Source organism: Macaca fascicularis, chromosome 1 (assembly GCF_037993035.2).
Source record: "Macaca fascicularis isolate 582-1 chromosome 1, T2T-MFA8v1.1".
Lineage (NCBI taxonomy): Eukaryota > Metazoa > Chordata > Mammalia > Primates > Cercopithecidae > Macaca > Macaca fascicularis.
In genome coordinates, this window is record NC_088375.1 from 141059638 (window position 1) to 141286515 (window position 226878).

The following is a 226878-nucleotide window of genomic DNA, read 5'->3' on the forward strand; positions in this document are numbered from 1 at the left end:
TTTTTACTTAGACAAGTCACTCTCCAAGCCTCATTTTCTTCAATTCAGATATAGAAATATTATGTAACACACAGGATTCAAAATCAAATGAGACTTGTGTGAAAGTACTTTTTGTAGTATGAAGTGTTATATAATGTTAGTGTCTATTATCTTTATCAGGCTTGGTCAGTCCAACTAGTAATAAACCATGTAACTAGTTTATTACATATGTGGCTGAGAGAAATTTAATTGGATGTAAATACCAGTGTGATATGTCATAAAATATGCTAATCTGTAGCCCATATTTAAAGTTATTTATAGTATACTATATGTATCTATATTATAAATAGGCTTTTGAGGACAAAGAGAACATCTCCTTATTAAGCTTTAAGAGTTTCAGAGAGAGTGCATATATATGAAACATTATTTTTTCATGTTGTCTAGGTGCGGTAGTGCACACCTGTGAGCCTAGCTACTTGGGAAGCTGAGGTGGGAGGATTACTTGAGCCCAGGAGGTTGAGGCTGCAGTGAGCCATGATCATGCTACTACACTCCAGCCTAGGTGACAGAGTGAGACCCTGTCTCAAGAAAAGGAAAAAAAAAAAAGTTTAGCTTCAGACTACGGTTAGGGGAGTGTCACTGTCAAAAATAGTGGAGTTGAAAGGGAGCTGTTTAGAGAAGACGTGCTTGCTTTTGCATGTGTTTGGGCAGGCATGTATAGACGTGGTGTCCTATAGAAAGAGGAAGGAGAAGACAGCATCTGGGCCGGGCGCGGTGGCTCAAGCCTATAATGCCAGCACTTTGGGAGGCCGAGACGGGCGGATCACGAGGTCAGGAGATCGAGACCATCCTGGCTAACACAGTGAAACCCCGTCTCTACTAAAAATACAAAAACTTAGCCGGGTGAGGTGGCAGGCACCTGTAGTCCCAGCTACTCGGGAGGCTGAGGCAGGAGAATGGCGTGAACCCGGGAGGCGGAGCTTGCAGTGAGCTGAGATCCAGCCACTGCACTCCAGCCTGGGTGACAGAGCGAGACTCCATCTCAAAAAAAAAAAAAAAAGAGAAGACAGCATCTGATTTCTACATTCATTCAATAACTGTCTAGTGTCCTGACTATGATGTAGGAGAAATAAAGATGAATATAACTCCCACCTTGTTCTTGAAGACCCTATAATCTGGTGGGAGAAGCAGAATATAAACCAGATTGAAATAAATACTGTGATAAAACACACAGGTTAAGAATGTGCATGGGAAGAAGTGATTAACACACTAGTGAAGTACAAAGGGTTTTATGGAGGACTGAATATTTTAACTGCGGCTTGAAGATTGAGTACAATTTTGGTAGAGAAGGAAAGAGCATATAACTGAAGAAAAAACACAAAAGTATATTGTATGACTTGGGAAAATAAAGTAGTCTAGAGTGGCTCTGTTAATAGGGTTTGTAAAGAGGTGTAGTGGTATATAATGCAGGAAAAGTAGGTTAGGGCAAAAAGAAAACAGATCAGTGCCTGATATGAATTATACACTGGGCCAAAAGTTTTCATATTTGCTATTTCATTTAATTTCTATATAGCCATGCAAAATAGGTGTTTTGACATGGGGGGAAAACAGTCTCAGAGAGTTTTACTAATTTGTTCAAAGTCTCACAGATAATAAGTAATGGAGCTGAAATTTCAAACCAGGTTGTTATTTAACTCCAAAGCTGAAGCTATTTGTAATTTGGTAACTATCTCTAAATTAAAAAAAAAAAAAAAAAAAAAAAGGAAAAAAGGTTATATTCATTATAGGACTTTAAAAATATAAAGTACTTTCACACGTATTTGGTCTTTATAACTAGTCATTAATCCCAGTTGATGGATGGGAAAATTGAAGCCCAGTGAGATTATTCAAGGTCATGGAGTGAATAAGTGGCAGATTGGAAATGCAACCCAAGCTTTCGGACTGCAAAGTTTTGAGCCTTTCCAACATCCTTTTAAGAAGTCTGGAGATCATTTTTAAGCAGTGGAAAGAGTTAGTGAACATTTTTGAGAAGGGGATGACGTAAACAATAATGTTTAAAAAGATTAGTTTGAGTTCGCATAGAAGATGGTCTGGAATGCACAGAGACAAGAACGTTAATTATTAAGCTATTGTAAAAACACAGTAATGATGTAGACCTGAACAAAGAAAGTTTGATGATAAACATAGAAGAAACAAATTAGAGGCATTTGGAAACAGAATTTACAGGATTTAGCTTTTGACTGCATCTACCGTGAGATAGGAGGACCATGCCTAAATAATAATGGAGGTGGGGACAATGATAGCTAAGAAGAGGTAGATTTGGATGGAGAGAAATAGCCATCCAAATGGATGTGTCCTGTGAGAGCTGGACAGGGAGATGTGGGATCATATAGTAGGGCTATGTAACAAGTCCCTCTATAGTAGTAGGGTTTGTTTAAGCTAAACTGTAAGTACACAGAGCCAGTGAGGGTCTGGTTTATTTCTGCATCCCCAGAGCCAGGACAGTTCTTGGCACTCAGTAAATATTTGTTAACTTTGAAACTGGATGAAGATCTTTAAAGATGGTAGAATTTTTTGAAAAATGTTCAAAGACAGAAAGCAAAAAGAAGAAAATATTTGAGGAAAGATTTGATAGAAACCAAGAAGCATTATGTAAAGGAAGTTGTGGGGAGAGAGTTGCAAGAGTGTGAGCTGCCACAGAGAGGCATTGTTGGAAGGGGATCAAAGATAGTGTTACTGAAGTAAAAGTTCAGGAAGAGAGATCGGAAGTCAACTTGCAAAGAACTGAAGAGGAATGAGGGGGAGAACTGGAACCAGGCAGCAGAGAGTACTTTTTCAAAAAGTTTGGTGGTAAAGGAAAAGGGAGCAATGAGAAAACACCTTAAGGAAGAAGCAGGGTCAAGGAGGAATTGCAAAGGCACGTGTAGCTCAAGGGAAAGGAGCCAGAGAAGAGAGGTAAATTGAAAATACAAGCAAAATGAAGCTCAAGGAAATGGAGGAGGATGAGATTGAAAAGACACAGATGGAGTGATCAGGATTAGATATATAGATCTGAGCATGTTTCACAGAAAGGACAAGTTGAAGCCAAATTTTAGGTGAGTGATTATAGAGGGTGCTTGCAGAGGGAGAAGAGCAGAAGACTAAGGAAATCTTTAGAGAATGACCACAGGCAAGGGCAAAGGAGGGGTCAAAGAAACAGCAAGAGAAGTTGTGTAAATTCACTGTCAGAAAAACAGATACACAACCAACCAAGTTTGAGAAAAAGTAACAGGCCAAAGTGTCAAGTGTTGTAGAAGAGAATGAGAACTGGGAATAAATGGTATATATCCAGTGATATTTGTACAAGCAGTTCATGAACAAAAAACTTAGAATTCTTTTTTTGGTGTGTTCAGTTAAAGCTGATACATTCCCATGCAACTAACTCAGATTTTGAGGTGAATAACAAATCTCTTTATCTATAGATGATAAGTTTAAATTGTGATGCCATTTTTCTTTCAAATGGTGTGAATGTTGAATCTAATTCAGTCCTGCTAATTTTCTTTAAAAAGCATTTGAAGCAGATGGAACTAGAAAGCCTACTTCTGTAAATTCCATTTACTCATTCATGCATTGCTTTCATTCAAGAAATGTTTATTAGTGTCTACCATATACTTTGCTAGTTACTGGGGTTATGAGGGGATATGGCAATAAACAAGAAAGACAATGTTTATTGCCTGAAAAAGTAATACCGAAAGAAGAAAAAACTTTGCTATATTGTTGCTAATAGAAAAAAATTAATTTAACTTTTAAAAACAATTGAAACAGATTAATTACAGTAAATCTATTTGAATAACTTACGTAGGCATGAAAATACTTATGAAGATTATATATGAATATGGTAATTTTCCTCTAATATTAAAACAAAATACAACATTGTTATGAGAACAATGTGAAAATACATATGTACATGGAGAAAGGCTCAATAGAAATGCAAACGTGTGTGCTAAAATAAAGAAGTTATTGGTGGTTTTACTTTTGATTTTCCCTTAAATTTTTTTAAATTTTAAATTATTCTTTTTAAAAATGTCTTCTACTAATCTTAAAACAGTAAGTAATGAGAAATATTATTTCTACTGATTTATAAATATATCCATTCTTCACATTCACAGTGGGATTTGTAAAAAGCAATCCTTGGATTTAAAACCTTTTTTTTTTTTAGCAAACAAAGCTCTCAAGTTGGTGATCCTCAGGTAAAATCTAACCCACAGATATTGCACCAGTTATTTATTGCCACAAAAATGCTGCCTAAGAAGCCACCCAAAGGGCAGTGGGTTAAAACAATAACTATACCTTTTTTCTTAGGAGTCTCTGCATTAGTTGGACAGCTCCTCTGGAATTATCTTCTAAGTCAGCTGTGGGTTGGGTAGGTGGCTCTGCTGATTTTTTGCTGGACTTCCACATTTGGAACCAGTTGGCTTTCATCAGCTCTAGAAAGGGTGTGGCTGTTTTACATTGGCTGTTTTCCTCACATTCCTCCAGCAGGTAAGCTTAATCATGCTCTCATATTGAAGCAGAAACTGTTTACTTATTTATCTGTTTACTTACTGAGTCTCCTGGGCACTAGGTACTGTAATAAAGAACTGGAGAAATAAAGTCAGATGGGAAGTTGCCCCTGCTATCAAGGAGCTTACCATCTAATGGGGGAGATAGGCAAGTAAACCAAAGACTACACAGTACAGTATGGTAAGTGCCATGATTTTGATATGACAGGCCCTAAGGGCACAGTGGAAGACCTTCCAAATCAAAGCAAGTAAGTATGGGTTGACAATGGTAAGTATCATAGTAGAAGTATTCTTGAACAAGGTTTCAGGAAGAAGAAGAAGGGAATTTCATGCAGGGAAACAACCAGAGCTCAGTGAGTCAAAATATCATAGCATTCTTGGTAAGCCCAATTTTTTTTTTTTTAATTTTGCTATTTTGGTGGAGAGAAAGGAATACATAAAGGAATAACATGAGAGAAAGCTATTTGGGGAGTGTAGTAGTTAAGGTTCTGGTTGCAAACAACAACTCCAGCTAGTTAAGTTGACTTTAGTGGAAGGATACTGGGGTATCTCATGGGATCCTGGGAACTGTTGAATAACCAGGGAAACTCTGGGGAACTCACTGGTAGGAATCCATAAACTGTCTTCCTGGTGAGCTGTAAACAACTCATCCTCTATGCATCTCACATCAAAATTCCAGTTTCTTGGGAAAACAAGTCTGTTTGCCCAATTTGGGTCATATTTCCACCTCCATGTTACGCAGGCATGACTCATCTGCAAGTTATGTGTATAGATATTTTGCTACTGTTCCGCCCCTATGCTATGCTTGGGGGCGAGGTGTCACTGTGAGCTGTGTGGCTGCCTTAAGAGATATCTGTTGTGTCTTATTACTTGGTTGCCTTTCCCCACATGTACAATGACAAAAATGCCTTCAACCTATTCGATCCAGCCATTCCAGTACAACTCCTATACTTGCCATCTTTCTAAGCCCAAAGGCACATCCAGCTGATGGAAGGAGCATCTTGGGTTTAATATTCTTTTAGTTATGATATCTGAAAGTAAAATATCTATTCTTCTAATTCTGGCACAGTCTTATCTAACTAGAGTTCCTCATGGTCCTGCACTCCATGGACTAAATTGTAAGTGTAATTACTACCAATGCACTCTATAAATAACTGTTGGGGCCAGGGTGGCAATAGTTGCTACGGGAAAAAAAAAAAAAAAAAGAAAGGAGAAAAAACCAGTGATAGTTCTTATTTTAAAAAGAAAAAAAGAGGTGGGAGGCTCTCTTGAGGCCAGGAGTTTAAGACCAGCCTAGGCAGCATTTCAAGACCCTGTCTCTAATAAAAAGTAAAAAAAAAAAAAATTTAGTCAGGCGTGGTGGCGTGCACCTGTAGTCCTAGCTACTCAGGAGGCTGAGGTGGGAGGATTGATTGAGCCCAGGAGTTCAAGGCTGCAGTGAGCAATCATCAGGCCATTGCACTCCAGCATGGGCATCAGAGCAAGACCTTGTCTTTTAGGAAACAAAGGCGGGGAGGAGGAGTAGGTAATTTATCAGTCTTCAGACATTCCAGCAGTATATGTGGACTACTCATTCTCACTATAGCTTATAAGGCCATAGCTAGTATGTATGACTACCCATCCAGGTTTCCCTGCTTACAGTTAATATTCCAACTGATTGAGGGGCTTTGCCTAATAGAGTGATTTAAGCCTTCATATTTAGACATCTAAGCCCTTGGTGATCATCAGCATAAAATGTGACAAATTAAACAAAAGCAAGACAGCAGATCAGAGAACAACTTTGAGGTGGAATGATTGGGAACCAGTGAATAGTTGTTCAATAAATGGTTTATATTTTACAGATGATGACACTGAAACACAAAAAATTTAGATTAACTCTTAGGTGACAAAGCCAGGATTGAAGCTCATGCGGTCAGGCTCCAGAACAACTCTTCTTCATAGTTATGTTATACTGCCCCTGCATTGTTGGTATCGAAAGTAAGTGTGGGCCCTGGGCCTTCTATACCTGGGATTAAGTCACATATTCCTATTCCTCTTCAACTTTTACTAGCCTGGTGAGCAAGAAAAAGCTACTGAATGTTTCTAAGCTCAGTCTTTTTCATTTATAAAATAGAGATATCCTTTGTGGGCCGGGCGCAGTGGCTCATGCCTGTAATCCCAGCACTTTGGGAGGCTGAGGTGGGCGGATCACGAGGTCAGGAGATAGAGATCATCCTGACTAACACGGTGACACCCTGTCTCTACTAAAACTACAAAACATTAGCCGGGTGTGGTGGGGGGTGCCTGTAGTCCCAGCTACTCAGGAGGCTGAGGCAGGAGAATGGCGTGAACCTGGGAGGCGGAGCTTGCAGTGAGCCGAGATCGCACCACTACACTGCAGCCTGGGCGGCAGAGCCAGACTCCAAAAGAAAAAAAGACAGAAAGAAAGAAAAATAGAGATACCTTTTGTGGTGGCATGATGCTTATCATGTGATAAGCACATTTATAAAAATAGTGGTGGCTTGAAGCCTAGCACATAAAGTTGAGATTTTACAAGAAAAGTAGAGATAATTGATCAAAAGATTTTTGTGACAGAACAGGAAGTTAGAAGAAGGCGAAAGGAGAAATGATCTGTGAGAGACTTGAAGAGATGAAGAGTGGATATTCTCAATACACTGTAGAAGGCATGATTAAGGGGAAGGAAGTGAGAAACATTTTAAAAAAATCATCCTCGAGCTAATTTGGAGAACAGCCACACTTTGCAATATGAGCCAAGAGATAAAATCAAATTTGTCTTTCGGGAGGGGAAAATAAGCCTCTTTTCAAGCTAAATTTCCCTGCCACCTGGTTTGTTTTCTTCACTGTAAATGAGTGCTGGGAAAAGAACGGCTTTAGAGATTCTGCCCAAGCAATTCGCAGACCATTTTCTTGGTAACCACATTGTAGCTCTTTTTTCAGTCAGGATCACACAGGATTTAATGCTGTTTTTTGACAGCAAGTATTATTTTTAACATCTATCAAATGCACCAAAATAAGCCTGAAATGTCTTATTGGAATGTATATAGGGGAAGAAAAGTGGGTTACATATATCTTTGAAATGACCTAATATAAAATTCTGCAGATGCACCTTTATAAGCTTGGTTATGTAACTTGACCTACTTCATTGTTTTGGTTAAAACCCATTTATGCCTAATGTTCCATTATTGGAACGCTAAGCTTGTGGGAGTTATTTATATCCTATGCTCAAGGTCATCGTCTGACTTTTCACAAAAAAAAATTTGCGACCTCCAGCATAAATGGGTTAAGGCCAACATTTACCACAATGAACTAGTACACTGATTAAGTGATCAGTTGTAGTATTTTCAGGAGCATTTAATGGTAAGTGGCATATGGCTAAATTACAGGCAAAGTGATTGAGAAAGTCACTGTTCCCGAATAAATACCAGTTTACCATGATGGCATTCACCATCAAACCTATCATCTTTATTAAAGCTAAAATTAAGGTTACTATTTACATTTAGAACAGAAATATGTATTTTTGTGATTTTCATGTATTTGGGAGAAAGGAACAACTTAAGCACAACTGAAACCTACACAGATGCTTTTCTATGTATTGGCAGCTTAAATTTAAAGGATAACAAAATCGATTTCTATTTTTTTGGTGTAATTATATTGATTATATTGGAAAAACATGAACCAATACATTTGGCTTTAAGATTGATCTACAAACTGGTCACATACAGGTACTCATGTATACAAAATGTGTTTGATCATTGTTTTGTTTTTTTTTTAAGATGGAGTCTCACTCTGTCACCCAGGCTGGAGTGCAGTGGTGCAATCTAGGCTCACTGCAACCTCCACTTCCCGGGTTCAGACAATTCTCCTGCCTCAGTCTCCTGAGTAGCTGGGATTACAGGTGTGCGCCACCATGCCCGGCTAATTTTTGTATTTTTAGTAGAGACGGGTTTCATCATGTTGGTAAGGCTGGTCTCAAACTCCTGACCTCGTGATCCGCCTGCCTTGGCCTCCCAAAGGGCTGGGATTACAGGTGTGAGCCACTGCGCCTGGCCTTGATCATTTTAAATTCACAAATAATACTTAGCCCCTGAGTAATAATAATAAATATATAATTTATGCATATATCACCCATAGTTAATTAGGAACATTTTATTGGCTTAATGAGCAAAATATGATCATAAAATATATGCCATCATAGCCCAGATGTATGGCAATAAAAAAGCTTAGATTATAATATCTCACAAGTCTGCATTAGCAATGACATTGTTACAAAATATTTATAACACTTTCTGATTTAATTTTAAAGAGCTAGAGATTCATTCAGTATCTTTTTGGCATTTGAAATGAAACCTCATTTACCCTCCACACAATAGCTGATTAAAAACAGCTCTTCAAGAGGTCCCAGGCAACATACACAGAGGGGAAATGGTTAGATATGTGGGTTTATATTTTCACATTAAAATTCAATGTTATTCACACCCACGTAGATAATAAAAGTGGCATTCAAGCTGGGAATGGTAGCAGAAGCCTGTAGTCTCAGCTACTCAGGAGGCTGAAATGGGAGGATCACTTGAGCACAGGAGTTTGAGGTTTTAGTGCACTGTGATTGCACCTGTGAATGGCCACTGCACTTCAGCCTGAGTAACATAGCAAGACCCCATCTCTTTTTTTTAAATGTTAAATTTATAATCAGTGAGGAAAATATAAACCATGCAATAAATGAAGGGGTCATTGGCCAAGTGTTGGAGGGAAAAAATACACCATGTTCCAAAATAAATTTCTAGTGATTTATTGTGATTTTCATGAATTTGGATGATTTGAAAGATTTTAATATAAAAATGAAACCATAGCCTTACTAGAAGAAAATATAAAGAAAAACTTGTATAGTATTGGGAGGGGGGATTATATTACATGAAACATTAAGTAAAATATTTATTTTTTAAATGTTAAATAACTAAAAACTGCTTTAGAAGTCACCAGAAAATTAAAGGGCAGGCTGAGCATGGTGGATCACACCTGTAATCCCAGCTTTGGGAGGCTGAAATGGGAGGATCACTTGAGGCACGGAAGTTCGAGACCAGCCTGTGCAATATAGCAAGACCCCCATCTCTCCAAAAAAAAAAAAAAAAGCCAGGCATAATGGCATGTGCCTATAGTACTAGCTGCTCAGGAGGCTGAGGTGGAATGGTTGCTTGAGCCCAGGCGTTTGAGGCTGCAGTAAACTATGATTGCGCCATTGCACTCTAGCCTGGGTAACAGAGTGAGAACGAGACCCTGTCTTAGAAAAAAGAAAAAAAGAAAAAGGGCAAGTGCTAAATGGAAAGAGGAAAAAAAGGGACTAAGAATTAGGAAGTCTTCCATATCAGTAAGGAAAAGATAAATAGCCAAACAGAAAAATGGGCAAAGGACTTCCACTGGTAAATCAGAAAAGAAGAAATGAAAAGGATCAGCAAAGATAATTTTTTTCATTTCCATCAGTAATAAAAAATGCAACATTAAAATGCCATTTCACCTATCTAATTGGTAAGGATTATTATTATTCTTTATTTTTATTTTTATTTTATTTTTTTGAGACGGCGTCTCACTCTGTCGCCCAGGCTGGAGTACAATGGCGTGATCTCGGCTCACTGCAACCTCTGCCTCCCAGGTTCAAGCGATTCTCCTGCCTCAGCCTCCTGAGTAGCTGGGACTGCAGGCGCCCACCATGCCCAGCTAATTTTTATATTTTTAATAGAGACGGGGTTTTACCATGTTGGCCAGCATGGTCTCGATCTCTTGACCTCGTGATCTGCCCACCTTGGCCTCCCGGTAAGGATTATTTTTAAAGATAATACTCAGTATTAGAGAAGGTACTACATCTGTTCTGGAGAGCTCTTTGATAAAATGCCTGACAAGTACATACCTTTTAACTAGCAATTCCACTTCAAAATAAAACTAAGGAAATATATGCTAAGGAAACAATTAATGATGTGTACCACAAGATGTTCATTGCAGTGTCCTTCCTTCCTCCCTCCTTTCTTTTCTTCCTCCCTCTTTCCCTTCTTTGCTCTCTTTTTTCTTTATCTTTTTTTGGTATATGTTTGATATTGGTGAAAAATTGAAAAAATGAAAATGACCAACAAAAAGAGGACTGGTTAACTAAAGTATGGTAAATTCCTTCAACCAAACATCAACACTATTCAAGCAATAAAAATGACACTACAGTTGATGTATTTGAAAAGATATTCATAATATATGAATGTTGTTTTGTTTTGTTTTCTTAGACAGAGTCTTGCTCTGTCGCCAGGCTGGAGTGCAGTGGTGCTATCTCAGCTCACTGCAACCTCCACCTCCCAGGTTCAAGCGATTCTCCTGCCTCAGCCTCCCAAGTAGCTAGACCTACAGGCATGTACCACCACACCCAGCGACAGGATTTCACCATGTTGGCCAGGATGGTCTCGATCTCTTGACCTCGTTATCTGTATTCCCTCCCAAAGTGCTGGGATTACAGGCGTGAGCCACTGCGCCTGGCATATATGAAGTTTTAAAAAATCAGAATACAGAAGAAAATGTATTGGGAGATGAGCTTCTTTCTTTCTCCAATATCACCGCCACATCACCTTCACGTATACACACACTGAAAAGATACTGAAAAGACATAATAATCATGGGAAATGGAGATTACTAGATTGTTAAATGTTCTTTTCACCTGTCTTTATTCTCTAACTTTACTATAATGAACAAATTATTTTTTGATGAGCAAAAAATATTTTAAATTTAAACATATAAAGTAACTTAGTAGTTGCCTTTTCAAAATATGTAAAAATCATTAGTTCACTAGTTGGTTAAATATGTTTTTAATCCCAACATCTTGATAATTGTCGCAAAATTGAGGGAACATTTTTTGAACTCTAAAATGCTATAGAATTGACAGATCATTTTTCAGTTCATAAGTTATTACTTATAATCAGTATTTTTTTATTGTTACTATGGCAATATTTTATACACAAGAATGGCTGAGATTAGGAATTTGTGCCCTGAAAATCATATCAACATATCAAATATGAAGTAAATAACAATTTCTTGCTTTAAATATAACAGAGATGTGGGAAGAAGTGGTAGGCAAGAGGCTCTGTGTTACCATGGGAACGATTAAGTTTTCCATGGTGCAAACCAATCTCATTCCAGCTTCAGGGTCAGTGACTCACTAGCTCAGAGGGAAATGAATAAATATTTAGGTACATACCTACTATCTGTACAGAGTGACTTTCATTACCCAGAGAACTGCTGTAAAATATTATTTCTTCACAAATTACACAAAACCAATCTAAATTAGTACTTTTATACATTCTATTTGGGGAGTACTTAAGGTGTATGAGCAAACAAATTGTTATCCAGGTCACTCCAGAACTGCTGTATACAGATTAAGAATTGATGTGGATACTAATTAAAATCATTAAAGAAAAATAAAAAAAACACTTTGGCTAGCATTTCAATTATTTTTTAAACAGCATTTCTTAAAAGGATCCCCAAAGTAGTCTTGTAATTTGTTCATTTTAAGGATCTCTGTTACTCTGAGGCCAATCAAGGGGCTAACAGTCTAGTTGGGGAGCCGAGATAGCCATTCATCAGTAAAACATATTGAGAACCTACTATGTACCAAGCAATGTGCTGGGCACTAAGCATTAAAGAATACCTGAAACATGGCACCTGACCTCAAAAAGCTTAAAATTAGGAGACATAGATGACATGTAAGTAAATAACTGCTATAGGCAAATCTCAGCAACTGCCACACCTGCTTGCTCCTTCTAGCAGAACTCTGGCCATACTCTTCACATAGTGACCAATTCACCTGTTTTCCCTATTTACTTTCCTTGCTGAGAAAAAAAGCCGTGGCCCAAAAGTTTCTCCCCTGAGAGGAACAGGATCAGATTGTCTCTTAAGGAGTTCCCACGTGCAATACAGAGCTGAAGCTGAAGCTGAAGCTGAAAGGATTCATAGAAAAAGACCCAGTATAGGCCCGGCGCGGTGGCTCATGCCTGTAATCCCAGCACTATGGGAGGCTGAGGCGGGGGGATCACGAGGTCAGGAGATCGAGACCATCCTGGCTAACACAGTGATGTAACACAGTGTATTTTAGTCTCTACTAAAAATACAAACGAAATTAGCCAGGTGTGGTGGCGGGCGCCTGTAGTCCCAGCTACTCGGGAGGCTGGGGCAGGAGAATGGCATGAACCTGGGAGGCGGAGCTTGCAGTGAGTCGAGTTCCCGCCACTGCAGTCCAGCCTGGGCGAGAGAGCGAGACTCCATCTCAAAAAAAAAAAAAAAAAAAAGACCACTATAAATCTTCAGTGTACCAAAGTTATGAGAAAGGAGAAAGCTTGCAATGCATATATAGAGGAAGTGCTGAGGAGTTGGTGGTAGCAGCAGACAAGAGAGGAGAATGGATAGAATCATGGTTACTGTCATGGTGGAGGATCCATGAACTGCAACTGAAGATCAGGGCTAGTGACATGACCCAGTTCTTAGGGCTGTCTCTATTCCTGAATATTTATTTAATATAAGATAATTCTTATATAGCATTAGGGCAAGGAAAAAAAAAAGGATTCAAAGTTTCCAAGAGACTTCTGTTTCATCCATAACAGAATAATGAATTTACCTTCCCTCAATAAATAGCCATAAAATTAAATAAAGTAAATAGAACCAACTGTTTTCAGACATTGGACAATAGAAAGCAGAGAACTCTATGATCCTTGACAGAAGGGGAACAAAGAAGGTGTTAATCACAAAGCAATTTAATTTACATAACAAGGAATATATTAGACATCTATTTAGAAATCATTTGCATGAATGTTCAATATTCACTTTATTTCTAGAGTCATCCATGTGTAATCTGGGTTACATAGAGGCTGTCACATGTAAGCCAACGTTAATGTATAATGAAAACTCATCAGTGTAATATAAGCATCTACAAGTGACCATACGGGAGAAGCGGTTAACATCAAGCTTGCTGCAATACTAAGGGAGTTACTTTTGTAAAAATTAGGCTATAAAAAAAATTAGGCTATAGTCTCCATGATGTATTATACAACTAATTTAACTCTCTGGAAATCTACCTGTAATCCTACAAAATATTTGCAGATAATCAACTGCAAGTTCAGACTTAGAAATAAACAAAAGAACTACCCAGTGTTTGCTTAAATCCACTTAGGTCACTGATATACCTGAAATTCAGTAGCTTGCTGTCAGGAAGATGCCGTGCATTAACACTGAAGGAACTGTTGTGGAGAGGAAGCAGGGAATGATTAGCACTGAAACCACTGAACTTTTATAAGGAAGGAAAATTTTCTTTGTGCAGGTATGAATAATACTAACATGAAATACTGGAACATGTAGGTGGAGGATACATCATTTTGTCTATTACGGATGATGTCAAGTCATACCTAAGCTGCTCATTGTATAAAACTGATTAGTACTCCAAAGTGCCTTACTGTAACTAATAAAAGATGTATTGACCCTCCCTATGCTATTAAGATACAGACTGAGATTCTGTAGCAAAGAGACATCTTATGTCAGAGGTGAGAGGTCAGAGGTCAGTGCTTCAGGCTTCAGCAGGGTTCTGTTCCATGTAATCATTCAGGGTCCTAAGATCCTTCAGTCTTTTCGTTTTGCCATTCCCTAAGGTGTTGTCCTCATTTACATGGTCTTATTTGGGTTTGAGTTCCAATCTATGGGAAGGAAGAAAGAGAGGCCCTGAAGGGCTGGCAATTTCCCTTTAAAAAGAAACATCACAGCTGGGCATAGTGGCTTATGCCTGTAATCCCAGCACTTCGGGAGGTTGAGGCTGGAGGATCTCTTGAGGCCAGGGGTTTGACACCAGCCTGGGCAACATAGCAAGACACTGTCACTATGAAAAATATAAAAATTAGCCAGGGTGTGATGGCGTGTGCCTATAGTTCCAGCTACTCAGGAGGCTGAGGCAGGATGATTGCTTGAGCCCAGGGGGTGGAGGCTGCAGTGAGCTATGATCATGCCACTGCACTCCAGCCTGGATGACAGAGTGAGACCCTGTCTCAAAAAAAAAAAAAAAAAGTAAATAAACATCATTTAGTTTAAGAAAGTGGTGTGCACATCTCATAATTCAATGGTAAGAACTTAAGTTTTGTGGTTACACTTAGTGGCAAGGGAAGCTGGGAAATGTCAGCCTGGGCAACTACGTATCCATCTAAAACTCAGCTGTTATGGAACAAAGGGAGAATGGATTTGCGGGACAACTGGCCATCCGCTACACTGATATTAGGCATACACTGCTCGTGGAGGTAACTAAGTTCAATTTTTTGGAAGGAATTTTGTCAATAGGTATCAAAAGCCAGAATAATGTACCTGACCTTTGATTTAAGAGAAGTTTATCCTAAGAAAATAAAATATGTGGCTGGGTGCAGTGGCTCATGCCTGTAATCCCAGCACTTTGGGAGGCCAAGATGGGTGGATCATGTGAGGTCAGGAGTTCAAGACCAGCCTGGCCAACATGGTGAAACTGCATCTCTACAAAAATACAAAAAAAAAAAAAAAAATAGCCAGGTGTGGTGGTGGGCCCCTCTATCCCAGCTACTCAGGAGGCTGAGGCAAGAGAATCGCTTGAACCTGGGAGGCAGAGGTTGCAGTGAGCCGAGATTGTGCCACTGTACTCCAACCTGGGTGACAGAGTGAGACTCCGGCTCAAAAAAAAAACACACACACACAAAAATGTGCATGAAGATTTAGTTACAAGGTTGTTCACTGCAGAATTATGTTAATAGCAGAAAAACTGAAAACTGTCTAAATATTTATCCCATTGCTTCCTGTGGAAGAGAGCCTTAAATGTGTCCATGGATACCAAGTGACAATAGCATTACAGTTACTGCTCCAAGAACCATAATCTCTGAGTGTTTGTTTGTAGGTGACCATTCCATGCTGTCTCTACAGCCATCAGATGTTGAGTACCTGCTATGTGCCTTATCCTGTTCTAGAATTTTGACATATATTATTTCATTTAATCAATCCTGCAAGGTGGATGTGAATATGTAAATAAGCAGAGGCTCAGTGAGCTTAAGGAACTTGTTTAAGGTCAAACAGCAAATAAGTAATATGGTTAGCTTTCAACTCAGTTGTGTCCAGTTCTTCCCACGCTGCTTCATGCAGAGTGGAACACGTTGCTAAGGAGAGAGCAGTGTGCACATCACAGGTGACTCTTGATAAACAACTGCCTCACCAGAGAGATTGGTGGAGACAATGCCTAGCCCTCAGGATTCATCAGGGTGTTTGTTTATCAAGAGTAGAAACCAACTTTGAACTATTTTAGGTAGAAAAGGGGACACATAAGAAAATAGCAGCATCTCACAAAGCTAAGGCAGGAATGCAAGCAGCCAGGCATCAAAAGAGCTGATACTGAAATGGAAATATCAGCAGGAACTCAGAGAGCTTACTTTGTTTCTCACTTCATTTTTTTCTGCAGCATCTGGGTTTCTCAGTTATTTAAGCCATATGGCAGCTGGCAGATGGCAGCAACAGCTTTCATATTTACTTTTTACAGTTCCAACCACATGGAAAGACACATTCTCTCTCTGCTCCTATCCCCACTTCCAGATTCCTTGGGAAGGGACTCTGCTCAGCTTGAGTCAGCAGCCTATTTCCAGTCCAGTCAGTGGCCAGAGGGAGGATGGGGGACATTGTACACGGCTCTGCCATAGCTGAGGGGACCAGTTAATGGGTTCTTTGTGAGCCATCAAGATATTCCAAAAAGTGTCTAGAAGATACTTTTCCATGTGACTCTGGACTGACCTAGTTCTCCCCTCCACCACGATTTCTTGATTGTAGTTCTCAAGAATAATTTAAAAATATGCTGGGAATGCACTATCATTAGAGAGGAACTGCCTGAAACAGCCTGGGCCTTGTGCTGGGCCAGTCAGGGATGTGATTTTCTGCAGTTACACAGATATACTTTCTTGATGTATCTCTTGACCTTGAAACTCAGACTAAAAGGGAATTGAGAGAAGTATTATTTTTTTTGTTTTTGTCTGTGACAATTGTTGCTACAAAAATAAGCAATTATCTTTCTCTACAAGTAACAATGACGAAGTTTGTCCAAAAGAATTTATTTCACCCCCTTAACATCTTGCTCAACTGATTTGATGGTAACAAATTTAAATGCTAATAAATGGACTGATTCAAATAATCTATCACTAAAAAATATAGATGTATATTCTGATATTTGTAGTACTGCTTATTGACAAGTAGCAAAGGTTTGTTTGTTTGTTTGTTGTTTTCCCCAGAAACATCTGGTTTGCTTGTAATGCACATTAGCCATAGATTGCACTGGAAGAAAGGCAGAGAAGGATAGAAAAGACTCAGGCAGGGACAAAGCTGGGATAGCATTTCCAGTATATCAAAATAAGGCCAGTTCTTTTTATTAAATCTCAAAAGTACTCTATTTGGAGAATATACAAAAATAATTCATTTGGAAAATTACACCAACAATAGCTTGTGTGGCCTCAACTAGTATGGCATAAAGTAATACAATCTTTTTTTTTTTTGAATCTTAAAACCTTGAGCTACTGTAATCTGGAAGGATACTTAATAATGTTACACAGGAAGTTATGTGGCAACTATTTTCTGTCCAATGGGGAGAAGGAGTTTACAGCTTAGATTCTATAGACAGTCCTCGATTTAAGATGGTTTGATTAAGTTTTTGAATTTACAATGTTGCAAAAGCAAAATGCAATCAGTAGAAGCCATGCTTCTAGTAATCATACAATCATTTTGTTTTTCACTTTTAGTGTAAAATTAAATAAATTACATGAGATATTCAAAACTTTATTATAAAATAGGCTTTGTGTTAGATGATTTTGCCCAAATGTAGGCAATGTAAGTGTTCTGAGCATGTCTAAGGTAGTCTAGGCTAAGCTGTGATGTTTGGTAGGTTAGTTGTATTAAATACACTTTCGACTTACGGACATTTTCAACTTATTTTGGGTTTATTGGGACTTCTCCCTATCATAAGTTGAGAAGCATCTGTAATTTGTAAATTATTCTTTTATATAAAAAGATTTAAAAGATCTTTCTCCTCTTCACATTATGGAAAGAACACTTTGGAGAGAGAGAGACAAAGGCCATGCCCCAGTAATGAGCAGAAGGCATTTGCAGAAATAATTAAATTCTAGTTAGAAATGCCATTGATAAGAAATTGGCACATAAGGTAAAATTTAGGTTTCAGTTTAAATGTCCCTTCCTCCAGGAAGCCTTTTATTATCTTCTTGGACTAGCTTTGAAGCTCCTGCTCTGAACTTTCATAGAGTTTCCAGATTGTATGGGACGTATTTATAGTAATTAATAGATTATACATTATTTATTTGAAATTCAAATTTGACTGAGCATCCTATATTTTATCTAACAATCCTACCTATATTTCATCTTTTCTTTTTAAGCACCTACTAAATTTCATTGTGATTGCTTATTTAAGAGAGTAAGCTCTGTAAGGTCAGGGTCTATGTCTATCTGGCTTACATTTGTATTTCTTTTTTTTTTTTTGAGATGGAGTCTCCCTTTGTCTCCCAAGCTGGGGTGCAGTGGTACCATCTCGGCTCACTGCAACCTCTGCCTCCCGGGTTCAAGCAATTCTCTTGCCTCAGCCTCCTGAGTAGCTGGGACTACAGGCGTGTGCCACCCCGCCTGGCTAATTTTTATTTTTGTATTTTTAGTGGAGATGGGGTTTCACGGTGTTAGCCAGGATGGTCTCGATCTCCTGACCTCGTGATCCGCCCACCTCAGCCTCCCAAAGTTCTGGGATTACAGGCGTGAGCCACCACGACTGGCCTGTCAGATTTTTAAAAATATATTTATACATCATGTAATTTCAAGTACTCAAACTTTGTTTATGCTCTTCTCTTTCCCTAAATAGAATTTCCTTTCATCTCTGGTAAAAGTCAACTCTCTAACTACTGCATCTCCCAGCTGAACAGGTAACCATGTTCACTGGACCTGCTTTAAATATATATTCCTTAATGCTGCCCATAGCCAGACTATGCTTCCTTAGTCCATTCACTCTTCCACTACCTCTTGCCTTTTCTTTCCTCAAGCTTTCAAGAACTCCTCCCTCATCCTCATTCTCAGCAGATGATCTTGTTTCCTATTTCACTGTAAAAGGAGAAGCCATGGGCTGGGCGCAGTGGCTCATTCCTAAAATCCCAGCACTTTGGGAGGCTGAGGTGGGCAGATCACCTGAGGCTGGGAGTTTGAGACTAGCCTGACCAACATAGAGAAACCCCGTTGCTACTAAAAATATAAAATTAGCCAGGCATGTTGGCGGGTGCCTGCAATCCCAGCTACTCAGGAGGCTGAGGCAGGAGAACTGAAACCAGGAGGAAGAGGTTGCGGTGAGCCGAGATCACACCATTACACTCCAGCCTGGGCAACAAGAGCGAAACTCTGTCTCAAAAAACAACAACAACAACAAAAAAAGCCATAAGAAGGAAATTGGCACAAAAAGGACAGCCCATCATGTTCTTTTTGGGCCTAATTCTCTTCACCCATTTTCCCTGTTCCCCAACTCTTACTAGACCCCAGGCCATTTTGTTGCTAATCTGTTGGGCCAAAGGAAAAAAGTAATGGAGAACTAATGAAAATAATAATATGTTTGTTATATTTGTAATGTATTTCAAATAACTGATATCGTGCTTCCAGAAGATTTTTCTAACAGTGTTTGCAAGCTATAAAATAGTGTTTTCACTTAGAAAAGGCCAGATATAGTGGTTCATGCCTGTAATCCCAGCACTTTGAGAGGCCGAGGTGAGTGAATCACTTAAGGTCAGGAGTTTGAGACCAACCTGGCCAACACGGCCAAATCCTGCTTATACTAAAAATACGAAAATGAGCCAGGCATGCTGGTACATGCCTGTAATCCCAGCTACTTGGGAGGCTGAGGCAGGAGAATTGCTTGAACCTGGGAGGCAGAGGTTGCAGTGAGCCAAGATCCTGCCATTGCACTCCAGCCTGGGCAACTCCATCTCAAAAAAAAAAAAAAAAAAAAAAAAGGCAGAATTACCATTCTCATCCAGCTTAATCTGTAATAGCCTCAGAACCCTAAGAGTGCTCTGAGGTCTACCCAAATCCTCTCCTAGGCCTACCAAATAGTCTCCTTTCTAAGATAAGATACTATATTAATGCTCATTTAAGCAGTGGCTTTCACACTTTTGTTGTTTATTTCCCACAATAAGAAATATATTTTACATCAAGACAGTTCAAACACATACAGTCACATTTATGACTGAAACAAAAGTTCACGAGACCATAGTTATCTTTATGATATGAAATGATGAGTCAAAGCTCCTAATTTGGAAGATACTACATTAAAGAATAATTAGAGGAAGCATAGGCTAAGCTAGGTGCGGTGGCTCATGCCTCTAATAGACAAAAATCTTTAAGATTCCACATATAGCTAGATGAACATTAGTTTGGAACCTCCTCAACTATAACTCCCCACCCTCCACATACACACAAAAAGGAGTGTCCACATGCATGATGAAGCTGCTTGACTATGAATAAATGACTCATATGACTATTTGTCTAAGTGGTAAAAAGCAAAGTTAATGTAGGAACAAGTAAGGTAAAATCAAGTAGGGGAAGGGAACAGCTCCTCCCTACTGTTCTTTTTTGTTCTCTACCAGCATAAACACTGCTATCCAAGTAGCCTCTGCATTACAGAGGGCTGAAAATTAAGTCCTGAATTGGGGAAAGGGACTAGATGGATTCGATGGTTTCTAAGTTACTTTTAAATCTTAAAACTTTATTCTCTCAATATATATTTACTGATTGCTTAATACATACCAGGCACCATGCCAGGAGATAAGGATCCAATAGTGAATAAGAGAAACAGTGCTGATGCTTTTGGAAAGCTCATATTCAAGCTGGGGAGACAAACAACATACAAGTAAGTAAATACAATGAAATTAATGATGTGAAGGAAGTAACAAAGCCCAATGGTAGAGAATAATAGGGGTAACCTACTACTATTCTTATCTGTTATTATTAATTACTACCATTACTATTATGGTAGGGGTTTGACTGTATGCTGTGTCAAATGGGCAGCCATCAAAAGTATTTAAACAAGGAAGTGACATGATATGGTTTTAAAAGAACACTATATTGTGTGGAGAATGTTTGGAGGTGGAAAGAATAAAAGTAGGAAAATTATTTTAGGAGTCTAGGCAAGACATGATAGGGATTGGATTATGGTGGTGACAAACTAAAATCCTGTTTTGTTTGCAATTAATAGACAATGAAAAAGTATTTCTGAATATTGACTTGAAAATCTTGCTTATTTTGCCTCCAAAGCATACATTTTTTTTCCATATTTGCTAAATCATTTAAATCCAAGGGTTCCAAACTGTTTTTTTTTTTTTTTTTTTTTTTTGCACACAGTATGCTAGTGGTGGTTGCTTTTAATATCCCAGAGCTCCGTAGTCAAGAGAGTGTAGGAGTTGGTTGGGGTGGAAGGACTGGCATAAGTTGAGACTAGTGGAAAGAAGCTGGTGCCAAGTTGTTGTGCAGAATAGGGCATAGGTGCATACTATAGCTCCCTGGGAATTCTGTGAAGCTTGGGACAGTGTTAAATATTCTGTATGGACAAGGCCCACCTTAGTCAAACAGGGGAAAAGAAAGATATATAATCTACAAGTTCACTTTGGAAAGTCATAGGTATCAGGGTAAGAGAGTATTATTTGCATGAGGGTCTCAAAGCTTCTTGGAAGAAATGATACAAGAATTTGGAGTGATGATTATTACCCTAGGATACCATGATTGTATTTCCTAAACCAAATAAGAGGAGACTTTTTCTAGCCATATTGGGTGAAAGTGAATGGGGCTGCCTGGGAGGGCAGGAAATTCATCTTAAAGTTGCAGAAAACTAAGATATGTGGCTAGTGTTAGGACAGCAGCTGTCTGCATGTGATGAATTATTTGTTATGATACAGATTAATGTTTGTCTGGCCTAGTCTCTGAGAAAACTTAAGTCTTTAACAAAGAACTGAAGAAAAGCTTAAAGAAAAAGACTGCCTCTTGGAGGATTAAATTGAGTTAGCCTAAGGGCCAACTTTCAGCTAAGAGAGCTGTAATAATCAGCAGAAGGAAGGAGGTAGGAATCCCTCTCCCTACCCCACCCCTATCAACTTTGAGTAGAGCCCCAGCAGGAGCAGGGGGAGAACTGGTGCAGAGTCCTGGCTGGAGCCTTGGCAGAAGGCTGAGAACGCTCCCAGGGCTGGGAGGCCACTTGGGACCCATGAAAATGGAAGAAACCTCACATGTTGGTTGTCCTTATAAAGAACGGACAGGGTGGGAACTTGTTATCCATGTACTCAAAATCCCCAAGTGTGGCCTCGGAAAATAAAGGTTACATTGGGTGGGTTGGTGTAACAATTGCTGTATCCCAAAACAAGCTGTAGAATCTTTGGAGATTCACAAGAATTAATTAAACCGGTATTAGTCTAGAAATGGTTTATATCCAGATTCTGCTTGGATCCAAGAAAACAGTTTCCCTAAACTTCCAGCCCCCAGTTTGCAAGAGAACAGTCACAGACACACATTCGAAGTGATACTGTGTTCTTTCCTCCTACACAAGTAGTTGAACAAATGTGGACAACTCTAAAAATAAGTTCTCTAATCAAGATTCCAGATCGGGAGCAGGCTAAAAGAGGTCTAAGCAATGTTTTCATTTCTTATTGCTCTTGATGGGTTCTTGGTGAGAGGCTTATTCTTAAAAAGCCCATTTGTAGGCTAGGAGCAAAGAAGCTACAGGAATTTACCTGCTTGCTGACCAGTTACTGATGCATGTCCATGTCCATTCTGGTTCTTAAGCCACACTTGTAAACAGCATATAGGCTTTTGTAAAAAGGCAAGTCAAAAGCTTTCATGAAGATATTGACATGCTATATCATGTATAAACATATTTGTCTCTTTGAAATGTCTCAGGAATGAATCATACATGTTGCTTTCCACTTTTGGAATATACTGAAACTGGTTCAGCATGTCCAGCAGGTTGGTCTGGCTTCCAAAACTTGTTTGGTTATGTGTTTGGCTAATGCAAAAGTAATTGTGGTTTTTACCATTACTTTCAATGCCATTACTTTTGCACCAACCTGATATATTTGTGCATTTCTTTAAGGAAAAATAATTAACCATGCTCTTACCTGTCAGAAGTAGTTCTTAGCTTAGTTGCTATTTTCATCACCTTCATAAATTCACATCTAGTTCACAGCAACATTCTAGAGGAGTGGTATATGTGAGCCAATAGAAACCACCTCATTAGAAAGTGTTAAAAAAAAGTAATTTTAAGAAACACCATTCAAAATTTGAGTAAGAAAATTAATTTTGCAGCACAGATATACCTTGAGTAGAACTTATTGTTCAAATATAAAAAATGACCAATACATGTAAGAAAAATATACTTATTTAATTCTTGCAAAACACATAGATTTTGCTGATAGGAAAAAGAGAAGCATGGATATAAGGGCATAAATTGCATGCTTTCAGAACACACAGGCTCTATTGATGAGAAACAGAGATGTGTGGATATGGATGCGCGAAGGGACTCACTAAGGCTATAATGAAGGGCCGTGAGGAAAGAAAGCGTTGACATTTGTGCTTTCCTGGTCCTTGACCCTGTGTTATCAAGACCAGATATAGCAGATCTTATAAGGAGGGTGGGAAACAAAACCAGTGGATTGAGATAATTCAATTCCAGGCCAAGAATGTAAAAGACGTGAGATTGGTGTTTTTGAAAGCCAGTGCTACCTAAAAGGGTAAAAATTCAAACTGTTTGTTCCATAAAATTACTTTTTAAGAAATGATAATTAGAATTGAAACAACAAAACTCCCAACTACTGGTATTTTACAAGTACAACTTTTAAAGGAAGAGTCTAGAATAATTCATTACTCTTCTTAAAACCCTGTCCCACCTGTTTCTCATTATCAGCCACTTTATGTCCCAAATCACAGAGAAAAGGGGCTCTTCCTTCTTTTTCCCACCTTATTCTTCTTTTTTTTTTTTTGCTCTAATGCCTAGTCTGGAGTGCAGTGGCGCAGTCTTGGCTCACTACAACCTCCACCTCCCAGGTTCAAGAGATTCTCCTACCTCAGCCTCCTGAGTAGCTGGGCTTACAGGCGTGCACCACCACGCCTGGCTAATTTTTGCATTTTTAGTTGAGATGGAGTTTCACCATATTCGCCAGGCTGGTCTCCAACTCCTGACCTGAAGTAATCCTTCTGCCTCAGCCTCCTAAAGTGCTGGGATTACGGGCGTGAGCCACCGTGCCCTGCCTTTCCCACCTTCTTTTAACCTCCTTCCAGAAGAAAGAAATAGCCAATTTAAACAAACATCTATTATGTGTCACTTTTGTTATCTATGATGTTCAGAGTACTGGAGAATGAGCTGTAAATAAGACAGACAGCAATTGCGCCCCCCCAGGAGTTGACGTTCTAATGAGGGATGACAGCCAATAAACATATAGAAAAAAATGAATAAGAACTTCAGGTGCTGATCAACATTATGAAGCTATAATAGGGTATTGTGAGAAAAGTGACTCAGGGAGATGGGATACTGTATTAGCTGTGATAGTCAGGAAAGGCCTGAGAAAGTGACATCTCATTCACTTTATCACCTAAATCAGGAGTCCTCAACCCCCAGGCCACAGACCCATACAAGTCTGTTGCCTGTTAGGAACTGGGCTGCACAGTAGGAGGTGAGCAGCATGTGAACGCAAAGTTTCATCTGTATTTACAGCCATTCCCCACCACTTGCATTACTACCTGAGCTCTGCCTCGTGTCAGATCAGCAGTGGCGTTACATTCTCATAGGAGGGCAAACCCTGTTGTGAAATGTGCATTCAAGGGATCTAGGTTGCACGATCCTTATGAGAATCCAATGCCTGATGATCTGTCACTGTCTACCATCACTCCCAGATGGGACTTTCTAGTTGCAACAGGTTTAGGGTTTCCACTGATTCTATATTATGGTGGGTTGTATAATTATTTCATTATATATTACAATGCAATAATATACATAAAGTGCACAATAAATGTAATATGCTTGAATCATCCCAAAACCATCCCCCACAACCCTAGTCCATGGAAAAATTGCCTTCCATGAAGCCGTTTCCTCATGCCGAAAAGGTTGGGGACTGCTAATCCAAGTGATAAAAAGAAGGAAGCACATGAGATCCAGGGGAGCTCTCCAAGCAGAATGAGCAATAGGTGGGATGGCCTGAAACATGAACAAACTTGGTGTGTTCATGGGACAGAGTATCAGAGTGGTTGGAGCTCAATAAACAAGGGGAAGAGTGGAGAGAGATGAAGTCAGAGACCCAGATGGTGCAAGATTTGGAGAGCCTCATAGACTCTGATGAGAAGTTTGTTGATTATTCTGATGCAATGGGAAATCTTTAGATAATTTTAAGCAGGGAAATTATGTTCTTTGATTTACACTTTAGAAAGATGACTCTGGCTGCTATGTTGATAGAGGAAGGGCAATGAGGAATGAAGAGTGCAGCCACAGAGACCAGTGAGAAGTGATGATGGCACTGACCTAGATTGGAAGAGTAGAGATGGAAAGAAGTGGTTAGGTTCAGGATATATTTTGGAAGTTGGAGCTAATAGAACCTATTGATGAATTGGAAGTAGATACTGATGGATTAAATGTGCTGTGTGAGGAAAAGAGAAGGGACAAATAGGGCTCCTAGGTATTTGTCCTGAGCAACTGAGTATATACTTTACTAGGACCAGAAAGGCTCAGGGGAAGCAGACTTGGGGTGTAATAGAAATCCGATAGCTTGGTTTTGGCCATGTTAAATTTGAGTTGCTTATTAGACATCCAAGTGATATGCTGAGTAGATAGTTGGATATATAAGTTCTGGAGCTCAGGCAAGAGCTTGGGTCTAGAGATACACACTTGAAAGGTATCAGTATATAAAGTTCTTTGAAGCAATGGGTCTAGACGAGATCACCTAGGGACACAATATAGAAGGGATATCCAATCTTTTGACTTCCCTGGGCCATGTTGGAAGAAGAAGAATTGTCTTGGGTCACACGTAAAATACACTAACACTAACAATAGCTGATGAGCTACACACACACACATATACACACACAATATCTCATAATGTTTTAGGAAAGTTTACAAATTTGTTTTGGGCTACATTCAAAGCCATCCTGGGCTGCATAGCATTCCCTGCACTTGGATAGAAAGAGAGGAGCTGAGGACCAGAGTTCTGCATACTCCAACATTTAGCAGTATTCTCTCTTCATGTCCAAGGCAAATCTTTTATTATATTCTCTGATCTTATCCAATTCACCCTTTCTGTAGCAGATTAAAAATGACTGTAAATTCTTTGACACACCTACCAAGAGGTGGGGTCTAATTCCCTTTCCCTTGAATATGGGCTGAGTCAGTGAGGCCAGTCAGTGACTTGACCAATGGAATTAATCAGAAGTGACATTCTGGGACTCAAGAGATGAGGTCATAAGAAGACTTATACTAGTAGTTTCTGCCCAGGAAATTTGGAATATCCTCTCTGGAAGCCAGAACCATCATGTAAGAAGGCCAGTCACCCTGAGAATACCCTGGAAAGACCATCTGTAGGTGCTCTTGTTGACATTCTTAGTTGAGCCCAACCTTCCAGTCACTCCTGCCAAGACATCAGACATGTGAATGAAGCAATCTTGGAATTTTCAGACTAACCCATCTACCAGCAAACCTGGCAAGTAACCACATAGGATATCATGTGGGGTAGAGATATTGCCCAGCTGAGCCCTGCTGAAATGTCTGGCACCTCAAATCATGAGATATAATAAAATGGGTAAGTTTGGGATAATTTGTTATATAGCAGTAGAAAACTGAAAACACCTTCCCTCTTTCTCTGGGAGCTTATTTTATAATCAATTCTCATCCCTTCTGGTTTATGCTACCTTCTCAACACACACATTATTTTATTAATAACTTTTCCTTCCTTCCTGGTTCTTTTTTCTCCACCTGCAAGCATGCTCAGTCTTTTCTACCTTGTTAAAAACTTTCTTTAAACTTCAGCTCCCATTCATTCTTAAACCTACTGCAAAATCTTTTTCCTTTAACACACCCCTAAATTGATCTCACTGAGTTTACCAATATCTAATTGACAAAACCATCAGATATTTTTCTGTCCTTATATTTAACTGTATCTGGTTTCAGAAGTTCTCATCATGATACTTTAAGGATGAGGAGAGCTGATGTGGCTGGCCTGAGAAATAAGGTAAGAACCAGAACTAATCTGCACAGTCAGGGACTTCGTTTTTTTTAGGCCTGAGTTTCTTTAGCTGAGACTTGAGAAGCACCTCAAAATCAGAGTTCCTGAAGACAAGGTGGATACAGAGTGAATGAAACAGGTAGGACAGAGCCGGATAGGGAGAGGAAAATACTAACCATGAGAAATTCCTTGATAGAGAATTTTGGTCCAGCATTTGAGGAACAGCAGGATCAAACTCCTGAAAATAGAGTAATAGACTATCAAAAAGAAGGGTAGGCTTAGATTAGTGTGGAGAACAGTCAGGAGAAAGCCCTTAACCAGGTTCTTAAATTTTATTTTCCTTATGAATCAATTGGAAAAGTTTTGTTAAAGATACTGATTATCTTGCCTTGCCTAATAAATTCTGGGGTTGGATTGACAATTTTTTGTTCAAATAAACACCCCGGGTCATTCTGATACAGGTGATCTTCAGGCCAGACTTTGAGAAACATCATCCTCAAGAAAGAGGAAGGGCTTGGCTAGGGCATTGTGGAATGGGGCTATTTGGTCATTTCTTCTTTACCTAATTAGTTAACTCATTAGTTTGCTCATGATTCCACAGTCTAGGCTGGGCTCAGCTGGGACACTGGGAGGCTGAACTGAGTTTCTGTCTTTCTCCATGTAGTTTCAGGGCTTCTTCCTCTTTATATGGCCTCCATATGTGGCACTTTCCATGTGGTCTCTGCAGCAGAGTAGCCAAACTTTCTACATGTGGCTCGGAGCTTCAAATAGCACAAAAATGGAAGCTGCCAGGCCTTCTTAAAGTTGAGGCCTGGAATTGGCACTGTGTCACTTTTGCTACATGCCACTTGTTGAAGCAAGTCACAAGTCTAGCCCATATTTAAAGGAAAAGCGCCGTGCAGGTGTGGGAACACTGTGGGACATGGTTCACTAAGGCGCCATAATTTAACGGGGTAGCAGAGAAAATAGCAGAAGAAAAAAATAAGATATGGCCGGGCGCGGTGGCTCACGCCTGTAATCCCAGCACTTTGGGAGGCCGAGGCGGGCGGATCACAAGGTCAGGAGATCGAGACCACGGTGAAACCCCGTCTCTACTAAAAATACAAAAAATTAGCCGGGCGCGGTTGTGGGCGCCTGTAGTCCCAGCTACTCGGGAGGCTGAGGCAGGAGAATGGCGTGAACCAGGGAGGCGGAGCTTGCAGTGAGCCGAGATCGCGCCACTGCACTCCAGCCTGGGCGACAGAGCGAGACTCCGTCTCAAAAAAAAAAAAAAAAAAAAAAAAAAAAAAAAAAAAAAAAAAAGAAAAAAATAAGATAAAGCTGGGTTTGTTGGGAGTAGAGATGTATAAGGTTAATATATATAATAAGCACAACCACAAGGCATGCTCAGTTTTTAAAGGTGAACCACAAATTAGGCTCTGAGTTTCCTAGTAGCCAGGAAAACCAGTTAGGATTAAATAAATTAATAAAGAATTAACATTTATTATGGGTAGTCTGCAAATCTTTTTCCCATTTTGTGGGCAATCACTTCACATTATTATTTGTCTCCTTTGCTGTGCAGAAGCTTTTTAGCTTGATGTAATCTCAGTTGACAACTTTGCTTTGGTTCCCTGTGTTTTTGAGGCCACAAAAATCTTCCCAGACCAATATCTTGGAGCATTTCCCCAAGGTTTTGTTTTAGTAGTTTCATAGTTTCAGGTTTTACATTTAAGTATTTACTCCATTTTGATTTTATTTTTATGTATGGTAAGAGATAGGGGTCTAGTTTATTCTTCTGCATATGGTTATCAAGTTTTCCCAGCACTATTTATTAGAGACTGTCCTCTCCCCATTGTATGTTCTTGGTGCCTTTGTGGAAAAAGGTTGGCTGTAAATGTGTGGATTTATATCTTGGCTCTCTATTTTTTTTTTTTTTTTTTTGAGATGGAATCTCACTCTGTCTCCCAGGCTAGGATGCAGTGGTGCGATCTCGGCTCACTGCAACCTCCGCCTCCCGGGTTCCAGTGATTCTCCCACCTCAACCTCTTGAGTAGCTAGGATTATAGGTGTGGACAGCCATGCCCAGCTAATTTTTTGTATTTTTAGTAGAGACGGGGTTTCACCGTGTTAGCCAGGCTGATCTCGAACTCCTGACCTCAAATGATCCACCAGCCTCAGCCTCCCAAATTGCTGGATTACAGGCATGAGCCACTGTGCCCGGCCCTTGGCTCTCTACTCTGTTCCATTGGTCTATGTGTCTGTTTTTATGTTAGTACTATGCTGTTTTGGTTACTATAACTTTGTAGTATACTTTGAGTCAGTTTGTGGTTCCATATGAATTTTAGGATAGTTTTTTCTATTTCTGTGAAGAATGTTATTGGTATTTTGGTAGAGATTACATTGAATCTGTACATTGCTTTGGGTTGTATTGTCATTTTAACAACATTAACTCTTCCAAGGAATATCCATTTTTTTTTTGTCCTCTTTAATTTCTTTCATCAGTGTTTTATAAGTTTTCCTTGTATTGATCTTTCCCTTCTTGGTTAAATTGTTTCCTAGGTATTTTATGTTCTTTGTAGCTGTTATAAATGGAATTGCTTTCTTGATTTCTTTTTCAGATATTTTTTTTGCTCCTGGCATTTATAAATGCTACTGATTTTTGTATGTGGATTTTGTATCCTGCAGCTTACACTGATTTCGTTGATCAGTTCTAAGAGTTTTTTTGGTGAAGTCTTTCTAAGTATAAAATCATGTCATCTATGAATAAGGCTAATTTGACTTCTTCTTTTCCAATTTGAATGTACTTTCTTCCTCTTGTCTAACTGCTGTAGCCAGGACTGCCAGGATGATACTGAATGAAAATGGTAAAAGTGGGCATCCTTGTTTTTCCTCCAATTCTCAGAGGAAAGGCATCCAATTTTTGCTTGAGGCTAAGGCAGGAGGATCACTTGAGCCCAAGAGTTTGAGGTTATACGTGAGCTATGATCACACCACTGCACTTCAGCCTGGGCAACAGAGTAAGACCCTGTCTGAACCACTCAGTCAATCATATGGTTTTTGTTCTTGGTTCTTTTCATGTGATTTATCACTTTTATAGATTTGGATATGTTGAACCATCATTGCATCCCTGGAATAAATCCAAGTTGATCATGATGAATTATCTTCTTAATATGTTGTTGAATTCAGTTTACTATAATACTATAATAGTTTGTTGAGGACTTTTGCATCTGTGTTGGTCAGGGATATTGGCCTGTTGTTTTCTTTTTTTGTTATGTCTTTGTCTAGTTTTGGTATCAGTGTAATGTTGGTCTCGTATAATGAATTTGAAAGTATTTCCTCCTCTTTGGAGCTTGCGGTGAGCTGAGATCGCACCACTGCACTCCAGCCTAAGTGACAGAGCGAGATTCCATCTAAAAGAGAAAAAAAGAAAGTATTTCCTCCTCTTCAGTTTTTTAAAATACTTTGAGTAGAACTGGTATTTGTTCTTCTTTAACTGTTTGGTGGAATTCAGCAGTGAATCCCTCAGCTCTTGGACTTTTCTTCACTGGGAGACTTTATTACTGCTTTAACCTCATTGTTTGTTATTGGTCCGTTAAAGTTTTCTATTTCTTCATGGTACAATCCTGGTAGATTGTATCCAAGAATTTATCCCATTTTGTCTAAATTTTCCAATTTGTTAGCATATACTTGTTCATAATAGTCTCTAATGAGTCTTTGTACTTCCGTGGTCTCAGTTCTTATGTCTCCTTTTCATTTGTGAGTTTATTTGAGTCTTTTCTCTTTTTGTTAGTCTAGCTAAAGGTTTGTCAATTTTATCCTTTTTTTTTTGAGACAGAGTCTCGCACTGTTGCCCAGGCTGGAGTGCAATTGCACGAGGCTCACTGCAATTTCTGCCTCCTGGGTTCATGCGATTCTCCTGCCTCAGCCTCCTGAGTAGCTGGGATTACAGGCGCACACCACCACACCCGGCTAATTTTTTTGTATTTTTAGTAGAGACAGGGTTTCACTATGTTGGCCAGACTGGTCTTGAACTCCTGACCTCGTGATCTGCCTGCCTCGGCTTCCTAAAGTGCTGGGATTACAGGCGTGAGCCACCGCTCCCAGCGCTATCTTTAAAAAAAAAAAAAAATTTCATTTCATTGATCTTCTGTATTTTTTAGTCTTAATTTCATTTACTTATTCTCCAATCTTTAGTATTTCTTTCCTTCTACTAATTTTGGGCTTGGTTTTTTCTTGCTTTTCTAGTCCTTTGAGGAGCATAGTTAGGTTGTTTATTTGAAGTCTTTCTATTTTTCTGATATATTTGTTTGTTGCTATAAATGTATCTCTTTGTACTGCTTTTGGTGTCTCCCATAGATTTTAATATGTTGAATTTCCATTTTCATTGCTTCAAGAAATTTTTAAATTTCTTTCTTAATTTCTTCATTGACTCATTATTTGTTCAGGAACATGTTGTTTAATTTCCATGTGTTTGTGTATTTCCAAGGTTCCTCTTATTATTGGTTTCTAGTTTTATTCCCTTGTGGTCAGAATAAATACTTGAAGGCTGGGAGCAGTGGCTCATGCCTGTAATCCTAACACTTGGGGAGACCGAGGTGGGTGGATCATTTGAGTTCAAGAGTTTGAGACCAGCTTGGACAACATGGTGAAACCCCATTTCTACTAAAAATACAAAAAAAAAATAGCTGGGCGTGGTAGTGCATGCCTGTAGTCCCAGCTACTCAGGAGGCCGAGGCACGGGAATCGCTTGAACCTGGGAGGTGGAGCTGCAGTGAGCCATGATCATGCCACTGCACTCCATCCAGCCTGGGCAACAGAGTGAGACAATGTCTCAAAAAAAAAAAAGAAAAGAAAAAAAAACTTGATGTAATTTATACTACTTTGAATTTGTTGAGACTTGTTTTGTGGGCTAAGATATGTTCTAATCTGGAGAATGTTCCATGTGCTGATTAAAAGAATGTGTATTCTGTAGCAATTGAGTGAAATGTTTTATAAATGTTAGTTAACCCTATTTGGTCTAGTATGTAATTTAACTCTGATGTTTCTTTGTTGATTTTCTGTCTGCATGATCTGTCCATTACTGAGAATGGGGTGTTGAAGTCCCCTGTTATTATCATATTGCAGTCTATCTCTCCCTTTAGATCTCTTAACGTTTGCTTTTTAGACTTAGGAGCTCCAGTGGTAGGTGCATAGATATTTATAACTGTTATATCCTCTTGCCGAATTGACCCCTTTGTCATTGTATAGTGACTTTGTCTCTTTTTACAGTCTTTGATTTGTAGTCTGTTTTATCTTTTAAGTATAGCTACACCTGCTCTTTTTTGGTTTTCATTTACATGTAATATCTGTTTTCCACCCCTTCACTTTCAGTCTATGTGTGTCTTTATAGGTGAAGTTGTGTTTCTTTTAAGCAGAATATAGTTGGGGCTTGTTTCTTTACCCATTCACCCACTCTATGCCTTTTAATTGGAGAATTGAGTCCATTTACATTCAGTGTTATTATTGATAAAGACTTACTACTGCCAATTTATTACTTGTTTTGTAAACCCTCTCTTCCCTTCTTATGGTTTTCCTTTGTGGGTAAATGATTTTCTCTGGCAACATGTTTTAATGTGTTGCCTTTTATTTCTAATGAATCTGTTATAGGTTTTTGTCTTGTGGCTACCATGAGGCTTCCAAGAAAACATCTTATAGATACAACAAAAGTTATTTTAAAGGGATTATAATTTATCTTAAGTCACAAAAAATACTGATCGACAGAAAAACAAAACCTCAAAATTTAACTCCATCCCCCCTACATTTTAACTTTGTTTTCTCTACTTACATATTTTTATATTGTCTGTCTCTTAACAGGTTGCTGTAGCTACCTTCTGCATATGAATATCCAGTTTTCCCAGCACCACTTATTAAATAGACTGTCTTTTCCTCAGTGTATGTTCTTGGCACCGTCATTGAAAATGAATTCATTGTAGGTGTGTGGGTTTGTTTCTGGGTTCTCTATTCTGTTCAATTGGTTTATGTGTCTGTTTTTATGCCAGTACCATGTCATTTTAGTTACCAGAGCTCTGTAGTATAATTTGAAACCAGGTCATGTGATTCCTCCAGTTTTGTGTTATTAGGATAGCTTTGGCTATTCTGAATCTTTTGTGTTTCCATACAAATTTTAGAATTTTTTTTTCTATTTATGTGAAGAATGTCATTGGTATTTTGATAAGGATTGCATTGAATCTGTAGATTGCCTTGGGTAGTATGGACATTTTAACAATATTGATTCTTCCAATCCATGAACATGGAATACCTTTCCCTTTTTTGGTGTCCACTTCAATTTCTTTCATCAGTCTTTTATAGTTTTCATTATAGAGATCTTTCACTTCTTGGGTTAACTCCTACGTATTTGATTTGATTTGTGGCTATTGTAAATGGGATGACTTTTTTTTTTTTGGCGGGGGGATGGGGGACGGAGTTTCATTCTTGGCCACCAGGCTGGAGTGCAATGGCGCAATCTTGGCTCACTGCAACCTCCGCCTCCCAGGTTCAAGCAATTCTCCTGTCTCAGCCTCCTGAGTAGCTGGAATTACAGGTGCCCGCCACCACGCCTGGCTAATTTTTGTATTTTTAGTAGAGACACGGTTTCACCACGTTGGTCAGGCTGGTCTTGAACTCCTGACCTCAGATGATCTGCCCACCTCGGCCTCCCAAAGTGCTGGGATTACAGGTACAAGCCACAACTCCCGGCAAGGGATTACTTTTTTAATCTCTTTTTAAGATTTTTCACTGTTGGCATATAGAAATCCTACTAATTTTTGTATGTTGATTTTGTATCCTGGAACTTTACTGAATTTGTTTATAACTTGTTTATTTGTTTATAATAGTTTTTTGGTGGACTCTTTCAGGTTTTCCAAATATAAGATCATATCATCGGCAAACAAGGACAGTTTGATTTCTTCTATTCCAATTTGGATGCCCTTTATTTCTTTCTCTTGTCTGATTGCTCTAGTTAGGACTTCCAGTACTATGTTGAATAACAGTGGTGAAAGTGGGCATCCTTGTTGTGTTCCAGATCTTAGAGAAAAGGCTTTCAGTTTTTCACCATTCAGTTTGATACTAGCTGTGGCAGCTTCCATGAGAATCACGCAGTTTGAAGAAGCATTTCACTGAAAACATAGGAATTGCTATTCTGGAAGATAAAACAATTGTCCACAATCCTAAAGAAGAAGTGAACACAGTAATTAAATCCGTGTTATTCTGGGTCTAAAGCTTATATTCTTTTTTTTTTTTTTTGAGACGGAGTCTCGCTCTGTCGCCCAGGCTGGAGTGCAGTGGCCGGATCTCAGCTCACTGCAAGCTCCGCCTCCCGGGTTTACGCCATTCTCCTGCCTCAGCCTCCTGAGTAGCTGGGACTACAGGCGCCCGCCACCTCGCCCGGCTAGTTTTTTGTATTTTTTAGTAGAGATGGGCTTTCACTGTGTTAGCCAGGATGGTCTCGATCTCCTGACCTTGTGATCCGCCCGTCTCGGCCTCCCAAAGTGCTGGGATTACAGGCTTGAGCCACTGCGCCCGGCCCCTAAAGCTTATATTCTTAATTACTATATTATCCCATCTTAAAATTTTAATTGGAAACTACAAATCTAAATATTATAATTAATAAAGTTGAACACACATGATGAAGTGTGAAGAGAAGTAAAAAACAGATGTATGAAATGATTCCATGATTACTAATGTGCTTATGTTTCAAGGAGTTTTCACAACCCAACAAAACTTACCCTCTCTGGGGCCTTTCTAAAAACAAACCAACAACAACAGAAAGCTCATTCTCTGTTTTTCCACCTGCTGTTATCTGCTCCACAAAACAAAAATGCATCTTATTCACCTTAGAATCCGCAGGTACTTGGTAGAGGCTCAAAAAATGTTTACTTAGTAAAACCAAAATGTCTTCCAAGAAATAACAATAGTTGTTTTCTTTTTCTTTTCTTTCTTTCTTTCTTTTTTTTTTTTTGGATACAGAAACCCACTCTGTCACCCACGCTGGAGTGCAATGGCACGATCTTGGCTCACTGCGACCTCTGCCTCCTGAGTTTAAGTGATTCTCCTGCCTCAGCCTCCCGAGTTGCTGGAATTACAGGTGCCCACCACCATGCCCGGCTAATTTTTCTATTTTTAGTAGAGACGGGGTTCTGCCATGTTGACCTTGCTGGTCTCGAACTCTTGGCCTCAAGTGATCTGCCCACCTCAGCCTCCCAAAATGCTGAGATTACAGGCATGAACCACCACGCCTGGCCAAGTAACAATATTTCTGGATATAATACCTCAGAACTCAGCACAGAAAGATATAAAAGGATAAAAAAATTATAGTCATATAATGGAATAAAATGAAATGTAAAGCAATAAAAAGGAATGGACAACTGATACATGTAACAATATGGATGAATCTCAAAAGCAATATCAAAAGATCAAAAGGGTATATATTACATGATTTCATTCTGGAAAAGGCGAAACTATAGGGACAGAAAACAAGTCAGTGGTAGGCATTGCAGGGGGGCAAGTGATTTATTACAAAGAGGCATGAGGAAACTTTAGGGTGACATAAATGTTCTATGTCTTTATATGGTCGTGGGTACATGACCGTATACCTTTGAAAGAGGTATATCTAAAAGGGGTGAGTTTTACTGTGTATAAATTATACCTCAATGAACCTGACTAAAAAAATAAAAGAAGATACAAAGATCCTAATATAACACTGTTTGTTAATTTACTTAAAATACACCTATTAATTTTGAAGTAAATATCAGAGAATTTCATAGAAGCTATAAAAGCAATTGTCCTGCCATTATCACAGTCAAATAATCATTTAACTATAGCATTTCAAAGATACAGTTAATTCTAACTATTTATTTGCTATTGTTTTTGTGAAGAACATTTTGTACCTGAAAAGGAGGCAAGAAATGAGATAATGGACTTTAATTTGGGAGAAATACATAGAGCTAGGAAATGGAAAGGAGTAAAAAAATGAGCTTTCTTCTATGAAAGGTACTTAAGGGCTGGGCGCAGTGGCTCATGCCTGTAACTCCAACACTTTGGGAAGTGGAGATGGGCACGTCAAGTAAGCTCAGGAGTTCAAGACCAACATAGGCAAAATGGCAAACTCCATTTATACAAAAAATACAAAAATTAGCCCGGTGTGGTGGTGTGTGCCTGTAGTCCCATTTACTTGGGAGACTGAGGTGGGAGGACAACTTGAGCCCAGGAAGAGGAGGTTGTAGTGAGCCAAGATTGTGCTACTGCACTCCAGCTTGGATGACAGAATGAGACGCTGTCTCAAAAAAAAGAAAAGAAAAGGTACTTAATATCTTCAAATATTCAAGATTTGAATGAGAAAAATGTGATTTTAGGTCAGGTGTATATAAAAAGTATCTAGCAATTCAAATTCATAGCTGCTTATCTTCATGGACCGTTTCCTTGTTTGGTTATCTCTGTCACGGTTCATATCACACCGAGGGTTGTTACGTGCTGGCTTTCACATCTTCCTGTTCATTCACTCATTCACTAGACTTTTCACTCATTTAATCATTGTTTTCAAACATCTCTGTGTGCCAGACACTGGAGTAGAGATGCAACAGTGAGTAAAACCCATGAGATCCCTGCCCTTTCATTACATTTAATGAGAAGAGAGACAAAAAAAAAAAAAGTTGATACTTTCAGATTATGTTAAGTGTTATGAAGAAATAAAACAGGATAATGGGGCTCAAAATGACTTTGCATGTGAGAGATAGGTGGATGGAATATTTTAGATAGAATGGTGAAGGGATCTGAGGAGACAATTTGTACTGACAGCTCTGGGAAGTAAACGAAGAGAAGGAGCCAGCCATGGGAAGAGTTCCAGCCATAGGAAACAATAAGAGCAAAAGCCTGAGACAGAAATGCATTTGACATTAAATGAGAGGGCTGTAAAGCAGGCCTGTGTGGCCAGGGTACAGTGAACAAGGGGAGAATGGTAGGAAAGCTGTGCAGGTCTTAGAGACTTTGGAAAAGAGCTTCAGTTTTTTCTAAGAGCGATGGAAAATTATCATAGGGTTTTAAGTAGCACAGAGATGTGGTGGTTTTTTTTTTTTTTTTTTTTTTTTAAAGGCTCTCTGGCTTCTCTAATAGTGGACAAGAGGATAAACCTGGAAAATAATTAGATGGCCACTGCAGTCATCCAAGCAAGACATGATGACTTGGACTAGGGTGGTAGCTGTCACAGTGGTGAGAAGAGGTTTGATTCAGGTTCTTTTTTACATATGAGGCTGAAAAGACTTGCTGATGGATTGGTTTGGGGGTGGTTGGTGAGAAGAAGTACTGGGTGAGTGGGGATGCTTTATTCAAAATGTACGAAATTGGGAAAGGAGAAAATTCTGGAAAGACCAATAATTTTTCTCAGTCTTGTTACGTTTTAGATGGCTTAAGAAATACAGGTGGAGATGTGAGAAGGCAATTAAATATTCAAGGAGATCGGGGCTTGAGTAAAGGAAGAAGTAAACAAGAAGAAACACCAATGAAATAGGAGAAAAATTGAAAGCATATGGTTACAGAAGCCAACTACAGAATGGATTTTAAATAGGAGGAAATGGTCACCTCTGCCAAATTTACAGAGTGATCAGATTAGAGAGGACTGAGAATTGACATGATCTTTGGCAAGATCAAAGTCACTGGTGACAGATCTGGTAAACATTATTTCAGCAGATACAATGAACATATGATTGGAGTGGGTTGAACAGAGAAAGAGAAGTTAGAAAGTAGAAAGAGCAAGTATAGGCAACTCTTGATAAGCTTTACTGTGAAGGCATGCCGAGATACAGGGCAGAAGCCTGCAAGGATGGGGAGTCTAGAGAGAGTTTAGTCAAGCAGGATAATAATAAGGCATGATGCAGAAAAGAGGACACGAGTGGCAGGAGTGAAATCCTCAAATAGTCAGGAGGGCATGGGATCCAGAGCCCTGGAAAGGACAACCTCATTGTGAAAGGAGGGAGAACAATGTATTCAGGTTCAGATAGGTTGGTAGATTTGATAGTGGGAAGATATAATTACTGCCTGAGGCTTCTGTTCTTGCAGTGAAGTGTAAATTGAGATCACTAGTTGAGAGTGAGGAACGATGAAGTGTTGGAGGTTTGAGGAGAGAGGATATGTGAAATAAATAACTTGGAGAGTCAGAGAAAATGTCATGTTCATATTTGTATCCCAGCATCCTACCACTGCCTGGCACATAGGAGGCACTGAAAAACAGTTTTGAAGAGTGACTGAAAGTAAGAATCCAAAAAGAAAGAACAATGATACACACTTAAAACTTATATCTTAATACAAGAATGATATATTTGTAGAATATATTGGTTTATAAATGGTTTAGCATCTACTTGAATTTACTCAAGAAATTCCAGAATACTAGAGGAAGGAGGCATACCTGCAAAAGGTAATTTAAGACAAGATGATCACTTTACACTTTATTTACAATACCACCTTTCTCATTAGGCTGATTTTTTCAAGAGTAAGGAGATGCTGTCTTTTCATCTTAATATTCTCAGGACATGCGTTAAACAGTGCCTGGCACAAAATTAAGTGCACAATAATGCTTTTTTGGTTTTTTATTTGTTTGTTTTTGAAACAGGGTCTTGCTCTGTCACCCAGGCAGGGGTACAGTGGTGTGATCACAGTTTACCACAGCCTCAACCTCCTGGGCTTAAGTGATCCACCCCAACCTCTCAAGTAGATGGGACTATAGGCGTGTGCCCCCATACCCAGCTAATTTTATTTTTTGTAGAGATGGGATCTCACTATGTTGCCCAGGCTGGTCTCAAACTCCTGGGCTTAAGCAGTCCTCCTGTATCTCCCAACGTATTAGGATTACAGGCATGAGCCACCACACAGTCCAATAATGCTTTTTTGAATAAATAAATGACTATAATCACATGGAGCTTCTAATCTCCAGAGGATTTACAGGCTGAAACAGAAAAGTCTCCAAAAGAATTTAAATACTTCAGGGATGAAAAGCCGAAATGGATTGATTGTAAAGACAAACAGATGCTTTAGGGACATTTTAAGGGAGTCACAATATACAACCACACATTTCCACAAAACTTTCTTTGTAACATTGTTTCAAGAATAAAAAATAACCTAAATTATTTTGGGTCTTACTGGTGTGGCAATTTTTATATTTGCTTGAGTTTATAGGCTCTTTGACCTTTTCTCTATAGTAGTAATAGATTTTTGTCACTATGCATTATAGTGAACTACATTCCCAGATGCCTTAGAACCACCCATCTTTGTCCCTTTCCTCCTCTAGGAGGGCTCTGAGAGATTTCATTTCTGTCCTGCTGATGAAGTCTACGTTCATTCAGGGCCTGCTGTGGAAGACCAGCCCCAAAGGTGTGTTATACTAAGTTGGCAGATTCTATCTTCATCTAATTCCTAAGTTAGACTTTTCTTACTTTTCTTACTCCTAGAGTTCTGTATAGCATGGCCTTCTTATTTCTTGTAACATTGCTTTTGGGAATAAAATGTTTGAAAAAAGGAATATAAAGAAGAAAAAATGCTGGAGAATATATAAGGGAAAAAGAACAAGTGTTGAAAAACAGAAACAGAGAAAGGGGGGAGAGATAAATCTGACCACTTTAAAGTCAGTCAGTGTACCTACAGACATTCAGTTGATCAATAAAAGAATGGGATAAACTATGCAATTAAGAAAAAATAATGACAGAGGGGCAGAAAAGACTGGTCATTTTGTCCTGTAATGAAGACCACAGAAGTCATTTTTACATCGGGGTGAAATAATTGTGGCCATAGCTATCTCTGGTCTCATGTTTATACATCACTACAAATCACAAATGAGAAATAATATAAACATATTTACCGAGAACAGTTGGCTTTTCAGATTTAGAAATAGCTCAAAGGGGAAGGAGACATTACTCAGTCATATGTGACTGGCACCCTCTAGTGGCTATTTAGATTTCCTGCATGTGAATCCTAAATGGATTTTGAGGAAAAGACCTTTAGAACAAAAATCTCAATACTCAAGTTATATGTCCTGACATACGGCTTTTTTTCAGTGTGCTTTGGCAGCAGAGCTAAGTTACAAGCGTAGAAATTGGGGAAGATAGATTATTTGTGTGTAACATAATTTAATTATTAAAAATGAGCTACATCGTTGACAAAATGAAATGGCAGCGAGAGAATAGCAAGAAGTCCATTCAAGGGAAGTTTTTTCTACCAATTTGCCATTGTCTTCATTCAACTCTACAGAATTTCCACATGGGAATTTAATTCTGCAAATGAATCGACATGATGCTATTAATTGATATTTACCTATTAATGAACGTACTTGGAAAAATATTATTCAACTAGAAGTCCTTTTCTTATAGTCTAAGACCATCCTTTTATTTATGCTAAGATAGCTCTTTGCAGAGCTTGATATTATTTTTTTATGAATTTGCTACTTAATCCAGTGTTAAAAATCTTCACTTTTATTCTTTACCATTGTTGACCTAAAGGTAGATGCTAAGGCACAAAATATGATTTAAAGAGTTTACTTAAGCGGGGCACAGTGGCCTGTAATCCCAGCTACTCAGGAGGCTGAGGCAGAGGATTGCTTGAACCCAGAAGTTCAAGACCAGCCTGGACAACATAGCAAGACCCCTATCTCAGGACAAAAAAAAAAAAAGTTTACTTGAGCCAAGATGAGGACAGTTGTTCTAAAGACTCAGACCCAATTACCTTGGATATAAGCTCCATCAGCCTCAGTTACAAGCAAGCTTTCAAAGGAAAAAAAGATAATTAAAAATTATCAGGAGTGGGCTGACAGAAAGTTGTTTGACCGGCCAGGTGTGCTGGCTCATGCCTGTAGTCCCAGCACTTTGGGAGGACAAGGTGGAGACCAGCCTGGGAAACATAGTGAGACCCTGTCTGTACAAAAAAATTAAAAAATTAGCCAGGTGTGGTGGTGGGTACCTGTATTCCCAGCTACTCAAGAGGCTGAGGTGGGAGAACTGCTTGAACCCAGGAGGTTGAGGCTGCGGTGAGCTCAGATTGTGCCACTGCACTCCAGCCTGGGTGACAGAGACCCTGTCTCAAAAAATAATAATTAAAAAAAAGTCGTTTGACAGGAATTCTCATTGGTTTACAGAGATAACATTAAGTGATTGACTGTACATTGTTGAACGATAGGATAGGAGTTCTGGTGTCCAGCTATAGCATTTCGTGGCTTCTTGGTGTCAGCCTCGGGCCCATGTAGCAGGTGGTATCAAGAGACAATTATTTGGCCAAGTGCAGTGGCTCACACCTGTAATCCCAGCACTTTGGGAGGCCAAGGCAGATGGATCACTTGAGGCCAGGAGTTTGAGACTGGCCTGACCAATATGGCAAAACTCTGCCTCTACTGAAAATATAAAAATTAGCCAGGTGTGGTGCCATGCACCTGTAGTCCCAGCTACTCGAGTGTGTGAGGCACGAGAATCTCTTGAACCCGGGAGGCGGAGGTTGCAGTGAGCTGAGATCACGTCACTGTGCTCCCCAGCCTGCGTGACAGAATGAGACTCTGTCTCAAAAAAGAAAAAAAAAAAAGACAATTATTTAGCTCAAGGGGAAGTGAAGTGAAGTGAAGTAACTGCTGTTTCATTCTAATGCCTCTTTGGGCCTGATAATTTAAAGGGGCTCACATTCCTAAGATAAAGTCTCTTTTCTTCTTTTTTTTACATTGTTTTTAGTGATCAGTAAAGAGTAGTATGTTTGATATAGTGACAACAATCCAAACTGATCATAACATAACTAACCATGTGAGTTGTTTGCTAGCCTAAGGCATTATTCGATAGCCAAAAGCAAGCTGTGGTATTGACAAGATTCTTTCACTGTTGCACTTCTGGTACTATAAAGGATGAACTAGATCAGGGCAAGTAAAAAGTTAGCTGGCTGTTTTGTTAGTCCAAGGGAGACAGGATGCAAACCTAATCTAGAGCATTGGCACATAGGATGGAAAAGATGGGTTAGACCAAAGATATTTCTGAAAGAGAATTTCAGGATTACTTACTGAATATGAAAGGAGTGAGAAGGGGAGGAATTAAGAATAACTCTTGAGATTTCCGGCTTGGGAAAATGGGTGGATGATGACACAATTAACTAAGATCAGGAATATAAGATCATTTGTATTTGTACAAATACAAATTTGGAATTCAAGGTTGAGGTTGGCATTTGAGAAACAGATTTGGGAATCAATAAATGAAGCTGTGAGAATAGATAAGGCCATCAAAGAAGCATGCTGGAGAAAAAGGAAGAGGTCTAAGGAAAGCAGTGCAACATCTAGAGGCAGCAAGAGAACCCAAAATAAGAATTATCAGAGTGAGGGAGGGCCTTAGAAAATGGCATTTGAGAAGATCACAGAGGACAGAGCATCAAGGCACAGTAGTCTACAGTGTTAAATGGGGCAGAAAAGTCAATAGACTGCAGAAAAAAAGCCAACCATTTTGCAATGAATTCAACAGGTTAAAATAACTACCACTTGTAGAGGAGGAAAAAACTTTTTCCTATCCTCTTAGGTTCAGTACCTGGGGCCCTACAAATTAAACTAGCAAAAGACAGATTAACAAGAGTGAAAACTGTATGACATGAGCATATTGGAGCTTCACAGAAAAATTGTAAAAGCCCCCAAAGGCCAATAGACTCAGAGGCTTACATATCATTTTAACAAAGTATGAAGAAAGGGGTTTTGAACTTGAGGTGAGGGATAGGTTGTGTGAGAAGGAGACTTACGCAGATTTAAGTCATCTTGGGTGATGAGAGTTGTCTCCAGAGTCGGTATCCTCTTTCTGGTACCAGAGAGGAGGATAACTTTATAAATAGAAATTGCCTTTACAAAAATAGAAATGTATGCTCTGTTTCTAGAGTTTTTTCTGCATCTTCGGTTCCTCAATTGCCTTCAGTTCAAAGTAATCATTATGCCAAAGTGACATATTTTGGGGAGGCTTCCTCTGATCTCCCTCACATTTGAAAACACGCAAAGTTTCTCTCAGAAAGCAAATAAGTATACTAAACAGGGTAATATAATATAGGCCAAAATGAATCCTAAAAGCTTGTCAAAATTCTTTTATTTTACTAAAGTTTAGATGTAACAAATATTGTTTGCATGGCTCCTTTTATACACACACATACTCTCTGTCTCTCTCTTTTCTAGACCAGAATTTAATCTGTATTAAACAGAGTTTAAACTGCTTTTATTTCAACATGAAATGGCTTATTGAGCTATTTAAAGAAAAATGACTTGAACCAAAAGCCTTCTGTCTTAACTACTCTCAACAGAGTGACTATTGTAAAATGTTGAGCCTATTAACTTCTCAAATGAATCACAATATATAAGGATATCCAAACTCAATAAAGTGAATGGAATTATGGTCAGACTACGAAAATATTATTGAGAAATACATTTAAATAAGAAAACACTTAGCTGATTTGGTTATCAGGTTAAAATGCTTTTACTATTGTAGAACATTTCTGTTTAGTCCACTTAAAGATGAGAAAATTGGCATATTATACAGGAGGCTACTGAAATGCCTGCATTGCAGTAATACTATTGGCATCAAGAGAGATTTATCTCAAGTCTTAAATCTCAGTTGGGTAATTTTGTTTTATAGGTTTTCATGCCCCACCCCAGAAGAATTGTTTTTACTTATGGAAAAGCGATTTTTGAAAAACTGTTAATCTATAGTTTGTCAGTAACTAGTACATAAATATTAATAAATATAAAAATATGCGGTGTTTATTAAAAAAACTAAATTGAACAGAATAATTTTGAAGAATTGGCTAAACCCAGATGAAATAATTAGAAAAGTATTTTAAAACAAATCCTACACAGAACCACTTTTTTTTTTTTTTTTGAGACAGAGTTTCACTCTTGTTGCCCAGGCTGGAGTGCAGTGGCGCAATCTTGGCTCACCACGACCTCCGCCTCCCGGGTTCAAGTGATTCTCCTGCTTCAGCCTCCCGAGTAGCTGGAATTACAGGCATGTGCCACCATGTCCGGCTAATTTTGTATTTTAAGTAGAGTCAGGGTTTCTCCATGTTGGTCCAGGCTGGTCTTGAACTCCTGACCTCAAGTGATCCGCCCACCTCAGCCTCCCAAAGTGCTGGGATTACAGGCATGAGCCATCGCGGCTGGCCTCACAGAACCACATTCTATACAAATGCTTCTTTTGTATTGATGGAACACAACTATATTATATTCTTTGAAGTTGGTTGACTACATATTTTAAATCTTCAGCTACCAGCACAATGTCATGAAAATAGTAAGTCCTCAATTACTGAAACCCCTGTTGACATGAATAATAACTGGGATAAGTAGAATTCTAAAGATGTCCTGCCAAGGCCAGGGCAGCAGCTCATGCCTGTAATCCCAGCACTTTGGGAGGTCGAGGAAGGAGGATCGCTTGAGCCCAGGAGTTCAAGATCAGCCTAGGCAACACAGCAAGACCCTGTCTCTACAAAAAATCAACAAAATTAGCCAGGCATAGTAGCATATGCCTGTATTCCCAGCTATCCCAGAGGCTTGCCTGAGCCCAGGAGTTCAAGGCTACAGTGAGCCAACATCAGGGCACTGCACTCCAGCCTAGGCAACAGAGCAAGATCTTGTCTCAGAAAAAGAAAAAAAAATAAAATTAAAAAAAAAAAAAAAAAAAAGATGTCCTGCCAAGATTCCTGTCTCTTGGTTATTCAATGAAACACTATTCTAAGTATTGCCATAAAGGGACATTTCATTTGCAATTAAGGTTACTAATTAGTTCATCTTAAGAAAAGACCTGGCCAGGTGTGGTAGCACATGCTTGTAATCCCAGTACTTTGGGAGGCGAGGCTGAGGAGGGAGAATCACTTGAGCTCAGGAGTTTGAGACCAGCCTGGGCAACATGGCAAAACCCTGTCTCTATAGAAAATAAAAAATTAGCCAGATGTGGTACACACCTGTAGTCCCAGCTACTCGGGGGCTGAGGTGGGAAAAGGCTGCAGTGAGCCATGATCATGCCACTGCACTCCAGCCTGGCCAACAGAGTGAGACTCTGCCTAAGAAAAAGGGCAGGGGTGGAGCTAATCTAATCATACGAGGTCTTAAAAGTAGAGAATGTTATGTAGATGCTGCAGAATAAAAGGCAAAAGATAAAGTCACTTTGAAGCATCAGGAGGACCTGACACTGTGTTGCTTGCTTGAAGATGGAGGGGAGCACATAACAAGGAATTAGAAACCTCAGTCCTACTACCATAAGGAACTGAATTCTACCAACAATCCAGAGGAGCTTGGAAGTAAAATGAATGTCTCCTGAAGAACATGTGAAATAATTTCTTAGGGTATATATCTAGTATTAGCTATTGAGTAGGTATATACTTATCTGTACTAAGTAAGGTCAAATTATTTTCCAAAGCGAACATACATTTTCCTTAAAAAAACTGATTTATAGTTGTTCTTTGTTCTTGGTTTGTATTCTTTGGTGGTTATATCTTTTTCTAGTCTATGGCATTTGTTTTCCACTGGTATCTTTTGTTGATCAGAGGTTCTTAATTTAAATGTTTGATCTTTTCCTTCATAGTTTATTCTTTTTGTGTCTTGTTTAAAAATCTTTCCTACCCTGAAATCATAAGAATATTCTCTTGTAAATATCTTCTAAAGGTTTTATAATTTTGCCATTCACATTTAGATTTTTAATCCACATGGACTTGTTTAATTACCTTTTTAAAACTTTTACAAAGGAGCTCAATGTATTCATTTTAAAGTGGACTTAAATATAGTCTCATTTTGCATTTTATAAATGAGGAAACTCAGGCCTGAGTTATTCCCAGCATTTTGGAAGGCTGAGGCAGGTGGATCACGTGAGATGAGGAGTGCGAGACCAGCCTGGCCAACATGGTGAAAACCTGTCTCTACTAAAAACACAAAAATTAGCTGGGCATGATGGCAGGTGCCTGTAATCCCAGCTGCTTGGGAGGCTGAGGCGGGAGAATGGCTTGAGCCCGGAAGGCGGAGGTTGCAGTGAGCTGAGATCGCACCACTGCACTCCAGCCTGGGTGACAGTGAGACTCTGTCTCAAACACACAGACACACACACACACACACACACACACAAACACACAGAGACACACACACAAACTGAGATGTTTTGGTATTCTTGAGTTTTAAGAGTTATTTATATATTAAGATTACAAGTCTTCTTCAAATATGTGATTTGTCAGTATTCCAGTCTATGGCTTTTTTTTTTTTTTCATTCTATTTAACAGTGTCTTTTGAACATAAGTTCTTAACTTTTATAAAGTTGAAATTACAAACTCTTTTCTTTCATGGATCATAATTTTGGTGTTACATCAAAGGAATCTTTGCCTAACCCAAAATCACAAAGATTTTTCTCCTTTGTTTTCTTCTAGAAGTTTAAAATTTTTATTTAAAACTTGAAAGCTTTAGATTTTACATTTAGATTTTACATTTAGATATAGGATCCATTTTTTAGTTAATGTTTATGATGTGAGGTATGGATAGAGTTTTCTTTCCCACATGGATATTGAATTTTACCAGCACAGTTTATTAAAAGATGTCTTTTTTTCTACTGAATCATCTTTAGAACTTTCTTGAAAATCAATTGACCACATATGTGTGGGTCTATTTCTGGATACTCATCTTGAATTCAGATATTGAGTCCTCCAATTCTGTTTTTGTTTTCAAAGCTGTTTTGGCTTTCTAGGTCTTTTAAGTGTCAGCATGAATCTAAAATTCATTCGCTTATGAATTTCTGTAAAAAATCCTGCTGTGATTTTGATTGGGATTTTCATCTGCAAATAACAAGTATTATTACTTCTTTTCAAATCTGGAGGCCTTTTATCCTTTTTTTTTTTTTTTTTTTTTTTTTTTACCTTGTTGCACTGGCTAACATCTCCATTAAATGTTGAAAAGAAATGGTGAGAGTGGACATCCTTACCTTGTTTCTAATCTTTGCATGAAACCATTCAGTTTTTCACCACTAAGTATGCTGTCAACTGTCGGTTCTTCATAGATGCCTTTTATCATATTAAGAGAATTAGTTTTCTATTTCTAGATTGTTGGTGTGTGTGTGTATGTGTGTCTGTTGAAGATATATACAACAGAATGGGTGGAAGTGGAGCAAGATGGCTGAATAGAAGCCTCCACCAGCCTTTCTGCACAACACTAAATTTAACAATTATCCACATAAAAAGCACCATAAGAACCAAAAATCAGGTCAGCAGTCACAGTACCTGGTTTTAACTTCATATCACTGAAAGAGGCACAAAGAGGGTAAGAAAAACAGTCTTGAATTGCAGAGGCCTCTGCTTCCATATCCCCCAGCAGTAGGTTATGTAGTGCAGAGAGAGAATCTGTGCATTTAGGGGAGCAAGAGTGCAGTGATTTTGGGACTTTGCTTTGGAACTCAGTACTGCCCTATCACAGTTGAAAGCAACACCGGGCAGAACTCAGTTGGCACCTATCGAGGGAGCGTCTAGACCAGCCTTAGCCAGAGGGGAATCACCCATCCCAGTGGTTGGAACCTGAGTTTCAGCAAGCCTCACCAACACAAGCTAAAGTGCTCTGGGGTCCTAAATAAACTTGAAAGGCAGTCTAGGCCACAAGGACTGTAATTCCTGGGCAAGTCCTGGTGCTATGCTGGGCTGGGAGTCAGTGGATGTGGGGGGGCATGTGACCCAGTGAGACACCAACTGGGGCAATCAAGGGAGAGCTTATGCCACCCCTCCCCCAACTCCAATCAGCAAAGCTCAAGCCCCAGGAAAGACTCCTTCCCTTCACTTGAGACAGGAAAGTCTTGAACAAATTTACACTCCCATCAGCAGTGTCCATTATTTGTTTTGTAACAGTTAAGTTTTATAGGTGTCTTGAGGTGATGATAAAAAGTAAAGCTAAATCAGTTTGTAAATATATTTGTTATAAATGGATAGAAAAAATGCATCTTGAACATGGAATTGTTAAACCATCTCTGAGTAGTGTATATCAGAACTGGCTCATTAGGTTGGCAGCAAAAGGGCAGAAAGAAGTTTAAAGGGAGAGATGTATGTAGATGTGTTTATATTTACATATTGATGATGGCCATTTATGTGTGTGCATCTCTTGGCTCTACTGTAGTAATACACTCAGTAATTCAATGGAAACATGCTTTTTCACTAATATTCTTTTTTTTTTTTTTTTTTTTTGTGAGATGGAGTCTCACTCTGTTGCCCAGCCTGGAATGCAGTGATGCAATCTTGGCTCACTGCAACCTCCGCCTCCCAGGTTCAAGCGATTCTCGTGCCTAGCCTCCTGAGTAGCTGGGATTACAGGTACCCGCCACCGCGCCTGGCTAGTTTTTGTGTTTTTAATAGAGACAGGGTTTCACCATGTTGCCCAGGCTGGTCTCAAACTCCAGGGCTCAAGCAACCCACCCACTTCAGCCTCCCAAAGTGCTGGGATTACAGGCGTGAGCCACCGTGCCTGGCCTTTCACCAATATTCTAATAATATAGTTCTGATAATGAATTATCTTAGAAACACACTAGTGTACTCTTGCTTTATGTCTCATTTTAAATAGAGCGTTAAGAGAATGCTGTAATTTTTATTGTTAACTCTGTCAATACCTTTATCTAGATGCCTGTTGTCATTTTGGGCTTCTGTGAAATTTTTGTCCCCAAGAAAGGCAGGATTATATATTTTTAAATATAGATTGAGTTGGTGTAGTATATTCTGTTATCAAAATACTTGAGATTTTGAATTGGTAAATATTCATAATGTGTGAAAAAGCATGATACATACTGCATGATCTCAACCACATAAAATTGGATGTTGTATATAGACAACACAGGACCTAGAAGGACACATCCAACTGTAAGATGCTTGTTATTGTGGATTATTTTGTTCTTAGATTCCTGTGTTTTTCAATTCCCTGTAATGCACATTTGAAATTTTTAAAAAAAGTTATTTTTAAAACATGTATGAAGTCCCCATTGCTCATAGAATAAAATTAGCATATTCCATAGGGGAAAAAAAGAATTAAAGTGTCATAATATGAAATTTTCTGTGTGGAAAAGTTTTTAAACTTCAGTTAAATTTATTTAATAGATATAGGGCTAATCATGTTTTCAGTTTCTTCTTAAGGAAGCTTTGGTAGTTTGTCTCTTTGAAGAAATTTGTGCATTTGAAGTTGCCAAATTTATTGGCATAACTGTTCATAACATTCTATATCCTTTTAATAAATGCACAATCTGAAGTGATGTTGCCTGTCTTATTTTTTATATTGGTACTATGTATCTTCTATTTTTATGAGTCTGGCTAAAAATTTATATATTTTATTAATCAACTCCAGGTCTAGTTTCTGGCTTCATTAACTTTCTCTGTTTTTTTTTAACGTTTAATTTTTAAGTTGTGTGGGGTACATAGTAGATGTGTATGTTTATGGTGTGTATGAGACTTAATTTTTTTGTTTTAGAGATGGGGTCTCACTACGTTGCCCACACTGGTGTCAAACTGCTGGGCTCAAATGATCCTCCCACCTCAGCCTCTCAAAGTGCAAGAATTATAGGCATGAGCCAACCTGCCTGGCCAGTATGAGATATTTTGATACAAGCAAACAGTGTATAATGATCACACTGGCATTGGTGTAAATGGGGTATCTATCATCTCAAGCATTTATCCTTTGTGTTACAAACTGTCCAATTATACTCTTAGTTATTTTTAAATGTACAATAAATTATTGTTGACTGTGATCACCCTGTTGTTTAATCCAACAATAGGTTTTGTTCATTCTAATTATATTTTTGTACCCATTAACCATCCACACTTTCCCACTGTACCCCCATACTACCCTCCCCAGCCTCTTGTAACCATCTTTCTACTCTCTATCTCCATGAGTTCAACTGTTTTAATTTTTAGTTCTCACAAAGAAGTGAGAACATGTAAAGTTTGTCTTTCTGTGCCTGGCCCCTTTCACTTTAACATAATGACCCCCAGTTCATCTATGTTGTTGCAAATGACAAGATCTCATTCTTTTTCATGGCTGAAGAGTACTCCACTGTGTATAAGTACCACATTTTCTTTACCCATTCAACTGTTCATGGACACTTAGGTAGCTTACAAATCCTGACTATTGTGAATAGTGCTGCAGGGCAATAAACATAAGAGTGCAGATATTCCTTTAATATACTTACTTCCTTTCTTTTGGGTATACAACTAGCAATGGGATTGCTAGATCATATAGAAATTCCATTTTTAGGTTTTTGAGGAACTTCCAAACTATTCTTCATAGTAATTGTACTAATTTGCATGCCCATCAACAGTGCAAGAGTTCCCTTCTCTCCACATCCTTGCTAGCATTCATTATTGCCTGTATTTTGGATAAAACTCAATTTAACTGGGGTGAGATATCTTATAGTTTTAATTTGTATTTCTCTAATAATGATGTTGAATGCTTTTTCATGTACATGCTTCTATTTGCATGCATTCTTTTGAGAAATGTCTATGTAGATCCTTTGCCCACTTTAAAATCAGATTATTAGATTTTTTTCCTGTTGAGTTGTTTGAACACCTTATGTATTCTGGTTACTAATCTCTTGTCAGATGGATAGTTTGAAAATATTTTCTCCCATTCTATGGGTTAGCTCTTCACTTTGTTGATTATTTCCCTTGCTGTGCAGAAGCTTTTCAACTTGATGTGATCCTATTTGTCTATTTTTGCTTTGGTTGCCTGTGCTTGTGGGATATTATTCAAGAAATCTTTGCCCAGTCTCATGTCTTGAGGAGGTTCCCCAATGTTTTCTTTTAGGAGTTTCATAGTTTGAAGTCTTAGATTTAAGTCTTTAATCCATTTTAATTTGATTTTTGTTTACAGTGAGAGACAGGGGTCTAGTTTCATCCTTCTGCATATTAATATTCAGTTTTCCCAGTACCATTTATTGAAGAGACTGTCTTTTCCCCAGGGTATGTTCCTGGGACCTTTGTCAGAAATGAGTTCACTGTAGGTGTGTGAATTTGTTTCCGCGTTCTCTATTCTGTTCCATTGGTCTATGTGTGTCTCTTTATGCAAGTACCATGCCATTTGGTTACCATAGCTCTGTAGTATAATTTTAGTTCAGGTAATGTGATTCTTCCAGTTTTTTTCATTTGCTTAGGATAATTTTGGCTATTCTGGGTCTTTTGTGGTTCCACATACATTGTAGGATTGTTTTTTCTATTTCTGTGAAGAATGTCATTGGTATTTTTATAAGGACTGCACTGAGTCTGTAGATTGCTTTGGGTTGTATGGACATTTTAATATTGATTCTTCCAATCTATTAACATGGAATATCTTTCCATTTTTTGGTGTCCCCTTCAGTTTTTTGAATCAATGTTTTATAGTTTTCATTATAGAGATCTTTCACGTCTTTGGTTAATTCCTAGGTATTTCTGTTTATTTGTGGCTAGTAATAATGTGACTACTTGCTTGATATCTTTTTCAGATTGTTCACTGTTGGAATATAGAACTGTTATTGATTTTTGTGTGTTGACTTTGTATCCTGAAACTTTACTGAATTTATATGTTCTAATCATTTTTTAGGGGAGTATTTAGTTTTTCCAAATCTGAAATCATATCATCTGCAAACAAGGACAATTTAACTTCTTCCTTTCTAATTTGAATGCCGTTTCTTTCTTCCTCTTGTCTGATTGCTCTAGGTAGTACTTCCAGTACTTTGTCGAATAACAGTGGTGAAAGTGGGCATCCCTGTCGTTTTCCAGATCTTAGAGGAAAGGTTTTCAGATTTTCCCCATTCACTATGATATTAGCTGTGGCTCTGTCATACATGTTTTTATCACGTTGAGGTATATTCCTTCTAACCAGTTTTTTGAGGGGGTTAATTTTGAAAGGATGTTGAATTTTATCAAAATCTTTTTCAGCATCAATTGAAATTATGATGTGGTTTTTGTCCTTCTTTCTGTTGATATGATGTATCACATTGATTTGCATATGGTGAACCATCCTTGCATCTGGGAATAAATCCCCATTGATCACGATGAATAATATTTTTAATGTATTGTTAAATTCAGTTTGCTGGTATTCTGTTGAGGATTTCTGCATGAGTGTTCATCAGTGATAGTGGCATGTAGTTCTGATGATGTTGTTGCTGTTTGATGTGTCTCAGTCTGGTTTTGATATCAGGGTAATACCGGCCTTGTAAATGAATTTGGAAGTATTCTCTTCTCTGTTTTTTGGTATAGTATGGGTAGGATGGGTATTAGTACTTCTTTAAATGTTTGGTAGAATTACTCAGCAGTGACTGGGCATGGTGGCTTACACCTGTAATCCCAGCACTTTGGAAGGCTGAGGCAGATGGATGACTTGAGGTCAGGAGTGCAAGACCAGCCTGGCCAACATGGCGAAAACCCATCTCTACAAAAAATACAAAAATTAGCTGGGAGTGGTGGTGGACACCTATAATCCCAGCTACTTAGGAGGCTGAGGTGGGAGAATTGCTTGAACCTGGGAGGTGAGGGTTGCTATGAGCCAAGATTGCACCACTGCACTCCAGCCTGGGCAACAGAGTGAGAGACTCCATCTCTTAAAAAAAAATTCAGCAGTAAAGCCATCAGGTCTCTGGCTTTTCTCTGCTGGGATACTTTTAAATATATCTTCAATCTCATTACTTCTCATTGTTCTGCTCAGGTTTTGCATTTCTTATGGTTCAATCTTTGTACGTTGTATCTGTCTAGGAGCTATTTCTTCTTGGTTTTCTGATTTATTGGCATATAGTTGCTCAGAGTAGCCACAAATGATCCAATACCATGGCCACTAATTTATATGGTATTGGTTGAAATGTCTTTTTTTTTCATCTCTGATTTTATTTATTTTAATCTTCTTTTATTCTTAGCTAGTCTGACTAAAGGTTTATCAATTTTATCTTTTCAAAAGCCACTTTTTGTTTCATTGATCTTTTGTATTGTGTTCTTTATTTCAATTTCATTTAATTCTGCTCTGATCTTTATTTTCTTGTACTAATTTTGGATTTGACTTGCTGTTGTTTTTTTCATTCTTTAAGATGCATCATTAAGCTGTTTATTTGAAGTTTCTCTTTTCTGATGTTGGCGCTTATAGACATAAACTTCCCTTTTAGTACTGTTTTCACTGTATCTGATAGGTTTTGGTTATGTTGTATTTCCATTATCATTTGTGTAAAAACGGTTGTCAATTTCCTTATTTTTTTCATTGACCCACTGGACATTCAGAAGCATATTGCTTAGTGTCCATGTGTTTGTATAGTCTCCAGAATTCCTCTTATTGATTTGTAGTTTTATTCCATTGTGGTCAGAGAAAATACTTGGTATTATTTCAACTTTTTGAATGTTTTAAGACTTGTTTTGTGACAGAACATGTGGTATATTCTTGAGAATAATCCATGGACTGAGAAGAGTGTGCATTCTGCAGCCATTGAATAAAATGTTCTGTAAATACTTATTAGATCCACTGGGTCTATAGGGCAGATTAAGTTTAATGTTTCTTTGTTGATTTTATGTCTGGATGATCTGTCCAATGCTGAAAGTGGGGTGGTGAAGTGTCTGGCTATTATTATATTGGGTTCTACATCTCCCCTTAGCTCTAATGGCATTTGGTTTATATATCTGGGTGCTTCAGTGTTGGGTGCATATATATTTACAATTTTTAACGCCTCTTGCTGAATTGACTCCTTTATCATAAGACCTGATTTGCCTCTCTTCTTATGGTTTTTGTCTTGAAATTATATTTTATTTTCTTTCTTTTTTTTTTTTTTTTTTTTTTTTTTTGCGGGAGAAGGAGTCTTCCTCTCTTGCCCAGGCTGGAGTGCAGTGGTGCAATCTCAGCTCGCTGCAGCCTCTGCCTCCCAGGTTCAAGCAATTCTCCTACCTCAGCCACCTGAGCAGCTGGGATTACAGGCATGTGCCACCAGGCCCTGCTAATTGTATTTTTAGTAGAGATGGGGTTTCACCATGTTGTCCAGGCTGGTTATAAACCCTGACCTCAAGTGATCTGCCCACTTCGGCCTCCCAAAGTGTTGGGATTACAGATGTGAGCCACTGCACCTGACCTTGAAATTATTTTTACTGATAGAAGTATAGCCACTCCTACTCTTTTTTGGCTTTAATTTGCATGGAATATCTTTTTCCAACCCTTTATTTCAGTCTGTGTGTGTCTTTGTAGGTGAAGTGTGTTTCTTGTAGGCAACAGAATGTTGGGTCTTTTTTGACTGGAGAGTTTGATCCATTTACATGCAGTTATTGATAAGTAGGGAATTGTTCCTGCCATTTTGTTATTTGTTTTCTTCTTGTTTTGTGGTCTTCTCTCCTTCTGTTCCTTCTTGTCTGCCTTTTAGTGAAGGTGATTTTCTCTACTGTTGATACAGGAGCTAGAAAGAAATTATTTAGGCAGATAGTGTGCATAAAAGGAGTATCCAGCAAGGCTTCTCTTTTAACAAACAGCAGCTCCCAAATCATTTCTTTTCTAACAAAGAGCAGCCAGAAAAATCGAGCTTCAGACATAGATAAGCAAGCTGAAAGCTTTGCATGGGTGAGTGCCAGCAGCTGTGCCAATAGAAAAGGGCTACCTGGAAGCCAGGTATTTTCAACATGGAGGCTCCATCTTCCCTTTTCCTTGTCACCACATGTACAGTAAGGAACAGGCAACCTGGCATCAGTCAGTTAGAGAACCCATCTGCATAATAAAAGATTAGGATGGGGCAGCCAGCTTCTTCACATGCTATGCAAATTGCACACCTGGTCCGACCAATCTTTTGTGCGCTCTGTAAATCAGATACCACCTCCTCAAGCTCATCTATAAAAATTCCTGCACTTCACCATGGAACTGGCAACACATTTTTCTCTGGGACCCTTCTGCACAGAGAGCTCTTCTCTTTCTTTCACCTATTAAGCTTCTGTTCTTAATCTCATTCTGGTGTTTCTGCATCCTAGTTTTCTGTGGTCATGGGACAACTAATGTCAGGTATTATCCCAGATAAATGATGCTGCTTCACTGTGGGGGCCTGCTTGGGATCTGAGGCCGATTCATCAGAAGGGTGAGTATAGGATCAGACCCCCAAATCTTTTCTTTCATTTCAAGGCCGTCTGCTCTCCATTTAGAAATCAAACCAAACACTGGGACCCTGTCAGCCATTTAAAAATGGTTAGCCTGGCTGCCAGTCTTACAAGATTCAGGGGACAGGCTTGCTAGAGGGATCTTAGCAAATCACCCAGTGTCCTCAGGGTACTAGGAATGTTGACTTTGTTTTGAACTGGTTTCATTTCATGGAGAGCCTAGCCATCACACGGGTCTAAAAGAGGTCCAGAGGCAACTGAGGGTTTCTGGCCAGGGTAACACCCTGGTGTTACTGGAAGGCTTCTGGACTAACTCCCACCTCTGACAGCCCAGTGTGTGATGGCAAAGGATCTCCAAGCTTTTTCTGTTGCAATTTTCCTTTTTTTCCTAGCCATCATTTCTTCTATCCATTCTCTATATGCAATGCTGTGGGAATTTTTACAGTATAGGGCAGTAATCCTGTTAGGGAAGATCAGGAAATGCTGTAGTAATTGGGAATATAGCTCAAGGGATTGCTGTTTTTGAGATTTTCTAGGAACGGAGGGCTCCCCAACTCCCTGAAGTGTGCATCTCTCTCTTTATACTTGGTCTGGAGAACAACATGGTATTTCAAAGTCAACAGCAAGCACCACCTAGTGGAATAGGAATCCTCTCCATTAGGCACATCATTGGCCCTTTGCCAAAACACTCTAGCATCCCAATTATCCCTTTGTGCCCCTCTACTGGACACCAGGCTTTATGCCCCTTCTGTGAATGAGAAAAGTCAATAACGAGGAGGAAAATGTCCTCTGAAACCAAATTTTAGTCTCAATACTGTCCCATCAGCAGGAAAACTGTCATTCAGTCCCTACATTCTTTAAAGGCACATACTCTGCCTCCGATTAAAATGGTACTTAAGTAGTAAGGGGATTTTAAGTCCAGAAGTTAACTAGAGCAACTGCCTAAGAATAGATACTTTAGTACAGGCCATAATAGCCAATTATAGAGCTCAAACTAGCACACTCCCTCCATTAAGGGACCTTACGCAAATGCAACTGTTACATAGTCTTTCCTGAGATCCATCTACTGGGGAGCCATGCAGATCATGCAAGTCTAGGAAGTCAAAGGGAAATCACAAGCAGAGGACTAGAGTCATACAGGTAAGTGTGACTACTCCCAATCACTTAGTTTCTCCGGTTCCATGGCTGAGGGTCATGCTTGCAACCATGGGCAGCTTCTTTAACACATGCCAGGGCTCAGGGAATCAAGGAGGGAAAATAGTTTGGGGGATGCCCCCACTGTCTTCCCCTCCACCCTGGGCCATTCCAGGGCAAGAAAAGACTGAAGGGACACCTTTTTCTTGCTTCTCTTTCTAGATGGATAACAAGCCATCTTCAGTCTGCACTCCCCTGGGGTGCATTCTGAAGCACTGGGACTCCTTTGACCCCAAGAGTTTGAAGAAAAAGCAGCTCATTTTCTTTTACATAAGGGCATGGCCATCTTACTATCTTAAACCAGTCTGGCCTACAGAGAGGAGTCGTGATTTTTTTTTTTTTTAATGGAGTCTTGCTCTGTTGCCCGGCTGGAGTGCAGTTGTGTGATCTCGGCTCACTGCAACCTCTGCTTCCTGGGTTCATGTGATTCTCCTGCCTCAGCCTCCTGAGTAGCTGGGACTATGGGTGTGCACCACAACATCTGGCTAATTTTTGTGTTTTTTTTTAGTAGAGACGGGGTTTCACCATGTTGGCCAGGATGGTCTCAATCTCCTGATCTTGTGATCTGCCCACCTTGGCCTCCCAAAGTGCTGGGATTACAGGTGTGAGCCACCATGCCCGGCCACCTTGATTTTAATACTATCCAACAATTTAGATCTTTTCTTTAGATGGGAGGGCAAATGGTCTCAGGTTCCCTATCTACAGGCTTTCTTTGCCCTGCAAGAGAACCCAGACCTTTGCAAGCATTGCCCAGTTGACTCAACTCTTTTAGCAGCCATATCAGGCAGGCCCAAAGGAAATGATTCCCCAAACTAGAGAAGCAACTTCCAGGAGAACCATCTGAGGCAGCTATTGAGTGTGCAGACCTTTGTTGTCCCCCTTATTTGGGGTTCTCTCCAAACATAACGTCAGCTCCTCCAGTTCCACCATCTCCAAAACTCCCCACTCCCCCAGCTTGACTCTTTCCCCTACAGGAGATGCCCATAGAGGTGATGACACTAGGATTCAAGTTCCCTTCACATTGCAGGATGTCAGGAAAATAAAGGGAGACTAAGGCCGAATTTCTGATGACCCTGATAGGTATATAGAAGCTTTCCCAAATTTAACTCAGGTGTTTGACCTCTCATGGAGGGATGTTATGCTGCTCCTAAACCAAACCCTAACCACAGCTAAAAATCAGGCAGTTCTGCAGACAGCAGAAAAAATTGGAGATGAGCACTATGTTTCCTATCGTAGGCCAAAAAGGAAAAGAGAAGACAGGGAAGGTGAAGAAATAGGGAAACCATTATTCCCAATAGGAAGAGAGGCAGTACCTCTTGACAACCCTGATTGGAACCCCAGTGATGCCACAGATGAATGGAAAAGGAAACACTTTTAAATGTGCATATTGGAGGGCCTATGAAGAACTAGCCCCAAGCCTCTTAATTACTCTAAACTGTCCATAATAGACCAAAAAGCCAGATGAGAATCCTGCAGCCTTTATGGAAAGGCTGAGAAAGGCACTAATAAAATACACCTTATTTCTGGATTCAGTTAAGGGACAGTTAATCCTAAATGACAAGTTTATTACACAGGCAGCTCCTGATATTAGAATGAAACTGTAAAAGAAGGCTACAGAACCAGATAGCACCTTGGAAAGCCTCCTGAGGGTAGCTACCTTGGTCTTTTATAATAGGGAGCAGGAGGAGGGCCAAGAGAAAGAGAAGAAGCACAAGAAAAAGGACAGAGGCTCAAGTAGCTGCTTTGCAGGCTTGCAAAGTTCAGGATCCCTGAGGTGAATCTGCTAGTTACTACTGATGTGGCAAATCAGGGCACTTTAAGAATGAGTGCCCAGGTAGCAAGAAAAAGCCACCTTGACCCTGTCCAGCCTGTGGTGGGGACCACTGAAGATCAGACTGCCCCTGGAGACAGAGGTCACCTGGTTCAGATCCAGTCACACAGATGGTCCAACAGGACTAACAGGTCCTGGAGCTCAAACCCTGGCTCCAGTGGCTCAAACTGCCATTACTGTACAGGAGCCCCAGGTGATTCCAGAAATTGAAGGAAGGAAGGTGGATCTCCTTCTGGACACTGGAGCCAATCTCTCTCTTCTCCTCTCTAATCCAGGCCTCCCCTTTTCCCATAGCATGACCATAAGGGGCATCTCAGGAAAGGTTCTAACCCAATATTTTTCTCAACCCCTTAGTTGTAGTTGGGTGGGGGGATCTATTATTTACACATGCCCTCTTAATTATGCCTGAAAGTCCCATTCCTTTATTAGGTAGAGACATTTTAGCTCACAGGGGGCCGGCATCCTTATAGCCCCAGGACAAACTCTTTGTCTCCTCCTGGTGGAAGCTAATATTAATCCAGAAGTGTGAGCAACTCAAGGAATAGGTTGAGCTGTAACTGCTAGGCCAGTCCAGATCCATCTTAAGGATCCCAGTTATTTTCCTAACCAGAGACAATATCTACTAAAGCCAGAAGCTAGGAAAGGGCTAAAAGCCATTATTAATAACCTGAAGATGCAGGGGCTCGTCAAACCCTGTAACAGCCCCTGAAGCACCCCAGTATTAGGAGTGCAGTAACCCAATGGGGAATGGAGACTAGTTCAGGACCTTCACCTCATTAACGAGGTCATAGTCCCAATTAATCCAGTGGTCCCTAATCCCTATACCTTGCTGACTCAAATACCAGAAGGAACTAAATTGTTCAACAGTCCTAGATTTAAAGGATGTCTTTTTTTATATACAATTACATCATGAGTCTCAATACCTGTTTGGCTTTGAAGATCCCTCTGGCCAAACCACCCAGTTAACATGGGTGGTGCTGCCTCAGGGATTTTGATACAGTCCTCACTTGTTTGGACAGGCATTGTCAAAGGACCTTCCTGAGTTTTCTCATCCTCAAGTCATGGTCTTGCAATATGTGGATGACACACTGCTCTGTGCCCCAACTGAGGAAGCTTTTCAGGAAGGCAATGAAGCTCTTCTTAATTTCTTTTTTTTTTTCTTTTGAGAAGGAGTTTCACTCTCGTCACCCAGGCTGGAAGGTAATGGTGCGATCTCGGCTCACTGCAACCTCCACCTCCTAGGTTCAAGCAATTCCCCTTCTTCAGCCCCCTGCGTAACTGGGATTACAGACACCCACCACCATGCCCAGCTAATTTTTGTATTTTTAGTAGAGATGGGGTTTCACTGTGTTCGCCAGGCTGGTCTCAAACTCCTAACCTCAGGTGATTCACCCCGCTCAGCCTCCCAAAGTGCTGTGATTACAGGCATGAGCCACCATGCCTGGCATGAAGCTCTTCTTAATTTCTTAGCCAACAGAGAATACAAGGCTTCAAAATCTAAAGCCCAGCTTTGCAAAACCTCAGTGAAGTACCTGGGTTTAGTGCTGTCTGAAGGGACCAGAGCATTAGAGGAAGAAAGGATTAAGTCCATTTCCTCCTTCCCCATCCCTAAAACCCTCAAGCAACTAAGAAGATTTTTGGGCATTAAAAGACTTTGCAGACTATGCATACCTGGGTATGGTGAGATAGCTCACTCATTATGTCATCTCATAAAAGAAACTCAAGTAGCTAAAACTTATCTCCTAACCTGGGAACCTGAAGTTCAAAAGGCCTTTATCCAGCTAAAGCAAGCCTTACTTAAGCCCCCCCATAAGGAAGGTCTTTAATCTTTATCAGAAAGGAAGGGAATGGCCTTGGGATTTTTTTCCTTTTTTTTTTTTTTTTTTCGAGATGGAGTCTTGCTCTGTCACTCAGGCTGGAGTGCAGTGGCGCGATCTCTGCTCATTGCAATCTCTGCCTGCCGGGTTCACGCCATTCTCCTGCCTCAGCCTCCTGAGTAGCTGGGACTACAGGCGCCCGCCACCACGCCTGGCTAATTTTTATTTTTGTATTTTTAGTAGAGACGGGTTACACTGTGTTAGCTAGGATGGTCTCGATCTCCTGACCTTGTGATCCACCTGCCTTGGCCTTCCAAAGTCCTGTGATTACAGGTGTGAGCCACCGCACCTGGCAGCATTGGGATTTTTAACTCAAGCCCAGGGATAGCTCAGCAGCAAGTGGGCTACCTGAGTAAGGAACCTGATTTGGTGGCTAAATGATAGCCAGCATGCTTCCAAGCAGTTGCCATGCTGGCCCTTCTGGGACCAGCGGCCTCCAAATTAACCCTGGGAAATGGCTTAACTGTTTATACCCCATACAATGTAGCAGGATTGCTGTTGTCTAGGGGGAGCCTTTGGCTAACAGACAGCTGACTTCTTAAATATCAGGCTCTGCTGTTAGAAGAGTCAGCAGTTCAGTTAAAAACTTGTTCTCACCTAAACCCAGCCACTTTCCTCCCTGAGGAAACTGGGGGAGCTGAACATGACTGTGAGCAAGCTATGGTACAAACATATGCAGCCAGGAAGGATCTCAGGGAAACTCCTCTAGAAAATCCAGACTGGACCCTCTTCACATATGGAAGTTCCTTCATAGAGCAAGGAGTCCATAAGGCAGGTTATGCAGTAGTCACTCTGAATGATGTTATTGGAAGTGTGCCCCTCATTCCAGGCACAATCACTCAACTAGCTGAACTGATAGCTCTTACAAGAGCACTTGAATTAAACAAGAGAAATGTAACTAACATTTGCATTGATTCCAAGTATGCTTTCTTAGTCCTTCATGCTCATGCTGCCATTTGGAAGGAAAGACACTTTCTTACTGCTAATGGATCCCCTATAAAATACCACCAGGAAATTAACAGGTCATTATCCTCAGTTTTCTTTCCACAAGAGGTAGCAGTGATGCATTGTAAGGGACGTCAGAACGGAACAGATGAAATAGCTGAAGGAAATGAGTTAGCTGATCAGGCAACTACATCAGTGGCAAGGAAGCCTCAGAGCATCAACACATCTGAGGCTCCTCTAAACTGGAAAGGCTCCTTAAGAGAAAGTAAGTCTCAGTACTTGCCTGCAGAGATAGAATGGGTCATCTCTTGAGGGTACACTTTCCAGCCCTCAGGATAGTCTAGAGGATGGCAAACTCCACTTGCCAGCCTGCAGCAAGTGGAAAGCCCTTAGGATCCTTCACCAAGCTTTTCATTTGTCAAAGGATAAAACTTATCAGTGTGCCCAGAGATTGTTTTCAAGAGAGAACTTAAAGAAGTTGTTAGTGCTTCTGAAGTCTGTTTTAAAAATAATCCCCTCAACAGGTGGCTCCTTCTTCCTCAAACTCAAAGGATGGGAAGCTCTCAAGGGGAGGACTTGCAGATAGATTTTACCCACATGCCAAAGATGAAAGGCATCCAGTACTTCCTGGTATGGGTAGATACTGTCACTAACTGAGTAGAAGCATTTCCATGCCATACAGAAAAGGCCTCTGAGGTAATAAAACATTAGTTAATGTTGTTAGTTAGTTTATTACTCTGAGGTAATAAAAGTGTTACTTAATGGAATAACTCCCCACTTTGGTCTACATAAGTACCTCCAAAGTGACAACGGCTTCTCATTTAAGGTAGCCACCACATGGAGGGTCTCAAAGGCACTAGGCATACAGTATCATCTCCCTTGTACTTGAAGACTCCACTTCTCAGGAAAGGTAGAGAAGACAAACAATATTATCAAAAGACACCTCAGAAAACTATCCCAAGCAACTCACCTTGGGTCACTCTTCTTCCCATGGCTTTAGTGCAGGTAAGAAATATCCCTTTAAAGTTCAGTCTGAGCCCTTTCAAAATGCTGTATGGATGACCTTTCCTTGACAATGATTTCTTATTAGACAAGGAGACCTCTGAATTGGTTAAGCATGTAACCTACCTCTCTGGCTCACTTTCAACAGGAATTAACTCAATTGGCAGAAGCCCAGTCCCAAGAAATAGGATTACCTTTGTTTAACCCAGGAGATTTGGTATTGGTGAAAGTTCTCCCTTCTCTCTTCTCTCTTTCTCTCCCTAAGTCCAAGCTGGGAAGGGCCTTACACCATTCTGCTTTCAACTTCCTCAGTAGCAAAAGTTACAGGAATCAACTCCTGGATACCTCACACTTGAGTCAAAGCCTGGAAAGCTGAGGGAGCAAACCCGGAAAGCCAGAGGAACGTCCTGGATATCAATATGAAGAAATAGGAGATCTTAAGGTGAAAATTATAAAAGATAAGTAAATGATTGAGGGCCACTCATCCTACTCAGTCCCACCTTTACCTTACCAGGTACTTTCAGTCATTTCTACTTTTCCTCTTGAGATTCACAGTCAAATATCAGAACTTCTTTTTGACTCATATTTGCAGGGAGATTTTTATTATCCATGGGATTACATTTGTAACTTCATAGACTCCCAAAGGGAAATTCTGTATCTTTGTGAGCAAAATTTTAGATTGAAATTATCTACACCACCCATGTGGGAATTGTTATATTCACTCTGTTATTTACAGTAGGACTGTAAATATACCATAGCACCCCTGGAGTATTTTATTTATTTATTTTATTTATTTTTTATTTATTTTATTTATTTAATTATTATCCTTATAGCAGGGATAATAGTTACCAACAAGAAGTAAGTATGAAAGTTTTACTATCACTGAGTCTGCTAGGACCTTTTATTGGGTTTGGTAATATGTCACACCCTTTAGCTCCTACAATATCAACAGTGAACCCTAGCTATGCATAAAAAGGTTATAAAGAAAAGAGAGGATCTTGTATGGTAAAATCTTGTCCTAAAAAAAATACTGGTTGTTTAAAAAGAGGGATGTTTAGGACAAGTCAGAAAGTTTAAGCATGTCATAGATGGTCTGTGTAAGTCATAAAAGAATTAATAATTGCAGGAAAGATTTAGCCAGTTATACTCAAGCCATCCAATCCAATGCCACTTATCAAAAAAAGTGTTACTTTTATATCAACATTTCTGGTAAAGTACAGCAACATCTGGTGGAGGCAAACCAGTATTTAACAAATATCAAAGAAACTCTAGTCATGGTTATGGACTGTAGTATCCCCACTAATACTAGTAATCTTAATACTCATATTCAAACCCTATATTCCAAACCTTCTTGTAAAATTTATCACTTCTAAGGGAGAAGCTATTAAACTCCAAATGGTACTGCAGACAGAACCATGCAGGGATATGCCTTTCCTGTTAAGACCCTTAGGTTAACCCAAGGAGGAGTTGTCCCCTGCTGTCCCCCACACAATGCCCTACTTCAGCAGGAAGTAGCCAGAAAGAATCATCATTCAACACCCCCTAACAGCAGTTAGGATTACCACTCCTGGGGGAGGAAATATGATACAGGAGCTAGGAAGAAATTATTTAGGCAGATAGTGAGGGTAAAAGGAGTCCTTGGCAAGGCTTCCCTTTTTAACAAAAAGCAGTCCCCAAATAATTTCTTTTCTAACAAAGAGCAGCCTGAAAAATCAAACTGCAGACATGATAGGCATGGAAGGGAGAATGCTGGCAGCTGTGCCAATAGAAAAGGGCTACCTGGAGACCAGGTATGTTCAACATGGAGGCTCCATCATCCCTTTTGTCACCACGTGTACAGTAAGGAGCAGGCCACATGGCACTGGCCAAGTTTATTATGCATCTGCAAAATAAAAGATAAGGGTGGGCTGGCCAGCTTCTTTGCATGGTATGCAAATGGCACAGCTGGTCTGACCAATCTTTCATGCCCTATGTAAACCAGATACTGCCTCCTCAAGCTCATCTATAAAACTTCCTGAATTTCACCACAGAATTGTCATCTCATTTTTCTCCAGGACCTCTCTCTGGGCAGAGAGCTCTTCTCTTTCTTACACCTATTAAACTTCTACTCTTAACCTCACTCTGGTGTGTCCATGTCCATAGTTTTATGTGACCGTGGGACAACAAACCTCAGGTATTACCCAGATGAATGATGCTGCTCCAGTGGTATGATTTAATTTCCTGCTTTTTATTTTTTCTGTACCTTTTGCATGGCTTTGAGACAGGGTCTTGCTCTGTCACCCAGGCTGTAGTGCAGTGGCATAATCATGGTTCACTACAGCCTCAATCTCCAAGTATCAAGTGATCCTTCCATCTCAGCCTACTGTATAGCTGGGAGTACAGACACATGCCCCCAAGTCCAGGTAATTTTTGTATTTTTTATAGAGATGGGATTTAGCCACACTGCCCAGGCTGATCTTAAACTCCTGAGTTGAAGTAATCCACCCATCTGGGCTTCCCAAAGTTTTGGACCTTACAGTCACTGCACCTAACCTATTGTATGATTCTGATTTGAGGTTGTCATAAGGCTTGCAAATATCTGATAACCCATGATTTTAAATTGACAACAACTTAACACAGATTACATAAACAAAAACTAATAAAAACTCTACATTTTAACTTTCTCTCTCTGCTTTTTAACTTTTTGTTGCTTCTGTTTATATTTTATGGTACAGCCTATGCCTCAGAAAAGTTGTTGTAGTTATTATTGTTTATTGGTTTATCTGTTTGTCTTTCTACCTAACATATGGGTAGTTTACACACTACAATTTACAGTGTTATTATAGTGTACTTACTATTACCAGTGAGTTTTGTACCTTCAGATGATTAAAAAGTCATCATTTTATTGCCCATTAATGTCATTTTATTTCAGATTGAGGTATTCCCTTTGGTATTTTTTTTTTTAGGACAGGTCTGCTGTTAATGTAATCCCTCAGCTTTTTTCTGGGAATGCATTTTTTCCCCTTCATATTTGAAGGATATTTTCCTGGATATACTATTCTAGGCTAAAAGTGTTGTTTTTTTCCTTCAGCACTTTAAATATGTCATGCCACTCTCCCCTGGCCTGTTAGGTTTCCACTGAAAAGTCTGCTGAAGACATACTAAAGCTGCATTGTGTGTTATTTGTTTCTTTCCTCTTGATGCTTTTATGATCCATTCTTTGCCCTTGACCAATGGGAGTCTGATTATTAAATGTCTTAAGGTAGTCTTTTTTGGGTTAAATCTACCTGGTGTTGTATAATCTTCTTATATGTGAATATTGATATCTTTCTCTAGGTTTGGGAAATTCTCTGCTATTATCTCTTTGAATAAACTTTCTACCTCTATCTCTCTCTCTACCTCCTTTAAGGCCAATAATTCTTAGATTTGCCCCTTTGAGGCTATTTTCTAGATCTTGTAGGCATGCTTCATTCTTTTTTATTCTTTTCTTCTTTTGTCTCCTCTGACTGTGTATTTTCAAATAGCCTATCTTCAAGATCACTAATTCTTTCTTCTGCTTGATCAATTGTGCTATTGACTCTGGGGCATTCTGCAGTATGTTAATTGCATTTTTCAACTTCAGAAATGGTTTGATTCTTTTAAAACAAAGAATTATTTCAATTTCTTTGTTATATTTATCTGACAGAATTCTGAATTCCTTCTTTGGTTTATTTTAAATTTCATTGAGTTTTCTCAAAACAGCTATTTTGAATTATCTGAAAGGAGACATATCTCTGTTCTCTGAGATTAGTCCCTGGTACTTTATTGAGTTCATTTGGTGAGATCATGTTTTCCTGGATGGTCTTGATCCTTGTGGGTGTTTTCTTGTCTGGGCATTGAAGAGTTAGGTATTTATTGTAGTATCCACAGTGTGGGCTTGTTTGTACCTACCCATCTTGGTATTCAGAAGGAATGCAGGTATTCAGAAGGCCTTCAGTGTTGTGATTTAAATTTTTGGTCACTGTAGCCATATCTACATTAGGGAACACGTCAAGCACAATAATGCCATGCTTCTTGTAGACTCATAGAGGTACTGCCTTGGTGGTCCTGTATAAAATCCAGAAGAATTCTCTAGATCACCAATCTGAGACTCTTATTCTCTTCCCTTCATTTCTCTCAAACAAATGGAGTCTCTCTCTGTGCTGAGCTGCTTGGAGCTGGAGGAGGGATGATACAAGCACCCTGGCGGCCACCACCATTGGGACAGTACTGTGTCAGAGCTAAAGCCAGCAAAGCACTTGGTCTTGCCCAAGGCCCACTGCCTGGCTACTGCCTAAGTTCACTCTTGGCTCTAGGCCTCCACAATCAGCAGGTGGCAAAGCCAGCCAAACTTGTGTCCTTCCCTTTAGGGCAGCAAGTTCCCCCAGGCTCTGGGTGGGTCAAAAGATGCCACCTGGGAGCAAAGGCCTAGATTTAGATACCTTAGGAATCTACCTAGTGCTCTATTCCACTGTGGCTATGCTGGCCACAAGACAAAGTCCTTACCACTCTTCCCTTCCCTTTCCTTAGAGAGAGGAGTTGCTCCTCATGTTGACCACCAACACATGTCCACAGAGAGTAATGCCAGGCTACCACTGATATTCATTCAAGGCTCAGGGGCTCTTCAGTCAGCTTTTAGTGAATGCTGCCAGGCCTGGAACTCACCCTTCAGGGCAGTGGGCTCCCCTCTGGCCCAGGTTAGGTCCATAAATGCCATCCATGAGCCAAGGCTTGGAATCAGGGACCAAGAGCTTGCTTGGTGCTCTACCCCACAGTGGCTAAGCTGGTACCTAATCTCCAATACAAAGTCCTCTTTACTCTCCCATGTGTTTTTCTTGAACATTAGTAGTCTCTTTTTGTAGTTCCCACAGTTGAAAACATGTACTGGGTCATACCTGAAGCTAGCCATCTTAGAGTCTCATCTATGATATGTACTACCTGGTTATCACTGCTGGTTATTAAGGGCCCAAGGACTTTTTAGTCAAAATGTAATGAATCCTGACAGAACTGGGTCCTTCCCTTCAAGGAAGTAGGTTCCCTTCTGGCGAAGGGTGTATCTAGAAATGTCATATGGAAGCTAGGGTGGGAATAGGGGGCCTCAAGACACTGCTTGGTTCACTGTCCTACTGCTTGTATCAAAGTTGTGAGACAAAGTCTTCTTTATTCTTCCTTTTCCTCTCAAGTGAAAGGAAAGTCTCTCCTGGAGTTGTGAGGGGTGCTGACTGGAGTTGGGAGAGATGTGATGCAAGCAATTCCTTGGTCACTCTGGCATCTCACTGGGTTGCGTGAACCCCAAGTCCATTGGCTCACAGCACAGTACCAGGAGTTGCTCAGTAATTGCAATCCTTGTGGCCTAGACTGCCTTTCAAGTGTATTTAGGATACCAGAGCACATTAGCTTGCAATGGTGAGGCCTGTTGAAACTCAGGGTATTAGTCCATTCTCATGCTGCTAATAAAGACATGCCCAAGAATGGATAATTTATAAAGGAAAGAGATTTAACTGACTCACAGTTCACCATGGTTGGGGAGGCCTCAGTAAACTTACAATCATGGGAGAAGGGGAAGGAAACACATCCTTCTTCACATGGCAGCAGGAAGAAGTACTGAGCAAAGAGGGAAAAGCCCCTTATAAAACCATCAGATCTCATGAGAACTCACTCACTATCATGAGAACAGCAGTACTTCCCACCAGGTCTCTCCCATGACATGTGAATTATGGGAACTACAATTAAAAATAGATTTGGTTGGGGACACAGCCAAACCACATCATTTGACCCACTGGCCCCTCTCAAATCTTATGTCCTTTTATTTCAAAACCAATCATGCCTTCCCAACAGTTCCCCAAAATCTTAACTCATTCCAGCATTAACCCCAAAGGCCAAGTCCAAAGTCTCATCCAAGACAAGACAAATCCTTTCTGCCTATGAACCTGTAAAATTCAAAGCAAGATAGTTACTTCCTAGATACAGTGGGAGTGCAGGCATTGGGTAAATGTATCCGCTCCAATTTCTCCTGTTTTGGGAGAAATTGGCCAAAACAAAGGGGCTACAGGACTCCTGAAAATCCAAAATCCAATAATGCAGTCATTAAAACCTAAAGTTCCAAAATGACTCCATGTCTTTGACTCCATGTCTCACATTCCAGTCATGCTGATGCAAGAGGTGGGTTCCCACAGCCACGGGCAGCTCTGTCCCTGTGGCTTTGCAAGGTACAGCCCCACTCCTGCCTTTCATGGGATGGTATCGAGTGTCTGTGACTTTTCTGAGAGCATGGTATAAGCTGTCAGGGGATCTACCATTCTGGGATCTGGAGGATGGTGACCCTCTTCTCACAGCTTCATTAGGCAGTGCCCCAATAGGGACTCTGTGTGGGGGTTCTGACCCCACGTTTCCCTTCCACATTACCCTAGTAGAGGTTCTCCATGAGGGCCTGGCCCCCTGCAGCAGATTTCTGCCTGGACATCCAGGCATTTCTAGACATCTTCTGAAATCTAGGCAGAGGTTCCCAAACCTCAATTCTTGACTTCTGTGTACCTGCAGGCTCAACACCATATGGGAATTGCCAAGGCTTGGGTCTTGCACCCTCTGAAGCCATGGCCTGAACTGTACCTTAACCCCTTTTAGCCATGATGGGAGCAACTGGGAGGCAGGGCACCAAGTCCCTAGGCTGCACAGAGCAGGGGGCCTCTGGGCTTATCCCACAAAATCATTTTTTATTCCTAGGCCTCTGGACCCATGATGGGAAGGTCTCTGACATGCCCTGGAGATATTTTCACCATTGTATTGTTGATTAACATTCAGCTCCTTGCTACTTATGCAAATTTCTGCAGCAGGCTTGAATCTCTCCCCAGAAAATGAGTTTTTCTTTTCTACCTCAAGGTCAGGCTGCAAATTTTCCATACTTTTATGCTCTGCTTCCCCTTGAATGCTTTACCACTTAGAAATTTCTTCCACCAGATACCCTAAATCATCTCTCTCAAGTTTAAAGTTTCACAGATCTGCCGGGCGCGGTGGCTCACGCCTGTAATCCCAGCACTTTGGGAGGCCGAGGCGGGCGGATCACAAGGTCAGGAGATCGAGACCACGGTGAAACCCCGTCTCTACTAAAAATACAAAAAATTAGCCGGGCGCGGTTGTGGGCGCCTGTAGTCCCAGCTACTCGGGAGGCTGAGGCAGGAGAATGGCGTGAACCCGGGAGGCGGAGCTTGCAGTGAGCCGAGATCGCGCCACTGCACTCCAGCCTGGGCGACAGAGCGAGACTCCGTCTCAAAAAAAAATAAAAAATAAAAAAAAATAAAAAAATAAATAAAGTTTCACAGATCTCTAGGGTAGGGGCAAAATGCCATCAGTCTCTTTGCTGATGCATAGCAAGAGTGACCTTTGCTCCAATTCTGAATAAGTTCCTTATCACCATCTGAGGCCACCTCAACCTGAACTTTATTGTTCACATCATTGTCAGCATTTTGGTCAAAACTATTCAAGAAATCTTTATGAAGTTCCAAACTTTTCCACATCTTCCTGTCTTCTGAGCCCTCCAAGTCTCTAGGAAGTTCCAAACTTTCTTACATTTTCCTGTCTTCTTCTGAGCCCTCCAAACTGTTTCAACCTCTGCCTGTTACCCAGTTCCAAAGTCACTTCCACATTTTCAGGTATCCTTATAGCAGCGCCCCATTCTACTGGTACCAATGTACTGTATTAGTCTGTTCTTATGCTGCTAATAAAGACATGCCCGAGATTGGGTAATTTATAAAGGAAAGAAGTTTAATTGACTCACAGTTCAGCATGGCTGGGAAGGCCTCGGGAAACTTAAAATCATGGTGGAAAGGGAAGGAAACACATCCTTCTTCACATGGTGGCAGGAAGGAGAAATGTCAAGCAAAGAGGGAAAATTCCCTTATAAAACCATCAGATCTCGTAAGAACTCACTCACTATCAGGAGAACAGCAGCATGGGGTAACTGTCCCCTGATTCAGTTACCTCCCACGGTGTCCCTCCCATGACACATGGGGATTATGGGAACTACAGTTCAAAATGAGATTTGGTTGGGGACACAGCCACCACATATCACTCAGCTTCCAACTGCTAGGATGGGTGATTCCCATCTGGTTAGGGCTAGTCTAAATACTCCCTTTGTGGGCATTGGCTGAATTCTGTCTGGTGCTGGCATCACTGAGTTCCAATGCAAAGCCCCAGAATCGCTGCATTCTCCTTCTCTCCCACAAGAGCACAGATTCTCCCTGTGCCATGCAGCCTCTGCCTGGGGATGGGAGAGGAGTGGCATCAGCAATACAAGACTGTCTTTCCCACCCTCTTCAGTGCCTCTTTCAGCAGTATGAAGTTAAAAACCAGGTATTGGGAGTGCTCATCTGCTTTTTGGTTTGTATGAAGAATTTTTTTTTTTGGTAGATAGTCGTTATATTTGATGTTCCTGAAGGAAAGATGATTGGTGGAGGCTTTTATATGGCTATCTTGATGTGCCTTATTCTTTATTGTTTTTTTCTATTTCATTAATATTCACTATGATCTTTAACATTTCCTTTCTTGTGCTTCCTTTGGGAAGCAGTTTATTCTTTATTTTCTACTTTCCTAAGGTAGAAGCTGAAGTCATTGAGACCTTTCCTCTTCTCTGATATGAGGAAGTCTCCAATTATTATGAAAAATGGAATTATAAAATATAAAACTTTTAATTCTCAACATAAGTTCCATTAAATTCAAGACATTTTTTTACACAACAATCCCCAACATTTAGTTTCTCCTTAAAGAACTGAGGCTCCTGAGAATTTAATAATGTCAATACAGTCTTTTCTACATTATTAACTGAAGAGAAATGGGTGCTCTTTGTAGATTTCTTTAAAGATTAGGGAACACAAAGAAGTCAGAAGGAGCCAAATCAGGACTGTAGGTGGATGCATAATGATTTCCCATAGAAACTCACAAAATTGCTCTTGTTTGATGACAGGAATGAGCAGGAGCATTGTCCTGGTGGAGAAGGATGCTCTGGTGAAGCTTTTTTGTGGATTTTTATACAAAGTTCTTGTTAACTTTATCCTCCTTTAGAGAAAAGGTATTGCTTTTTCTTTTTTTTTTTTTTTTTTTTTGAGACGGAGTCTCGCTCTGTCGCCCAGGCGGGAGTGCAGTGGCCAGATCTCAGCTCACTGCAAGCTCCACCTCCCGGGTTCACGCCATTCTCCTGCCTCAGCCTCCCGAGTAGCTGGGACTACAGGCACCCGCCACCTCGCCGGGTAGTTTTTTTTTGTACTTTTTAGTAGAGATGGGGTTTCACCATGTTCGCCAGGATGGTCTCGATCTCCTGACCTCGTGATCCACCCGTCTTGGCCTCCCAAAGTGCTGGGATTACAGGCTTAAGCCACCGCGCTCGGCCTAGGTATTGCTTTTTCACCGTGACTGGAATGCAGTGGCACAATCAAAATTCACTGCAGCCTTGAACTCCAGATTCAAGCGATCCTCCCACCTCAGCCTCCTAAGCAGCCAATGTGACAGGCACATACCACGATGCCTGGGTAAACTTTTATTACTTTTGTAGAGATGGGGGGGGGGGTCACACTGTGTTGCACAGGCTGGTCTCAAACTCCTGGCCTCAAGTGATCCTCCTGCCTTAGCCTCTGAAAGTGCTGGGATTACAGGCATGGGCCACTGCACCTGCCTAGACGTATGTTATTTAATTTCCAAAAATTAAGGTTTTCCCAGATACCTCCTTCTGCTATATGTTTACAATTTAACTCAACATTGTGTTCAGACAACATACTTGGTATGTCTTAGATCCTTTTGAATTTACTCAGACTTGTTTTATGTCCTAGAACATGGTCTATACTGGTAAATGTTTCCTGCATAGTTTAAAAATATATCTTCTGCTGTTGTTGGATGAGGTGTTCTAGCAATGTCAGGTTTAACTGTTTTACGTTGTTGTTCCTGTCTTCTATATCTTATTATTTTTCAGGATACTTTTTCTATAAGTTATTGAGAAAGGTGTATTGAAATATCTAAGTTTAATTCTGGATTTGTCTATTTTTCCTTGCAGTTCTATTAGCTTTTATATCACACATTTTGAAGATCTGTTATTAGTTACATATATACTTAGGATTGTTGTCTTCTGGATCACTTGACCTTTTTGCCCTTATGAAATTACCCTCTTTATCTCTGGTGATATTTGTCCTGCAAAGAACTTTCGTGTTAATATAGTCACTCCACCTTTATTTTATTTTTTTGTTTTGTTTTGTTTTTGTTTTTGTTTTTGAGACGGAGTCTTGCTCTGTTACCCATGCTGGAGTGCAGTGGCGTGATCTCAGCTTACTGCAACTTCCACTTCCTGGGTTCAGGTGATTCTCCTGCCTCAGCCTCCCGAGCAGCTGGGATTACAGGCATGCATCACCACGCCCAGCTAAGTTTTTGTATTTTTAGTAGAGACAGGGTTTCACCATGTTGGCCAGGCTGGTTTTGAACTCTTGACATCAAGTGATCTGCCCGCCTTGACTTCCTAAGGTGTTGGGACAACAGGTGTGAGCCACCATGCTCAGCCCCACCTTTATTTTGATCAGTGTTAGCATATCATATTTTTCAATCCTTTTAATCTATTTCTGTCTTGCACTTCTTGTAGATAGTATTGTTTCTTATAGGTGGCAGAGAGCTGAGTCTCATTTTTTGATACAACCTGATGATCTCTTTTAATGAAGATGGTTATGCCATTTACATTTAATGTGATTATTGATTTGGTTGTCTTTATTCTACCATTTGCTATTTGTTTTCTATTTGTCCCAGTTATTCCTTTCTCCCTTTTCACTCTTTTTCTGTCTTCTTTTGGAAAAATTACTTTTTGTGATTCCATTTTATTTTATTTTTGGGTTTATTCACTATAACTTTTTGTTGTGTTATTTTAAAAGTTACTTTAGGGCTTTTTAATATAGAACATTAACTTATCACAGTCTACCTCCAGGTGATATTTCACTCTTATACCTGAGATAAGATATAAGAGCCTTAACAGGCGTGGTGGCTCATGCCTGTAATCCCAGCACTTTGGGGGGCCAAGGTGGGTGGATCACGAGGTCAGGAGATTGAGACCATCCTGGCCAACATGGTGAAACCCCATCTCTACTAAAAATACCAAAATTAGCTGGGCATGGTGGCGTCCATAGTCCCAGCTACTCGGGAGTATGAGGGAAGAGAATCACTTGAACCCAGGAGGTGGAGATTGCAGTGACCCGAGATTGCGCCACTGTAATCCAGCTTGGCAACAGAGCGAGACTCTATCTCAAAACAAAACAAAAACCAAAAACAGTATACTTCCATTTCCCTCCTCACAATCCCTATGCTATTATTGGAATAGATTTACTTTACATAGATTATAAACCCCACAACACACTATAGTTTCTAGTATAGTATTCAAGAGGTTTGAAAACTTTTTTTTAGAATTTTTGTTTCCCCTTGTCCCCCTCCCCTCTACCTTTTGTTGTGTAGGGACTTCACTTAGAAGTATATTAGGTCTCTTGAAGATTTCCTGCAGCTGGTTGATGGTCTGCTCACTTGTTTTTCTACAATTTTTTGTTTCATTTTGATAGTTTCTAGTTTTGTATTCATGTTCATTAATCTTTCCTCTACAATATATAATCTCCGGTTCATCTCATCCAATTTATTTTTCATCAAATATTGTTGTTTTAATCTCCCAAAGTTGTGTTTCCTTTTTATGTTTTCCATGTCTCTACTCAACATGTTCAGTGTTTCTTCTAGCTTCTTGAACGTATAGAATACAGTTGTAATAATTTAGTGGCCTTGACTACTAATTTGATCATCTATGTCTTTTCTGGTTGGTTTAGATTGCTTTTTATCATTATTGGGTCATATTTTCCTGTTTCTTTCCATTCCTGGTAATTTTTTAAAAGAGATGTGGTCTTGCTATGTTGCCCAGGCTGGAGTGCAGTGCCTCCTCATAGTGTGATCATAGCACACTAGAGCTTTGAACTCCTGGGCTCAAGTGATCCTCCTGCTCAGCTTTCTGAATAGCTGGGACTACAGCTGCACCACCATTCCTGGCCCTGGTAACTTTTGATTAAACACATTCTGAATTTTACATTATTAAATAGTTTACTCCTATAAATATTCTTGAGCTTTTGTTCTTGGACATGATTATTTGAAAAGTTTTATCCTTTCAGATTTTGCTTTAAATGACTCTTAACTAGTACCCAAGAGGCATTTAGACTAGGCTTTATTTCCCCATTATTGAGGCAACATTCTTGAGAATTCTACCTGATGCCCTGAAAATGATGAGATTTTTCTCACTCCTAGTCATGGAAACAAAAACTGTTGTCAGAGCTTTCTGAGCTCTGAGGATTGTTCCAATTATTCAAGTGGTTCTTTCCCTTGTCTTGTGTAGTTTCCTCACATATAGTCACTGATGATTTCTCATCTGAAAATTTTGAGGGAGATCCTTTCATTTCCAGAGTTCTCTGTATAGCTCTCTCCTCTCTAATACTGTGCCCTGTGAATTCTAGCCTTCTTAGCCTCCCCAGATTCCTATCTCTGCCTCTTCAACCCAAGGTCACAGCCTAGAAACTTACTCCAGGTAATAAGCTGGGAGAAATAAAGGGCTCACCCCTCTCTCAGAAACCACTGTCTTTTGTTGCTTCATGTCCAGTATTTTAAAACTGTTGATTTGTAGCTTTTGTCAGGCCTTTTAATTTAGGCAGTCTGTATGCACTGATGACCCTCATATTTAATAGCAATCTGCTTTTTGTTGTTGTTGTTGAGATGGGGTCTTGTTCTGTTGCCCAGCTTGAAGTGCAGTAGCGTGATCACGGTTCACTGCAACCTTGAGCTCTCAGGCTCAAGAGATTCTCCTACCTCAGCCTCCTGAGTAGCTTGGACCACAGGCACACATCACCATGTGCAGTTAATTTCTTAATTTTTTGTAGAGATGGGGTCTCGCTATGTTGTTCTTGCCTGTCTTGAACTGCTGGGCTCAAGCATTCCTCCTGCCTTAGCCTCCCAAAGTGTTGGGATTACAGGTGTGAGCCATCATTCCTGGCCTACAATATGTATTATATATATATGGTCTCGCTCTGTTGCCCAGGCTGGAGTGCAGTGGTGTGATCTCTGCTCACTGCAACCTCTGCCTCCTGGGCTCAAGCATCAAGCAATCCTCCCACCTCAGCCTCCTGAATAGCTAGGACTATAGGCACACACCACCATGCCTGGTTGATTTTTTTGTTTGTTTTGGTAGAGACAGGGTTTCACCATGTTGCCCAGGTTGGTCTCAAACTTCTGGGCTCAAGCAGTCCTCCCACCTTGGCTTCCCAAATTGCTGGAATTACAGGCATGAGCCACCATGCCTGGCTCTATAGTATTCTTTAAATGTCAGTTAAGTCAAATCAGTTTGATATTATTCATAACTTCTCTATCCCTGCTGATTTTTTTGGTCTCTTATTCTTTTAATTACTGAAAACTGGAGGTTAAACTATCCCACTATGTGGATCTATTTGTCCCTTTAGTTCGGTTAGATTTCACTTCATGTGTCTAAAGTCTGTTATTTGGTGTATACACATTTAGGAGTATGTCTTCCTATTAAATGGATCCTTTTACCATTACAAAACATCCTTTTTTAATCTCTGGCAAAACTCATTTTTTGACATCTACTTTGTCAGATATTAATATAGCCCTGAAGTGTTTTTTATGCTTGTTTCCCTGGTACCTTTGTCCATACTTTAAACTTTCATTCTATTGTTGATATGGTTTGCTTTGTGTCCCACCCAAATCTCATATTGAATTGTGATCCCAAGTGTTGGAGGTGGAGCCTGGTGGAAGGTGATTGGATCATGGGGCTTGTAGCCCCTTTGTTTTGGGCCAATTTTTCCCTTTTGGAATGGGAGCATTTACCCAATGTCTGTACCCCCATTGTATCTTTGAAGTAACTAACTTGTTTTTTATTTTATAGGATCATAGGTGGAAGGAACTTGCCTTGTCTCAGATGAGACTTTGGACTATGGATTTTTGAGTTAATGCTGAAATGAGTTAAGACTTAGGGGACTGTTGAGAATGGATGATTGAAATTTTGTGTGAGAAGGACATGAGATGTTGGAGGGGACATGGTTGGAATGATATGATTTGGCTTTGTGTCCCCACCCAAATCTCATGTTGAATTTTGAACCTGAGTATTGGAGGTGGGGCTGGGTGGGAGGTAATTGGATCATGGAAGTGGTTTTTAATGGTTTAGTACCATCCCCCTAGTGCTGCCTCATGATAGAGTTCTCACAAGATCTGTTTAAGAGTGTGTAGCGCTTCCCCCTTTGCTCTCTCTTCCTTCTGCTCCTGCCATGTAAGACATGCTGACTTCCCATTCACCTTCCACCACGATTTTAAGTTTCCCAAGGCTTCCTGAGCCATGCCTCCTGTCTAGCCCGTGGAACTGTGAGTCAATTAAACCTCTTTTCTTTATAAATTACCCAGTCTCACGTAGTTCTTTATAGAAGTGTGAGAACAGTCTAATACAGTTGTCCTTTTAAAAGTGTGTCTCAGCCTTTCTCATGGCAAATCTGCCTTCTTTTGGATCACTGTTCCCCTACATAAGGATTTTTTTCTCTCTCTATTTTTAAGATATTTCTGTGTTTGGTTTACAGAATTTTCACTATTATATGACTAAGCAGGATTTTTTTTTTTTTTTTGAATCCTGCTTAGGGCTTGTTGAGCTTAGAAAATCTACAGGTTGTCATCTTTTCACCACATTTGTGATATTTTCAGCCATAACTATAAGAACCTTTTTTCCTGCCTCATTTTCCCTTTCTTTTCCTCTTAATATTGTCATACAGGTCTTAGATGCTCTTTTTATATTTATTCAATCATATTCTCTTTGTTCTTCAGAGTGGAAATTTACTATTTATCTGCTTTCAAGTCAACTGACTTTTCTGTCATCACCAATCTGCTGTTAAGCCAATATTGGGAGTTTTAAATGTTCAGATAATATTATTTTTGGTTCTAGAGGTCCCATTTGGTTATTTTACCTCTAAACATCCATTCTCAGTTTTCTTTTCTGCCTGCCTCTAACATATTGGGACTCCCTGGTTTCTACCTTGTCCCATTCATTGATTTCTATTTGTCTAAGATTCCTCCCCATCTATTCACTCATTATGGCCATCTCTTCCTTTAAATCTTCAAAAATATGAATAATAAGGGTGGGTCTTTCCCATGCTGTTCTTGTGATCGTGAATAAGTCTCATGAGATCTGAGGTTTTATAAAGAGGCGTTCCCCCACATATGCTCTCTCTTACCTGCTGCCATGCAAAACTTGACTTTGCTCCTCCTTTGCCTTCTGCTATGATTGATTGTGAGGCCTCCCCAGCCATGTGGAACTGTGAGTCTATTAAACTTCTTTTCTGGCCAGGTGCAGTGGCTCAAGCCTATAATCCTGACACTTTTGGGAGGCCGAGGTGGGTGATCACCTGAGGTCTCAGGAGTTCAAGACCAGCCAGGCCAACATAGTGAAACTCTGTCCCTACTAAAAAATACAAACTACTAGCCAGGCATGGTGGTGGGCACTTGTAATCCCAGCTAGTCAGGAGGCTGAGGCAGGAGAATCGCTTGAACCCGGGAGGCGGAGGTTGCAGTGAGCCAAGATGACACCACTGTACTCCAGCCTAGGTGACAAAAGCAAAACTCCAACTCAAAACAAAAACAAAAGCAAAACCTCTTTTCCTTTATAAATTACCCAGTTCTGGGGTAGGTTTTTTTTGTTTTTTTTGAGACGGAGTCTCGCTCTGTCACCCAGGCTGGAGTGCAGTGGCATGATCTTGGCTCACTGCAAGCTCCGACTCCCAGGTTCATGCCATTCTCCTGCCTCAGCCTCCCAAGTAGCTGGGACTACAGGCGCCCGCCACCATGCCCAGCTAATATTTTTTTTTTTTTTTGTATTTTTAGTAGAGAGGGGGTTTCACTGTGTTAGCCAGGATGTTCTTGATCTCCTGACCTTGTGATCTGCCCACCTTGGCCTCACAAAGTGCAGGGATTACAGGCGTGAGCCACTGCACTTGGCCAGTCTGGGGTATGTCTTTATTGGCAGCATGAGAACAGACTAATACAAGTGCCTAGAATAGTCACTGATAAACAGTAAACTGACTCATGAAAATCAGCCATTATTAGTATAATTATAAACCTCTGGCAGAATGAGTTACAAATTTATGCTAATTTTAAAAATTAAGTATTACCAAAAAAATTTGCAAATAATAGTCTGATTAAGAACTGATATTCCTCGCCTCTCTTCCTTTCTCCGCCATCATGGTGTGTGCTTGACTCTGCTTCTCGCCATGTCTTCTCACAAGACTTTTGGGATTAAGCAATTGCTGGCCAAGAAACAAAAGCAAAATTGTGCTGTTCCCCAGTGGATTCGGATGAAAACTGGTAATAAAATCAGGATTTTATTAATAAAATAAAACCAAAAGGAGACAATGGAGAAGAACCAAGCTGGGTCTATAAGGAACTGCACATGAGATGGCAAACATATTTATGCTGTCTGAAAGTCACAATCATGTTACCATATCAAGGTGAAAATGTCACCACTATCTGGAGAGTTTGACATGTTTTGTTGGGAATATATTTTTTCTCTCTGCATCTGTTATGAACGCATTGGTTGGCTAGGTTCAGTAGTAAATATGTGAGGCCTTTCATTTCAAAAACAAAAAAAATTTACATTCCTCAATGTACTTATGCATTTTAACAATGATTTTTATATAAAAAGCAAAGGAAAGCAGCAAGTTTAAGCCAAAAAACAATAAATAAAATAATAAATTTTCTTTAAAAATATAATTAAGTTTTAGTGGGGCTTTCTTTTAAAATATTGAAATATAAAATTTATTCAAAAGCAAAATAACAGCTTCTATGAAGTATGAGCTACATATAATAAGTAAACACAGCACAGTACCAAAAATTCCATTTTTTTCAACATATCGGTATCTTCTTTTAATTACACATTTTCTCCCTGGAATAATGCAAAATAATAGATTAATATTTGAAGTATTCCTAAGCTGATTGAGCATTAAAAGTTTACTATAATAACAGGAGTATAATTTAAAGCAAGAGAAATATTTAGTCTAGTGAAAAATATGAATCATAAAAAGTCAATAATGAACCACATGAATATAGAATGCAGGCCAGGCGTAGTGGCTCACGCCTGTAATCCCAGCACTTTGGAAGGCCGAGGCGAGTGGATCACCTGAGGTCAGGAGCGAGACCAGCCTGGCCAACGTTGTGAAACCCTATCTCTACCAAAAAAATACAAAAATTAGCTGGGTGTGGTGGCGAGTGTCTCTAATCCCAGCTAGTCAGAAGGCTGAGGCAGGAGAATCACTTGAACCTTGAAGTGGGAGGTTGCAGTGAGCCGAGATGCACCACTGCACTCCAGCCTGGGAGACAAGAGTGTAACTCCATCTCAAAAAATAAATAAATAAATAAAATAAAAAATAAAAGCAAACAATTCTGGCTGAATGAGGTGGGTGTGAATATGAGGTTAAACTAATTTTAAAACTCAAAAAAAGGAATGTAAAAATAACATATTTAGGCATCACTGTCACATTATCGTTTGAGAGCACAATAAACAAGGATGAATAGCTACATGAAAAAAGTCAATTAAAAAGGAAGACTAAAAGAAGAAAAAAGAGCAGAAAAAGAAAAAGACAAAAGAGAATTGGTTGCATATAAAAGCAGTTGAACATAAAGTAGAAAAATAGAGGAAAAAGGCCCAGGGGATTTTAAAAAATATGAGCCAAATTTTCTTGTCATACCTTCATCTTTACTGAGGGTGTGAATTTGAAAATATTATCATGTCTCTAGGTATTACCTGTACTCCTGGTTTAATATTTTTTATCTTTGTTTTCCCTATAGCTAATTTCCTAATTTCTTATTTTTCATCTTACTGCACGATATATGTACCATATCTTGAGAACTACAAATAAGCAAAATAGAAGTAATAACTTCTTATAAATTCCTAATAAATGGTGAATTAGCTAATTAATCAGTATTCACAACACTTCCACTGCTCTAATCCAAAACAGGATTAGAATAAGAGTTAATGTGAAGTCTCTGAACTTGCTGATATTGTGTTCTAAATTGTGTATAGGTATAATTTTTTGAGTTCTGAAGCTTTTGTTAGTCTGAAAGCAGAACACTGCTGTGTTAAGAGGCTTTACTCTCAATGGAAGTGCCAACGTACTTAACCATTAGGAAAATAGTATTTGGGCTGCAACACAAGAAAGGGAGCTAACACTTATTAAACACTTCTCATGTATCGATTTCCGCATTCTTTCCATTGTACCAGTGGACTTTAAGACTGCACTTTCTCAAGCATAGCTGGATTTAGGCCAGCTGATACCCTCTGCACAGCCCAACAATGGTGCCTCCTGGCCCTACCACTGCTTTAAAAAAATGCTTAAGAGTCCTTTAGACAAATCAGTTGATGAGTCAAATGCTATCCAGACCAAGCTAGCTGGTTTTGAAACTCACACCATGTGTAAAGAAACAAATGTAATACCTGATGACACTTTCAAATGAAACTTTTAAACTTTTGTCACTCACCATACCACAGAAAATGATTTTTCAACAGTGCAGATTAAATTTGAACATGGCAGATAAAGACCATTACTAAAAATTCTACTAAAGTCAAGTGTGGCAGTGAACGAATTAAGAAGATTATAGCTAGGACAAATAACTCTGTGGCATTTCCCTTAGTCCCCTATGCTCCTGCTTATTTTCCTTAATGATTAATCCAGGGCTGCTCCGGAGCTTTTGCATGAGCAGCCATGAGTAGATTTAAGTAACTGGGTAAAGGTCAGACATATCCTACCCCCAATCAGATAAACTACCTTTGTTATCTATTTGACATACTGGATTTCTTTATAACACTTTATTTAAATAATAATTTCTTTGGTTTAAGAGTTTTAAAATTCTGCTTTTAAATAGGAGACCAATGCAATGTCATACTTAAGTGGTGGGTGAAATAAGCTGAGGACCTGAACTAGGCTACAGATCATGGCTCTACATCCCAATTTAAAAGATCTCTTTCAGGCCAGGCACGGTGGCTCATGCTTGTCATCTCAGCACTTTGGGAGGCCAAGGTGGGTAGATCACTTGGGGCCAGGAGTTTGAGACCAGCCTGGCCAACATGGTGAAACCCTGTCTCTACTAAAAAATACAAAAATTATCTGGGCATGGTGACACAGGCCTGTAATCCCAGCTACTTAGGTGGCTGAGGTATGAGAATTGCTTGAACCCGGGAAGCGGAGGTTGCAGTGAGCTGAGATCGTGCCACTACACTCCAGCCTAGGTGACAGCGCAAGATTCTGTCTCAAAAAAATAAAAATGCATCTCTTTCATTAAATTTTACAGAGTAGTATATATTTATTAATGCAACATACATGTAAATGACTATGAGGTGGTCACTGAGGCTCATGCGCTGTAAGAGTTCCATGTGAGCTTAAACTTATGAGTATTGACTGTGGTTAATGCATTTAAAACTTTACGTAGAGTATCATTGACAATCAAGAAAACTATGTTTGTACAGAATATAACTTTGATAGGATTGTAAGAATCCAATCTTTTAAGTTTAACAATAGGCTACGTTTGTTTTGTTTAGAGATGGGTTCTTGCTCCATTGCCTAGGCTACAGTGCATGATAATAGCTCACTGCAGCCTTGAACCAGGCTCAAGTGATCCTCCCACCTCAGCTTCCAAGTAGCTAGGACTACAGATGTGCGCCACCATGCCCAGCTAATTGTTCATTTTATTTTTCTGTAGAGATAGGGTTTGCTATGCTGCCCAGGCTGGCCTTGAAATCCTAGTCTCAAGTAATCCCCGTTTGGCCTCCAAAAGTGTTGAGATTAAAGGTGTGAGGCACCTTACCCAGCTAGTATTTTGAAAATTTAATTTTAATTTGATCTTCAATGATAAATGACTAGGTGAAACGACTTGAAAAATTCAAATATATATTGCAAAAACCTACAGAGTAAGAAATCATTCTATCAGTTATGTAGTAACTTTTAACTCCTACTGTTTATTTTTTTATTTAGAGATAGAGTCTTGCTCTGGTGCCCAGGCTGGAGTGCAGTGGTGCAATCTCGGCTCACTGCAACCTCTGCCTCCTGGGTTTAAGCAATTATCTGCCTCAGCCTCCTGAGCAGCTGGGATTACAGGTGCGCACCACCACGCCCAGCCAATTTTTGTGTTTTCAGTAGAGATGGGGTTTCGCCCTCTTAGCCAGGCTGGTCTTGAACTCCTGACCTCATGATCTACCTGCCTCAGCCTCCCAAAGTGCTGGGATTACAGGTGTAAGCCACCATGCCCAGCTAACTCCTACTCTTAATCCTTAACTGGCTAAGCAACTGCAAGACCAAACTATGTAATTAGACAGTACTGAAGAAAATGCCAACACAATTATGTAAATATTATATATAGTGGTTAAGAGCAGGGACTCAAGTTTCCTCATATAATAAGGGTAATAACAGTACCTGCTACAGTAGAACTATTAGGTACTATCATTTGGTACTATTCAGATAATAGTACCTATCAGGGGGTTGTTACAAGGATTAAATGAGTTAACTTATGTAAAGGATTTGCTTGACATACAGTAAAGGCTATGTATTGTTATGATCACAATCTGTCACTGTACTTATAAAATTTATCCTGCATAAATTAGGTGCTATTTTTACCAAAAAGAGAGTCTTGCATATCTATGACTGCAAGGGTCACTGGAGTAGAGCAGAGGTTCTTAAAGGGTGCAGTACCATCCTCTACAGAACATTCTAGAAATCTGTGATGGTAGTTTTTGGTTGTCACTATGATAGGCGAGAAAGGAACATGCTGCTGCAGATATACAATGGGCAGGGACAAATGATGCCAGATGTCCTGTATCTTGCACGGTTGTTCCACATGACAGAACTATCTGGCTAGCAATTCTACTAGACTTTGCTAGTCTGTTTATGCTTTCCTACTCTCCAAAGTAAGTAATCATTTCATATACCTTCCCTGTTCTTAAATTTCCAATATCTTACTATGCCTTAGCTAAAAACACTGCTTCTTATTTCACTAAGAAAATAAAAGCAATCAATAAAGAAATTTCTCTCCGACTACCAAACCTTCCATTCCATGTGTTTCTGTGCTCCCATATTCTGCCTTCCTTCCCACTACAGTGGATGAACTGCCCCTTCGTTTATCTAAGACCAACTCCTCTACTGCTCTCCTGTATTCCATTTCTTAAGCCTACCTTAAGGATTTTACTCCTTCTACTCTGTCTTGAATTGCTGTTTCCCTGTCTACTGGATCATTCCTATCACTATCCAACAGCTGTTTTCTCTCTTATGTTGAAAAGCAAAACAAAAACTCTCCCTTGACATCACATCTCCCTCATTTCTCTGCTTTACTCTTTATCCAAAGAGTTGTCTATTCTTGGTGTTTCTATTTCCTCTTTCCATTCTATGCTAAACCCACTCTACATCAGGCTTTCATTCCCATTGTTACTCTAAAGCCAGTCTTATGAAGGTCATAGAAGCCTCAACATTACCAAATATGATAGTCAATTATCAATCTTCACTTTACTTAGCAACACTGGACACAATTGATCTCACCCTCCTTGAAATACATTGTGAAACATTATACTCTCCTAATTTCTCTTCTATTTCACTGATTATTTCTTAGTTACCTTTTCTGAATCTTTAACTTCTTGCATGCTAAAAGTAATATGCTAAAAGTGAAATTTTGGCCAGCACAACCTGATGAAATCTAGCATTTAAAACTGCAGTTATGTTTACTGTATATAATTTATTTAGCCATTTGATTCATTCATAAATATTTATTCAGCATCTACTATATACCAGGCACTGGAAATATAGAAATAAGCGAAATGACCATACCCTGTCCACACAGAGCTTACATTTTCAGTGGGGGAGACAATCAATAAACAAGTAGATAGACATATACTTAAATGCCAGGCAAAAATAAGTATTATGAAGAAAACCTCATTCAACAATTTTTCTTTGTCTTGGATCTATTACAAAAAAAATTTTTTTTAACTGTTCAGGCCACCAAAGCTATCTTGATGTGTTTGAAAATGATGTTAGGCATTTTTTAAAAAGCTAACATTATCTAAAGGAGATTCTTTATTTCCATATGCAAACTACAGATTAAATCCTATATTGTGGAACATAAGGAATACGAGGAGCAGAAAAGTGAGAAAGTAGTTAGTTCAGAATAAGAAGAGGACCAGAAAAATATTAAATCATAAAAGTCAAGAGAAGAGAAAATATCAAAACGGGGAATGGACAGTTAAATCTACAAAAGCTGAAAAGAGGATACTAAATTTGTGTATTATACAATGAGGTTTTTTTGTGACTTTCAAGAAAACAGTAAATTTAATATTCAAGAGACAAATACAGTAAGTTACACAGTGGGAAGGGTAGTAAGGAGGTAACAACAATGGAGAAATAGAATGAATAAATTTTTTTTTTTTTTTGAGATGGGGTCTCGCCATGTTGCCCATACTGGTCTCAAACTCCTGCCCTCACATAATCCTCCTCCCTCAGCCTCCGAGGTAGCTGGGATTGCAGGCATGTGCCACTGCACCCAGCTTAGAGTGGGTATGACTTTAAGATGTCTGGAAATGAAAGGAAGAGGTAAATAAAGAAGCTTGAAGATACATATTAAATCAGGAAGCAGAGAAGCAAAACAGGCAAGCATATTAAAGGCTTGAAAGTACATGTTCAAGAGGTTCTCTCTAAAAAAGAAGAGGGATGTATCTTTCTTTTAAAGAGAAAAGGGATAAAAGAAGGAAAGATGAACATAAATACTTTAGGGTGAAAAATTATAAGGAACACTGGACTTATTCATACTTTTAAATAATGGCTAATCAGTAAATCAACTTTCCAAAGACAGTGATAGCCAGCAATAACTTATTCTGACATACTGAGCCCAAGTGAACAGTAAATTATGACGAAGTTATGAGAACATTCACCTCAGAACCTACTTTCTCTGGATTCCTCTCACTGCATGTTTCTTCTTCCCATTTTTCTTTTTTTCAGTTTTTTTTTTAAATTTTTAAGCACTTCCATGTCTATCTACCTATTTTTCATTCTACTTCCTGTTCTGTCTCCCTTTGCCTCTCTCTTTCCCCCTATTATCTCCCCCTATTATCTCACACCATGACCTAGAGAAAATGTCTTTTGGTATTAATTTTACTTAATGTTTAAAATGTAAAATCTTCCTTTTTCAAATATTAGTAGTTTTTCATTTAAATACATGAATTTTCTTCCAAGTAACAAAATGATATGTTTTGGAAACAAATATTACAACTTACAGTATATAAAATACATACCTGAGTTAAACCAGCACCTGTCTGCATAGAAGACTTTTTTAATAGTCTTACTTCTTTGTTTATGTACCTTAGCATCCCACTAAGCGTGCTAAAGTCATTACTCTCAGAACTATCATCTTCTAGGTTATACGTGAGAGGTTTAAATGAGTCTGGCTGGGTGTAAGTCAGATTCTTACGGCTTTCTTCTGATGTTGAAGGCTGTTCTAATTGCATTTTCTTCAAGTCCTGTAGTAATTCTTCAGAAAGATCTTCATCACCATGAGTTTTGAAAGTAAGATCACTGGCACTAATAGAGCGACGTAATTTTGTACACTTGGAAAAAGATGTGTGAAAATGTTTAGCAAATTTTGGATCTTGAACATCAGGCATAATTTCTGTTGGAGATGTAAATGGGCCTGGTAGAAACTTGGTGTCTTCTGCCTTTTCATGTCCAGAAATTTTGGCTTGTAATCTGGTTAATTCTGATTCCTGCAGAAAAATTGGTACATAGTAGGTGTTCAAAACATTTTTGTTAAATGAATGAACTCCTTAGAAAATCATAGACTTTTAGAAAGTCAACCTTTGTCCCAGTATAGGAATTCTGTTGATAATTCTCGAGAATTTTCCAAGCTCTGTTTAAAACCTTTACTTATTTAAGATAGGTTCACTTTGGGAAAATTACACGTGTTCATTTGAAATATGCTTATTCTAAGAAATTCCATTAAAACTAATTTTCCTTATATATATATATATTTTTTGGTGTTAATGACAATATGAATTTCTATTCAAGATTGAAATCTTACACCTAAAAATTTCTCTGCAAAAGTGTAGAGGTATGCTAGCTTTTGTTAATCTAACACATGTAGACACAGAAAGACCCCTTTCAGAATTTCCAACAGGGAATAAACAGATATAAGCTATTCTGCTTTTTATGTTCTCATTACAAGAAAGCTTTATTATATTAGACATTTTTCAAAAACTTAAAAAAGTGATTAATTTTTAATAAATCAATCCTTGTTAAATAAACTTTGCATTTCTATTTTTTTCATGTCTTTTATTTGGGTCCTCTAACTGAACTTTGGGATCCTAGGAGACTACATAAAGTAAAAAACCAAAAAGCCTAAAAAAAGAGATGATATATTAATTTCAAAAGCTTAATAATGTAAGTATAATAGTCTTCTTTTCAAATACATTTGCCTTTTCTTAAAGGTATCCATAAGATACATATTTCTAAATCCTATCCATTTTAATCTGATAGTTTCTGTTCTTAAAGTAGCTTTCAAAAATACTGTGTTCATAACTAAAACTGTCATAACCACAGAATGCATTACAAAATAAAAGTTTAACATGCATATTTCAGTTCTTTCCTGTTTTTATACTACTTCATCTAAAATTGATTTATATGATTTTTTAAAATACTTTAAGTTCTAGGGTACACATGCACGACGTGCAGGTTTCTTACATATGTATACATGTGCCATGTTGGTGTGCTGCACCCATTAACTTGTCATTTACATTAGGGATTTCTCTTAATGCTATCCCTCTCCCCTCCCCCATCCCATGACAGGCCCTGGTGTGTGATGTTCCCCACCCTGTGTCCAAGTGTTCTTATTGTTCAATCCCCACCTATGAGTGAGAATATCTGGTGTTTGGTTTTCTGTCCTTGCAATAGTTTGCTCAGAATGATGGTTTCCAGCTACATCCATGTCCCTACAAAGGACATGAACTCATCCTTTTTTATGGCTGCATAGTATTCCATGGTGTATATGTGCCACATTTTCTTTATCCAATCTATCATTGATGGACATTTGGGTTGGTTCCAAGTGTTTGTTATTGTGAATAGTGCCACAATAAACATACGTGTGCATGTCTTTATAGCAGCGTGATTTATAATCCTTTGGGTATATACCCAGTAATGGGATTGCTGGGTCAAATGGTATTTCTAGTTCTAGATCTTTGAGGAATTGCCACACTGTCTTCCACAATGGTCAAACTAGTTTACACTCCCACCAACAGGGTAAAAGTGTTCCTATTTCTCCACATCCTCTCCAGCACCTGTTGTTTCCTGACTTTTTAATGATCACCATTCTAACTGGTGTGAGATGGTATTTCATTGTGGTTTTGATTTGCATTTCTCTGATGGCCAGTGATGATGAACATTTTTTCAGGTGTCTGTTGGCTGCATAATGTTTTCTTTTAAGAAGTGTCTGTTCATACCCTTCACCCACTTTTTGATGGGGTTGATTTTTTCTTGTAAATTTAAGTTCTTTGTAGATTCTGGATATTAGCCCTTTGTCAGATGGATAGATTGCAAACATTTTCTCCCATTCTGTAGGTTGCCTGTTCACTCTGATGGTAGTTTCTTTTGCTGTGCAGAAGCTCTTCAGTTTAATTAGATCCGAGTTGTCTATTTTGGCTTTTGTTGCCATTGCTTTTGGTGTTTCAGTCATGAAGTCCTTGCCTGTGCCTATGTCCTGAATGGTATTGCCTAGGTTTTCTTCTAGGGATTTTATGGTTTTGGGTCTAACATTTAAGTCTTTAATCCATCTTGAATTAATTTTTGTATAAGGTGTAAGGAAGGGATGCAGTTTCAGCTTTCTACATATAGCTAGCCAGTTTTCCCAGCACCATTTATTAAATAGGAAATCCTTTTCCCATTTCTTGTTTTTGTCAGGTTTGTCAAAGATCAGATGGTTGTAGATGTGTGGTGTTATTTCTAAGGCCTCTGTTCTGTTCCATTGGTCTGTATCTCTGTTTTGGTACCAGTATCATACTGTTTTGGTTACTGTAGTCTTGTAGCATAGTTTTAAGTCAGGTAGCATGATGCCTCCAGCTTTGTTCTTTTGGCTTAGGATTGTCTTGGCTATGTGGGCTCTTTTTTGGTTCTATATGAACTTTAAAGTAGTGTTTTCCAATTCTGTGAAGAATGCCATTGGTAGCTTGATGGGGATGGCATTGAATCGTTAAATTACCTTGGGCAGTATGGCCATTTTCATGATATTGATTCTTCCTATCCATGAGCATGGAATGTCCTTACGTTTGTTTGTGTCCTCTTCTATTTCATTGAGCAGTGGTTTGTAGTTCTCCTTGGAGATCCTTCACATCCCTTGTAAGTTGGATTCCTAGGTATTTCATTCTCTTTGAAGCAATTGTGAATGGGAGTTCACTCATGATTTGGCTCTCTGTTGGTCTGTTATTGGTGAATAGGAATGCTTGTGATTTTTGTACATTGGTTTTGTATCCTGAGCCTTTGCTGAAGTTATCAGTTTAAGGAGATTTGGGACTGAGATGATGGGGTTTTCTAAATATACAATCATGTCATCTGCAAACAGGGACAATTTGACTTCCTCTTTTCCTAATGGAATACTCTTTATTTCTTTCTCCTGCCTGATTCCCCTGGCCAGAATTTCCAACACTATGTTGAATAGGAGTGGTGAGAGAGGACTTCCCTGTCTTGTGCCAGTTTTCAAAAGGAATGCTTCCAGTTTTTGCCCATTTAGTATGATATTGGCTGTAGGCTTGTCATAAATAGCTTTTATTATTTTGAGATACATTTCATCAGTACCTAGTTTGACAGTTTTTAGCATGAAGGGCTGTTGAATTTTGTTGAAGGCCTTTTCTGCATCTATTGAGATAATCATGTGGTTTTTGTCTTTGGTTCCGTTTGTGTGATGGATTACGTTTATCGATTTGTGTATGTTGAACCAGCCATGCATCCCAGGGATAAAGCCATATTGATTGTGGTGGATAAGCTTTTTGATGTGCTGCTGGACTCAGTTTGCCAGTATTTTATTGAGGATTTTTGCATCGATGTTCATCAGGGATATTGGTCTAAAATTCTCTTTTTTTGTTGTGTCTCTGCCAGGCTTTGGTATCAGGATGATGCTGGCCTCATAAAATGAGTTAGAGAGGATTCCCTCTTTTTCTATTGATTGGAATAGTTTCAGAAGGAATGGTACCAACTCTTCTTTGTACCTCTGGTAGAATTCAACTGTGAATCCGTCTGGTCCTGGACTTTTTTTGGTTGGTAGGCTAATAATTATTTCCTCAATTTCAGAGCCTGTTGTTGGTCTATTCAGGGATTCAACTTCTTCCTGGTTTAGTCTTGGGAGGGTGTATGTGTCCAGGAATTTATCCATTTCTTCTAGGTTTTCTAGTTTATTTGTGCAGAGGTGTTTATAGTATTCTCTGATGGTGGTTTGTATTTCTGTGGGGTCAGTGGTGATATCCCCTTTATCATTTTTTATTGTATCTATTTGATTCTTCTCTCTTTTCTTCTTTATTAGTCTTGCTAGCAGTCTATCAATTTTGTTGATCTTTTCAAAAAGCAGCTCCTGGATTCATTGAATTTTTTTTGAAGGTTTTTTTGTGTCTCTTTCTCCTTTAGTTCTGCTCTGATCTTACTTATTTCTTACCTCCTGCTAGCTTTTGAATTTGTTTGCTCTTGCTTCTCTATTTCTTTTAATTGTGATGTTACGGTGTCGATTTTAGATCTTTCCTGTTTTCTCTTGTGGGCATTTAGTGCTATAAATTTCCCTCTACACACTGCTTTAAATGTGTCCCAGAGATTCTCATATGTTGTGTCTTTGTTCTGACTGGTTTCAAAGAACATCTTTATTTCTGCCTTCATTTCATTATGTACCCAGTAGTCATTCAGGAGCAGGTCGTGCAGTTGCCATGTAGTTGTGTGGTTTTGAGTGAGTTTCTTAATCCTGAGTTCTAATTTGATTGCACTGTGGTCTGAGGGACAGTTTGTTGTGATTTCTGTTCTTTTACATTTGCTGAGGAGTGCTTTATTTCCAACTATGTGGTCAATTTTGGAATAAGTGCAATGTGGTGCTGAGAAGAATGTATATTCTGTTGACTTGGGGTAGAGAGTTCTGTAGATGTCTATTAGGTCCACTTGGTGCAGAGCTGAGTTCAAGTCTTGGATATCCTTTTTAACCTTCTGTCTCATTGATCTCATATTGACAGTGGGGTGTTAAAGTCTCCCGTTATTATTGTGTGGGAGTCTAAGTCTCTCTGTAAGTCTCTAAGGACTTGCCTTATGAATCTGGGTGGTCCTGTATTGGATGCATATATATTTAGGATAGTTAGCTCTTCTTGTTGAATTGATCCCTTCACCATTATGTAATGGCCTTGTCTCTTTTGATCTTTGTTGGTTTAAAGTCTGTTTTATGAGACTAGGATTGCAACCCCTGCTGTTTTTGTTTGTTTGTTTTGTTTTCCATTTGCTTGGTAGATCTTCCTCCATCCCTTTATTTTGAGCCTGTGTGTGTCTCTGCACATGAGACAGGTCTCCTGAATACAGCACAATGATGGGTCTGGTCTTTATCTAATTTGCCACTCTGTGTCTTTTAATTGGGGCATTTAGCCCATTTCCATTTAAGGTTAATATTGTTATGTGTGAATTTGATCCTGTCTTTATGATGTTAGCTGGTTATTCTGCCCATTAGTTGATGCAGTTTCTTCCTAGCATCGACGTTCTTTACAATTTGGCATGTGTTTGCAGTGGCTGGTACCAGTTGTTCCTTTCCATGTTTAGTGCTTCCTTCAGGAGCTCTTGTAAGGCAGGCCTGGTGGTGACAAAATCTCTCAGCAGTTGCTTGTCTGTAAAGGATTTTATTTCTCCTTCACTTATGAAGCTTAGTTTGGCTGGATATGAAATTCTGGGTTGAAAATTCTTTTATTTAAGAATGTTGAATATTGGCCCCCACTCTCTTCTGGCTTGTAGAGTTTCTGCTGAGAGATCCACTGTTAGTCTGATGGGTTTCCCTTTATGGGTAACCGGACCTTTGTCTCTGGCGGCCCTTAACATTTTTTTCTTCATTTCAACTTTGGTGACTCTGACAATTATGTGTCTTGGGGTTGCTCTTTTCGAGGAGTATCTTTGTGGTGGTCTCTGTATTTCCTGAATTTGAATGTTGGCCTGCCTTGCTACCTTGGGGAAGTTCTCCTGGATAATATCCTGAAGAGTGTTTTCCAACTTGGTTCCATTCTCTCCGTCACTTTCAGGTACACCAATCAAAAGTAGATTTGGTCTTTTCACATAGTCACATATTTCTTGGAGGCTTTGTTCATTTCTTTTTACTCTTTTTTCTCTAAACTTCTCTTCTCACCTTATTTCATTCATTTGATCTTCAATCGCTGATACTCTTTCTTCCACTTGATCAAATTGGCTACTGAAGCTTATGCATGTGTCACGTTCTTGTGACATGCCATCATATCATTTAAGGTCTTCTCTACACTGTTTATTCTAGTTAGCCATTGGTCTAATCTTTTTTCAAGGTTTTTAGCTTCCTTGAGATGGATTCAAATATCCTCCTTTAGCTTGGAGAAGTTTGTTATTACCAACCTTCTGAAGCCTGCTTCTGTCAACTCATCAAAGTTATTCTCCGTCCAGCTTTATTCCATTGCTGGCAATGAGCTGCGATCCTTTAGAGAAGAAGAGGCACTCTGGTTTTTAGAATTTTCAGCTTTTTCTGCTCTGGTTTCTCCCCATCTTTGTGGTTTTATCTAACTTTGGTCTTTGATGATGGTGACCTACAGATGGGGTTTCGGTGTGGATGTCCTTTTTGTTGATGTTGATGCTATTCCTGTTTGTTAGTTTTCCTTCTAACAGTCAGACCCCTCAGCTGCAGGTCTGTTGGAGTTTGCTGGAGGTCCACTCTAGACTCTGTTTGCCTGGGTATCACCAGCGGAGGTTGCAGAACAGCAAATATTGCCGCCTGATCCTTCCTCTGGAAGCTTCATCTCAGAGGAGCACCCGGCTGTATGAGGTGTCAGTCAGCCCCTACTGGCAGGTGTTTCCCAGTTAGGCTACACAGGGATCAGGGACCCACTTGAGGAGGCAGTCTGTCCTTTCCCAGAGCTCAAACTCCATGCTGGGAGAACCACGGCTCTCTTCAGAGTTGTCAGACAGGAACGTTTAAGTCTGCAGAAGTTTCTGCTGCCTTTTGCTCAGCTATGCCCTGCCCCCAGAAGTGGAGTCTAGATAGGCAGGCAGGCCTCATTGAGCTGCGGTGGGCTTCACCCAGTTCCAGGTTCCCAGTCACTTTGTTTACCTACTCAAGCCTCAGCAATGGCGGATGCCCCTTTCCCAGCCCAGGCTGCCACTTTGCAGTTCAATCTCAGACTGATGTGCTAGCAGTGAGAAAGGCTCTGTGGGTGTGGGACCCACTGAGCCAGGCGCGGAATATAATCTCCTGATGTGCCATTTGCTAAGACCACTGGAAAAGTGCAGTATTAGGACAAGAGTGTCCCAATTTCTCAGGTACCGTCTGTCATGGCTTCACTTGGCTAGGAAAGGGAAATCCTCCAACCCTTTGTGCTTTCTGGGTGAGGCGATGTCCCGCCCTGCTTCGGCTCACCCACCGTGGGCTGCACCCACTGTCCAACCAGTCCCAGTAAGACGAACCAGGTACCTCAGTTGGAAATGCAGAAATCACCCGTCTTCAGCGTCAGTCACACTGGGAGCTGCAGACTGGAGCTGTTCCTATTTGGCCATCTTGGAACCCATCCCCAATTTATATGATTTTTAAGTGGCTAGAGTGCCAATTTTTTGTTGTAAATCTTACATTCACATTGTTAAAATCACAATTAACAAAACAGTTGTAGAGTTGGCACAGAATAGGACTGTACACAGCTGCAGTCTTTTTTCTTTTTCCTCCTCTGCATTATCTAGCCATAATTAAGATATGTGGTATCTCATATAAGTAGGATTTTATTTAACCTACAGTTTTAACACGTAACTTTTACAATTAAATATAGTACACTGAATACATTAAATTAATTCAACTTTTTCTTAAGATTCAAAGAAGGTCACTGTTGTGAATGTAATTGTAGTGAACCATAATATAATGATGCCTTCATGGCTCTCAAAAAATGGTTTTTGCCCTTGTTCTAATTACCCTCAAATATAAGGTTGCTAGTTAAGGTACCAGAGAAAGTGAACTAGAAAGACTAGTTGCCTTAAACACTGATCTTTCTTTTCTTCTCCCTCACTTCTGATTTTGTTCCCTGTCATTTACTGATGTTGTCAATGGAATTGCTTTCTATTATTTTTAGTTACAGTTATGCCTGCTTCTCCCCTTCTATTAGACTGTCTTCTTTATTTCTTAGTTTTATCCTCAATTTCTCTTCAGTTTAGACTTTACAGTAGGCTGAGGTTGACTTTGAGAGCTACTGTAAGCCAACATAGGAATTCTATTTTCTGACTGGTATACTGACTAATCACAGTACATATTCTAAGATCTCTATATCTATGATTCATTTAAGAATTGTCAGTCAGTTGTGGTAGCTCATGCCTGCAATGCCAGCACTTTGGGAGGCCAATTTGGGATGATTGCTTGAGCCCAGAAGTTTGAGAAAAGCCTGGGCAACATAAGGAGTCTCTGTCTCTACAAAAAAAAGTTAAACATTAGCTGGGCATGGTGGCATATTCCTGTCGTCTAAGCTACTCGGGAGCTGAGGTGGGAAAATTGCTTTGAGGCCAGTAGGTCAAGGCTGCAGTAAGCTGTGATTGTGCCACTGCACTCCAGCCTGGGCAATGGAGCAAGACTCTGCCTGAAAAAAAAAAGAAATGTTGCTACATAGCCACTATTTTGGTAACTGCCTAAACAGTTAAACTTAAAATCATCTGAATTACTAACACATGCAATCTAATTGTATTTATCTCATCAGTAATATTTAGTAATGAGCAGCAGGGATAATGCTGTGACAAGCAATACAGCACAGAATCTAATTTTTAGGGTCAGTTTTCTATAATGAAGCTCATAATTCTGTATAAATGTACATTACAGAACATGAAATATTAATAAAATCATTCATAGAGTGTTCAACCTCAATATATTTTTATGTATTAGATTATGTCTATTCAGCTTTCCTCTAGTACTGTTAATATCAACTCTGTTATAAATGGAATTTAAGTATTCAGCTTAGTAACTAGAAATATTTCTAAGGTATTATTTGGCTGAGGTTTTTTCCTTTTCAATAACTTTCATTTTGCTATAAAATCATTTATTGCTTCATAATTATCAGTATATTCTTTTTTAAGGCCTTCACTAAGAACTTTACCCTACATATTGGCAAGTTTGAACCAATGTTTTAATCTCTATGCATCAATACTGATATTAATTTCAAATTCTGGGAGAAACTGCCATGATTAATGAAGAAGAATACAAAGCAAAAGCTATGTAAAAAAAATTTTTTTTTTTGCAGAGACAGGGTCTTGCTATGTTATCCAGGCTGGACTTGAACTCCTGTACTCAAGTCATCCTCCTGCCTTGACTAAAGAACTGGGATTCCTTTTTAAATTATGTCTATATTCAAATCTAGATAAAAACCTCTGAATATAATCTTGGATTGTCTACTTTATTTTTTTCTTTTTTTGAGAAGGAGTCTCACTCTGTCACCCAGGCTGGAGGGCAGTTGTGTGATCTCGGCTTACTGCAACCTCTGCCTCCCAGGCTCAAGCGATTCTTCTGCCTCAGTTTCCCATGTAGCTGTGATTACAGGTGCCGGCCACCACGTCCTGCTAATTTTTGTATTTTTTAGTAGAGACAGGGTGGTTTCACCATGTTGGCCAGGCTGGTCTTGAACTGCTGACCTCAAGTGATCTGCCCACCTTGGCCTCCTGAAGTACTGGGAATATAAGAGTAGGCCACCATGCCTGGCCTACTTTATGATTTTTAAAGATCTTTGCTGATTTTGAAAAGTGCTTCTGCTTTTTTGTTTTAGGTACATCAAGTATAAAACCCTCTAAACATTATGATTAGATGAATTTATATTTGAACATTTATAAATTATATCTTCTATGGTAATAAAATGTACATCTTAATAATTTCCTAAATTCACAATCTTCTAAATAAAATGCTTTTTATTCAAACAGGCCAATATTTGGTCATATAGTCCTCTATAAACTACAAGGACAGGTAAATAAGTCAAGACATTTACGTTTTCATAGATATGCTTTATTACTGTTATATGTTTACTTACTTTAGTAAGTAATGCTTCATTTGCAGCTTCAATTACTTCATTCCTATCTTGGACTTGTTGATGCAAATTGCTTACAGTATCCTGAGCTTCTTCTAATTCCAGTTTTGCCTTCTCTAATTGTTCATTTAGTTGCTGAACAGAAGTCTTTTGAGAGTCAGCAGAAATCTTCCACTTTGCATGGTTCTCTTGATGTGAAATCATCTATATAGCCCCAGAATGGAAAAGAAAAAAAATTAACAAAAAAATAGAATGAAACTGGATTCAACAACAGTCTAATACTTTCTACTTTTATTTACTTTTTCTTTAAAAATAGCAAATTGTTTATAGTTACAAATATCTGATTTCTCAACAGATACTAGAGGAAAAAGGGAGAAAAGGAATCTATAATCTTCAATTTACTCAAGAACTTAATTAACCAAATGCAATGGACTCTATTTGGGTACTGATTTGAACAAATAAATTATAAAGACATTTTTGAGACAACTGGGGAAATCTGAACAATGATTGGATACTTGATGATATTAAGGAGTCACTGTCAATTTTTAGATGTGATAATGGTATTGTGGTTCTGTTCCAAAAAATAGCCCTTATCTTTTAGAGCTATGTTTTGGTTTGGCTCCGTATCCCCACCCAGGCTTCATCTTGAATTGTAAGTCTCGTATGTCGAAGGAGCAACCTGGTGGGAGGTAATTGGGTCATGGGGATGGTTTCACCCATGCTGTTCTCATGATACTGAGTTCTCATGAGATCTGATCGTTTAAAAGTGTGACACGTCCCCTCTTGCTCTCTCTCTACCATCACCATGTAAGACATGACTTGCTTCCCCTTCTGCCATAATTGTAAAAACTAAGTTTCCTGAGGCCTCCCCAGCCATGTGGAACTGTGAGTCAATTAAACCTCTTTTCTTTATAAATTACCCTGAAACTGTCAGCATTCTCCAAACTCCAGAATGGTAGATCCAGTGATAGCCCTTGCACCTGCACCTGGAAAAGCCTCAGGCACTCATGCCAGGCCTGAGACTGTGTAATTTATAAGGAAAAGAGGTTTAATTGATTCAGTTTTTATAGCAGGGTGAAAATGGACTAATAACAGAAAACTGGTATCAGAATAGTGGAGTACTACTATAAAGATAACCTGAAAATGTGGAAGTCACTTTGGAACTGGGTAATGGGCAGAGGTTAGAACAGTTTGGAGGAATCAGAAGACAGGGAGATGTGAGAACGTGTGGAACTTCCCAGAGACTTGTCGAATGGTTTTGACCAAAATGCTGATAGTGATATGGACAATGAAATGTAAGCTAAAGTGGTGTCACATGGAGATGAGAAACTTACTGGAAACTAGAGTATCTTGCTATGTTTTAGCAAAGAGACCAGTGGCATTTTGCCCCCACCCTAGAGATCTGTGGAACTTTGAAGTTGAGAGAGATGATTTAGGGTCTCTGAGAGAAGAAATTTTTAAGGATTCAAGAGGTGATCTGGCTTTTGTGAAAGTGTACAGTCATATGCATTCACAAAGAGATGATCTGAAATCAGAACTTATGTTTAAAAGGGAAGCAGAGCATAAAAGTTTAAAAAAATTTGCAGCTTGGCCATGTGGTAGAAAAGAAAAACCCATTCTATGGGGAGAAATTCAAGCTGGCTATAGAAATTTTCTTAAGTAATGAGGAGCTAAATATTAATTGCCAAGACAATGGGGAAAATGTCTCCAGGCCATTTCAGAGATCTTCAAGGAAGCCCCTCCCATCACAGGCCTGGATATTTAGGAGGAAAAAATGGTTTTGTGGGCCAGGCCCAGAGCCCCATTGCTCTGTGCAGCCTCAAGATGGGGTGACCTGCATCACAGTTGATTCAGCTCCACCCATGGCTAAAAGGGGTCAAGGTACAGCTCAGACCGTTGCTTCAGAGGGTGCAAGCCCCACACCTTGGCAGCTTCCATGTGGTGTTAAGCCTGCAGGTGCACAGAAGACAAGAATTGAGCTTTGGGAGCCTCTGCTTAGATTTCAGAGGATGTGTGGAAATGCCTGGAAGTCCAAGCAGAAGTCTGCTGCAGAGGTGAAGCCCTCATGGAGAACCTCTACTAAGGCAGTCCAGAGAAGAAATGTGGGGTTGGAGCCCCCATACAGGTCCCCACTGGGGCACTGGGTAGTGGAGTTGTAAGAAGACAGCCACCATTCTCCAGACCCCAGAATGGTAGATTCACCAACAGCTTGCATCGTGCACCTGGAAAAGCCCCAGGCACTCAACGCCAGCCCGTGAAAACAGCCACAGGGACTGTACCCTGCAGAGCCACAGGGGTGGAGCTGCCCAAAACTTTGGGAGTCCACCCCTTGCATCAGCATACCTTGGATGTGAAGAATGGAGTCAAAGGAGATTATTTTGGAGCTTTAACATTTAATGACTGCCCCACTGGGTTTCAGATTTGCATGGGCCCTGCAGCTTCTTTGTTTTGGCCAATTTTTCCCATTTGGAAGGGGAACATTTACCCAATGCCTGTATCCCCATTGTATCTTGGAAGTAACTAACTTGTTTTTTATTTTATAAGCTCACAGACAGAAGCAACTTGGCTTGTCTCAGATGAGACTTTGGACTTGGACTTTTGGGTTAATGCTGGAATGAGTTAAGACTTTGGGGTTCTGTTGGGAAGGTATGATTGTGTTTTAAAATGTGAGAAGGACATGAGATCTGGCAGGGGCTAGAGTTGGAATGATACAGCTTGGCTCTGTGTCCCCACCGAAATCTCATCTTGAATTGTAATCCCCATGTATGGAGGAAGGTACCTGGTGGGAGCTTACTGGATCATGGGGGCGGTTCCCCCAAACTGTTCTCATGATAGTAAGTTCATTCTCCTGAGATGTGATGGTTTGAAAGTGTGGCATTTCCACACACTCTCTCTCTCCTGCTGTCAGGTAAGACATGCTTTGCTTTCCCTTAACCTTCTGCCGTGATTTTAAGTTTCCTGAGGTGTCCCCAGCCATGTGAAACTGGGAGTTAATTAAACCTTTTTCTTTATAAATTACCCAATCTCGGTATTTCTTTATAGCAGTGTGAAAATGGACTAATACAAAATACTTATTGAATATAGAATAGTATAAATAGTATACATCCTCATATTTATTTTTGAACAGATGAAATAATTATGTCTACATAATTATGGATGAAATAATTATGTCTACATAATTATTTACGGATGAAATAATTATGTCTAAAATTTGCTTCAAATAATATGTGAATATGGGGGATGGCTTGGGAATGGGTTTAACATTTATGTTAAACTCCGTTCAAGGGAGTTTGGTAACATTTTTGTGGGTGATTGGTGGAGTTTGTGGGGACCATGTCTTGCTTAGATTGGTGGGGCTTGTGGGGACCATGTCTTGCTTAAATACATTTAAGCAAGATTAAGATTAATATGATTTAGAATCATATCTCTTTGAAAGCATTGTGTTGCACACTTCCAAGAATGCTTAGGACTATCTGGGTTTTATGCCTGGTTCCCTCCTGTAATTACTATAGCATTCCTTTTCATTCTCAAAAGTATTCTCTTTTAGATAAAGAAAATGGTCAATGTATTTATGGATGAAATAAATTGGCTATGCATTGATAATTATTAACATTCAAAAATAAATATGAGGATGTATACTATTTATACTATCTATTTTTAAATATATTTAAAATTTTCACAGAAGTTAAAACAATCTCATTCTCCTCCAAAAAGTCAGGAGTTTTGCATTTATTATTAAGGGATTTTCTGACAATTTGGAAACCTATATATTAAAAAATACTGTTGATCTAGAACTAGAAATACCATTTGACCCAGCAATCCCATTACTGGGTATATACCCAAAGGATTATAAATCATTCTACTATAAAGACACAGGCACACGTATGTTTATTGCAGCACTATTCACAATAACAAAGACTTGGAACCAACCCAAATGTCCATCAATAATAGACTGGATAAAGAAAATGTGGCACATATACACCATGGAATACTATGCAGACATAAAAAAAGATGAGTTCATGTCCTTTGCAGGGACATGGATGGAGCTGGAAACCATCATTCTCAGCAAACTATCACAAGAACAGAAAACCAAACACCGCATGTTCTCACTCATAAGTGGGAGTTAAACAATGAGAACACATGGACATAGGGAGGGGAACATCACACACCAGGGCCTGTCATGGGGTGGGGGGCTAGGGGAGGGATGACATTAGGAGAAATACCTAATGTAGGTGACAGGTTGATGGGTGCAGCAAACCACCATGGCACATGTATACCTATGTAACAAAACTGCATGTTCTGCACATGTACCCCAGAACTTAAAGTATAAAAAAAAAAAGAAAAAAAATACTTTTAAAGTATAATAAGAACTGTTAAAAATTATTGATCCTCTTTTCCAGCTCTCTATTACTTTAATACCATATCCTCTTATTTTTATATTCAAACAACATATATATTTTAAAAGTAAATTTTTGTCAACTTCCAAACAGGTAAAAATATATACTTCAATATTATATACAAAATATTAGTATCAAATATTAAATAGCAATATCAAATATTAAAATGCAGTGGCGTGTGCTTATTTTTTTTTTTTTGAAACGGAGTTTCACTCTTGTCACTCAGGCTTGATTGCAATGGCACGATCTCGGCTCCTTGCAATCTCTGCCTCCTGGGTTCAAGCAATTCTCCTGCCTTAACCTCCTGAGTAGCTGGGATTACAGGCATGTGCCACCACGCCCAGCTAATTTTTGTATTTTTAGTAGAGATAGGGTATCGCCATGTTGCTCAGGCTGGTCTCAAACTCCTGACCTCAAGTGATCTACCTGTCTTGGCCTCCCAAAGTGCTGGGATTACAGGTGTGAGCCAATGCGCCCAGTCGGCATGTGCTTTCACTCCCAGCTACTTAGAGGCTGAGGAGGGAGGGTTATCTGAGCTCTGGAATTTGAGGCCAGTCTGAGCAACACAGACCCCAAATCTTTTTAAAAAAGATAGCAATACTGAACTAATTTTACAGTTTATTTTATGTTCTATATATTTATAATTTCAGGTGGCTTATAAAACTAAAAGAAAAAATTGGATAATTATACTTACAAACAGAACAGAGGCCATATAATAAAAGTGTAATGAGTAGTTAAGGGCAAACACTTGAGAGCGCCTAATTATTACTGATGGTTACTAAGTTGAGCTGTTAATAACAATTATATACTTATGCTGAGTCCAACAGCATTCATTCACATTTGTCTCTAAAGATCAAAGGTTGCAAATTCTTAGCCTTAGGATTAGATTCAGCTTGTTTTGTTTGGCAGGCACAATGCTTTCAAAGACATATAATTCCAAATGTGTTTAAGCAAGACATGGTCCCCACAAGCCCTACCAATCACCCACAAAAATGTCACCAAACTCCCCTGGAGTTTAACATAAATGTATTTGCAACCCTTGCCATATTAGAAAAATGCTTTATTAGCACTAAACATAATTTATTTAAATCATATACAAAGATTTTGGGTAATATCTTCAAATGTAGTTTTTAAAAAGATGAAAAATGCTATACTAGTTAATAATACTGCCCATTTCTATGAAGGCTCAAGACATGTTGACAGGTAAAAAGGCTCTAGTATTACCTCTCTAGCTAAGTTACTATAAGAAAAAATGTTGAAAATTGCAAAGCATTATAGATTCACATCACATGAAACTCTTTATATCAGTTATTAAATATCTCCAGCTAATCTTTTACAAATGCTATTTTATAATTTATATATTAATTTATTTAATATTCACCACAGTTCTATGAGGTAGATACTGTTATTATATCCATTTTAGACAGAGGTTAAGTAACTTACCCAAGGTCATACAGGTGGCTCCGTGGTGAGCCAGGGTTTAGAACCAGGTTGCCTGGCTCAAGAATTCAAGCTCTTAACCCCACAGTGTATTAAAGTGAAAGCTATATGTGTAGGCTACCAGAAATGAAGACCACAATGTATTATTCAATAATGAACACTTAAGAACTGGACTCATACTTTTGTCCAGATAGGTCAACCTACTGTAGTGGGCACTACCAAAACAAATTAAATTTTTCTTTACCTCCATATGATAAGCTTCTTTGAGAGATTCTACTTCTGCTGACAATTTCTTGATTTCTGCTTGCATTCTTGCTTCTAAATGAGCTTCACGTACTTTAGAAGCCCCCAATTCTTCAGCTAAATGGTTTCCATGAGCATCCTTAAAAATGACATATTGAGTAAAAGCTATAAAACTTATTTGGTTATTATAGCTAAACTAATCCAGTGCATTATTGGAAGTAATGTTTTATATTATATAAACACAGACACAAAGTTAACTTACTAAATAGTATGCTTTAAAATCTAGACATTTCAGAGACTATTAATGGGAGAGTATTAATGTAATTGTTTGCTGTCATCATAAATTAGATGTTCACTAACCAATGCTTTCTATAAAATGAACTATTAATAATAACCACTGGACACTGGACTCTGGCAGATAACAGTCTACTGCTAGGTATGCTTGTATATTTTTGCTCACTATATATATTGTCTGTTTATCAAGAGTCAGTTGTATTTTTTTCCAAACTTATTTATGCTAATTTAGCTAACTGTGCTTGTAATTTTAATTTTGTAATATTATTATAGATTATGAACATAAATAAGCAAAGTTTTTATTCAAAATCTAAGTTATATGTTTTGAACCAGCTCAATGAGTAAGTCATGAACATTTTGCTATCCAATTAGAAGCACTCAAAATTGTTATAAAATATTGTAGGAGGTCCCATAAAAATATAACATGTTTTAGTCTGATTCATTTACAAATGTCTTTTAATTAATTCTTCCTCCACTTCAAAGAAAGCAACATTGGAAACTATAGATGATGGAATATAGTGCGATGAAAGACCAGGTAGGATTCTAGTTATGTGAGAAAGACTAGGTAGAATTCTAATCAAATAACTCATACAAAAAGAACCAAGGTTTGGCCCTACATCAAAGGAGAAACATATCAATATATATTTAGTTTTGGGTTAAAATATAATATTTAAAACACTGTCAATTAAAAAATTCCTCACTTTAATTCACTTTTTAAAGTGAGCTTAGCTTATCAAATAAAAACCAATTGTACTATACTTTGACACTATTGATAAAGGCAGAAATGAGATAAAAGTAGATAGCTCTCCTTTCCAAGAACCCCAAATGTATAATATCTCTCTAATAAACATTCTCTATGTATGCTTTACTGGTCTAACCATCCAGAAATGTGAATAACAACATAGGTAGGTTTAACCAAAATTAAAGGTAAAAATATTTTAATTCAATTCCTATGTTCGTAACCACAATGGAAAGCAGAAATTTTTTTTGCAACATCAATAAACACGTTTTTCTTAAAGTCTAAATAATTAACCCAAGTATACCAATCTAAATATTTTTAAGCCAAGTAGTTAACTTCCTACCAAATACTGGGAAAATAAAATTTATATTAGTACTCTTGCTTTTTAAAAGCACTTTACCTCCAAGTTACTTTACCAACCAAGGGTTTTGAAATACAGGTTTCCTAAAAGTTACAAATTTACATAGTTACAAATTTGTATAGTTTTCTTTTTTTTTTCTTTTTTTTTTTTTTGAGATGGAGTCTCTCTCTGTTGCCCAGGCTGGGGTGCAGTGGCACGACCTCAGCTCACTGCAACTTCTGCCTCCTGGGTTCAAGCGATCCCCCTGCCTCAGCCTTCCAAGTAGCTGAGACTATAGGTGCCCACCACCAAGCCTGGCTAATTTTTTTTTGTATTTTTGGTAGAGACGGTGCTTCACCATATTGGCCAGGCTGGTCTTGAACTTCTGACCTTGTGATCCGCCCGCCTCGGCCTCCCAAAGTACTGGGATTACAGGCCTGAGCCACCTTGCCCAGACAATAGTTTTCATTTTTAAGAGTCACGAAAAATGTAAAAATGTTTACTCAGAAAAGATTAGTTTTATTTTTTCTTCAAGTAAGAGCCTGAACTCACTTAAAAGTCTAGAAGTGCTTTATAACTCAATTTATTGAGAACTAGTTTGGCCAAAACGCAGTTCTGAAGGACTTCCCGGTTATATTACAAAGTTATCTATATATAACACAGTTCATCATTTTCTAAAATTGTGGTAAAATATACACAAAATTGACCATTTTAACCATTTTTAAGTGTATAATTCGGTGGGATTAAGTACATTCACACTGTGGTGTGATACAGTTCATTTTTGCAAGAACTATATTCTACAGTTCAAAAAAGTGAATGCTAAAATTGGTAAGATTTCAGAAACATAAGATTATTTAAAATAGGGATTACTTTCTCTTTAGAGAGTTGCTTTATATCCTCCAGTTCGCTAGAGAGCCTTTCTGTTTCTCTCTGTGCTTGGACTTGTTGACGACGAGCCTCCGCCAATTCTGTATGAGAGTTCTGCACCTGCTCCCGGGTTAGCCTCAATTCTTGCCCCAAATCTATGGCCTCCTTGTACTGAGTGGCAATGTACTGTTCCTGCTCTTTCATAACCTGAAAAACATAAGGTATTTGTAGGTTTCAGAATGAAATATACAGATAACCTATTTCTTATTCTGATTTTGCTTAATAAGTAAATTTCCCCCTTCCAACTAAATCCTTTAACATACAATGAGTATGTTAAAATGTAACATACAATGAGTATCACCCACTGTGAAACTGATATTCAAGAAAAAAAAATCTATAAGAAAATGACAAAAATACCATAATTGGGACTCTTATTGATATATATTACATGACTGTAACATATACCAGCCATATAATCTTTTATCATTTTGAAAGTAACACTTATAACAGAAAACATAAAGAGAAAAGAGAAGTTAACATTTGATTATCTATGTCAAAGAGAATATATTGGTATAGATAATTAAAATCCACCATTTAATCCACACAGCTGGGTTAAGGTCTTATTCTCTGTGAAAGTAAAACTTGTCACTGGGGCTGCTACTCCCACTGAAATGGTTTTATATTACTCAATTAAATTTCAAATAAAGTATTTCTCCCCCTCCCCACCTCCTCCTTCTTCTTCCTCTTCTTCCTCTTCCTCCTCTTGTTCCTTTTCTTCTTCTTTGTTTGGTAAAGGCTCCTGCTCCGTTGCCCAGAATGGAGGGCAGCGGTGTGATCACAAATCACTGCAGCCTTGACCTCCCAGGCTCAAGCAATCCTCCCACCTCAGCCTCCCAAGCAGCTGGGACCACAGGCATGCATCACCACACCTAGCTAGTTTTTAAAGGTTTTTGTAGAGACAGGGGTCCCACTGCTACAATGCCCAGGCTAGTCTTGAATTTCTGGGCTCAAATGATCCTGCCAACTTGGCCTCCCAAAGTGCTGGCACTACAGGTGTGAGTCACCGTGCCTGACCCTAAATTCACTTTTTAAAAAGGCAAGTGGAGGAATGAATTCACCAGTCAACGCACATGCATAGTGATGATATGAAGTCATCAGACTTCATCTGGCAAGTCAGTACACTTGGTCTTAATAATGTGCAATTATTTATTTATCCATTCTTTCGATGGAGTTCCCAATACACAAAACACCGTATCTTATTAATAGCTGACTCTTCGGCTGGGCACAGTGGCTCACGCCTGTAATCCCGGCACTTTGGGAGGCCGAGGTGGGCGGATCACAAGGTCAGGAGTTTGAAACCAGCCTGGCCAGTATGGTGAAACCCTGTTTCTACTAAAAATACAAAAATTAGCCAGGCGTGGTGGCAGGCACCTGTAATTCCCAGCTACTTGGGAAGCTGAGGCAGGAGAATCACTTGAACCCGGAAAGCGGAGGTTGCAATGAGCCGAGATTGTGCCACTGCACTCCAGCCTAGGTGATAGAGAGAGACTCCGTCTCAAAAAAAAAAAAAGCTGACTCCTCAATTCTGTTACACAGCAGTTTCTCAATAAATATTTGTCAAGCAAATAAGCATATATTGTAGATTTACTATATGAAAGATACCATGCAAAGGCCTGTATACAGAGATAAATGAGACATTGTCTTTGCCTATACCTAGACCATCAGAAAAATATTTTAAAAGGTCAAAGAAACTAACAGGTTTCTGGCACAAATAACTAGCCTAAAAACAGTTATGGCACAGTTTTTGTATATTAAAACCAACCAGTTTAAAACATAAAGATTCTTTTCACTCAACAGAGACTATCACTTGTTCCTTAGGTGGAAATAATTTGCTTACACTCTCCATTTCTTTCATCCTTTGTTGTGTTCTTTCGATTTCTTTTTTCAGTTGACTTATCTCCTGTTCATTTTGTAGCATTATAAACTCTTTTTCTCGAAGCTGTTCTTTAGCATTTTGTAACTTGTCATTCAAACTTTCTATCTGAATTTTAAACAGATAAGCAATATCAATAAAACTAATGAAATATAATTTAATCAATGCTGTGTTCCAAGTGTCAAGATTTAACCACTTATATCTAAAAGCAAAATATAAACAGGTATTCTTAAGGCAATCATATCTTGGAAATAAGCACAAGAATTCTTGTTCTTGGACGTTACCAGAAAGGCAGAATAAAGGGTAACTCACATTCCCCCACAACAACAGGAATCCTGCACCCTCTCAGACTTCACCACTATAAAATGTATCTATGTAACCAAAAACTACTTGTACCCCAGAAGTGATTGAAATTTTAAAAACTAAAAATAAATAGAGGTTGTATTCTACCATTATATTAGAGAAGACTTTTTTGTTTTTGTTTTAGCTTATAGAAGTCTGTAAATTACAAAATGAAAATTGTGTCTTCACCCCAGTCTCTCAACAATATCTAGAGGTAAATAAACACTGTTAATTTAAAATAAAACACAAAAAGAATCCTGCACCTATCCACAGTCAAGTCTCTTTGCAGGAGCCTCAGGATTCAGGTAGGGGTTTGTGAAATCCTGGTAGAGACGAAGACCTGGGAGGGTTATTTTGAGAGCACAGACAGAAACCCAGTTGGCTGTTATGTCAAGCTTGCTTCTGGGTTCAAGCCTGGAAATAGCCCACATCCCCAAGGGACTTGGCTACAGCTCCATTTGGCCTTGAGCCTACAAGCACAACTATCTGCAAAGGGGTCCATAAGGAATCATGCATACTAGTGCCTTAGTGGAAAGGCTCTCTCCCTGCTGACATCAGTCTCAGCAGTGAACCAGAAAGTTGCCTGGTGACTCTGCTCCAACTCCCCTCAGTTGCAGTCCCAGCTCAGAGCTGCTCACACACAGACCCAAAGGGAGACCTGTCCTTATCCTGCAGCCTAGGAGTCTAAGCCTCCTTGAAAGGCTTGCCAACCTCTGTCCCACAGCAGATCCCAAGGGGACCCAGTCTCAGCTCTAACTCTCCTGCTGCAATCAGGGAACTATCCCATCTGTGCAGGTACTTGCTGGGAGACACCTGCCCCTCTGAAATAATGAGACAGGCTCTCCTGCCTCTGTCCCACAGCAGATGCTAAAGGGGTTAAATTTCAGCTCCAGCACCTCCTACTGCAGACAGGGAACTATTCCATCTAAGCTGAGACCTGCTGGCCCTGTTTGGGCAAACAATATAGGTTCTCCAGCCTTCATCCCACAGCAGATGCTGAGGGGGCCCAGTCTCAACTCCAGCTCCTCACACTGTCATTGGGGAAATATCCTTTGAAGGAGCTTGCTGGGCTACGTGTGCCCCTCTAAGCTGAGACTGGGCTCTCCAGCCTCCATTCCACAACATATCCCAAGAGGGCCAGTCTCCACTCCAGCCCCTCTCATTGCAACTAGAGACTCATCCCACCTGTCAAAAGATTTGCTGGGAAACATGCCCTTCTGGGCCACCAGGTCAGCCTTCTGGACCTGGGTCCCTGGCAAGCATTCCCACAGCCTTAGTATGCAACTTGAACCTTTCCCAGGTCCATGTGGGCTGGAAAGCCACGTCAACCTTGGAGCCCTCATAAGACCTGCAGCAAGCCTGGATGTAGATCATTCTCCAGTGTTCAACAGCTGCAGTGATCACAGCCTCAGGGAACACAAAAGCCAGTTTGCTTAAATTCCTGGAAGGGCCTCCCAAAAAGGATAAGCACAAACTAAGCCAGACTGCAAAAACTAAAATAAATACCTAGTCCCTAAATATGCAGATGTCATTGCATATCTACAAGCATCAAGAACATTCAAAGAACTACAACCTTACCAAATGAACAAAATCAGGCACCAGACAGTGATCTCTCAAAGAACTGAAAATAGCTATTTTAAGGAAGTTCAACAAACTCTAAGAAGATGCAGAGAATCAATTGAGAAATTTATCAGAAAAATTTAACAGAGAATAAAATAATTTTTAAAATATCAAACAAATTTTGGAGCTGAAAAATACAATAAATGAAGTGAAAAACGAAATAAAGAGCATCAACAGCAGAATGGGTCAAACAGAATCGGTGACCTTGAAGATGGACTATTTGAAAGTATATAGGGGCAGAGCAAGATGGCCAAATAGGAACAGCTCCAGTTTCCAGCTCCCAGGGCCAGCGACACAGAAGATGGGTGATTTCTGCTTTTCAACTGAGGTACAAGGTTCATCTCACTAGGGAGTGCTAGACAATTGGTGCTGGTCAGCTGCTGCAGCCCGACCAGCGAGAGCTGAAGCAGGGCGAGGCATTGCCTCACCTGGGAAGCACAAGGGGGAAGGAAATCCCGTTTCCTAGCCAGGGGAACTGAGACACACAATACCGGGAAAATCGGGTAACTCCCACCCCAATACTGCACTTTACCAAGGGTCTTAGCAAAAGGCACACCAGGAGATTATATCCCACACCTGGCCGGGAGGGTCCCACGCCCGTGGAGCCTCCCTCATTGCTAGCACAGCAGTCTGTGATCTAATGGCAAAGGCAGCAGCGAGGCTGGGGAAGGGGCGCCCACCATAGCTGAGGTTTAAGTAGGTAAACAAAGCTGCTGGGAAGCTCGAACTGGGTGGAGCCCACAGCAGCTCAAGGAGGCTTGCCTGTCCCTGTGGACTCCACCTCTGGGGATAGGGCACAGCTAAACAAACAAACAAAAAAGCAGCAAAAACCTCTGCAGACGTAAACAACCCTGTCTGACAGCTTTGAAGAGAGCAGTGGATCTCCCAACACGGAGGTTGAGATCTGAGAATTGACAGACTGCCTGCTCAAGTGGGTCCCTGACCCCCGAGTAGCCTAACTGGGAGACATCCCCCACTAGGGGCAGACCGACACCCCACACCTCACACGGTGGGGTACACCCCTGAGACGAAGCTTCCAAAGCAAGAATCAGACAGGTACACTCACTGTTCAGCAATATTCTATCTTCTGCAGCCTCTGCTGCTGATACCCAGGCAAACAGGGTCTGGAGTGGACCTCAAGCAATCTCCAACAGACCTACAGCTGAGGGTCCTGACTGTTAGAAGGAAAACTAACAAACAGGAAGGACACCCACACCAAAACCCATCAGTATGTCACCATTATCAAACACCAAAGGCAGATTAAACCATAAAGATGGGGAAAAAGCAGGGCAGAAAAGCTGGAAATTCAAAAAATAAAAGTGCATCTCCCCCTCCAAAGGAACGCAGCTCATCGCCAGCAATGGATCAAAGCTGGATGGAGAATGACTTTGACGAGTTGAGAGAAGAAGGCTTCAGTCCATCAAACTTCTCAGAGATAAAGGAGGAATTACGTACCTAGTGCAAAGGAACTAAAAATCTTCAAAAAAGAATGGAAGAATGGATAACTAGAATAATCAATGCAGAGAAGGCCATAAACGAACTGACAGAGATAAAAACCATGACACGAAAAATACGTGACAAATGCACAAGCTTCAGTAACCGACTCAATCAACTGGAAGAAAGAGTATCAGCGATTGAGGATCAAATGAGTGAAGAAGCGAGAAGAGAAGTCTAAAGAGAAAAGAGGAAAAAGAAATGAACAAAGCCTGCAAGAAGTATGGGATTATGTTAAAAGACCAAATCTACGTCTGATTGGGGTGCCTGAAAGTGAGGGGGAAAATGAAACCAAGTTGGAAAACACTCTTCAGGATATCATCCAGGAGAACTTCCCCAACCTAGTAAGGGAGGCCAACATTCAAATTCAGGAAATACAAAGAACGCCACAAAGATACTCCTCGAGAAGAGCAACCCCAAGACACATAATTGTCAGATTCACCAAAGTTGAAATGAAGGAAAAACTGTTAAGGGCAGCCAGAGAGAAAGGTCGGGTTACCCACAAAGGGAAGCCCATCAGATTAACAGCAGATATCTTGGCAGAAACTCTACAAGCCAGAAGAGAGTAGGGGCCAATATTCAACATTCTTAAATAAAAGAATTTTCAACCCAGAATTTAATATCCAGCCAAACTAAGTTTCATAAGTGAAGGAGAAATAAAATCCTTTACAGACAAGCAAATGCTTAGAGATTTTTCACCACCAGGCCTGCCTTACAAGAGACCCTGAAGGAAGCACTAAACATGGAAAGGAACAACCGGTATCAGTCATTGCAAAAACATGCCAAAATGTAAAGAACATTGATGCTAGGAAGAAGCTGCATCAACTAACGAGCAAAATAACCAGCTAATATCATAATGACAGGATCAAGTTCACACATAACAATATTAACCTTAAATGTAAATGGACTAGATGGTCCAATTAAAAGACACAGACTGGCAAACTGGATAGAGTCAAGACCCATCAGTTTGCTGTATTCAGGAGACCCATCTCACATGCAGAGACACACATAGGCTCAAAATAAAGGGATGGAGGAAGATCTACCAAGCAGAGAACAAAAAAAAGCAGGGGTTGCAATCGTAGTCTCTAATAAAACAGACTTTAACACATCAAAGATCAAAAGAGACAAAGAAGGCCATTACATAATGGTAAAGGGATCAATTCAACAGGAAGAGCTAACTATCCTAAATATATATGCACCCAATACAGGAGCACCCAGATTCATCAAGCAAGTCCTTAGAGACTTACAAAGAGACTTAGATTCCCATACAATAATAATGGGAGACTTCAACACCCCACTGTCAACATCAGACAGATCAACGGACAGAAAGTTAACAAGGATATCCAGGAATTGAACTCATCTCTGCACCAAGCGGACCTAATAGACATCTACAGAACTCTCCACCCCAAATCAACAGAATATACATTCTTCTCAGCACCACATCACACTTATTCCAAAATTGACCACATAACTGGAAGTAAAGCACTCCTCAGCAAATGTACAAGAACAGAAATTATAACAAACTGTCTCTCAGACCACAGTGCAATCAAACTAGAACTCAGGACTAAGAAACTCAACCAAAACTGCTCAATTACATGGAAACTGAACAACCTGCTCCTGAATGACTACTGGGTACATAACAAAATGAAGGCAGAAATAAAGGTGTTCTTTGAAACCAATGAGAAGAAACATACAACATACCAGAATCTCTGGGAAACATTTAAAGCAGTGTGTAGAGGGAAATTTATGGCACTAAATGCCCACAAGAAAAGCTGGAAAGATCTAAAATTGACACTCTAACATCACAATTAAAAGAACTAGAGAAGCAAGAGCAAACACATTCAAAAGCTAGCAGAAGGCAAGAAATAACTAAGATCAGAGCAGAACTAAAGGAGATAGAGACACAAAAAACCCTCCAAAAAAACAATGAATCCAGGAGTTGGTTTTTTGAAAAGATCAACAAAATTGATAGACCGCTAGCAAGACTAATAGAGAAGAAAAGAGAGAAGAATCAAACAGATGCAATAAAAAATGATAAAGGGGATATCACCACTGACCCCACAGAAATACAAACTACCATCAGAGAATACTATAAACACCTCTACGCAAACATACTAGAAAATCTAGAAGAAATGGATAATTTCCTGGAAACTTACACTCTCCCTAGACTAAACCAGGAAGAAGTTGAATCCCTGAATAGACCAAAAGCAGGCTCTGAAATTGAGGCAATAATTAATAGCCTACCAACCAAAAAAAATCCAGGACCAGATGGATACACAGCTGAATTCTACCAGAGGTACAAGGAGGAGTTGGTACCATTCCTTCTGAAACTATTCCAATCAATAGAAAAAGAGGGAATCCTCCCTAACTCATTTTATAAGGCCAGCATCATCCTGATACCAAAGCCTGGCAGAGACACAACAAAAAAAGAGAATTTTAGACCAATATCCCTGATGAACATCGATGCAAAAATCCTCAATAAAATACTGGCAAACTGAATCCAGCAGCACATCAAAAAGCTTATCCACCACAATCAAGTTGGCTTTATCCCTGGGATGCAAGGCTGGTTCAACATACACAAATTGATAAACGTAATCCATCACATAAACGGAACCAAAGACAAAAACCACATGATTATCTCAATAGATGCAGAAAAGGCCTTCAACAAAATTCAACAGCCCTTCATGCTAAAAACTGTCAAACTAGGTAACGATGAAATGTATCTCAAAATAATAAAAGCTATTTATGACAAGCCTACAGCCAATATCATACTGAATGGGCAAAAACTGAAAGCATTCCCTTTGAAAACTAGCACAAGACAGGGATGCCCTCTCTCACCACTCCTATTCAACATAGTGTTGGAAGTTCTGGCTAGGGCAATCAGGCAAGAGAAAGAAATCAAGGGTATTCAGTTAGGAAAAGAAGAAGTCAAATTGTCCCTGTTTGCAGATGACATGATTGTATATTTAGAAAACCCCATGGTCTCAGCCCAAAATCTCCTTAAGCTGATAAGCAACTTCAGCAAAGTCTCAGGATACAAAATCAATGTGCAAAAATCACAAGCATTCTTATATACCAGTAACAGACAAACAGAGAGCCAAATCATGAATGAACTTCCATTCACAATTGCTTCAATCAACTTACAAGGGATGTAAAGGACCTCTTCAAGGAGAACTACAAACCACTGCTCAGTGAAATAAAAGAGGACACAAATAAATGGAAGAACATACCATGCTCATGGATAGGAAGAATCAATATCATGAAAATGGCCATACTGCCCAAGGTAATTTATAGATTCAATGCCATCCCCATCAAGCTACCAGTGACTTTCTTCACAGAATTGGAAAAAACTGCTTTAAAGTTCATATGGAACCAAAAAAGAGCCCGCATTGCCAAGACAATCCTAAGTCAAAAGAACAAAGCTGGAGGCATCACGCTACCTGACTTCAAACTATACTACAAGGCTACAGTAACCAAAACAGCATGGTACTGGTACCAAAACAGACATATAAACCAATGGAACAGAACAGAGTCCTCAGAAATAATACCACACATCTACAGCCATCTGATCTTTGACAAACCTGAGAGAAACAAGAAATGGGGAAAGGATTCCCTATTTATTATATGGTGCTGGGAAAATTGGCTAGCCATAAGTAGAAAGCTGAAACTGGTTCCTTTCCTTACTCCTTATACGAAAATTAATTCAAGATGGATTAGAGACTTAAATGTTAGACCTAAAACCATAAAAACCCTAGAAGAAAACCTAGGTAATACCATTCAGGACATAGGCATGGGCAAGGCCTTCATGTCTAAAACACCAAAAGCAACGGCAACAAAAGCCAAAATTGACAAATGGGATCTAATTAAACTAAAGAGCTTCTGCACAGCAAAAGAAACTACCATCAGAGTGAACAGGCAACCTACAGAATAGGAGAAAATGTTTGCAATCTACCCATCTGACAAAGGGCTAATATCCAGAACCTACAAAGAACTCAAACAAATTTACAAGAAAAAAACAACCCCATCAAAAAGTTGGCAAGGGATATGAACAGACATTTCTCAAAAAAAGACATGCATACAGCCAACAGACACATGAAAAAATGCTCATCACTGGCCATCAGAGAAATGCAAATCAAAACCACAATGAGATACCATCTCACACCAGTTAGAATGGCAATCATTAAAAAGTCAGGAAATAACAGGTGCTGGAGAGGATGTGGAGAAATAGGAACACTTTTACACTGTTGGTGGGACTGTAAACTAGTTCAACCATTATGGAAAACAGCATGGCGATTCCTCAAGGATCTAGAACTAGAAGTACCATATGACCCAGCCATCCCATTACTGGGTATATACCCAAAGGATTATAAATCATGCTGCTATAAAGACACATGCACACGTATGTTCACTGCGGCACTATTCACAATAGCAAAGACTTGGAATCAACCCAAATGTCCATCGGTGACAGACTGGATTAAGAAAATGTGGGGGGCGGAACAAGATGGCCGAATAGGAACAGCTCCAGTCTCCAACTCCCAGCGCGAGCGACACAGAAGACCGGTGATTTCTGCATTTTCAACTGAGGTACTGGGTTCATCTCACTGGGGAGTGCCGGACGATCGGTGCTGGTCAGCTGCTGCAGCCCGACCAGCGAGAGCTGAAGCAGGGCGAGGCATTGCCTCACCTGGGAAGCACAAGGGGGAAGGGAATCCCTTTTCCTAGCCAGGGGAACTGAGACACACAACACCTGGAAAATCAGGTAACTCCCACCCCAATACTGCGCTTTAAGCAAACAGGCACACCAGGAGATCATATCCCACACCTGGCCGGGAGGGTCCCACACCCACGGAGCCTCCCTCATTGCTACCACAGCAGTCTGTGATCTACCGGCAAGGCAGCAGCGAGGCTGAGGGAGTGGCGCCCGCCATTGCTGAGGCTTAAGTAGGTAAACAAAGCTGCTGGGAAGCTCGAACTGGGTGGAGCTCACAGCAGCTCAAGGAAACCTGCCTGTCTCTGTAGACTCCACCTCTGGGGACAGGGCAATAACAAACACAGCTGAAACCTCTGCAGACGCAAACGACTCTGTCTGACAGCTTTGAAGAGAGCAGTGGATCTCCCAACACGGAGGTTGAGATCTGAGAAGGGACAGACTCCCTGCTCAAGTGGGTCCCTGACCCCTGAGTAGCCTAACTGGGAGACATCCCCCACTAGGGGCAGTCTGACACCCCACACCTCACACGGTGGAGTACACCCCTGAGAGGAAGCTTCCAAAGCAAGAATCAGACAGGTACACTCGCTGTTCAGAAATATTCTATCTTCTGCAGCCTCTGCTGCTGATACCCAGGCAAACAGGGTCTGGAGTGGACCTCAAGCAATCTCCAACAGACCTACAGCTGAGGGTCCTGACTGTTAGAAGGAAAACTATCAAACAGGAAGGACACCTACACCAAAACCCCATCAGTACATCACCATCATCAAAGACCAGAGGCAGATAAAACCACAAAGATGGGGAAAAAGCAGGGCAGAAAAGCTGGAAATTCAAAATATAAGAGCGCATCTCCCCCGGCAAAGGAGCGCAGCTCATCGCCAGCAACGGATCAAAGCTGGACGGAGAATGACTTTGACGAGATGAGAGAAGAAGGCTTCAGTCCATCAAATTTCTCAGAGCTAAAGGAGGAATTACGTACCCAGCGCAAAAAAACTAAAAATCTTGAAAAAAAAGTGGAAGAATTGATGGCTAGAGTAATTAATGCAGAGAAGGTCATAAACGAAATGAAAGAGATGAAAACCATGACATGAGAAATACGTGACAAATGCACAAGCTTCAGTAACCGACTCGATCAACTGGAAGAAAGAATATCTGCGATTGAGGATCAAATGAATGAAATGAAGGGAGAAGAGAAACCAAAAGAAAAAAGAAGAAAAAGAAATGAACAAAGCCTGCAAGTAGTATGGGATTATGTAAAAAGACCAAATCTACGTCTGATTGGGGTGCCTGAAAGTGAGGGGGAAAATGGAACCAAGTTGGAAAACACTCTTCAGGATATCATCCAGGAGAACTTCCCCAACCTAGTAGGACAGGCCAACATTCAAATCCAGGAAATACAGAGAACGCCACAAAGATACTCCTCGAGAAGAGCAACTCCAAGACACATAATTGCCAGATTCACCAAAGTTGAAATGAAGGAAAAAATCTTAAGGGCAGCCAGAGAGAAAGGTCGGGTTACCCACAAAGGGAAGCCCATCAGACTAACAGCAGATCTCTCGGCAGAAACTCTCCAAGCCAGAAGAGAGTGGGGGCCAATATTCAACATTCTTAAATAAAAGAATTTTAAACCCAGAATTTCATATCCAGCCAAACTAAGTTTCATAAGTGAAGGAGAAATAAAATCCTTTACAGATAAGCAAATGCTTAGAGATTTTGTCACCACTAGGCCTGCCTTACAAGAGACCCTGAAGGAAGCACTAAACATGGAAAGGAACAACCGGTACCAGCCATGGCAAAAACATGCCAAAATGTAAAGACCATCGAGGCTAGGAAGAAACTGCATCAACTAACGAGCAAAATAACCAGCTAATATCATAATGGCAGGATCAAGTTCACACATAACAATATTAACCGTAAATGTAAATGGACTAGATGGTCCAATTAAAAGACACAGACTGGCAAACTGGATAAAGAGTCAAGACCCATCAGTCTGCTGTATTCAGGAGACCCATCTCACACGCAGAGACATACATAGGGTCAAAATAAAGGGATGGAGGAAGATTTACCAAGCAAATGGAGAACAAAAAAAAGCGGGGGTTGCAATACTAGTCTCTGATAAAACAGACTTTAACACATCAAAGATCAAAAGAGACAAAGAAGGCCATTACATAATGGTAAAGGGATCAATTCAACAGGAAGAGCTAACTATCCTAAATATATATGCACCCAATACAGGAGCACCCAGATTCATCAAGCAAGTCCTTAGAGACTTACAAAGAGACTTAGACTCCCATACAATAATAATGGGAGACTTCAACACTCCACTGTCAACATTAGACAGATCAACGAGACAGAAACTTAACAAGGATATCCAGGAATTGAACTCATCTCTGCAGCAAGCAGACCTAATAGACATCTATAGAACTCTCCACCCCAAATCAACAGAATATACATTCTTCTCAGCACCACATCGTACTTACTCCAAAATCGACCACGTAATTGGAAGTAAAGCACTCCTCAGCAAATGTACAAGAACAGAAATTATAACAAACTGTCTCTCAGACCACAGTGCAATCAAACTAGAACTCAGGACTAAGAAACTCAATCAAAACCGCTCAACTACATGACTGAACAACCTGCTCCTGAATGACTACTGGGTACATCACGAAATGAAGGCAGAAATAAAGATGTTCTTTGAAACCAATGAGAACAAAGATACAACATACCAGAATCTCTGGGACACATTTAAAGCAGTGTGTAGAGGGAAATTTATAGCACTAAATGCCCACAAGAGAAAGCAGGAAAGATCTAAAATTGACACTCTAACATCACAATTAAAAGAACTAGAGAAGCAAGAGCAAACACATTCAAAAGCTAGCAGAAGGCAAGAAATAACTAAGATCAGAGCAGAACTGAAGGAGATAGAGACACAAAAAACTCTCCAAAAAATCAATGAATCCAGGAGTTGGTTTTTTGAAAAGATCAACAAAATTGACAGACCACTAGCAAGACTAATAAAGAAGAAAAGAGAGAAGAATCAAATCGACGCAATTAAAAATGATAAAGGGGATATCACCACCGACCCCACAGAAATACAAACTACCATCAGAGAATACTATAAACACCTCTATGCAAATAAACTGGAAAATCTAGAAGAAATGGATAATTTCCTGGACACTTACACTCTTCCAAGACTAAACCAGGAAGAAGTTGAATCCCTGAATAGACCAATAGCAGGCTTTGAAATTGAGGCAATAATTAATAGCCTACCAACCAAAAAAAGTCCAGGACCAGATGGATTCACAGCTGAATTCTACCAGAGGTACAAGGAGGAGTTGGTACCATTCCTTCTGAAACTATTCCAATCAACAGAAAAAGAGGGAATCCTCCCTAACTCATTTTATGAGGCCAACATCATCCTGATACCAAAGCCTGGCAGAGACACAACAAAAAAAGAGAATTTTAGACCAATATCCCTGATGAACATCGATGCAAAAATCCTCAATAAAATACTGGCAAACCGGATTCAGCAACACATCAAAAAGCTTATCCACCATGATCAAGTGGGCTTCATCCCTGGGATGCAAGGCTGGTTCAACATTCGCAAATCAATAAACATAATCCAGCATATAAACAGAACCAAAGACAAGAACCACATGATTATCTCAATAGATGCAGAAAAGGCTTTTGACAAAATTCAACAGCCCTTCATGCTAAAAACGCTCAATAAATTTGGTATTGATGGAACGTACCTCAAAATAATAACAGCTATTTATGACAAACCCACAGCCAATATCATACTGAATGGGCAAAAACTGGAAAAATTCCCTTTGAAAACTGGCACAAGACAGGGATGCCCTCTCTCACCACTCCTATTCAACATAGTGTTGGAAGTTCTGGCTAGGGCAATCAGGCAAGAGAAAGAAATCAAGGGTATTCAGTTAGGAAAAGAAGAAGTCAAACTGTCCCTGTTTGCAGATGACATGATTGTATATTTAGAAAACCCCATGGTCTCAGCCCAAAATCTCCTTAAGCTGATAAGCAACTTCAGCAAAGTCTCAGGATACAAAATTAATGTGCAAAAATCACAAGCATTCTTATACACCAGTAACAGACAAACAGAGAGCCAAATCAGGAATGAACTTCCATTCACAATTGCTTCAAAGACAATAAAATACCTAGGAATCCAACTTACAAGGGATGTAAAGGACCTCTTCAAGGAGAACTACAAACCACTGCTCAGTGAAATAAAAGAGGACACAAACAAATGGAAGAACATACCATGCTCATGGATAGGAAGAATCAATATCGTGAAAATGGCCATACTGCCCAAGGCAATTTATAGATTCAATGCCATCCCCATCAAGCTACCAATGAGTTTCTTCACAGAATTGGAAAAAACTGCTTTAAAGTTCATATGGAACCAAAAAAGAGCCCGCATCTCCAAGACAATCCTAAGTCAAAAGAACAAAGCTGGAGGCATCACGCTACCTGACTTCAAACTATACTACAAGGCTACAGTAACCAAAACAGCATGGTACTGGTACCAAAACAGAGATATAGACCAATGGAACAGAACAGAGTCCTCAGAAATAATACCACACATCTACAGCCATCTGATCTTTGACAAACCTGAGAGAAACAAGAAATGGGGAAAGGATTCCCTATTTAATAAATGGTGCTGGGAAAATTGGCTAGCCATAAGTAGAAAGCTGAAACTGGATCCTTTCCTTACTCCTTATACGAAAATTAATTCAAGATGGATTAGAGACTTAAATGTTAGACCTAATACCATAAAAATCCTAGAGGAAAACCTAGGTAGTACCATTCAGGACATAGGCATGGGCAAAGACTTCATGTCTAAAACACCAAAAGCAACGGCAGCAAAAGCCAAAATTGACAAATGGGATCTCATTAAATTAAAGAGCTTCTGCACAGCAAAAGAAACTACCATCAGAGTGAACAGGCAACCTACAGAATGGGAGAAAATTTTTGCAATCTACTCATCTGACAAAGGGCTAATATCCAGAACCTACAAAGAACTCAAACAAATTTACAAGAAAAAAACAAACAACCCCATCAAAAAGTTGGCAAGGGATATGAACAGACATTTCTCAAAAGAAGACATTCATACAGCCAACAGACACATGAAAAAATGCTCATCATCAGTGGCCATCAGAGAAATGCAAATCAAAACCACAATGAGATACCATCTCACACCAGTTAGAATGGCGATCATTAAAAAGTCAGGAAACAACAGGTGCTGGAGAGGATGTGGAGAAATAGGAACACTTTTACACTGTTGGTGGGATTGTAAACTAGTTCAACCATTATGGAAAACAGTATGGCGATTCCTCAAGGATCTAGAACTAGATGTACCATATGACCCAGCCATCCCATTACTGGGTATATACCCAAAGGATTATAAATTATGCTTCTATAAAGACACATGCACACGTATGTTTATTGCAGCACTATTCACAATAGCAAAGACTTGGAATCAACCCAAATGTCCATCAGTGACAGATTGGATTAAGAAAATGTGGCACATATACACCATGGAATACTATGCAGCCATCAAAAAGGATGAGTTTGCGTCCTTTGTAGGGCCATGGATGCAGCTGGAAACCATCATTCTTAGCAAACTATCACAAGAACAGAAAACCAAACACCGCATGTTCTCACTCATAGGTGGGAACTGAACAATAAGATCACTTGGACTCAGGAAGGGGAACATCACACACAGGGGCCTATCATGGGGAGGGGGGAGGGGGGAGGGATTGCATTGGGAGTTATACCTGATGTAAATGATGAGTTGATGGGTGCAGCACACCAACATGGCACAAGTATACATATGTAACAAACCTGCACGTTATGCACATGTACCCTACAACTTAAAGTATAATAATAATAAATTTAAAAAAAAAAAAAAAGAAAAAAAAGAAAATGTGGCACATATACACCATGGAATACTATGCAGCCATAAAAAAGGATGAGTTTGTGTCCTTTGTAGGGACATGGATGCAGCTGGAAACCATCATTCTCAGCAAGCTATTGCAAGAACAGAAAACCAAACACTGCATGTTCTCACTCATAGGTGGGAACTGAACAATGAGATCACTTGGACTTGGGAAGGGGAACATCACATACTAGGGCCTATTATGGGGAGGGGGGAGGGGAGAGGGATTGCATTGGGAGTTATACCTGATGTAAATGATGAGTTGATGGGTGCTGACAAGTTGATGGGTGCAGCACACCAACATGGCACAAGTATACATATGTAACAAACCTGCACGTTATGCACATGTACCCTAGAACTTAAAGTATAATTAAAAAAAAAAAAAGTATATAATCCGAGCTGAGGATGGTGGCTCACACCTGTAATCCCAGGTACTCAGTAGGCTGAGAGGATCACTTGAGCCCAGGAGTTTGAGACCAGACTGAGTCACATAGTGAAACTCCATCCCCCCAAAAAATATTTTTTTTAATTAGCCAGGTGTGGTTGCATGCACCTGTAATCTTAGCTACTCACAAGGAGGAAGTGGGAGGATTCTTTGAGCCCAGGTGGTAAACGCGACACTGAGCTATGATTGTGCCACTGCACTCCACCTCTGGGTAACAGAGACCCCATGTTAGTTAATTAGACAGATAGATAAAGATAGATAGATAGATAGACAGACAGACTAGACAGTGAGAGGAGGAAAAATGGAATAAAAAGGAATAAACAAAGCTTATGGGATCTTTGGGACAACATCAAAAAAGCAAATATTTGAATTATTGGAGTTAAAGAGGGAACTGAGAAAGACAAAGGGGTAGAAAGTTTTTATAAGGAAACAACAGAAAAATTTCCAAACCTGAGGAAAGGTATAAATATGCAGGTATAAAGAGGTCAAAGATCGCTAATCAGATTCAACCCAAATAATAACACCCTAAGACATATTATAATGAAACTCTCAAAGATCAAAGACAAAGACAGGATCCTGAAAGCAGTGAGAGAAAAGAAGCAAATAATATATAAGGAAGATCCAATATGCCTGGTAGCAGACTCCTCGGCAGAAATCTTACAGACCAGGAGGGAGTAAGATGACATACTCAGTGTTGAACAAAAAAAACCCTGCCAATCATGAATACTGTGCCAAGCAGAGTTATCCTTCAGAAATGAAGAAGAGACACTTTCCTAAACAAAAGCTGAGGAAATTTATCACTACTAGACCTGTCCTACAAGAAATGCTAAAGGGAATACTTCAAACTTAAGAAAAACAGCCACTAATGTGACTGTTATACCAACACTGAAATCATGGTGTGTAAACCACTTATATCTTTAGTAAGAAGACTAAAAGGCAAAATTATTAAAAATAATTACAACAATTTATTCAGAGATAGACAATATAAAAATTTAATTGGAACACCAAAAATTCAAAATGTGAAGGAGAAGGAGATTAAATTACACAGGTTTTTAATTTTTTTGTTGTTTTTGCTACTATCAGTTAAGTTGATACCAGTTTTTGATAACTTGTTATAACAATAGGATGTTTTATATAAGTCTCACCACAAAGCAAAAACCTGTGAGAGATACACTAAAAATAAACAGCAACCAATTAATCATACTACCAGAAAAAAATCATTTAACCACAATGAAAGACAGTAAATGGGAAAGAAAGGGAGGAGTTGCAAAACAACTAAAAAACAAGTAACAGAAAGGCACAGATCCTTACCTATCAATAATAACATTGAATGTAACTGGACTAAATTTCCATTTAAAACACATAGAGTGGGTGAATAGATTAAAAAAGAAATCCAACTATATGCTTCCTAAAAGAAATTCATAAGACACACATAGACTGAAAGTAAAAGAATGTAAAAAGATATTCCATTTAAATGGAAATCAAAAAAGAGCAGAAATAGCTATACTTAGACAAAACAGACCACAGATCAAAGACAGTAAAAAGAGACAAGGCCAGTATAAAATAATAAATGTGTCACGTTAGCAAGAGGATATAAAAATTATAAATATCGGCCGGGCGCTGAGATCGGGCCACTGCACTCCAGCCTGGGCCACACAGCGAGACTCCATCTCAAAAAAAATAAATAAATAAATAAATAAATATAAATATCTATGCACCCAGGCATATAAAGCTCCCGAGTATATAAAGCAAACATTAATAGATCTAAAGGGACAAATAGGTGGTTGCAATAAAACAATAGACAGGGACTTCAATACCCCACTCTCAGTAATGGACAGATTGTCCAGATTGAAAAAATCAACAAAGAAACATCAGAGTTCAACTACAAACTAGGCCAAAGAGGCATTTTGTAACTGACATTTACAGAATATTTCTTCCACTGTTGCTGAATACATATTCTTTCTTTTCTCTCTTTTCTTTTCTTTTTTTTGTGACAGGGTTGCCCAGGCTGGAGTGCAGTGGCACAATCATAGCTCACCGCAGCCTCAGCCTCCTGTAGTCCCAAGTAGCTGGGACTACAAGTGCACATCATCGTATCTAGCTAATTTTTTTCACTTTTTGTAGAGACAGGGTCCCACTATGTTGCCCAGGCTCACATTCTTATCTGCACATGGAATATTACCCAGAATACATAAATAGGTTAGGCCACAAAATAAGTCTCATCAAATTTTAAAAGGTAGAAATCCTATCAAGTATATTATCTAACCACTATGGAATAAAAATAGAAATCAGTAAGAAGAAGAACTTCAGAAATTATACAAACACATAAAATGTAAACAACATGCTCCTGAATGAACAAAGGGTGAGTGAAGAAATTTAAAAAAAAATGTTAGTGTCTTGAAACAAATAAAAATGGATATACCAAACCTATGGGCTACTGTGAATGCAGTACAAAGAGGAAAGTTTATAGCAATAACTGCTTACATAAAAAAAAATACAAAAATTTCAAACAAACAATGCACCTAAAGGTGCATATTAAAATTAAGAGCATTATTGAAAATATTATTGGACATATTACTGAAAATGATGCTTTTAGAATTGCATTGAGAATATATTCGATAGGATTTCTACCTTTAAAATTTTGATGAGACTTATTTTGTGGCCTAACATATTATATATTTTGGATAATACATAATACATTTATGTATTCTGGATAATTCCATGTGCTGATAAGAATGTGAGCCTGAGCAACACAGGGGCAACGTAGCCTGTCTCTACAAAAGGTAAGTTCAAGTTGGTCTTGAACTGCCTTTTCCACACTGGAATAGCAACAGCCAAACCCAATATTATTAGGAGGAAAGCAATAATAAAGATCAGAGCAAAAATAAATGAAATTGAGACTACAAAACAATACAGAGGATAAATGAAACAAAGAGTTGATTTCTTGAAAAGATAAACAAAATTAATGAACACCTTTAGATGACTAAGAAGAGAAAGAATCCAAATAAATAAAATGAGATGAAAAAGGAAACATTACAACTCATACCACAGAAATACAAAGGATCACTACAGACTATTATGAACAACTACACACCAACAAATTGGAAAACCTAGAAGAAATGGATAAATTCCTGGGCCCACACAAGCTACTGAGACTGAACCATGAAGAAACAGAAAACTTGAATAGAACAATAATAAGCAATGAGATAAAAGCAGTAATAAAAAGTCACCCATCAAAGAAAAGCCCAGGACCTGATAGATTCACTGCTGAATTCTACCAAACATTTAAAGAAAAACTAACCAATTCTACTCAAACTATTTCAAAAAACTGAAAGAGGGAACACTTTTTTTTTTTTTTGAGACAGGTTTTCACTCTGTCGCCCAGGCTGGGGTACAGTTGAGCACTCATGGCTCAATGCAGACTCTACTTCCCAGGCTCAAGCAATCCTTCCACTTCAGCCTCTTGAGTAGCTGGGACTACAGGCACATGCCATCACACTTGGCTAATTTTTGTATTTTCTGTAGAGATGGGGTCTCACCAGGTTGTCTAGGCTGGTCTTGAACTGAGCTCAGGCAATCTGCCCACCTTGACCTCCCAAAGTGCTGGGATTACAGGCACGCACCGTGCCTGGCCCACTTCTAAACTCATTCTACAAGGCCAGCATTACGCTGATACCAAAACCAGACAAGGACATAACAGAAACAGAAAACAACAGGCCAATATCGCTGATGAACACAGATGCAGAATCCACAACAAAATACCATCAAACTGAATTCAAAAACATTTTTAAAAGATCGTTCACCATAACCAAGTGGAATTCATCCCAGGAATGCCAAGACGGTTCAACATACACAAATCATTAAACATGATATATTATATCAACAGAATCAAGGACAAAAACCATATAATAATTTCATATTAAAATTAAAAACATTATTGAAAAGCATCAGATAAAATTCAACATATTTTCATGATAAAAGCTCTCAACAAATTGGGTATAGAAGGAAAATAGCAGGCTGGGCACAGTGGCTCACGCCTGTAATCCCAGCACTTTGGGAGGCCAGGGCGTGTTAAATCATGAGGTCAGGAGTTCAAGACCAGCCTGGCCAAGATGGTGAAACCCCATCTCTACTACAAATACAAAGATTAGCCGAGCGTGGTGGTGGGCACCTGTAATCCCAGCTACTGGGGAGGCTGAGGCAGAGAACTGCTTGAACCCAGGAGGCGGAGGTTGCAGTGAGCTGAGATCAAGCCACTGCACTCCAGCCTGGGTGACAGAGCAAGACTCCGTCTTAAAAAAAAAAAAAAAAAAAGAAAGAAAGAAAAAAAAGGAAAATAACACAGTAAAGATCATTTACAACAAACCCATAGTTAATATCATAGGACTAGGGAAAAACTGAAAGTCTTTCCACTAAAATATAGAACAAGACAAGTATGCCCACTTTCACCACTATTATTCAGTATAATACTGGGAGTCCTGACTAGAGCAACTAGACAAGAGAAAGAAAGGGCATCCAAATTGGAAAGAGAGAGGTTAAATTATCCTTGTTTGCAGAGGATATAATCTTATATTTGGAAAAACCTGAAAACTCCCCCAAAAAACTATTAGAACTGATAAACAGGGCTGGCATGGTGTCTCATGCCTGTAATCCCAGCACTTTGGGAAGCGAGGGGGGCAAATCGCTTGAGCCCAGGAGTTTGAGACCTACCTAGGCAACATGGCAAAACCCCATTTCTACAAAAAATTAAAAAATTAGCCAAGCATGGTGGTGCACACCTGTAGTCCCAGCTACTTTGGAGACTGAGGTGGAGGGATCACTTGAGCTTGGGATGTTGAGGCGGCAGTGAGCTATGATCACGACACTGCCCTCCAGCCCAGATGACAGAGTGAGATCTTGTCTCAAAACAGAAACAAAAACAAAAAAAGAACTGATAAATTCAGTCAAGTTGAAAGACACAAAATTAACATACAAAAATCAGTAGCATTTCTGTACACTAAAAGCAATCAATCTGAAAAAGAAATCAAGAAGGCAATCCTATTTAAAGCAGCTACAAAAAATTAAAGTATCTAGAAAGAAATTTAATCAAGAAGTGAAAGATCCACAGAGTGTGGTAGCTCACGCCTGTAATCCCAAAGCTTTGGGGAGACCAAGGCAAGAGGATTGTTTGAGCCCAGGAACTCAAGGCTGCAGTGAGGTATGATCAGATGCACTGCACTCCAGCCTGGGCTACAGAGCGAGACTCCGCCTCAAAACAAACAAACAAACAAACAAACAAAAACACCCACTATGTGAAGGGGTGTTTTCAGTTACAGTTTAAATTTTTAAAAAAATAATTTAAAATATGTAATTTTAAAATAATTTACCTGTTTGTTACATTCTTTAAGTTCCAATTCTGATTTCTCCAGGGTACCTTCTAATTTAATTATTTTTTGTTCCATTTCTCCTCTGTGTTCGCGAATAGTCATATCCAAATGTGTAACCTAAAAAATAACCTTAAATTGTTCAATTTTGTTCTGATACAAAAACTTATATGCTTAGAATAGGCTTTGTAATTGTTTATTGCAAGTATAACAAGTATAAACTCATTTCAAATTATTTTTAAATGGGAAAAATAATCATTGTTTACTAATACTGGTTCATGAGCCTCATATACATTTTTTTTAACAATACACACTGACATTCAATCCATATACATTATAGAAACAATAAAATATAGTTGTGTTCATAAATGACAAATAATTCAGACTTCATTTTATGCTGGATAAAAAGTGCTAAATAATGCCTTCCAAATATTTTTGTTCCTCCAACACTTAGCTGCTTCTGATATAGGGTAATATAAGAGATCAAAAGGTTCAGATACTAAGCAAATCTTCATTTTCAAAATCTACTTGCTAGAAAAATATCAAGATAGAGATTACATATCTCTATGCTATATGCTATAAAAATGCCCATTTTACCAAAAATTGATGACCTCTCAAATCCTGTGGACTGTGTCATAACAGAAAACTTCACTAAAATATAATCAAGAAAAATCAACCTGAGCTGCTCTTTGCTTTAGTTCCCAATTTCTCTCCTTAAGTGCCTGATCCATTTCAAGGAGCTCCTGCTTTTTGTCTTCAATCTCCATCTTGCATTCTCTACAATGTATCAAAGGAAAAAGATCAAAACAGATAGTAGGAATATTATAATTTTAAAAAGTTAGGTCAACCAGGTTACCTCTTCTATAAATTAAAAGCAAAATAATATATGCAATCAAGTCAGATTGAAAGGGTCAAATTAAAGGAATAATAGATAAAGAAAAAGATTGACATCAATACAATTAATTTAATAAAGGGTATTCTAAAAGGGTAAAAGTTAACTCACATTGTGGTATTACAGATAATTTAAGCTAATTGTTAAAGCACTCCCAGGACTCCAAGATTGAACGATAAGAATTTTTAAAAATACATATCCACATTTTTTCATACACAGATCAAGCGAGTGTTTCAAAGTCTTTTACATATAACAGCTGTGACTTTATTACAATTGAATGAGGCATTTAACCATAGTATTTCTCATGAGGATGTTACTCAAAATGATGCCTTACATATAAAAAAACACTTAAATCTAATATTAACGTATTACAAATTCTAAGCCCTCTTAAACCCTAATTTATGTATGGCCTTATATTATAAAATGCTTAATACTGACACAATTTTAAGGCTTTTACCAAAGTAAAGCCTGTGATCAGAGAATAATTTGAAACTCTAAGTTCTGATAAGACAAAGGCTGAAAATGTTGATCTTGAAAATCTTCATATGATTTTCCAGTCTGAAACATGAAACAGTACTGATAAGGATACTAATTTTTAAAAGAAAATTTTGAACTTCTTTAATGAGTTGTTTTTAATATTCTTCTAAAAATCTTAAGAGGTATAACACAAGGCTAAAACTAATATTCTAAAAACAGTATGAAATTAAAGAAAACTCTAATTTCTATCTATGCAAATAGTGGAGCTCCCACGATTCATCTGTTAGCTAGAACTTAATATTTCACTGTTTACATGTTTCATGTTTTCATTTACTTATTGATTTTGCAAATATTTACTGGATGTTTCCTATATGCCAGGGTTCTAAGTGCTGTGGATTTAATAGTAAAAAAGATAAATGTTTCTGATCTGAGTTTACACTCTAATAGGTCCAGGAGAAAAGACAGACTATAAATACCTAAGTAAGAAAAATATAATATTAAGTGCTATATTAGAGCATTAATTGTGTGATGAAGTAGTGACTGGGTGGCTACTTTAGAGTGAGTAGTCAGAGAAGGCTTCTCTCTGAAGTAATGTGAAAGACAACAAGAAGCTGACCATATAACTGTTATCCCAGTAAAAAGAAACAGCTATGGCCAAGATTCCATGGTAGAAGCAAACTTGGTAAGTGTAAAGTATGAGAAAAATGTCAGGAGCAAGGAGAGTTGTATGAAATGAGGCCAGAGAAGTAGACAGGAACCAGACCACATAGGGCTTTGTACTCCAAGATAAGGAACTTGGATTTTTTTAACTGTGGTAAAATTCATGTAACATAAAAGTTACCATTTTAACCATTTTAAAGTGCACAGTTCAGAAGCATTAAGTATATTCATAATGTTATGTAACCATCACCACTATCTATGTCCAGTATTTTTCCATTGGTCCCCCACAAAGAACTTCATACTCATTAGCATTTATTTTCCATTCTCCCTTCCCCTAGTCCCTGGCAATCACTAATCTTTCTTTCCCTATGAATTTGCCAATTCTCAATATTTCATATAAATGGAATTATGCATCATGTGTCTGGCTCCTTTCACTTAGCATAATGTTTTCAAAGTTCATGCACTTTGTACCATGTATCAGTATTTTATTCCTTTTTATAACTGAATAATATTCTTTGTATGGATACACTATATGATATGGTTTGGCTGTGTTCCCACCAAATCTCATCTTGAATTCCACATGTTTAGGAGAGACCCAGTGGGAGGTAACTGAATCAGGGGGCAGGTCTTTCTCGTGTTATTCTCATGACAGTGAATAAGTCTCATAAGATCTGATGGTTTTAAAAATAGGAGGTTCCTTGCACAAGTTCTCTTGTCTGCTACCATGTGAGATGTGCCTTTCACTTCCACCATGATTGTGAGGCCTCCCCAGCCACGTAGAACTGTGATTCCATTAAACCTCTTTCTTTTGTTAATCACCCAGTCTCAGGTATGTCTTTTTCAGCAGCGTGAAAACTCACTAATACAGTAAATTGGTACCAGTAAAGTGGGGCACTACTATAGATATGGAAGTGACTTTGGAACTGGGTAACAGGTAAGGGTTGGAACAATTTGGTGGGCTCAGAATAATACAGGAAAATGTGGGAAAGTTTGGAACTTCCCAGAAACTTGTTCAATGGTTTTGACCAAAATGCTGATAGCAATATGGACAATGAAGTCCAGAATGAGGTAGTCTTGGAGAGAAATAAGGAACTTGTTGAGAACTGGAGCAAAGGTGACTCAAGTTTTAGCAAAGAGACTGGTGGCATTTTGCCCCTGCCCTAGAGATTTGTGGAATATTGAACTTCAGAGAGATGATTTAGGGTATCTGGTGGAAGAAATATCTAAGCAACAAAGCACCCAAGAGGTCACCTGAGTGTGATAGAAAAGAAAATCCCATTTTCTGAGGAGAAATTCAAGCTGGCTACAGAAATTTGCATAAGTAACAAGGAGACGAATGTTAATCCCCAAGACAATGGGGAAAATGTCTCCAGGGCATGTCAGAGGTCTTTGCAGCAGCCTCTCCCATCACAGGCCTGGAGGCCTAGGAGGAAACAACGGTTTCATGGGTGGGATCCAGGGTCACCATGCTGTGTGCAGCCTAGGGACTTGGTGCCCTGCATCTCAGCCACCCTAGCTGTGGCTGAAAAAGGCCAACACGGAGCACGGGCCGTGGCTTCAGAGGGTGTGAGCCCCATGCCTTGGCAGCTTCTACCCAATGTTGAACCTGTGAGAACACAGAAGTCATGAACTGAGGTTTGGGAACCTCTACCTAGATTTCAGAGGATGTATGGAAAGGCCTGGTTGTCCAGGCAGAAGTTTGCTGCTGAGGCAGGGCCCTCATGGAGAGCCTCTGCTAGGGAAGTGCAGAAGGGAAATGTAGGGTGGGCACCCCCATACAGAGTCCCCCACTGGGGCGCTGCCTGGTGGAGCTGTGAGAAGAGGGAGGGCCACCATCCTCCAGAACCCCAGAATAACAGATGCACTGACAACTTGCACTGTGCGCCTGGAAAGGCCACAGACACTCAATGCCAGTCCATGAAAGCAGCCAGGAGAAAGGCTGTAGCCTACAAAGCTACAGGGGTGGAGCTGCCCAAGACCACGGGAACCTACCTCTTGCATCAGTGTGACCTGGATGTGAGACATGGAGTCAAAAGAGATCATTTTGGAGCTTTAAGATGTGACTGCCCTGCTGAATTTCGGACTAGCATGGGGCCTGTAGCCCCTTTGTTTTGGCCAATTTCTACCATTTGGAATGGGTGTATTTACCCAACGTCTGTGCCCCAACTGTATCTAGGAAGAAAGTAACTTGCTTTTGATTTTACAGGCTCATAGGCAGAAGGGATTTGCCTTGTCTCAGATGAGACTTTGGACTTTTGAGTTAATGCTCAAATGAATCAACACTTTGAGAGACTGTTGGAAAGGCATGATTTGTTTTGAAATGTGAGGACATGAGATTTGGGAGGAGCTGAGGCGGAATGATATAGTTTGGCTGTGTCCCCACCTCAATCTCATCTTGAATTCCCACGTGTTGTGGGAGAGACCCAGTGGGAGGTAACTGAATCGTGGGGGCAGGTCTTTCCCATGCTGTTCTCACGAGAGTGAATAAGTCTCACAAGATCTGATGGTTTTATAAAGGGGAGTTTCCCTGCACAAGCTCTCTTCTCTTGTCTGCCACCATATGAGATGTGTCTTTCACCTTCCACCATGATTGTGAGGCCTCCCCAGCCATGTGGAACTGTAAGTCCACTAAACTTTTCTTTTGTAAATTGCCCAGTCTTGGGTATGTCTTTATCAGCAGCATGAAAACGGACTAAGACACTATATTTTGTTTATCCATTTATCTGATGATGAACATTTGGACTGTTTTCACTTTTTGGCTTACTTTGTAAACAATTTTTGCTTAGATACCTGTTTTCAACCCTTTTGAGTACAAAACTAGGAATAGAATTACTGGGTCATGTGGTAACTCTACATTCAACTTACTGAGGAAGGCTAAAGTGTTTTCTATAGTGGCTGCACCATTTTAGATTCCCACCAGCAATGAATGAGGGTTCCATTTTTTTTCCGCACTTGCTAACACTTGTTCTTTTCTATTTTTTGTTTTTTAAAAATGACCATCCTTAGTGGGTATGAAGTGATATATATCAATGTAGTTTTTATTTTCATCTGCGAAGGAGTTTGGATTTTATTCTGAAGGTTTTAGAAAGCCATTAGAAGGTTTGAGTAGTTAAGCAATATGATCTAATTTACTTTTTTTTTTTTGAGATGGAGTCTCGCTCTGTCACCCAGGCTAGAGTAGATCTTAGCTCAATCTTGGCTCACTGCAACCTCCACCTCCAGGTTCAAGCAATTCTCCTGCCTCAGCCTCCTAAGTAGCTAAGACTACATGCGCCTGCCACCACAATTGGCTAATTTTTGTATTTTTAGTAGAGACGGGGCTTCACCATATTGGCCAGGCTGGTTTTGAACTCCTGACCTTGTGATCTGCCTGCCTCGGCCTCCCAAAGTGCTGAGATTACAGGCGTGAGCCACCGTGCCTGGCCTAATTTATGTTTTAAATAATAAACTTAAATCTGTTTTTGGAAAATGGATTGTTGGGAGGGGGTCAAGATTGTAAGCAGACAGCCCAGTTAGGAAGCCACAGCAACAGACCAGGTAAGAGATGATGCTTTGTGCTAAGGATAACAGAAAAGAGGCCAGGAAATCAATGGATTTAATAATATGTTTTGGGGCTGGGTGCAGTGGCTCATGCCTGTAATCCCAGCAGTTTGGGAGGCCCAGGTGGATTGATCACCTGAGGTCAGGAGTTCAAGAACAGTCTGGCTAACACAGCAAAACCCTGCCTCTATCAACAATTCAAAAATTAGCCGAGCGTGGTGGCAGGTGCCTGTAATCCCAGTTACTAGCTGAGGCAGGAGAATTTCTTGAATGGGAGGCGGAGGCTGCAGTGAGCTGAGATCATGCCACTGCACTCCAACCTGGGCAAGACTGTCTGAAAAAAAAAAGAGTATGTTTTGGAAATAAAGTTGACATGGCTTGCTAATACACTGGATGAAAAAAGGGATAGAAAGAGAGAACAAGAAAAATCTTACATATCTGTAGTTTGAGCAACTGCATGATACTGAGTTAGGGGAAGGGTAGGGTTATGAGGAAATATATGAGTCCTATTTTGGCCAAGTCTGAGATGTCTCTTAAAAATATCCAAATGGAGATAACAACTCAGTAGTTGGATATTGACTCTGGAGTTACAGGAAAAGGTCAATACTGGAGAAACAGGTTTGGAAGTGTCTGACGCATAGTATTTAAAGCTACATGAAATTTACCAAGGATGAGTTTGTGGATACAGAAGAGAAGGAGGCCCTACACTGAATTCTGTGGTACAATATCTAAGTTTCTGGGTTATCTTGTTGCTCTTTATCCTGTTCTTTTATTTCACATTTTACATCCTAATTTGCAATTCTCTTTTCCTTTTCTGAATCTATTTCCCATACTTTGGCTCTAATCTGGCTGTCCGCCTCTACTCACTATACGTGTGTCGGCATAGCAGTTTATGTTATACTGCTAATCTAAGATCCCAGACTTTAGAGTTGGACAGACTTGTGTTTAACTCCCTTCTCTAGACTCTACTACTGGTATGACTTGGGGCATTTTATTTTTCTCAAGGCCTCAGGCTTCTCAACTATTAAAAAGGTGATATATGTTTCTAATAGGTGTGTTGTAAGGAAATGAGTGAGATCATATGTGAAGTCCCTGGTATAGTCCTGTCATAAAATAAGGACTTAATACAAAGAACAATATTATCATTATTAATATCCTCCTGCTGTTAGCCACTGCTATATGCTTGCCCAATCATTTTTTACCACTAGGGCCAGTATAAAATGGTCTAAAGACTGAGGATGAAAGTTTTGGTGGCCAACAACAGCTGAATTAGTTAGATAAGGCATGGGATAGGCTGGCTGGGATGAGCCAAAGTGAGCCAAAGGCAGTTGAGAAATATAGACATCTAGAATGCAACAACACATTTTATTGTATTATCCAAGGACTTATAATTGCGATATCATTTCTTATTTAACTCACCTAAGTTCAGCTGTGAGATCCTTTATAGTAGTGTATTTTTCCTCTAATGATAACTGAGCCTTCTGTAGTACATCTCTCAATTCCTGGAGTTGTCTTAAAGTACTTTTTAATTCTCCATGAGCATTTTGTAGTTCAGTCTCAAGTGCTTCCCGTTTTTGCAAGGCTTCTGTTAGTTCAGTTTCAGTACTGTGCTGTAACTTTTCTAACTCCTTTACTATTAAGAGGAGAGAATAATGTTATAACTATATATAAACCATTTATTATAAACTTTGTATATAATTAAGAATATTCCATTTTATTCATCTGTGAGAGGCAAAATACCACTTATTGTCCCTTCCAGCCCCACCATCTCAAATTCTCACACTATTTCACTTCGTTAAATACAAATACATAGGCAGCTAAACTAATCTAACCACTTGCTTACCAGCATTTGTTTTCTTTTCTAGCTCTGTCTTTGTCTGATCTAAGATCATATCTAATTGAGAGAGGTGCATTGCTTTATTTTCTCCATCTCGTTTGAGGTGCATTATTTCCTTTTCCATTTTAGACAGCTCTTCTTTGTACTGATCCATCTCAAGCTTTACTTGCCTAATTAAAAACAAATAATAAAACAGGTAATTTAGAAACTTAACCAACTAACTTGTCTCTAACTTAAAAAAGCCTGCAAATTATATAAGGACAAATATCAGCAAAATATCTAGTCAGAATTTTAAATCACCTGTTTTTAAAAATTCTCCAACTAAAAACTATCCCTTTACATATTACATACCACTAAATACAACTTTACTACTACCTGGTAATATTTAACAAGCCTAGCATTCTTTTCACTCTAACTACATTTAACTTTAGCTTTGCATGTATTGAAAATATCCAAGGACCTCATTCATCTATAATTTTTGTTATTAGCAAACAAAGAAAATAAATAAGTCAAACAATCAAATTATTCATCATAAAAACCATACTACTCACTGGAGAGCCAAGTCAGTTGTTTTTACTCAGTTTTATTATTAGTTCTATACTTTTTTTAGCTTTAAAAGGGACTAGAGATTCCTAGACCAGTGCAACTTCCCTGCTTTACAGAGGAGGAAACTGAAGACTAGGTGAGTTGTCTGAGATGTAATACGACTAGCTGTTAATAGTGAAAGTGCCAGGTTTACTAACTTGGTCAGTCCTGAGCTTATTCTAATATGGCAGCTCCTCTACAGACAAATCAACATACTAAGAGCCAGTTTTATGTCCCTTTGTTGGTAATTCTAAAGTGATATTCACTAATTAAACAATTGTTAATGTTACCCTCAATGGTAGGAAGAGTTCATGTTCCTTTGTGTCCACACTGTTTCTGTTGTTTAATCTTTGAAATTTCTAAATTGAGTTTGCGAGTAGGAGCATTTCGCTTCTAAATAAAACTTCAACAAATTTGAGAGTTTTTTAATTGGAAGTCCTTAAGTTTTTTAAACTTAAGGAAAACTATAAAACCCCTGAAACAGTATGCAAAATTATACATGTATAATGTACATGTGTATATCTATGTATAGAAGACAAGCTAAAGTTTTTTACCAGATCCTCAAATATGTCCACAGACCAACTAACTTAAGAACTACTAGATTAGATGAATGCTAATGACATTTTTACATTTCTAAAATCCCAAGTAAACAATTTTTAGCTTGACCAATTAGCTCTAATATTGAAGTAGATATAAAACAGATAATTAGAAAAGCACAAAGGAACCCTGTCAATAGAGGAGAGGGAACCTGGGGACTTGTGGTTTTAGTTCCGGTGCATAAGTTCACTCTTGACTCCTGCTGGTAGAAGGGTGAGCTGATTATATTATAAATTATGTCAATTCTCCCAACAAAGTAGATCTGAAGAGGCTGGGTACTGCTTTCAGCTCATGGGTTCCTTTCTTGACCAATTAAATACTGATGCCTGGGACCAGCCTAGCAAAATTAAATCAGAATCTTTAGGTTTTATTTAATCTACAGGTGGGACCCAGGCATCAGTGTTTTTTTTACAAGCTCTTGAGGTGATTTTAATAATCACTCAAGGCTGAGAACCACTTTTATATTGTCACTTTTCCTCTATATAATTGGATCGCCTGAAAGTTTCCTCTATGTGAGTACATTTACAAGTTTGCCTACAACTTTTAATGTTATTCACAATTAACAGTTGCTGAGTGCCTATGAGGTATAAGGAATTGTGCCAATTGTTGTGTAAGACCCTAAAATAAACCAGATATGATCCTTGTCTTAAGAAACTTATAATATAGTAGGAAGGTTAAAAATATTAAACTATAATACAGAAAAAGGCATAATGAAAGATATGAAGGAAATACAAACAAAATGCAACAGGAACACAGACTATGGAGACATTAATTCCTCAAGCAAATGCTCCACTGAACATTATCTGATTTTGAAACTCAGATACCACTGATATTGAAGTAGGAAGGTAAATAAAACATATTCATATTTTACCTGGCAGTGCTAGTAAGCTCAATCACTTTTTGCCTTTTCAAATCTGCTTCATGTGCAGCTGATTCACATTTCTCCTCCATTTTTCTCAACTTTTCAGCTGAACTTTCCCTTTGTTTTTGAAGTTCTTGTTCCAGTTTTGACACCTTGTAAAGCAGTTTTCAATAAACATTTTAAATTCAGAAGAAAAATACTTTTATAAATATGTAACCTAGCTTATCAGTTTCAAGATGTATCATAAAAATCAACATATAGACCAAGAACTAATGTTTGGAAAATATACAAAGCAAGGCTTACTTTCTAATAATAAAGATACTTCATATACACATATATTACTATTTAGGGAAGTGGCCACATCATAACACTAAAGTGTTATAATAATTGAACAAAGTGATAGCAAATGTTCTCCTTTTCATTGTCCCCATTTGAAATGTCCTTTCTTCTCTTACCAAACTGCTCCTTTCTTTTCTTCACGAATTGGCTCATTCAATAGATTCCTAGATTGCCACATGACCTCAAATGCTAACTTGCATTTGCTCCCATTTTAACTTGAATTTGTTCCTATTCATTTTTCCTCTATTCTACTATAATAAAGGAGATATTCTTCCTCCTATATAAGTCAAAATGCTTCATAGGTGTTCTGGATTCAATTCCTATTAATTTTTTCAGGAACTTCATACTACTATCTCCTCTTTCCAATATCTTCAATCTCTCTACGGTTTTTTTAATAGTAGCATTTAAACATGTTAAAGATTTTCCCACTGTAAAAAGCTTTTCTTCAGACCTTGACCTCCCTCTATCTACCACCCTTTATTTCCTCCCATGTATAGCCCAACTTCTCAAAGTTTTCTGTGTGTTGTATCACTGTCTCACTTCTCATTCATTCTTCAACCCATAGCCAGAGGCCATTCCACAGAAATAGGGATTACAACACCAGTGACTTCCAAGTTGCTAATTTCAATGGACATTTCCCAACCCTCATTTTACTTGACATTGATTCCAGCAGCCCATGACAGCAACATTCATTCCTTCCTTAATGAAATACCTACTTTGGCTTCCATGTATCACATCCCTCAGGGATCTGTCCAAGTCAATCTTCTTGCTTCTCATTCTATATTCTCTCCCTAGGTAATTTCAGTCACTCGATGCCTTCATGAATATTTATATGACTGTGGTCTCAAAGTTAACCTCTCAATTCTGACCTGAATATCCCCCCTGTTCTTCTAAAATCTCTCACTGAAGAACTAAATATAGATTATAAACCATTAATATCTTGCCAGGTGTGGTGGTTCAGGCCTCCAATCCCAGCACTTTGGGAGGCCAAGGAAGGTGGATTACTTAAGCCCAAGAGTTCGAGACCAGCCTAGGCAACATGGTGATACTCTGTCTCTACCAAAACAAAAAAAAAAAAGAAAAGAAAAACCACACACACACACACACACACACACAAAATTAGCTGGGCATGGTGGTAGGACTCGGAAGGCAGAAGTGGGAAAATCACCTGAGCCCAGGGAAATTGAGGCTGCACTGTGCCGTGATCATGTCACTGCACTCCAGCCTGGATGACAAAGTAAGACCCTGTCTCAAACAAAACAAAACAAGAAAACCCCATTAATATCCACCCCTCCACCTCAAGTTCCAAGAAGAAAATTAAAACAGTACCCAGGTAAAAAGGGAAAGGAACCAAAGAAAATCCACCCACTCAATTCTTAATTAAATAAAGAAATCTAAAGATGCAAAATGGAACCTATGCATAGTGTAATATGGATGAAAGGCAGAAAAGGAACACCTAGTCAAAAATTTACTCCAAATACTGAAGAAATTTTTAGACATAAACTTCTGTAGACCTCAATGAAGCTAATGAGAACACAAAATCTTTTAAAACAAGATCACAAAGAAATAAAATCACCGAATAAAAAATACAAATGAGGCTGGGCACAGTGGCTCACGCCTGTAATCCCAGCACTTTGGGAGGCTGAGGCAGGTGAATCACAAGATCAAGACATCGAGACCATCCTGGCCAACATGGTGAAACCCCGCCTCTACTTAAAAAACAAAAATTAGCTGGGCGTGGTGGTGCGAGCCTACAGTCCCAGATATTCGGGAGGCTGAGGCAGGAGAATTGCTTGAACCTGGGAGGCAGAGGCTGCAGTGAGCCAAGATCATGCCACTGCACTCCAGCCTGGTGACAGAGCGAGACTCCGTCTCAAAAAAAGAAAAAAAGAAAAGAAAAGAAACAAATGAACTAGTAACAAAAAAACAAAAACAAAAAACAGAAGAAAACCATACAACCATTATGGAAGTGACTTAGGAACAAGAATCATAATCAATCCTGCAAGAACCAGAGTCAATGACAAAGGATGTAGGTAGAGGGAATCAAACATAGATGAGAAGAAGAAATGCTTCAGGATGAAGCTGTATAGTAGGCATAGCAAGCAGTAGGTCTAAATTTTAACAAAAGGGATGGAGAGTCACAGGAAGATGTGTCTTAAAAAAAAATACAGAGGCCGGGAGCAGTGGCTCACACCTGTAATCCCAGCACTTTGGGAGGCCCAAGCTGGTAGATCACCTGAGCTGGGAGTTTGAGACGAGTCTGACCAACATGGAGAAACCCTGTCTTTACTAAAAACACAAAATTAGCCGGGTGTGGTGGCGCATGCCTGTAATCCCAGCTACTCAGGTCACTGAGGCGGGAGAATCCCCTGAACCCGGGAGGCGGAGTTTGCAGTAAGCCGAGATTGCGCCATGGCACTCCAGCCTGGGTGACAAGAGTAAAACTGTCTCAAAAAAAAAAAAACAGAATACCTGCCTGATGTGTTTAAATGTAGTGAGAGGAAGATTCTTTAGTTCCACTGGACAGGCTGAGGATGACTTCAGAACAAGTAGATAAAAGACCAAAAAAAATGACAAAAAAAAAAAAAGGAAAATACAGTAAGATTACAGGGGACAATCATTTTCTAATTTATACATTACTGTAAATTTGATTTCTTTTGAAAGAAAAAACAAAAATGTAAAATATCTAAAGAATTCAGATAAATTCAGTAATGAATTAAAGGAAAAAGATTAGATTCTAGTATAAAATTCTCCAGAATTCTTACATTCAAGTAATAATTTTTAATTTTAGAACTTTCAGGGGTATTTTCCCTTGGGATTTTTCTTTTAGTGCACTGCTTTGCCATTTCTTTAAGGAATATCACACACTATGTCCTGATCCAAAAAGGAAAAATTATAGGCATTCAGATTAGGTACACGAAGACAGATTGAATAAAGAAACATGAATTATAAATTGTATGGAATGGCAAACATATAATCATAGTATAAGAGATGGAGGTCAGATTACATAGGAATAGAAATTTATTTTACAATATCAGTATTGAGTATTTCTTATAATGCAAAATCTTTGAGGTTAAACAGCAATTTTTTTTTTTTGAGGCAGAGTCTCACTGTCTCCCAGGGTGGAGTGCAGTGGCACAATCGCAGCTCACCGCAACCTCTGCCTCTTGGGTTCAAGTGATTCTTGTGTCTCAGCCTCCTGAGTAGCTGGGGTTACAGGCATGTGCCACAACGCCTGGCTAAGTTTTGTAATTTTAGTAGAGACGAGGTTGGGCCATGTTGGCCAGGCTGGTCTCGAACTCCTGACCCCAGGTGATCCGCCTGCCTCAGCCTCCCAAAGTGCTGGAATTATGGGCATGAACCACAGCATCTGGCCAAACAGCAGTTTAAAAAACTAACCAAAAATGTATTCATGATTTTAAAAATTTCTATTTCATACAAATGAAACAATCTTGGGCTAATAATATATACCTGTTTTTCAAGTTTAGTTTGAGTATCTTCCAGCTCTCCATTTCTAATTGTCTCTTGTTGTAACATTTGCTGCTGTTGCTGAAGAGTATGCTGTAGAATAATGTTTTGCTCAGAAGTCTCTTGAAGACTGTGATTTTTTATTTTTAGCTCTTTCTGTAAACAATATACCTGGCAAATATATATATATCTCAATACAATGCAGTATTTCAAATAAAAGGCAATAAAACATCAAAGTTGTCCTCCTTATTAGATAACCATCCACCTGTCATGTGGGACAATTGTATTCATGTCTATAGTTTGTCACTGGAAGGGCAGTCTTCATTTTTCTGATGGGGAGATGTATTGGAAGGGCCTGTTTATAGGATTGCTCTTGGTTAGTGTCTGGAAATGTGGCTTTAAAAATGTTCCTAAGTGATGAGGTTGTTTTGCCTGGCTGGGGCACTGAAACATGCCTTCCTTTAGAATTCTGGAATTTTTGATACTTGTAGGCTGGTCATCGTTCCCGTGTGACAACCCTCCAATAAAAACCCTGAACTTTGAGTCATAAATAGGCTTCCCTAGGCAGAAACAGATGTTGCCACATTTCACTGCTATAAAAAGGAGCATGTTCTGTTTGACCTCTCCCAGAAGGAGAGCCATGGTTTTATCTGCACTTCACCTGATTCTTTCACCCTTACTAATAATAAACTATAGCCATAAAAGCTCTATATAATGTTTGGTGCTATTTATTGTTACTGTTGCTATTATTGCTGTTGTTTATACAATAATATCCCAGCAAAACACTGCTGAATATTTATGTTACAAAAAAACACATAAAGGAATGACAATAACAACTAAGAAATTTGACTAATTACTCTAAATATTTAGGACTTGAATAGATGGTCTCCAAAACTGCTTTAAGATACTTTTATCCAAGAGCATCTATTAAGAAGAAAAATAAATGCCCTTTGTCCTAGTAATAAAAATTCTAAAAATATGCCAGCAGAAATTATTTTTAAAATACTATCAACAATGAAACATAATTTAAAATATATTTTACAATATTCTTCATCTTTTACCAAAGTGAAGGGAAGAATAAGTGATGATTGTCAATGTGATTAAAAATGACACAACCATTTCAAATAATTAAAAAGACAGCTAACACATAAAAATTTATAAAGTTAAAAAATCACATTTCATTAATATAATTTTGAAAAATATATATGCAAATAGAAAAATGAAAACTGAAGTATTGGAGAATGGGCTGTAGGTAAATGTTCTTTAAGTTTTCTTGTTGTTGCTTATGTAATAAATTTTTTAAATGAAGGAAAATAAAACCATTCCTTTAAAGCAAAGAATCTTTCCAGTAAATATCATCCCAAAAGGAATTTTAAACTCCTTATAGTAAATTGTGGAAGAGAATCATGACTTGCTTCTTTTTTCTAACTATCCAGCAGGTGAACATTAAGGCCTTCAGGGCCGAATATTCTTTGCTCATTATGAGAAGCTCCTAGATTTCAGATTTCTTCATTATATGATGATGTTGTAAACTGGAAGTAACCCTGGATATCATAGGCAACTAATTGATCTCTAATCCTGTTACTATAATCCCTTTTCCTGCAAATCTGTTTTGTTTAATTCTGTCTGCATGAAAATAATTTAGTGTAAATATGTGTCAGATCATCTGTTTTGTTTTCTCTCTTAGCTCCTGACAAAACCTGCAGATCACACTTCTGCATTGGTTTATTTTATATAGAACTGACTCGCTTGCCAGACAGGCTTAAATACTGTTTTTTTCTTTATTGGAACATCCTGTCTCATACTTACCTATTCAGAGAAAAAAATGGACAAAATATTAAAATAAGACAAAACAAGAAAAAAATAAGATCTAACCAAAACACAAAGCCTTACCACATAATAACAACAAAATTTTATTTCAGTAATCCAGTCACTGACATTTCAATTACATATATTGAAATATCTAATATTAGTTATCACAAATATTTACAAAATATAACCTGTATCTATCAAACTTATACTGACATTTTATTGTACCGACCTTTAACTTCCAGTTGGCTTTAGGTTTTGTTTTTTTTTGTTTTTTTTTTGTTTTTGAGACGTAGTCTCGCTTTGCTGCCCAGGCTGGAGTGCAGTGGTGCGATCTCGGCTCACTGCAAGCTCTGCCTCTCGGGTTCACGCTGTTCTCCTGCCTCAGCCTCCCGAGTAGCTGGGCCTACAGGAGCCCGCCACCACGCCCGGCTAATTTTTTTTTTTTTCTATTTTTAGTAGAGACGGGGTTTACTGTGTTAGATCTCCTGACTTCGTGATCTGCCCGCCTCGGCCTCCCAAAGTGCTGGGATTACAGGCGTGAGCCACCGAGCCCGGTCAGTTGGCTTCAGTTTAAAAGTAAATATAGAATGAATTGTTTTTATGTTGTATTTTCTACTAATGTATTATTCCCAGAGTACTTAATATTTTATAATTGAAGTAAATAAGAAAGTAGAATTTAAATGATAAAATCTACCTTACACTTAACTTTATCTAGTATTACTATGTACCCAAAGCAGAAACAGTCTCATAATTGTTGCTTAAAAATAAAATAAAACGCAGAAACATATGATGCCAACTTCTCAAAATCTAAGTCCATCTATTTAAATGAAGATATTTATCAATGAAATGACTGATTTTATTGAATAAAATCTTCATGCAGAAAACATTTAGGCTTATTCATAATTTTATGCAAAATAAAATTTTTTTACTTTCTTTTATTATGTTGACAATGTAATTTTGCATGAACACATAACTTGATTATTTTAAAAGCATTGTTAAAAACATTTTAATATGAAGTTAAATATCTTCCAAAAATTCAGAACCCCAAAGTATTATTTTCATCATAATCATATTTATTTCAACATCCAGAAAAGAATATGTGGCTGAGGCAAAAGCGCAGAGGAATATACATTAGCTTTTTGCAATGGGTAATCAACATGTAGTTTTTACAAGTGGCTAAATTTCTACCAATATGCCCTAGGGCCACTTAATTATTCAGCGAGTTATATGATTGGGGCATATTCCCTGATTTAAAAGATAAGAACATCTTTATAATATCACCTATTATTAACAGAATAGATGCACTATTACTCAAATCAGGTTTTCTAAAATGCAGCTATATATGATGAAAACTTCACAACTCTGCTGTTACAAGGTGTTAATTATATTAACCAACACTAGAAAGAATTTTCTCTGTAAGACATAATTTGCTGTAAAGGTAAATAAGTCAACAGTTAGTATTTGGATTCTTCTCCATGTTTTTTATCAATACACATGAGCACGTGACAGATGAACTTTTAAGTTAGCAAGCCAATGCATGTGCAGTTGAGCTAACGATTGAGTGGTAATAAATGAGTTTGCAAATCTTTCTAATTTACTTACTCCCTAGTCTGGTCAAATATACCTGATTACCGCTTCTGGTTTCTAATTCAGTTTGAGCCTAGGTATGTATTTCCAGCTGTTCTAAAAATCATTCTAAATGAGCCAGGTGTGGTGGCACATGCCTGTAATCCCAGCTGCTGAGAAGGCTGAGGCAGGAGAACTGCTTGAACCTGGGAGGCAGAGATTGCAATGAACTGAGATTGCACCATTGCACTCCAGCCTAGGTGACAAAGCAAGACCCTGTCTCAAAAAAAGAAAAAAAAATCGTTCTATTTATTTTGTGTGTAAATATCTGTTATCCACCCTAGTCTCTGATGTTGTTTCTATGAACGCAAAGTCTAAAGCTCAACGAATTCTCCTATTACAAATGCTGCCTACCTCCAGGTAGATTCCATCTCTGCCAAGTCTGTTTATTCTGAAGCAGAGTGTGGGCATGAGCAGTAGAATAAATGCCAAAATAATGTATTTTGTATACTACTTTAAAGAAGATCATAGTAAAAAAAAGGACATTCTTATTTTTAAAAATCCAAATACATACAGTTTAGATGATTTAGTTTCTACATATTGGAGTAGAAAAATATATGCCTGTCAAAGATGCTATAAAAACCTTCATAAAGGAAGGTAGAGGGAAGAAGGCATGACCATATAAAATCTGAAAGTTGTTGTTTTTTTTTTTTAAACTTCTAAGGCTATATAATTACTTGATGCACCTAACTCTGGAGTGCTGGTCAACTACATTATTTACTCTTAGATCTACCCATGCCTTTCCCCTGCTCTGCTCTGTATATTGTAGGAAACCACAGTTCCTGGCCTCTTTTGCCCTCTAGATTACAAATAGGTTTAGCCAATGGGAATGGTCAGTAGCTGCAGTGCTCCTCCTCTATTGCCCCAGTTCCTATTGGACAGACGCTTTTTCTTCGGCCCCAGCTCCGGACAGGCAGCCCTGCTTCTAGACTATGATCATACTATCTTTTCCTGATGTTCCTCTAACCTTAACAATGGTAGTGGGTCCCTGCTTATAATCTCTGAGTCGCTGTGGTATACTGTTTGGCTTCTCTACCCTTTCATCACCTGTGTGTCTAATTCTCTGTATAAATTTGCTCTATTTAAAAGATATAAAGGCTTCTGTTTTTCTCATTGGACCTTTCTGATATATTCAAGTCAATCTTGATTAATATGTAAATACAAATATATATATATTTATATACATATATATACACATATATATTTTTTGAGATCGGGTCTCGCTGTGCTGCCAGGCTGGAGTACAGTGGCGTGATCACGGCTCACTGCAGCCTTGACCTCCTAGACTCAAGTGATCCTCCCACCTCAGCTTCCTGAGTAGCTGGGACCACGGGTATGCACCACCACACTTGGCTAATGTTTTCCATTTTTTTGTAGAGATGGGGTTTTGCCCCATGTTGCCCAGGCTTGTCTTGAACTCCTGGCCTCCCAAAGTGCTGAGCTTATAGGCGTAAGCAACAATGAGTGGCCAAAAGTCAACCTTGATTAAAATTCATTGGGAACCATTTCTAAAAATAAATTTTTAAATTTTTATTATTATTATTATTTTTTTTTTTGGAGACGGAGTCTCGCTCTGTTGCCGGGCTGGAATGCAGTGGTGCGATCTCGGCTCATTGCAAGCTCCACCTCCTGAGTTCACACCATTCTCCTGCCTCAGCCTCCCCAAGTAGCTGCGACTACAGGCGCGTGCCACCATGCCCAGCTAATTGTTTGTATTTTTAGTAGAGACGGGGTTTCACCGTGTTAGCCAGGATGGTCTTGATCTCCTGACCTTGTGATCCGCCCACCTCAGCCTCCCAAACTGCTGGGATTACAGGTGTGAGCCACCGCACCTGGCCTCTAAAAATAAATTTTAAGCTTAAAGTACATATATTATAAATTCTAACAAATAAATTCTTCATTACGATTATCCATTTGAGCAACTGTTTAGTGAGTGCCTAACCAAAGTAAAGTGCTACAAATTGAACATACAGAGATGAGTAAGATGTTCAAGAAAAGTTTCCAAGGCTGGGTGTGGTGGCTCACGCCTGTAATCCGAGCACTTTGGGAGGCCGAGGTGGGCGGATTGCCTGAGCTCAGGAGTTCATGACCAGCCTGGGCAACACGGTGAAACCCTATCTCTACAAAAAAGAAAAAAAAAATACAAAAAAATAGCTGGGCATGGCAGCGTGCGCCTATAGTCCCAGCTACTCAGGAGACTGAGCAAGAGAATTGCTTGAACCCAGGAGGCGGAGGTTGCAGTGAGCCGAGCCTGGGTGACAGAGAGAGACTCCATCTCAAAAAAAAAAAAAGGTTTCCAATCCAGTATCTGAGAAACTTATCTCAAAAAAGTTGAAATTCTAAAGTTAATTCTCAGTCCTACAGACAACAAGAACAAAAACAAAATGAAAAATTCTTGAAGAATTTTAAACCTCTAAATCTAAAACAATGTTCAAGGTGTCATGTAATTTTATATTAGAATGACTGTAATATTAATAATTTATTCTTTTGATTCTCTAAAAATAAATAAAAGAATTAGAATTTTAAGGTATATTTTATTTTGCATTGAAATAATGTTTGCTCCTTAAAGAAAATTGGAATTTACATTTTATTGGAAATACTTTTTTATATCAGATACATAAAGATATTCTTTTGGCCAGGCACGGTGGCTTACACCTGTAAACCCAACACTTTGGGAGGCTGAGGTGGGTGGATTACTTGAGGCCAGGAGTTCAAGGCCAGCCTGGCCAACACAGTGAAATTCTGTCTCTACTAAAAATACAAAAATTAGCCAGGCGTGGTAGTGCATACCTGTAATCCTAGCTACACAGGAGGCTAAGGCACAAGAATTGCTTGAACCCAGGAGGCAGAGGTTCAAGTGAGCCAAGATTGTGACACTGTACTCCAGCCTGGACGACACAGGGAGACGCCGTCTCGAAAGAAAGAAAGAAAGAAAGAAAGATAGATAGATAGATAGATATTTTAAAAATATAGATATATAAATATATACGAATATATATAAATATATATGAATATATATAAATATATATATGAATATATAAATATATATGAATATATAAAAATATATATATAAATATATATAGATATATATAGATATATATAGATTTTTTTTGTCCTACATCTCATGCGTCTTAAAAAAAAAATCACTTGAAATATACGCTATATATAAAGTAAATGTTAATTTACCTCTTCAGATTTCTTCTTTAACTGTTTTTCAAACTTTTCCTTATTTCCTTCCAATTGATTCAAATGCAAGACAAGTTCTTCCTTACAAATTTCTAATGCTGAATCTAGTTGCCTAACCTAAGCAGGAAAAAAAGAAAAACACTGATATACTCAATATTTTACAGATTTATCTCCTAACGTTACCTCAGTGCTTCAAATAGTGAATATACAGTCCTACTTAGGACATAAAATGCCATTATAGAAGATATTTATTGAGTAAACTAATTCTTCATTGCAAATGAGGAAACCAAATAGAAAACCGAGGGATGGAATCCTGAAGAATAAATAAAGAGTTGGACAAGTTTAGAAGGGCATTCCAGGAAAAGGGAGTATGCTCAGAAGCAAGGCCCTGTGAAAGCGAGTGGTGAGAAGTTGGCAAGAGCCTAGGGTAATAAGAAGATTAATTTGTAGGAAATCGTTATTTGGGAGCCACAATTGACAAGATAAACTGGGGCCAACTGTCAAGAATCTGTAGGCCAAACACCTTAAAACCTTCTCTTTAAAAGGTAAGTGGTATTTAAAACTACTTCTTAAGCCTCCTTGAATAAGAAAAATAGGAAAATGAGTACAAACTAGCGTACTGTTAACAATGTTCAAGTGAGTTTTTTTTTGTTTTTTTTTTTTTTTTTTTTTTTGAGACAAAGTCTTGCTCTGTAGCCGAGGCTGGAGTGCAGTGGTGCAATCTTGGCTCAATGCAACCTCCACCTCCCAGGTTCAAGCAATTCTCCTGCCTCAGCCTCCTGAGTAGCTGGGATTACAGGTATGCACCACCACGCCTTGCTGATTTTTGTATTTTTAGTAGAGAGCAGGTTTTGCCATGATGGCCAGACTGGTCTTAAACTCCTGACCTCAGGTGATCCACCCACCTTGGCCTCCCAAAGTGCTGAGATTACAGGTGTGAGCCACCTTGCCTGGCCTTAATGAGAATATTTTGAAATGCTGAAGTTACTAAGAAATTATAATTTGTCAGCTAGGAAAAAAGAAGTGAAACCTTCTTTGCTTCCAAACAGTGAAAATATTTTCAGAAAGGCAGCAATTTAACTTGGTCCAAGTGTTCATATAGTTGCCACTGCTTTACTACCTTAATACCAAAGAGCAACTCAAATTCGGTACTTTTAGTTCAAGGCCCATGTATTGCATACATGCTCCACATCCCAGCTATTAATAAGATTCTTGCCTTACTCCTTGTTTTCTTTATTGTAAATTTGAGCTTCTCAATGGTATTCTTCCTCTTAATGCTAATAATGTTATAGCAAGCAGTCTTGAAAAAGTGAAAGAAATCTTAGATTTCTTAGCAGATGAAAAAATGAGAAAAAACTATCCCTCTTGCAGATTCTATTCTACATCATGAAATTATCTTTGCCACTCTTATTTCTAAAAAGGGAATCTTATAAGAGTTTTTGAACACCACCCTTATAGTCTGTGTATGAACCATTAACAGCTAAAAAATCTGTAATTCTGAATGACTATCTTTGTTAATAAACTGCTGCCTTAGTAATAATTTTTAACTAATATTTGTTTTATGAAACTTATAAATAAATTTTCTTTTTTATGAAAGAGAATGGGCATTGGGACTTGTATCATCCTTCACACAGAGAAAAAATAAATAAAATCTATGATTCTGTCAGAATATCACTACCTAATAGTTAACAGTGTAATAACTCATTCGGGCAAGATTCATCATTAGATATGAAAGCCATTGATTGTAAGGTTATTGAGGAACAGGACATTCACACAGTCCCCAAGACCCTCAAAGACTCCAAAGTTTGTTTGCTAATTATCAATGAAATATACACCCTTAAAATAATGAGATCTGACAGTCATCACCTTAGATAAGGTATATAATCCTGAGAGTGTCTCCTTAAATTTTGTGTCATCATACTTGATTCACTTTAGTCCCAGGTCTGGGGCATGGCTAGATACTCTTCAAATGTAACAAGCTTCCAGGTGATGCTGATGCTGCTAGTTCACAGACCATGCTTTGAGTAGCAAGGCTATAAAGGACAATTTTAAGTAATTGGGGAAATCTTAGTATGCACAGTGTTGAATGATATTACTGAATTAATGTTGACTTTCTCTGTAGCATAGTGGTGGTGTGGTCACGCAGGAGAAATTCTCTGTTCACAGGAGATGCATGTTAAATATTAAAGGGGTAAAGTATTATGATATCCGTAACATTCTCTCAGGCTGTTTGGCAAAAGGGAGGTGGGTTGGTAGGGACACACACAAGCATGCATGCATGTGTATGTGTAGAGAGAGATAAAGTGAGTGTACCTAGAGTTTAACAGAGTTTAACAGAGAGTGAATCTAGGTGAGGAGTACACTATTGTTTCAATTTTTTTGTGGGCCTGAAATTTTAAAAAATAAATTAGGAATCAATTATAGCTAATAAACAATTAATAAAAACCCAAAACATCCACTACTCTATTGAATTTCTTATTTGAACAGAGTTTGAAAGTCTGAATCTCATACAGATAAACATCTTGCATTGTATACAAACCACTTGCAAATGTGTGTGTATGTTCGTATAAATAAATGAAATCAAAACAAAAACAAACACCACTCTGCTGAACCAAAGAAGCTCCTCAGGTGCACAGTCTGGAGACAACCAGATAGGGCTCTAGGCTATGCATTTTCAAAAAAAGAAGGTAAGCTCTTGTAAGACTTTCTTTGTGGGAGTTTTGGGGAATCCAAAGTAGAAAATAAAAGGAAAACAAAACAAAAGAAATAAAATCTGTAAATCTAATAAGCACCTTTTCAATTTTCTATTTAACAGCAGGTAACAACTGGTTTACTTTACTGATTTCTTGTTACTAGTTCAGAATTTTATCATCAACCTGTTAGCTTAAGTGATACAACTTTAAACTGATCCTTATAACTCTCCTATAGATAAAAAAAATTCATGTTTCTTTTGCAGAGAACAAGTTGAAGCATGTTGAGAGACATGAACAAAAGTCATGAAAGGAAGGTAGTAATGATGTAATCAGGAGGACAGAAGTAGACTTCAGGCTTCTATTTTGCTGCTATAGATAACTGATGTGTAGAATCAGTCGATATAGCTTAAATCATAGGAATTTGACTTCTATATTTCTTCCTCATTTTGATTTTTCCCTAAACAGCAAACCTACTAAAGATGTTAAACGAATAAAATCCAACATCATTATTCATTCTTTTGCTGATTTCTTTTTCATCTCATCTGGCTATTAACATATGGAAATACCTTACCAGATGACTGCCTAGTTATATTAGGTAGTTTAATGAAAAGCAGGAGTTAAGTGGCTACATGAGTTTTATCTAATAAAAGTATTTCATGCCTACAATCTCTGTACAGTAATCATTTTTTAATATTAATGAAATTTGGGGCTATTCTAACACAGGGAAATGAACTGACTGCATTAAATATTAAGAGTTTTGGTGGATACTACAGGAATAGTTATGAATAAACATATGTCTATATGGGCATACACAGTCACAAAATGAATTCAAAACAGAATAGTAGGCAAAATATAACATCGTATCTTTAAAACAAATCTTTTATATTCAAGCTACATATGACAGAATAAAGGTCATAGCATATTCGGACCTATGTTTAACACCAAAAATGCAAAAGAGAAAATATTAAATACATAGCAATTAGTTACAAAACTTTGGGCAACTCAGCATGTGCTAAGCACCTTATATACCCTGTTATATTTAATTCTCACACTAATGCTCTTCTAGGGTATTGTCATTCCTATTTTGCGGATGAAGAAATTAAAATTCAAAGAGTTAAATAACCCGGCTAAGGTTACAGTGAGTCGGTAAGCACTTGAAGCCACACTGAAACCCAATTTAACAGCAAAGCCCATGTTTTTAACCATGAAGATATACTAGCCAGAAAGCCATATTTTAGCTAGAAATTCTGGCTTTATCTCAATTAATCTTACAAGCCAACAGGTAAAATAAAGCAAAATTGAATCACTTTTAGTTTTCTCTTCCTACACTTCCTCTGGTAATTTTTTTTTGGAGGGGGCGTAATGCTAATAAGTAGCAATTATAGCTAAAATTTAAAACAATTTTTAGGGTTATAAAAATTGTTTTAAGACAAAAAGAGGCTAGATAACCTACGAACTAGATGATTAACTATCAAGTAGTCAAGATCAGAATTTGCACTAAAGAAAATACATTTAAAGAAACTAAGTTCATTGAGTCAGGTCAAATCTTCAGCTCTGAATTGCCTTTTATCTATACAATGTTTACAATCTATAGAGAAACGTAAAAAAGCCACAAGAATGTCTCCAAAAAGAAAAAAATAATCAGCCAGGCACGTTGGAGCACACTCGTCCTAGCTACTCAGGAGGCGAGTGTGGGAGGATGACTTCAGTTCAGGAGTTCAAGGCTGCACTGAGTTATCATCATGCCACTACACTCCGGCCTAGGCAAATGACAGAGATTCTGCTAAAAAAAAGAAAAAAAAGGAAAGAAAGAAAAATAAAGTATTAGCATACTAGCCTTGATTGTTTCTTCAGATACTTGGTTCTGTAATGCTTTTAAAGCTTCATCTTTCTTCATATTTTCCTTTTCCATTTCCTAAAAACAGTAAGAAAAGTATGCAAATAAACATTTTAGCATTAGTAACAGCCTGTTAACTGATTTGATTAGATTTAAAGGCAAGTTATAGACATAAAATATTAGTCAACTTCTAAATAGTACTTTTATAAGGATGATTTTACCCCTTTGCTTTCCGTCAAGAGTCTATCTAGTGATTCAAGATGATGCTGTTTGCATATTATATCTTGTTGCAACATGGACATAGTCTTTTCTTGTTCTTTAAATTGTTGATCCTTTTTCTCTAGTTGAGCTTCAAGCTAAACACGAAAACAGAATTTTCACATTAAATATTGTAAAATTTAGAAACATTTTAAATATTAAATACATGTGAAACTATAATTGAAATTACATAGATTTTTGCATTTTGCCAAATTGTCTTCAGCTTCTCTCTTTTTAAGGAAGAAATGAAATCACTTGCCATGAATAGACACTTCTCAAAAGAAGACATACATGTGGACAACAAACATACGAAAAAAAAAGCTCAACATTGCTGATCGTTCAAGAAATGCAAATTGAAACCACAATGAGACACCATCTCATGCCAGTCAGAATGGCAATGATTCAAAAGTCAAAAAACAAACAGATGCTGGAGAGGTTGCAGAGAAAAGGAACACTTGTACACTGCTGATGGGAGTGTAAATTAGTTCTACCACTGTGGAAGGCGGTGTGGCATTTCCTCAAAGACCTAGAGGCAGAAATACAATTTGACCCAGCAATCCCATTACTGGGTATATACTCACAGGAATGTAAATCATTCTATTACAAAGATACATGCATATGTATGTTCACTGCAGCACTATTCACAATAGAAAAGACATGGAATCAACCTAAATGCCCACCAGTGATAGACTGGATAAAGAAAATGTGGTACATATATACTATGGAATACTATGCAGCCATAAAAACGAATGAGATCATTTCCTTTACAGGGACACGGATGGAGTTGGAAGCCATTATCCTCAGCAAACTAACACAGGAACAGAAAACCAAATACTGCATGTTCTCACTTATAAGTGGGAGCTGAATGATGAGAACACACGAACACATGGGTAGGAACAACACATATTGAGGCCTATAGGGGAGTGGGATGGGAGACAGGGAGCATCAGGAAGAATAGCTAATGGATGCTGGGCTCAATACCTAAGTGACGGGATGATCTGTGCAGCAAACCACTAGGGGACATGTTTACCTGTATAACAAACCTGCACCTCCTATACGTGCACCCCTGAACTTAAAGGCTGAAGAAAAAAAAGCAAAATGTAGAAACTAAGAATATAGGCCCCTTTATATCTCCCCCTTTACACTGTAGTTGTCACATGTATTATATCAACATACCTGATCAGTAAATGTTATAATTTCTTCTTTCAACAGCCATAGATATTATAAAAATCCGATATTTACCAAATATTTACTGTTTTCGTTGTTCTTCCTTTATTCCTGAGGTCCCAAGTTTCTCTCAGGTATTTTTTTTCTGTGAGGAACTTTCTTTAGCATTTATTTTAGAACAAGTCTGCTGGTGACACATTCTCTATGCTGTCCTTATCTAAGAATGTCTGTATTTTACCTTCCTTCCCAGAGAATATTTTTGCTGGATATAAAATAAATTGACAGTTTTTTCTCTTTCAGCATTTAAAAAATGTTGTTCTGTCTTCTTACGTCCATAGTTTTTGATGAGAAATCTGCAGTAATTTTAACATTTGTTCCCTTACATGCAGTGTCATTTATCTCTGGGTGCTTTCAAAGTTTTTTGTTTTAGTTTTTGGCAAGGATTTTGATGTGTCTAGAAGTAGTTTTCTTTGACATTATCCTCTTTGATTTTCTTAAATTTGTAAATTTATTTCCTTCATCAAATTTGTGAAGTTTTCAGACACTATTCCTTCAAATATTTTCCTGCACTAATCTCATTATCTCCTTTGACTCTGAAGACAAGAATATCAGACCTTCTGATAGGTCCTTCCCCATATATCCCTGAGGCTTTGTTCAATTTTTTTTTATAAATCTTTCTTTTCTTGGAAAAAAAATTTTTCTCTGATGCTCAGACTGAATAATATCTATTAATCTACATTCAAGTTCACTGTCTTTTTCCTCTTGTCTGCTCCATTCTTCTGTTAAGCTCATCTAAATTACAGCAGCCCTGTGGTATTCGTGGTTTCACTTTCCACAGTTCAGTTACCTGCAGTCAACCCTGATCTGAAAATACTAAATGGAAAATTCCACAAACAAACAATTGATACATTTTGAATTGCAGTTGTGAGTAGTGTGACGAAATCTCATGATGTCCCACTATGTCCAGCTCTGGACAAGAATGATCCATTTTCCATGCTGTATAAGCTACCTGCTCGTTAGTCACTTAGTAGCCATCTTGGTTATCAGATCAACTGCCATGGTATCATAATGCCTGTGTTCAAGGAACTCTTATTTTACTTAATAATGGCCCCAAAGCAAAAGAGTAGTGATGCTATCTGGATGCAGATCCAATTTGGATATGTCAAAGAGAAGACATAGCGTGCTTCCTTTAAGTGAAAAGGTGAAGGTTCTTAACTTAATAAGGAGACCAAAAAAAAATTGCATGCTGAGGTTGCTAAGATCTACAATAAAGAACAAATCTATCCATGAAATCGTGAAGAAAGAAAAATAAATTCATGCGAGTAGGGCAGTTGGACCTCAAACTACAAAAGTTACAACCACAATGTGTAAGTGCTTAGTTAAAATAGAAAAGGCATTAAATTTGTAAGTGGAAGGCATTAACAGAAAACATGTTCCAACTGACCGCAATGTGTTGCACCAGAAAGTACTGAGTATATATTAAGACTTCAGCAAGAATCCCCTGAAACAAGTGACACCAAGTCATTTATTGCAAATAAGGAATAATTACACAGATTCAAGAATAGGTTTAGACTGAAAAATGTTAAAATTACTGGAGAAGCTGTGTCTGCTGATGAAGCAGTTGCTGTCACATTTCCAGCAGAGATGAAGAAGCTGATTAAGGAGAAAGGATACCATCCAAAGCAAGTCTTCAATTGCAGCGAAACTAGGCTATTCTCAAAGAAGATGCCTCATAGAACCTACATTCATAAAAGTGCAAAGGAGGCTGAGCACAGTGGCTCACGCCTGTAGTACCAGCACGTTAAGAGGCTGAGCCAGGCAGATCATGAGGTCAGAAGTTTGACATCAGCCTGACCAACATGGTGAAACCCTGTATCTACTAAACATACAAAAATTAGCCAGGATTGGTAGCGTGCACCTGTAATCCCAGCTACTCAGGAGGCTGAGGCAGGAAAATCACTTGAACCCGGGAGGCAGAGGTTGCAGTGAGCCAAGATCACGCCACTGCACTCCACCCTGGCCTACAGAGCAAAACTCTGTCTCAAAAGAAAAAAAAAAAAGTGCAAAGGAGGCACTAGGGCATAAGAGAGAGAACACAGTTCTATGAGAACAAGTTTTCATATAACTTTTATGACAGTATTTTGTTATAATAGTTCGATTTTATTAGAATTGTTGCTAATCTCTCACTGTGCCTAATTTATAAATTAAGCTTTATAATAGATATGTATGTATAGGAAAAACTGTAAGGGTTCAGTACTATTTGTGGTTTCAGGCATCCACTGAAGGTCTTGGAATCTCTCTCCCATGGATAAGCAGGGACTACCGTATCTATTTTTTTTTTACTGCGTCTTGCATTTTTGGTCTCACATTTTCTTTTCTACTTTTAACCCAAGGTCAAGAGTGCTTCTATTATTCTGCTTTTTCCTCTCAATCAATCTTTAAGCAACTGATATTTTTAGGGAAATGGAGTCTACAGAATTACTTTAATAATGTCAAAAATAATGATTATAGCTGAAACAGAAGGCATACTATATTCTGTTAAAGTAGTGAAAAATTATTCAGAAAGATTGGTGTTCTAATTACAGCTCTTGCCACTAACTTTTGTGTCTCTTTGTGTCCTCATCTACAAAATAAAAAATGCTGGGGCTAGTAATGTTTCTTTTCAGCACTCACATTCTAAATATGTATTACTTACTCTTTCAATCTGCTTTTCCATTTCTTTATGCTGTTCCAAGTGAATTTTCTTTGCTTTTTCAAAGGCTAAACAAATTTTCTCATGCTCTGTATTAACATTGGTTTCTAGACTCCTTATCTTTTCATTCTTTTCCTAGAAACACAAAACACTTTAAAAGAGTATAATTGATTTGGGAGGCCAAGGCAGGCAGATTGCTTGAGCCCAGGAGTTCAAGACCAGCCTGGGCAACACGGCAAGACCCCATCTCTATGAAAAATACAAAAAATTAGCTAAGTAGGTGTGTGGCATGTGCCTGTGGTTATAGCTTCTGGGGAAGCTCAGGGGGAAGCCTGGGAGGCCAAGGCTATAGTGTGCCATGATTGTGCCACTGCACTGCAGCCTGAACCACAGAGTGAGACTTTGTCTCACAAAAAAAAAAAGTATAATTGAAAAGCAGTTTTACATAAAAGTACATTAGTCAAGCATTAAATATGTCATACTCCATTCTTTAAAGAACCACAGTAGTTTATACTTCAAACTTTAACAAAATGGTTAAAAATACTTTATCAAGATGAGAAGATTTAAACTATTTTAAATATCAAGAAGCATATCAAAGAACTACCATTATCTTCAATACCATTAGGATAAAATGAGAAAACTTGGATAACTTGCCATATAAGCCTATTAACTTAAAAATGCAAACAAGAAATGATCAGAAGAGTTTAGTAGAACTTATACTTTGCTATATATTTTATAATAATGATGTTAAAACAAATGTGCTATCACAAATTAAGTGCCTAAAAATCACAGTAAATCTGAAGCAACAAAGATAAGTTTTACCATAAGCTCCTGTTCTAGTTCTGCATTTTTTGCAGCAATAGAGGAATAAGCAACTATCTTTTCTTCCAGCTGTTTCTCAAGAGTTAAAAGTTGAGAACATTTCTTTGTCATCTGAAAATACATTGAAATAAATGTAAAATTATTTTTTCAAGGTAATGACTTTGTATCCTAAGATCAAACACCTGCTACTCTTTTCAAAGTTCAAATACATTGTGTCTAGATAAATTGGGCAAACTTACAGTTATAAACACTTAGGATGCAAAGTGAATAACTTTTTAACCAACATAATTATAATTATTTTAAAAAATAAGTGACAATTTAGAAGAAAAACAAATAGTGAAAACAAAGGATCACTTCTATCTATCCATGTAAAACATAAGTCATTTAATTCAGACCCCTATATCCAAAAAGGACAATACCCTAATCTATTTTTAAGTAGCTGTTAAAGACTGAAATAAGTACAATAAAATGGTATCAGCAGTTATTTCTGGTGGTAGAATTATCAATGGTTCACTTTCTTCTTTTTCCTCTTTTACATTAACAAGACTGTGCTATTTTTGTAATTTAAAAAACTTATTAATCCCAGTATTTGGCAATTTCCTAAGTAAACTGGTAGCTATAATTATAAACTGTCTAAATCTCCATCTCCATTATTAACATAAGTTCCTATTTTATAGTTCTTTTCCTCAGCCTTGGCTATAGACTTTAAGCTGAGAAAGCAGGTATTTAAAAAGTGTACCTATAGATGACTGCAGCCTCTGGTTTGAAGGTAGAGTATAAGATACACCCACGTGGTCCTGGTCCACAATTACCTAATGAGGCACCCTTATCCTGTCCTTAGTGAAAATGAAGACAAGATATTCACAAAACACTCATTATCCCCTTTTCAGAATGGAATTCCTTGTGTAGTCGTTTCACGTTTACATGCAATTGTTTAAAAATACAGATTCTTTAAACAGCAGAAATACACAAAAAATACAAATACAGACTCTGGCTAGGTGTGGTGGCTCACTCCTGTAATCCCAGCATTTTGGGATACTGAGGTGGGGATCACCTGAGACCAGGAGTTCGAGACCAGCCTGGGCAACACGGCGACTGTCTCCACAAACAAAAAATTTAAAAAATTAGCTGGACATAGTGACACATGTCTGCAGTCTCAACTACTTGGAAGATTGAGGCAGAAGAATGGCTTGAGCCCAGAAGTTCAAAGTTACAGTGAGCTATGATCTCACCACTGTACTCCAGATTGGGCAACAGAGCAAGACCCTGTCTCTAAGAAAAAAAAAAAAAAAGAAAAAGAAAAAGAAAAGAAAAAAGCAGACTCTTGTGCCCATATATACTGAATCAGAAATTGCAGGAACAGGACCCAGAAATATGCATATTAAACAGGCTTCCTAGGTGGTTGGGGGTTTGCTAAAATTTAAAATCTTTTATTATCACTCCTTTTCTTCCAACAGCATAATCCAAAGTCTTTACTTATAAATGTATATTAACCACATTAACTTATACTATGGAAGAAATAATAGGCTGCAATGCAATATTATTTCCACCAAATTTGAGACCTTTTACCCACTACAGAGTTTTTCCTACTTTTAATAACATAAGTTAAAATACAAAGGTTTCCAAATGTAATTTTAAAATAATTTGTAACTTATGTGGTACCATTTTTAAAAAACTTTAACTCCGGATATAAACATATAATTTTTATAAAATCCTAAAATAACACCTTTTGTTCTAGTTCAAAAATTAATATATATACACCAAGCTAATTCCAAACTTACTTCACTTTCCAGTTTGCTGGAGTTTGAAGCTTTCTCTAGCAGCTCCTCTTGAATCAGCTGAAACTGACTAGTTCTGTGAGCCATGTTAACCCTCAAATCAGAATTTTCAGCTTCTATTTGTATCAGCTTAGTACGTAGCTCTTCTATTCCAGTAACAAGTCTTTGCCTCTCTTTTTCATATTGCTTGTTCATAGTATGTTGATTTTGATCTTTTACGCTTTCTGCTAATAAACATAAAAGGAAAATTCTTCTGAATAAGACTTCAAGAATAAAAACCTACTTAGTTGAAAGATTTAGTCATAAACTTTAGTTTCTGATCTAAAGAGTACTAAAAGGGACAGAGAATGAGACATTCATTAAGGAAATCAAGGAATAAGTAATGTGCTCTCTAAATTAAATACATAACAAAGATGAAAAAAGTTCTGAATCCCTCATTTTTCTAGGTAGCTAAGACTATTCCTTTGTACCAGAAATGTAAGAATCCTTCTCCACCTTTTAACTTCCATTTTTTAGTAGAAATCATTGTAAAAAAATTTTTTTAAGTTGCTCTCTTTCCTTAAACTGAAGGTAATCATAAAATTTATTTGGACACTTTGAGATCATTAAGAACATTTTTATGTACTGCACATAGATGCAGGTTCAAAAGCTCCAAAGAGTGAATCCTTCCCGACCCTATCGTCTTTCTCTCCAAACTAGCTAATGAGAATTCAGTGATGCTTTTTAAAAAATTACTGAAGGTAACCAGGCACAGTGGCATGCACCTGTTATCTGAGCTATTCAACAGGCTGAGGTGCATGCCACTTGAATTCAAGACCACCCTGGGCCACATGGCAAGATCCTGTCTAAAAAAAAAATTACTGAGCGTTATCAGAGGTAGTTGTTTCAACATGCCCCTTCTCCACTATAAACATACACATCTCCCACTCCACAGTAAGCAAGCCTTCAGGAAAGCTTTTAAAAAGCACAATGTAGATGATTACATGAGAACACACACAGATATGAAAACAAGAAAAGATACACTTTGCCTTCAAGGTTTGCATAAGTAGTCATTTCTCTAGGCTATCTACCTTTTATTGGCTTTGTTCTTGATGTAAGAGAATCTATAATATATTATATTTATTACCACCTCTAATTACTAGTATTCCCAACTTGGAACATTCACCAAGATAGATCATACGCTGGCCAATAAACCAAGTCTCAAAACACTCTTATAAATGAAGTCCTATAGGGTATGTTCTCTAGTCATCATGAATGACACAAAAATATCTGGAAAAACCTCCAAATATTTGGAAATAAAACACACACAGCCTGTGAGTCAAAGAGGAAATCACAAGAGATAACTATTTTGAACTGAATGAAAATGAAAATACAACACATTAAAAAAAGTAGTGGAATACAGCCAAAGCACTGCTTAAAGGGAAGTTTCTATCCTTAAATACTTAGATGAGAGAGGAAAAAGAAGTCTAAAATCAATAATCTAAACTTAAAGAAAAGTTTTGTGGGGTTTAAAAAAAAAAAAAAAAAGAGAAAATTAAGCCTAAAAGTTAACTGGCAAAAAGTACAAGGGATCCTGATGGAGATGTCTTATGTCTTGACTGTGGTGACGGTAACAAGAGTTAAACATTAAAACACAAACACCTGACAAAACGTATCAAACTGTATATTAAAATGGGTGCATCTTAATTGCAGGGGTCCCCAACCCCTGGGCCACAGACTGGTACCAGTCCATGGCCTATTAAGAACGGGGTCACATAGTAGGAGGTGAGTGGCAGGTGAATGACACCCACTCCCAATCGCTCGCATTATTGCTTGAGCTCTACCTCCTGTCAGATTAGCTGTGGCATTAGATTCCCATAGGAACACAAACCCTGTTATGAACTGCACATGCGCAGGATCTAGATTGCTCACTCCTTATGAGAATCTAATGCCTGATGATCTGTCACTGTCTCCCATGACCCCCAGATGGAACCTTCTAGTTGCAGGAAAACAAGTCAGGGCTCCCATTGATTCTACATTACAATGAGTTGTATGATTATTTCATCATCAATGTAATAATAATATAAATAAAATGCACAATAAAAGTCATGCATTTGAATCATCCTGAAACCACCCCTGCCCCTGCCCCTGGTCCATGGAAAAAATGTCTTCCACAAAACCAGTCCCTGGTGCCAAAAAGGTTGGGGACCACTGTCTTACTGGATATCAATTTTACTTCACTAAAGAATGATACAAAGTCTAATAATTCTGAAATAACTTCTGCTGTCTTATCAGACCATAACTAGTAATAGATTATCAAGTATGTTTGATAATACAAACCAAACAGTTAATAAATTTGTTCTTTACAAACTATCATCTGAGAACACATGGACACATAGAGGGGAACAACACACACTGGGGTCTATCAGAGGGTGGAGGGTGGAAGGAGGGAGTGGAGCAGGAAAAATAATTAAGGGATACTAGGCTTAATACCTGGGTGATGAAATAATCTGTAAAACAAACCTCCATGACACAAGCTTACCTATGTAACAAATCTGCACATGTATCCCTGAACTTAAGTTAAATTTAAAAAAAATTTTAAAGTTTTTTTTAAAAAAACTATCATCCAAAACTCTAAATATAATTTATTAAAACAACTCAATATACTTACCCACTTGATGACCACCTAGCTTTACAGGTTCTGTTTCTAAACTACTTAATTTGCTACTTTCTTGGCTGTCATTACAAGTAATAAGACTCTGAGATAACTGATTTGCAGTCAGGTTTGCATGAAGCTTTTGAATTTCTGCCTCTTTTATTGCAAGCTTAATTCTGGCACAAAAGAAAAGAAGTGAAAAATTATTAGAAAGATTCTATAAAAATATCTCCTACTGTACTATTTTTCACCTTTCAAGTTGATAAAATTAGAATTCTGATATTAGTCAACTCTTTAGGCAGGATATGAAAACTCGTATAGACCATTGTAGGATTATAAATTGGTTCAGTCACTTTACAAACTTGATGGTATCTAGTAAAATTGAAAACGTACACACTCTATGACCCAGCAATTTCACTTTTAGGAATATATACTACAGAAACTCTCATATATATGTATAAGAAAACATGTATAAGGATGTCCTTTGCAGCACTGTTTGTAACAGAAAATAGAAACAAGATACCTATAAAGGAACAAATAAATTATGAGACTGTTATAGGACAGAATCCTACACAGTGATTCAAAGTAACTAACCACACAAATCCATTTGTTAATCTACTCTATCTCAATATGAATGAATTTTTAAAATACTGCTGAGTGAAAAAGCAAAATTGCACAGTATACAGTATATTTATATTTGTGTATATGTGTGTAAACACACAAAAATGAATAGAGAAATATATATCCAATTCATGATGGTGGATACTTAGGGGAAAAATGGAACTAGTCATAAGGATCAAAAGGCATTATTCATCCTGTAATGCTTTATTTTTTATTTACAGAAACAGATTTAAAACAAATACCACAAATTTTAAGGAGAATCAATCCTGGTTAAGAAGATTCAATTCTGAGTTGTGGAATCACAGATACCTGTTATAATATTCTCTGAGCTTTTCTGTATATTTTTTAAATTCCTCAATTAAAGGTTATTTTATTTTATTTTATTTTATTTTTGATGGAGTCTCACTCTGTTGCTCAGGCTGGAGTGCAGTGGCACTATCTCAGCTCACTGCAACCTCTGCCTCCTGGGTTCAAGTGAATCTCCTGCCTCAGCCTCCCAAGTAGCGGGGATTACAGGCACGTGCCACCACCACACCTGGCTAATTTTTGTATTTTTAGTAGAGATGAGGTTGCACCATGTTGGTCAGGCTGGTCTCGAACTCCTGACCTTGTGATCCACCCACCTTGGCCTCCCAAAGTATTGGTATTACAGGCATGAGCCACCACGCTCAGCCAATTAAGGGTCTTAATTACCAATAAAAAACATTCTATTTGCTATAACTGAAGATTCTGAAAATTGTACCTCAATTCCGAAATCATCAATTTATTTGCCTCACAGCAGCCAATGCAACGGTCTTCCTTGTTTGAGAAGCTACTCATCTGGTATTTAGAAAGAGACGATTTAAAGCCAAATAATTCTCTCTTTAACTGCAAGTTTAAAAACAAACACGTGTAAACTTATGTACACGGGATGCAGTTGCTTTTTCATTCAGAACTTAAAATTTTAAAAACTGTATGAATTTGATGGTAACAACTTAATGTCCATCAATAGGAAAATATATAAATATAAAGAAATATTAAGATAATTGGAAAACTACAATAGTTAAAAGAAATAAACTTGAGTCACATAAATCAGTATGGATACATCTCATAACAATATTAGTGAAAAACAAATGATAGTGGCAAACAGTATTTTCATAAAAACACTAAGCAACATATATATATTTCTAGATGCATCTATATGTGACAGTATTTAAAACATGGATGAGAAGGATACACATGAATTTCAGAATAATTGCCATTTCTGAGGAGAGAGGAAGAGAATTGGGATCTGACAAGGTACACAAAGAAGCTTTACCTATAAAATTTTATTCTAAAAAATATAGAGTTGATAAGACAATACATGTACCAAATTTTACAAATATGGTGCTACACTAGCATATGCACCTTTCTGTTGGTTTGGATAATACAGAATTTTAAAAGACAGTTATAAAGGAGCAAGGTAAGCACTTAATGACTTCTACCTTCAAACTATAACCAAATCACACCTCCTAGAAGTGGGGAAAAAAAAAAATCACATTTCCTAATCGTATCATTCTTAGCACTACAAGAAACAAATAATCAAGCATACATTACCACATTCGGAATCATATCTCAAATAATTCTGTTTTTAGAGACAGGATCTCACTCTGTCGCCCCGACTGGAGCTTATGATCATAGAACTCACTGCAGCCTTGAACTCCTGGTCTCAAGCAATCCTCCTACCTCAGCTTCTCGACTAGCTGGGACCACAGGCATGCACCACCATGCCCAGCTAATTTTTGTATTTTTGTAGAGACAGGGTCTTGCTATATTGCCCAGGCTGGTCTTGAACTCTTGCTTCAAGAGTTCCTCTTACCTTGGCCTGCCAAAATGCTGGGATTACAAGCATGAACCACTGTGCCTGACCACATATGAAATAATTCTTGATACACAAATGAGAATGCAATTTAAAATTGTTATCTGTATATGATTACTTTCTAATTTCAAAAGCAAATAGTATATTAAAAATTAAGCAAATAGCATCTGGGGAAAGCAGATACAACAGAGGAGCTAAGATTTTATGTTCTAGTTTAAATTCTACTACTTACCAGTTGAGCAATTTATTTACTTCCTTGGGTCTAGGTTTCTTCACCAATAAAATGATATTGAATCAGACAGTTGCTAAGATTTTTTTGGTTCATAATTCCACAGTTCATAATAGTTTAACATCGGTAAGTCTACCGTCTAGTCTACCATGCATTCATATGTGAAACCAACCATAATATATTTACCTATAGTTTCCCCTGATCTTTCCTTCATTTTACACCTATTGATTACAAATTCCTGAATAGGTTTACTTACCTTCTTCTTAATCTCACTTATATATATGGCCACAAATATAACTCAAAGAGAAAAGGTGGTAGACCATTATTATAAAAACATTTTAGGCCAGGCATGGTGGCTCCAGCCTGTAATCCCAGCACTTTGGGAGGCCGAGGCAGGCAGATCACCTGAGGTCAGGAGTTTAAGACCAGGCTGACCAATGTGCAGAAACCCTGCCTCTACTAAAAATACAAAATTAGCTGGGCGTGGTGGCACATGCCTGTAATTCCAGCTACTAGGGAGGCTGAGGCGGGCGAATAGCTTGAACCCAGGAGGCGGAGGTTGCAGTGAGCCGAGATCTCACCACTGCACTCCAGCCTGGCGACACAGCGAGACACCATCTCAAAAAAAAAAAAAAAAAAATTAAAGTTCTATGCCATTCTAATAAGTACATGAAAAGTTGCTCATCATGAGCTGTTAAAAAAATGAAAATTAGGGCCAGGCATGGTGGCTCACGCTTGTAATCCCAGCACTTTGGGAGGCCAAGGTGGGCGGATCATGAGGTCAGGCTGAGGTGGGCGCATTCGAGACCAGCTTGACCAATGTGGTGAAACCCCGTCCCATGTGCCTGTAGTCCTGGCTACTCAGGAGGCTGAGGCAGGAGAATTGCTTGAACCTGGGAACCAGAGGTTGCAGTAAGCTGAGATCATGCCACTACACTCCAGCCTGGGCAACAGAGTAAGAGTCTGTCTTAAAAAAAAAAAAAAAAAAGAAATGTAAATTAAAACCACAGTGTAATACCACTTCACATCCACTAAGATGGTAATAATAAAAAAGACAAGAACAAGTGTTGGCAAGGAAGTAGAGAAACAGGAACCCTCATACATTGCTGGTGAGAATGTAAAATAGTGTAGACATTTTGGAAAACAGTTTGGAATAAATTCATCATATGACCCAACAATTCTAGTCCTAGGTATTTACCCAAGAGAAATGAAAACATGCCCAAAGACTTGTATGCAAATGTTCATATAAGCATTATTCATAATATCCCAAAGTGGAAACAATCCAAATGTCCATCAACCAGTGAATGGATAAATCAAATGTAACATATCTATATAATGCAATACTATTTGGCAATAAAAAGAAATGAAATACTGATATCACAACATGAATGACTCTCAAAAACATTAAGAATGCAAAAGACCAGATGCAAAAGAGCACATATTATATGAGTTCATTTATGTGAAATGTCCAGAAAAGATATCTATAGATGCAAAAACTATTAGTGTCTTCCTATGGGTAGAAGGGAGTAGAGGGCCTAATTATAAATGGGTCCAAAATACCTTTTGGGGATGATAGACATGTTTCAAAGCTGGATTGTGGTGATTGTTACAAAACTTGCCAATTTACTAAAAATCATAGATTAGTACACTTAAAATAGGCAAATTTTATGGTATGTAAATGATACTTCAATAAAGCTGCTTAAAAAAAATTCTGTGCCATTCTAATATATGGCATCTGAGAAACTGGGAAAAAGTGTACAATGGTTAAGTGCAGGAAAAAAAACAGATTAGATGGAAGAGAAATTCAAGACTAAAGAGGAAAGAAAAAAATTAGAAGCTAATAAAGCAACCACAAAATGACAGTCTTTTCTAAAACACTTTAGTAAAATTCTTCTTTTCCATTACGTAATCACACATACTTACTGGCAACTGGGATATAATCTTTTCCATACTTCTTAGTTCTACCCTTGAACTTTCAATTTCTTGTTGACATAAATCTAGTCGCTCATTCTGTGCTGCAACACGGACCTTTAATTCTCGGTTTTCATTCATTAAAGAAAATTTGTCTCTAAGTATTTCGTCTTTGTTCTCTAACTCACTCTCTAGCTTCAAAATACTTTGTCTAGATTCAGTTAGCTGTGCCATGACTTCTGAATTTTTCACTGCCATGATCCTTAGTTTTTCTTTTCCATTGTTATTTTCTTCTTTTAACTGCCTATGAAGAAAAGAGAATAAAAATGAAAATAAAATATATATGCATTCATTTTCAATCACATTTATTTAATCTCACTTTTAAAATTTTTTGAAGCTTAATTCTAAAATAATACCTGCTCACATTTACTAAGTACCTACTTTCTGCATGCCAGGCACTCACAACTTTATGTGGTTAGCACTATTATTACTTCTTATTTACAGATGAGGTAACTGAGGCACAAAAAGGTTAAATAACTTTCCCAGTGTCTCACAGTAAACGGCAGGGAAGGACAGCCCTACTATCTTGAAAGCATTTCTGCTCCCTGTTTAATTATATAAGACAGGAAATCTAACTCCAAAATCGCTGACATAGCATTTCGCATTATCAACAAAGTTTTGGATTCCTAAAACAGGAGAAAAAGTAAACTGGCTCTACATAATTGTACAATCAGCTTAAGAGCCCAGCATCAATGACTTTCTCTTCTTACAAGAATTTTTTTTTTTTTTGAGATGGAATCTCACTGTATTGCCCAGGCTGGAGTGTAGTAGCGCAATCTTGGCTCACTGCAAGCTCCGCCTCCTGGGTTCATGCCATTCTCCTGCCTCAGCCTCCCGAGTAGCTGGGACTACAGGCGCCCGCCACCACGCCCAGCTAATTTTTTTTTTTTTTTCAGTAGAGATAGGGTTTCACTGTGTTAGCCAGGATGGTCTCGATCTCCTGATCTCGTGATCCGCCCGCCTCAGCCTCCCAAAGTGCTGGGATTACAGGCAAGAGCCACCGCACCCGGCCCTTACAAGGATTCTTTTAAGAAATACTGCATCAGCAACTCTTAATGGCACACTGGGAGATACTGTGTTGAAAAACTAAGACATTTTAGAAGGGTCAGACTCCAAATGTGAAGTTTTAAAAATATCTTAACCAATTTATTTCACTTATATTTGAAATATGAAAATAACATTTTTTTGGAAAATATAAAAATAACATAACTTAAGAAATCATACGTAATTAAATATACAAGAATTCTTTCATGAAGTATAAACATTTTAAGTGATGAAGGATTGCATCATAGTGTAATTGGCAGCATTTTTCTTTCTTAAAAGTAGATCTTGCAATCGATAATCAATTCTAGAAAATACTCTAGTAAAAAGCATCTTTACTCCCTCCTCCTTGGCAAAGATACTAAACAGACTACCTTAAGGAAAGTACGGCAAAATTAGACAAACCAGTTATTCTGATTGCTTCCTGCTCCCCCTTTTTTTTAAAAAAATTAACAGTTTGAAGTGATAAAGACTGATTAATATTAACCTCGGAAAGCTGATGGGTGTTAGTTTTAAGAGGACAACAAGATATACTAAGAGAGAGTATAGGAGTCAGAAGACTTTGATCTTTCAAAGACCTTCAGTAAATTCTGGCTACTCTCGGGGCTTCTGTTTCTTTACTTATAAAATGAGAAGTTTGGACTAGGTAATTTTTTATGATTTGAAAAACACTTTTTATTAGAACATTGGATATTATACACATTTTACTAGCGAGTTAATGTGGTCATATACCAATGACATTATGTCTATTAATTTTCCCTAAATATATGCAAAGCAAATATGTTGATCAGAACTTCTCCATATTTACAAGTATATTCGCATTAACACATTTTACTTCATTTCTAATTCTAACTCGATAGCTAGAAAACAGTTTCAGTCATGAAGCCTATCCTTCTATATATGTAAGCCCATAATTACAACATATAAAATATTGTTTAAAAATGTTTCAGTTTTTTCCATCTCCACACAAAAATCCTTTTTCTACAACAGAATACTGTACCTTAATTTCTCTTTCAGAATTTCAAGTTCACTTTTACATAGACCACACTTTTCTTGTAGCCTTTTATTTTCTTTTTCACAGTTAATTAGATTTCTCTCTAATATTTCTTCTTCAGCTTGAACCTAAAACAATAATTTAAGTGGACATACTAATGTGGTTGTAAGTTTTAGGTGTTTCAAGCTAAAAATGTAAGTAGTGATTTCAGAAATAAGCAGGAATGTAAACTAAGAATTTCATACATTTAAGTCCCCAGCCTCATAGTGAAAAGTAGCAAAGTGAAGTTCCTGGGCAGTAACAAAAGACAGAGAAAAGGATGATACTACATGTCCAGAAAACCTGTAACAGATAGGCAACTGCATCAACTGAAAGCAAAAATTCATCTAGAGCTGCTGTGTACGAGTTACTAAAGGTTAATTTTAGTGCAAATGTTCCAGAGAAGTTGTTTTTGAAATTTTAACCACAAAATTTACCAATGAAACCACAGCCCAAAATGTAGAACAGATAAAAGCACCCAGGATACAGTGTTGAGAGAAGATTGGGTATATCTGCCCCAATTCCTTTGTTACCCTGTTTCATCCACTTAACTATAGGGCTTTGCTGAGCATTGTTTGCAACTGATAATCCTAAGTGTAAAAAAAAAAACCTGTCTCTTACATTCTTCTCTCTTTTCTCCATAAAGTCCTTCTTCTCCCCAAGAATATTCCTCCTACTAGGTCTTCTACCTCCCCTTACTGATCACCTTATTAAAAATCCCTTCTAAGATATTTCTTTCCCACAAGCACCCTCTCCAAGACTCTCAAAACTGCCTTCTTATTAACTAATTCACATTTAAGATTTCAATACCTAGTGAGACCTTAATATTTTACACTGCCAAGTGATATTCACAGTTTTACTGCAAAGGAATGACCACTTTGTAATCAACTGCAGACTTTCTCCTGGATCTCAGTATTTAATATTGTTGGTAACTTCTCCTCTAAAATATTTTACCATGTAGCTGTCATGACAATATTACACTTGACTCTGGCCACTCTTGTTTTCTTTGCTTCCTTTTATTAACTCATAATTCCTGACTGCTCTTTTCTTTCTATTTATTCTCTCAAAAGTTTAGTGAATTTCTTGACTTTCCTTATTGCAACTATATTATGAGAAATACTCACCCCAAGTTTCCAAAATCCCTCCTATCCTCCTTACGCTATGAAAATTTCTTAAGCAACATCTTAACTTATGGGACCAAAGACATTTAATTCAAAATCCTTCAATTTCCTTCCACCTAAAACTTTTTTCTCTTTTTATCCACAAAGAAAAGAAATGTCCTATTTCATTAAAAAAAAGAATCTCACTTCTGCTCTTGGACTATCATCTTGCATATCGTTCAGACTCTTGTGCCATCTTTTATTCCTTATAATTCTAGCATCTTCAATCTCCCCCTACTAATAAGTTCAGGGTACCCTTAGGTGCTTTACCACAGCTTCTTCACCTTAACTTAGCTTCTTTCTTCCCTTCCATTCGCCAACTTTCCCAACCCGCCACACACACTTCCTCTTCACCTATCATATGTAAAGAATTGTCTGTTAGCTACCTCTACTCTCTCCCTTTCCATCTCTCCCATTTCAGAGGTTGTGCCTTCTATTTTAATAAGTTGCTCTCTACAAAGTATCCAAAGACTCCCTGATTATAAAAACCAAGAGCCCTGTCTCATTCCTCATCTTTCTAAAATTTTTTTCTGATTTTTTACAGACAGGGTCTTGCTCTTTCACTCAGGCCTGAGTGCAGTGACATTATCAGGGCTTAATGCAGCCTCTAACTCCTGAGTTCAAGCAATCCTTCTACCTCAGCCCCCTGAGTAGCTGCAATTACAGGCGTAAGCCACCACACCTGGTTCAGTCCTCATTCTTCTTGACCAGTTTGCAACATCTGGCACTGAAGATCACCACCTTCTTTTTAAAATGTTCTATCGCCTTGACTTTTCGTATTATACTTTCCTGATTCTCTAATTTTTAAAAATAACTTATCGATATCTTTCAAAAGCTAATCTACCTGTTCTTTATCTCCCAGGGTATCTTCCCTCTTGTTCTCATTCTATATGAACTCTGTCAATGTCCAAGGCTTCTACCACTTTAATTCAGTACTGTCAATTCTCAAAACTACAGCCCTAGTACAGATTTCTATATCGAAATCCAGACCTATAGATACAAAAGCCTATTAGAAACCTGTAACTGGTTATTCTACAGAATAATAATTTCCAAAATAGAACTCATTAACTTTTTTTCCTGAATTGTCTATTTTGATTCATGATGCAATCATCCAGCAGTCACTCAAACCAGCAACCTAAAAATACCCTATATTCTTCTTTCTCATACTGCCGGCTTCTAATGCATTCAAGTGGTCACTAGATCCCACTGATTCCCCAACTTTAACATCCCTCACAGCTATCTACTCAGCTCCTTCATCTTCAATATCTCTTGCCTTGTCTTTTAAAGTCTCTTTGACTTGTTTCTCACCTCTCAAATGCATCTTCACATGACATCAGAGTGAGCTTCCTAGAACATAGATTTTGAATCATTTTCCCTGCTTAACACTATTCAATGATATACCACAATATTTGAGATAGCGTAGCAGCTCAAGCATTGCCTACTCTGTGAAGCCTTCTTTGGGCCCACCAGAGTTTATTAACCACCGCCACCTTCATCCCACCCTACTACACCTACCTCTTATTTCTATATTATACTTCGTATTCCAAAATACTTAAATTATTTGTTTATATACTTGTCAATCTTACTAGACAGTGAGCTCTTTAGGGTAGGTATCATGTGTTATGTATCACCGAATCTCCCAGAGACTAGCACAGTACCTGGCATGTAAAAGGAATTTCATAATTGTTTAATAAATGAATACCCATCTTCTCATTCTACCGTTCTACCTAAACATTCCTTCCTCTGCCTTTCTACCTTTGTTTGAACAGAATCATAAACTTCCTCTGCTTTCACTGTTATCTCAAGATGGAAGCTCCCATATTAGTATCTCTTTACCAGACCTCTCTTTTGAGCTCATTATCTGAATACCAACTGTGGTGTTCCTCCACACACATTTCATTACCGTGTGATATTACTTAAAGATACTAAATGAATATAATAAATGAATGTAATAAACTCACTATATTTCTACATCAAATCAGTTCAAGGAACCTTCCCTCTGAGAGGCAGAAGCCAGCCCCTCTCAGAGTAGCAGACTCAGAGAGACCAGTTGAAGGCTACATAATCTGTCTTCATTTTCACTGAAGTGATAAAAATGAATTTCTTTCTTCTACTTCTCTAGCTCCAATCTCTGTTCACATATTCCATCCTTCTCTATATTTTGTTCCTTCTCCTCTCTCTACTCTTTTCCTTCTTTGGATAAAAAAGCTTCTGCTGATAATAAAAGGGTTGGTAAACATCATCCTTAACTAACATTTACAAATTGTTTATTTAAATGATTTTATAAGATCATAAAAATTACTCTCTGTCTCAACCATAAACATATTTTAATTATTCCTACCTTTATTGTTGGAATATAGAGAGTAATACAAAACACTGAATTTGCACAACTGCCTCTTACCTTTTCCAGTTTTTCAGCCACTTTCTTTTTATATTGTTGGAAAGCGTTACTCAGCTCTTCAGCATTGTACAGTGCTTCATTCCTTTGTCGTTCAGCTCTAAAATTTAAAAAGAGATAATGAATAAAAGTAAAGAATGCTCTGCATTTGAATAGTTAAGTTCCAAAGTAATCTTTAATTATAAGGAATAATTGGAGAGAAACAAATTTCTCTGTACTAAAAAGAAGTATTAGGCTTAAAGTACAAAACGAAGAATGTAGATCATACTACAAAAACTTTCTCACTCTATCAATATGAAAAATAAAATATAACACAAAACAATTATAAACATATATGTTGAAATATATATAAATTCTTATGTGTTGGCAATTTTTTCCCCCTATCTGAAAAAGACAGATTAGGAAAATAGCCTGAGGCTGGATGATAAATTTTCAAAGGTTAGGAATTACAAAATCAGTCTATTGTCTAGAATATTAAATATACTCAGTAAATTCTGTGACCTTTGCAAAGGTCAAATAAATTTCAAACAAGTATTTAAAAAAATGTTAACTTCTATTGATACCAGATATAAAAATCTAGACAACAAAAAACATAACCACCACCAAGCACTATTTAAGCCTAACCTTGTTGCCTCATCTCTTAGTTCCTTACGCTTCTTGTAATGAAATGAAAATTTGGGGCACAATACATTGAGAATACTTGGTCAATATCACACTGACGCCTAAAAATATTTTAATATTTAAACCTATTCCCATCATATTCTTTCTAATATAAGTGAGGTTAGTGACCCTCCTCTTATCCAGGATGAATTACTCTATTTATAGTCTGGATCTTAACTCTTAACCCTTCAGAAATGCACTCTAGCTTCTGTATTTTCATTCCCTCTGTTGGTTATTTTGCCACAAGTATAAAAAGTTCAAGTAAAAGTATTCCTAACTTCCTGAATCTATGTGGTTAAGTATGTCTATCTGACTCCAAAGTTTCAGATAAAGGAAAGTAAGGACAACCAAGGATTTCTCTGAAAATCTGTAGGAATATAATCAATTCCTGAATGTGCACAGGTACTGTTCAGAGCAAAGGATACCTGTATTTCTCACTTAAACAAACAAAAACCTTCCCACATATTGTGCTTTCCTCTATCATCCTTCTTTTCTTTCTTTTTTTTTTTTTTTTTTTGAGACGGAGTCTCGCTCTGTTGCCCAGGCTGGAGTGCAGTGGCACGATCTGGGCTCAATGCAAGCTCCGCCTCCCAGGTTCATGCCATTCTCCTTCCTCAGCCTCCTGAGTAGCTGGGACTACAGGCGCCCGCCACCTCGCCCGGCTAGTTTTTTGTATTTTTTTTAGTAGAGACAGGATTTCACCGTGTTAGCCAGGATGGTCTCGATCTCCTGACCTCGTGATCCACCCATCTCGGCCTCCCAAAGTGCTGGGATTACAGGCTTGAGCCACCGCGCCCGGCCTCATCCTTCTTTTCAAGCCAGACTCATCCACTTTACACTTATCTACTCTTCCTCGCTTCCAATTTGTAAAAAGTAATGACATATTTCCGCCACACACAAAAGTGTGGATAAATATTACCAAGTACTTCCAATCATGTTTTAATGAATCTTCACTCTTTGTCTGAAAAGGCTACAGAAGACAAACAAAACATCACAAATAAAGTTGAGGTCCTTATGCGTCCTGTCCAAATCCCATTCCCCTGACTTCTTCCACAGAGGTAACCCTATCCTGATTTGGGTGTTTTTTATTTTGTACATTCATGTTAACCTGCACCCACAAATAGTATATATCACAGTTCATCTATTCTGAGAGGCACCCTATCCTGATTTGGGTGTTTTTTATTTGTACATTCATGTTAACCTATACCCACAAATAGTATATATCACAGTTCATCTATTCTGAGAGGCACATTGTTTTCACTTTTTGTTGTGTGTGTGGAGATGGGTGTCTTGCTATTTTGCCCGGGCTGGTCTTGAATTCCTGGCCTCAAGTAATACTCCCACTTTGGCCCCCTCGAGTGCTTGCATTACTGGAGTGAGTCACTGTGCCCAGCCTGTTTTCGCTTCTGTTTTGTTTTGTTTTTTTTCTTTAATAACCACCTATAGTCTTACCATGGTTTCACATTTTTAACATCTCTAAAATTTTTATGTGCTGGGTATGGTGGTTCACACCTGTATTCCAAACACTTTAGAAGGCTGAGCCAGGAGGATTGCTTGAAGCCAGAAGTTAGAGACCAGTCTGGTAAACACAGTGAGATCATCTCTACAAAAAGTTAACTGGGAGTGGTGGTGCACACCTGTGGTCCCAGCTACTCTAGAGGCTGAAGCAGGAGGATCCCTTGAGCGCAGGGATTTGAGGCTGCAGTGAGCCATGATCGCAATGCTGCATTCTAGCCTGGGTGACACAGCAAGACCCTATCTCTAAAAAAATAAAATAAAATAAGACAGTTCCAGGTGGGGGTCCATAAAGTGCAGCAGCCACAGCCAGCTACCTCATGCTCAACAACAGCGCCTAGATGCTCATCCTGGGGCTGGCACCTGCAAGTCCCCCTTGGGCCAGGTAACTGAAGCTGTGAAGGTGGCAATCAACATCGGGTACTGCTGCATTTACTATGTCTACATGTACCAGAACGCAAATGAGGTGGGGGTAGCCATTCAGAGGAGCTACCCACTGCGGGTCTCCTCTGAGCTATTCTGTCGCTCAACAAAGCTTCTCTTTGTATTGCTTACCCTCCACTTGTTTGCGTACCTCATTCTTCCCAGACACAGGACAAGAACTCAGGACCCACTGAATGGTGGGGCTAAAAATGCTGTAACACAAATGGCTGAAACACACCCCTTGTTCACCACGTTGCAGGCAACAAGAAGAAAAGGCAAGAGAAGGAGAGAAGAGCTGCAGCCTTTCGGAGAGCCCAGACCTATGAGCTTCCCGAGCCAGGGCTGTGACACCCTCTTTAGGGCTCTGTGGTTCCTGGTGTCTCCAAGCTTCCGGCACCACCACGTTCCCTGGTGTCAGCCATGGAAGCTGCTTATGCTACGCCTGGTCCAGCCACAGCCTCACAGGGAGCTGGCGCCTGGAGCTGCTCACACTACCACAGCCGGCGTGCCTAGCTATGCATAGTGGCCAGTGCCTACAGTTGTTCACACACCCCTTGTCATTCTGCACCTAGCTCACTCTTGACAGGTGTGGGATCCAGGGTGGTAGCTGAGTGGGCAGAATGAGCCCAGTGGGCCAGAGCAAAACTCAGGCAAAGGTGCCACTGGCCACAGAGGTTTCTGGCTGGTGAAGCAACACCCCAAGGATCCCAAAACAGCATAGAGCGCCTCCTGCTTCCAGAAATCTGTAAGTCTTCATGTCAGTCATGTGTCTGTATCTTACCATACCTGATTAAAACAAACCCCGAATACATTCTAAAATATGCATTAAAGCCAGGCACAGTGGCTCATGCCTATAATACTTGCACTTTAGGAGGCCAAGGCAGGAGGACCACTTGAGTCCAGGAGCTCAAGACCAGCCTGGGCAACACAGTGAGACCCCATGCCTAAAAAAAATTTAAAAATTAGTCAGGTGTGGGCCAGGCACAGTGGCTCACGCCTGTAATCCCAGCACTTTGGGAGGCCGAGACGGGTGGATCACAAGGTCAGGAGATCGAGACCATCCTGACTAACACAGTGAAACCCCGTCTCTACTAAAAATACAAAAAATTATCCGGGTGCGGTGGCGGGCGCCTGTAGTCCCAGCTACACGGGAGGCTGAGGCAAGAGAATGGTGTTAACCCGGGAGGCAGAGCTTGCAGTGAGCCGAGATTGTGCCACTGCACTCCAGCCTGGGCGACAGAGCGAGACTCCGTCTCAAAAAAAAAAAAAAAAAAAAACAAAATTAGTAAGGTGTGGTGGGGCAAGCCTGTAGTCCTAACTATCTGGGAGGCTGAGGTGGGAGGATCGCTTGAGCCCAGGAGTTGGGAGCTACAGTGAGCCACGATCACAGCATTGCACTCCAGCCTGGGTAACAAAGCAATACTATATCTCTCAAAAAAAAATTAAGACTATACGTATCTTCTGTAGATTTTTTTCTTATAGTTTTTCTTATTTGATTTTAATTTTTTATTGAGTAAAGTACAGAAATCCTAATTGAGTGAATGTTTTAATAATGTATATACTTACTTAACTACTATCCCAATCAAATAGAGAACACTTCCAGCTCCCCTGTGTACCTTCCCAGTGAGTATTCTTTACCCCAAAAAGGTAAGCACCATTTGGACTTTTAACAACATATGTTAATTTTGCCTATCCTTGATTTGCTATGGAATTATACAGTATTCTATTGTGGCTTCTTCTACTGAGCATTGTATGTGTGATATTAACCCATGTTGTTACATAGTTGTAGCTGCTCTTTTTTACATTAATTACGTGTATAATTAATTATGTGAACATACCACAGTTTATTTATCAATTAGACTGTTGATGAACATTTAGCAATTACGAATAAAATTACTTTAACATTCTTGTACATGTCTTTTAACATAGGGACTAAGTTTTGTTGAAATGAATGGTGGATCCTAAGGCAGGCTTATGTTTACCTTTAGCAGCTACTGACAGTTTTCCAAAGTGGTTCTACAAATTTACACTTCCATTAGAAATGCAGAAGAGTTTCAATTCCACATCCTCGCCAAAACTTGTTTTTGAGAGTCTTTTCCATTTTAGCCATCGTGGGCCATAGCGGGCCTGATGTTTCCATTTGTCGTCATTGTTTTGACTAGTTTAGTTATTTGTGGGCAGATTTTTAATTGTTGATTTGATATCCCTAATAGCTATATATACAGACACACATATATATATGTATACACATATATAGATGCACACACACACACACACACACATATATATTTTTTTTTCAGGTTTTCCATTTATTTTAAAGTTAGTTTTGTTAAATTATATTTTGCTAAGAAATTTATTTAGTCTAAGTTTTCAAATGTATCATCCTTAAAATGATTCAGTTATTGGTCTTATTTCTTACATATTTCTTATGGCTTACCGATTTATAGCTAAATGTGTAGTTTGGGAGTCCCTTGTCAATCCCAACACTTGTGCCTTTTCTGCTTTATTAATCTTGTCTGATGCCCATTTTCTTGTTCATTGTGAAAATAACCACATTTAGGTTTTGGTAATCCTTTATATTGTTTCATTGTTTTCTATTCATCCACTTCATCCTTATCTTTATTATTTCCTTACTTCTATTTTCTTTGGTGTTCATTCTTTCTTCTGATGTCCTCCTTTTCCTGACCACACAATTGGCTATTTTAGTTCATTAATTTTCAGTCATGATATAATACATGTATATAAGGTTCAATTTTTTCCTCTAAGAGTGTCTTTAGGTACAGCCTACAAGCAGTGATGCACAATTTTTTTTATATCACTCAGTTCTAAAGGTTTTCTAATTTATTCAATAGTCAGTGAACACCAGTAAGCCTGGTTTTACATTTCCAAACATACAGGATTTCAAGGAGTTATATTCTAACTTAACTGAACTGTGGTTGGAGAAAACAATACACACATCATCAATCTTTTGGAATTTTTTCAAATTCATGCTATCTGGCATAGTGAGGTAACAGATTACATCTGCTTGAAAGAACGTCAATTTCAAACTGTTGACTACAGGGTTCCATATGCACATCCATTAGATCAAGAATATTAATTGTCTTACTCAACACTTCAAGTCTTAATTTTTTGTTACTTAACAATTCCTGATAAATGTATAAAGAATTTTCCCTATATGACTACAGATTTGTTCTTTCCTCCCTGAAATTGTGTTATTTTTCTTATGTATTTTGGGACTAAATTATTAGATACATATAAGTTTAGAGTCTTTATAGCTTGCTGGTTTAGAGTCTTTATATCTTCTTGGCTAAGTGTCACTTAAACATTATATGAGTCATTTTAATGTTGGTAATGTTCATTGCATTGAAGTCTATTCTGATCCTAATACAGTAATATCAACTTTGCTTTGGTGGGAATTTGAAACATTCCTTTCCATTCTTTTTTTTTTCTTTTTTGAGACAGACTCTCACTCTGTCATACAGGCTGGAGTGTAGTGACATAATCTCGGCTCACTGTAATCTCTGCCTCCTAGGCTCAAGCAATCCCTTTTACCTTAACCTCCTGAATAGCTGGGACTCCAGGCCTGTGCCACCACACCTGGCTAATTTTTATATTTTTTGTAGAGATGGGGTTTCGCCATGTTGCCTGGGCTGGTCCTGAACTCACAAGCTCAAGTGATCCACCCATCTTGGCCCCACAAAGTGCTAGGATTACATGCTAGGATTACAAAGTGCTAGGTTAGCCACCGCACCCCGTCTGCTTTCAATTTTCCTGTGTCCTTATGTTTTAGGTAATCTCTTACAAACAGCATAAAGCTAAACAATCTCTCCCTTTACACTGGCTTTTTAATCCATTATGATTAATCTTCTCCACCCAAAAAATAGTCCTTGCAAAGGTTTTGATCTTTCAATCTCAGAATGTGCCAGTCTATTTGTGCTGCTGGACAAATATCATAGTCTAGGTCATTTATAAAAAACAGAAATGTATTTCTCACAGTTCTGGAGGCTGGCAAGTCCAAAATCAAGGCACTGGCAGGTTGGTAGGGCCTAATCTCTCTGCTTCCAAGATGGTGCCTTAAATGCTACATCCTCCAAGGAGGAGGAACACTATGTTCTAACATGACAGAAAGGAAAAAAGGGACAAACTCCCTCTGTCAAGCCCTCTTATAATGGCATTAATCCGTTCATGAAAGCAGAGCCCTTGTGACCTAAGTACCTCCTAAACGCTCCACTTCCCAACAGTGTTGTATTGGCATTAAGTTTCCAATACAAAAAATTGGGTGGACATATTCAGACCACAGCAGAAAGTCAATATTCATTTTAGTTCTTCAAAAAGCTCCAAGAGTCTTCGTATCATACCTCTACCTAAAAATCTCAATTGGCTATTTATGCTCCCCAGGTTAAAATACAAATCCTTTGGTATAACACACAAAGTCATTTACAGTCTGGATCCAGTGTGTCTTTCATGTCTCATCTCCCACTACACCTATTTACTTATAAGAACATAAAATTACTTAAGAGTTCTTCAGCAATGATACTCTTTAATATGTCTATACCTTTGCACATGCTGCCCAGAATGTGTCTGTCCCCACTTACTCACTTTGTGAAGCCAAAGTCAATACTTAGCTGGGCGCAGTGGCTCAGGCCTATAATTCCAGCACTTTGGGAGTCCGAGGAGGGTGGATCACTTGAGGTCAGGAGTTTGGGACCAGCCTGACCAACATGGTGAAACCCTGTCTTTACTAAAAATAAAAGAATTAGCTGAGTGTGGTAGTGCATGCCGTAATCCCAGCTACTCAGGAGGCTGAGAAAGGAGAACTGCTTGAACCCGTGGGGCGGAGGCTGCAGTGAGCCAAGATCACACCACTGCACTCCAGCCTGCAAGACAGAGTAAGACTCCACCTCAAACAACAACAACAACAAAGTCAATACCCTGAAAATCATCTCTTATCTAAGTTCTATAGAGGAAACTAGTAGCTCTTCCTCTTTATTTTTTCTTGGCAGCTATATTGTGAATGTGGTCTTCATGTATTATTATCTCACTATTTTAAATAACCATATGCAAAGCTTATCTGAGTAAGTAAAGTGTGAATTCTAGAATATGTAACCACAAAGTTTATATAATAGTTACGAATTATTAGTATTTATTAAGAGGTACCTTATATTTCTTTTTTTATTTACTCTTCATATCTATCCATATAAAGATAATATCGTTTTTATTTAATGAAATGAATGAAAAAAACCTGAGATTTCAAAAGGTTATATCATTTGGCCAAGGTAACAAAGCCAATGAGAGGTAAAATCTAAAAATTTTCTAACTAACTCCAAAACCTAAGCATTTTCTACTAATATTTGTAATATTGCTTAGTACAGATTATGGCTTTATACTGTATAAAAACTGCTATAATCCTATTTCATTATAAAATCTTATTAGCTTAAACTAAAAAAATTTAAATCTTTATCACTTTAAAAGTGAACTGGCATTCAGAGTTAATGGTTCCTTGGACAGAGACACTTAAAAGACTTTATCTCCAGATATAATTTATACGAAATAGATATTTTTGTACTACTTATATATTTCTAAAGGAAGATCCAACCACACATTCTCATGCATTGAGTTTCTTTCTCTATGAGGCAAAATTTTCTTTTTAAGAGTTCATTCAACATTTTATTTAGTTTTATTAGAGGTAATATTAATTTACAGGCTTTTTCCCTGTTAGTATTTTAAACTCAGTATACTGATTTCAAATAGGCCACAGAACTTAATTTCAGATATAAGTATCATTACACTGATAATCATTATCAGTTTTGTAGAAATTCAGCCCAATCCAGAATGCTAATAACATAAATTCCACACACAAACATTTTAATGGAAAATTTCAAAAAATTAATAGATAAAAAGAACATTAAGTTATTCTATTGCCAAATCTCTGAAATTTTTTCACTTCAAAAATTAACTAGAATTTTAAACAGGTAATATATTCTTTTATTCCCTTTCAAAAAAATGTATTTGCTTTAAAAACACATACCTTTTTCCTTGTTTGGTTTGTTCAAGTAAGTCCACCTTTAATTTTATACATTCCTCTTTGGACTCCTGCAAACTCTGTTCCTTTTCAATTACCATTTTCTGGCTCTGTTCCAGCTTATTTTCTGCCTCTCTATAAAATAAAGGATACTTTGTTTTAAGACTACTAAAGAGATTATCCCAGGTATGCAAGAATAATTTAATATTAGGAATTATATTTGTTTAAATCAATGAGTTAAGCAAAACAATATACAAAAAGAGACAGAGAAAAAGGTATATTCATCCCTTGTTAATTAAGAGTTTTTTTAAAAATAAAAGAATACTTCCACCAGATGATAAATATATCTGAAGTAATAACTCACATCATATTTTATAGTCAGATACCAGAAGCATTCCTGTATAGTTCAGAAACTAAATAAGGATGACTGTTATCATCCCACATCCAACAACTTTACTAACAGTTCTACCCACTGCAAAAAGCAAATATGAAAAGGTATTAAGAAGTATAAATGCTGAAAAGGAAAGACAAATTTTTTTTCTTTTTCCTACTCTTTGAGTCAGAAACAAAATTTTCTTTATTTGCTGATAATACCATTAGCTACCAATTACAAAATAATTATATTACACAAAAGTCAGTAACCTTCCCATACACTAGCAATGAACAAAGTAGGAACAATTCACAATTACTAAAAATATAAAATACCTACAAATAAATTTAAAATAATATATGTATTACAAAGAAAATTACAAAACTCTGATGGACATAAAAGACAACTTTAGCATGCAGCAAATCATTTGCAGAACTTGTGAAACACCTCCCAACTTGGTTCAGTATGCCAGAGATAAGGTCTGAGAATTTGCATTTCTAACAAGTTCCCAGGTGATGCTACTATTGCTGGTCGTTTAACTATATTCTCAGAATCACTCAGAGTAATATGTTATTTAATATGCATATATTTCCCATTTTATTCAAAGCAGAAGAGAATAAATTATAAAGTGCCTGATGGCAAGGCATGACAGCTCATGCCTATAATCCCAACACTTTTGAGAGGCCAAAGCAGGAGGACTGCTTGAGGCCAGGAGTTTGAGACCAGCCTGACCAACATAGTGAGACCCCATCTCTACAAAATAAAAAATAAAAAGCTCAGCTGGGCACAGTGGTGTGTGCCTGTAGTCCCACTACTTGGGAGGCTGAGGCAGAAGGATCATTTGAGCCCAGGAGGCTGAGGCTGCAGTGAGCCATATTGCACCACTGCACTCCAGCCTAGGTGACAGAGTGAGACCCTGTCTGTAAAAATAATAAAAGTGTCTGACTCCTTTACATTTTATTTCTTGAACTCCCTTTGAAATACTGAGTATATACTGCTATGTAGGTGAAGAAATGAACTAATTCATATTTGACAAAAGCATGTAAATAGGCATCTCACCTTAGTCTTTTTTAACCGCTATATACTGCATGCAACCTACAGCCAAGAGGAGTTATGATTGACTAAAAATAGATTCAACGAGTTCTAAGACAACTGAACACCATTCGGGTATGTAAATATATTGGGTGTGGGGAACAAGATTTAACAAGATATAACAAAATGTAAAAGTAGCAAATAAAACTCTGAGAGCTATAAAAAGTATATTTACCTCAAAACTTTATCTTGAGCTGAAACCTCTGCTTCCAAATTTATAATCTGTTCTTCTAAGATTGGGACACTGGCTGCCTGCTGTTGAGCAAATTCAAGCATGGAAACCTAAAATATAAAAACAACTTTTATAGTACTTTCAGAAAATAAATTAACCTACTTGGCCCTTAGTTTTTTTCCTGTCAGATAAGGGGGTTCAACAGGGCTCCCAAATCATTGCTCAGATATAAAGCTTCCCATCTATTCCTTTGATCAACATTTACATGGGCATATCATCACAAGCCAGCCGTGGCATGTAAGCTCCTGGCATTACCTTCAACTTATAACTGAAGAGTTATTTAGGGGAGAAAACAGAATCTCTACTGATAAGCATCTAGCAAGATTAATTTTACATAAATTAGAAAATTAAATATAAAACATCAAACTATAAACAATTATGAAAGAAAATATTTATTGAATTTTTATGATTTAAAGACCTAATTATAGAATACATGCTTACTAGAAAGAATCTAAATACAGAAAAGCATAATGACCCTACAATCTGTATTATAAAGAGAGTACAACTACTATAGCAGGATGGGAACCCACAATCTAAATGGTATGGAAGAAAGTATCAATAAGATAACTATCACTGAAAAAGAAGTTTAGAACATGAAGGCACAAGGTACTGTAGAGGACAGAAGTGAGGACCCAATGAAAAAGCAGGGATACAGTTCAAAGTATCTGCAAATAACAGTTATCCTTTTTCCCACTCCCAGAACACCAACAGCAAGGTGTTGGCATACTAGGAAAGAGGCAGAAAGTTTATTATCAGAAGAAACTGAACAGAAGAAGCTTGAGACTGTGGGACACTAAGAATAATGAGCAGGAATGAAGTACAGCTGTAACAAGGGAATTAATATAAAACGGATAACTCCACCTTACTACTCTATTTCGTTTTTGGTTATCCCACAGGTGAGAAACTAAAGGATTCTTTGCTGGAGAAACTCAACAGCTCAAAAAAAAAAAAAAAAAAAAAAATCTCTTTCCATGCTGATAGCACTCCCACAAACATGATGAACATTCCTAAAACCTGCAGGACTTTCTGTAAGAAGTGTGGCAAGCACCAACCGCAGAAAGTGACACAGTACAAGAAGGGCAAGGATTCTCTGTATGCCCAGGGAAAGCAGTGATATGACAGGAAGCAGAGTGGTTATGGTGGGCAGACTAAGTAGATTTTCCAGAAAAAGGCTGAAACTACAAAGAAGATTGTGCTAAGGCTTGAGTGCATTGAGCCCAGCTGCAGATCTAAGAGAAAGCTGACTACTAAAAGATGCAAGCATTCTGAACTGGGAGGAGATAAGAGCAGAAAGAGCCAAGTGACCCAGTTTTAAGTGTTATCTTTTGTTTTATTACGAAGACAATAAAATCTTGAGTTTATGTTAAAAAAAAAAAAAAAAAAAAGGAAAAGAAAAACATCTCATACTGATACTGTTTGGGAGCTGGCAGGTGTTTCCCTACAAAAGAACCACCTCCCTAACCATCACCCAGAAATAAAGTCCACTGGACAACAAACCACCAATCTGCATTTAAATGCCTTTCTCTTAAATATGAATAGCTAAAATACTAACATCTGAAAAAAAGCTTCTGTTTTTTTTTTTGAGACAGAGTCTCACTCTGTCACAGGCTGGAGCACAGTGGCGCAATATCAGCTCACTGCAACCTCCCCCTCTGAGTTCAAGCAATTCTCCTGTCTCAGCCTCCCGAGTAGGTGGGACTATAGGTGCACACCACCATGCCCAGCTAATTTTTGTATTTTTTAGTAGAGACAGGGTTTCACCATGTTGGCCAGGATGGTCTCGATATCTTAACCTTGTGATCCACCCGCTTCGGCTTCCCAAAGTGCTGAGATTGCAGGCATGAGCCACCACGCCCGGCCCAAAAGCTTCTAACATAAAGTCAGAGGCCTAAACAAAAGAAAAAGGAAAGGAAAGCAAACATGAAAAAAAATCATTAAATCTTCAGAGTGCTAAGAGAGAATACATTAGTATGTTATGAAATACAAAACAATCAGAACAAAAAAAACTTTAGAAACTGAAAAAAGTATGACAGCCAAAATAAAAGATTCAATAGAAGTGCAAAAAATAATGTTGAGAATACCTCCTAAATAAAAATCACATGGCCAGACACTGTGGCTCAATCCTGTAATTCCAGCATTTTGGGAGATGGATAGATCGCTTGAGTCCAGGAGTTCAAAATCAGCCTGGGCAACATGGCAAAACTCCATCTCTACAAAAAGACAATACAAAAACTAGCCAGGCATGGTGGCATATGCCTGTAGTCCCAGTTACCTGGGAGGTTACGGTGGGAGGATCACTTGAGCCCAGGAGGTCAAGGTGGCACTGAGCTGTGATTGCATCATTGCACTTTAGCCTGGGTGACAGAGCAAGACCTTGTTTCAAAACAAAACAAGGCTTATATTCAAAAGACAGGTAATAACAAATGTTTGCAAGAATGTGGAGAAAAGGGAATCTTCATATGCTGTTGGTGGGAACGGAAATTAGTACAACCATTATGGAGAACCGTTTGGAGGTTCCTCAAAAAACTAAAAATACAGCTACCATATCCAGAAATCCCACTGCTGGGCATATACCCAAAAGAAAGGAAATCAGTATATTGAAAAGGTATCTGCACTTCCATGTTTGTTGCAGCACTGTTCAAGAGCCAAGACTTAGAAGCAACCTAAGTGTTCATCACAAATGAATGGATAAAGAAAATGTAGTACTTACACAATGGAGTACTATTCATCCATAAAGAAGAATGAGAATCAGTCATTTGCAACAACATGGATGGAACTAAAGATCATTATGTTAAGTAAAATAAGTCAGGCACAGAAAGACAAATATCATATGTTCTTACTTATTTGTGGGATCTAAAAATCAGAACAATTGAACTCATGGACATAGAAAGCAGAAGGATGGTTACCAGAGGCCAGGAAGGGCAGTTGTCAGGGTGGGAAGAGGTGGGGATGGTTAATGGTACAAGAAATAGAAAGAATGAACAAGAACTACTATTTTATAGAACAACAGGGTGACTATAGTCAATAATAATAATTTAACTGTACATTTTAAAATAACTAAAAGACTATAACTGGATTGTTTATAACACAAAGGATAAATGTCTGAGGGGATGGATATCCCATTCTCCATGATGTGATTATTATGCTGCATAATTGTATCAAAAAATCTAATGTACTCCAAAAATATATATGCCTACTATGTACCCACAAAAATTAAAAATAAAAATTAAGAAACAGAAAAATTTCCAGAACCAAAGGATACAAGTTTCCAGCCTAAAAGGGTTCTCAAATACCCAGTATGAGTAATAAAGGCCTATTGAAAGATACATTGTTGTACAGTTTTAAAACACCGGAATGGGAAGGTCCTAAAAACTACCATCTGCCATAAAGTAAAAAACAAACAAATGGGAAAAAAAGAGATTACATGCTAAGGGAAGTAATTCACAATGGCAACAGACTTTTCAAAGTGGCACTGGAGGATAGAAGGGAGTAATGTCCTAAAAATTCTAACGTTACATAATTATCAAACTGGAATTTAATCATGAGTGAAGAAGAAATTAAGACATTTTCAGACAGGCAAGGAAGTAACTGGAAGATATGCTCCAAATACAGAAAGAATAAACTAGGAAATAACAAAAAATAGAATTCAGGAAACAGTAGATTCAACCTAGAAGAACACCAAAGAGAAGTCCCAGGATGGCAGTTGGATAGCAGGTGTAGAGGGCAAAAAGCTCAGAAAGAGCAGGCTGCCAGGCTCCAGAAGAGTAAGTACAACCATTGCCAGAGGTAAGTTATGAATATATTGATTGATTTCTGCAAAAGAATCTCAATAGTGGGCATATATGAAGCATCAAAAGCTCATACGTGGCCTGAAATAGGTGACTTCCCTAAAAAATATTTCAACAACTTAGAAAATGCTGAGTTGAGAAGTACAATACTAGTATCTTACTTCCTCGCCTAACCACTGGTGTGTTTATATCCTAAAAATAAAGGTTAAAAATGCTATTAGTTCAGTAATTATTAAATTATCTTTATGTCTCTTTTCTTACTTTAAATCACTAGCAATCATGACTTTAAAAAGAGAGATTATAGTTGAAGAAAAAATTTAAAAATAAGCAGAAAAAACGAACAGACAAATCACAAAGAAATCTGAATGGCAAACAAATATACCGAAAAGATAAATTTTGTACGAAATCAAGAAAAACAGCATTTTTCCCTCAAAGTGAACAAGAAAAGATGAGGAACCAAATGTAAATGCTTGAAAAACATTATTTCCCTAAAATATGGTCATTCTGCCTCTGGAAATCTACCCTAGAAATAATCTCAAACACTAAAGAAGTTTTATGTTCAATAATCTCAAACACTAAAGAAGTATTATGCTCATTGTTGCATTTTGTTTTTCCTGTGCTGAAATAATCCCTAATAGCATTTTGTTTTGTTTGAAAAAACAGAAAAGAAAAATAAAGTCTTCCCATAACTGTTCTATTTAAAACTACATATAATGTATATATACAATGTTTATAAAAGTAAATAGTGAAAGCCTCACTCCAACCTTCCAATCTCTCTCAAAGTTATCAACAGTGTGAAGCATAGTTTCTACCTTAATATATCACATGTATATATATTTACATACAAACACACACACAGACACACATACACTTCTTATAAAGAGGAAAACTAAGATTATTATACGTGTGTACTGCTCTGTAATGTTTTTCTGCCACTAAATATATTAGGTAACAGTTTTTGAGTGCTGACTACACATAGACACTGTTTTAAGTGACTACAAACATTGTATCATTTAAACTTTATCATGATCCCTATAAGTCAAACAACTTTGCATCTTAGTACTAGTATATTTACCTCATTTTTTAAAAACAGGTTTTGTTACAATCTATCTTATGGGTATACCATAATTTACTATGTCTCCATTATTGGACATTTTGGTTTCTTCTAATTTTTTGTGTAATACCAACCATTTAGTAAAAAAATAGGAAACCAATGAAATACAGGAATTAACCAAGTTACGCTATAATCACATGAAATATAATGCTACCATAAAAAATGATCAATGGAAAAGCTATGTAAATGCATCAGAAAATGCATAGACTATATATACAGTAAAAAAACAGAAAACACCAAAACTATTTAAAACAGTCTGGATTCAACTATGTATTAAACTGGTAAAGCGGTTTCTAGGTAGAAACTCTGGGTGATCTTTCTTCCTCTTTTTGCTACTTTTAAATTTTTCAACAATGACAATGTGTTATTTTAAAAGGGAAGATAAGTAAGTTATACTTCCTTTGTATAAAAAATAAGACCACACAAATTGGTAATCTTAACACCTTAAGAAGCTGACTTATCTAAATGCGAAACTGTAAAGTTCCCTTCAATCATTTTCAGATATAATTCATACAATATTGATTTTATAACATGTTGATACTATAGTATTATAATGAAAATTACTTCACATAACACATTAAGGCAATGTGGCAATACAAGGACTCTTTTTCCAATTATAAATCTAAAATAACAACTATTTTCTGCTGGCAAACTCGTCATTTCAAGATACATACTTTTGCTCTTGACTGTGTTAATTCAAAGTGGATAGATTCAAATTTGGTCATTAAGGAATGATTCTGTGTGACCAAACAAGCATTCTGTTGCCTAAGTTTATTTAGTTTCTCTCGAAGGCTTTTAATCTCCTGATCCACAGGGGTAGAAGATGAAAACATCTGAAAGAATGAAAAAGAACAAATATATTTTCAATTATTTCAATTAACGGTTACATGTAATTAATGGAAAATTATGAGCAATTATTAATAAAATGACTAAGCAGCTCAGAAAATGAGTTAAAATACTTAGTGAGTATTGACAAGGATATGTGGAACAATCAATACTCTCTCCTCCACTGCTGGTGGAAGTATATACAAGTATAACCTGGAAAACAGTGGTACACTTTGGGAAACTGGCTGGTATTATCCAGCAAAGTTGAGTATGCTAAGAACCAACAATATCATCCCTAGATATAAACCTGATAGAAACTTTTGTACTTTTGCATGTGCAGATATAAAACTATTCATAGCTACATTGTCCACAAGAGATAATAAATGGGAAGAACCCAAATGTCCACCAACAATAAAATGGATAATAGGTAAAATATTATTTTATCTGTATACATATTTTTATTATATTCTTTTTATACGTATTTTACAATATTTAATTTTCATGAGGATTGTGATTTTCAAAACATTTCTTTTAATTAACTTTGAGTGATTTATTTATGCAATTCAAAATTCAAAACTATATAAAAGAAAAAGTATACACAGAAGTCTCTTCCCATCTTTAATAGGTGGGTAACCACTTCTATAAGTTTCTTGTTTAGTCTTCTAGTGATTCCATACACATACATAAGCAATACAAATTACCCACTTCCCTCCTCTCCTTATGCAAAAACTAGCACATTAGATATAACATTCTGCACCGTGCATTTTTTTTTTAACTTGGAACAATATACACTGGCAATCTCTCCATAATAAATACATTGACAAACTCCTTTTCTCAACTGCATAGTTTCCATTGCATGAATAAACCATTATTCAACTAACCGCCTATTACTAGATACTTGAACTATTTCTAATCTTTTGATATGATCAACAATGCCTAATTTCATATCCTGCAGGTGTGTCTATAGTATCGTTTTCCAGAAATGGGAGTTCCAAGTCAAGGTAAATGTATTTGTAATTTTGGTAAATATTGCCAAATGCATCTCAGTTGGGGTTATATCACTGTGCCTTCCCACTAGGCAATGTACCCGTACCCAATATCACCTATAAAATAACATCTCAAACATCTGAATGTTTAATAATTCTATAGGTAAGAACTAGGTAAGGTACTTAGGTATAGTTTCATTTTGAATTTATCTTACTATGAGGAAATTGGACACCTTTTCATTAGTTTGGATATCATTTTTATTTCTTTTTCCCTTCATGTCTTTTGCCCATTGGGTTACTGATCTTTTTGTTCTCAGTTTCTAGGAGCTCTTTACACATTAGATTATCCTTTTGTGTTTGATAGTCATTACCATTATTGTTTTCCCAATTAAGGCACATATAAAGTAAGAATGATCAGCAATTTGAATGAGGATAGAGATCAAATTTCTTGGAATTACATACCATGTAAACATGGAATTTGAATTTGTTTCTAAAAAGTAGGTTCAGACAGCTTCATTAAGTAGCTTCCTTATAAAAAAGAAAGCTCTTAATGGTTGGCTTTCCGAAGTGGAAAGAGCAAATATGTATCCAAAAAGATTATGTGCAACCATATCTGTGTATATACATGTAGGGAGTGCAGGGAACAAAGAATAGGAAGAGAGTGTAAAAGGAGATAAAAGGGTTGAGTGAGGAAGAGGGATAAATGCAGGGAGATAAATATATGATAGAATAAGAAAAAAGAAGACAGTTTCAGACCAAGCAAAGATCTCTAACATCATGGACAAAATAGAAAGATAATGAAAGAATAGTGCCATACTATTCACAGTACTTGATCCAGGCTAAATGGTGGGTATACCTTAACCACTTAATAAATAATTGATTACCTATTATGTATAAGATGTAGTGTTAAAATCAAGGGGATTATAATTTACTTAAGAAGACATTTAACTGCAAAAAGGTAATAAATATATAAGTTTAAAAGTAGAGTAATACACCAAGATAAGTACTTTCTTGTTAGAACATAAAAAGAACAATTATATTTAAATTCTTGAGTACCAGAGTAAAAGATTACAGAAACCATGAATAAGGTATTTAAAGAAAAACTGAAAAAAAAATTTTTTTAAGTAGGCAGGCCTAAAACCAACACTTCTTTTAACTAGATAGGTGTAAAAATAATAACCTTATCTCTTGCCTTTTTTTGAAAATCAGTGCTGCTACCAGATATTTTACAAACGTTTTCATAAGGTGAATAATTCAGAAGTCCAGGGTGGCTAGGCTGAACATCCAAAATTAGCCTTTCAGACCTTGAAGGATTAGGGGCATAATCAGAATTTTCACTTGGACTAACACTAGAGAAAAAAGAAAAAACATATTTCAGTTCTTGGATATTCACTATAAATTGCTATACATTAAATAAGAAAATAGAAAACCTGAAATGCTGCTAAGTAGATTCACAGTTATGAACATAAGGCAATGTTCCACTAAATTTTAAATAAATCATAATTACTTTTAAACTAGCAAACTGTATTTCTAGAGCCTCTATGCTGATTACTTAAGATTCAAAAAAGCATTAAAAAATTAATAAAGCCCAAAAATATATTTTATACTGAGTTCTAATACACTGAAAGTGTTTTTAATATGCAAAGAGGCTTCTCTAATATTCCTATTTTTCCCTAAACTGAAAGTTATATTAAAAAGTATAAGAAAATTATTTCTTATTCCAGAGACACTTTAGAAACAATACATAATAATGAAATTCACACATTTTATATTGATATATTTAAGGCACAGTGAATTCTGTATGTGATTTTACCTACTTACCTGGATAACTCTTCCCCTAAACTCTGCAAACTCCATTCTGTTATCTTCAGTTCATGTCTTAAGGAAGCAACATTTGCAAGCAAACTTTCCTCTTCATTGTCTTTATTACAGTAGTCTGATGAACTAGATTCCATTTCTTAAAAAAAAATGAATTTCTTGTACCTTGCCTGAAAGATTCTGTAGTTTCAGTCAAAATACTCACACGAATAGAATTTAACTCATTAGTTTTCTATTTCAAATGTTGTGAAATCTTTCATGGCAGTTTAAAACAAAACAAAAAATCAATAATAATGAATTTATCTGTAGTGTAAAGCCATAAAGGAGTTCAATACAATTTCAATGAATGAATTTTTCATTTTAGCCAGGGTCTAGTTATATAGTTCCCCTTTTCTAAGCATACCCGATCTTCCTAGCAATTGTTAAGTATTTTCATTCCATGTTAAGGAAACTAAGAATTAGACATTAAATAACTTGCTCAAAGTCCCACAAACTGTAAATGGTGAAATCAAGACTTGAATCCAAGTCACTAGGATGCAAAGACCATTAAATTATGTCTCATTGTAGCTTTATTACTTATTACATATCAATTTCAATATGAGGTGTTTGAACTTTCACAATCACACTACGAGTACTAGACATCTGATTAAATGGTATCATTACAGTCATTCATATTTTGTTAGAAGGGAATTTATTACCACATAAAAGTTATCTCGTCCTTCTACGCCCAATAGTTACAAAATTTAAAAAACACACATTTACAAGTCACAACCATAGGGATCAAAATAACATTTGGCAGGTCAACTTAAAGAAATAAACGAAGAAAAGCTTTTGCTTCTTCAGTGGATGAGTATCTCTAGGGTTGTGTAACTACTAAATTTCTTTGCATATAAAAAACCATAATAAAGCATCATATTTTATTATTGTAATTAATACAATAAAAAAACTAAAGCTTTATAATCTCCACTACTTCTGTAGAGCTTTCTGCGCAATCTTAAAATTACATTCCTCTTTCAGATCCCATTTACCTTTTTCATTGTAGCATTTCCTTCAACGCCCTTCTTAGCATTCTGCTCCCATCCCAGGTTCCAAAAGGTTGGGAGTCCTGTCATTACGTTCAGGACTGCAATGTACTTACAGAGGCTCAATATTTTGAATGAATTAACAAATACTAAACTATCCTTCCTTCCCTCAACCAGTCAGAATGGTATGCTACATTTATTCCCCACTCAAAAATTCTCAAATGTAGGGAGGAAGATTAAAAAGAAAACTCCCACCTTAAGGAAAGAAAGTGGCAGGAAATTAAATGAGATACTGTGTAATCTTAATAGACAAACTGGTTCTATCCTCTTTCCCTTTTTTGTTTCCACAAATTTCCTTCTGCTTAAGTGACAAGACTCTCGCAGACAAGTCAATAAATCAGGTCCCCATCTTGCTTTATCTATTCAACATCTCTAGCTCTCTGTAGGATGGTGAAGGAGAAAAGGGTTGAGAAAATTGGGCAAAATCTATAATGCCATTTGGTATTATATATTTCGTCTTAAATCAGGTTTTAGTTCAACATCTGTGTATTTTCATGTAAGAAATAACTGTCAGACCGGGAGCGGTGGCTCACGCCGGTAATCCCAACACTTTGGGAGGTTGAGGCAGGTGGATCACGAGGTCAGGAGTTAAAACCTGGTGAAGATGGTGAAACTCCGTCTCTACTAAAAATACAAAAAAATTAGGCATGGTGGCGGGCGCCTGTAATCTCAGCTCTGGGGAGGCTGAGGCAGAGAATTGCATGAACCCGGGAGGTGGAGGTAGCAGTGAGCCGAGATCACACCACTGCACTCCAGCCTGGGCGACAGAGTGAGACTCCGTCAAGAAAGGGGAGGGGAGGGGAGGGCAGGAGAGGGGAGGGGAGGAGGGGAGGAGGGGAGGAGGGGACGGGAGGAGAGGAAAGGGGAAAGGAAAAAGGAAAGAAAGGCAGACAGAAAGACAGAAAGGGAGGAAGGGAGGGAGGGAGGAAGGAAGGAAAGAAAGAAAAGAAAGAAAAGAGAAGAGGAGGAAAAGAAAAGAAAGAAGAAAGAAAGGAAAGAGAGAGAGAGAGAGAGAAAGAAAGAAAGAAAGAAAGAAAGAAAGAAAGAAAGAAAGAAAGAAAGAAAGAAAGAAAGAAAGAAAGAAAGAAAGAAAGAAAGAGAGAGAGACAGAGAGGAAGGAAGGAAGGAAGGGAGGGAGGGAGGGAGGGAGGGGGAGGGGAGAGGAGGATGAACTCCCTAACTCTTCTGCCGTAGCAATGAATATATTTGATACTAAAATGTTTTCATTTTCCTAGTGGGCCATTTACTGTCAGATGAATGCCCTTAACCTCAATTTACAGTAGTTACCCAAAACAGTATATCTTCACTGACTGAATACCAAGAAAAGCACATCATCCTACTCATGGACCTTAACAACATCATCTTTGGGCCCTAATTAAGAATGTGTTTGTAGGTTTGCACACGCACACCCATCAAACGAAGGACAAGTGTTCTTTTATACCCTATGTATGTGATACAATGGGCTGCAGTTGAAAAAGATTCCTCATTTTGGAAAGAGGTCATAACTTTGTATAGTAGTCTCCTGTCTCAAGATTGCTTGACACAGCTGATCCTACATCCGTCTGAAAGAAGCAGGGGTCGGGGGCGGACGTGACATCTTCCTTTCAGTTTTTTTTTTTTTAAGGAAATACTTTTTTTTTTTTTTTTAATTTTATGGAGACAGTGTCTCGCCATATTGCCAAAGCTGGCCTCGAACTCCTGGGTTCAAGCAATCCTCCTGCCTTGGCCTCCCAAAATGCTGAGATAACAGGCCTGAGCCACTGCGCCCAGACTCCTATTTTTCATCAAATAAAATACAACCGTTCAGAGGAACATGCTCAGCAACCGCAAGGACCAGTCCCAGCGCATCCAAGGTGCCGGGAGGGAAAGGAACAAAACTCCCCCAGGTAAGCTGTTTTCCCCACGCCAAGGGGCAGTCGCTCACCACCCAAGTCGCAGCTGGGGAGAGACTCACCCGGCGACTGCGCGCTTCGCACTCGAGTCTACGTTAGGAAGCCTATGACCCTCTCCAGGGCCCCTGCGCTTGGAAGCCTCGGACGCTACTTGGAGAACCAGCGAACCCCGGCAGCACGAAATTCGAACCGCCGCGGGAGCCGTTGGCACACGCCTACCCGGCCGCTGCCCCGCCCCGGCGCAGACTGCGTGAGGCGCCGCCGGAGGCGCGGGGCTTGCCGGGAATCGTGGTCGGCGAGCGCGTCCGAGCCCACTAGCCGAGCCCGCCCGGGACTACATTTCCCACAATCACCGCCAGGATGCCCATTGGTGGGGGAAGCCATGGGAACCAGAGGCCGTCAGTGGGAGAGGCGGGCGGCGCTCACGCCTGGCCTGAGGGGGCCGAGACTGAGGCGGTGGCGGAACGGGGCTGCTGGCCCCGCCCTGAGTCCCTACCCTTTGGAGGACTGCGCTTCTCCTTCGGAGGGAGTGTTCGCCGCCGCCGCCGCGGCCGCCACTTGGAGTTTCTTCAGACTCCAGATTTCCCTGTCAACCACGAGGAGTCCAGAGAGGAAACGCGGAGCGGAGACAGCAGTATCCCACGCCTCTTGCAGCCCGGATCACCCCAGCAGGGATGGGCGACAAGACCTGGCTGCCCTTCCCCGTGCTCCTTCTGGCCGCTCTGCCTCCGGTGCTGCTGCCTGGAGCGGCCGGCTTCACACCTTCCCTCGACAGCGACTTCACCTTTACCCTTCCCGCCGGCCAGAAGGAGTGCTTCTATCAGCCCATGCCCCTGAAGGCCTCGCTGGAGATCGAGTACCAAGTAAGTGCGGAGGATAAACCAGCCTCCTTCCTTTAACCCAGCTACACTGCGTTGTCGCCTCTCACCCGTTTAGAAACTTCTGGTGGACGGCCCGGGTGGTGAAGAGGCGAGGGTCGTCCGGGAAGCCGGCCCGCTCTGCGCAGGCGCGCGAGGCGAGGCAAGGCGAGGCTCACGCTGAGGCCGGGGACCCAGAACTTAGGCTGGACCTGGAATTGACAACTACCCCGCCTAATCCCCTTTCCTTCGGTCGGAAAGAGGCCAGAACTGGTGATGTCGCTGGCTTTTCTGTTTCCTAATTCGCCTATCGCTTTTCTTAGCCACTACACGCTCCGATACTGAGAATTTCACAATGCGGAACTGATACACGTTCTCCTTCATCATTGGACGAGGTGATGACACTTGTTTGAATCACCCCCACCCCTTTCACACAATTCAGATGTTACAGATCTTCACTGTCTTTGCTTCAGTTAAGGGTTTTTGAATTATGATCATGTAATTATCACTAAGCCCAATTTTGAAATTTTTTGGAAGAGGCTGTTGCTATATTTAATCATACATTGCCGTTTAAGTTATATATGCATTATTTTCAAAAGATCAAATCGTATATTAAAACTTTATAACCTTTCCTTTCTTTTCATTGAGCATTGTAAGCATTTCCCTCGTGTTATTTTTTTGGGGGGGGGGGTTGTTGTTTTTTTTTTTTTTTTTTTTTTTGAGACGGAGTCTCGCTCTGTTGCTCAGGCTAGAGTTGGAGTGCAGTGGCGCAATCTCGGCTCACTGCTGCAACCTCTACCTCCCGGGTTCAAGCGATTCCCCTGCCTCAGCCTCCCGAATGGCTGAGATTACTGACGTGCGTCACCACGCCCAGCTAATTTTTGTATTTTTAGTAGAGACAGCGTTTCACCATGTTGGCCAGGCTGGTCTCGAACTCTCGACCTCAGGAGATCCTCCCGCCTCGGCCTTCCAAAGTGCTGGGATTACAGGCGTGAGCCACCATGCCCAGCATGTTTTCTTTTTAGTATCTGCATAATATTCTTGCTGGGAATTACCTTATTTTATGTAGTCATGCTAGTAGGGGGTAATTTCTTAGAAGAAATCTTGTTCGTTCCACACAGCAAATTTCGATGTTTTCAGGTAGCAGTACAGGAAAAAAAAAAAAAAAACAGCATTGATGTGTTTCATTTTTCAGTGTTTTAGAAGTCAATTATCATCAAATGTTAATTTTTTAACTTGATGTAGAGAATTGTTTTCAAATACCAGGTACTGTCACATACAGAGCAAAATTAAAAGTTGTAGAATTTTTTATACGATGAAACTTAAGGATTAAGTTGTATATAGGTACACAAGATAAGCACAGAGAAGAAAATATCTAAAAATCACATAGTGAGCAAAACTGAGGCTAAAACTCAGTGTTTCTTGATTTCCAGTAAAGTTCAAAAGTTCAGCATTTACTGAACAGTTAATACGTGCCAGGAATTGTGCATGGAGGGGGCGGGAGACTAGGGGAAGCGAGGTTGTGGAGGTTGTAGGTAAAAGAGAAAGAAAGAATCCCTCTTCTCAAAGAGCTTAATAAGGGTTACTGGCTCATAAACAGGTAATTTCAATAAAGGATGGCTAAGTACCAGTAGAGGAGGATCACTTCTAAGGGTTTCAGAAGAGGATTCCTGGAGAAAATAAAATTTAATCCAGAAAGATGCTTAATTGAGATGAAAATGCAAGGAACAAGGGACATTTCAGAAAAAGGAACAAAAAGACCCATAGTTCTTAAAATACATAGTGTAAGTGGGGATGGTTAGTGTGTAGTGGACACTACAAGTACTGCGTTTGTATTAGACTTTAAGACATAAAGTCTAGGGTGGGAGTAGCAGAAAAGGACATCAGAGAGGCCAGAAGGCTGGGGTCTTGAAGCCTCAATCATAGCCTTGTTTGTCATGCTGTGTAGGTTTTCCTTAATTTTGTGCAAGTCCATTTAAGATTTAAAGAGATCACTGGATGCAGTGTGGAAAATGGATTTAAGGAGAGCAAAATTGGAGTCAAGGAAACCAACTAGAGGGCTAGTGAAATAGTCTAGATAAGAAAACAATTTGTATTAATTTAAAAACTTCAGTATTTACACACATTAGGGAAGATAACTATTTTAACTCCTGTCCTCTTACAGTTAAGAGCACCAGCTCAACCTTAGCCTGGGTTCAAATCTTGAGTCTGCCTACTTAAAACTTATGTGATCTTCTCACTTGTAAAATAGAGATAATAATTGTAACCACATCATAGAGCTGATTTGAAAAACATGAGTTAATAAATGCTCATATTCAATGTAAAGTGGTCTATTAACATATGCTAATAGATCATCCCTGACACATAGTAAATAGTCAGTGAATGTTAGTTTTACATTTATACCTCTATAGTTACATAGCTGGCTTGGTTTAGCTTTATTCTTTACATCTTTAGTGACTCTTAAAGGTACTGTTCTTTTTTTTTTTTTTTTTTTTTTGAGACAGAGTCTCCCTCTGCCACCCAGGCTGGAGTGCAGTGGCGCGACCTAAGTCCACTGCAACCTTCATCTCCTGAGTTCAAGTGATTCTGCCGCCTCAGCTTCCTGAGTAGCTGGATTACAGGCATGTGCCACCACACTCAGCTAATTTTTGTATTTTTAGTAGAGGCGGGGTTTCACCATCTTGGCCAGACTGGTCTCAAACTCCTGATCTCAAGTGATCCGCCAGCCTCAGCCTCCAAAGTTCTGGGATTGTAGGTCTGAGCCACCACGTCCAGCTGGGATTATTCCTTTAAAACATTTTCCCTAAACAATTTGTTTTGATTGAGGAAAGAGGTAAAATCACTTAATATATGTAATCCTAGACAGTGTTGGTGAGATGTGTAGGGTAAAGATCATCTTCCACCCTATGTTTGCATTTCCCAACTTGTTTAATTTCCTAGTAACTACATCCTACTAATTTTTGTCTTGAAGTTAGTTTTTAAAATATTATGGAACAGACAATCCAACTTTGTCCTTGGTTACTGTGACATATTGAAAATTTTACTAATTTCTTTTTAGGTTTTAGGAGAATACTTTTTGGATAATTGACTAGCCCCACATTATATTGATAGAGGTTCTTGAAAACTTTAATGCCAATTCATGTATCTTATGAATAAAATAGAGCATCCATTTAGAAATTTAAGTCATTCTTGAGTGCTTGATATGTGTCAACACTATCTGAGGTGCTAGGGATACAACGGTGAGTGAAAATATCGGCTAGGTGCAGTGGCTCACACCTGTAATCCCAACACTTTGGGAGGCCAAGGTGGGAGGATCACTCAAGCACAGGAGTTTCAGACCAGCCTGGACAACATAGCAAGACTCCATCTCTACCAAAAATAAAGTAAGCCAGGCATGGCAGCACACACTTGTGGTTCCAGCTACTTGGGAGGCTGAGGTGGGAGGATCACTTGAGCCCAGGAGGTTGAGGCTATGGTGAGCTGTGATCATGCCACTGCACTCCAGCCTTGGTGACAAGAGCAAGACCCTGCCTCAAAAATATATATATATGATATATGTACGGTATTTTATATATATATATATATATATATTTGTGTGTGTGTGTATAGTCCATGCTGTCATACAATCAAGTATGGGGACAGACATTAATCAAATTATTACACAAATACATGTCAAAGTATTTAATAGGGGGAATGAAGGTAAGTTCATAAGACTGAGTGGGCTCAGTAGGACGACTTCATTTTATCTGGAAATTGAGAGACATCCAGAAGTAGAGTTAATTTCTATAGAATTATCAGGCTTTCACTAGGCATAAGGGAATGAGTGGGACAAGACAATGGGTAAAAAAGAAAAACAACGTGCCAAGATACTAAGGAAAAAGAGAGAAAGATACCTTTGAGGTCCTGAAAGACAGGATACAGAGAGAGAACAGTGGTATAAGTCTACTCTAGAGAAGTCAGTAGCAACAGCAATCAGATCATGCTGGGCTTTTAGGTCCTTGTTAAGGATATGGGTCTTTTTGCAGAGACCAGTAAGAAGCCACTGAAGAGTTATAAGCAGGTTAACTTGATTCGTGTTTTTTAAAAGATCATTTTGGCCGCAAGGTATTGAGCCTCTCTGTACTAGTTTCTATATACTTATAAAATAACAATAGTCACCTGCTCCCCACTACATATTATTATGAATAAATATGCTAATACATGTAAAAGGAATGTTATCGAGCACCTAATAAGCACTCAAAAAATGTTAGCTAGAAAATAAACCCTGAGCCTAGAACAATACCTTTTTAAGGGCATAATAGGCACTAAAAAATATCTTTGAATGAGTGAACCAGACGTTTACCAAATATGTAAAACTATCTGGGTGGGTTTTTGGGAGAATATAGCTGTATCAATTTTTAAAAATTTTTATTAGTCTTTTCATTTTTGTATAGAGCTAAATTTCAATATTTTCTAGTAAACTGGCCATTTCATCTAATTTTTAAAATTTACTTGCATAATATATCTGATGCCATTTGGAATACCTCCTATTTCCATTTTATCTGCAGGTATACATGTCTAATATTATATGTGTATATATGTATATATAAAGTATATGTAAATATAAATATGTATATAAAAAAACAAAAACTCAAAAGCCATATATATATAGGCACAAGGGAGTAAGTGGAACAAGACAATGGATAAAAAAGAAAAACACATGCCAAGATACTAAGGAAAAAGAGAGAAAGATACCTTTGAGGTTCATTTATATATATATGTGTATATATATAAATGACTTTTAAGTATTATGTATATCAGTATATATATAAATAGGTGGGTTTTGGGGAGAATAATATATTTAATAATTTGATATATATATTTGAGTTATATATATATACACACACACATATTTATTTATTTATATACACACACACACACACACACACACACACACACACACTTTTTTTTTTTTTTAAAGAGATAGGGTCTCCAGCAATCCCATTACTGGGTATATACCCAGAGGAATATAAATCATTCTACCATAAAGACACATGCATGCGAATGTTCAGTGCAGCACTGTTCACAATAGCAAAGACATGGAATCAACTAAAAGTCCAGCAATGACAGTTTGGATAAAGAAAATGTGGTACATATACACCATAGAATACTACGCAGCCATAAAAAAGAATGAGATCATGTCTTTTGTGGGAATATGGGTGGAGCTGGAGGCTATTATCCTTAGCAAACTAGTGCAGAAACAGAAAACTAAATACCACGTGTTCTCACAAGTGAGAGCTAAATGATAAGAACTTATGAACACAAAGACGGAAACATGAGACACTGGGGTTTACTTGAGGGAGGGTGGAAGGACAGAGAGGCGCAGAAAAGATAGCTATTGGGTACTGGGCTTTATATCTGGGTGATGAAATACTAGGTTGGTGCAAAAATAATTGTGGTTTTTAACACGTTTACCTAGGTAACCTTCACATGTACCCCCAAGCCTAAAATAAAAGTTAAAAAAAAAAAAAAAGAGAGAGAGAGATATGGGGTCTCACTATGTTGCCTAGGCTGAATTTGAACTCGAGCTCAAGTGATACTCCCACTTCAGCCAGCCTCCTGAGTAGCTGGGACTACAGGCACGTGCCACCACACCTGCCTCCTTTATGAATTTTTTTACTTCCAATTTTTTACTTCCAATTATAAAAGTAATATACAACCTCCTTAGAGTAAGTCAAACAATACAAAGATGTAAAAGCAGAAAAAGCCGGGTGCGGTGGCTCACACCTGTAATCCCAGCACTTTGGGACGCAAAGGTGGGTGGATCACGAGGTCAGGAGCTGGTCTCCAACCTCCAATATGGTGAAACCCTGTCTCTAAAAAAGAAAAAAAACAAATTAGCTGGGCGCAGTGGTGTGCTGTAGTCCCAGCTACTCGGGAGGCTGAGGCAGGAGAATCACTTGAACCCAGAAAGCGGAGGTTGCAGTAAGCCGAGATTGCGCCATTGCACTCCAGCCTGGGTGAAAGAGTGAGACTCCGTCTCAAAAAAAAAAAAAAACAAAAAACTAACTCTATTGAATGCCTGTTGTCATTCTCCTAGATGTGAACTCTTCCACACCTTTTCCCATACTCATAAAATCATACAGGGTTTGATGGGGTGAAACATATATGATTATTTTAATTAAAATGTCATGATCCTTAAAGTCCTTACAAAGTTTTTATCAACAGGTAAATAACCCGAATCAGAGGAAGTCTGTTGGTTCATATAACTGGAAGTCTGAATAGGACAGATTTCAGGCTTAATTTGTTTTTCTCTGGTTCTCATGGCTCTGCTCTCTAGACTTTTCTTAAAGAATTGAATTACTTTTTCTTCACTGACAGATATTTTTCCTAAATACATCAAAACTAGTATTTTATTGTCTTCTGACTTCGATTATAGCTGTTGAAGCTTCCTGTCAGTTTGTTATATATTTGTAGTTCATCTCTATTTTCTCTTGTTGCTTTTTAAATTTTCTGCTTCTGCATTTTCACTGCAGTTTAAGTGCATCATCTATGCTTCTTAATCTCTCATTTCTCTCTTTGTCTCTTCTATTTTAAGGACAATTTCTTCAGCTCTATCTTCTACTTAATTAGTTTTAAAAATTTATCAATATTATTTTTGATTGGCAAACTATAATTGTATACATTTATGGGGTATATTGTGATGTTTTGATACACATGTACAATATGTAATGATTAAATCAGGCTAATTAATATTGCCTTGCCTATAATTTTTTATGATGAGCTATTTGAAATTTAGTCTCAGTTATTTTGAAATATACATTATTATTGAATATAGTCACCTTCCTGTGCAATAGACCTCAAAACCTATTTCTTCTGTATATCTGGAACTTTGTACTCTGTGATCAACAACTCCCTCCCTATTCCCTCTCTCCCCAAGCCCCCCGTCCCGAGCTTCTGGTAACCATTGTTCTACTCTCCACTTCTAGGAATTCAACTGTATTAGATTCCACATATAAGATAATGCAGTATTTGTCTTTCTGTCACTGACTTATTTCACTTAGTATAATGTCCTCCAGTATTCCATTGTGTATCTATACCACATTTTCTTTATTCATTTGTTAATGAACACTTAGATTGTTTCTATGTCTTGACTATTGTGAATAATGCTTCAGTGAATACAGGAGTGCATATATCTCTTTTACATACTGATTTCAGTTCTTTTGGATGTATACCAGAAGTGAGATTCTAGATGATATGGTAGTTGTATTTGTGGTTTTTTGAGGAACCACCATATTGTTTTCCATAGGGCTGTACTAATTTACATTCCCACCAACAATGTACTAATTTGTTTTTTCTTTTTTGAGATGAGGTCTTGCTGTGTCACCCAGCTGGTCTTAAACTCCTGGGCTCAGGATCCTCCCATCTCAGCCTCCTGAGTAGCTGAGATTACTGGCACGTGCTCACCATGTCTGGCAATAATATACTAATTTACATTCCTTTTCTCCACATCCTTTTCAACACTGTTATCATTCATCTTTTTTACAAAACCCATTCTAACAAGTGTAAAGTAACATCTCATTGTGGTTCATTAATCTTTTTAAGTTATAATCTGTTGACTCTTTTATTGAGTTTATAATTTCAATGACTAGATGTTCTATTTCTCCCTTTTCCCCAGATTACCATAATTAATCCTGACTTTATTCCATTTCCATTTGCAGAAAGTCTGAAATATTTTCCATTAACATTTCATAGAGATATTTCTTTTTTATCTCTGCCTGGTTTTGTTCTTTTCTTATGGTTTTCTTTTGTAGCTTTTTTAAATTAATAGGCTTTCTTTAGAAGAGTTTTAGATGTATAGACTAATTGACAATTGAGCACACATATACCCCCACATTCCCATACAGTTTTCTCTGTTATTAACAACTCACATTAGTGTTGTACATTTGTTAAAATTGAGGGCCATTTTGTTAACATTAACTAAAGTTAAGTCCATAGTTGCATTAAGGTTTGCTCTTTCTATTGTACAGTTCTATGCATTCTGAAAAATGCATAATGTTATGTATTCACCATTAGTATATTCTGTAGTATCATACAGAATAGTTCCATGGCACTAAAACTCCCCTGTACCCCACCTACGCAAACCCCCTTTCCCAAACACTGAACTCCTGGCAGCCATTGATCTTTTTTACTTATTTCTGTGCTCTCTGTTCTGTTCTCTATTTGTCAGTTCTTTCATCAGTACCATGCTATCTTGATTACTGTAACTGTATACTAAGACTTGAAGTTGGGTAATATCAGTCTTCTGACTTTGTTCTTTAATATTGTCTGGGCTATTCTGGATCTTTTTTCTTTCCAAATAAATTTTAGAATCAGTTTGTCAATATCCACAAAATAGCTTGCTGGGACTCTGATTGGGATTGCATTGAGTCTGTAGATCAAGTTGGGAAGAATTAGCATCTCAACAATATTGAGTCTTCCTGTCCATTGACATGGTATATCTCTTTATTTAGCTCTTCTTTGATTTCTCTTATCAGTGTTTTGTGGTTTGCCTTCTATAGATCTTGTACATATTTTGGTAGATTTGTACCTAATTCTTTTTTTCTTTTTTTTCTTTTAGTGCTAATGTAAATGGTATTGTATTTTTTATTCCCAACTCCAGTTGCTTGTTGCTGGTGTATAGGAAAGCAGCTACTATTGTATGTTAATATTGTTTACTGAGACTTGGCTATAATCACTTATTAGCTCCAGGAGGGGTTTTTTTGGCAGTTCTTTAGGATTTCTACATGGACTATCATGTCATCTGTGAACAAGGACAGTTTTATTTCTTCTTTTCCAATAGGTATGTCTTTCCCTTTCTTGTATCACATTAGCTTGAACTTCCAGTATGGTGTTGAGTAGGAGTAATGAGGGAGTAGCATCTTTGTCTTATTTCTGATTTCAGTGAGAAAGCTTCTAGTTTCTCACCATTAAGTGTGGTCTTAGCTGTAGGATTTTTGTAAATGTTCTTCCTTAAGTTGAGGAAGTTCCGCTCTATTCCTAGTTTGCTAAGATTTTTTTTAATATTAAATATCATAGATTGATATTGGATTTTATCAAATGTTTTCCATATGTATGCCATTGCTGTGATCATCTGAGTTTTCTTCCTTAGTCTGTTGATGTGATGAATTACATGAAATAATTCTTGAATGTTGAATCAGGCTTATATACTTGAACAAATCCACCTGGTCATGGTTGAAATTCTTTGTTTACACTGTTGAATTAGCTTTGCTAATATTTTGTTGAAGATTTTTGCCTGGCCATTATTATCCTTTTAATGTCCATAGATAATTAATGATGACCCAGCTTTCATTTCTGATATTAGTGTTCTGTGTCTTTTCTCTTTTTTTCTTGGTTTGCCTGACTAGAGGTTTATTAGTTTTATTGATCTTTTTAAAGAACCATCTTTTTGCTTCATTGATTTTTTTTTTTCTGGGTTGATTTCTTGTTATCAATTTTCTTGATTTCTGCTCTAATGTTTTTCTTCTGGTTGTTTTAGGTTTATATTACTGTTCTTTCTCTAGCTTCCTAAGGTGGATGTCTAGATTATTGATTTTAGATCTTTCTTCTTTTCTAATAAGTTCATCCAATGTTATAAATTTCCCTCTAGGCATTGATTTCTCTGTATCCCACAAATTTTTGTTAGGTTGTATTTTCATTTCATTGAAGTTTAAAAAAAAATTATCTTGAGACTTCTTTGTCCCATGAGTTCTTTATAAATGTGTGGTTTAATCTCCAAATAGTTGGGAATTTTACAGCTATTTTTGTGTTACTGATTTCTACCTTAATTCTACTGTGGTCTGACAGCACAAGTCAAAGTGTGTTTTATGGCCCAGAATGTGGTCTGTGTTGGTGAATGTTACATATGAGCTTGAGAAGAATGTTATTCTTCCGTCATTGGATTGATTAGTTCTCAAGATTCAATTAGACACAGTTGATTGATGGTGCTATTCTGTTCAACTATATCCTTACTGATTTTTTGCCTCCTAGATCTGTCAATTACCGATAGAGGGATGTGGCAGTCTCCAACTATAGTAGTGATCTTCTATTTCTTCTTGTGGCTCTTTCAGTTTTAGCCTCACATATTTTGATACCTTGTTGTTATGTGTATACACATAAGGATTGTTATGTCTTCATGGAAAGTTGACCCATTCATTATAGGTAATGCCCCTCTTTTTTTTTTTTTTGAGACGGAGTCTCGCTCTGTTGCACAGGCTGGAGTGCAGTGGTGCCATCTCGGCTCACTGCAACCTCCACCTCCCAGATTCAAGTGATTCTCCTGCCTCAGCCTCCCAAGTAGCTGGGACTACAGGCACATGCTGCAACACCCAGGTAATTTTTTTTGTATTTTTAGCAGAGACGGGGTTTCACCATGTTAGCCAGGATGGTCTTGATCCCCTGACCTCGTGATCTGCCCACCTCAGCCTCCCAAAGTGCTGGGATTACAGGCGTGAGCCACCATGCCCGGCCAGTAATGCCCCTCTTTATCCCTGAAGATTTTCCTTATTCTGAAGTTGTCTTTCTCTGACATTAATATAGCTACTCCAGATTTCTTTTGATTAGTGTTAACATGGTATATCTTTCTCCATCCATTTACTTTAAATCTATCTGTGTCTTTATATTTCAAGTTGGTTTCTTGTGGACAGGCTATGGTTAATCTTGTATTTTCATCCACTCTGGCAGTTCTTTTAATTGGCATATTTAGACCATTCACAATATACTTATTGATATTGTTGGGTTAATATTGCCATGTTTATAACTCCTTTCTATTCATTGTACTTGTTCTTTTTTTTTTTACATCTTCCCTCCCTTTTCTGCCTTCTTGGTTTTTACTGAACATTTTATATAATTCTACTTTCTTTCTTCTCAACATATCAATTATATTTCTTTTTAAAATGTTTGTGGTTGAAATGAAATTTATCCCTGGGATGCAAGGATGGTTCAGCATTCTCAAATCAATCAGTAGAATGATATGATACATCATATCAACAGAATGAAGGACAAAAACCATATTATTTCAATTGATGCTGAAAAAATATTTGATAATATTCAACATATCTTCATAATAAAAACCCTCAAAAAACTGGGTATAGAAGAAACATACCTCAACATAACAAAACCCTTAGACAACAGACCTACAGCTAGTATCTTCTGAATGGGGAAAAGCCTTTCCTCTGAGATCTGGAACACAACAAAGATGCCCATTTTTACCACTGTTATTGAACATAGTACTGGAAGTCCTAGCTAGAGCAATCAGATAAGAGAAACAAATAAAGGGCATCCAATTTGGAAAACAAGTCAAATTATCCTTCTTTGCAAATGATACATCTTATATTTGGAAAAATCTAAAGACTCCATAAAAAAGCTATTAGAACTGATAAATATAGTGAAGTTGCAAGATATAAAATCAACATACAAAAGTCAATAGCATTTCTATATGCCAACAGCAATCTGAAAAGGACATTTAAAAAGTAATCCCATTTACAGTAGCCACAAGTAAAATTAAATACCTAAGAATTAACTGAAAAAATGAAAGATCTCTACAATGAAAACTATAAAACATTGATGAAAGAAATTGAAAAGGACACCAAAAATGGAAAGCTATTCCATGTCTATGTATTGGAAAAATCAATATTGTTAAAATGTCCATACTACCCAAAGGAATCTGCAGATTCTATGCAAGAATACCTTTGGCATTCTTCCCAGAAATAGAAAAAACAATTTAAAAATGTATATGGAACCACAAAAGACCCAGAATAACCCCAAAATATCCTAAACAAAACAAAACTGGAGGAATCAAATGACCTAACTTCAAATTATACTACAAAGATATAGTAACCAAAATGGCATGGTGCTTGCATAAAAACAGACACACAGACCAATGTAACAGAATAGAGAACCTAGAAACAAACCTATACACTTACAGTGAACTCATTTTTGACAGAGGTGCCAAGAACATACACTGAGGAAAAGACAGTCTCTTCAATAAATGGTCCTGGGAAAACTGGATATCCATATGCAGGAGAATCAAACTAGCCCTCTATCTCTCACCATATACAAAAATCAAATTAAAATGGATTAAAGACTTAAATCTAAGACCTCAAACTATGAAACTACTACCAGAAAACATCAGAACTCTCCAGGACATTGGTCTGGGCAAAGATTTCTTGAGTAATACCTCACAAGCACAGGCAATAGAAGCAAAAATGGACCAATGAGATCACATCAAGCTAAAAAGCTTCTGCTCAGCAAAGGAAACAGTTAACAATGGGAAGAGCCAACCCAAGAATGGGAGAAAATATTTGCAAACTACCCATCTGACACGGGATAAATAACGAGAATATATAAGGAGCTTAAACAACTATACAGGAAAAAATAATCTAATTTTAAAATGGGCAAAAGATTTGAATAGACATTTCTCAAAAGAAGACATACAAATAGCAAACAGGCATACGAAAAGGTGCTCAACATCATTGATCATCAGAGAAATACAAATCAAAGCGATAATGAGATCATCTCACCCCAGTTAAAAGGGGTTATATCCAAAAGACAGGTAATAACAAATGCAAGAATGTGGAGAAGAGGGAACCCTTATACACTGTTGGTGGGAATGTAGATTAGTATAACCACTATGGAGCACAGTTTGGAGGTTCCTCGAAAAACTAAAAATACAGCTACCATATAGGCCAGCAATCCCAATGCTGGGCGTATACCCAAAAGAAAGAAAATCAGTATATCAAAGAGATACCTGCACTTCCATGTTTGTTGAAGCACTGTTCACAATAGCCAAAATGTGGAAGCAACCTAAAGTATCCATCAACAGATGAATGGATAAAGAAAATGGGGTGCTTGTACACAATGGAGTACTATTCAGCCTTAAAGAAGAATGAGATCTTGTCATTTGCTGCAACATGGATGGAACTGGAGGTCATTATGCTAAGTGAAATAAGCCAGGCACAGAAAGACAAATATCACATGTTCTCACTTATTTGTGGGAGCTAAAAATGAAAGCAATTGAACTTACGGAGATAGAGAGTAGAAGGATGGTTACCAAAGGCTGGGAAGAGTAGTGGGAGGCTGGGGGGTGGAGGGGGAGGTGGAGATGGTTATTGGGTACAAAAAGAACAAAAATGAGTAAGACCTACTATTTGATAGCACAACAGGTGACTATAGTCAATAATAACTTGTTCTTTTAAAAATATTTTTGCTTTGTAAGGCACTTTTGTTGTAGCATAAATGTACATTTTAAAATAACTAAGAGTATAATTGGATTATTTGTAACACAAAGGATAAATGCTTGAGGGGATGGATACCCAATTTTACATGATATGGTTAATATGCATTGCTTGCCTATATCAAAACATCTCATGTACCCCATAAATATGTACACCTACTATTTACCCACACAAATTAAAATTTTAAAAAAATTTGCCCTAGATTTGTAATATACATTTACAACTAATGTAAGTCCACTTTCATGGATAGTACAGGTACATTATAACTGAGTTTTCCCAGTTCCTCTCTGCCATCCTTTATAGTTGTCATTCATTTCACTTATCCACATGTTGTAATCACTGAATACATTGTTGCTATTATTACTTTGAACAATAATCTATTTATTAGATTAAGAAAGATGAAAGATTTTATTTTTTCTTCATTTATTCCTTTCCTGATGCTCTCCTTTCTTATGTAGAACCATTAGTTATCTATTGATAAAAAACTAACCAACCACAAAATTTACTGGCTTAAAACATTTACTAGCTTTAGTTTCTGCCGGTCAGGAAAATCTGGTCACTGCTTAACTGGGTCTTCTACTCTGGATCTCTCACAGGACTGCGGTCATCTTAGGCTCAGTTGGGAAGGATCCAAACTCACTCATGGTTGTTGACAGGATTCAATTCCTTACTAGTTGTTGGACTTAGGCTTCAGTTCCCTACAAGCTGTTGGCCAGAGGCCTTCCTTGTTTCTTGCCACATGAGCCTCTCTGTAAAGCGTCTTACAACATGGAGGTTTTGCTTCATCAGAGCGAGTAAGAGAGCAAGAGAAAGTGCCAGCAAGAGAGAACAAGCTAGCAAGACGGAAGTTATAATCTTTAGCAACCTGATTATGAAAGGGACATCCCATCACTTTTGCCATGTTGTATTTATTACACAAGTGTATGAATACCAGAAAGGCAGGGATCATTGAGAGCCATGTCAGAAGCTACCCATCAAACCCATGCCTAATGGGGCTATATCCTGTGTGAATCGTGTGTGTCCTAGGTTGAGGATATGACCCTCCAGAAAGGTTTTGCATTTCCTCCTCCCAGGCATTCCACGATAGAGGACTACATTTTATATTGTTCTCTGATTGAGTCTGTGAACACGTGGGTAGTGAAACTGAACTACAAAATTGCTTGATGTGTAAGCTTATAGATGAATTATCTGGTGAGCTTATATTATTTTTTCACATATGACTTGAGGCCAAGACAGACAAGCTTTCTTGTGATCTCTGTGTACTGGTGGACTTTTTAAAAATTTTAACCCTTTTACTGATGGTATGACCCCTCAAAGATCCTAGCTTTATGCATAGTTCTTAGTTCCTGCTCCTTACATAATTCAGCCCCAAAGCTTCATGACCTGTCCTCATGGGGATATTAAATCTCAAGCTTCCAGGTAACTGACAAGTTAACCCCCTTCACAGACTACCACTTACCACTCTAGTTTTCATGTCTTTTTTTTTTTCTTTGCTCTCACCATGTAGTTGCAAAGATTGTTTTAAAAATATAATCCAGCATTTCCAGGGGGTTTTATACTGGGAGGGCTTTTTGATTATCTGTATATTGCCAAATTGGATGTCCTTCTATTTAATGTTTAAGCATCCATTTGTCAGCATCAAAATTAACGTGTATGTTTTCTTTTAACCGAACTTTTAACAGTTTTACTATTATCCCCATCATGTTCCATTGAAATAAACTGGAATTTTTGTTTCAGATTATGGCTTTTTTTTTTTTGAGATGGAGTCTCGCTCTGTGGTACAGGCTAGAATGCAGTGGCGTGATCTTGGCTCACTGCAACCTCCACCTTCCGGGCTCAAGCGATTCTCCTGCCTCAGCCTCCCAGGTACCTGAGATTACAGGCACAGATCACCACGTCCAGCTAATTTTTTAATTTTTTTTTAGTAGAGACAGGGTTTCACCATGTTGCCCAGGCTGGTCTTGAACCACTGACCTCAAGTGATCCGCCCACCTCAGCCTCCCAAAGTGCTAGGACTACAGGAGTAAGCCACCGTGCCTGGCCCAGATTGTGGCATTTTTAATATTTATTTTGTATTTTAAAAGTATATTTTATGGCCAGGCACAGTGGCTCACACCTGTAATCCCAGCACTTTGGGAGGCTGAGGTGGGTGGATCACTTGACGTCAGGAGTTCTGAGACCAGCCTGGCCAACATGGTGAAACCCCGTCTCTACAAAATACAAAAATAGCCGGGTATGGTGGCGCATGCCTGTAATCCCAGCTACTCAGGAAGCTGAGGCAGGAGAATCATTTGAACACAAGAGCCAGAGGTTACAACAAGCTGAGATAGCACCACTGTACTCCAGCCTGGGCATCGAGACTCTGTCTCAAAAAAAAAGAAGTATATTTTATGATTTTTTAATTAAGCTTCCATAGTCTTAAAAATCATTTTTAACAATTTCATTAAGCCTGACAGCTACTACCAATAACTGCTTTTTAACTGTTTTACTAAAATATTTTCTTAGCTTTGTTACATTGCTTGTTTTCTGATTTAATAGATTTTGTTTGTTTGTTTTTGGAGGGTATCCTTGAGTAATTCTTTGAGAATGTTTTGAGTCCTTGGATATCTGAAAATAGCTTTATTTATTTATTTTAAAATTTTTAGAGATAGGGTTTCACTGTATTGCTCAGGCTGGAGTGCAGTGACTATTCACAGGCACTTTCATAGTACACACTACAGACTTTTAACTCCTAGCCTCAAGTGATCCTCCCACCTCAGTCTCCCAAGTAAGTAGCTGAGATTACCAGTGCATGCTACCACACCTGGCAAATAGCTTTATTTTTGCTTTGACTTCAGTAAATATCGTTTTACTTGGGAACATTGACTACATGGCTCCATTATTTTTTTCCATCTAATGTTATATATAAGAATTCTGATGCTAATCCCAATTAGATGCAGTTCTCTACTACTTCTGCTACTTCTGATAGAAGGTTGTACTTTTTAAATCCTTTGGAAAACTCAATATCTTATAGTCTTTTTTCATTTATCCTGCTTCACATCTATTAGATCCTGTCTAAAGATTTTTATGGATTTTCATCTTTTGAAACAGGAATTTTTCTTCTTTGTGGGTTTTTTTTTGTTTGACGTGGAATCTCACTTATTCTTTTGCCCAGGCTAAAGTACAGTGGCATGATCTCTGCTCACTGCAACCTCCGCCTCCTGGGTTCAAGCAGTTCTCTTGCCTCAGCTTCCCAAGTTGCTGGGGTTACAGGCATGTGCCACCATGCCTGGCTCATTTTTTTATTTTTAGTAGAGATGGGGTTTTGCCGTGTTGGCCAGGCTGATCTCAAACTCCTGACCTCAAATGATCCACCCACCTCGGCCTTCCAGTGCTGGGATTAGACATGAGCCACCACACCCAGCCTATAGATTTTAATTGTTACATGTCTTCTTCATTTCACTGGGATTTAAAGAAGAAAATTATGTATATTTAGCCAGCCATTTGAAACCAGTTCTGTTGAACAATAAGAGCACAGGAGTAGGTAATCTTTTATATCGTCACATTAAAGCCACCAAGAAAAATAAAATGAAATGTTAAGAAAGAGTAGCCATTGAGTTAGGTATTTTTTTGTTTTTCTTTTTTTTTCTTAAGAGGCTGTACTGTACAGTGTTCCAAATAGATTCTTTTTAAAATTTTAACAAACACTATAAATAAAGAGAAAACGTAGGGAAGGAGGAAGACGGGAAGACAAGTTTGCAGACAGATCTACAGGGAAAACACTGAGACACTTTAATTTGTGTAGGATGATAAAAAGATGTATTTATTAAATATTTGCATCTGTGACACAAAAGCAAAATATGGATAACAACATTGTTAGGACTGGTACCCTTGGAGTTATAAAAATGGTGAACAGAATTTTCATCCATTTTATCATCTATGTTGGATGTGCCACATATGTGTCCATAAAAGTACCTACAAGTTTATGCCAAGTGAATCCTACAAAAAGATGCTTAGATCCCAGAGAATGTCTCGTAAGTGCCAAAGAGGATAGGTGTGCAATCTGTAGTAATACAAGAGACAGTGTGAGAGAACTTGACAGGAGGATACAGAGGACACTTCAAAGGACTTGACCTATTTATACAGGAGGTTGCAATTTTTTGAATTGCAAAATGAGACCTTGGCAACGACCTTGAGCAGTAGTATATAACTGCCACATGCTTAGTGTTCCAATAATGGAACACAAGGCATAAATGTGTTAAATTGGCTCTTAAAGAATGAGTACAATTGCATGAGTATTTAGGAGAATGGAACAGAAATAGAGGCAACACAGCATACTTATTAAAAATTATTCTAGAGGCAGATTGCTGAGTTCGAATTTTGACCATGTCACTTATTTGCTGTATCACTTTATTTTTTACTTATTTTTTTTAATGTGGCCTAGATGAATTAATGCTGTCACTTTGGAAAAATGACTTCTCTGTGCCTCAGGAACAAAATGAGAATAATAGAACCTACCTTTTAGAGTTGTTATAAGGAATAAATTAATCCACATAAAGCATTTAAGACAATTTATGGCATCAACTATAATTGTTAGTTGCCATGATTATCATCATCATCTTCATAGAAGGACATTTTGGAATTATAAATGGACAGATTGTATTCACTGACTAGTACATGAACCAACCTGCTTTGAATACACAATTCATACTGAGTCCACACCGTGGTGGTCTTGAATTCCAGGCTAAGAAATAGTTAATTATTCTTTTATTGAAGAGGAAACAAAGTTATATACAATGTCCTAAATTGCCTAAGTCTTTTTTTTTTGGAGCGGGGGGGACCGAGTCTCACTGTCGCCCAGACCGCAGTGCAGTGGCATGATCTCGGCTCACTGCAACCTCCACCTCCTGGGTTCAAGCGATTCTCCCGCCTCAGCCTCCTGAGTAGCTGGAATTTTTATATTTTTAGTAGAGACAGGGTTTCACCATGTTGGTCAGGCTGGTCTCGAACTCCTGACCTCATGATCCGCCCACCTCAGCCTCCCAAAGTGCTGAGATTACAGGTGTTAGCCACTGTGCCCTGCCAATTGCCTAAGTTTTAACTAAAAGGCCCAGGGCATTTGAACTTCCCTTTGTGTTTCTGTCCATTCTACAGGGATTCTGAATGAAACCACTATTTCAGGAAGATTTATTTCAGTAATATCCGTAAGGCCTAAATTTAGGTGATGGTGAGAGAAATGGGTAAGGAAAGGACAAGTTCCAAAAATGAATGGAATTGAACTAGATGATCCTTTGGTTCTTTTCTAGCCCAGACATCACTGATGACTTTCTTACCTCTCTAGGTTAGAAAATCTTTACATAATATGATGTACTGTATATAGTTTTTTATTTCCAGAATTTGTAATATATGTTTTTCTCATGTATGTTTTTCTACAGGTTTTAGATGGAGCAGGATTAGATATTGATTTCCATCTTGCCTCTCCAGAAGGCAAAACCTTAGTTTTTGAACAAAGAAAATCAGATGGAGTTCACACGTAAGTAATCTCTTTTAGTTCAGTTTCATTGCTGAATAATACCAGTGGGCTATCTGCAGGGCATGGAAAGTTAGCATATTTGATACTACATATCAATATTAGATAATTCCCTATGATTTTAAACAGTTCATGATAGTGGGCCATCTGATAAACCAAAACATTTTCCATTAACCTTTCTATTTTTGTTTAAGCGTTTTCTTTTGATCCAGGCTAAATTTTTTCTGTGCTTTGGTTAGTAAATTAGTATTCCCCTGGTATTGCATTCAATCTATTGTGGCATTTTAAACCTGCCTTCTGGCCAGCACAAGCTTTCTATTTTAACTTAAAGCTACTGTTCCAGGTATATGTCTTAAAGTTTCTTGAGCTGCTGGCTATATACCATTTCTGTTCATAGTTTCTTTCTTAAAACAACAGTACAGTATATTTTTGTGTGTATGTAAATTTTTTTTTTGACTCAGACCTCATTCATTTTAGATAATCAGAAGGCCTGAGGCCAGGAGCTGTGGCTCACACCTGTAATCCCAGCACTTTGGGAGGCCGAGGCAGACGGATCACAAGGTCAGGAGTTCGAGACCATCCTGGCTATGATGAAACACCATCTCTACTAAAAATACAAAAAAACTTAGCCAGGCATGGTGGCGGGCACCTGTAGTCCCAGCTATTTGGGAGACTGAGGCAGGAGAATGGCGTGAACCCAGGAGGCGGAGCTTGTAGTGAGCCCAGATCGTGCCACTACACTCCAGCCTGGGCAACAAAGCGAGACTATGTCTCAAAAAAGAAAAAAAAAGCCCGAAAGCAAAAGAAAATACTTGTTTTAACTCTTTGAGTTCAGAATTAAGCAAAAGACCATATATTCTTCTGACACCTCACTTCCCTCTTTTCATATCTCACTGGTATTTTTCCCAGTTTCATTCTATTATCTTACTATAACATTTTCTTAAGTCAATATTGTTAATGTGTTAAACTGTGAATCTGTAGGAAGAACAAATATGGAGTATCTAGTATTTGCTCTAAACAAGGGTTGGCATGTTATATGCTTCTAAATTAATCTTTCCAACCCACTATGAGATAGAGTCTTTGACTCAAGATTCCCATTTTATAGACAAGGAGGCCCAGAGAAGTCAAATAAGTCTGCAGGGATACACATGCAGGGTGGAGACAAGATGGACCAAAACTCTTGCTTTCTACCATATGCTTAGAACATCCCTGGCACATAACACTATTGTAAGAACTAGCTATTAAAATTATTGGTCTTTGTTAACCAAAGTGCCTGATACATAATTGATACTCAGTAAACACTGAATACATGTATGAATGGATGAGAGGAAAAAAGTCTCAGTAATTTTTTAAGATACTCATTTAAAATACATTTTTAAATGGCATTTTACCTATGCAGAGCTCAGAAAAATATTTGCATAAGCTATTACTAAATACGATAGAAATAGTAATTGTAAAAGTCAGTTTATATTGATATGCTTGGAATTAACTGTTTTCTCTTTGATAGATATATAAGAACTAAAAATGGGCCCGGCACAGTGGCTCACGCCTATAATCCCAGCGCTTGGTGAGGCCCAGGTGGATGGATCATGAGGTCAAGAGATTGAGACCATCCTGGCCAATATGGTGAAACCCCGTCTCTACTAAAAACACAAAAATTAGCTGGTCATGGTGGCGCACACCTGTAGTCCCAGCTACTTGGGAGGCTGAGGTAGAATTGCTTGAACCCCGGAAGCGGAGGTTGCAGTGAGTCGACAGAGACTCCATCTCAAAAAAAAAAAAAACCAAAAAACTAAAAATATAGTTCAAGTTTCAGAATTTTTAAAATGTTCAAAATTTATATCAATCTTTATTTCTCCCCAATTATTTGCTCCCTTTTTGAGATAATAAAATTCACTGTTAGAAAAATAAGTATCTTACTGCTTCCTTGTGAATTACCTCTCATTAAATAATTGGGAGAAAAGAATTGAGTTTATAATAGTTCACATTTATTGCATTCTTTTGATGTGCCAGGCCAGTGTTCTCAGCACTTTTCATGTACTAATTTTTTTTATTCTTAACCACAATCCTGAGGTAAATACCATTTTACCGATGGGGAAACTGAGGCATAGAACAATTAAGTTGCTGAAGGTTACACAGCTAGTAAACAGCAAAGCCAGGATCTACGTTCAGGCAGTCCAACTCACTCTTAATCATTACACCAGATTTACAAATCTATTTTTTTTTTTTTTTTAGATGGAGCCTCGCTCTGTCACCCAGGCTGGAGTGCAGTGGCGCGATCTCGGCTCACTGCAAGCTCTGCCTCCTGGGTTCACGCCATTCTCCTGCCTCTGCCTCCCAAGTAGCTGGGACTATAGGTACCCGCCACCATGCCCGGCTAATTTTTTGTATTTTTAGTAGAGACAGGGTTTCACCGTGTTAGCCCAGTTGGTCTTGATCTCCTGACCACGTGGTCCACCTGCCTCGGCCTCCCAAAGTGCTAGGATTACAGGTGTGAGCCACTGCACCCAGCCTACAAATCTGTTTTTCAAACATTAAACAAAGCTTTTATCTGTAGCTATATTAATTTTGTAAGAGCAGCAAAAATCTCAGTATGTCACTGGTTTTTCTTAAGTAGTCTTTTTTTCTTTTAAATGTAATTTCTTTTTTTAAAGACAAGGTCTCACTCTGTTGCCCAGGCCAGAGTGTAATGGTGTGACCATAGCTTACTGCAGCCTAAACTATTGGGCTCAACCAAGCCTCCTGAGTAGCTAGGACTACAGGTGTGAACCTGGCTAATTTTTAAATTTTTTGTAAAGACAAGGTCTCACTTTTGCCCAGGCTAATCTCGAACCCCTGGCCTACAGTAATCCTCCTGCCTCAGACTCCCAAAGTGTGTGATTATAGGTATGAGCCACTGTACCTGGCCCTACTTTTAACTTTTGCTAATATGGGAAACTAATTGTAAGTAGGGTACTGGTCATTCAGATATTATTGATTTTTTTTTTTCAGCACTAGGCATAACTAATGATGGGCTGAATTACCCTTATAGAATTAATAAAATATAAACTAGTTTTATTTAATTCTCAAAGCATTTAGGATTAAACATAAACATCTACAAGGGAACCAGTGATAGTCAATAAGCAAAATCAGTAAGAGGCCTGGAAGAAAACATGTAGGATAATCCATCACTGCTTTTGAAAACAAAACTCAGTTTAGATTAATCTCAATTGAAGGGTAGGTTGGCAGTCATATCTGCATATGAATTGAACTCATGATAAAATACTTTTAATAGTGTATAAATATTAAAGTTTATTATGAGTTATGTATACAGGTTTTTAATTCTATCCTTTTCCAAAAATGAGGTCACTAACCATAATTTACTAAGTAAATGCCAAGCATGTCTAAGTTGTACTCGAACGTATATATTTTCAGGTTGCTTCATTCCCAAGAAATTATAAATTATCTTTCAATACTAAGGAAATTCATGAGTAAGCTGTCCAATTATTATAAACTATGTTATTTCTTTGTTTTTGTTTTGTTGAATTTTTTGTTTGTTTTTATTTTTTTGAGACAGAGTCTCCCTCTGTTGCCCAGGCTGGAGTGCAGTGGCGCAATCTCAGCTCACTGCAACCTCTGCCCCTCCAGGTTTAAGCAATTCTGTGCCTCAGCCTCCGGAGTAGCTGGGATTACAGGCGCATGCCACCACACCCGGGTAATTTTTTTGTATTTTTATTAGAGACGGGGTTTCACCATCTTGGCCAGGCTGGTCTTGAACTCCTGACCTCGTGATCCATCCACTTTGGCCTCCCAAAGTGCAGGGATTACAGGCATGAGCCACCGCACCTCTTGAGACAGGACCTTGCTCTGTTGCCCAGGCTGGAGTGCAGTGGCATGATCATGCCTCACTGCATCCTCAACCTTCCGGGCTCAAGCAATCCTCCCGCCTCAGCATCCCCAGTAGCTAGTTCTACAGATGCCAGCCACAATGCCCTAATGTTTGTATTTTTTTTGTAGAGACAGGATTTTGCCATGTTATCCAGGCTGGTCTCAAACTCCTGAGCGAAAGTGATCTACCAGCCTTGCCCTACCAAAATGCTGGGATTACAGGCGTGAGGAACCACACTCAGCCTGTTAGTTCTTTCTTTTACCTTCTTTTACCTTTAGTTGCTTTTCATCACAAACAGAAGTACAAGTAACTAAAAACATGTACTTTTTTTTATACAGTGTAGAGACTGAAGTTGGTGATTACATGTTCTGCTTTGACAATACATTCAGCACCATTTCTGAGAAGGTGATTTTCTTTGAATTAATCCTGGATAATATGGGAGAACAGGCACAAGAACAAGAAGATTGGAAGAAATATATTACTGGCACAGATATGTTGGATATGAAACTGGAAGACATCCTGGTCAGTATGGTCTTCTAATAAAATAAAAAGTATTAACATCCAGAGCCCTTAGTATGGTAATGGTTACTGAACTAAGCATTTTATCTGCATTATCCAGGAAAATCTGTTTCTAATATTTTATTTTTGCCATAAATACTTTGACCTCCATTTCAAGTATCAGCTTAATTTTACTTTGTATTCATATAGCCCTTTTATAGTTTTCAAATAACTTATCTTCTAGGACCCTATTATAAAAATAGCTTTTTTCAGATGTGCAACTAAGACTGCATCTTGGTAAGTTTGTTTTATAAATGTGCAGTTAGAATTTTTAAAATTATAAATAGATTATGCTTCTGATTATACAGAAGGCACATGAAAAATAAAATGTTTTCTAATTTCACAACTATTTTGTGGTATTAAAACATTGGGTGTTTTACTGAATACTAAATTGGTCAGATTAACATACAAAGAAGGAAATATAAACACATGCATCATGTAATGGGTAAATACCTAAAGTTGTATCTGTTGGGTTTTCAAAAAGGAAATCATTTGCCAGGCATGGTAGCAGGTACCTGTAATCCCAGCTACTCAGAAGGTTAGGGGGAGGATCATTTGAGCCCAGTTTGAGGCTGCAGTGAACCATGGTCACAGGTATAAATAGATACTACACTCCAGCCTGGGCTATTATATAGCAAGACCCCATCTCTAAAAACTTAATCATTTGGCCAGGCGCAGTCTCAGGTTGCAGTGAGCTGAGATTGTGCTTGGGTGAACTCCGTCCCCCTGACAAAAAAAAAACAAAACCTTAAGTCATTTCCTTTGGTTGTGTGAGGGCTAAGAAACAGATAATGTATGTAAAACTCCTGATGCTATGCCACTCAGAGTTTCATGTTACCTATTTTCAATTCACAGTAGCTTTGTTCCCTTGTTAAATAACTACTTATAAACAGTATAAATATGTCAGGAGAATTATTACATAACCTTACAGAGAATCTCTAATATAATATAAATAGTACCTGCCCCTCAATTGTGCAGCCATCTATCTTAAAATTGTGTTTGGATAAAAAACATAAAGCATATTTTGAAAAAAAATATTTTTGAGACAGGGCCTCACTCACTCTGTTGCCCAGGCTGGAGTGCAGTGGCACCATTATGGCTCATTGCAATCTCAACCTCCTGGACTCAAGTGATCCCCCACCTCAGCCTCCCAAGTAGCTGGGACCACAGGTGGTGCTACCACGCCCGTCTTTTTGTAGAGGCAGAGTCTCTCCGTGTTGTCCAGCCTAGTCTTGAACTCCTGGGCTAAAGGGGTCCTCCTGCCCTAGTCTCCCAAAGTTCCAGGATTACAAGGCATGAGTCACTGCACCCAGCCTCATTTTTTAATTAAAATTTCTGAGCATTCTTTAATAAAAAAATTATTTTATTTATCTCCAGGAATCCATCAACAGCATCAAGTCCAGACTAAGCAAAAGTGGGCACATACAAACCCTGCTTAGAGCATTTGAAGCTCGTGATCGAAACATACAAGAAAGCAACTTTGATAGAGTCAATTTCTGGTCTATGGTTAATTTAGTGGTCATGGTGGTGGTGTCAGCCATTCAAGTTTATATGCTGAAGAGTCTATTTGAAGATAAGAGGAAAAGTAGAACTTAAAACTCCAAACTAGAGTACTTAACATTGAAAAATGAGGCATAAGAATGCAATAAACTGTTACAGTCAAGACCATTAATGGTCTTCTCCAAAATATTTTGAGATATAAGTGTGAAACAGGTATAATTTTAATGTGAAAATTAAGCCTTCACTTTCTGTGCAAGTAATCCTGCTGATCCAGTTGTACTTAAGTGTGTAACAGGAATATTTTGCAGAATATAGGTTTAACTGAATGAAGCCATATTAATAACTGCATTTTCCTAACTTTGAAAAATTTTGCAAATGTCTTAGGTGACTTAAATAAATGAGTATTGGGCCTAATTGCAACACCAGTCTGTTTTTAACAGGTTCTCTTACCCAGAACTTTTTTTGTAAATGTGGCAGTTACAATTAACTGTGGAAGTTTTCAGTTTTAAGTTATAAATCACCTGAGAATTACCTAATTATGGATTGAATAAATCTTTAGACTACAAAAGCCCAACTTTTCTCTATTTACATATGCATCTCTCCTACAATGTAAATAGAATGATAGCTTTGAAATACAATTAGGCTTTTGAGATTTTTATAACCAAATATATTTCAGTGTAACATATTAGCAGAAAGTATTAGTCTTTGTACTTAGCTTACGTTCCCAAAAGCTGACATTTTCACGATTCTTAAAAACACAAAGTTATATTTATTAAAATTAGGACATGTTTTCTCTTTGAAATGAAGAATATAGTTTAAAAGCTTCCTCCTCTATAGGGACACATTCTCTCTAACCCTTAACTAAAGTGCAGGATTTAAAAATTAAATGTGAGGTAAAGTAAGTTTATTTTTAATATTATCTGTCAACAGTTAATATCTGTCAACAATTAATAATCATGTTATGTTAATTTTAACATTGCTGACTTGGGTAATTCATTATTACCAGCAGTTGTGAAGGAAATATTGCTAAAATGATCTGGGCCTACCATAAATAAATAGCTCCTTTTCTGAGTTCTAAGAATTATCAGAGACAAGAAAGAATTTAGAAAAACTTGAGGACACCGAATCCAAAATAAAATTCACTTAAGTAGAACTATAAATAAATATCTAGAATCTGATTGGCTCATCATGACATCCTACTCATAAATCAAAGGAGATTAATTTCCAGTTAACTGGAAGAAATTATTTGGCTATAGGTTTTTATTTTCAACAAGAATTCTGGTTTGAATTATTGTTTGTAAGCAGGTACATTTTATAAAATGTAAGCCCTACTGTAAGATTTAGCACTGGGTGTACATATTTATTAAAAATTTTTATTGTAACTTTTATAAAATGGCCTTTCTGAACACTTTATTTATTGACGTTGAAGTAAGGATTGGAAACATAGACTCCCAAGTTTTAAACACCTAAATGTGAATAATCCATATATACAATAAAGTCTCTGCCATCTAGTTTTTTGAAGTCTATGGGGATCTTACTCAAGTACTAATAATTTAACTTCATCATGAATGAACTATAATTTTTAAGTTATGCCCACTTATAACATTGTTTATGACTACATTGTTAGAAACAATCAAACAAAATTTGGGGTATAGAACCCCTCAACAGGTTAGTAATGCTGGAATTGTTGATAAGCAATAATGATAACCAGAGACAGTGATTTCATTTGCACTCAGAGTAGTATAAAAGGAGATACATTTCCCTCCTTAGGCCCCTGGGAGAAGAGCAGCTTAGATTTCCCTACATGCAAGCTTTTTAAAAATGAGGTAAATGCCATATATGATCAATTACCTTAATTGGCCAAGAAAATGCTTCAAGTGTCTAGGGGTATCCTCTGCAACACCTGCAGAACAAAGGTCAATAAGATCCTTGCCTATGAATAGCCCTGCCTTTTGCCCTTTCTGTTAAATTTGTAATAAGAAGCAAATTTACAGTACCATAACTAATAAAGCAGGGTACATATATAAACTACTGCATCTTTTCTATAAAACTGTGATTAAGAATTCTACCTCTCCTGTATGGCTGTTACTGTACTGTACTCTCTGACTCCTTACCTAACAATGAATTTGTTACATAATCTTCTACATATATGATTTGTGCCACTGATCTCAAACCTATGATTCAGTAACTTCTTACTATATAAAAATGATAATGGCTTTATTTGGAAAAGAATTTAGGAATATTTAGGACAATTACTTTTACAGACAAAGTAAAAAGACTGAGATATTTAAGAGGCATAACCAAAAAAGCAATATTTGTAAACAGAGTAAAAATCTTTAATATTTCTAGACATACTGTTTATCTGCTTTATATGTTTTTAATTTCACTATTCCATTTCTAAATTAAAGTTATGCTAAACTGAGTAAGCTGTTTATCACTTAACCGCTCATTTTGTCTTTTTCAATATACAAATTTTTAAAATACTACAATATTTAACTAAGGCCCAACCGATTTCCATAGTGTAAGCAGTTACCATGTTCACCTCACACTAAGGCCTAGAGTTTGCTCTGATATGCGTTTGGATGATTAATGTTGTGCTGTTCTTTCATGTGAATGTCAAGACATGGAGGGTGTTTGTAATTTTATGGTAAAATTAATCCTTCTTAAACATAATGGTGTCTTAAAATTGACAAAAAGTGAGCACTTACAATTGTATGTCTCCTCAAATGAAAATTCTTTATCTGAAATTTTAAAAGAAATTGATTCAGCATGTAAGGATTTTTCATCTGAAGTATAATAATGCACAATCAGTGTTGCTCAAACTGCTTTATACTTGTAAACAGCCATCTTAAATAAGCAATGTATTGTGAGTATTGATCTGTATATAATAAAAATTATCAAAGAAAATGACCAGTCATTTGTAAATGCTGTCTACTCCTGAAAGCCTTCCTTCATCTCAATCTTAGTTAATAATGTGCTCTCTCCTCCTGTTTTGAAACCTCATAGCTCTCTACACCTCTTATTGTACATCACTCTACTTTGCATTGGAGTTCTGTTTCTGTATGTACTTATTCACCTGCCTAAACATGCATTGTTCCTAAAAGGTACAATTTTTGCTCCAACTATATGAAAGGAAAGATAATCAGTTTTTAAAGTTTGGACCCAGGGAACTTACCCTGCTAAATAAGCACCCAGGGAACTTACCCTGCTCCTCTACCTCACCCCAGAAATTGATTATTTAGGTCTGGAATATGGCTCAGGATTCTTAATTTTTAACCAACACAATATAGAATCCTGTCAGTTATCCTTGGGTCATCTGCTTAGTGATCTTGTAAAATCAAAACTCCTTTGAGGCTATTTCATTTTCAGAAATATTTTAAGTAACATCTTAAAGCTTGTTAAAATAGCATATAGGAAAGTACAATGCTTGGTGTAGATAGGTTATTATTTGGTCATTTCCCTCAAACCATCCAGACAAGCCACTCTTCTACCACAAGCTGGTAGAAATCCTTAGGCACCTTTCTGCTTCTGCACTGCTATCACTTTCAGGTGTCTAAGGCTTCTGGAAGGCTGCTGTCATAACCTGGAGCCATACACCTAATGTATGTCTGGGGAAAGGACACCAATTAAAGAATCTGGAGCTAGGATGATGTTACATAAGAGGGGGCACATGGAGATGGACTCTGGATCCCTGCATCTGAAAGAAAAAGGCAAGAAAATGCAGTGCAGGGAAAATCCTGGAGGTCTTCACTGACCATGAATTAAAATCCTAATTGACAGTTTTACAAAAACCCTCCTGTTTTAGTACTTGTTTTTGTTTCTGTTTTAACAAGCTTAGATTTATTGTTGTGCCTTTTATAGAATATAAGGAAGAAATAGGAAAGCAGTAAAATGAACAATGAGAATCTGTTATCCAAACTGATATAAACTCCCTCAGAAAGAAAGATACTACTCCCCAATCCTGGAAGTGTTAAGTGGCAATAATGATCACATGTTGTAAAGGAGATTGTTAACTACGGCTAGTATCAAATGGGAGGCTGGAGTAAATCTAACCTTTCTTCCCTTGATTTCAATTCTAAAAGGACAAGTAATACCATTGCAGAAAGAAAAGACAGTTCCAAATGATAAATTTTAGAGTTGTTTTGCTAGGATGCAAGAGAAATTGGGTAAGTGGACCACTCATACGTTGCTGGTGAGATATGAAATAGTAGAGCTACTGTGGAAAATATTCTTGGCAGTTTCTTATAAAACTAAACATGCATTTAACATATAACCTGGCATTTGTACTACTTGACAGTTATCCCTGAGAAGTTAAAACTTAACATTCACAAATGTTACATAGTACCTTCATTTACAATAGCCAAAACCCAGAAACAACCTGGATGTCCTTCAAAAAGAGAATGAATGGTTTAGTATGTCCACACCATAGAATACTAAAGAGTAATATGAAGGAACAAACTACTGATACATGTAACAAATTGGATGGACCTCAAGGGAATTATGCTTGGGTGGTTTGGGGGGACAATCCTAGTTTTACACACTGTATGATTCTGTTTTTGTAACATTCTTAAATAATAAAGCAATAGAGATGGGAAACAAGATTCTTGGTTCAGGTCTTGGGACTGAAGGGAAGGAGAATGTGGCTATAAAGGGAGCCTTGTGGTGGAAAAGTTCTGTAGTTTGATTGTGGTGATTACATAAAGATACATGTGAAATGTTAGAAGTATTTATAGCTGAAACAGATATTAGTATGTTGGTATATACATATTTCTGAATGACTAATTACTTTCGCCATGTTGCCCAGGCTGGTCTCGAACGCCTAAGCTCAAGTGATGTACCCGCCTCAGCTTCCCAAAGTGCTGGGATTACAGGCGTGAGGCACCATGTCCAGCCTGTTTTTTCCTATGCATACATAATTATGATCAAGTTTAATTTGTAATTAGGCACATTAAGAGATTAACAATGGCTAACAAAATGGAGTAATTGCAATAATATATTGTAATAAGTTATGCAAATGTGGTTTCTCTCTCAAAATATCTTGTACTCACCCTTGTGAGGTTGTGGGATGTCATACAGTGCCTAAACAAAGAGATGAAATGCGGTGACTGATGTAGGTGTAAGTGATGTAGTTAGGCTACATTATCATCAAAATAGCTTCGGGTGATCCTGGATCACTAAGCCAAGGTAATGTTGATGGTTAAGGATCAGACAATGTTGATGGTTGGGGATCCTCAATAGGTGAAGGATTTCTCTTTTGGGGGTCTTTTTCCTGAAAAATTTTGGAAGAACACTGTAACCAGAAGTTGTTGACACTTTTCAGCTCATCGAAGTGTTGCTGCAGAGATTATAATCCTTTGGTGATCGTATTGGTGACTTTAATGCTGTGTCCCATCTGAGGATCATATTCTATAATTCTGTTCTTTAATGTCTGTGCAATTCAAAATACTTTGGCAAGTTTAATTAATGTCTCTGTTGGCGATTCTGCTTCAGTTTATCTCCTCTCTCTCTGTAGATGACTCAACAAGTTCTTCCAATTCCTAATTTGTTAACACTTCTTGATGGCCTTTGATATGCTCCTCTTCATCAAGCACGTCAGCAAATCCTTCTTCACAAGTTTTGTGAAGGATTGTCTTGCTACATGATTTAAAATTGCCATGGGTCCCTAGGAAGCCTTTAAGTCATTTATGGTATCATTCCACATTCTTCCAGCAGGAATTTACCTGTTTCTGGTTTTAATTCATCCACTGCAGCTTTGATGAATATTATGGCATGAGCAGTAGTGAATGATTGCCAGCACTGCATTATATACATATTAGGGTCTGCAGCAATTGCTGATCAAATGTGTTCAAATATCAGGCAGTTGTATGTGGCCTTGACAAACCAAATGATGCCCTGGTCAGGGACTGAGGCAGTAAGGTTTTATCTGGAGGTAAAAATGCCACCTCAACATTTTTATTTTCATAGCAAACAGATTCATGTATTGTCCATTATTAATACTTTAAATTCTAACCCTTTCTCTTTCAAGTATTTTTTCACTTCTGGGATGAAGCATTGGTGGAACCATTCCACAAAGATAGCTGTCACCCACACTGATTATGTTGCCAGGACACATAATTTTTTGTTTTGTTTTCGAGAGCATGTAGGTTCTTCAATCTATACACTACACCTAGCTTTATCGTATGGGCTACAGCAATGCCATATAGTACCAGAGTTAATCTGTTCTTCCATGTTGTATGCCCTGATGCCGCCGCATTTGCAGTTTTATGAATGTAAGTTCTATTGGACATCTTCTTCCACAAAAGCCTGATACTGCAATTGAAAACTTGGTTTGAATGGTATCCTTTCTCCTTAATCAACTTCAACTCTGTTGGAAATGAGGCAGCAGCTTCTTCATCAACAGATACAACCTCTTCAGTAATTCTTAAATACTTCAGTCCAAACCCATTCTTGAATCTGTGTAACCATCCCTATTTGCAGCAAATGGCTTGGTATCACTCATTTCAGGGGATCCCTTGCTGAATGTTGGTATAGGCTCAGTGCTTTCGGGGCAACACACTGACGTCAGTTGGAACACATTTCTTTCTGTCCATGTCTTCCACCCACAAATTTAATCCATTTATGCCAGAGGTTGCAAAATTTGTGAAAAATCAGACCTTGGCAATGACGTTGAGCAGCAGGATATAAATAACTCCCATAAGCTTAGCATTCCAGTAATAAAACACTAGGCATAAATGGGTTAATGCCGTTTTCATCTTAAAACTAGCACGAATGTTTTTCCTTCACAATTTCATGAAGATTTGTAAATCTCTGCATATAATTTTCTTCTCAAGTACCTTCACCTTTTCAGTTTATGACTTATCTTTGGCATATCCAATTGCCATCATCTCCACACTTATACCTTGGGGCCACTATAAAGTAAAATAAGGGTTACCTGAACACAAGCACTACAATACTGCAATAGTTGATAGGATAACCAAGATGATTAAGTGTCTAATGGTGGATAGCGTACACAGCATGGATAGGCTGGACAAGGGGATGACTCTTGTGCAGGGTGGGACAATGAGTGTGAGATTTCATTACGCTACTCAGAATGGCATGCAACTTAACACTTGAATCCACAGACAAGAGGTGACACCATAATGTCTTTGAAAATGCTAGGTCCTCAAATATTGAGTGACATGCTCATTCTCAACTCCAGGCCTTATTCTGCTCCTTCATGTTGAAACTAGATTTTCTCTCACTTAGCCTCTATTCAAGCTAACCCATCCTTCAAGGTAAAACCTAACAAATATTGCAGTCCAGATCAATCTCATTTCTCTAGCAATACAGCACATATTTTGATACCTGTAGTCATATACTGTTTCAAATGTTACTTAATAATCACACTTATGTCCTAACTCTCCAAGACAGTACTATTAAACAATACCTTCAACCTCACCTCCTGTAAAATTCCACCTCCTTGATTTTATGCTACGTCTTATACTATCCAATTTTTGCCATTTAAGCTCCTATCATCCTTCAAAGCCAAATTCAAATAGAATTCCCTTTCAATGAAGTCTTTCCTTGGTATCTTTCTTAGGCTTACCCTAAATTTCAATGGAACTTTGTACCGATATTCCATAGTAATTATCAATTTCAACTCAAATTTAGTTGTATTTATGTCTGCATCTTCCATAATTTAAGAACTCAGAGCCAGGCTCCTAATCTTTCCTCCATCTCTTCACAGCAACTCACAGGCATTCAAAGCATGATTGCTGAATTTGAATAAACGCTTAATAAACCACACAGAATTTTACATCTCAACCACTTTCAGAAAAACTAAAGCATACCAAAAAAAAAAAAAAAATCCTATAATACTATAGTGAGTTGACTTGTGTCCCCCAGAAAAAGATATATCCAAGTCCTAACTCCCAGTATCTGTCATTGCAACCTTATTTGGAAACGGTCTTTGCACATGTAATTAAAGATCTCCAGATAAGATCACCCTGCATTTAGAGTCGGCCCCAAATCCAATGACTGTTGCCCTGTAAGAAAAGGAGAGGAAGATTGGAAATAGGGGAATGCCTCATAAAGATGGAGGAAGAAATTGGACTGGTATGTCCAAGAATTACTAGCTGCAACCAGAAGCAATAACAGGCATGGAAGGGATTCTCCCTCAGAGTATCCAGAAGGAATCAACCTTGACACAAACTCAATTTTAGACTTCTAGCCTCTAGAACTCTGATAAACTGCTGCTGTTTTATGCTGCCGAGTTTTTGGTAACTTGTAGCAGCTCTAGGAAATTAATATAAAGGCCTCAATAGCAGAGCCCCAGAAAAAAATTTTTAGAAATAATAGCAATAATGAAGTTAAGAAATAAACAGATTTCTTTAACAAAAGCCATATTTTGCCTATACTTATGATGAATGGGATTTTGATTATAAAGCAGTGGCTCATTTTATATTAAGTTCAGCACAACCTCTTAAAATGTCTTATGTTAAAAGTATATTCTTAAAATGTTAAACCAAAGCTATTATCATATTGACTATTCTCTCTCTTGTTCTATGTGTGTGTACACACACATACACATTTTTTTGAGAGTCTCATTCTGTCATCCAGGCTGGAGTGCAGTGGCATGGCCTCTGCACACTGCAGCCTTGACCTCCCAGGGATCCTCCCACTACATCTTCCCAAGTAGCTGGGACTACAGGCTTGTGCCACCATCCCCAGCTGATTTTTGCATTTTTTGTAGAGATGGGTTTTCCATATTGCCTGAGGCTGGTCTCAAACTCCTGGGCTCAAGTGATCCACCCACCTTGGCCTCCCAAAGTGCTGGAACTACAGGCATGAGCCACTGTGTCCGGCCTAGACAATAATTTTTAAAATTCATGCAATTTCTAAAGAGAATGATCCTAATTAAGTTCTACGTTATGATGATTATTTTCAGTACAATCTATGTCTTTGAGATGGAGTCTTGCTCCATTGCCCAGGCTGGAGTGCACTGGCGCGATCTCGGCTCACTGCAAGCTCCGCCTTCCAGGTTCATGCCATTCTCCTGCCTCAGCCTTCCAAGTAGCTGGGACTACAGGCACCCGCCACCATGCCCGGCTAATTTTTTTGTATTTTTAGTAGAGACAGGGTTTCATCGTGTTAGCCAGGATGGTCTTGATCTCCTAACCTCGTGATCCGCCTGTCTTGGCCTCCCAAAGTGCTGGGATTACAGGCGTGAGCCACCGCACCTGGCTCAATCTATGTCTTAATGTTCTTAATGGTGAAGTTACACATTTTGGACATAAGACTAGATACAGCCTTATATTTTGCTTATTCTTTATAAAGAATTGTAGGCCAGGCGTGATGGTTTACACCTGTAATCTCAGCACTTTGGGAGGCTGAGATGGGCAGATCACGAGGTCAGGAGATCGAGACCATCCTGGCTAACATGGTAAAACCCCGTCTCTACTAAAACCACAAAAACAAATTAACAGGCGTGGTGGCACGCGCCTGTAGTCCCAGCTACTTGGGAGACTGAGGCAGGAGAGGCAGGAGAATCGCTTGAACCCAGGAGGCAGGGGTTGCAGTGAGCCAAGATCACACTACTGCACTCCAGCCTGGGTGACAAAGCAAGACTCCTTCTCAAAATAAAAAAATTAAAAATGTAATCCAGTGCTTCCCTTTACCTTTATGCTGTATTTCTAAGTTATCCAGCTTGGGCTTTTTTAAGTCAGAGTATGCTAAAGGAATTATGAAAATAACTTCAATGAGTTTTAATAAAAAATGTAGACTTCAAATTCCAAATATAAATGATTGGTGTTTTGTTATTTTTGTTTATCTATGAAAACTAGCACCTTCAAGTAGCAGATAAAATTTGATTATATCAAACAACATATAAGTTCTTCAGAAAGTGTGCCAAAATAAATGTAAATTACATTTAAAACCACTTGAAGCTGGGCACAGTGGCTCAGGCCTGTAATCCCAGTACTTTGGGAGGCCAAGGAGGACGGATCACTTGAGGCCAGGAGTTCAAGACCAGCCTGGCCAACTTGGTGAAACTCTGTCTCTACTAAAAATACAAAAAATCAGCCAGGCGTGGTGGCGGGTGCCTGTAATCCCAGCTACTCAGGGGGCTGAGGCAGGAGAATCGCTTGAACCCAGGAGGCGGGGGTTGCAGTGAGCCAAGGTTGTGCCATTGTACTCCAGCCTGGGCAACAGAGCAAGACTCCATCTCAAAAAAAAAAAAAAAATTAGCTGGGCATGGTGGCACATGCCTG

General features: G+C 38.2%; 2 protein-coding genes and 1 pseudogene across 19 annotated transcripts; 2 read left to right on the forward strand and 1 right to left on the reverse strand.

Annotated features, from left to right (window-relative positions):
• Positions 1-78409: 78409 nt before the first annotated feature.
• On the reverse strand, positions 78410-192300 carry CCDC18 (coiled-coil domain containing 18). Of its 16 annotated transcripts, none has more exons than XM_015452483.4 (29): positions 191149-191303; positions 188116-188251; positions 187475-187643; positions 185158-185316; positions 179525-179631; positions 177894-178022; positions 169271-169367; positions 165677-165798; positions 163588-163879; positions 160341-160465; positions 158993-159153; positions 156346-156566; positions 154565-154675; positions 153746-153877; positions 149847-149981; positions 149626-149703; positions 145096-145212; positions 138475-138642; positions 134674-134816; positions 132627-132790; positions 132203-132416; positions 125892-125991; positions 125218-125334; positions 105248-105391; positions 103354-103557; positions 101112-101249; positions 95034-95234; positions 85059-85526; positions 78410-78680 (listed from the first exon to the last, which is right to left on the reverse strand). In XM_015452483.4, exons 2-29 carry the CDS (start codon positions 188247-188249, stop codon positions 78666-78668), a joined length of 4365 nt encoding a protein of 1454 aa, XP_015307969.2. In that variant the 5' UTR covers positions 188250-188251; positions 191149-191303; the 3' UTR covers positions 78410-78665. The 16 variants fall into 16 exon arrangements, with proteins under 16 accessions (XP_015307969.2, XP_005542760.2, XP_045223036.2 ...); XM_005542703.5 differs by having other exon boundaries at positions 156346-156569; XM_045367101.3 differs by lacking the exon at positions 78410-78680 and adding an exon at positions 189141-189235 and having other exon boundaries at positions 84186-85526; positions 156346-156569.
• On the forward strand, positions 180443-181009 carry LOC107130149 (large ribosomal subunit protein eL42-like; annotated as a pseudogene).
• Positions 190808-219538, forward strand: TMED5 (transmembrane p24 trafficking protein 5). Of its 3 annotated transcripts, none has more exons than XR_012417646.1 (5): positions 190808-191949; positions 202152-202293; positions 210611-210708; positions 214912-215095; positions 216509-219538. XR_012417646.1 is itself a non-coding variant. In XM_005542698.5 (5 exons), the coding sequence occupies exons 1-5, from the start codon at positions 191761-191763 to the stop codon at positions 216725-216727; spliced, it is 762 nt and encodes a 253-aa protein (XP_005542755.1). In that variant the 5' UTR covers positions 191522-191760; the 3' UTR covers positions 216728-219538. The 3 variants fall into 3 exon arrangements, 2 of the variants coding, with proteins under 2 accessions (XP_005542755.1, XP_005542756.1); XM_005542698.5 differs by lacking the exon at positions 202152-202293 and adding an exon at positions 192267-192338 and having other exon boundaries at positions 191522-191949; XM_005542699.4 differs by lacking the exon at positions 202152-202293 and having other exon boundaries at positions 191522-191949.
• Positions 219539-226878: the final 7340 nt, after the last annotated feature.

Coding starts and splice junctions, on each gene's coding strand:
- CCDC18 (XM_065518575.2), bottom strand. CDS start 188,249: ATGGAATCTAGTTCATCAGACTACTGTAATAAAGACAATGAAGAGGAA. Junction 178,023..179,524: donor GCTCAAGATAAAGTTTTGAG/GTAAATATACTT, acceptor TTTATTTTATAG/AGAGGCAGAAAATAAGCTGG. Junction 101,250..103,353: donor AGCAACTCTCTAAAGAGAAA/GTAATCCCTATT, acceptor GTCATTTTTAAG/GATGCTCATGGAAACCATTT.
- TMED5 (XM_005542698.5), top strand. CDS start 191,761: ATGGGCGACAAGACCTGGCTGCCCTTCCCCGTGCTCCTTCTGGCCGCT. Junction 191,950..192,266: donor CGCTGGAGATCGAGTACCAA/GTAAGTGCGGAG, acceptor CGCTTTTCTTAG/CCACTACACGCTCCGATACT. Junction 210,709..214,911: donor AAATCAGATGGAGTTCACAC/GTAAGTAATCTC, acceptor TTTTTTATACAG/TGTAGAGACTGAAGTTGGTG.